At 39.8% G+C, this 288,358-nt stretch overlaps 1 protein-coding gene across 2 annotated transcripts; it reads left to right on the top strand.

Annotated features, from left to right (window-relative positions):
* The first annotated feature begins 16,736 nt into the window (after positions 1-16,736).
* STIM2 (stromal interaction molecule 2) lies at positions 16,737-158,315 on the top strand. Of its 2 annotated transcripts, XM_004762646.3 has the most exons (13): positions 16,737-17,389; positions 77,013-77,143; positions 101,410-101,524; positions 131,737-131,848; positions 135,704-135,819; positions 138,634-138,811; positions 139,344-139,521; positions 144,098-144,265; positions 144,530-144,553; positions 144,965-145,065; positions 145,290-145,528; positions 152,026-152,299; positions 156,873-158,315. In XM_004762646.3, exons 1-13 carry the CDS (start codon positions 16,969-16,971, stop codon positions 157,348-157,350), a joined length of 2,535 nt encoding a protein of 844 aa, XP_004762703.1. In that variant the 5' UTR covers positions 16,737-16,968; the 3' UTR covers positions 157,351-158,315. The 2 variants fall into 2 exon arrangements, with proteins under 2 accessions (XP_004762703.1, XP_004762704.1); XM_004762647.3 differs by lacking the exon at positions 144,530-144,553.
* The last annotated feature ends 130,043 nt before the right edge of the window (positions 158,316-288,358 follow it).

Raw genomic sequence — 288,358 nt, forward strand, 5'->3', positions numbered from 1 at the left:
CTCAGTGGGTTAAAGCCTCTGCCTTCGGCTCAGGTCATGATCCCAGGGTCCTGGGATCGAGCCCCGCATCGGGCTCTCTGCTCAGCAGGGAGCCTGCTTCCTCCTCTCTCTCTGCCTGCCTCTCTGCCTACTTGTGATCTCAGTCTGTCAAATAAATAAAATCTTTAAAAAAAAAAAAAAAAAAAAAAAAAGATTTTGTTTATTTATTTGACAGAGAAAGAGAGAGAGAGAGCACAAGCAGGGGGAGCCAAAGACAGAAGGAGAGGGAGAAGCAGCCTCCCTGCTGAGCAGGGAGCCCACACTGGGGCTCCATCCCAGGACCCTGGGATCACGATCTGAACAGAAGACAGATGCTTAACCAACTGAGCCACCCAGGAGCCTTGAGGCTATCTGCCTCTTTTTGGGCCAAGTAACAAACTTTGATAGGATCTGAGCTGGAGGCTTGGTAAAATAGAGATCGCTTTAGAAATTCCTAAATTAAGTCTTTATAGCTTGATTGCACTGTTTCGGAATGTCTGGATCAAATCATCTGGGGTGTCTATTAAAAATGCCACTAGTTAAGCCCCATTCCAGACCCACTAAATTAGACTCTTTGGAGGAAAGGCTGAGGAAACTACACTTTTAACAAGCCCTCCCTCCCATCCCAAGGGATCAGTAGGTACTCCAGATTTTAGGAAAACCCAATTTGCAATATAAATACAATAATTTTAGATGGTCAAATAAAACTTTTCATCTCTTTTTAACAACATTGGGAAAATAAGTTCTATCTAAGTGAGTTTTCTGGAAGAATTTCACATCGGTATACCCATATAAGTCCTGGAGCTTTTAATGTTTTAAACATTTTAATGAAAATCCTTCTAAACTGTGTTATATAATGCACCATCCTCTCAAAGAGAATACATTACACAAATAGGACATCATTATTGGTGACTCAGGATCATTATTACAGATATCCGTTATTATAAGAATAACTTAAAAAGTTCTGAAGCCTATTATAAAACTGTCTGATCCTCCTCTAAATGGTCCAGCTGGCTGTGTTTTTATGGTACTGCAATAGGTTTTTCATGTTCTGTTTAAATATTTTCTCTGTTTTCCTCCTTGCTGTCAGGTAGCTTTTATTAATTGTACCATTACTTTTTTTTTTTTTAACTTTCTGCGTCTGTCTTTAATGAGCTTTGGGAAAGCATGAGGAACTCTTTATGAGTGAACTTTTTGTGAAGGTGTAAGGATCAGTTGGGATGCTTTCAGGTGTGATAAAAAGCCACAGTTCAGACTGATTTAAACAATAAGGGAATTCATTATCTCTCATAAAAAAAAGCATGCTTGTTTCACAAAGTTGAAATCAAACTGTATATACAAGTTTTATCCTGCGTTTTAAACTTATTATATCAAGCCCCTTCCTATGTCATGAAACTCTTCCTAAATACTCTTACACAAAACATTTCACCATATTAATTAACGCCACCACTACCGGTGCGGTGTTTTTCTCTATACCAAGCACAGGAAGGTGATGGAGATGAAGTGGGGAGCGGGCTGGGACACAGTGTCTGGGAGCTTTCATTCTAGCAGAAGTTTGCTGTCATTTATGTAACCATTATTCTGTTTCCGAGAAGTTCTTTTGTAATGACAAATAACATTCTGATAAACATATTGCTTAATTTGGGGTTTATTTCCACAAGAGTAATTTCTTATTTATATATTTATTTAGAACATGAACAGGGGGAGAGGCAGAGGCAGAGGAAGAAAGAAAATCTCGGGCAGACTCCCCAGGGAGCAAGGAGCCCAGTGAAGGGCTTGATCCCATCAACCTGAGATCAGGCCAAATCAAGAGTTGGATGCCCAACCAAGTGAGCCACCCAGGCACCCTGCCACAAGAGTAATTTTTAAAAGTGAATTATTGGGTCACTGTTAGGCTTTTGTTATATATATATATATTTGAGGGTTTCTATGTGGTAAGATACACATAAATTAAATCTACCAGTTTGAACTCTTTTGAAGTTTATAATTCAGTGGTATTAGATGCATTCACAATGTTGTGTAAACATCATCACTAACTATCTTCAGAGCTCTTCATCATCCCACATGGAATTTTTACCTACGAAACAGTAACTTCCCACTTCCCCATCTCCAGACCCTGGCGACTACCATTCTACTTTCTTTCTCTATGAATTTGATTTTTCTAGATACATCATCTAAATTGATTACCCAGTATTTGTCCTCTTGTTTCACATAGCAAAATGTTTTACAGTTTCACCATGTTGTAGCATGTGTCAAATTTCATTCCTTTTTAAAGCTGAATAATATTCTTTTTATGTACATACAGCATTTTTTTAAATCTCTTCATCTGTTAATGGATATTTGGAATGTTTCCACGTTTGGCTCATTGTGACTTATTCTATTTTAATTTTTGTAATTTATTTTTTATTTTACTTATTTTTCAAGATTTTATTTATTTATTTGAGAGAGAGGGAGAGCAAGCACACAGAGGAAGAGAGAGAGAGAGGGAGAAGCTGACTTCACCCTGAGCAGAGTCTTACTTGGGGCTCAATCCCAGGACCCCAAGATCATGACCCGAGCCTAAGGCAGACACTTAACTGACTTAGGCACTCAGGCACTCCATATTTTTTTTAAAAAAGATTTTATATACTTATTTTAGGGAGAGAGAGTGGTAGAAGGGAGTAGCGGAGGGAGAGGGTCAAATGGACTCTGCACTGAGTGCATAGCCTGATGCGGGACTCAATCTCATGACCCTGATATCAAGGTCATGAGAAATCATGAGTTGGTCGCTTAACAAGCTAAGCCACACAGTCACCCCTTATTCCATTTCTAAAATGGACTATACCTGGTTAGGCCTACTGGCAGTATTAAATAATTCTTTTTCACAGTTTACTTAACATCATTATATTTTCAAACTGTGTTAATAGTTGGAAAATATCTCAGCATTGTTTTAACTGGTATTTCTCTATTTATTAGACATGTATACCATTTCCAACTGTTTATATTTCCATTTTTATGAAATGTCTATTCATATTTTCACCCTTTTATATATTAGAATCTGAAGATTTTTCTTACAGTATGAGTTTTTTTTTTTTTTTAAATACAAGGTGATTTTCCTATTGTCAAATTTCTTGCACATGTTTTTCCCACTTTATTTTAGCCTCTTCATTTTGGTTTGGCTTCTTTTTGTATCTAAAGAACATTTTACATTTTAATGGAGTCAAATTTATCAATATGTTTGTAAATTATATCATTTATTTTAGGTTTAGAAAATTCTTTCCTCTTAAGAGCGTATTTCTCCACTGATGTTTTGCATTCAACAATTTGTCTGGAGTTAGGTATATGGTGTAAGATGACTGGCAATTTGTTTCCTTCTAAATAGCTAAACAATATTTATAGACACTTTTATAATTGCTAGTCTTATTCACTTTTCTGCGATGTTTGACATTGCTAATCATTCCTTTCGAAAGTTCGTCTATCTTTCTGTTGCTCACTCTCTCCTGGTTCTTCTTGTATGTTTTTGTTCTTGGTTTTCAGGCCCCTTCATTGTACTACCTCTTTCTCTACCTGTTCGTGAGACTGATTTCAACTTTTTATTCTCTTCATGTTGCACATTCTCTCTAAGTAATCCACCTCTTGGATCTATATGCAAATGATACCCTGCCATTTAAAAAAAAAAAAAAAATCTTTGGCAATAAACTCCTACCTGGATTCTAGATCTCTGTATTCATTCATTATTCACCAAATAGTAACTGAAAAGTAATTGAATTGAATTGAAAAGATAAAAATGCCCACTCTCATGGAACGTACATAGTTGTGGGTAAGACTGACAATACGGCAAGTACATACAATATCTATTTCTTTTTAGGTCACATAAGAGCGATGAGACAAATAGATGCAGGCAAGGAAGTTAAAAACTGTCTGTAGGCAGATGTGGGGGTTGTAGTTTTAAACTGAGTGGCCAGGGAAAGCCCCACTGAAAAGGGGACCTTTATGCAAAGAGCTGAAGGAGACAGATGGAGCAAACGTGGTTATCTGTTGGAAGAACATTTCAGAAGGAGAAGCAAATGCAAAAGCCTTGAGGCGACGGTGTATCTGGTTTGTTCCAGGAGGAGGGAGACCCTGGGACTCTCCAGAATAAAGAAGAAAGAGAGCAATAAGATATGAGGTCAGAAATGTAACTGGAGTCAGATAACACAGGACTCTGTCGCCATTTTATGGCTTTTACTCCAAGAAAGATGGGCTGTTTGAGAAATACCATGGTCTCTGGCAGATGTGTTGAGAATAGATTTTGGAGGACATGGGCAGAATAGGGAAGCAAGTCAAGAGGCAACAGCAGTAACCCAGACAAATCAACTTGCTTGGCCCACAGCAGTAGATGTACAGGTAGTGAAAAGTGGTCAGATTATTTTTCTATTTCAAAGGTCAAGAGGATTTGCTCGGGGACTAGATGTGGGGATGAGAGGAAAGGTCTCAGTCATTGACTGAGATGGGGACTATAAAGAGAAACTGGTTTTGGAGAATATATCAGAACGATAGTTTCTGAACATGTGAATTTGAGATGTTAATTAGATATTCAAGTGGAGATGTCAATATGAGTCCAGAGTTTACAAAATAGCTCTGAGCTGGAGAAATGAGTTTGGGAGTCATCAAAAGATGATGGCATTGAAAACCATGAGAGGCGTGCCTGAGTTGCTCAGTGGGTTTAGCCTCTGCCTGCGGCTTGGGTCATGGTCTCAGGGTCCTGGAATTGAGCCCCGCAACGGGCTCTCTGCTCGGGGGGAGCCTGCTTCCCCCTCTCTTTCTGCCTGCCTCTCTGCCTACTTGTGCTCTCTCTCTCTCTCTCTCTGTGTCAAATAAATAAATTAAAAGAAAAAAAAAAAAAAAAAAGAAAGCCATGAGAGCAGATGAAAGTACCAGAGAGTCAGTGTAGGTAGAGGAGAGGTCTACATCCTGTGCTCTGGGAGCTCTGTCATAGATTGAAATTATTACTATATTTTTGCACCTGCATGTATCAAGGACATTTCAAGCTAACTCTCTCTCAAATTCAATTGTCTCTCCCCTTTCATTCTCTAGTTCTATGTAGAGAACCACCATTTTGATAGAACAGAGGAATTTGAAAAAGGAAAGGAGAATAAGCTGTTATATAGGTTTAAGTTCCCATATGATTATTAAAGTCACACAGCCAATTTCACTTTGAGCTTCCTGGCAACCAAAGAATTAACAGCACTTCTCAAATTCTCAGAAGCCTTGTTGCCATTGTTACTTCTTTCTCTTACTTAAAAATAATATGCTGCTAGCTTTTCTAAAGATCCCTTGCCACCCGTTTTTGCTCCTGTGTGTGTACATCACTACGTCTTTTTTCTATCCATCCAAGCACAGTGCTCATTAGGTAGAAATCTGCTTTTAGGTTTAAATCTTTCAAATTATAATAGGGTATACTCAGAGCTTTTGAAGTGGTTTGATGTTAAAATGTTCAAACACACACACACACACACACACACACAATATAAGTCTGAGGCCATACAATGCCATGGTCTATTATTCAATTATTTATATGCTTTTGTTGAGCAAAATATAGTTATTCTTCAAAGACTGCACATTTACTCTTGTTTAAGATTTTACTTCATCCATTTAGTAAGAGTTCAGATGATATTATTTCGATTATAATTTCTCTTCCTCTTTGTCTAGTCTCTTTTTAAAAAGGTCATTTATTTATCTATTTGAGAGAGAGCACATTAGCTGGGGGAGGGGCAGAGGGAGAAACCAGCTTTCTGCTGAGCAGGGAGCCTGAAAGGGAGCTCAATCCCAGGACCCTGAGGTCATTATTGAGCCAAAGGCAGACGTTTAACTGACTGAGCCACCCAGGTGCCCCTCTAGTTAGTCTTAGATTTGGTAACAGCTTATTGTCCTTGTAACCCATCTCAATTATTATTCCTATAAGGAGTCTTCCCCAGCTCCCTGGCAGGCTGTACTTAAGGAACATTTTATTTTCACCAGTATCATCATATTTTTCTTTAAATCTTTATTCATATGTCTCCATTATTAGAAGAAAAGCTGCTTGGGAGCAGGTATTCTCCGTTTTTTAACCTCTGATGCCCTGCAGGTAGCACAGTGTCCAGCATTAATAATCAATTAATAACCGTGATTGATCAGTTGATTGATTAGTAATCACTTAGTAATTGCATTATTAGTAACACAAAGTGCTTTACTAATTAATGTCCTTTGCAAATGAAAGAGCTTTAATTAGCACACAGAAAAATTAAGATTCATTTTTGTTGGGTGGACTTTTGAATCTGTATCATGTCAACTTTAAGACCTAACTCATTTTCCAGATCTTAGGATCACCTAACATTTTTATCTGCAACTTTTGGTTAGCTCTGAGGGTAAGTAACATTTTCATTATTTTTATAACCAATTCATGTCTGGTATCATGTTAACAGAAGGTTCTTTTAGGGATTATACTTAGATCACTATTGCTTTTTATGCCATATTTTCTGCTACTTTACATTTGGTTGCCTATCAGGTGCCAGAACTATCTCAGATATTGTATTTACTCATTTAAACTTCAAGAGAACCTTGAAATTTAGCTTTGTTATTTTAATAGGCCTTTTTATGGGCTGAAATTGTGTCCCTCCCCTTCATAAATTGAAGTCCTAACCCCCAGTTCTCCAGAATGTGATCTTATTTGGAGATAGGGTTTTTACAGAGATAATCAAGTTAAAGTGAGGTTGTTAAATTTGACTGGTGTCCTTAAAAAATGGTGACATTTTTGGAGACAGACATGCATAAGAGGGAAGACAGGGAGAAGATATCCATCTATGAGCAGAGGGGAACAGAGCCTTCTTTCACAGGCCTCAGAAAAAACCAACCCTACTTGACACCTTGACCTTGGACTTCTAGCTTCAGAATTGCATGACAAATTTTTGTTGTTTAAGCCACCTGGTCTGTGGTACTTCGTTATGGCAGCCCTAGCAAACCAATATAGGCATATTTGTTTTTTTCAAAGGCAAAAAATGTAGACCAATACCAGGGTTGGTGGGTTTCAAAGACTTTTTTGTTTCTTTTTTGAAGTACACTCTGACATCTCAAACTTTGGGTGAGGAGTGCAAAGTGTGTAAACCTGAACTACTGAATTCCCCTTAATAAACTCATTTCGGATCACTTGATCATCAGTTGAACTACATTCCTTCTTTGGAATTGTTTAAATATTTATTTTGTTCTACTTCTATGGGTAGTGAAGTCTATATATTTGTTCCTTGCTGTGGTAAGTACTATTCCTTTTATTTGCACCTGTTTCGTGCATGAAGAACAATAGAGGAAGGATACATTTAGAGAACATGTGAATTATCCTGTGGCATTAAATCCAATCTATACATTGGTGGCTCCTAAACTGAAGTCTCCAGCGTAGGTTTTTCCTCCGGACTCCAGGATCGTATACCATACTGCTCACTGATATTTTCCCAGATGCCTAATGGCATCTCCAGTTGAACCTACCCTGAAATGAGCTTCTAAACCTCTCTCACCACTACTACCTGCCTCCAACACAGTCTCCTCCATGGGAGGTAACTCCATTCTTCCAGTTGCTTCTGGCAAAAATTTCAGCCTTATCCTTCATTTTGCTCTCCACATTGTACAATACAACATTGTATTTTGTTGGCCTATGAAGCCTGTTGATTCTACCTTTAAGGTTTACCAAGGATTCGGGGTGCCTGGGTGGCTCAGTGGGTTATGCCTCTGTCTTCGGCTCAGGTCATGATCCCAGGGTCCTGGGATCGAGCCCCGAATCTGGCTCTCTGCTTGGTGGGGAGCCTGCTTTCTCCTCTCTCTTTGCCTGCCTCTCTACCTACTTGTGATCTCTTTCTCTCTCTGTCAAATAAATAAAATCTTAAAAAAAAATTTACCAAGAATTTCAACCACTTTAAACCATCACTTCTTTCACTCTTCTGACCCAAACTTCCATCTGTTGCAGGAGGTTCCTAACTCTTGTTCCTGTTCCCACTATGAAGCAGCTAGAGTGATGCTATATAACAAAATATGCCCATGGATGTGGGTGGGGGATGGGCTAAATAGGTGGTGGGATTAAGGAGGGCACTTTTGATGAGCACTGAATGTTGCATGGAAGAGTTGTACACCTGAAACTAATATTACACTGTATGGGAACTACCTGGAATTTAAATAAGAAGTTAAAAAAAAAAAAAGAGCAGAAAAAGAATGTCTGAAGACATTAACACTATCCAAAAGCTTCCACTGGTTTCTGAACTCATTCTGAGGAAAAAGCTAAAGTTCTTACCATGACCTGTAACACCCTCCATTTTTTGGTCCCCATGACTTCTCTTATAGCTTCTATTATTCTCTCCCTTGGTCTACTCTGGCAATGCTTACCTTCGTCCTATTCCTGGAACAAGTCACACACATCATTTCCCTAAAACCTTTCTGCTTGCAGGGATCCTCTCTCCCCAGATAACCATAGAACTATTTCATTTTGTTCAAATCTTTACTCAAAAGTCACCTCCACCCTCTTTGTCTTCTTAACCCCTTTAACATTTATCAGTATTTTACACGTGACATATTTTACTTATTTATCTCACATATCATTCATCAATTTCCTCAGTAAGAAAGTAATACCATGGGACGTGTTTTCTTTTCTTTTAAATTGTGGCAGATAGTAAAGAGCCCATCAATTGGCTAAATAACACAAATTTGTTTCAGTTAGATAGACAGCTTTAAACTCTCATCATCATCTTCCTTCTGAGAACATGCCCCTCCATAGTGTGGACCTCCACATTTCCAAGCTTTCTGCTTTCCTCCCTTTCCATGTCAGAAGACTTGTCCCCACAAACTCCTGTAATTATTCCACTTCTTCACGGCAAACACATTTTGGAGCATGTTCGTGTAAATATTAAAATATTTACCAGTTCCTGGCAGGTAAATTATGGGAAGTATAAAATTATTCATAAAGTTACTTGATATTAATGTTTTGAGGCAAGAACTTTTTTTTAAAGGATTTAAAAATTTTTAAGTAATCTCTACACCCAATATGGGGCTCCAACTCAAAACCCTGAGATCAAGAGCCACCCATTGTACTGACTCAGCCAGCCAGGTATCCGAGGCAATAATTTCTTGAAACAAACCTGTTTTCTTAATGATTTAACCACATAGAGGTTGTAGAAACCGCATTTGTTGGTGACAGAAATTATTAAATAACAAAGCATGAATAAATGAATGAAATAAAGGAGTACCTTTTTATTACTGTGGTGTGACCATGAGCTCCTCAGGTCTTGGACAGAAGGTTATTTTATTTATCTTTCATCATAACACCTATTATAGTATCTGGCCCCTAAAATGCCTTTAATATTTGGAAGCATGAAGGGCTTCTCTTACTTCACAGTGCCTTTTATGCCTCGGGTCTCTCATGTTTCTGCCATTATCACTCTATTGAACCCTGTTTATGTGCCTCCTTGGATTTGCTTTGCATAGTTTTCTGTTGAAAGCTACGATTACCATCTAGAACATTACTGCACTGCAACAGAATTGTCCTAGATTGCAGAAGGAATATTTCAATCTTCACTGAAGGGAGGCTTATTGAACTTGGCAGCAGCCTTGGTTGTAGTGGCCTTGATGTTGTGAGGCTGTTTGCTCCAGGTCACTCACACTGCTTTGGGATATGACTTAATAAAGTCTCACTTAATGCGGTGAATCCCCATTTTTTTTTTTTTTTTTTTTTGGTCGGGGCAGGGGAGTGGTGGTGCAGCGGGGAAGGGAGCTTCCCTGTAGCTCCAGAAGTGGTAGACACTGCTGAGCTGCAGGTGCACAGTTGGGAAGCACTACTGGCTCCCATTCACTTGCTAGCTCAGCTCATGCATGGATAACGCTAGTGCTGTTGAGGGATCTGGCTTTCCTGGCAGCTGCCTAGAGTAGCAGGAGGCAGGATTCAAAAGTATGGGGGTGGTGGGGTGGGGGTGGTTCATATCTCCTGCAATAACCTTTGACTGATGGGGAATAGGAAACTTTGTTCTTCCTTTTTCTGTTCCAAAACACTATGGTCCCCCAAGTCCTCTATCGAGACATCAGCTGAGATGGAACAGCCAGCATTTTCCCTTGTATAGCTGTGACCAGCTCAGTGTTTCTCATCTTCTGGGTTTTTTACTATCTCCTTCCCTACTTCTTTTCCCTTTTCCCCCTCACTCTTGCTTCTCTGGGGTTATACTCTCTAAAGAACTGCTGTCATATAAAACTTTACCTTGGGTCCTGCTTTCTTGGAAACCTGGATTAAAATATCATCACTGACTGCCCCTTCCCCAGAAATATGGTGCTGTAAAAATTTTTATGTGCCTAGTTTTATGTGCTTTTGTGGTTTTTAAAAAAGATTTTATTTATTTGACAGAGATCACAGGTAGGCAGAGAGGCAGGCAGGGGAGGGGGGGTGGAAGCAGGCTCTCTGCTGAGCATTAAGCCCATTCAGGGCTTGATCCCAGGACCCTGAGATCATGACTGGAACCAGAGGCACAGGCTTAACCCGCTGAGCCACCCAGGTGCTCCGCTTTTGTATTTTTTTATGTGTTCTTTCCACTTTCCTCTTTTGCACAATAAAACTGAAAACAAGTTCTGTCCTTAACACCCTCAAGAGTTCAGATAATAATATCTGTGTACCAGGTACCCTTACAACTGTTTTTACCTCCCAACAGCCCTGTGTGGGTACCATTATTATTGCCTTTTTACAGAAGGGGAAACTATGGCTAAGACATTCAGTAGCTTGGCCAAAGTCACACAATTGGTAAATGGTTGTGTGTAGCAGACTCTTCTTTTTTTGGGGGGGGGTGGTGCAGAGGGAGAGAGAACCCTAAGCAGGCTCCACCTCATGAAACCTGATGTGGGGCCAGATCCCAAAAACCTGAGATCATGACCTGAGCTGAAATCAAGAGTTGGATGCTTAACTGACTGAGCCACCCAGATGGGCCTCCACCACACCCCACTTCCCTGCTCCTCCGACAATCAGTATTCTGGCTGAGGAATACTGACATTATTCCTTATAACTCAAATGTCTCCAGTAAGGACATGGCTTTCCTGGAACCAAGATACAGGAGCTCCTCCTCCCCTCACAAAAGGTTTAAATTCCAAATGGCTGTACTTATGGCCATGTTTATATACATTCAAACTTAATAAGAAGATTAACCCACAGTATCAGGATGAGCTTTTCACAAAAGAGTGAGATAGGTAACACTTTACAACTTTAAAATAAATCTATTTTTCTCTTCCTTGCTCTTGTATGTTCCATGGCATCTTTTCCAAAAATGGACATGTTTTGTACACTTTGAAATTGAGGGTAGGTAATTCCCTCTTAGATAATCTCTTCAACTGTTTTAAGAACTCTTTAGCAACTTCATGCCTCATAACTCACAGATGTTATAAATATTTGGTTGGTGCTGTGGACCCATGGAACCACACTTTGCCCGAAACACATATTTTACCATTCTAAGCTTTAGTTCTAGAACACTTGGTCTTATGTGACTTAAGATTAGGTAAGTAGGCATCTGACTTAGAAGCATAGTCTCTTGCATCATACTCAAAGGTTTTTCCATTCCATCAATCACTTTTCCAGTCTCTTGCTGTCAAAAGTGTAGGCATATCATGTTTTACCTGTTGCACAATTTGCCTTCCATCTTCAGAATTAATACTATCCAAGGACTCATCTGCGTGCAAATGAGGCAGTGCTCATTTTCTCATCATTTTCCGTTATGAACCTCTCTACCTTTGTCTTCATCACAATTCGACTTCTCTTTTTAAGGGAGCATTTATCACTCCCAATGCTTTAGCACTTGTGAGATACTATATGATCAATAGTATTCGGGACACCTGGGTGGCTCAGTTGGTTAAGCAGCTGCCTTCGGCTCAGGTCATGATCCCAGCGTCCTAGGATCGAGTCCCACATCGGGCTCCTTGCTCGGCGGGGAGCCTGCTTCTCCCTCTGCCTCTGCCTGCCATTCTGTCTGCCTGTGCTCGCTCTCTCCCCCTCTCTCTCTCTGATGGATGAATAAAATCTTTAAAAAAAAAAATAAAAAAAATAAATAGCAAGCTGCTTATAGGGCGCCTGGGTGGCTCAGTGGGTTAAGCCGCTGCCTTCGGCTCAGGTCATGATCTCAGGGTCCTGGGATTGAGTCCTGCATCGGGCTCTCTGCTCAGCAGGGATCCTGCTTCCCTCTCTCTCTCTGCCTGCCTCTCCATCTACTTGTGATTTCTGTCAAATAAATAAATAAAATCTTTAAAAAAATAGTATTCATGAAACACCTCAAATTAAGCAGTAATAGAGCAAACATCCTTTTAAATAATACCCCAGAAGCCTACTGATTAGTTGTGGTGGGCAAAACTTACTTGCTTTTGCTCTGTTGGATGGCTTTTAAAAAACTATGTTAATATTATGTTAATTGGTTTTGTACCCTGGATGCTGGATACCCTTTAAAAGACTTCCTTCTTCAAAGCAAGAATGCAATGACAAAGCTTACCACCTTCTCCAAACTAGCTGAGGAATATTCCCTGCCTTATTGGCTTTAAGGAGAAAGAATCTTGCTAATGAGTGATTTCCACTGTGTCACTTTTTCTTCTTAGCGCTTCAATCAACAATTTGAGGACCATATTAATTTGCAGAGGCTTCACAGTTCGAATTCTGGGGCCATCATAACATAGTATCACTTTAGAGATGTTTCTAAAGTTCTCAGGACCTCACTTCCCTTGCGAGCCTGGGTGGGGAGTTAGTGGGAAAACAGAAGGTGCTCGGCAACAGGACTTCCACCTACGGGAGCTCTTTGCATTTCTCGAAGGGGCTTCACCGTAATGAGCAGAAGCGGGGTTACGAGTGACTCCCCGTCAGGTGCCGGGATTCTGTGAAGCTCCTGTATCTTGGTTCCGGGAGAGCCATGTCCTTACTGGAGGCTTATTTGAGGTATGGTGTCTTTAACTCTTTGTTATGTTACTCTTTTATGGTAACTTTGACTCTTTTCAGACTCAAAGCCATGAAAACTGGCACATCCCTCTGTAGGCCAAACGCGGGCCAGAGAAGCTGGGTTGGCAGGCGGGACACAGGAGGAAGCCCCCCTCTCAGTTAACCGCGGACCGGAATTCCCCACCTCAGCTCCGGCTCCACGCCCACCCAAAGCCTGCCGCGCCCGCCCGCGCGGCGACGTCATCCCGCGGCAGCCGGTCGCCCGGACGCACCGCCCACGGAGTGGGAGCCGGAAGCCAGGCTAACTGCGGCGCGCGGCGTCCCGGAACCGCGGGAGCCTGAGAGCTCGCGCACCTGGGGAAAAGGCGGTGGGAGACAACGGGCATGCGCGATGTTGCCTGGTGGCGCAGGCGCGCTGTTGGCTTCGCTCCCGGGATGAGATCCGGTTCTCCGGGTTGCGGCGGGTTGGCAGTCGTGGGCTGTCTTGGCTCCCCGGGAAAAGGGGGAGAAGAAGATGGGGACCGAGCCCGACGCTTGGGAAGGGCTGGTTTGCTTCTGGGATGGGAGGGGCCGGGTGGACGGATCTTGCGTCTGTGCTGGGCGCGCCCTACGGAGTTAGGGAATTTTTTGTCGGAAGATGAACTCAAGCGACCACGCAGGCAAAGAGCGATGAGCTCTCCCTAAATTAGGAACACGCTCAGAACACACGCCCGGAACCTGGGGCCAGTTTTCCCTGAGGGATGAAAACGTACCTGTGTGCCAGGCAGCGTGCAAAGTCAGAACCTGTTGTTATATTACTCTATTGCAGCCACCAGCAACCCTGTGGAGCGGGCATTGTTACGTGGTCCCTAATTCTCCCCTCCGGAAACCCAAGACAGAGTACTTTTCTTACGGGTTACACAGCTGAAAAATGATGGGAGTTGCAGTTTCCACCAGGTTTCTCTCATTCTAAAGCTTAGTGATCCCCATCAAATGCTTGAAGTAGCGAATGGGTGAAAAGCAGACAATAAGGACATTCTGTAAATTAATGGATAAGGTTTGGACGTTAAGAACTAGGCTGTAGGAAGGCAGGCGGCCAGGAAGGGGCTTAACGTAGATTCTAAGGGAATTTGGCAAGAGAAAAGAAAGTTTTTTGGAAGCTAGGAAAGGGAAGGCAAAAGCTTGGAGGTGGGACAGGAAGTCAAAAGAAAGGAAGGCGATTACTCTAACGGGCACCTGGTGTTTGTTTTCGGCTTGTAAATGGAAGCCTCTGTAATTCTATAGAACCTCTTGCCTTCCAAAGCACCGGACTTTGTCTTTTCTGGATTTAGGTTTATGCTAGATGCACAGTGGTGCTATGCCTCTCTACAACAAGAGGATGCATTCTGGCCACTCTAATAGAAACATTGGCACCCACGACAGAGATGATACGAGATGAAGGATTTAGGACTGAACTCTGACATGCTTGTGACAGGTCTCCTCAGTGTTCCCAGGTACCTCCCTATCTCCTTCTGGCTCCAGCAGTGAGAGGCATAAACAGTTAATCATAACCCCAAGTCCAGTGCGCTCTAATTGCCAACATCCTTATCTTTCAAAGAGGAGAGGTGCCTTGCTGGCTCAGTCAGTGGAGCATGGTACTCTTCATCTCAGGTAATGAGTTCAAGCCTCAGATCGGGTGTGGAGCCTATTTAAAATAAAAGGGGGGGGGATCCTATATAATCTTTGTCTAAAGAAGTTTGGCCTCAGTGATTTGATAATTTGTTTGTGTTTTATACTGCAGTTATTGCTATAGCAATACAGCCTGCTGTACCCAATTTAGCAACTAATTAGCTACTACTTTGTTTTTGCCACTAATTATTTAATGAGTGTAAATTTTATCTCCTAAACAAGATCCTCAGATTCCCCAGGCAGGGACTGTGTGGTCTCTCATATCCCTGAGTTCTGACTTGACTTTTTTGTCTCTTATTCCTCTCGAATTCCCACTACTCATTACCCTCCCGAGTACATACTAGGCACTCAGTAAATATTGCGTGTATGACATGTTGAAGAGCAGAAAACAAGCCTGTTATTTATATTTTACTGGTCTTCTAGCAAAGTTCTCTCCTTTTGGTAGATGCTCAGCAAATGTGTGACTTCATTGCTGTGCCTTTCAGCAGGGGAAATAAAATTTCCCTGTCGTCCTATTAAGAATTGCCACCTAGGAGCACCTGGGTGGCTCAGCGGGTTAAAGCCTCTGCCTTTGGCTCAGGTCGTGGTCCTACGGTTCTGGGATCAAGCCCCACATCGGGCTCTCTGCTCGGTAGGGAGCCTGCTTCCCCTTCTCTATCTGCCTGCCTCTCTGCCTACTTGTGATTTCTGCCTGTCAAATAAATACATAAAATCTTAAAAAAAAAAAAAAAAGAATTGCCATCTAAAGCACTGTCCCCAAGAAGTCTGTCAAGAAATAATTGTTGGTCCGGGGGCCTGGGTGGCTCAGTGGGTTAAAGCCTCAGCCTTCAGCTCAGGTCATGATCCCAGGGTCCTGCAATTGAGTCCCAATCCCCCCCCCCCCCCAACCCTCATCAGGCTCTCTGCTCAGCAGGGAGCCTGCTTCCTCCTCTCTCTCTCTCTCTCTGCCTGCCTGTCTGCCTACTTGTGATCTGTCAAATAAATAAATAAAATTAAAAAAAAAAAAGAGAAATAATTGTTGACAGATTGATTAGCTTCAAAGAAATTCTCAATTCTTTCCTCCCGTGCATCCACTCTTCCACAGTAAATGAGTCATGGTTATGTTGGCCAGATGGGACTGCGAAATTCTTTGGGAGACTGTGTAATTTGAGTAGCTTCTTGACTTGAGAAAACCCGCCAATACAAACTAAAATCAAACCCTGACCCAACAACAAAAAACTAATACCAAACAGGATCTTTATGCTCAGGAACCCTATCTGCAAATCTTAACTTTGTGCTCCTGGAAGAGAGAATGTCTCTGCGTGTGCTGCGTGTGCAGGGCGCTGGTGCATTGTGCTTCATTCCCTGTAGGTAAAGCCAAATCTGAACCACCATTCTGTAAACTTAAATGGACAGCAAAAAATTTTTATGCTGGGGTGGTAGCGAGGTGATGAGTTCAGGTAATGCTTGAACATAGGAAAGTTAAGATGGCAAAGCAAATCCATTTCAAATATTTGCATCCAATGGTCCTAAATCTGTCCCTGTCTCTAATTAGCTGTGGGGCCTAGAGGCAAGTTACCTACCATCTCTGCGCCTTAATTTGCTCATTTGTAAAGTGGGGTTGATAAGCGATACCAATACCTAACATTTAGAATTACAATGTGTAAATCTGCAAAGGCTTTAGAGCACCTGACGCGTGGGCTTGTACCAAGCGCTTTAAGTAAATAAAATACTGCTCTCTGCTAACCTCTACTTCCACTTTGCAGGCATCTTGTAAGCCGCACCTATATTGAAATTCTAGAGACGCCGCTGTTTTTGATTACAAGGTTTTCCTGACCCATGCAATTATTTTTGTTGTCGTCTACACGCCTATAACTTGCCCAAACAATTTGGGAAGTCTGTACTCCTTTGTCCCGCCTCTTTGGTACCCCCACCCTCCAGCTGTCTGGGCGGGTCCGTGAATGGGGGAGGGGGACATGCCGGTCTTCCTCCCCGCCTTCCAACTCCGTAGCTCCAGGAGAGCGTTAGCAGCTACCCCACGGGACTCCAGTCTTCCCGGGAACGCCCTCGGGGGCGGGGCTGTGGGGCCACGCAGGCGCAGTGCAGCAGGGCCGCGCTTGCGCCGTGGAGAGGCTGAAGGAGGCGGGGGATTGGTATGCTGCGTGCGAGTGTGTGAGGGGAGGAGGCATCGGGGCCGAGCGTGGTACTACGACGGGCGCGGGCCGAAGGGGGCGGGGGGATGCGCCGCGGCGGCGGTGGCGCGGGCGCTGGGGCTGGTGTTCAGAGGCGCCAGAGCAGCGGATCCCGGTCTCGCCGCCGCAGGAGCGCGGGTGTCGCGCGCGGCCTGAAGACGCCGTACCTTTCTGCCCCTCACCTTTTTTTTTTTTTTTAAATAACCGGAACCAATGAACGCAGCCGGGACCCGAGCTCCAGAGGCCGCCGGTGCGGAGGGGACCAGGCTGGCGCCCAGCAGGAGCTCGAGTCCGAGGCGGCGAGGGCGGCCCGAGAAGTCGCCCGCAGCGGCAACGGCTGCAGCGCCTGGCGGAGCGGACGAGCGGCCGGCGGCTGGGGCGCCGCCGCGCTTTCCCTTCGCTCCTCCTCCGCGCCCTCATCCCGCCGCGGCGTCCGGCCCGGCCTCGGGCTGGCTGCTGCGGCGGCGGTGGTGCTGGGCTGCGCTGCTGGTGTTCGGACTGCTGGTGGCCGGAGCGGCGGACGGATGCGAGCTGGTGTCCCGGCACCTCCGCGGGCGGCGGGCCTCAGGCTCTGCCGCGGCAGCCGTCTCCTCTCACGCTGCGGCGGCTGGCGACAGTCCGGCGCTCATGACAGGTGAGGGCCCGGGGGGCGGCGGGCGGGGCAAGGCCGGCTGCTGCGGGACTCCCATCCCCGGGAGGGGCCCGTACCCCTGCTGGGTGCCCGCTAGACGACTGCCACGGACGGTGTGCGGTGCGGAGCGGGGCGCCCAGACGCCAGCGCCTTGGCCGCTGCTTGGTCGCGGTCCCCTACAGTCGGGACGCCTTTCTCCTCCCACCCCCACCCCCGACACCCCGCCCTCGACAGAGCCTCTCGACGGCACTCGCTTCTCCGCCCTACAGTCGGGCTCCCCAGTGTTCCTCGCTGAGCAATGCGGTGGTTTCTCTTCGGTGCTGCAGAAGAGCCAGCAGGGTGTGCAGGGTACTGGGCTGATTTTTTTTTTTTTTTTTTTTAAAGCTGCTACAAAAAGTCAGCGCAGCACTGCGGTATTTAGTCTGCTTGTGGCGCTCCTTTTGCAAAGGCAGCTGGCAGCGAGTCTCACAGGTTCAAAGCCTCGCTGAGCACAATGTCCCAGGGGAGGCTGCTAAAGAGGATTCTTTGAGAGCCGTAATACCTAATGGTATTAGTGGTTCCGTATTAGTATGCGGAAACCTCTAAACCTAACGTGTATTTTTGGAGGGTTGGGAGGAAGGTTTTAAAGGATGGGAAGTATTTGCTGCTGGGAGCATCACTGGGGGATTAAAGGGTGCAGAAAGCTCTTCAGGTAACCAGAAATGTACCTATAATTTGTTAGGCTCAGGATATTCGTTTCGGGGCTTGTATTTGAGCAGCACAGTTCTGCTACAGCGCACCAGCACCTTTGTAGTATAGAACGTTCTCGAAATTATTTAAAACTTGCGAACATGTTTAGTAAGTTTAGAAAGAAAATTGAATCTCTTTAAAGCCTTCCAGTGTCACGTACAACTGATACGTGTGGTTTAAGTAATGATGTAGGGATCTTGAAACGATTTCTTTTGGAAAAGTAGTGGAGCCAAAGCTTATTTTTAAAATTTTTGTACTGTATTTTTAAAGGTCATCAGTAGGTTTTCTACACTGATTGCAAGACTAAAAAGAAAAAGCAAAGTGGAACAAGATGACCCATCATTGATTTAACCAAAGTGATAGTCCAGCAGGCCCCTGAAAGTTACTAACAGCTGCTCTGAGAAGTGCCCAGGAGCTGTACTCTTGGAGCAAAGCAGCTCTTCTCTGGGTTCTGTGACAGGGTGTTTACTAGTTCAGAGAGGAGGGTGTTGGTAAACGTTGTCAGGCTCTTTCAAAGTTGTGTAGAACATAATGATCAGAATCTTTACTTTACTCTGAAACATATCAAGCTCTTTTAAATGAAACTTGAAACATCAAACCTATCACTGGTTAATTTGGATAAAATGATTACAGAATGATGAGTATTAGCATAGTATACTTTGAAAGGATAGGTGGAATAACTTTAAGCTTTAATAGTCTTTATTGTCCAAATACAACTGTGGCAGATAAAATGAAGAACAGTGATTATTAGGAAATTAGTAAGAAAACCAATTGCAAAGGTTAAGGAAAGTAGCAAGATAAAACTGATTCAGAAGGTTTAATGCCTCATGCAGGAAGGGAGGGAACAAATATTTGGACTTCTAGAAGATATAGGAGCATGACTCTTGGTTTCTTGAGCAGAAGAGTTCGATTAACAAATAATTGGCTAATGTTTTATCAGTAATTGGTAGGAGGGCATGCGATTTAGAAAATTCAGTACTTCCTAACTGATAACAGTACAATGTATAGTATATAGATTATAGCAAGGAAATTACTTCAGGTGGAATTTTAACTAGCTGTTTATAATCCTTTTTGAAGATTTAAATTTCTCTTATGGCATCATGGAAAAGGAAAGGTGATTGTTATTAGATAAGAAGTGTGATCACACAAAGTGAGTTTGTACTATAGTGATTTAAAATATGTTTACAAAAATAATATTAACTCTGGAATTTATTTTGAATGTTCTTATTCTTTCCCTTTGTTGGAACACTAATTTTTAACAAGTTAAACATTTCCATTTCAAATTTAAGATAATCTGACTATACAATGTGCAAGTTAAATTGTCATTTTACTAAGTTTATGTAAATACAGTCAGTAGCACTGATACTTGGGAAGTGGTAGATTGAAGTCTGTAATAAAGTTGGAGCATATTGAAAATTTCTTTGAGCTCTATATATGCTCTTCACTATAGGGCTCTTTCCCATTCTTCTGATTGTGTGAGTAGTGCTTTCTTTAATGGTTTCTACTTGTGTTAGGCCAAACCCCAAACATAATAAATTATGGCTATTGTACACTTCAGGAAGTAGAACCATAAACTGTACTTAAAAAATACTGCTTTATCATATTCTGGGAAGCATTAATGGAGAGAAGTGGGGTAGAGAGCATTAGTAATAAAACTAAGATACATGTGAATTTTGAAAGTGGAAAATTCTTGACAGAATTCTGAGAGAAGAATTGTATTCTGGCTCTGTATTAAAGTTGTCATTTAACTGTGAGTATTCTTAATAGCTCTGAAAGTGAGAGCCAAAACCAAATCTTTTCTTTTCCTCTACAGATTGGTATTTTTAATACTTCAGCAACATCATAAAGAGTTTGCCTCTTACAAATAAAATATTGAAAGCATTCTTTTCCACTGGATTTTGTCTTCCAAGAGTTTTACTTTTGAGGTTTAGTGTAGTTTAAGACTAAATTGCTTTTAAGTCATCTGTCTCATGCTTAGTTTTAAGTAAGCAAGTGTTCTTACAAAGAGAGACTGAGAAATCATCAAAAGAAACAGACTCACCATTATAATGAATATTGGTTTATATTTTCCTTTTTTATATTACGTTTCCAGGATTGAGTGTGCAAATGTTTTGATAAAGTGAAACCAGTATTTATAATACTGTGTAGTAAAGGCTTAAATTACATATACATGTATATATCTTTAGGGCTCTTGCTTTGAAAGTGATTGAAATTTAAAGCAAATTAGGGCTTGGTGATGAAGTTTGTTGATTACTATCTAAGGCAGTGTTTTAATAATTCAAGCATTATTATTATTATTTGTCTGACAGATTTAGAATCTGTGAATTGATCCCAGTGAAGAGTAATTGATCTAATCCAGATGTGGTCTCGAGAAATAGTTTATGAGAGGGCAGGGGAAGGTCAAAGAATGGTCTCGAGAAATAGTTTATGAGAGGGCAGGGGAAGGTCAAAGAATACACATATGCAAATATGTCATTTGTGTATATGAATATATCACAGTTCTTTATTCTGGCAAAGTGTGCACAATACAGTTGATCATTGAACAATGGGGTCAGGAGTGCTGACCTGTGCAGTTAAAAATCTGAGTATAACTTTTGACTCCTTCAAACTTAACTACGAATAACCTACTAGTGACCAGAAGCCTAAATAGTTGATAGACATATATTTCATATTTGTATTATATACTATATTCTTAAAGTAAGTTAGAGTAAAGAAAGTGTTATTAAGAAAGTCATAAGGGAGAGAAAATATATTTACAGTACTGTACTGTATGGAAAAAATATGTATATAAGTGAACCCACAAAGTTTAAATCCATAGAGTTCAAACAAAGTTCAAGGGTCAACTGTAACTGAAACATTTAAAACATGTTTTCTTGTAGAAGTTGTTTCAGAATTTTTTTTTTAAAGATTTTATTTATTTATTTGACAGAGGGAGATCACAGAGAAGCAGGCAGAGAGTGGAGGAAGCAGGCTCCCTGCTGAGCAGAGAGCCTGATGCTGGGCTCCATCCCAGGACCCTGGGATCATGACCTGAGCCGAAGGCAGAGGCTCTAACCCACTGAGCCACCCAGGCGCCCCTCTTTCAGAATTTTTTAAAACAAATTTTAGCTTCAGAAATATTTGGTTCTATCTTTTCTTAAAAATGAATTAATGCAGCCTTCTTTAGTGCCTCTGTTAAGGTTTACTATAATACTTATCATTAGTATGATATTAGAAATATAAAACTTTTTTTTTTTAAAGATTTTATTTATTTATTGGACAGACAGAGATCACAAGTAGGCAGAGAGGTAGGCAGAGAGAGGAAGGGAAGCAGGCTTCCTGCCGAGCAGAGAGCTAGATTCAGGGCTTGATCCCAGGACCCTGCCATCTTGACCTGAGCAGAAGGCAGAGGCTTTAACCTACTGAGCCACTCAGGTGCCCCTGCAATATAAAACATTTTAAGACATGTCTTTTGGAAGTATTAAAATTTCAGTGAAAACTTAAAATATTCTTAATGTGAAGTTATACCATTTAGAAAGAGCCACTCATTAGTGTTAAACACATGTATGTGATGGGGGTTTTGTTAATTTAGATGAAAATACTTCACATGAACATGATTATCACTGTAAAAAATCTCAAGGTTCATTTTTAAGCATTTCACCTTGCATACCTAACATTTACCTAGCAAATGTCACTTTTTAAAAAAATTAGTATTGGCTTGAGTGTAGTTACATATATGTTGCTTTGATGAGTATTTTACAGTGAATTTATAGTGTTGATGTTTACATTGTGACAATAGGTAAACTTATAGTGTAGTTCACATAGTATTAGAAACCATTGTTTCTCTTTTTGTGAAATTGCTCTTTCTGAGTTTAGCTTCTGATTTCCTGAAGCCACGTTTTGATGGATAGGTCTTGTGCTGTGTTCTCTTTTGGCTTCCCAGGTTAACTAGTACTGGTCCTTTTCTTCATCATTCTTTGGCCATTGTGATAAGGGGTTTTTCTTTTTCTTTCCTCTTCTTTCTTTCTTTCTTTTTTTTTTTTTGTTTGTTTTGTCTTGTTCTCTTGCTAACTACAGGATTAAGTATCTACTTATATCTGTTTTGATCTAGTCTGTTTTGAACATTTCAGAATTATCTTACTGGTCTGGAGACATTGCTTTTCTTGAGAATACCATGATAGAACTGATTGGTGTCTGTTGGGAATTCCCTTACATAGGAATAACTTAGAGGGCCAGTTGGTAAAATGGGTTACGGATTTGGCTTAACTTCAGCAATAGGAGGATCCATACCAGAATTCTTTACTTTGCTTAGGGCTTGCTTTTTGGTTGGATACATGCTTATGTTTTTAGATTAATTTTGACTTCTGTGTGACTGTGTGTTTTTGGATTTTGGCTTACTCATTGATAATAATGCAGTGTAGAATACTTGTAAGATGATGCTTGAGATCTGTATCTATGTGTATGGTAGCCAAAGTATGAACTGGTTGAGCTAATGTTAAGATACACAGTTAGTAATATGAGTAGCAAGCCATTATTGATATTCACTAGAATTATGACCTTATCTTATTAAGAACTATCAGATTTTATTATCAAACCATTATTATTTTTTTTTAAAGATTTATTTATTTGAGAGAGAAGGAGAGTAGTAAGACTCCCCACTCAGTGTGAAGCCCGGCACGGGACTCAATTTCATGAGCCTGAGATCATGACCTCAGCCGAAATCAAGAGTTGGACCCTTAAGTGACTGAGCCACCCAGGTTCCCCTCAGCCAAACGATTATGAAACCTATGCAGAATACTATATGTACAGTAGGAATTGGAAAGAATACAAAAAGGAGTGAGCCAATGAGTGTGCCTGTTGGGAATAGTATGTATATTTATTAAACTATTACTAGCTGTCAGTATTGTGCTAAGTGCCGTATATACATCACTGTTTTATTTCTGAGATTAACACTGTTGGCGATAACCCTACTGTAATTTTCTTTTAAAAGATGAGGAAAGCCATAGAGGATGATCTTAAGTAACTCGCCCAAGGTTATACTTAGTAATTATAGTCAGAGATTGACTTGAGTTTTTCTGCTTACAAAGCTTTGATTCTTAACTTGTATGTTGTATGCATCTTAGACACAACTAAACATAATGAGACAGACTGACTAGTACCAATAAAAGACTGCAAAATATTGGGGAAGGGAAGACTATTAGGGAATAGGAGGAAGTTAGGGTTTGAGTGGGAGCTTGATGTATAAATAGGGACTTCTTGTGGAGATGAGTGAAAGAGCTTTCTGGGAGAAGGCATAATATACAAGAATAAGCGGTAAATTAATAGTTCTTTTTAGAGTTAAGTATAGGGTGTATATAAAGTAGTGGGAAATGCAAGGAGAAAGAAGATTCCATCCAAATTATCTAGAACTTTAATATTCCTTAGTTTATATGCTTTGTTTTGAAATGTCAACACATCTAACACTGGGGTACCCAGCCATGTGCATGGGAGTATGGGAATTATGATACATTTTCTTGGCGTATCCATTTTACTAACTGCGAAACAAACAAGTATTTAATCCATAGTAGTTTAAAACATTTAACAGTACTGAACTTGCATGTGTTATGGAGAATGTAAATTTACTTTTATTGTTAAGGTAAAACAAAAGCCTTAAGGAGGTATTTTGATCTTTAGTAAACTCTGTTTTCCTGCTGGGTTGGGAAAGCACTGTGGTTTTTGAACATTGAAGTGACATGAGCTCTTTGTTTAAGAAAGCACAGTCTGGGTGGATGGAAATGAGGAGATGTGAGATAAATGAAGAGGCCAGTTAGGAAGCTGTATAGAAGTAAAGGCCTTGACAGTTTTAATCATGAAATTATGGAGATGAAAATGTTTAGAGGAAATTTTATAAAATTTGCTTTATTGTTAGAAAGGAATCTAGAGGAAGTCTAAGAAGCAATAATTATTGTTTAATTTTAAACATGTAACCTTTGTAGCGTGACTTAGATTGGTGAAAGTCCTTGAAAATATCAAGAGGAAATGTATTTTTAGTATCATTATTTTATTTTGATTTAATCTTTTAAGAGATTTTATCCTTTATTTAGAGAGCACGAGTGCATGTGAGCGAGAGCGAACATGCAAGTTGGGGGAGAGGCAGAGGGGGAGAGAGAGAGAGAGAGAGAGAGAGTGAGTCTCAAGCAGACTTAGCAGAGAGTGCTGAGCTGGACACAAGGCTGGATCCCAGGACCCTGAGACCTTGACTTGAGCTGAAATCAAGAGCTAGATGCTCAACCAACTAAGCCACCCAGGTGCCCCTAGTATTCCGTATTTTAAAGTACAAATTTATTCCTTAACAAAGGATAACTTTCCAGGTTGACTTAATACTATATTGCATCAAAGTTGAACTTTCCCCACCCCCACCCCTTCCTTGACTGGCAGTGTCTTAGAATACTGGCATATTATTTGTTTCAAAATTAACTTTTGAATTTCACATATGAATTTCAAGCTTGATCCTTAGCTGATGATTTCAAATGACAAATCTAAATGATTTGTTCATTTCCTTATCCTTCCAGAACTTTATATTAGTAGGTATTAGATATTTAGTTCTTCTTGAATTATCTAATCCTGTCTTCAGTAACTGTTTTCCTTGACTGGTTTTATTTTTGCTAATTTTAAGGGTTGTTCTCTCCTGTCTCTGTCCTCAGTCTTGTGTTCCTCTAGCCTAGCTGAACATTTCCTCCTCACAGAACTTCATTACTAGGAAAGTTCTAAATTGGGGATAGGGAACCCCAAGCCAATGATTGATTTGACTTTTGGCTTTATTTCATTTGGCCCTTGAGGTGATACTGCACAACTATCATGGCTGCGGACCTGAGAGTAATTTTCCTTCTGCTAGGCTGCTTCAGTCATGCAGTGTAAAGTGAAACAACTTTAGGATGAAGACTAAAATTAGTTGTAGAATGTTAAATAGTGGCTATTCAGTGTTTTCTTTAGATGTTGGTAATTGGCCTTACCCCCAGAACCACAGAGTAATACCAGAACAGTTATTTGGACTAATATTCATCTCAGACCCCACGCACCTATATCTTGTCCCAGTGTTTCTTGCAAAATAAATTTGTCTTTCTTTGTGCTTATGGATCTTGGCCTCTGTTTAACTTACTTTTACCTCTACTTGTTCTCTCTTTCTCTACCTCTCTCTCTCTCTCTCTCTCTCTTTTTTAAGATTTTATTTATTTATTTGACAGACAGAGATCACAAGTAGGCAGACAGGCAGGCTTTCTCTACCTCTCTTTTGGCCTTCTAAACTTGCCAGTATACAGAACTTTCACACTTCAAAAATGATTTTACTGAGTTAAAAACTAGGTTTTTGACTTAAAAAATAATTGAAGTGAATATGATTTATGTGATTTAAAAATACTAAACAATCTTATCACAAACCCCTGGAGTAACAAAAATGATTTGTAGTTGTTTGTTAAATGATTCTCAGTAAGTAAAAAAGGTTTTTTTAAAACCCTTACTTGCTGGGGCGCCTGGGTGGCTCAGTGGGCTAAGCCCCTGCCTTCGGCTCAGGTCATGATCCCAGGGTTCTGGGATCCAGCCCCACATGGGGCTCTCTGCTCAGCAGGGAGCCTGCTTCCTTCTCTCTCTCTCTGTGCCTCTCTGTGCCTGCCTTTCTGCCTACTTGTGATCTGTCTGTCAAATAAATAAAAATCTTAAAGAAAAAAAAACCCTTACTTGCAATTTTTATCTGCTGTTTAACATATTGGACATTTCACAGGTCCATGTTATTGTGCTTATTTTTTTTTCCTTTTTACAAATATCTGATGTTGAGTAAATAGATGATGTTAATCCTTCTTCTCTATTCCTATTTTCCAGCAAGAAACCTCTAACTTTTTTGTTATAATTTCTCCTGTTTCCTTACTTTCATCTTTAGCAATTCTTTCTACTTTGTTACACACATTCAAACTGTGTTAATCCTTGATATTTCTTCTGTGTTTCTGGATACCAAAATTAAAAAAAAAATCTACTTTGAATCTTTGTTCAACTGGGGGTATAGATACTCTGCTATGTTTTGAGTTTGCTTTTTAAAATAGACCTTGTGATGTGCATCCAGTGTTTGGTTCTAGGTCTGTTGAAATAGATCCTAAAAAGAAGGGTGGAGGGTAAAAGTCAGAAAGTCACACTTGGTGAGTGTGTGTGTGTGTGTGTGTGTGTCTGTACATAAAGCTTTAAACATTATTAAGGGATTGTTTAGTGCCAGATATGATGCAAGGAACTGGGGATATAAAGATGCTGAAATTTCATTGTTGCAAGAACAATATAGACTTGAAAATAATCTGAGAGTGAATTGCATAATCCAAAAAAAAAAAGTAATAATATTGTATTTGTTTTTTAAAAGAAATCTACTGTGGGAGCTTATTTCGTAGCATTTCTGCATTTCTAAAAATACCTATTAGAAGTTCCTGGTTATATATTTGCAATATTGAAAACGAGCCCCCTTCCCCTTCTTTGGAACAAGTTGTGGTATTAATAAATACAATACTTTTTTGTTTACTTTATGGTATTACTTTTAGTCTTCATTAACAGGCAGACAAGCAAATAAACAAAACACTTAAGTGACTGTATGTGCCAGTCACCAAGTTAGGTGTTTGGAATTTTAAGATTAATAAGATACTGATCTTGCTTTTTATTCTAGGAGGAGATACTGACTTTTAAATGGTGATGCTACATTGTGATAGGAGGGGGGGCATAAGGGCTGTATTTAATAGAATTGCATTTTGATGTGGGGAGGTGGGGTATTTAAAACACGCTTTTTAAAAATTTCATTTTAAGTAATTTCTACACCCAACGTAGGGCTCTAACTCACAACTCTGAGGTCAAGAGTTGCATGCTCCACAAGTGAGCCAGTCACGTGCCCAACATGGGCTTTTTTTCCCTACAGAAGTATTCACTGAGAATGCATGGGAGTTTGTCACATAGGGGGGGTTGCCTAAGTGGCTTAGTTGGTTAAGTGTCTGACTCTTGGTTTTGGCTCAGGTCATGATCTCAGGACGTAGCAGAGGGAGAGGGACAAGCCCACTCCAGGCTGGGTGCTCAGCCTGGAGTCTGCTTGTCCCTCTCCCTCTGCTATGTCCCTGCCATGCCTGTCCATGCTCACTCTGTCTTTCTCTCTCACAAATAAATAAACTCCTTAAAAAAATGTTATAAAGAGTTTGTCACATGGGGCAAGGTATAGCACTGTGAGAGAAGGAAGCTGAGTGGGGAATGACATCATAGACATTGCCATTTGAGAATGCCTAGTGAAGGTTGTGAATTACTGGTGTTGCAGAGTCAATGGTCAGCCTGTTTGTAGTGTATCAACATCCGTGTCGGCATGTGGGATTCAAATTTATGCCAGGCATTTGTATGTTTTATCTTATTTAATCCTTCAGAGTCCTGCTGAGGTTATTGTCATATCTGTAGATTACTATGTATGATGGAGATTTAGGATTGGTCTCAAATAGTTTATAATCTTAAAAATCCTCCTGGGTGGTACCTGTGTGGCTCAGTCAGTTAAGTGTTTTCAGCTCTGGTCATGATCCCAGGACCCTGGGATTGAGGCCTGCATCAGGCTCCTGCTAAGCAGGGGTCTACTTTTCCCTCTCCCTCTGTGCTAGTGTGTTCTCTCTCTCTCAAGTAAATAAATAAAATCTTTAAAAAAAATCCACCAATGTGGAAATTTTTATGATAAATTAAAATTTAAAAAATTAAATTGGTAACCTCAGTAAGTGGGTAATTCCTGTTTGTGATTTGTTTTCATGAATATTCCTTAAGAATGTCAGTTTTAAGAAGCATAACATTTTACATCTTGAACTTTTTTCTGGGCCGTAAGTCTGGTCCCACTTTTTGTACAGTGTGACCAGGAGCATAGCCTCTAGATTAGAGTGGAATTGCTTGAGCTTGAGTCCCAGTCTGATAGTGGTTCTGTAATCAGGGGTAGGTGATTTAATTTATTCATGTTTAAAAAGTGTTTCTGGCCCCAATTCCAGTCTGTGCGGGGGAGACTTGCCCATACCAGCAAGCAGTTCTCCGACTCCAGCGGAGAGTCTGAGAATTCAGCCCGATTCTGATGTTTTCTATCTGAGATAGAATCAGATCCCACATGTAGAGTGCTCAGTCCCACAAGACTACCTTCCATTTCAGAAGCCAGTCACAAGCCCTGGTTGTTACCTGTGCTTCTGACTGATCCTCTGTAAATCATAGGTTCCCATGGATCCCCCACCTTGGGTTTGATTAATTTGCTAGAGTGGCTCACAGAACTAAGGAAAACTCATTTACTACCAGTTTATTACAAAGGATATTAAAAGATACAGGTCAGCAGCCAGATGAAAAGTTATATCAGGCAAAATCCCAAACAGAGGAGCTTCTATCCTCCTGGAGTTTGGGGCTCTGCGTAATGGCACATGAAGCTTTCTGGTTCCCCAAGATGGAAGCTCTCTGAATTGCCCTTTTTTTGTTTTTTTTATGGAGACATTGGGTTTTCATTATGTAGGCAGGACTGATGAACTCATTGGCCTTGGTGAATAATTCAACCTCTAGCCCCTCTATCCTCCCTAGAAATCAGGGTGAGACTGAAAGTTCCAGCCCTAGAGTCAAGGTTGGTTTCCCTGGCAACCAGCCCCTATCCCTTAGGTGCTTTGTAAGTCACCTTCATTAACATAAGCCTAGTTGTGGTAGAAAGGGTTTGTTATGGATAATAAGACACTCATTTCACTTTCGTGGCTCTGAAACTTTTTCAGGAATTGAGTATTAGAGCTCAAATACAACAAAGATGCTCCCTTTGCTCTTAACTCTCAGGAAATTCCGCGGATTTTGGGAGCTGTGAGCCAGGAACTGTGGGTGAAGACCAACGATAAATGAAGTTTTTATTTTGCTCTTTTCCGTGACCAAATACATGCATTTCTTATAAATTACAATGTTGTAGTACCTTAATTTCCTTAACTCTAAACTGAGTTTGAAGAATATATGACTTAATCTGTGTAAAGTGCTGAGTACAGAGTCTGGCAAATACAAGTATTCAGTTGTCGACTTTTTTTTTAAAATCTGGAGATAAAGATGTAGAATAGTTGTAGAAATGATCTGTGATGTATTGAGTATCATTGTTTAGATGTTTTACGTTGCCTTTAAAAAAAGTGTGAAGACGTAGTTTGAGTCACTTCCATGATTCAAATAATCATTAATGGTCTAAGATTAGTAAAAACTTTGTAGAAATATGAAACTAAGTGAGGAGATTGAGAGTGAGGAGTGTTACTGAATTTTTAAAAAGTTATATCATTAGCTTAAGTGATTTTATACCTTTATTATTTTATATGATTAAAAGATTTAAAACATTTTGCAATTGAGATATCAGACTTTAAGTTCCCCATGGAGCTTGCATTTCAGTTGAGAGAATAGGAAAAATAAATTGTTTTTAACTTGTGAGAAATACTATCAAGGAACAAAAGAGAGAAGATAGAAAATAATATGACTTGTATGGGGACACCTAATTTAGGCTGGTTAAGAAAGGTTTCTGAGAAGGTGACATTTAGCGGAAAATCTAAAGAATCAGGAGCCAAATCTCTGAAGAGTTGGTAATAACATTCCATATCATGGTAGCAGCATGGGCGAAAGACCATGAGGCAAGAGAGAATTTGAATTATTTGAAGAAGTGAAAGTATCATTTTGACTGAGCATCATGAGGAAGAGGGAGAACAACGTTTGATCTGGCTGTGCAAGAGGGAAGGGTCAGACAGTACATAGCCTCATAGACCCTGTTTGGGGTTTATTCAATGGGTGATAGGAAGCAGTTGAAGCATTTTAAGGAGGGTAGTTACATGATTCCTTTTTTGGGGGTGGGGTTTGGTCTAGTGTTTTGGCTTGCTCCCCCCGCCCTAAATTACTATGGAAAGAACATGTAACACAAAATTTTGTTACATTTTTTAAGTGTACTATTCAGCAGTGTTAATTATATTCATGTTGTTGTGAAACAGATTTCCAGAACGTTTTCATTTCACAAAACTGAAACTCCATTTTCCAATCAGGTAAAGAAAGGAGGCAAACTGAACAAGAAACAAAGGTGGCCTTTTATTTGGGGTCTCAGAATTGTCAATTCAGGGAATGCTGGTATTAGTAGCAACCAGGAAGGTGTCCCACTAATGTGGGGAAAGCAAGAGGTTTTTATGAGTGAGAAGAGGGTGACTTAGATAAGAGAAGAGGGGGAAGAATGTTCATTGGTGCTAACTTGTTGAGCTCTTTTTGATTATTTTCTCATCAACTACTTTATTGGTGCTACCAAACAAAACAGTTCTTGGTATGCATTAGTTAATTGTTCTGTCTTCATAAACTTCCTACCGACAGTTTTATGGTCCAAATATCAGTTGTTCTGTTGCGTTTTACTAGCACCTGCTTGTCAAACAGTTGCCCATTCTGGGTCAGCTTAAGAATTCATTACTTAAAAAGGAAAATGGAGCTTCAAAATGGAGCCTCTCACTTCAAGCCATTAAACAGCAGCTCCCTGCAGCCCCTGGGGATCTTCTGCTTTTTGTTTCCATGGATTTAACTACTTTAGATATGTCACTGTAAGTGGACTCATACAGTATTTGTTTTACTGTGGCTAGCTTCTTTGACTTAGCATAATGTCCTCAGTGTTCATTCCTCCGTGTTGTAGCATATGACAGGATTTCCTTTATTCTTAAGACTGAGTAATATTCCATTGCATGTATATACCACATTTTTTATATCCCTTTATCTGCCAATGTTGGTTCTATCTTTTGGCTATTGTGAATAGTGCTACTATAAACATGGGTGTGCAAATATCTTTTGAGACTCTGCTTTCAGTTCTTTTGTATATATATATTCAGTGGGATTGCTGGATCATATGGTAGTTCTATTTTTAATTTTTTGAAGAACCTCGTATTGTTTTCCAGGATGGTTGCCCCCTTTAATTGCCCCACCATCAGAGCACAAGGGTTTCAATTGCTCCATGATTTACATTAAAAAAATATCTTTGGCTGTTGTTCAGGGAATGAATTGTTGAGTCCAAGAGTCACCACAGGGAGATTGCACTGGAAAGTAGTTGTTAGTAGTCTCATTTAAAATTAATGGCTTGGACAGGATGATAGGAGGAGGAAGGGTTAACAAGATATTTTGGAATTAGAGTTGATTTGGTTTGCTGATGGATTGGGAAATAGCAGTGAAAGAAAGGGAAGAGTCAAGGACAGCTCTTAGATTGTTAACTTCAAGGTCCCTGATGAACTCCACAATGCTAATACAGGTAGAAAGGTCTTTCCTTGAAGCCCTTAACATATTTCTTCTCATCTCATGGGTCAGGTCTGGGTTGTTGAACAATGATTTCCGTTTTTAGAACAATTGTGTTTCATTCTCCTAGGACTGGCAGAGTGGCCCACCTTCCTGAGCACATTGCTACCCTGTTTGAACAAAATGGAGGTTCTTTTAGGAAAGAAGAGGTGTAATGAGAGATTAATTAGCTTTGTCAGCTTTGGGGGAAGTATCTTGACTTCTTTTGCTTCATTTGTAAAATGGGAGCATAACTACCTCACAGGGTTGTTATAAAGATTAAAATAATGCATTTGAAGTGCTTAGCAAGGGATAAATGCTCAATAAATAGCATTTTCTTTACCTGATTCCCTCTCCCCTTTGACTCTGTATTTCTTTTAGTGGCACCATTGTTTTTTGAATCAATTGAACACAAATTCTTTTTATTTTTTTTAAGATTTTTTTATTTTTATTTTTTATTTATTTGACAGAGAGAGAGAGATCACAAGTAGGCAGAGAAACAGGCAGAGATAGAGGGGGAAGCAGGCTCCCCGTCAGAGCAGAGAGCCCGATGCGGGGCTTGATCCCAGGACCCTGGGACCATGACCTGAGCTGAAGGCAGAGGCTTAACCCACTGAGCCACCCAGGCATCCCCGAACACAAATTCTTGAAGTTAAATTTGAGTTTTTTGCCATTCTTTCTGTTTTTACTGCTACCACAATGCTTCTAAACTAAATTATTTGGGCTAGGGGAGGCAATAATCTTGTAACTCACATTGTACTCTGTTATATACTACTTTTATTAGTAAAGCTGTTACTATTTTTTATTAATACGAAATTAAATTTAAACTTGTTTTGAAGTTCATAGTGGACTCAAACTCCTGATGGTCTTCTGTATATCATAACTATATTCTAGCAAAATTAGGATACTTCTTGTTCTTTGAACATACTTTATTTTCTTCTTTATTCTGTTGCTTGCATATTTCCCTCATACTAGCATGTCCTCCCAGTCTCTCAAGACCCATTCCAAATATTTGTTCAGTCAGTAAATATTTATTGAGACTATTCTATTTCAGTGCACAGTTGTATGAGTTGGAGATACAGTGGTGGGAAGAAATTGACATGGGTCCTGCTCTCCTTGTTTCTTTTGTCATAAGGTCTTTCCAAAGTTATCTTCAGTAAGACATGATTTCTTCCACCTTGGGACTTTCTTAGGAAATTGTTTATACTCATCTTATTGCAATTCTTACTGGCAGTATCTATCTACTTATGTTGTATCACAGTGGTTGTTCTTTCTTTTTGCCCATTTGCGGTATCTATTATGATATCTTTCTCATAAGGGTTGTTCCATTAGCCTTGTAAATACTTTTCAACATGAAGGTTTGTTTTTTATTGTAATCTGTTGTAGTTGATGTTGCTTATATCTGTGGAGCGATTAATGGTTGACAAGTAGAACTTTGTGTCCACTGTGTCCAGCACCTTAAAACATGTGGGTCATCTGTAATATAGTATGATTTAACTGTTGGTGACTGTTCTTACCTAAGATGTTTTGTTGCTATTGAAAAATTTTATGAGTTAAATTTTTGGAAAAAACTGTAGCACATCTTTATTTGTGACTGTTAATAATTTCTAGTGGAAAATGTTACAGGATAACTTTCAGTTTTTCACTTATATAAACTGAGTAATTATGATGAATGCATTACTCAGTTGGTTTGAGTCATGAACTCCTTAGTTGATTATTTCACATCCTTTTGAAAGAGTTTAGAGAAATTAAAATGATTGTGATTTTTATTTTTATTTTTTATTTTTTTAAAGATTTTATTTATTTATTTGACAGAGAGAAATCACAAGTAGATGGAGAGGCAGGCAGAGAGAGAGAGAGGGAAGCAGGCTCTCTGCTGAGCAGAGAGCCCGATGCGGGACTCGATCCCAGGACTCTGAGATCATGACCTGAGTCGAAGGCAGCGGCTTAACCCACTGAGCCACCCAGGCGCCCCAAAATGATTGTGATTTTTAAAGTGATTATTAAAAAGGCTGGAATTTTATTCAGTTTTTAATCTTATGGACATTACAAAAATTTAAAAAGTACTGGTTCATGTGAAATTAGGAGTAGTAAAGTCAGCAGTAGGCATAGTCTGTGAGATTGCATTGTGCTGCTTAGTTGGGGAGTACATTTATTTAACAAATGTTTGAATGCCTACTACTAGACACTTTTTAGGTGCTGGAGAAATAGTAGAAACTAAACAAATGAAGTCTCTGCTCTTACGATTTCACTTTTAATGTTCCAGTTATTTGTCCTGCAGTAATAATTTTGGTATATGTAATATGTGATATTTGAACAAATTGGCAGCTTCCTCATTTTGTGTTGCTGCTGATCCCAGTATTCACTGGTTTCCAGATGCCTTTGTAATTGAAGCTGAGAGCCACACTGGTTTTAGCTATTAATATTTTTACTCGCTCATAAATGAGTAAAAAACCTTTTTTACTCATTAGTTCTACAAGTCATGATAAATCTCTGTAAGTCTTATATAAATCATACTTAAATATGTGTATTTTAAAATAAACTTTAGTGCAGTGTGATAGGCCTAGAACTAGAACCCAGATTTATTAACTCAGAGTCCTGGGTTGTTTTTGTTATAGGCTCTATAATATTTCTTTATGGGATTTATTTTAAAAATGTTATAGAAACATGCAAATGTGTTGGTCCTCTGAATGTAGTCAAATTCAAGAAAATTCATAATGAGTTGTTTAAACTTGTTTATAAAATTATCTTTTATAATGTACTAAAAATTTAGTCTGACGTTTTGAAATCTTAAACTTTTTTTCACATAGCTAGCTGGTAATCATGATATATTTATCATAAACCTTGAGTATTGAACTGTTAATAGGTAGGACTTTTTTTTCATATTGAGGCTAGTAAAAGAGTAAAAAATGGTTATATTCTAAGGCCTCTGATTTAAAATGAAATAACATAAGAATAGACTCTTCTTTGAAATTAAAAGATAATAAGTCAGTTTTTTTGTTTTTTGTCTTTGGTCAGTTTTTTAAGATTAGATAAACAGCAGATGTTTTTAGTTAAGTACAAATCCAAAGCAAGACATGGTATGTTTATAGATAATTTCTTCTAATCATGATAATGATGTTTCTGAAAAGTCTTACCGTAGCAGAATTCAAAGTTGAAGAACTAAGATCTTACGGAGAAAATAGGCTTTCCAGTGAGGGATCAGTAGGAGCGCCTGGTTGGCTCAGTCAGTTAAGTGTCTGACTCTTGATTTTGGCTCAGTCATGATCTCACGGTTGTGAGATTGAGCCCTGTATCAGGCTCCATGCTGAGTGGAACCTGCCTAAGAGTCTTTCCCTTGCTCCCTCGCCCCCCATAAGAACATACCTGTGTGCATGCTTTTGTGTGCTTGCACATGTGTACTCACTCTCTCTCTCTCTTCCGAAGGAAAAAAAAGGGATCAATAACTGTATGACAGTCTTTATTAATATTTATATTTGCTAAAAGAAAATGCCATAGTAAAGGATCATTTGCCTGTTATGAATTATAATTTAGAAAAGTTAATTTCTATTTATCATCTTTTTATTATAATGAAGCATTCAGAATTTCCACTTGTAGTTTGTGAGATGCTTGAAAACCCATTTCAGATTGTAGTAGGCAGTATGTGCACTAAGGAGCATTATTCATATGCTACTCAGTGTTTAGTCCATTGGCAAGTTAGATAGCCTTTTGCTGTTACTTGGAATTGTGTCCACTGTATCCACTTGTGTCCAGTGTGGTTCCAGACATGCTGATTAGCTTTGATGAAAAATGGGAAAAACTTTGAGTAAATTTATTTAATGATTCTTTGAATATTCTTACTGCTGTGGCTCAGACATCTTCAATAATTCATTAGGGTATTAGTAAAATTTGAATTCTTCCTGTAGGAACCTTTTATCAGGAGACATGAGTATATTCTGACTTGCCTCTCTTTCCCCACTGTTTAAGTGTGTCTTCGGACCTCAGCACTTTCCCCGCTTTGAGACAACAGAAGGATACTCTAGAGGTAAGGTCACTTTACCTAGGTCTCCTTAACTCAAGATTGCATTTTAAAAGTCTCAACTCTGGCTCTTCTCTGCTTTATGCTTATCATTCTCTAGACCCCCCCCTCCCTAGTCATCTGTAATAAAGATTCTCATGGTAGTGAACATGATAAACCATAATTAAATTTGTAAAAGAGGGATGCCTGGCTGACTCAGATGGTGGTGTGCAGACTCTTGTCCTGGAGCCCCACAAGGTTGGGTGGAGAGATTATTTAAAATTCTCAAAAATAAATAAATAAATAAATTTGTAAAAGAATTCTCACAAAGTGAAATTATCATCCCAGAGGATTTACTAAACTCATACACAATAACTGTTTTACAGCTCATAACTGAATGCTTTTATTTAATGTACTTGTTGAAAAAAAATTTTTCTTTTCTTTTTTTTTTTTTTGGTCAGAGGGATATATTCTAAATACCTGTATTTGGTGGCTGTTGGAAGGAAACTATAATATATGTTTATTTGATTATACTTTATAATTTAGGTCTTTTTGTCCTTTTACCACCTTTTCTTCTGTTTGATCTGTTCCTCTAGTTCTTTTAATGTGGAGATGGAAATAATAGGTTATTGTATTTTTATAGATAATAGAGAGTATTTTACAGTATCTGCTAAATACATACTTTCAGTAGTTAATTGTTTCAGGCTTTATCTTTTGTTTAAACCCTTTGCTTTAACTTATTTGATTTAAGGTAATGAGAACTTCACAATTTTAAGAGTTTTCAGAACTTCTTGGATCTGTAGTTTGTTGTCTTCCAGTAATTTTGGATAATCTCAACCATTACTTTTTTGGATGATTCTTTTGTCCTATTTTTCTTCCTTCTCTCTTTCCTTCTCTCTCCCCAATTAAGTATATGTTAGACCATTTGATACCGTCCCACAGTTGTTGGGTCTCCCCCACCCTTTTTTTTAAAACCCTTTTTTATCCTTTTTATTTCAGCTTGGATAAGCCATTGGTCTGTTTTAAGTGCACTGATAATCCTGTCAAAGGAATTTTCCAACTTCAAAATTATTTATTTATTTATTTATTTTTAGTTTTAGTGTTACCATTTGGTTCTCTTTTAGAATTTTCTTATCTATTGAGATTCCCCAGCTGTTTATACATATTGTCCAGATCCTTTAACATATTAATCCTTTCCTCAAGATCTTTTAACATTAATCATAATTATTTTAGCCACTGTGGTAGTTCTAACATCTCGGTTATCCTTTGTTTGGTTCTGTTGTTTGCTTTATCTATTGACAATGAAGCTTTTTTTCCTTTTCAAAATGTGACTTAATTTTTTTTTTAATGGCTCATTATTTCTGATTAAATGATAGCACAGTTGAGACTGAGGTAAATATTGCCTGTTTCCTTTAATGGATGTGCTGCTTCTGTCACACTATTACTGTGGTAGGTTGAGTCAGTTTTGTTAATGGTTGAGGTGGGTATGGTTTATGCTGTTACTATCATCACTTTCAGAGCACCATAGACCAGAAATTTCCCCAGCAGTGGTTTGCTGTTACTTAGTGTTTTGTGTTGCAGAGGTAGTGTTCCTTTTGCTTTGGCAGCTATCAGCAGCATGCCTGCACTGTGGAGAGGCTCTCTTTGTATACTAGGTTTGTGATGGGAGTGGAGGAGTTCTTGGTTTTGATCTACTCTAAGTTTTAGGTAGGGCTTGTGAGCTTGGGCCTTGGGAGTTGAGCCTTTTCACTCTTCTTCCTCTTTCCCCAGCAGCAGGCAAATTCTGCCTAGTATTGCGGGGTTGGGGGGGGGTCGGCGGGGGGGGGGTGAGGGGTGGGAGAAGTACTTAGGGGAGAGTTTCCTGTTCTTGCCCAGTGGTAGCCTGTTTTGTTTGGCATCCTGGACCAAGAGGGGTTCTTGTCCCTCTCCTGAAGTGGTGGGCTCTTACTTCTACCTCTTCCCTTGGAGCAATGGATCTTTGCCTGAGCCCTGGGGCGGGAGAGTTTCCTGATGATCTCCTTGTTTCTCTTGGTCTGTGCTTGTCCCTCAAATTGACTGATCATAGTTTTTGGTATATGTCTCTTTGCCAGTGATTTCATTCCAGGCTGTGGATTATGTTCTCTTAATGCTTTTACTTGTATTTCCTATCTAGCTCTTGTGTTCCTATTGATAATTCTTTGCTCCTAGACTTCCATGGTCTAACCAAATTTAGTCTTGAGCTCCCTTTGCATTGTTAGGAGGTTGAATCATCAACCTTACTTATCAAGGTACTTACTGAAAGATCAATACGCTTTTTGATTATTTTGTGATTCAGAAGTTACCAATTATTCTAATTTATCTACATGACTATGTGTAATACTGAGCCCTCTAGATTTTGGGTTGTTGTGTAATTTATGTCTGAAAGTTCACGGATTTCATAGTTCTTCTTAGTTGATTTCACAATCTTAACGGTTCTTAAGTTTTCAGTCTTCATTGCTCACCTGTGGTGAAGAGTGTATGCTTTTATAAAGATTGAGTCAGATGACCTGGGTATAAATTCCTGCTTCATCATTTCTTTTATCTGCCTATTTATCCATAAAACATTTGTTGACTGCCTTTTCTATTCTGGTATTGGAGTCATTATTATGACTTCTGGCAGCTTTCATATATAGAGCACAAAGTGTTTCTCATAGGTTCACATTTAATGCCCCCTGCAACTCTTTGAGCGTTGTAGGTATTATTTATAGTAATTATTTGAGGGATTATTGAGTAATTATTTTAGGAAACTGGAGCCTGGGTACTTAGTATCATATCCATTACCCCATAGATGGTAAGAGATGCAAACCTTCAATAAACATTAGTGATGTTCCATCTGATGGATACTTCATAATATATTTAACTGTGCCTTAGTACTGGAAGCACACTTTAAGTTTTAGTTTTGTAACGATTCATTCAGACTTCTAGGAGCTATACTTGATTGTTCTGGGTCTTTATCTCCCACATCCTGACCATCTGTCATAAATGCTGTGGGTTCTAACCACCCCCATATATTTTAAGTTTTTCTACTTTTCTGTTTTCATTGCTATCATTATAGTCCAGGCCAGTGTTACCCCTCACTGGGATTCCTGCAGTGGCTTCCTAACTTCTTGTTAATTCTCTCAACCTTCTATAGTCTGTTTTCTCAGAAGCCCCATAAAAATACACATAAGATCATTTCCTTCCCCCTTCAGTGGCTTCCCTTTTTAATTACAATAAAACAGACATTTCTCCTGGCCTGCAAATCCCTCCATGGTCCGGTCCCTGCCTACCTCTCCAGGTTTACCTCTTTTACCATTTTCCCTTACACTGAGTTCTTGCTGCTGCTAGAATATGCCAAACTCTTTCCTTGTTTCTGAATTCTGGCACTTAATTTTTTTTTTTTTTAAAGATTCTATCCATTTATTTGACAGACAGAGATCACAATTAGAGAAGTAGGCAGAGAGAGAGGAGGAAGCAGGCCCCCCACTGAGCAGAGACTGGGATGCAGGGCTAGATCCCAGGACCCTGAGATCATGCATGACCTGAGCCGAACGAAGGCAGAGGCTTCAACCCACTGAGCCACCCAGGTGCCCCTGTTTCTTATGTTTTGACTGTTCCCCTGTTCCTTTATGCCTGGCTGACTTTAGTTTTTGGTTTTGTATCTTTCCCAGAAAGACTTATTTTGGTGACCACCTTTAGGAGCAGTCTCCTTCTTGTCTCTTCCCAAGAAACAGATAAAACACTTTTAACACTTATATATACCTAAAACTAGAAGTTATATTTTAGTAGATCTGTTAACTTGCTATCTGTACTTACCCATAGAAATCTAAGCTCTGTAAGAATTGGCCCTGTCTTTCTTGCTCGTATGTTACCTAGATAGTGTCTAGTATGTTATAAAATTAAGGTAAGCCATAAACCTTTTTGGATAGTAAATGTCTTCATTTATGCTTTTTGTGCATAAACCTTTTTCAGTATTTTGGTGTTTTTTTTTCCCCCAAGAGTAAAAAGTCAATTAAGCTAAGGGAAATGTCTAATGTATTTCTTAACCATTTATGCTAATTTGAACATTTCAGAAATGATCCCATTCCTCCCTGCATTTTTTAGATCTTGTGATACTTAAAATGGATGTTGTTCCTTCTTAATTTTCATTCTTCTTTTATATAAATGGTTCTTATTATGAACTTTGAATATACAGACACATGTAGCAAAGAGAATAGAATAAATTTCACTCCTCAGAACTGCTTTGGTATTGTTCTTTATATCCAGTAAGAATTATTTTATTTAGTTTCAGTTCTCTTTGATGCAGTTTTGCATCTTGCTTTTTAAAATCTACATATTCTGAGCTTTTTCTTAACTAGTAAATGAAATAGAAGATAGAAAATGAAATAGAAGGTAGTAAATGAAATAGAAGAAATTATTTACTTGTTCTTACTGTTGGAAAGATTCCCGTTGTTGAACAGATGTTTTCAGTTTTTGTATTAAAAATATTGTTACAAATATTTATGCACAGAAACCTTTCCTTCATTCTGGATTTTAAGGGTACATTCCTAAGAGCGTAGTATTAGAGTAAAAGGTATGAATATTTTAAGGTTAAAAAATAATATATTACTGGCAATATTAATAATTGCATCCTGAAAGGATTATGTTTTTGAATGCCCATTGGTGTTTTTTTTTTTAAACATTTTATTTATTTATTTGACACAGAGAGAGATCACAAGTAGGCAGAGAGGCAGGCAGAGAGAGAGGGGGAAGCAGGCTCCCCGCCAGAGCAGAAAGCCCGATGCAGGGCTCAATCCCAGGACTCTGAGATCATGACCTGAGCCGAAGGCAGAGGCCCAACCCACTGAGCTACCCAGGCACCCCTGGTGTTTGTTTTTTGTTTTTTGTTTTTTTTTTTAAAGATTTTATTTATTTATTTGACAGACAGAGATCACAAGTGGGCAGAGAAGCAGGCAGAGAGAGAGGAAGGGAAGCAGGCCCCCTGCTGAGCAGAGAGTCCGATGTGGGACTCGATCCCAGGATCCTGAGATCATGACCTGAGCCAAGGCAGCGGCTCAACCCACTGAGCCACCCAGGCGCCACTGGTGTTTTAATTGTAAAAGAATCTTTGCTATTTTGGGTGAAATACCAAGTTTCATTTCCTTACTTATTAGAGTTTGGATGTTTTGCCCTTTGTGTATTCAGCATATTGTCCTTGTGTTCAAAGGTTGGAATGGTCCTGATGGCAGATATCTTCTTTCAAACTAATGAGAGGATCAAAACTGATTTTTTTCTTGATATTCCATTGTGGTGACTCTTATAAAAATGTGGTATCATTGAAAGGGTCGAGCTTTCTAGTAGGTAAATAGTGATTTCTTTTTCTCAATTTTCTTAATTCTGGTTTAGTTCAGAAGCCTTGTTTCTTGAATTTGTTAATTTGACTGACAACTCAGGTTTCTGAGGAGTAAGTTACCGTGAATATTAAAGATGTTGGTTGCCTTTATTTTCTATTGCAAGATTTTCTGGAATATTGACCCTTTTCTGTAAATGGTGAGGTCTGTGATAGATCCCTGATTTAGTGGATATAAAGTGTGTGTCATTTGTCACTTTAAGGCTAGTACTGTATATCCATGTGTCTCTTCCACTATGGGGACTGGTGACCAGAGAAAACTACAGAGTGAGAAAGAGTAGATTCAGAAGGAGAAGAGAGCATGGAATAGAGGAAAACGAGACGAGGTAACATAAACATGCATTTTAATTGTATACCGTTTACTAACTCCAAATTTCTGTGGCTCCCTTTCTCCCTTAGAGGAAAAGGAGCTAATAAGCTCTCTTAGGTCATAGTAGGGATTAAATTATACACGCATACACACACACACACACACACACACACACCCATGCTAAGTAGTATATTATTTGGGGTTCAATAAATTAAGAAATTAGGGAATTGTGTTTTTTCCCTAGGGAAATTAAAAAAAAAAAAAGATTGTTGCAGTGTCTGGGAATACCATATTGTTAAACACAGGTGTGAGTAGTAATAGTATAAGCTGGGACATTGCGTAAGGTACTGAATGTGTATAATAAGTTCCATTGTGGGACGCCTGGGTGGCTCAGTTGGTTAAGCAGCTGCCTTCGGCTCAGGTCATGATCCCAGCGTCCTGGGATCGAGTCCCACATTGGGCTCCTTGCTCCACAGGGAGCCTGCTTCTCCCTCTGACTCTTCCTTCCACTCTGTCTACCTGTGCTCGCTCTCACTCACTCTCTCTCTGACAAATAAATAAATAAAATCTTTAAAAAAAAAAAAAAAGTTCCATTGTGGTGGCAAAGCAGTTCAACAGATTCATTCCTTGTGACCAAGCTGTAGTGGAAGTAGTATTATTTAATTAATTAATATGAAGTATTGAAGGTTAATTTAAAATGAAACTTCCTATTACATTTACTAATTTCTTTGAAGTAGACTTAATGATATCAAATGGTGCTCCTTTTGAAATGGAAGACAAAAGCAGCAAGTTCAGATATTGAAGTGTTTTTGTAGTTATGAGTGAGTTATGCAGATCTGCAAGATTGTGTCTTTTGATAGGACATTGTTAAGTTAATTTCCTGTTAAATGCCCATTAAAGGGATTCTCAGCATTTATCTTATTCTTGGAAAAGTTACTGTTAACAACAGGATTATCAGATTATCACTGGATTAACACCTGGCAAATAGATGAATCTTAGCAAACCAAGAAAATTATCTCAAGTGGGACTGAAATAATGGAATTAGATGCTTGAGTTCTTTATGTTCTTCTGAAGAGAAGGTACTTTCTCTCCAACTCACTCAAATGCATTTGGGCTTAAGATTTATTAATTCCCATCTTTATAATGAATTAGTCCATGGCGACCATTCCTGAGTCCCTTCTCTTTGCCACCTCTGGGAATGGGGAGTTGTAGCATCTGTAATCTAATGAGGAAGAGCAGCTATAACTACAAAACATTACAATAAGAATATATAAATAGTTGTGAGAGAATAAGGTAAAGGAAATCAGTGAAATAAAATGAGCTCAGAAGTAAGATGGACCTAGGCTGTTTTAGTTAGAGTGAACAATATACCTATTTAATAGGGTTGTTGCGAACAGTAATGGTGAATATAGGAAAATGTTTAGTGCAATGTTTGCTGCATAGTAACTTTTACAAAGGGTTGGCTGTTAGTATTTAATATTCCTATAGTTTTTCCATGGTGATGCAGTTCTCTAAATGGTTATTTATTTACTCTTTAAAACATTCAGCACAAAGAATTGAGGAAGAACCAGAGTGGGACTGAAGTGTGATTTATTTTTTTATTTTTTCAAAAGGTTTCCTTCTTTCATTCATTCATTCATTCATTCAGAGTGTGTGCCGAGCAGAGGGGAGGGACAGAGGGAGAGAGAGAAAGAATATGAAGCAGACTCCACAGGGAGTGTGGAGCCTGACATGGGGCTTGATCTCACAACCCTGAGATCATGACCTGAGGTGAAATCAAGAGTCAGCGACTTAACTGATTGAGCGACTCAGGCGTCCTTGGTCTGTGATTTATTGCTACTTCAGCAACTACTTTGGGAAATTAAAATTGAAGAAAGCTAGTGGTTTGTGATCCTGCTTTGTAGAAAAAGTACAGTACAGTGCCCATCTGTCAGTTGGTTATGGTTGTTTATTTAGCATCACTGGGAGATTAAATATGCCACGTGAATGAAGAGCCAACATTGTTGAACTCTTACTATGTGTCAGGTGCTGTTCTTATGCTTTACATAAGATGACTCACTTTGTACTCACAACAGGCTTATGAGGAGGTGGGGTCGCAGAGGGCCAAAGTTAATTAAGTTCATGGACCTGACTAGTGATAGACACAGGATGCTCTGGACAGGATTTACATCCCTAACAAGTGTTCTTTGAACTCTTGAGTGATTTCAGCTTAATCCTTTGAATTGTGAACTCGTTTTATTTCAAACTTATTGGAAGCACTTTTTTTTTTTTTTTTTAACATTTTGTTACTTCCCTGACTGGTATTGAGCGCAATTTAACAGGCACAGTGATACTATTAGTGTGCAGGTGTGCTTCAGGGCTATTGGTTTGTGTAGAGCTCTTTGTCCTTATGCTTCATGGCCTTGAACTGCTGTAATAATTATTTCTTTATCAGCTTTTAAAGTATGATAGTACAGAGAAGGGCGCCAAGTCAGTAGATGGCATATCTTTTTCACAAAGCGAATCCTTACATATTACCAGCACCCAAATCAAGAAACATAACATCTTTACCCCTGAGGTTCCTCATGCCCTCTTATAATCACTGCCTGTTTCTGCCAGGGTTAACCACTGTCCTTACTTCAATGTCATAGAAGAGCTTTCCTGTTTTTTTTTTTTAATAAGGATTTTATTTATTTATTTGACAGTACACAAGCAGATGGAGCAGCAGGCAGAGAGAGAGGGAGAAGCAGGCTCTCTGCTAAGCTTAGAGCCCGATGTGGGGCTCAGTCCCAGGACCCTGGGATCATGACCTGAGCCAAAGCAGACACTTAACTGACTGAGCCACCCAGGCACCCCTAGCTTTCCTGTTTTTGAATGTAATGTAAATGTGGAGTCATTAACATATATAATTATATCACAGTTTATTGGTTGGACATCTGTAGTTTAAAAATATTTTTTGGTATCGGGGCGCCTGTGTGGCTCATTCAGTTGGACATTTGCCTTCAAGCTCAGGTTATGATCCCTGCATCCTGGGACTGAGCCCCATATTGGGCTTCCTGCTCAGTGGGGGGTCTGCTTCTCCCTCTGCCCTCACTCTACATGTGCTGTCTCTCTCTCAAAATAAAAAAATAGGGGCACCTGGGTGGCTCAGTGGGTTAAGCCACTGCCTTCGGCTCAGGTCATGATCTCAGGGTCCTGGGATCGAGTCCCGCATCCGACTCTCTGCTCAGCGGGGAGCCTGCTTCCCTCTCTCTCTCTCTCTGCCTGCCTCTCCATCTACTTGTGATTTCTCTCTGTCAAATAAATAAATAAATCTTAAAAAAAAAAATAAAATAAAAAAATAAAAAAATAAAATGTTAAAAAAATTTTTTTTTTTGGGGATCTGCTATGGCTGGAAAATGGTACCAAAGCTTGAGTTGTTCTAACTCTTGGTAGTGTGAAGGATCCTCCTTTGAGTAAAGCATGTAGTGTTTTAGTGTGTGATATTTGTGATACCTTTTTCATTTCTGAGGGTTTTTTTAATTTTTTTTTTTAGGTTTACTGTGTTTTGCTTAGGTCAAGTTAGAAGGAGCATTCAGATAAACTATTTCCTGTGCTTATCAGATTAAAGAGTTTAGGGGCAGAAAAACTTAAAATGTAAGGTCTAGTGTTATTTGCATTAGGAGAATGAAGCTAAACTTAGCCCCTTAGGCTATAGATAGGGTATACAAGCATGTAATTTATATATGCGTATACATTGTTGATTTATCCTGAGTATTGAGAAACCTCCTTATGGCTTATTGAAAAATTTATACTTAACTTTGCTTCAAATCTGATTTTTAAATCCTAGATTTTTAGAAGCTGATTACCATGGGCTAGTTCCTCTTATTTGACAAATAAAGGAAGTTGGGATTGGAGACTCGTAATTTGTGTTTAAGTGGAAAAGAAGAAAAATAGGACAGTTAGAACATTCACTTTTATGTTTATTGCAAAACTAAATCAGGGAGTAGAGGAACTAGGAAAGTTGATCAGTTTTCATACTTAAAGCTTTTGCTGTTTAATAGCATATTCACATAATTGAGAGGATTGAAATTTGACCTTAAGGCTAAGTATTATTAGTTCAACGTGTATTTACTGAACACTTACAGTGAGTGCTCTAGGAACTGGGGAAGTGAATAAAACAATGCAGAACAACAAGCCTACATTTAAATGAGTAAGACAGGTAAACAAACAGACAAGGGGCACCTGGATGGCTCATATGGTTAAGTGTCCCAACTCTTGATTTGAGCTCAGGGCCTCAGGTCATGATCTCATTAGATGGAACTCAATGTGGGGCTCTGCACTGAGTGTGGAGCCTGCTTAAGATTCTCTCCCTCTCTCTCTCTCCCTCTCCTTTTGCCCCTCCCCCCACCAATCTCATCTGTGTGCATGAACTCTCTGTATCTCTCACTCTCCCCCGCAAAACAAAACAAAACCCCTAAACAAGTAGACAAATATGTAATACGTCAGGAGGTATTTAGTACTATGAAAGAAAATTATATGGCTGAGGGCAATAGAGAATGTCAGGGCATAGTGTGTATCCACATTTGCTATTTTGTATACAGTGGTCAGAGAAAGGATAGGTGACATATGAGAAGAGGGAGGGAGGTGACAGAATGATGTGGTACCCCTTAGGTTGAGGGAACCTGGCCTGGGGGCATCATGTACAGCATCACGATAGGGAGCATGCTTGGATTTTGGAGAAACTTAAGGAGACTACTGGGTTGGTATGGAGTAAGCAGTAGAGAGGGGAATACTGGATTAAGTCAGAGAGGTAGCCACAGCCAGAATGTTCAGGGTCTCATAGACTGATGTAAGGACATTGACATTTCTCTGAGTGAGATGTGGAGCCACTGCAGGATTTTGAGAAAGTTGTGACATCATCTGACTTGTGTTTTCAAAGGTCAAGTTAGTTATTTCATTAAGATTGGATTGTGGAAGGGCTGGTCTCAGGAAGGGCATACAAGTTAGGAGGCTTTGTCCATGGCGGGGGAGAGTGATAGGGCTCTGGTATTCTCTGTGGAGATGGTGGGAGGTGGCATAGGTGATTATATACAGAGATAACCAAACACAATGAAAGGCTTTCTGTTCTGTTGTCCTGAACGTTAGGTTTATTGTGATATAAACTTCCCTGTGATGTAAAAACACAAGAGCTTATGCTATATAATTTAAGGAGTTAAAACATTGGAACAAATTTATTGTAGTTTTCAAATGCTGGGTGTTATGGGTGGCATAAATATCATGCCAAATAGTTAAACCTTGTTTGCTTTTCTCCATGTCCCTAGTCCCTTTAAAGCATAGAGTTTATTTTAATTTTTTCTTTTTTCTTACTTTTGGTTGATATTGCCTTCATTTTTCTTAACTTTCCCTTGTTTTTGTTTTTGATTTTTAGCCTTCCTCTTATGTGCTGATGTAATCACAAATACCTGATCTTGTTTTTGGCCATACTTTGAATTAATTTTCCTTTAGTATTTTATTAGGTTTTTTACTTTTTCCCCTGATTTTCTGTAATCTGTTATATAATTCTCAAAGTTACATCACTGTCACTTAACTTCAAGGCATTTTGCTTTATTACATAATAAGAGCTTATTTCATTTTGCAGAGTCAGTAGAGAGAGTAAATTATTATCAGCATCTAGCAAATAAATACTTAGCAAATGCTTAATTTTTTTGCTTTATTCACTTGTATTAATTTCTTGTTACTGTATTCACTTATCTGTTGTAAATTATATTTATTATGTCATGTATGCATTAAAAAATTCATACATATGCACATCTCAAGTATTATAGTCTGGTAAGTAGCCCAGCTTTGCAATCAGACCCATGTGAGTTATCATCTTGGTTCTGCTGCTTATTAGATTGGTGGGACATTCTAGGCCTCTGTTAGCTTCCTCTAAAGTGGAAAACACAGTGCCTGGCTTTCCAGGTTGTGAAGTGCCTAGTGCAGTATCTGGCAGTAGTAGTACTTGTCCCTCAAATGGTGTTTTTCATTTTTCCCTTACAAGTATTTCTGAAGGGTCTGAACTGTTAGTAGTTCTGCCTGATTTAGGTTGTTGTAGCTTTCTATTGACTTTAATCACAAGACATGGTAGTACTGAGAGTCACTGTAAGAGGTCTACTGTATTTTAGACTTACATTGTGTAATGGCAGTTCAGTCTCTTGATAATTGGGTCCAATTGCATGAGTAAGTAAAGTACCTCCCTTTGTTTCCCATTGGCACAGAGGGAGGAGGAATACAGAGTGGCCGGATGGCAGATTGAATTTGCAGTTTGATGGAATTATTGTGTCTCCCAGTGGAAGCATTCCTCTCTTTGGAAGTAAGACCTCTAGACTACCAGGGTATAAGGTCATGGGGGTAGGAAGCAAGCATTTTGCTATTGAGTTACTAGGGGAATTTTCACCCTTTGATTTCAGGATTTGTGAATTCTAACTAGGGAAGAGACAACACTATTTCTTGAATGCTGATTTAGAATATATATAGTCTCCTGGAGAACATTGCCTTAGCCCTGCAAGGTCTTGCCATCTTAACTAGCACTGTAAGTGAGTCTTCAAAAGGCCATCCCACTAATCTGTGGGCCTGTTCTTTCAGGATGATGGAGAACATAGTAAGACCACTGAATTCTATGAGCATGCATCTGTGGCCACACTTCATGTGCTATGAAGTGAGTTCCTTGATTAGAGGCAATGCTGTGTAGAATATCATGATGGTGGATGAGCATTCTGTAAGTTAACAGATGGAGATTTGGCAGGAATATTGGATGCAGTGAAGGGTTCTGGATACTAATCTATATCTAGAAAGTCTGTCCATTAAGAACAAAACTTTTTTCCCTCTGTGATGGAAGCGTTCCAGTGTAATCAGCTTGCTGCCACATGGTTAGCTGATCACTCTGAGTAATGGTGCCCTATTGGGACCTCTGTTGATTTCCACTGCTGGCATATTGGGCACTCAGCAGTGGCTGTAGCCAGGTCAGCCAGAATGGGTAGAAATCCATGGTGCTGAGCCCATGCATAACCTTCCTCCCTCCAGTGACCACTTTGTTCAGGAGCCTATTGGGCAGTGATAGGAGTGGCTGGGGAAAGAGATTGGCATATACAGAACCAGTCATCCTGTCCACTTGATTATTAAAATTCTCTACTGAGGTGACCCTTTGGTGAACATTGACATGGGACACTGTTTTCACATTTTTTTTGTCCACTAAGGTATTTCCATATTTTTTAATCCTTTTTTTTTTGGTCTGTCTGCATATCTCTTCAGACTACCTTATAACCAGTTTCTCAGTTATGTCCTTCCAAGTTCCTGACCACCTAGAATAAACCACTGGCTACATCCTAATGCAGTGGCACCTCTGGCCATCACTTCTTCCATGCAAAATGAACAACCAGGTACACTGTTCAAAGTTCTGTCCTCTGGAAGGATTTCCGTTACTCTGTGCTGCCACCACCCACTTATGGGTGGAACCTGCATATGTAGAGAATCATTTGTAAATGAGGCCCAGCATTTCTCTTTTGCATTCAGCTGGTGGTAGGAAACTTCCCATGTGGTTGTGAGTGTGGGATGGGAGAGCGAAGATAATGTTACAGGAATGAAGGCCATGGGCATTTGGGCACTTCTTCATGTATCTTACTTGTGCCTTCAGGATCTGTGCCATCTCTATCTTGTTTGTACACCTTCCATTTCATGATAGAGTACTGGTGTGCACGTCCGCATTTATGACTTAGTGGGTCAGACAACGGAGGTCATGACAGGCAGCTCAGTTCACATGGTAACTTGGTAGTCCATCATTAAGCATCAGTCTCTACTAAGTCCTAGTAGCAAGCCAAAATCTGTTTTTTAAGAAGAGAGTATTCACTGCAGAGGATGACTGGCTTTGCTTCAAAATTCTAAGGGTCTGTACTGTGATTAACCAACTTGGGCATGCCATAGGCCCCAAGCAGCATCTCTCTCTCTGCTGACACTTCAAGTACCACTGGATATGCTGGGTCGTATGGCCCAAGTGGCAGAGCAACTTGCTTGGCAGCCTGACTAGATGTAGAGCTTTCTTTTCTTCTGGGTCATCCTAAAAACTAGTAGCTTTTTTGGATCATTTGGTGTGATGGGTAAGTTCTGTGTGTCACCTTGGCTAGGGTGTACTGCCCAGTGGTTTGGTCAAACACTAGTGTAGACCTTGGTGTGAAGGTAACTTGTAACTTGTACCTCCCTAAAGGAGATTATTATGGATAACGTGGGTGGGCCTCAAGCCAATCTGTTGAAGGCCTTAACAGCAAAAACATTTTCCAGAAGGATTGCTCTGCCCCAAGACTGTATGTTAGAAATCTTGCTGGAGTTTCAAGCATGCTGTCCTGTACTACAGATTTTGGAGTCACGACTCCAGCATTCATTTCTGACTGAGTTTCCTGCCCAAGTGGCCCGAACTGCAGATTTCAGACTTGTCAGCCTGTACAGTTGCACGAGCCAGCTCCTTATAATAAATCTCTTGCTATGTATTTCTCTGTCTCTTTTCCTGCCCCATGTGCATTTATCTATCTGTGAGTGTGTGTATTGGGGAATAGCACACCCAAATGGGGGATTGTTGCCTGTAAAATCTAAAGAGGCCCACTAGGTATTGTCTCTTTCTTGTTTGTGGGAGGGGCTAGATGCAACAACTTATCCTTTGCCTTAGAAAGGCCACCTTGACATTCCCCACACCACTGTACCCCTGGAAATTTCAGTTAGGTGAAAGGCCTCTGAATAGTTGTCCAGTTTCTTTCCTACCCTCTGACATGCAGTAGTAGCAGTAGTTGCTACTTCTTGCTGACCACATCCAGTTAGTATAATGTCATAAATGTAATGAACCAGTGTGATATCTTGTACATGGGGACAGGTATCAGGAAGTCCTGCAAATTAAATTATGCCTGGGACCATAATGTTGGAGAGTTGATAACGCCTCTGAGGTGGGATAGTGAACATATATTGCTGGACTTACCAGCTGAAAACAAGCTCCTTCTGGTAGTTTTATTAATAGATATTGTGAAAAAAAGCATTTGCAAGATCTTCATCTTCATCCGAAGTATTGTTAACGATGTGTTAATTTATTCAAGTGGTGAAACCACATCTGGTACAGCAGAGCAGTCTCATTTGGAGGCCATCACCCAGTTAAGTTTGTGATAATCTACTGTTCTCCAGAATCTATCTGTTTTCTGCACGGGTTAGATAGGTAGGTGAGTTGAATGGTGATGTGGTGGGAATCACCAACCCTGCTCTCCTTATAAGTCCTTGATGGTGGCACTGATCTGTATTTCCTCCATGAATGCACTATTGCTTTTGGCTTACTCTTTTCCTATATAGTGGCAGTTCTAATGGCCCCCCAGATGGCCTTTCTTGTCCTAATAGCCCTTACTCCACAGGTCTGGGAACCAATGTGGGGATTCTGTCAGTTGCTGAGTATGTCTGTTCCAATTACAGATTCTGGAACTGGGAAAATAAACCATAGGATGGATTTAGGGGATGCAGTGGACCCATCGTGATATGTACCTGAGCTAAAACTCCACTGATTACCTGACATTCATAAGCCCCTACTTTGACACATGGACTGCAGTGACATTTTGGGTCTTCTGAAATTAGTGTTAGTTCAGAACCAGTGTCCAATAATTCCTCAAAAGTCGAATTATTTCCTTTTCTCAGTGCATTCATCATGGTAAAAGTCTGTAGATATTTGGGGAAGTCTGGGGGAAAGATTAAATCTATGAATTTTTTGCTGTATCATAGGGTCCTTCCTCAAGGGGACCCATCTTCCCCTCTATTTCCAGGGGTTATGAGTCTATAAATTGGCTCAAGTTTGGGAAGTTTTGAGGAGCCTTAATTCAGCCTTAATTCAGGTTCACTGGACCTAGAACTGTTTCATCTACTAGAACAAGTGAGAATTTAGTAGACAACCCACCTTTTTCACTTCTAGAGGCACTGTGATCATCTAGTGTATGTCATAGGTTTCTGAGTTAGGACCATTCTGATTTTCGTTTTCATTCTGTTATCCATTGTGGTAACCATGTCTACTATGTATTTGGTGATTAAATACTGCCACATGGTTCCTGACTTCCTAGGATTCAGTTACCCCCATTGCATTTAAGGATCTCACTTCAGTGGTAACAGTTCCCACTGTAATTTCTGACCTGCAGAGTAGAGCAATGACAGAGTTCTTCAGCAAAGCTGAGACTCACCACATATATTTATATATTTATATATCACATCTCCTCTGGACCCTCGTGGGGTTGGGGAGCAGGTTTTACATCAGAAAACCATTTTAACATTCCATTCTAATTTCTCTAAACCTATGGATACTTTCTTCTTTGTTATACCAAGGCAGTTCTGGCATTTCAGCTTCATGAAATGCAGGCCACCTTTTGGTCCATGTTTGAGCTGACCAACCAACCAAAGAGATAGAGCTACAACCTCCTGAGCTACAGCATTGAATCTAGAATTTCTGTTTAGTGGGCTTACATTAATAAATTGGGCTTCATTCAATTTTTATTTTTTCATAATTACCCCGCATCCTTAATATCAAATCTGACTCATATTCTCCAGGTTTCCTGTCTATATAATATAGAGTGCAAACATTTTCAGTTATAGTTTATCTTCTGGAGGATAACACTTTATACCACACTTTTTGGGACCAGCTGAGTCTTGAATCTAAATACAGGTCTAGAAGCAAAGGGTGAGAGTATAGGTACTGAGGAGAATCAGCTGTGTGTGGCAAGGTAAGTATCTCAGGTGAAGCTATTTCAGAGTCTTAATGCAAAGCAAGTTCATCTTAGTTAAGTGTAGAAGGTCTGATTCTACTAGCAGAGAAGACCCTGCAGAATTTAGAGGTCCAGTGTCCCCTGCATCATTGAGATCTGCCCACATGTTTCCATTCTGATTTTCAGGATCTCGTTTCTTCCAGTACCCTTTCTTTAATGGACAGTATTGCATGAAGTTGCGAATTCAATTTGTGTTTTAATTTGGCCACGCACAGGATGACACTCTGGGTTTGATTTTCAGAAATCTCAGCCCTGAGGGTTTAGTAGATAAAGATTTCAGGGCAGAAAGAGACAGGAGCTTTTAGGTCATTTATGTAGAATTTGAAGCTCTGAGCTTTATCTTTTTATTTCCCAATTTATCTAACACAGTTAGTAGTCACTACTAATGTCATTTTTTGGTAAATGTTCCAAAGTATCAGTTGCAAGTTCATCCAGAACCTTGCTTTTTAAAAGTATTTGCTTAGGAGTTACCCAGTGGTTATATTTTATGTATCTTTAGTACTGTATCCTCCCATGTTCCACCAGTGTTTTCTTTATCTTGTTACTGGAAATAGAGTCATTAGTGCCTTTTAATCTAATCAGATTAGAGACCAAATTACAGAAACCCCAGAACCAATTCAGAAAACTAATCAAGATTCTGATCCTCTAGAACTATTCTTGGTTTTTAAATCATTGTTAGGGTTTTTAAGAGAAACAGAACAAGTACGTATGTACACACACACACACACACACACACACCACAATTTCTTTTAAGAAATTGCTTTAATGAGATTGTAGGAACTAGCAAGTCTAAAATTTGTAGGGCAGGCTAAAAGGTCACCTTGATCCACCTTCAGGTCAAGAAATAGAAATCCACCAATATTCATAGAGACTTCCTTCTCCCGTATCTATTCTAAATTACCACCTCTCCTCCTGCCAAAGGTAACATTAAATCTTCTGTGGTAAAGATTTTCTTTCTTTTTGCTTTTACCATTTGTGTATGTATGCTTAAACACTATCATTTATTTTTGTCTCGAACTGTATATTAGGCTCATTGTACTTTTTGTCTCTTGCTTTCACTCAGGAAAAGTGGGAGTTTTGTTCATTTTGTTGTATGTAGCTGCAGTTCGTTCATTTTACAATAATATTCCAGTTTTAAATACTCCACAGTTTAATCGGTTTTTCTGATGGACGTTTTGTTTGTTTCCAGTTTTGGCCTTTTATGAACAATGCTTCTGTGAATGTCCTAGCATTACACATCTGTGTGAGTTTCTCAAGGGTATATAACCAAGGAGGTTGCTGGGTCAGATGGTATCAACTTTACTTAGCAATGCCTAATTATTTGCCAAAGGAGATGTATCAGTTTACTTTCCCAGTATCACCAGCATTGGTATTTGTATACTTAAAAAAAAAATTCTACAGTAGGTATATAGTGGTATCTTCTTGGGAGTTTAATTTGCTCATTACTATTGAAATTGAGCATCATTTCATATTATTGGTCATTTGGATTTCTTCTTTTGGAGATTGTTTATTAAAGTTTTCTGTCCATTTTTGCATGGGGTTAGTCCTTTTTTTTCTTACAGTGTTATGGAATTCTTTATATTTCTATTCTTTGGTTACAAAATATTTTTGGAATTCTTTGTTTTTCTCCTGTGTTTATAATTGCAATATCTCACCTCAGTTTGGCTTGAGTTTTTATTTACTTTATAGTGTGTTAATGAACAGAAGTTCTTAATGCTAGTATCAAATTAATGAGGCTTTTCCTTTGTAATTAAATACTTTTTATATCTTAGTTAAATTTTTCCCCACCCTCATGATCTTATCCTACATTATTTTCTCAACACCGTATGGTTTGTATTTCAAATTTAAGTTTTTCATTTGATAGGACCTGAATTTTGTGTGTTTTGTAAGAATCAAGTCTGATTTCCATATTTTTCCTTAAATGTAGATACTCAGCCAATTCCAGAACCATTTATTTTAACAACTTACAATTTTCCCACCAATTTGCATTGCTAATTCTGTTGTATAGCCAATGTGTGTATATGTTTGGATCTGTTACTGAGCTCTTTATTTCTTCTACTTATTTCTCTGTTGCTTTGACAATACTCACAAAGTTTTTAAGTTACAGTTGTCTTCTAAGTCTTGGTATTTGGTATAGTAGGTTTTCTTGCTATCTTCTTCTCAAAACTGTCTGGCTATTTTTTCCCCTTTGTGTATTCATATACATTTTGCAGTCAGTTTGCCCCGCTCTAGGTGAAAAAGCCTATTGGGAATTTGACTGGAATCGCATAGGTTCTTTGATACTGAGTTGGAGACAGTTGACATCTTTATAACATAATCTTCCAATCTACAAACTTGGTAAAAATCTCTATTTGTTTAAGTGTCTTTCAATGGCTCTTATAAAGTTTTAATATTTTTTTCCCTAGAATTCATACATACTGTTGTATTTATTTCTAGGCACTTTATGTTTTGGTCCCCTCTTTAAAAAAATTCAATCATATTTTTAAAATGGGATTGTGTTCTCACTCTTCAGGATAGCAAGTATTTTCATAGATTCATAACTGAGTTTTTTTGTACCTCAGGAAGCGTGAACTTGTAAAAATTCCCTTCCTTTCCCTGCAGATTTTTAAGGCAAGTGTTTTGAAAACCCAGTGGTAAGGAGAAATGTGAAAAAACAGAATTTGACTTTAACCAGATCTCATTAATTTTGTCTTTATCTTGCCCTGTCATTAATGAGGGCCAAACAATCCCCAAACCATGGCAGTCTTCAGATAGTTTGTTCTTTTGAAACTTTCAGCCAGAATACGAGGGGCTAAGGTTTAGAAAAATTTTGAATAAGTAGTAGAATCTATTTTTAGTTTTATTTATTACCCCAGAGTACTTCTCTTTGTAAGCATATTTAAGAAATAATCATCAAACTCAGTGTATTAGATATCTGTATTACTACATAGTAAATTATTACAGACTCAGCTGCTTAAAATAATGTATACTTATTATCTTAAGGTTTTTGTTGGTCAGGTGTTGTGTCTTGGCATGGCCTAACTGGGTTTTCTGCATGGTCTCATAAGACTGAAATCAAGGTGTTGGTTGGGGTGCATTCTCATTTGGAGCCTGGAGTGTTCTTCCAAGTTCATTCAGATTATATAACTGTCTGATTTTCACTTAGCATAATGACCTTAACATCCATTCAGATTGTTGAGTGTATCAGTAGTTTGTTCCTTTTTTACTGTTGAGTAGTATTCTATTGCATGGATGCACCGCAGTTTGTTTAGACATTCACCCATGGAAGGACATTTGGATGGTTTGCATTGGGCCAACTACAGATACCATTCAGGATTTTGTTTGAACATTTTAACAATTTCTGTAGAATTAATGCCATGGAACACAATTGATGGACCATATAGTGAGTTAGGGTACATTTAACTTTCTAAGAAACTGCCAGTCTCACTTCCCAGAGGGACTGTACCATTTTACATTCTCACCAGCAAAGTATGAGATGTGGTTTCTCTTCATCCTTGCCAGTGTTTGGCTGTGTTGGTATTTTTTTCTTTTGCCCGTTTTAATAGATAATGTGGTGATATCTCGTTATTTTAATTTGCATTTTCATAATGGTTAGCAATGTTGAACATCTTTTTATATATTTATCTTCTTCTCTCTGTCTTCTCACATCTTTGCCCATTCTTGAATTGAATTTTGATTGGTTTTTATGTGGATGTTTGCAAATAAATATAAAAGCTTAGTAGCCTAATGAACCCCTATTATGGAGCTTCAGCTGCATATTTAGCCCTTTTTTCTTTTGAATATTTCAAAGCAAATCAGATACCTAGATTTCATGATGTTTTATTTATAAATACTTAATTTGTATAAGAGATGCATTTCTCTTACAAGGATTTTTGTAAACTATAACTACCAGGACAGTATTATACTTAGTTTAACAATAATTCCTTAATATCTACTATTAATAACTGGTAGTATTAGCATGTATTTAATAGATAGCAATAACGATATATATTAGTAACTAGTCCATACTAAATATATATTAGTAATGGATAATAGATACCTAATGTCTAATAGTCCATATTTGCATTTTTTGTTTCAAAAATGTATTTTTAAAAATGATATGTTGGAATTAGAATTCAAATAAGATCATTTATATACTCTTTTATTTGACAATATTCGCTCCTTTTTTTTCCCTCAGTTGATTTGCTGGAGAAATTGGGTCGTCTTCTAGAGTAATTTGGATTTGGCTGACTCCTTTTTCTTTGTATCATTTAACTTGTTCTTTTTTCTTTTTCTTTTTTTACATTTTATTTATTTATTTGACATAGAGAGACACAGTGAGAGAGGGAACATAGGCAGGAGGAGTGGGAGAGGGAGAAGCAAGGAGTCCGATGCGGGGCTCGATCCCAGGACCTAAGCCAAAGGCAGACACTTGATGACTGAGCCACCCAGGTGTCCCCATTTAACTTGTTCTATCCCCTTGTTTTATTTCCTAAACTGATAGGTTTAGTGTGTTGGTTAGATTAGTGTTCAGATTTTTAGAACACAATCTTCACAGGGGTACCTTGTACTCTTTTTTGCATTGCATAATGTTTGATTGTTCCACTTTTCAGACTACAAGTGAGATCAGTTATTTCAGATATTGTCAGTCCTATCCCTACATTAAAAATTCTCCATTCATTTTTTTTTACCTAATGGTTATGGCTTCCATTGATGTTTGTTGCCTAGATTCAAATTTTATTTGGGGTTGTAGAATGGTGATTTCTTAGTTATTTACTCTTGCATTTATTTGCTAGACTTTCTTTCTTTTATTTGCTGAACTTTTAAGAACATTTATCACCATTTTGGTTTTCATGAAATGCACTCATAAAGGAAAAGCAGGAAAAACGCGCAATTCAGCACCACCCCTTACCTCTTTATCAGTTCTCAGAGCAGTGACTTGGTGCCCAAGCAATCTACAGAAAATACCAGTGAGATGTTTTGTCCTCCATCATTTTCTCTTTGAATTTTGAATTTCTCATTTTGAATTTGTGGATTTTTAAAAAAGGTATTTAATGCTTTTCAATGACATTTTCTTTAAAACTTCACTTTCTGTTTGTAGGTGTTTAGAAATACAACTGAATTTTGTACACTGATCTTTTTAGTCCAGCAATCATGCTAAATTCTTGTTCATTTAAATTTATTTTTAGATTTTATCATCTGCAGATGGCAGTTTTTTTATTCTGCTTTTTAAATCTTTATACCTTTTGTTTCTTTTTCTTTCCTTACTGTAATAGTATAGTTCTCCAGTACAATTTTAATAGAAGTGGGATAATGCAGCCCCCCTCCTGCCCATTACCTTAGAGGCAACAACACCTCAGTATCTCACTATTAAGAATGTAGTTTGCTACATTTTTATGTAGGTTCTTTATCAGATTAAAGATGGTTCCTTATATCATTATACATTTTATCATGCATTAATGTCTCATTTTATGGACAGCTATTCTGTATCTCTTCCCATGATGATGTGAGTTTTCTACCTTTAATCTGTTAATATGAATTATATTAATTGATTTTTTTTTAATGTTAAACCAGTCTTCCATTACTGGAATAAATTCATCTTTATCTTGATGTATTACAATCCTTTTTGTAGGTTATGGAATTTAATTTGCTAATTGTGATTTTTACATTTTGTTCACAAGTGAGGCTGGCTTTATAATTTTCATTTCTAGTACTATGTTCTTGGTTTTGGTTCTAGTGTTAAACTGTCCTAATAAAACAAGTTTCGGAGACAAATTTCTTTCTACTCTCTGTTAAGAGTTTAAGAGTGGAATTCCTTTTCCTTGATTATTTCTAGAACTTACTCGTAAACCATCTGGGCTGGGAATTTTCTTTGTGGGGAAAGTTCTCAGGTGGTTTAGTTTTTAGTTCTTTGAAGAATGGTGAGGTAGAAATAATATATTCCTGTGGTAACAGGCTAGTAGTTAAAAGTGAAAAATTCATTTGCTGATTAATATTTTTTTACTATTTTGAGTTAAACTGTTTTGTCTTCAGTTTTTGAGGTATAGCCTGTATACTTTTTGTTTGTAAATAATTACATTTATTTTGAATATTATTACATTTTGAAAAATATGTTATTTCCTCTCTTTCTTTCCTTAATACAGTTTAGATTTGTGTTTTAAACTTCTTAAGTTTATAAGAATCCTGAATAACAAATCATTGAGGGCTCTTTATAGGACTTTCAGCCGGATACCTAAGTTCAGCTTCTGGCTCTGCCAGTTACTATCTTGTGTATATCTCTTACTTTCTGGACCTCAGATCCCTCATTTGTAAAACAAATAGATACTTCACATAGTTTTCATGAGGATAAACTGAGAAGTGCTTTATAAACCATAAGCTGTAAAAATGAAAGGTTTTGAAGATAGTGAATATAAGTGAAGTGTTCAAACAAAGAGAGTTGGAGGAAACTTTGAGATCTGTTTAAGGCCCTCCATTTTATAGGAAGTAGAAGTGACAAGTGTATGTTCAGAGCTGAGTGCGGAGTTCAGACTTCCTGTTTCCCAAATCACTGAGCTTTTTCTATTTTTTCTTCCTGCAAATTGAAGTACGTACTTGAGAGAAACTTTTGATTTCTTTAGGTACACAGTTGAGTGTATCATTCCTAAGAGGCTAGGGGGAAAAGTACATGTGTCATTAGGGAGAAAAAGGAATTTTAAGACTTTAGTTTCTTAAGTTATCCGTAATTAAAAGTGCTGTCAAAGTAGTTATTGATTTTTTTTTCCCCCTCAGAATTTAGACAAAGAGAGCCTTGTTATACTTCTCAGGGATTAAAATTCATCTAATACAGTAAGAAGTAAGGCCCTGTGTGGTTGCCACATAACTTTGTACTTGAAATTCAGTTGAAATTTTTGCTTTAAAAACTGTTTCTTCAGTATAATTTTAGTAAAATCTTACCTTAAATTTAATGTGAAAACTTTCAAACTAACTGTGTTTGCAAAAGGTGTTTCCTTGAAGTCTAACTTGTCTCCTTGATTCCTTATTCTCTCTATAGGCTTAAAAAAATAGTTTACTTCAAAGTCTTAAGTTAATACTAATAATGAGGAGGTTTGTTATTATTTGAGTTTTGAAAATTCGATATATTATGTAGTATTTATAGTGTCTAATACCCAGGAGAGACCCTCTTTCCTCCTTTATTCTCACTGTGGCAGTGTATTGGAGATAGCAGACTGTACCAAACACCTCCCCTCCCGAGCCCTCCATAAGGTGACCTTACCTCTATTTCTGCTGTCTGCTCTCATTGAAGAATTTTCTCTTTTCTTCCCTTCTTACCGTTCCTCTTCCAGAAATTCGCTTCCCTGGAAACTAGTGAGACACTAGGGACATATTGAAGGGAGGATCCCAGGTTTGATGAGGGACTTCTACAATCCGAAACATCTTTGTAGAAAATATGTGTCCCATACTTTCACTGAGTTTTTAAATATTTTATGTAAGTCATTTTGATCACATTTGTATTTTTTTTTTTAGAGGTAATACCATCAAATGCGAGATTTGTCAGTAGTTATTTGGAATATTTGAATATTTGAATTGAAACTGTGGTTTTGGTTTTTTTTTAAGATTTTATTTATTTATTTGACAGATCACAAGTAGGCAGAGAGACAGGCAGAGAGAGAGGAGGAAGCAAGCTCCCTGTTGAGCAGAGAGCCCGATGTAGGGCTCCATCCCAGGACCCTGGGATCATAGCCTGAGCTAAAGGCAGAGGCTTTAACCCACAGAACGACCCAGGCGCCCTGGCTGTGTTCTTTTTGTTTAAATACTAATTTCTGTGAGATTCACTATGCATTTATGTAAAACTAATTATAATTTTGTTGTCTTAAAAGTTGGAGGTCAGATTTAATGTTAGGTTAGTTATTACAGGCTTGTGACTTTTTTCCCCCTGAAAAACAGGACGTTTTCTTTAAATAAAACTTGTTACCTATATCCTATATCCTATAGGGACATATTCCTATATCCTATATCCTATATAGGATATTCCTATATCCTATATAGGATATTCCTATATCCTATATAGGATATTCCTATATCCTATATAGGTTATTCCTATATCCTATATCACAAAGGTAGAACTGATACCTGACATTGAGGAGGTTTAGTTCCTTTATATAATAAATTTCTTTTTTAGGTTTAATAGATGTTGTTAGCTGCACTATGATTCTACAGGTTTTCTAGGACTGTATCATTCTTTATATTTTTTCATTGCTAGTGAGTGAGGGTGAATATTTTATGCTAATTTTGCAGCTGAGTTAGCACAGAATTGAAGATGTTAAGGGGTTTACTAAAGATTATGTAGTTAATAAGTAGTGGAATCGCGATTTGAGTTCAGGTCTGACTAGAGTTGGTGGTGGTGTGATTATTTAGGGAGAATGCTGGTTGATAGGTAGAGTTACTTGCTGCTGTAATAGTTATGCATAAACTACTATAGGAGTGGAGAATTGGAAATATCTGTTAGGAAGGTCAGGAAGGCTTTACAGAGAGGGTGAATCCCTGGTGAAGTGATTCTTCAGAGATCAGATTGTGTCTTGTGTTTCGTGCTGTGGAGACTGGGCTTTATTCTTTGGGGGATTGGGAGGTCCTGAAGGATTTCAGCAGGAGGGGTGATGTGACCAGTGCACATTCTAAAAAGATACGGTGGCTGTAAAACAGGGCACCTCTGTAGTGTGGTGGTCCTAGAAGTAGAGACACCATTAGAAGAAGGCTGTGGGGGGGTGATGACGTTATCTCCGATGGCAGTGGCATAGAGATGGACAATGGACTGGACAGGGCAACCAGGATTTGAACTTTTAATAGCCAGACAATATACAGATGTTGTTCTCACTCATTTCTCTTCTCTGTCAAAAATAATGAGTGAAAAGTCTGTGTTTAGAAGATCAACCCAATACTGGTTTGCAAAGGACTTTGCTCTTGTTAAGATCATTGCCATATTTAGGATAGAAATCATATCTTTTAGTGACAAAATTGTTTCCTTAGATGGAATCTAAATTTATGCCTGGATTATGGTAATAATGTAAAACTTTGCAGTATAGGAACTACACTGTGACATCATTTCAGGAAGCAAAGCTAGTATTACTTAAAATGATCAGCACCATTTTATGAATGACTTCTTTCATTGCATTCTAGATCTCTAAATCATTTCTTAGAAATATCTGATTTAGTTCTGTATGCAGAAAGAATGCAGTGATTGTCTGTCTTTTTGACAACATGTCCTTATTGGCCAATTTCTACCTATTTGATGCCACCCTGCCTCGTGTTTTTCCTCATACCCTGAGGTGGAAGGGAGCTGTTGCAGTGTTCCAGACTGTCATGTGGTAGGTGGAGTTTTCTTGGATTATCTATAAGAACAGTCTTCCTGTTGTTATTGAGGCCAATAAATAAATAAACTAAAAGAGCTTATAATATGAGTTTAGTTTTCAATACTTAATCATTTAGAAATAAACTAAAAGAGCTTATAATATGAGTTTAGTTTTCAATACTTAATCATTTAGAAATGTATGTATCTGGATATCTCTTTCTCTAAAATTACAAAATACAAAGAAAAAGATCATATAGCTACCTTTATGCTTGATAATGAATAAGATCTTTTCCTGTTGATGACATTTCTATTTAATGGAGGCTGCATATTGTGGTGGAAACAGTGGAGAGTTTTAGAAATTAGTAAAATTTACTTTGTAATATTTATGCAATCTGCCACATTCTCTCTCACCTAATATTAGTACAGCCTTACAGTTTAGACCTCATTGCTTGAGATAAAATTACTTGATTCCCTGCCTCCAATCTGCTGTTCTTAAAACCACATTCTGTAGCTACTGCATATTCTGTACAAAACACAAATCTGACACTGTCCCAGCCATGACTCCCAGTCTCTTATTGCTAATGAGTTCTGCTAAATGAGTTGTGACATAAATATAGTGGCTCCTTGAACATTTACTTTCCATGAGCTTTTGCTAGCTCAGTATTTTACACAGATACACCCCTCACCCCAACACATAGGTGTTTGGTTTTTGTAAAATATTTCAACGAGTTTATTTCTTAATATGCTTCAAGTACCATTTTACTTTAATTACCTATAATTAGTATTTGTTAAAATACCTGATATAGATAGATGTTAATTGAGACAGGGATATAAAATTATGAAAAGATAGGACATAAGACATATAAGTGATAGTAAATGAGAGTGTTACAGATCTCTGTCAACTGTGTTCATAATTTTGAGGGCCAGATTTCGCTGAGGCTTGTAGAGAGTGCTAAGAAATAATAAAAGGCATTTTGGAATGTTATGTTCAGAAAAAAAAACAAGGCAGTGATTATTTCTGATCCTTTAATGGTAACAATAGAAAGTCAAACTCTTCACCACCTGTTGGAGTCTCTCTTTTGTTAGGAAAATAATTGATTGAAAATGGTAGATAAAAGTTATTAACAGAGAGTAGAATAAGAAAGGAACTAATTGTTCTCAGTGGCCAGGATATTTTCATTCTAAGGGTTAAAAACAACTAATTATCTTATTTTCATGATGTCTGAGCTGTCACAACTGTCACCACAGTCCAAGTAACCATATAACCATAATCCCCCACAGTTTCCTCATACCCTTTGAAAGAGAAAACTGAGAGGCAGCAGTGAGTGAGGAGGAAAACAAGGATATTATGTTGTCCTGGAAACTGAAGAAAGAAGAGAATGTGATCAGCTGTGGCAGATGATCACTGATAGGCCAAGAAACAGGAGCAATGAATTGACCATTGGATTTAGTAAGGTAGAGATTACTGGTGATTTTGACCAGGGGAGTCGTGGTGGAGTGGTGAGTGCTCAAGTCTGATGGGAGTGTATTTTAAGACAGAAAGGGAGGAGAGAGATTGGAGATGGTAAGTTAGCCATATTTTCAGGGAGTTTTTCTGCAAAGGGGATCAATAAATGGAGTAGTAATGCAGTGGAGTTGAGAATGTTTTGCCCCCCACCTTCTTTTTAAAGAATGGGGGAGGAAAACAAAACTGTTTATATTCTGATGATAGTGATTCATTGAGAGAAAATACTAAGTGTGAATTTCTGGAGTAGTGCTCTTGAGGGGCCAAATGGGAGGAGATTTAGTACATCAATGTAGGGATTGGTATTATGTAGAAACTTGGATAATTCATCTGTGGCTACAGGCAAGAGGCCCAGTTTGAGGTATAGGTATTCGGAGGTGGTTCAGTGTGTGATGTGAGTTTACGAAGTTCTCTTCTGAATGATATTTCTTTTTCCTTTTCTTTTTCAGAGTCTTTGCTCTGAATGAGGGTGAGGGGAATGTATTGAGGGTGAGGATCAAGAAGGTGTGAAATAGAGCAGGAGTGTGAATTGACCTGGAAGTTAGAGTGTGATTGTCTGGTCAAGTTAGCGGTGCAGTTGAGACCTGTGGTTATGGGTATAAGGCATCATGCTCAGTCATGTTTAGATGCATGGGTGTAGGGACAGAGTATGTGGAGAACTAGATTTTTACCATGGTTATTGCTTTGCCAACCAAGTGTAATAGAGGAGAAATGGGCCAGGGACTTGCGTGTGTTTGCAGGGGAGCAATTATAATAAGTGACTGTGGATTTCACTGTGAAAGGAGGGGAGAGAAGACATTAAAGGATGAGAAACAGTAGTCTCCACAAGAGATGATGGTGTCTCTGAATGGGGCAGAGTCCGGATAATGTTTCCAAGGTAGAACCAACAGATTTTCTGTGGTTGGATATTATGTGTGTGAAGGTTGTAGTCAAGAATGACTTTAGGGATGTCTGAGTGACTCAGTTGGTTAAGCGTTGAACCTTGATTTTGGCCCAAGTCATGATCTCCTGGTGGTGAGATTGAGCCCTGCATCAGGCTGGGCGCTCAGCAGGGAGTCTGCTTGAGATTCTTTCCCTCTGCCCTCCCCATACTTGTGCGCTCTGGCACGCAAGTGCACACACACACTCTCTCTCGAATAAATAGATAAATCTTTAAAAAAAAAATAACGACCTTAGACTTTTTGTTTTGAGCGGTTATAAGAATGTCATTATTGCCAGCTGAAGTGCTTGGTACTTTGTCACATTCAGTGGTTTGATTATTTTTTGTTGATTATTCTATATAAAAAGGAAAATTTTTTAGTGTAATTAAGCTAAATATAATAAATATAAATAAACTTAATCTACAATCACTCATTTACTTTCTATGTTGATTCACTCATTCAGTAAATACTTGAGTATTTGCTGTTGTTCCCAGGTGGTATTCTAGATGATGGGAATATGAACAATAAATCAGTTGCTTATACTGGTTTTTAGTTAAAATTGAGAAATGAAAATTTGGAAACTTTATGAAATAAAAGGAATTACCATATCTTAATAAGTGAAAATTTATATTATCCTCGTACTGAATTGTTAAATATCTCAGTTGACTATATTTAGGCCAGTTTTTTTCATCTTTTAATACTGTTCCTCAAGGAACTTACATTATCATGCAATTATTTTTTAGGTCACAATTATTTAAAATAATTTAAGGTATTAATGACGTATTCCAAAAAATATAAAGTAGAAGTAAGTTTGAGGGTTAATGAATTGAAATTTGACTATATGAAAAAATCTTTTTCTTTAATGGCACCTGATACATTGTTTGGAGCAGAAATGACATTCTTCTATTTGACTGAGCAGTTTCCAAAGTTTAAATCTACAGTAACTGGAAGAAAAAGTATGCCATTTTAAAGAATATGCAGAAAACACTGCACATTGTTTGGGGCTAATTCTTTTAGTTGAGTCATGAGTGCCTTGAATTTTGGGCAGTGGCAGTGTTGTTGGAAAAAGTATATATACTTTCCTAAGGGAGAAATCTCAGAATAGGAAGGTCAGTATTAATTTGTGTGCATATATATTGATATATTGATTAAATAATTTAATTACTTTCATTGTTATCTTCAATAAACTCTGGTGTTGAGAGAGAACCTCTGAAAGTTGATTTGTTGAGGACAACAACATCATTACTACTAGGGAGCTGAAGTAAACACTTTTAGAGAACAGAGGTTCCCCTGGGAGGTATTTATGTCTGCCATACTGGTTAGGAACAGTGTTGGGGTACATGTGAGGAATTTCCAGTAACTTCTGTAATTCTGAACTCACTGATTTCTACTTAACATATTTTTCTCTTTTCTTTTTTAAAAAATTTATTTATTTGAGAGGGAGAAAGAGAGTATGAGAAGGGGGCAGGGCCAGAGGAAGAAGCAAACTACCTGAGCTGGAGAAGGGACTCTATCCTGGGACTTCAGGATCATCCCCTGAGCCACAGACAGTCGCTTAACCAACTGAGCCACACAGGCTCCCCCACTTACATATTTCAAAGTGGAAATAGGTGTTAGAATTATATGGTAAGAAAAAAGAAAAAGCATGTGTAAAGGTAGATAGAAAAGACTGTATTGGAGCCTGGCATTAATTAATGATCTTTAGAATTAGCTGCTGGTTTGCTCATAAACTAATAAACAGATGCTTTGCCTGATTCTGCTTTTTGCACGAGGCCCTTTTACAAGCTCCTTAACAAATGCTCACATTTCCAGTTTCTCTCTGCTGCTTTTGGATGTCTTTGGGGGAGGGAGGAAGCTTTGAATGTCTTAAAGAGGCTCTTTTGCCTGTGAATATCTTAGCATTAGAAAAAATCAGTGGAATTCTTAGGGTATACAAAAGCAGTGAGTGAAATGGAAGGTATGGGTTATGGGCATCTGACCTGAAGGAGGAACAAAAGACACAAGCGTGGATAGAAACAAGAACAATTTTTCTGATAAAATTGATATCCCTTGATGTTGGCCTTTATTTATTTTTATCTTCTAAAAGATTTTATTTGGGATAGAGTGAGAGCAGGTGAGAGACAGAGAAAGGGACATGAGCGAGGATGGGGGAGGACCAGAAGGAGAGGGAGAGGCAAGCTCTCCACTGAGCAGGGAGCCCTCGGTGGGGCTCCATCTCAGGACCCGGGGGATTCACAATCCCAACTTAGAAATATTTGATTTACAAATATCCTTATTATCAAGTCTCTGGTTGTGGCCTCATTTATCTCCTGTGACTGCCATCGCAAGTGCACTTCCCGTCAGGTGCTCACCTCTTTCATTGAGTGAAATATAACTTTGTAAGTCTTTCTTCCATTATTATGGAACGGTACATGGAAGGGGAATTACCCATTTTTATTGCTGAGACCAAATTGGTGGGACAATGAATTCTCCTTCCCAGTTGGAAGTGTGAATTTATTTTCACTTGGAAACAGTAAGAACTTTCTAAAATAATTGTTCGAACAAACACACTAATCCTGTAAGTACAGAGTAAAACTTATACCTAAATGAGTGTTTTTCTTTTTCAATGTAGTAATCTTTGGAGATTTTATACTTACAGTAAGTACTGCTTTTAGTGGACCTGCTTTTAGAATTCTTGTTTTGGAGTTTACTTTCAGAATATTCTTTTGGGGTATTTTTAGAAATAGGGAGTCTTTTTCTTTTGACATATTATGGGAGATGGGGAGAAATAAAGTTCTTTTGAATTTCAACAAAATAGTTAACCCAGCTCTTTGACTTTGGGCATATTGCTTTGCATATGAGAATTTGGTTTGTTCATCATGGAAAGAAGCAGCATGATCCCAACATGGCAGGGTTGTAGAGAAGTTGAATTAGATAACCAAGTAAAGCACCTGGCATATGTTACCCAGTAAATGCTCTATTCCCTCTTTATCTTTTCTTCTTGCCTTTTAGGGTCTATTTGATTTTAGAATCAACTAAAAGATATTTAGAGTAAGTTTAATTTAGAAAAAATGATGTTTTTGATATATGTTAAGATAATAGTAATATAGAAAGACTAGACTTATATAGCAGGAGACTTGGTGTTGTGCTGTTGATTAGCAAAGGCCCTCACCTTTCTGGATAATAGTACTAGGTATCTGCTGAGTGTTGTCTGCTGAGTTCCATATGTGTGCCACACACTGTGTTAGGTATTTTATCTATAGATGTCTCATTTAATTCTAACATCAGCTTGGCAAAAGTTGCTCTCTGTTATTCCCATTCTATAGATCAGGGAGTTAAGGCAAAGAAGTTAAGTGACTTTGCTAAGATTGTGCAGTAATTGGCAGGATTCAAATGAATTTCCTGGGGCCTGGTTGGTGAAGTCGTTTGAAAGCTTCTGACTCTTGGTTTCTCCTCAGGTTGAATCTCTGTTTCCTGGGTTCAAGCCTTGTGTTGGGTTCTGTGCTCAGCGCCGAGTCTGCTTGAGTTCCTCACCAACTCCCTTTTCTATCTCTCTCAAACAAATCTCTAAAAAAAAAAAAAAGTTCTTTTCCTTTTACATACTCCTCAACCTTTCTTTCTGTAAAATTGGGGTAGTAATTTTATTTTTTGTGGTTGTTTTTAAGTTCTTCCTCTGTGAGAGAAGTGAAGCAGTGTAAGACAGTATTAATGATCTTTGCGCTCTATACCTTGTGCTTGGCTGTACCTTTTTTTCTTTATTGTGTAAAATATACATGTGACATAATGTGTGACCATTTTAAGTACACAATTCAGCGTCATTAGGTACATTCACAGTGTTCTGTTTGTCACTTTGAATTACCACATTCCGTCCAAAACAATACAAAATAAATCAAAGTAAGCAAAGTTATTGCACTATTCTGTTCACATAATGCTGCTAATTCAGATGTTAGTGATTGTGGTATCCTGGGAGTAAATCAGGGCACTTGTTTACTTTTTTTTTCTTTTTGTGCCTAGTCAACATTATTTTCCCACATATGATAGATGTAGCTAATATTATAAACAGATACATTACTGCTTTCTATGAACTTATAGAGCACAGTGGGAATAGGCAGCAGTCAATGAATGCAGAGAGATATACAGCTGCATAAGTATTACTTATTTAAATACATTGAAGGAACATATTGTTTAACCATGAATATAAATATAGATTTTTTTTGGACGAGGGATGTGTTGGTAAGTGAATTTTGTATTAAGATAGTTTCAAGGCAGAGGCATTCTCTTTTGTCTTCTACTTTTAGAGAGGCTCTTTGAGATTAGCATGGACTGTTTGAGGAGGCAAGGACAAGATGCTTTTTGTGGGTGGGGAGTAAGTGGAAGTGAAGTAGTTAGAAGATGGTAAATTGAAAAATGTTCCTGGAAAGTGTGAAGGACCTCAGTGAGTGAGTTCGTATGGGATGGTCTATTTAAAACATTTGGAGGGGGTAGTTGAATAAGGCACTTTTTTATGGGACATTTTTAGCTAACAATCAGGGGAAACTTCTTTCTTTTTATAAGAGTAGAGACTAATTAATATATACTTTTTATACAAAGTCAGTGATTAAAGAGATTCAGAGCTCCAAGAGGCAGTCATCAGTCAGGAGGGGTTTAAAGTAAAGACCCTTTATTTTCTGTTCAGTGTAACACTTATGGCATAATTAGGTACATCTGCAGTGGTTTCTCAACCCTCTATTGGTAAGGTTTGTTTAACTGGTGAACTTTAATTGTAGGAGTAAATATCACAGATTCTAGAGTCTTCCACCTGCATTTTTATAGTGTCCTGGTATAGCATTGTGTAACCAGTTACAACTTTTTCTTTCTCATTTGTTTTTCTGGCATGTAATATGCTTTTAATAAAGAGCATATTTTGAATATCTACTTTGAATATCTAGCATATTTTGAATACTATATACAAAATAATATAATAGATGATGGGTTCCAACTAACTTCTTTCTAAAAATGTATTCAGTGACCTTTATTATTTATTAGATTTTTGGAGAAACATCCATTAATCTTACTATATGCTAGGTGTTGGTGGTACGTTAGACACTGGAAATAGAAGGGGCACGAGAGACTTATCCTAAAGAGGATATCAGAAGAGAGAACACATTATTTGTTTTTATTTTGAGTTTGAATCATGTCTTTAGTTTATCGAAAAATGATACTAAGGAATTATCTCTGAAGATCTTAGAGAACATTTATTCTCAAAATATTTAGATTGGAGTATTTAATTTGATAAATGCTTGAACTATTAATGGAAGTACTAAGTACAGACAATATTATTTAAAGAATTTCTCTCAGTGGTGATAATTAAGAAAATCTTAATCACGAGATGCATAAGTAGTTGCCCGTATGGTAAGCCAAGTTCTTGGCAGTATATGATATTGCACATTGTTAACAGGCTACAGTCATTGGATTGTGATTAAGAGTCGGCTGCCTCCCCTTCTTAGTTCTTTTCTGCATGAAATTTGCTGACCTTAAGGGCATTATGGGAGGGAAGCTAGCTCTGAAGACTGGATTTACTTCTTCAGCTTCAGTTATTTCTGAAGCTCTTGCTTTCTGAGGTTTCCAAACTGTATTCCCTGCATGTATCGATTGAATGAGATGTCTCCTTTGACTGCATTTGGTTGTCACTTCAGTATGACCTTTTCTTTCTGTCTTCACTGCCATGACTTATATTCTGGTTTATATTCTGTTACTTCCTGCCTGGACTGTTGGAACAGACACTCATTGGGAACAAGCATGTAAACCATAGCTGCAGTTTCTTCTCTGGATTAAAATAAAATCGACTGTATGGGAAAGCATATTTTGAACTTGAAAGCATTACACAAAATATAAGTTGTAATTTCTTTCTGTTACATTTTTTATTATGTCACAGTCCTACTTAAAAATCACTGGTTGCGGGGCGCCTGGGTGGCTCAGTGGGTTAAGCCGCTGCCTTCGGCTCAGGTCATGATCCCAGGGTCCTGGGATCGAGCCCCACATCGGGCTCTCTGCTCAGCAGGGAGCCTGCTTCCTCCTCTCTCTCTGCCTGCCTCTCTGCCTGCTTGTGATCTCTCTCTGTCAAATAAATAAATAAAATCTTAAAAAAAAAATCACTGGTTGCTTCTTTTAGGTGCCTCTTTCAGAGATTCATTGTCCTTCAATGCTGACAGCTCCAGGCTCTCTTTCCGGATTCATATCCTTCATATCCTGCTGCTTTTCCTTCCAGCAATTGCTAGTGTTCTCTTCCTTTCTTTGGGGGACTGCTGGCATAGCTGAGGACAAGGCTGTTCTCTGCTGTGTGGGACTGAACTGAGCTTTCTAGTTGCTTGATTCTTGGGCTCCACACTCCTCTCCTGCATGTCCATAGCAGCAGTGTGGAGAGAGGTGAGTGTGAGGGGGATGGGCAGAACACTGAGTGGTACTCTCATGGAGAACCAGTCAGTTAGCCAAACTACTTTGTTGGTCCCAGAGCTCATGTTAGTTCCTGTTTGAGTTCTTGCTTTTTTTTTTTTTTTTTTTCTAATCCCACTTACTAAAATCCAATTCTCTTTCCTAATGCCACCCAAAATGTAATTGCTTGCACGTAAAATTCAGGCATCATTTGTATAGCAGTGATATATCACTGCTATATATATATATATTTACCAATATATATATTGGTAATAATATATAGTAATGAAACTGGCTTAATCTTTGGTTTTGAGTAGAGGAAGACAAGTTGGAATTTAATAGTGGTGTTGGTTGCTGGCTTTAGTTAAGTTTTATTCTGTTTCAGCTGATTTCTTCTCAGTAGAAAGTTCTGTTCTTGCTTTAGGAAAAAGAAAGGAATGCTCAGTATATAATGCTAAAAAGATTTATCACATCATATTGCATTTAATACAAAGTGAGGGCACCCAGCGGAGGGAATTTGTCTTAATTGTTATGTGAATGTCCAGCACCAAGCACAGGGTCTGACATATTACAGGCACCCTATATCCTATTTACTTGAACAAATGAATTCTGTTTAGATATCTGAGAAACATGTTTCTGGCTATGGAATACATGATACGTACTGGTGCATTTTGGATAGCTAAAGTAGATGTCAATGAGATGTTGGCAAAGGAGAACCATTTTGTCATTTTAGCAGTTGTCTTTGGAACCTTTACACCAGATTCATTATATGCACAGATCTTTTGTAACAGTTTGTGTATTTGAAAAGAAATTTAGGTCAGCTATTGTGAGTTAAAATGATCATTTGAGCTGAATTAACCTGGAAGGGAAACAGTTGAGAAAGAAATGAAAAAAACATTAGAACAGGTATTGGGGTTCAGAATTCTCAGTTATTCTGAGATTTCTAGTCCTTAAGTCACTGTACCAAAAAGAGATAAAATTTTATGTGGAGAAATGGATCACTCTTGCCATATCCTCAGCTCCTGTTTTTCCTTTTCTGCTGCTCCAGCTTGGCAAAACACCAAATCCCACAGCAATGTTCATCATTTCCCTCCTCCATTCCTTGGACCCATGGAGTATTGCAAGCCTATAGGATTACAGTAGCACTTCCTGACAGCTGTGCCTCTCAGCCTTGCCTCTATTCTATTTTCCTCTGTCACCAGAGTGATCTTTCTGTAATGGATCTGATTGTGTTGGGCTTCTCCTTGAAAATCCCCTATTGTTTTCAGGATAAAAATCCAAATTCCTTAGTTGGGAAAAATGACTCTTAGAGATCTGGCCCCTTCTTTCCAGTTTCTTATCTGATCTCTCTTCTTTTCTCCATTTTTTCCTCTGTATTCCAGACATATTAACTAGTGGCATTTCTCTGAATGTTCGTTTTCTTTTCATGCCACTGAACTTACGACGTTTCTTTCCTTCTTTCTTTTTTTTAAAATATTTTATTTATTTATTTGACAGAGATCACAAGTAGGCAGAGAGGCAGGCAGAGAAAGGGTGGGGGGGGGAGCAGGCCCCCTGCTGAGCAGAGGAGCCTGATGCCAGGCTCAGTCCCAGGACCCTGGGATCATGACCTGAGCTGAAGGCAGAGGCTTTAACCCACTGAGCAACCCAGGCACCCCATTATAATGTTTCTTTTTCCAGGCATGCGTTTCTCTCCCTCCCTATAGTCATCAACTATAGGTCATTTAAAACTTCCCAAGGTTACCTCTAGAAAACGTTTGGCTTTTCCTTCCCAGTCTATATTGGTTCCCTTCCTCCATGCTCTCCTCGTGCCCTACAAATAGTGTTTTCAGTGGTCCCTAACCTAATGTAGTAGTCCACATGCTTCCCTTCTCACTAGACTGTGAACTTTCTTCAAATACAAGATACTCTTATAAGCTCTTTAATTCCTCATCTCTGTCACTGGTTTGCACAGTATAGAAGCCTAGAAGTTTATGGTTTAGTTAGTATATGAAGTAACAACTTATCAGAGACACAAAATTGCCTGGCTAAGTCCTGGGTATTATGATTGTGAGAAGTAGAACATGGTTCTAGCCTTGTACATAAACTTATTTGTGTGGGCAAAATGACCCATGAAACAGAGATTAATGAAGTACAACATCAAATGAGGACTTAGGTTGAATGATTTGAGAATAAAATATAATCAGATTTCAAATTCTTTGGCATTTCATATCTGTTCTTTATTTTTCTACTTAATACTTACCACTGCTAACATGCTCTGCCTTTTACTTATTTATCATGTTACACTTGCCTTCCCCAGTATGCTGCAAGTTTCATGAAGAATTTTTTTATAATTTTTTATTTTTTATTAACATAGGATGTATTATTAGCCCCAGGGGTACAGGTCTGTGAATCGCCAGGTTTACACACTTCACAGCACTCATGAGGAATTTTTATTTCTTTTTTCACTATGGTATTTCCATGCCTGACACATGGTAGATACTCAATAGAAGTTTGGTGAATGGATGGAATAGTGTTCAGGAAAGGAACTGATCCCTGAAAGATAGTACAGATACAATACAGAAACATTTCCTAGAGATGTTACAACCTGAAACAGACCTTGAAAGGTAGTGTTTTATTAAATTAGTTAATTTAATTGAAAAAATTCCAATTTTGTTTTTACATGAATTTTTTTTCAGATTGTATGTTTCTCCTAATTTTTTTTCTTGTTTTTTTTTTTTTTAAATTTTTATTTATTTGACAGGCAGAGATCACAATTAGGCAGAGAGGCAGGCAGAGAGAGAGGAAGGGAAGCAGGCTCTCTGCTCTCTGCGGGGCTTGATCCCAGGAACCTGGGATCATGACCTGAGCCGAAAGCAGAGGCTTTAACCCACTGAGCCACCCAGGGGCCCCCTCCTAATTTTCTTTTAAGGCTTTATGAGGTTTTTAGAGCCCCCATCATTCACTTTACTTTTAGAATTTGACTGGATTAACAACAAAGCCTGTTTAATCAGTGACTGATGATAACTAACCCTTGTGTACTCCTTGCAATAACACTTTCACTCCATATATTTATTAGCAAAATGCGTAAAAACACAGGTTTGCTGGAGGCAATAACACATTCCATATGTTAGGATACATGTTTGTTTATCTTTTACTTCACCTCCATTCAGAATAAGTACAAATGAGTTTGAACTTCTAGGCATGTCAGGGTTCTGGTTGTTTTGTGATGTAAGAATCATAATTGACCATTGTGCCTGCAGGTTCTTTGATTTTATTAAATCTTGATTAGGGTTTTAAATACACACACATAACACACGTGTCACATAACTTAGGATTGCGTTGCCTGTTGTTATAGTTTTAAACTTTTCTGTTTGCTTCTCTTCCAAGACTAAAGAAATTAAAATTAGATTTTGACTTCAAACTATTAAAAGTGTTAACTCCTCCAAACGAGTTACAACTGGAACATGCATGTAATCCAGATTTGCATTGTTCTGTTACAAAAAGAAAAAAAATTATTAATTGGTTTCCAGAAGTGGCTTCTTGACATTGTTTTCCCTAAGCACAGAATTAGATGATTTCTTAGGCCATTGTAGCTGCAGTAGATCTTAGTAAACATCTAGACTATTTTACAGGTGGGGTAACTAAGACACAAGGACAAGTGATTTGTACAGAATCGGACAGTTTATAACAGAGGCAGAATGATAAACTAGATTTTTTAAAATTTTTTATAAACATATATTTTTATCCCCAGGGGTACAGGTATGTGAATCACCAGGTTTACACACTTCACAGCACTCACCAAAGCACATACCCTCCCCAGTGAACATAACCCCACCCCCTTCTCCCAAACCCCCTCCCCCCTGCAACCCTCAGTTTGTTTTGTAAGAGTCACTTATGGTTTGTCTCCCTCCCAATCCCATTTTGTTTCATTGATTCTTCTCCTACCCACTTAAGCCCCCATGTTGCATCACCACTTCTTCATATCAGGGAGATCATATGATAGTTGTCTTTCTCTGCTTGACTTATTTCGCTAAGCATGATACGCTCTATTCCATCCATGTTGTCGCAAATGGCAAGATTTCATTTCTTTTGATGGCTGCATAGTATTCCATTGTGTATATATACCACATCTTCTTGATCCATTCATCTGTTGATGGACATCTAGGTTCTTTCCATAGTTTGGCTATTGTGGACATTGCTGCTATAAACATTCGGGTGCACGTGCCCCTTTGGATCACTACGTTTGTATCTTTAGAGTGAATACCCAGTAGTGCAATTGCTGGGTCATAGGGCAGTTCTATTTTCAACATTTTGAGGAACCTCCATGCTGTTTTCCAGAGTGGCTGCACCAGCTTGCATTCCCACCAACAGTGTAGGAGGGTTCCCCTTTCTCCGCATCCTCGCCAGCATCTGTCATTTCCTGACTTGTTGATTTTAGCCATTCTAACTGGTGTGAGGTGATATCTCATTGTGGTTTTGATTTGTATTTCCCTGATGCCGAGTGATGTGGAGCACTTTTTCATGTGTCTGTTGGCCATCTGGATGTCTTCTTTGCAGAAATGTCTGTTCATGTCCTCTGCCCATTTCTTGATTGGATTATTTGTTCTTTGGGTGTTGAGTTTGCTAAGTTCTTTACAGATTCTGGACATTAGCTCTTTATCTGATATGTCGTTTGCAAATATCTTCTCCCATTCTGTCAGTTGTCTTTTGATTTTGTTAACTGTTTCCTTTGCTGTGCAAAAGCTTTTGATCTTGATGAAATCCCAATAGTTCATTTTTGCCCTTGCTTCCCTTGCCTTTGGTGATGTTCCTAGGAAGATGTTGCTGCGGCTGAGGTCCAAGAGGTTGCCGCCTGTGTTCTCCTCAAGGATTTTGATGGATTCCTTTTGCACATTGATGTCCTTCATCCATTTTGAGTCTATTTCCATGTGTGGTGTAAGGAAATGGTCCAATTTCATTTTTCTGCATGTGGCTGTCCAATTTTCCCAACACCATTTATTGAAGAGGCTGTCTTTTTTCCATTGGACATTCTTTCCTGCTTTGTCGAAGATTAGTTGACCATAGAGTTGAGGGTCTATTTCTGTGCTCTCTATTCTGTTCCATTGATCTATGTGTCTGTTTTTGTGCCAGTACCATGCTGTCTTGATGATGACAGCTTTGTAATAGAGCTTGAAATCCGGAATTGTAATGCCACCAACGTTGGCTTTCTTTTTCAATATCCCTTTGGCTATTCGAGGTCTTTTCTGGTTCCATATAAATTTTAGAATTATTTGTTCCATTTCTTTGAAAAAGATGGATGGTACTTTGATAGGAATTGCATTAAATGTGTAGATTGCTTTAGGTAGCATAGACATTTTCACAATATTTATTCTTCCAATCCAGGAGCATGGAACATTTTTCCATTTCTTTGTGTCTTCCTCAATTTCTTTCATGAGTACTTTATAGTTTTCTGAGTATAGATTCTGTGCCTCTTTGGTTAGGTTTATTCCTAGGTATCTTATGGTTTGGGGTGCAGTTGTAAATGGGATTGACTCCTTAATTTCTCTTTCTTCTGTCTTGTTGTTGGTGTAGAGAAATGCAACTGATTTCTGTGCATTGATTTTATATCCTGACACTTTACTGAATTCCTGTACAAGTTCTAGCAGTTTTGGAGTGGAGTCTTTTGGGTTTTCCACATACAGTATATCATCTGCGAAGAGTGATAATTTGACTTCTTCTTTGCCAATTTGGATGCCTTTAATTTCTTTTTGTTGTCTGCTTGCTACGGCTAGGACTTCTAGTACTATGTTGAATAGCAGTGGTGATAATGGACATCCCTGCTTTGTTCCTGACCTTAGCCGAAAAGCTTTCAGTTTTTCTCCGTTGAGAATGATATTTGTGGTGGGTTTTTCATAGATTGCTTTGATGATATTGAGGTATGTGCCCTCTACCCCTACACTTTGAAGAGTTTTGATCAGGAAGGGATGCTGTACTTTGTCAAATGCTTTTTCAGCATCTATTGAGAGTGTCATATGGATAAACTAGATTTTTAACTGTTGTTGAGAAGACCAAACTATGGCTAAGCCTTCTATTATTCTAGTAAATACTTTAAACTTCTAGGCCATTTCTAATTCTAGAAATACATGTGGAACTGATGGTGTTTTAAAAGGGTAATTTAGTGACCTGGCAGTATAATAGAAGTAAGTTCTTAGAGTTTGTCAAATTGCCAGTCAGCTGGATTGGGTGTAATTGAAGTTTTGGCAGTACATTTTCATTTTAGTGTGTAGGCTGTTTACTGTTTGAGTCAACAAGTAACTTTTACTAATCTGATTTTAAGCTTTGAAAAGCCTTAAATTATCTCTAAATTGTTAGATTAAATTTACACATTTTCCATAGGAAGAGGTTTAACCAATAAATGTATATTAAAGAAAACATGAGGAATAAGATTTTTAAAAGTTCAGTCTTTTTTTTTCCCCGTGTTTCCTTGTTAAATTTAAGAAGTGATGTATTTTAAAAGGTATTAATATGGGTGAGCCCTCATTGTTAAATAGAAACGTGAAAAAAAACCCTTTCTAAGTATCATGTAACTCTTCTGTGTATCCTTTTCTTATATTCTCTGCTGTATTTACTTGGATTCACATTTTAATTAAACTGGATTCTTCAAAAATATCACCTTGTATTCTGTGATTTTTAGGTTATTTTTTCTTTTTTTAAGGAAGGCATTCTGTTTTGGGGGGAATGATTAGTAAATATAATGTTGAATAAGAAAAAAATAGTTCAAGATGTGGAAGAATATAGAAAACCTGATGTCACTACTAGAGTTACTTCTGGTGGTAGTTGCCTAAGATCCATTAAATTGAGTTATTTATTTTTAATGAGTTGTGTCCATATATTACACTTTCGATGACTCTGCTAGACTTTTAGAAACCCATTGGTTTGACTTAGTCTGAAATTTAATGTTTTTAAACATTGAACATGAAATGTTTTAAAATTTAGTGTTGTTTTTCTTTTCCATTGTATTCTCTTAACTTTATAGCCTATGTTTTGGTGTGGCAAGTTAGTGATTCCCTTCATTCTCTTTCAGATCCCTGCCTATCACTGAGTCCACCATGCTTCACAGAAGAAGACAGATACAGTCTTGAAGCTCTTCAGACAATACATAAACAGATGGATGATGACAAAGATGGTGGAATTGAAGTAGATGAAAGCGATGAAGTAGGTGGAAAGCTTTTCCTGTTATTCTCTTAAATTTTCCCATTATTCATCATATGTGACTCAGGTTCATCTTCAGTATCTTTAGTTTTTCTCTTTGCATTCTAATTTTACCCTTTGTATTTGTACACCTTTCCTTTTTTCTTTTTTCCTTATGCATATACAAGTCTTCTAGTTTTATAATAATCCCCAGTCTCATGTTCTTGCTTTCCTCAAACATATGTCCTCTTCTGACTATATCAGTTATTATCTATTGCTGCTTTATTAATCACCACAAAGCTTAGTGGTTTAGGACACCAGTTTATCATTTCTCCTGATCCTGTGGATTGACCGGGCTCAGCTAGGTATGTTTTCTGTTCCCTTTGGTATAGTCTGAGGTCACTGTGATGCTGTGTGGTTGCATTCCGCTGGGAGCTCTGCTGGGGCTGAAATGATGACTTCTTAGTTTTCGCAGTCTTTCTTCACGTGGTCTCCCATCATGCATAATCTAGCTCAGGCTTCCTTACAGCATGGCAGCTGGCTTCCAGGGAACAGTGTTCCAAGAAAACAAGTTTCCGCATAAAAGTACTTATCATCCCTTGCTTGCCTTGCCAGTGCCAGTTAATATCAAATTGGCTTAAAGCAAGTGATCTGGTTAAGCTCACAGTCCGTGGGAGAGGATTATACAAGGGCATGAATACCAGGAGATGTGGTGTATTGGGGGGTCATTGATGTAATGATCTACTGCACCCGCTGTACAAATAAATCATGTTTTATTTCTTGAGCATTATCATCTTCCTCCTGACATCCCTCTGGCGTCCCTTTTAGTTTCTCCATAGAAGTTGTTTTCTTTGGTTGGAATCTTACTCTAGCCAAGTCCCCTGGTTGTTTTTCAGGCCTCTTCAATCTCTTATATTTGTCATAGTTGAGATGCTTCTCTTTTAGTTTATATGATACTAAATTATGTTTTTTCTACATTATAATCTAATGTTATATAACAGTCATATTCTCTAATCACATTGTTACCTAATAATTATAGTCTCTAAAGATTAATTCTTGACTTGCTCTGCAACACTTTACCTTGCGAATGCTCATCCTTTTGTAGGCTACACTTGGTTCCTCCATCTCTAAGCCAGTGTAGATTCCTGACCTACATATGTCGCTTTCTGCCTGACATCTTTTGAGGGCTCTTACTTTTTCTTTCAAGTTAGTTTGTCTAAAACAATATCTCAGCTCTCTTCTTTGAAATCTATGACTATTCAGCGGCCCTTCTGGATCTACTTCTCCTTAGTTTAAAATTTTCCAGATCAGGTGTTGGCCGACTTTTTTTTTAAAGGCCCAAGTTATGGGTTGAAATGTGTCCCCACAAAAATACATATTTTGAAGTCTTAAATTCTAGTACCTCAGGGTGTGGCCTTATTTGGAAGTAGGGTAATTTCAGATGTAATTAGTTAAGGTAATATACTGGAGTAGTGTTGGCCCTTAGTTCAGTATGACTAGTATCTGTGTAAGAGAGGAGAACACCACGTGGTGACACAGACACTGGGGAAAAGCTGACCCTGATTGAAGTTATGGAGCCATAAGTCAAGGAATGACAGGGATTGCTGGTGACTCTAGAAGCTAAGAGAAAGGTATGGAACAGATTTCTCTGTTTTTATAGAGCTCAGTTTCCTCAGTGGTCAGAAGTGAAAGTCTTATTGCTCTAATTGCCCGGTCTTTCTGCTGACCAGTCCCATCCCAGGGTGATCTAGAGGCACCATTCTGAGTACTCTCTTAGTATGAACTCAGAGTGTGATCAGAAGGGGCAAAATACACTCTTCTGACTCAGGAAATTCAAGGGTTTTAAGAGCTCTCTGCCAGGAACCAAGGACAAAGACCAAATATATTTCTTATCCTACAATTACAGAAATATTTAAATCTGAAAAGAATAGCAAAAATTCACATTTTTTCAATCATTAAAAGTACTCTCCAAGGAAAGATCTGTTAAACTTGCATGTAATATATAGACAGGGAGGGATTAAGTAAGCTTATGCAGGTATTTGACAGCCTATTTAAATGTATCTGATTGCATAATAGTTCCTCGAATTACAAGTTATTTTAATCTTTTTAACCTCATCATCAGATATTAAATGCTCAGATGTGTGAAGTGTTATCATTTATCACTGTGCCAAACAAAGTAAACAGGCATGGCTGTATAATTTATACTTATTTGGATTCATCTTGAATTTTTTAAATTTCAGTGAAATTCCAAATATTTTATAATAGAGGTTAGAAGTAAAAACTTTATGTTAAAATGTAAAGCTTATTTAAAAAAAACTTAGAACTCTGTGAGTATGATTGGTGAGCTTTAATATTTAAAAACAGGAGATGTTATTCTTGGTATTTCTTCTGATATTAATATTCAAGAGCAAATAAGGTATGCCTCTATATTTTATTAGTACCTTACAGAGTCTAGAAATCTACTGTCCAGTATGGTAGCTACTAAGATATGTTTGGCTACTGGGCATCTAAAATTGAGATGTGTTACAAATGTAAAATGCACTTCAACTTTTGAATATGAGAAAAATAATGTAAAATACTTAAACTTTAAAATATTCATTAACTGTTGGAAATGATAATGTTATGGGCATACCAGATTACATAAAATATGATATGAAACTAATCCCGTGTGTTTCTTTTTACTTTTTATTGTGACTTCTAGAAAACTTAACATCACATATATAGATCAAATTAATTTGTATTGGAAGCACTGATGGTGTGTTGTAGGCTTTAAGGAAAGAGTTGTTAATTCTGTGGTTCTTCGACTATTTTGGTGCTTTCTGATCTGCAAAACTACATCTTGATTTATATTTCTTGGTTAAGTGTTTCTTTTTTAAAGAAGTGAATTGTAATATCATTCTGCGTTTCTAGCAGTCATCATTAGGAAACTTCATGAGTTTAATAAGAAACCTTAGTCAAAAAAATTAAAGTACTTAATTTCTTGTGATTTTGGTTTAGAATGTTAACTTTTTTAAAATTTAGAAAAATATTTAGCATTTGAAATGCTACTTGAAAACTTAATTTTTTTCTCTTTAGTGCTTCTGCTTTTGTTTTTTGTTTTTGGTCATATGAGAAAGCATTTACTCTTTTAATTTATTCATGCATTTAATATTGAGCTAATATTTGAAGGTCTGTTTACACCAGATACTCAGATCTTGGAATATATCCGGGACAGAACAGAATCTCACATTAATCTTCAAACCCTAACGTGGACATTTTGTTGGATGCTTGTAAAAAGGTAGACTAAACAAAAAAAAAACCAAAATAAGCAGGAAAAAGGGGGATGAGAGCAGGTAAATGGTGGGTAGCTGTAATTTTAAATAGGGTGCTTTCGGCAGGCCTCACTGGGAAGGTAACATTTAAAGAGTGTACTGTATGGAATACTGGGACAAGTAAGAGAGTAAGTATCTGGCAGTTTTTCAAAGCTGTTCTCAAATTGAAAATAGAGGACAAGAGTGTTTTAGATTAAGAACGGGATATAAAGCTTTTGCTTTCCAGGTCATTGTCTTCTGACCCAAGATCAAAAAGATTAGATGTCAGTGTATGCTCAATCTGTGACCTGTTTAAATTGAGGTTTTGATTACAGTCAAGTTTGTCTATTCTGCCAATATTGGAGATATTTTGGAAAGTGTAGGTACTTGATTAAGAAATACTTTTTTTAAATAAGAGAAATGAATGGTTTTGTTGATTTGAACATAGCATAGGAGGCAGTGACAATTGACATTGTTATTGTCTGCTTTGTGGACTAAACACTTTAGTATAGTTTCTAGTGTGCATGAACTTTGTTTTTACTTTTCCTCTTTTTAAAAAAAATGTAAAAATCCTTTTTTCCCTATTTTTTCTTCCTTTATATATCCATGCTTACCTTTTAGTGGTAACATTTGGAATAAATAATTTTAGAGTTTATGTTATCAGTTTTTGATATTTATAATTAACTGTAAACCAATTTATGTAAAAAAAAACTGGTTGTACCTGATATTTCAGTTTTTTTTAGATTTAGCTAATCTACCTGAATAACACCTCTGTCATCTTTTATCGGTATACTTCTTAGAAAACTTAGTTAATAGCACAGATGTATGAGTGTCTGAAACAAGGAGAGTCACTATGAAAGTATGCAAAAATAGGGTTAGGAAAACCTACTAGAAAATACATTTTAAAATAGGATCAGTGAGTTTTGAATTACGTGGAGTACTGTTTCCAAAGGAATAAATGCATGTATATATTTACTGAAAATTTTAAGTTAAAATTTTAACTTATGTAAACATATCTTTTGCTATGTAACAAATTACCCCTCCCCCGGCTCCCAAATTTGGCAGCTTACAACAGTGTATGTTCATCATCTCACAGTTTGTTTGGGTCTGAAATCTAGGTGTAGCTTAGGTGGGTCTTCTGATTGTGGGTCTTTCAATAAGCTGCTATTAAAATGTCAGCTGGTATTGTGGTCTTCTCAAAGCTGGATACATGGTGGAGCCACTTCAAGGCCTAATCATGTGGCTTCATGGTTGTTGGTCTTCACAGGTCTTCACTGGTTGTTGGTTGGGGATAAGAGTTAACTGCCACATGGCTCTGTCCATGGGGCAGCTCTTAACATGTCAGTGAGCTTCCCTTAGAGAGCGTGGGAGGGAGCTCAGAGAGCAAGAGAAGGTCAACAACCTGGGAGTTAAAGTCTTTTTGTAAGCTAATCTTGGAATTGGAATCCCTTTACTCTTGCCAAATTTTGTTTGTTAGAAGGGAGTCACTAGGTCCAGCTGATACTCAAGGGGAGACTGTTTGACAAGGTATGGGTGTGAGAATGTTGGGGTCATTGGGAGCCATTTTAGAGACTGATTAGCACAGTTTGTTTCTATACTCTGCTCAACTACAGATATTTGATGGGAAATTCTCAAGCCATGGAATTATAAAATATAAGAACAATAAAGTTACACAACTTCCTTCAGAAGGCTTTGTGTTGGAGGAGACCCACAATAAGACTTTTCATGTTGATCTTGGTAATAGAATATGTCTAGAATTTTAAAGCATTGATACACCCGATTAAAATGATCTATTAAGTACTATTTTGCTGTTAGTAATTATGTGTAATTATATGCATAAATGGACCAGTACAACTTATTTGACCAAAGGATCACTTGGCATTCAACTGAAAGGACAAACAGAGCAAAGGTAAGGTGAGGAGAGATTAGGTGCTAAAGAGTCCTTGCCGTCTGTTAAGTTATAATTATTGAGGCATTTCCCTGCATATTGGAATTTTTATAGTTTCATAGTTCAGTTAATGTGTTATCATAAAAACAGGCTTTAAATCTTTCTGGGAAATAGTAGCAATAAGCATATAAATAGAGTAGCAGAGACTGTTAACGGGTTAACAGTTTCAGTTAAAAAAAAAAAGAAAAAAGGGTTAAATGGCCAAAATTGGGAAAATTAAGGGAATGATCTTTTAATTTTGTTACTATAGGAATTATTGAACTTACGTTTATGGATTTATATGCTAAAGTAAGAGAAAATACTGAGTGTTTACCATTTGTTTCACTCTATAAGCACTTCACATGGACTGTGGTATGGGCTCCTCATAGAAGCCCTATGAGCTACGAGTATACTCTCCATCTTATTTGCAGATGGGGAAATAGGCTTAGGGAAGTGAAACAGTCTGCACATTGCCACCAGCTTGTGGGGTGGTATGGGTGGAGTTTGAGTCCAGACTGAAGACATGTTCTTTTTATTTTATTTTATTTTATTTTATTTGTTTATTTGAGAGAGAGAGAGAGCGAGCATGAGAATAGAGAGGTCAGCAGGAGACCTGATGTGGGACTCTGTCCAGGGACTCCAGGATCATGACCTGAGGCAAAGGCAGTTGCTTAGCCAACTGAGCCACCCAGGCACCCTGAATCCATGTTCTTGATTTCCAGCGTGTGTTCCTTTCTCATGTTAATGTTTATCATCAATCTCCATTGTTATGCCCTTCCTAATATAATTTACAAATAAATAGCTATGTGTACATGGTGTACAGATATAGTAGATATACCTGTATCTATATATACATACTATTATATTAGACATATTTGATACATACATACTATTATATTGTTATGCTTTTTAAAAAATATTCACATAAATGAAAACTGAGATAAAATTAAATATAATAGAAGTTCTCGTGTTCTCTCCCTCATGAGTGGATTAGATTCTATATCTCTGTGGGGTCTGGGCAACTGAAATTGGAGATGACTACGCTAATGAATTATAAAGCAAGATCTGTTATAAGTCACATAGACTTCATTCCAGTTTTATAAGAACAGGTAACTGAGAATTTTTTAAAAATGCAAGTTCCACAGGCAGCCGGGTGGCTCATTGAGTTAGACATCTACCTTCAGCTCAGACCATGGTTCCAAGGTCTTAAGATCAAGCCCCGCATTGGGCTCTCTACTCAGTGGGGAGCCTGCTGTCCCCCGTTTGTGTTCTCTCTCTCTGTCAAATAAATAAGATAATAAAAATAAAGGCAAGTTCCAGAGACACTGCTAATGTTAATATTCTTTAATGTTCACTGTTCGCTGTATATGGGTCTCTTAACAATATAGCACATCAATTTCTGATATACTTAGGGTGACCACTCTGCTTTTCAAGATTGAAATTAGTTCTGCTGCCTCTGATACCTGGAATAAATGGTACTGTAAGAATGAAACAAAACTTACACATTTATACTAATAAAGAAAAAAAGGCAGGGGATGATTGAGGCAGAACATTTAGATATCATTTTGATAATGGAAGGCATGGTTAAAATCTACATTTTATTTCCTTTGTTTCAAAAATACTTCTATAAATTTGTCACTATAACCATTGTAGCTACAAATTTTAATTTTTATTTGAAGTGTATCTATTGATATGTAGAGATCCTAGAAGAGAAGTAGTGATTACAAACACCTATAAATAGGAGTCTATGGAAGAAATATTCTTCTGTTACCTGCGAAGAAGTCATCTCTTAGAATATGTGTACAGTTTTTTGATATTCTGCAATGCACCAAAATCTTTTAAGCATCAAATTTTGTTTTGCTGTTTCACTTACCTTTTCTCTTTTAACATTTTTTTTAATTGCAGTTTTGGCAATTCAAAATAATATGGAGGCTCTGTATGTGTTTGGAAGCAAGGTAGAAAAAAGGTTGAGACCCTTTTTGCATAAAGCTTAGAGTGAAGAAGGAAAGGCAATAAATCCTGAAGACAAAGGGGGTCAGTGCACCCAAATCTTTGGCCCTTAAGGGACAGAAGTGGATGAAAAGGAGTTGGCATAGTTCCTGAAGGTTGCTCTAAAAACCAATCAAAGTGTGTTCCCTGGACAAAGCAGCAATGTGTGGAAATGCAAATTTTCAGGACCCATCCCAGACCTACTGAATCAGAAATGTGGGAGGGGGGCCCAGAAATCTGTATTTTAACAAGTCCTTTGGTAATTCTGATGCCTGTGTTATCCTTTAATAAATCTTATGGTTGTTTTTCTAATATATACTTTTGTAACAGTTTTTATAATCTTGGGCACAGTATTTGTATTTGGCTACTATGATGGTCTTGCAGAAGATACTGTTTCCTGACCCTGTATTTTGTGATTTTACTTTTCCCAAGTTCTACTTAAAATTTTCTTAATATGTTCTACTGGAAGTCATAAACATGTGTAACACAGTAATTATTATAGTAATATATTAATTGTTACTGGAAAGCAGGGTGTGCTTGTATATTGCTGGGGAGAGAATTCTTTGCTTTTGTTAAAGTAAGATTGTTCTGTAACCTAGAATGGTTAAGAACCATTGTATAAATTATTGAAACAGGTCTTAAGAAAGTATCTTTATTATTTCATAGTTGTACTTAGGATATTTCTTAAGTTCTAAGTTTGCTGTCTTGCCTCAGCAATTTTTAGTTGAGTACCCAGGCTTTTTATGTCTTGTCATGACAATTGTAGTTGCTCTTTACTGGGCTTCCTTCTCTATCTCTTGCTTTTCCAGTTAATTTACCAGTTGCTGTTATCTTTCTTTTTATGATATTTAGTAAGAATGAATGCTTCCAGACCATTTATTTTTATTTTTTATTTAAAAAAATTTTTTTAAGTTGATTCCACGCTCAGTGTGGAGCCCAGCGTGGGGCCTGAGCTCACAACCCTGAGATTAAGACCTGAGCTGAGATCAGCCTAACCAACTGAGCCATCCAGGCACCCCTCTCCTAGACTATTTCTGTTCATGTGTCTTCTTATCCCTCAGAGCAACTACCATAGAACTTCAGAAGACTTTTTCTTACCCTACCATTGCTTGCCATCCAGAGATGGGATGTAGTGTAATGGTTACCCTCTTTTTTATGTCCTTAGTTGCCTGTCATTTGAGAAACACCATTGGTACTATCTAGTTAATATATACAGATTAAGTGGGCTTTTGTGCTGCAAAATATCAGGTACCTAAGTATCATAACAGTTTTTGTGGAAAAATGTTTTTCTTTTTCTTTTCTTTAATTTAATTTAATTTATTTATTTGACAGAGAGATCACAAGTAGGCAGAGAGGCAGGCAGGAAGCAGGCTCCCTGCTGAGCAGAGAGTCTGATGTGGGGCTCGATCCCAGGACCCTGAGACCATGACCTGAGCTGAAGGCAGAGGCTTTAACCCACTGAGCCACCCAGACATCCCAAGGAAAGATGTTTTTCAAATGGCAAATACACTCTTAAATACAACCAGTGTGTAAACTGGGAATGAATGGTCTATGGTATGAGATCTGTCTATAAGAGCCAAAAATTTCTGAAATTATTTGTGGCCTTGAGACATTTAACCCACTACCTTTGGCCTCTTTCTAGGAAGTTACCACAACCCCTGCTTCAACTAGTAAATCTTTTAGCCCCTTTTCTCAAATGATTTCCATTTTCTTTAGACAGAATATCTGGCAATTACCTGTTTTCATTAAAGAAATCTTCCCCAGGGCATCTGGGTGGCTCAGTTGGTTAAGTGGCTGCCTTTGGCTCAGGTCATAATCCCAGGGTCTTGGGGTCGAGCCCCACGTCGGGCTCCTTGCTCATGGAGGAGGCTGCTTCTTCCTCTCCCTCTGTCTGCCACTCTGCCTACTTGTGCTCTCTCTCTATCTCTCTGGCAAATAAATAAATAAAATCTTTAAAGAAAAAAAAATAAAAAAAAGAAATCTTCCCCATTCCTGTGCCATTAGTCTTTCATTTCCCTTAACATGACTTTCGTATTAAATACTGTTATACACTAGAAGGGGGCAGAGCAGCAGGGGTGTGAATCAGGATCTGTCTCTGTACTGCTTTAGTTCAGCCTGACTATATAGCCAGTCCTGCTCTTCTCCCTCCTCCCCCAGGCATTTTCAGGATCATGGCATGGCAATGCATTTATGTAATATATTTTTTGTGAGTTTAGCACACTTCGCATATCTGGCTTCTAAAACATCTGAGTTTCGGTGTACAAAACCTATTCCTGTTTCACAAGTGAATATTGTACATTTACAGTAACATTAACTCTATCGACCTTATAATTTCTGTTGTTATGGATATGGTGACATATAATTCATCATCCATACTGGAATACTTTTCAGAGTAAAAGACGGTACTATTAATAATTACACCAGGGCGACAGGTGCACATGAGGATTGTCCTAGGCAAACGGGGCCATATAATTAACTCACTATATGTCTTTCCACAGTCAGCTTTCCTCTGTAATTTCCTTTGTCTGTGTCTTGCTCACTTTACTAAGTTGTTATTAAATTGATTCAAGTATTGTGCCAAGGTTTGTGCTGTTAGCAAAGGTTGGATCTGTTTCAATTCAGTTTATCATACTGTCTTTATGCATGGGCCCCTTGTTTTCCAGTAACATGACAGAGACTTTGACATAATTCTAGTTTTTCCTAGAGCTAAGTGATTTTTTTTGTCTTTTTATTCTCTGGAAATAAAACAATGTAACAGTATTTTCCATATTAACTTAAAACTTACTGACCCTTTCTTTGATTTCTAGAATTTATTTATTTTTAAGATTTATTTATTTAGAGAGAGACATGAGTGGGGAGAGGGGCAGAGAGAGAGGGGAGGGAGAGAATCTCAAGTGGACTCCACACTGAGCACAGAGCCTGGTATAGGGCTCGGTCCCACAACCCTGAGATCATGATCTGAGCACAAGTCAAGAGTTGGAGGTTAACTGACTGAGCCACCCAGATCCTGCTACTTTTTTTTTCCTTTTGCTGTAAATTTCTGGCTTTCCCGATAATTCATCTGAAGAATTGTGTATAGTAGTCTAAATTTTCCTATTCACATACCCAGTGTTTGGCCTTACTTCTCCCAGAAGTAAGTGCTGCAGTCACTAACCCCATGGTCTTCAGAAGACTGTTTTGCTCTGGAAAGCTGATCTTGTGGCCTTAAGGTGATAAGGTGCTATGCTACATCAGGAAGCTATAAGGTAAATTGTTCTTATCCTCCTGATAGCCCCACCATCTATTGATTATAACATCATGGCTCATAAAGCATTTATGGTTTCTCACCTTATCTTCAGCAGTCTTGTTTTGGGATAGGCAAGATAGGTGGTATCCCTGTTTTAAGGCTGGGACTGCGGCTCTGATTATGTTACTTAGGTCACACAGCATAGGGGACTGGGCTGGAGCCCAACCATCTCAAGTCCTGTTCACTCTTGAACATGTTTAGGCACAATGCCAATTGTTGTTTCTTGAACTTGTGTTCACTTTTGAGGCCTGGACTCTGAAAGAACATCCCTTGCTTACATTCCTGAACTGTGTTTCCATTAATGACTTCAGTTTTAGTTGCAAACCTTTAGGCATTGATGTCAGCTCTTTCACCTGGACCGTATACCTGCTTGTTCCCTGTATTTGGTCTAAATCATATTGACTTGTGTCTTGAGTGTTACCTTAAGCATGGCTAAAGAATCTCCTTATGTCACTCTAAAGACTACTTTTCACACCACTTTTCACCCCTGTATTTCCTTTAGACTTTCTGTCTTGGCCTTGCTGGGTCTGGCCTGGCTTGACTTTGCTTATGGCCTTGACGACGTACTGGTATTACCAAATGTTGATGACTTGCTTTTTATTACCACCCCCCCACCCGTGCTGACCTTTTAATAGGATTATTAGGCCCAGAAGGCTAAAACTATAAGGCTGTTGAATTCAGTTGATAAAGAGAACCTTTTTAAGATGAAGGAGTATTTTGCCTTGATCCTGAAAATGTTTCAAAAATTTGATAAAAAATATTTGAGAGCCTTTCACTTTAATTGCTAATCCTTGCCCACTGACTTTTATTTTTTGTATCTCCCAAGTTCCTAAAATTTCTTTGAAATCTTTATTAGGGAAGTATAGGAATTTTTTTGGAATTTAAAAGCCCCCCCCCTTTTTTTAAATTAACTAGTTGTGTTTTTTGTTTTTATTTTCCTTTTATTTTCTTTTACTTTGTTCCTTTAAGGGCTTGGGAAATACGCCTAGGCTCCTGGCTAAGGGTGTTTTTGAGCATTCATTTTAAAAAAAAATGTTTTTAAGTTCCTATTTATATATACAACACTGTACTGAATATGGAGCAGAATGAAAAAACAAGCATAGACTTCCATATGCTTACCATCTGGTAGGGCATATGAGGCTCTATCTGTCTAATACAAGGCATGTCATGGCATAGTATGTACTAGGAATACATATGAATCATGGAAGTGCTCTTGTGTCTCAGAAGAGTGTACATTCATTTGAGGAGCATCTAGAAAAGTGTGAAGTAGGAGTCCTTGAGATGGGCCTTTGGAAGTTGGCATGGTTTTACAGTTGTAGATGATTAGGTGGATCACTTCAAGAGGAATGGTCAGGAGGCAGAAAAAAAAAAGCAAGAATATAAGGTACTAATTTATGCAGTAGCTGGTAATTCAGTCTGACTGGAGTATGGTGAGATGGGGGATAGTATTGAAAAGAACTTCCTTGGTTTTTTCTCTTTCTGCTTCTGGTTACTTCTCCTTTGATTCTTCATTGTTCTTACTTTTCTTGCACCCTAAAGTGTATGTATTGTATAAGATTAAAAAAAGTTTTTTTTAAAGCAGTTTGGTTTACAAGATTGAGAAGGCAGAGAGATTTCCTATATACCCCTTACCCCCACACATGATGTATACTCTCTCTTAATGTTAGCATTACCTACCAGACTGGTTCATTTTTTACCTGCTAAAGACTAACCTACACTGACATGTCATAATCACCCAAAATCCATAGTTGTCATTAGGGTTTGGTCTTGCAGTTGTACACTCTCTGGGTTTGGATGAATGTATAATGACATGCACTCAACATTATAATATCACAGGGTATCTTCACTGCCCTAGACCTTCTCAGTCTTTATTGTTTCAGGCATTTCTTCTGTTCCTTTCTCTGTTTCTTCTCCTGGTACTCCCATTACATGTATGTTATACCTTTTGGAGTTGTCTCACAGTCCTTGGGTACTCTGCTCTGATTGTTTTTTCAGTCCTCTCCTTGCTTTTTGGTTTTCCAGATTTCTACAGATACATCTGTCCTCTGGGGTAGAGAGGTTTTTCTCAGCAGTGCAGTCTACTAACAGGCCCATCAACGGAGTTCTTAAAGCGCTAGAACTAGTGCTCTTGATCTGTAGCATCTCTTTCTGGTTCTTTCTTTGGATATCCATCTCTTCTTACTGCTTATCTGTTCTTACTTCTGATCTGCTTTATCCACTAAAATCCTCAGGGTATCCTCTTGATTGTTTTAAATCCTTCATCAGATCAGTCCCTACTGTGTGTGTGTGTGTCTGGTTCTGATGCTTGTTCTGTCTCTTCAGATGTTGTTTTTTTGCCTTCTGGTATGCCTTGTCATTTTTTCTGGAGAGCTAAACATGGTGTATGGGATAAAAGAAATGCTGCAAATAGGCTTGTAGTAATATGATGGTGAGGTGTGGGGAGAGGGGAGGTGGTTTGTAGACCCATGATTAGGTCCCAGTCTTTTCATGAACCAGTGATTCTGGACGGTGGCCTTCACAACTGTTTCTCAGTTTTAGGTTTTTTTTTTTTCCCCTTTGATGGGATAAGATGGTTAGAGTGAGTTGGAGTTGGGTATTTCTCTTCTCCCACTGGAAAGCTAGAGAGCCTGGTAGAGTTGAATTGGTCCTGGTCAGTTAGGCTCTGATAATACCCCTGCAGGATAGGCTCCAGTTAACTAGTTGCCCCTGAGGGTAGACCTGATTGAGACAAACAGTGCTCTGGAGTACACATCTTTTTCTCAACTTATAATGGGATTATATCCCAATAAACTCATCATAAGTTGAAAATATTGTAAGTCAAACACACATTTAACAGACTTTAACCTACTTTAAATGTGTTAAGAACACTGACATTAGAGTTGATCACACTTGAGAACCCACCACTGTAGTCTACCATATATAGCCTAGACTTCTTAATTTGGCATTGAAAATATTTTATTGTCTGGTCATAATCTGTCCTTCTAGCCATTATCATTTACTCTGCAACTTCTTGATGCGCTCTTTATTTTCCCCAAAGTGAACTGCTGAAAGACTGCTCTTTGGACATATCTGTATTCTCATGATTGGAGAGGCCTTTCACTCATCATTTCTCTCATTCTCTTCCTGTTCCATTTTGCATGTGGTTGTCTTGGGTGTCAGACTAACATTCCATAGACGGGGTGGTTTTTATATTCTATAACACAGAACATCCTAAATGGCAGTTTGCAGTCAGTCCTGCATTTAATACATCTTGAACATTTTAAATTACTTCTGTTTCTGTGTTGCTTTTGGTAAATTGTTTCCTCAAGAAAACCATTCCTTGACCTTGGCTCTCCCTGTCAGAATTTTGTACACTCTGTAATATCTTTAGTTGTAGTTGTCCAGTTTTCCTAGTAACTTTGTTAATGTGTTGTGACAGATTAAAATTTGAGTATATAGTGTATATGATACTAAATTGTGAATTAGTGGGACTTAATTGTGTAACATTGTACAACATTTGACAATAATAGTACTTGATATCCTGTCAAGGAAAATTTATCCCCAGATTTTAAGCTGGAAAATCACTGGAATAACTGCTTAGAAAAGAGTCACAAGTACATGACTATTGAGGTTTTGGTTACATACATGAAGAGTTATGTACAAATTGAAATGTCTTTGTGCTAATTCTTAGAACAGCCAATCAAATCTCAATTATGACAAAGCAAGCAAAAACCATAAAGAAATGGGTTATAGTTACAACCCTGAGTCTCACTGATGGAAGTACTTTAAACTCTTCTACCCTGAAAAACCAAAATATAATAAAAAGACTTTCACAAAGTTTAATGTATGGGAAGTTAATGTAATCTCTTAGAGTTTGGCTTAATGATTATCAGAGATGAGTAGTACATTTAGAATAAATAATATTTTTTTTAATGAATGAAATTGTGCCCATAAAAGATAATGAGTTTCTTGAAATTCTTGATGATTTAAATATTTGGGGTATATCTTACATTCAATTCAGTGCAGAATTTTGGCTATATACAGTTTCATGAATTTTGACAAATGTATATACCCATGTATCTACCACCCCAATTGTGGTATAGAACATTTTGATCCTCAGATTTTGAAACTGTTACATTCTTTTGTGGAAGACAGTGAAGAGAAATCTTTATGTTGCTATTAAAATCTATTATGTATAATTCATCAGTAATTTTCCTTTACCTTTCCATTGTCTGTTTATTTCCCATACTTTGTGGTGTGTTTAAAATCTTATCCCAGGGCCACCTGGGTAGCTCAGTGGGTTAAAGCCTCTGCCTTCAGCTCAGGTCATGATCTCAGGGTCCTGGGATCGAACCCCGCGTTGGGCTCTCTGCTCAGCAGGGAGCCTGCTTCCTCCCTCTCTCTCTGTGTGCCTCTCTGCCTACTTGTGATTTCTTTCTGTCAAATAAGTAAATAAAATCTTAAAAAATAAATAAATAAAATATTATCCCAATGATGATCTTAGGATTGGGATAGGGAAGTTTTTCCTCTCTCCTTTTCAGAGGCCATATTAGGCCACTGGAGTTGCTCATCCACCTTCATTTATGGCTATAAACTATATATTCTCTCCTATTATTGTCGATTCACTGTGCCCCTTGCAAAAGTGAATTACTTCGACCTGAGCACTCCATCTCATCTCTTGTCTCCCCTTGGCAACTGCAGGACAATGCTTCAACAATTTTCCATTTTCTACTGGATCTTTCCCATCTGATGCAAACCTGCTTTTGTTTTCTCACAACAGCATAAAAACTTCTGCTGATTCTGTTTCTCCCTTTGGTTATTGCCCAATTCCTTTGTCCTTCTTTCCAACGAGTTTCCTCAAAAGGATTTGTGTACTATTTTCCTCATCTCGTTCTTTCTTGAACTCACTTAAGCTTTTGTCTCTGTTATTCCTTTAAAACTGTTCTTACTAAGCTTAGATTTCCATCTGGTATTAGTTTCCTTCTGCTTACAGGGCTTTTAAAAACATTTCTGGCAGTACAGGACTTCCTGTGATAAACTCTTAGTGTTAGTATGTACGAAAAAGTTTTTATTTTGCCTTCATTTTTAGAAGATGTTTTTGCTGGGTAAGAATTGTAGGTTAAAAGTTTTTCTTTCATACTTTAAATATGCTTCCTAAGCAGTCTCTGGATTTTTTTTTTTTTTGAATCTGACAAAAATTGTGCTATCCTTCTTATCTCTGTTCCTCTGCACCTATTGTGTCTTTTTTTAAATCTCCCTTTCCCTACCCAGTTGCTTTTAGATTACCCTCTTTATCCTTGGTTTTAAGCTATTTGATTGTGATGTTTATTGGTGTAGTTTTCTTCTGGGACTCTGGGTTTATAGTTTTAATAAAATTTGAAAAAATTTTGGCCATTATATTTTCAAGTGTCTTTTTTTGTCACTCCCTCTTGGCTCCTTACGGACTCCAATTACACTTATGTTAGGCTGCTTGAAGTTGTCCCACAGCTCAGTCTCTGGTTTGGATAGTTCCTCATGCTTACTGTATTTAAGTTTGCTGATATTTTAGTCTGTCATGTCATTATTAATTTCATTTAGTGTCTTTTTCATCTCAGTCTTTGTGGTTTTAATTTTTAGAATTTTGATTTGGGTCTGAAAAAACACTTCAATTTTACATGTCTCCATTAACATGTTCAGTATTTACTCTGGCTTTTTGAATAGAATATAGCTATAATAACTGTTTTAATGTCTTTGTTTATAGTTCTCTCATCTTTGCTCTTTTTGGATTTGTTTGACTTTTCTCCCAGTTGTGGGTTGTTTTTCTATCTTGGAGTACTTGGTAGTTTTTCTTTGGATGTCAGACATTGTGGATTTTACCTTGTTGGAAACTGAGTATTTTGTATACATAGAAGTATTCTTGAGCTTTATTCTAGGGCAGGGTTAAGTTATGGAAATAGTTTAATCCCCTTGGCTTGTATTTATAAACTTTTGAGGGGGGCAGAATCAATGTAGAGTTTAGTTGGGGGTTAGTATTTCTCAGTACTAGGGCAAAACCTTTCTTAGTCTTCCACCTGATGACCTACAGATTAGGAGATTTTCCATTCTGTCTTGTGGGAACAAGCACTATTCCCTGTCCTATGTAATCTTCAAAGGCTATTTCTTCCAAATTTTTGGTGTGTCTTTTTTCCTTGGCTTGCATGCATGGGGTGATCAGTAGTCACGAAAGACTCAAGGTACTCTTTCTAGGTAACCCAGGCTTCTCTCTCTGTGGCTCACTCTTCTCTGTTACTAAGTACTTAATCCGTACCCTCTTTAGTTCTCTGCCAGTTCTGTCTTTTCAACTCAGAGGACTGTCCTCTCTGCCTGGGTTCCCTCTTCCTGTGCTTTGTCTGGAGTTCTCTTCAGGAATTAATTTAGGGCAGTCCCAGGGCTTTCTTTGTTTTTGGTCTCCAGGGATCACTGTACTTTGTTGTCTTGATGTTCAGTCTCTTAAAAACCATCGTTTCCTATATTTTATCCAGTTTCTTATTTGTTTTGGGAGAGGGTGATAAATCTTGTGTCTGTAACCTCTTCTTAGCTGGAAATACAAATTCTGACTTAGCTCATTTTAGCCAGTAGAAAAGAGGAGATTTTTTGTTACATCTTGAAAGTTTACTTAAAGTAAAATTCACATATTGATGTTAAATCTGAATGGCTTACCTTATGTGTTACTGTTGTTACGCTTGATGGATATTTTTTGATTTATGTGATCACACACAAGTTCATGGATGGCAGAAGACATTTAAGTAGATATGTGTGTGTTCGGATTTCTGGAAACTGAAACCAAAGCCTAATGGTAGACTTTGGCCAGAAACTAGAGCCAAAACTAGACTTTGGTATATCTCTAACTTGCTACAAGAACTACTTATTTTTAATAATAATAATAAAAAATAGGGGCACCTGGGTGGTTCAGTGGGTTAAGCTGCTGCCTTCCGCTCAGGTCATGATCTCAGGGTCCTGGGATCGAGCCCCACATCGGGCTCTCTGCTCAGCGGGGAGCCTTCTTCTTTTCCTCTCTCTCTGCCTGCCTCTCTGCCTACTTGTGATCTCTATCTCTGCCAAATAAATAAATAAAATCTTAAAAAAATAAATAATAAATAATAATAGTAGTAAATAAAAACAATAAATTTTCCCCATATATTTGTAAATCTGTGCTCTCTTTTTTTATATTTATAATCTAAAAAATTTTTTTACCTTTTGTTTTCCAAATGAGAACACAGAAGATGAATCATTTGCTTCTGCCTTTGGACTTTTATTTTGGTGTTCTTAAGGACAGCATAATACTTTATTTATTTATTTATTTATATTTCTTTATTTTCAATTGGATTGATTGATGGAATCATCAGTAATTTTGTTAGAGATTTTGGGATTATAAAGAACAGTAATCTTGAAGACTAGTCATGATATAGGTCATGTATTGGTTCATGTAAAACAAATGACTGGCATACTTAAGCTCATAAATATGTTGTGTTTTACAGGTCTTTGTAAACTCTTTGTTTGATTGTCATCTGTCATCTCTATTAACCGATATTTTATTTGAATTAGTGTAATAAATAATGGTTAAGGTCTCCACCTAGCTCATAAAAGGCTATAGTCTAGCTTAAATGGTGTTGACAGTCATTGTGAGGCCAGTTGAATGCTGAGCTGTTCTGAGAACAGAACAGAATCCTAAGGAGGTCATTGGCGCATTTATTGTGGGTAAACTGGGGATTGACTGATGGGATTTTGTTGTTGGAAGTTTAGGGAGTGGAATTAAGGGCTGATAACATACTGTAACACTTGGGCAAAAGTGTAAAGTTATGCTTGTATTAAGGTGTAGAAACTGTCCAAATCAGCTAGTTTTTTTTAGTATAGAATTTTAATGTTTAAAAAAGATATTTGAAGTTAGGATCTCAAAAGTTTTTTCTCAGATATTAAGTGATTTACCTTTTTCATTCTTAATTCCATGAAAACATATTCCAGTTTGCCTGCGTTCTCTTATGTTTTTGTATAGATGTCATCATCCATCTTAGATGATAAGGTCAAAGTTACTAAGACAAATTTTAGCACTAGCCTGCATCTCTGCATTGTGAACAGCATTTTGTGTGGCGGGTATCAACCATGATTTGATATTACTACACTTACATCAGTGATTATCAGTAGAGTTATCGTCTGCCACTTCAAGAAATGATATAGAGTGTGCCTATCAAGGCAAAGATTTAACTCGTTATTTTATTTATTTATTTATTTATTTATTTATTTATTTTTTAAATGATTTTTATTTATTTATTTGACAGACAGAGATCACAAGTAGGCAGAGAGGCAGGCAGAGAGAGGAAGGGAAGCAGGCCTCCCGCTGAGCAGAGAGCCCATCCCAGGACCCTGGGATCATGACCTGAGCCCAAGGCAGAGGCTTTAACCCACTGAGCCACTCAGGTGCCCCTAACTCGTTATTTTGAAAAATAAATGATTTTGACATTGTTGAGTGGTTACTCCATACCAAACAGTTTTTTAATACTTCATGTGAAATAAGTCACTTTTGATATATGACTATAATTACATTTTGCTACTGAGAAAACTGAAGCGAAGGGAGGAAAGTAGCTTACTAATGTCATATAGCAAATAGTACATTTGAGATATTCAAGGTGTGAAGATTGAGTCTGTGCTTTCCACCACTATGCTTAGTTTTGGGATGAGGAAACATGGGCAATTCATGCAAAATTAGTATGGTATCTTTTCTAAAAATTGAGAATCAGTAAATTTTTCAGAATATCCAGGTTAGGATAGTGGTGTGAATAGTGGTGAAGGACTTAAACTTTGGAATTCTTTAAAATTCACTTCCAGTATTTGATTATCTTAAATAGCTCTATCAAGTCAAATAAATTGTCAACCCTCCCTTAGCTCTGCCTTTTTCCATCTGTACAAGCACAGATAATAGTAGTCCTTTCTGGTTATGTATTGTTTCCCCTGAGACATTATACTGAGCTATTTTAGTATTATTTTCAAGACAGGAAGACCCTGCAGTTTTTTTCCAGGAACCCATTTGCTTTAACTGACTCACGTATCAGACCTTGGACACTGTTGTTTTTTAAAGATTTTATTTATTTATTTGACAGACAGAGAGATCACAAGTAAGCAGAGAGACAGGCAGAGAGAGAGGGGGAAGCAGGCTCCCCACTGAGCAGAGAGCCTGATGTGGGTCTTGATCCCAGGACCCTGAGATCATGACCTGAGCTGAAGGCAGTGGCTTAACCCACTGAGCCACCCAGGTGCCCCTGGACACTGTTGTTTTGATGACAAGTGTCCTTTGGGAAAACCTCTTACATTGTCAATGAAAAGTTTGTGGTTTTCCTGTTCATTTCTGTGTTATGTATTTTGTTTCAGAATGGCTGAAATGGTAGTTTTAAGAGTATTTGGAAATTGTAGCTTTATAAATGTCTGATATTTTCTAAGATGTATATTAAGCTACCAGTGTAGTCAAGGTGAAACTAATTTATTCAGGCTTTAAAGCTCAACAGCAATAACAACTCAAATTGTTTTTATTGTTTAACACTTTTATATTCTAAGTATGAATTTTTAATTTACTCTTTCCATAACCATACGTGGTGGGTGATTTAATTTCCTCACTATACAAAGGAGAAATATGAGGCTAAAAAAATGCAAGCAGTGGAGTCAGATTTTGAGTGTATCTGTCACCCTAGAGTCTGGGTGCTTAACTGTGATGATAAATCACCTCTCCTTGGGTATTGAGATCTTAAAATTGTATGTTTAAAAATAAAAGGGGAAATACCTATGTATCATTCTTATGTCGTGGAAATCAGGACAAGAATTATATACCCCAGGCCTCCTGGGGAACTGAAACAGGAAGTCCTCAAGAATTGAGGCAGTTCCTGGCGCCATTTCTTTCTCTGTTCTCTTTCATTAGTTTCTGTCTCTACATTTTGGCTTCCTTTGTACGTGTGGTTCATGTGTCCATTCATAAAATGGTACCTTCAACACCAGTTTCTTTAAAATCCAGAACCATCACCAAATAACCTAGCCTTTTATGGTCTGAATTGCATTTACTTGTGAAATAGAATCCTTTCATCCTGTTCATACTCTGGATTGTTTTCTTCTGGGTCAAGTGTCTATCCTTTAGTCACACAGCTGTGCCAATGAGTGATAGGTTGAGGAGGGATGACTGAACACATTCAGAGATATACACTTATCTTGGTAGGGAAGGAGGTATGTATTGGCTGAAAAGAGCCCTCAATTGTGTCTGTACTAGCATGTATCAGATTTTATTAAGCACTGTCATAGAAATAACACAAATACAAAACACAAATATAAGTGCAGTTGGAATAAAAAGAAAAATATAGCATCAAAAATATGAAGTATAAATACAAAATACAAATAATATGTATGTTAGAGATACAAGGAACTGATACCAGTTTATCATCTAGAAGCTAAGTTCCTGAAACTGGCTATGTAAATTCCATAATGGGTTAGAAGAATGTATTTTAAAGAATCCTCTGCATAAATATTTTTGAGAAGAAATTTGAGTACTTTTGTATTTGTATTATCAATTCACCCTTTCTTATAGTAGGTATAATTAGGCACATAATTGGACATGCTTACCACTTTTTATTTGCAGTACATTATTTAAAGATTTACCTCATAGAATTTCAGATTCTATTTTCTGATTTAATTCCCAGATTTCAACAGATAAAAATTTGTCATTTTCTCATGCATTTTCAATTATTGGTGACTGCTTTTAAAATTTCTCTAGTTAGCCTGCCTCATTTCTATGATTTACAGTTTTCTGTGAAGTTTTAGAAAATTCTGAACAAACTGATTCTGTAGGAAACATACTGGAGAGGGTTAATGGAAACTGATGAGTTTTAGTGTACTTGGTTTAGTTAACATTTTTCCACCTTAGTTTCAACACAAAGTAATTCTAGTGCTTTCTACTCTACTCTAGTGCTTTCTACTCATATTTCTAGTGCTTTCTGCTCACATTTGTGATCAAAATGTTGAAGATGTATGAGATATAAAATACACTTCAATATTGTTTGTTATGAATTGTGTTGTCTTGGGATCATGTTTTAAAAGGGAAGTATAGGGGCTCCTGGGTGGCTCAGCGGGTTAAAGCCTCTGCCTTCGGCCCAGGTCATGATCCCAGGGTCCTGGGATAGAGCCCCGCATCGGGCTCTCTGCTCAGTGCAGAGCCTGCTTCTCTCTCTCTCTGCCTACTTGTATTCTCTATCAAATAAATAAATAAAATCTTTAAAAAAAAATAAAAGGGAAGTATATATTAATTTTTAAATGATAATTTCAGGGAAAATACAATTCTGTGCATTTATTCAGTTTTGACCCAACATTTTTGGGAGCCAAATAGTTCTTTTACATTAACTACACTATAGATAATCTTCCTGAGCTTTTTTAAAAAATTGCCTTTTTTTGATATCTTAATTCTTTTATTTTGTTAATCACATGTTTTGGCAGGTATCTATACACTCATCCTAGGCTTACTAAAATAGTTCAGTGACTAGAATGCCTCATCTTTTCTATATGGAGATTAGCTTTATTTTCTGAAGTACATTGATCCTAAAGCCACAGAACTCTACTTTTAGGTTCTTTGTGTTCATGTGGTAAAGAGAATTTCTTAGGACTTCCCCCCCCCCCCATGTATCACAAATATGAAACAGTTGCCATTTATTCCAACTGACTGGAAAATTTCCAAGGTAGGCTTCCTCCCTGCTTTTTTCATCCCCATGCTTTTCTTTCTAGAATTTCTCTCTAGCTCTTTTTTTTTTTTTTAAAGATTTATTTATTTGACAGGCAGAGATTACAAGTAGGCAGAGAAGCAGGCAGAGAGAGAGAGAGGAGGAAGAGGAAGCAGGCTCCCTGCTGAGCAGAGAGCCCAATGCGGGGCTCTATCCCAGGATTCTGGGACCATGACCTGAGCCGAAGGCAGAGGCTTTAACCAACTGAGCCACCCAGGCACCCCTCTCTCTAGCTCTTGAACCTTTCCCAAGCTAGGTGCAGTTTCTGAACATCTCAGTGACAGTGATTTTTCCGGGTAGATCTACTGGATTCTACAAATATCAGGAAGAACAAAGAGAAATGGGCAGAAAATAGGAAATTAGAAAAATATGAAATAGAAGGAGTTGGAGCAATGAGGCAGGCCCCTTTAACTTTTTAAAAGGGTATTTGGAAAACAAAGTGAGGCACTAGTTAGAACAGCAAAATATATAAGCACTAGAATAGACCTGGGTTATTGCTTTTCAAAGTTATCTATGGTTGAAGGACCAGATTTTTCATGTCCAGTTCATTTTAAATGGGGCCTACATGGTAAGTACATTTACCACATGCTTGGGTCATAGTCTTTGAAAATGTCTGTTACTGTGTAGGTTTCTAAATGGCTTCTCTCTGTTTCTGTACATACTGTAGACAGGTATCAGTTCCCTGACCAAAATCAGTCTCCTGACATGTTGAGTAGTGTTGATCGTAAAATGTTGTTTCTTCATTTTGTAGCTGAGGTTACTAAATCTCAGGAAAGTGAAATGATTTCTGAATATTATACAGCTATTAAAAATTTGTTTTTTTTAGTTTTAGTGGAAGATGACATAAAAGCAAAATTTGGCCTTTGTCTGAAAATGTTCATTGCCAGTATATAAAAGTCAGAAAAATATGCCTCTGGGGCTGGGAGTTATTCACTTTGGGGGATATTGGTTGGGGATATTCACTTTCTGCATTATGGGTTTCTTAAATAATCTTTTGTGTGATCTTATATTTTTGAAATCAGAAAAAAATCAATAAAGATATCAATTAAAATAATACCAGAACAGGAAAAATGAGAAATGAGAGAAAAAGCTTAATAATTTAAAATATTTCTTTTATATTATTAGAGTAATGAGTTTATATGAGGATAGTGTCAAGAGATCAGGCTGAAAAGATTGTCAGGAATAGGATTGGAAAATGGTATGCAAGCCATAAAAGGTGTTTGCTTCTTCTCTTTCTCCCAAATAAAAAGCAAATGACTTTTTAACTACAGCAGGGAGCAACTGATGGATTTTCTATAATGAATACAGAGCAGGTTGGTTTTTAGCAAAGAAAATTTTAGTGCATTTTCTTTATCTATTTTAATGTAAGATTAATAGAGATCTACTTCAGCTTTATAAAATATAGTTCTGAACACTGCAGTCAAATGCCTCTCAACTATAAATAATAGCTTCACTGGTAGGAGAACACAAAAATATGAGGTAGTAATTGAGATTAGCATTTATGGTGTTTTGAAACACCCTTGTCACTACATATCTGGTAAAAATGCATGTATAAATGCATGTATATACACACACATACACACATACACACATACATACACACATGTACTGGCCATAATATAGAATATATTATACTGTTGAGCACAGTATACTTAGCTTTGCTGTTTGTTATTTTTTCAATCTTGGACAAATTATTTTATTTCTTTGGGTCTTGGTTTTCTCATCTACAAAATGAAGATACATAATATAGAATTATTATGAAGTTAAATGAGTGTGTGTGTGTGTGTGTGTATGTGTATGTAGAGACACAATGTAAGATAGTACCTGGGAAATAATGAGCATTAAATAAGTACTTTTATTGTTGTTATGATCAGTAGAAGACATTTTATTAAATAAATTTTATAAACATGTAAGAATAAGGTGACTATAAAATACCAAAAATGTGCCCCGGTTGTTATCTGAAAATTGCCACCTCTGGATTTAAAAATTTTGTTTCTGAGTCTACAGAGATTATAAAATAGTGAATTTAAGGTTACTTAGTGTTTTCTCTCTTACAGTTTATTAGAGAAGATATGAAATATAAAGATGCTACTAATAAACACAGCCATCTGCACAGAGAAGATAAGCATATAACTGTTGAGGATTTATGGAAACGGTGGAAAACTTCAGAAGGTAAGACTGTTTTAGTGAACTGAATCTGCTCTTCTGCCCTGCTTAGCCATTGTTAATTCACTAATTGCAAATGATTTTATGAAAAAAATAAAAATAACATTTCTGTGAGGGTATTTATATTTTAGTAAATAATTTTTCCATTTTTGATTTTGAAAAATGCTCTTTTATCTTATGATTAAGGGTCAGCCCGTTTTCAGCCCGTTTTACCTTATGCTAGAATAAATACGATAATGCATGTTTGAGAGCTTAAAGTTGTGGAGTATTGCTTCACTTGTTAAGTGACATCATTATAAAAGGTTTATCTAGTAAATATGAGTCCCAAAGTTTTTTGTTATTGCGAGCAGTTCCGAAAGTCTTCAGATGACACAGAACTTTTAAGCTTTTACTGAAATAAATTTTTTATGAAGTCTTCTAAGACTTGCATGATAAAGTTCTGTGATTTATATTTTACTACTTCTCTGGTTTTAGATCCTCCAGCCATCTCATGGACAGTAATTGTTTAAGGCAGGAAAGGTGTATGACCTAAAACCTCAACTTGATTTCCTAATACTAGAAAGCTCCAAAAATTTAAAAAAAAAAAAAAAAAGAAAGTCCATCAAACTTACTCTTCTTCTTACTTTTATTTTATTTGAGTGACAGTGAACCAAAATGTTGTTTTCCTAATGTTTTTATGTTTCTATTCTTTTACCAAAACATTTATGATATATATATTTTCCTCTCTAAGTTTGAATAATAAAAGGAAAGGAGGAGAAAGATGGGACAGACTACTGCACAGTAGGATAAAGACCTTTATTATAAATTTACTAGACTGGTTGTGGTAACATTTGGAAATGGAAAAATTTTCTTAGAAAACTATCCCATCAATGCTCAGTATTTTTTATTAATGTACAAGGAGGTTTATAGCTTGCTTACATTTTTGTTTTCACTTTTTAAAGGAGGCATTTGTTAAAATACACTGAGAAGAAGAAAAAGAAGGAAAAAAATATCACTAACTTGATTGAAAAATACATACACTTAAAAATCTGTCTTTCCATTTCCCTGCCCCATACCATTTTTAAGTAATAGGAATTTGGGTAGTATTGCGAATGAAAGAATGTACATTTCATGGGGGAGAAAGTGCTAGAATGGTGGAAAACTCAGAAAAACTTACTCTGCTTACAGGTATGCCTTAGAGATACTGTACACACCACCATAATAAACCAAATATTGTAGTAAAGCCAGTCAAATGAGTTTTTTTGTTTTGTAGTGTGTTTAAAAGTTATGTTTATACTATACTGTATTCTGTGAAGTATGGGATAACATTATGTATAGAAAAATGTACATACCTTATTTGTAAAATACTTTATTGCTAAAAAGTGCTAATCATCCTCTGAGCTTTCAGCAAGTTTTAATTTTTCTGTTGGTGGAGGTCTTGCCTCAGTGTTGGTGGCTTCTGGCTGAACAGTATGCTGCTTGCTGAAGGGTGGTGTGGCTATGGCAAGTTCTTAACATAGGACAACAATGAGGTTTGCCACATTGATTGACTCTTCATTTCATGAACAGTTTCTCTGTAGCATACAGTACTGTTCGGTAGCATTTTACACAAAGGAGAACTTTTTTCATAATTGCAAAACCCTGCCCCTCTTTATTAAACAGGTTTATGTAATAGTCTAAATCCTTTGTTGTCATTTCAACAGTCTTTGCAGCATTTTTACCAGGAGTAGATTCCATCTCAGGAAACCTCTTTCATTTGGTCATCCACAAGAGGTGACTCCTCATCTGTTCAAATTTTATCATAAGATTGAAGCAATTCAGTCCCATCCTCATGCTCCTCATCTCATTCTAGTTCTCTTGCTGTTTCCACCCCATCTGCAGTCGCTTCCTCCACTGAAGCCTCAATGTCATCTATGAGGGTTGGAATCACCTTCTTCTACACTCCTGTTAATGTTGATATCTTGCCCTCTTCCCATGAATCATGAATTTTATTTTTTTTAAGATTTCATTTATTTATTTGACAGAGAGAGAGAGAGATCACAAGTAGGCAGAGAGGCAGGCAGAGAGAGACGGGGAAGTAGGCTCCCCGCTGAGCAGAAAGCCCGATGCGGGGCTCGATCCAAGGACCCTGAGATCATGACCTGAGCCGAAGGCAAAGGCTCAACCCACTGAGCCACCCAGGTGCCTGAATCATGAATATTCTTAATGGCATTTAGATTAGTGAATCGTTTCCATCCATCAGAGGAATCACTATCTATGGCAGCTATAGCTTTATAAAATATATTTCTTAAATAATAAAACTTGGAAGTAGAATTACTCTTGATTCATGGGCTGTTGAATGGATGTTGTGTTATCAGGCATGAAAACAGTTATCTCATTGTACATCTCCGTCAGAGCTCTTGGGTGACCAGGTACATTGCTAGTGAGCAGTAATATTTTGAAAGTCTTTCTTTTTTCTGAGCATCAGGCCTCAACAGTGGGCTTAAAATATTCAGTAAACTATGTTGTAAATAGACGTGTTGTCATCAAGGCTTTGTTTTTCCCTTTATAGAGCACATGCAGAGTAGATCTAGCATCATTCTTCAGGGCCCTAGGATTTTTCATAATGGTAAGTGAACTTTGCCTTCAACTTAAAGTCACAAGCGTCTTTAGCCCCTAACAAAAGAATCAGCCTGTTCTTTGGAGCTTTGAAGGTCACAGGCATTGATTTCTCTTTAACTGCGGAAGTCCCAGATGGCATCTTCCAATATAAGGCTGTTTCCTCTGCAGAGTATCTGTTGTTTAGTGTAGCTACCTTTGTTACTTATCTTTTGGAGAACAGCTTCTACATCAGCACTTGCTGCTTCCCCTTGCACCTTTCTTATGGAGATGGCTTCTTTTCTTAAACCTCATGAACCAACCTCTGGTTGCACTTCTGTTAGCTTCACCTTCCTTGGGCAACTTCCTCACCTCTCAGTCTTCACAGTATTGAAGAGAGTTAGGGTTTTAATTCTAGATAAGGCTTTGGCTTAAGGGGACATGGTCGCTGGTTTGTTTTTCTATCCAGACCACTAAAACTTTCTCTGTATCAATAGGAAGACTATTCACTTTCTTACTATTTGTGTGTTAACTGGAGTAGTACTTTTAATTTCTTTCAAGAACTTTCCTTTCCGTAGACAACTTGGCTAACTGGCACAAGAAACCTAGATTTCAGCCTGTTTTGGCTTTGACATGTCTTCCTCTCTAGGCTCAGTCATTTCCAGCTTTTGATTTAAAGTGAGAGACATGTGATTCTTCCTTTCACTTGAACACTTAGAGGCTATATTGTAGGTTTATTAATTGGCTTAATTTCAGTATTGTTGCATCTCAGGGAATCGGCCCCGGGGACGGGTGTGGGGGATAGCCAGTTGATGGAGCCATCAGAAAACACACAACAATTTATCAATTAAGTTTGCTGTCTTAAAAAAATTAGCAGTTTCCAGGGCCTAGGGTAGAGAGAAGGATGAATAGACAGAGCACAGAGGATTTTTAGGGCAATGAAACTATTCTGTCTGAAACTATTATGGTGGATCCATGTCATTATATATTTGTCCAAACCGTAAAATAGACAAGACCAAGTGAACCCTAATGTAAACTCTGGACTTTGGATGATAACAATGTGTCAACATGGGTCCATCACCTATAAATAATGTACCACTCTGGTGTGGGATGTTGATAATTAAGGAGGTCATATATGTGTGGGGTAAGGGGTGTGTGGGAAATCTCTGTACTTTCCATTCTGTTTTGCTGTGAACTTAAAACTGCTCTCAAAAACATAATCTAATAAAAAATATTTTAAAATCATAAATTAAAAGTAAAAAAATTAAATTTGCCATCTTATACGGGTGCTGTTTGTGGAACCCCAAAATAGTGACAATAATAACATAAAGATCAGTGATCACAGATCATCATAACAAATATAATAATCATGAAAAAGTTTGAAACATTGTGAGAAGTATGCAAATGTGACACAGAGACATGAAGTGAACAAATGCTATTGGAAAAATGGCGCTAATCGACTTACTTGATGCAGGGCTGCCACAAACCTTCAATTTTTGTGGGCAGTGTCTGTGCAGTATCTGTGAAGTGCAGTGAATAGAAGTGTGGTCAAACAAGGCATGCCTGTGTATGAAATCTCTCTGCAGTATGGAGGCAACATTCAATTCTAATAAAGAATTAGAGACCCATTATAACATCTGTTGCTATGAGTATAGTTTAGATTTTGGATATGCGATAGATAAGTTAAGTGGAGCTCACTTAAATGTGCTTGAATGAGGGAAAAAGGATTTGACCACTTGTTACCACCCACAGTGCTTCCCCCCTGGTTCAGCTCCCACCTCTTGCCTGGGTAACTGCAGCAGCTGCCACAGGGGTCTCCTATAGTGTCTTTGTGCTCTGCTGCATTCTGGACTTCACTTAGCAGAGTAATCTGTTTAAAACATAAATTAGATTTGCTCAGAGGAAAAGCTAAAGTCTTAACAAAGACCTGTATGCCTCTCCATGATCTGTTCTCCCCTCTTTCTTCTTCTCTTCCCTGTCGTGTGTAGCTGGCCTGCCTCACTCCTGGTGCTCTATCCCAGGACTGGAGATGTCCTCATGGACCCTCAGGGAGGCCCACCCTCACTATTTTAAGATCACAGATCACACTCCTCTCTCCCCACTTTTACTTTTTTTTTTTGCACTCCTCTCTCTTAGCTTCACATTTTCTTTTTCCCGTATCATGTGTCATTATCTAAGACTTCATGTAATTGACTTATACGTTATGTTGGTGTCCTTTCTTTCTCCTGCCTCTGAGAATGTCTGCCTCAGAGAACAGGGCTTCTTTGTTTATTTTGTTTATTAAATGTATCCCAAATGTATTGGGACTCTATCCTTAAACCTGGTTTTGGTTTCTGACCCTAGGGAGTTTGGTGAGATCTTTTGTGATCTGTGAGCTGTTTTGTTTTGGTTTTGTTTTGTTTTGGCTTAGGGCCTTTCCAAGTTGGGTTCTCTTTAATCTCTTTTTTTCCTTGGGTTTCACCTTAATTTCTACCCGCTAAGATTTTGCCATTATCATGGTAAGATTTCCCCGAGGCACCAAAGAGGTGGCCTAAATTATAAACCATATGGTTCTCACATCACCTTCTAGGGGAATATTATGTTTGAGGAGTAGTCTTAAGGCTCCTATTAACACAGCTGCATGGGAGGAGAGAGAATGAGCCTTGGGCCTTGAATTAAACCTCCCCTACATGCTTTAGAGTGACCTAATTGATTTTCTCAATACATATGAGACATTTATTAACGGTCATGTAAAGACAGGGTATTGTTGCTAGATGGTTTTTACATCATAGCTTGACAAACCCCAGGTATCCTGGAGATCGCTCAGGGACAGGGCATGTTGAATGTGCAGGATTCTGCTTTTATCTGGATGTCGTGTTTCTGATTAAGATTTTTCTTAGGAAACAAAAGGTGAGTCCTCTGAAAAGGTTTGGAAACTGCTGGTATAGACATGAGTATGTACTTCTAGGGATTACCTGTAAGTCATGGTTGTTAGGTGAATCTAATACACACAAGTACTGGCATCCATGCATGCCTGCTTACACGTACAAACGCTGTTGTACTGTGCCCGTTTTCATTGTGTCTCCAGTGCCTTATATACTTTGATACTCAATAAATATTTGTTGAATAAATGAATGTATCATCCCTGATGAGCACTGGCTACTCAATGACTCAGTTCATCCAATACTTTTGAGTATGGGCATTTCTGTTACAGTGAGATGTATGCATTCTTGAGAAGGTTATGTTTTGTAAACTTATGAACTGAAAAATTCCAGAGTTTATGAGAAAAATGGGTTAGAGCAGGCTACTCAAAACCTATGCAACTTTGTAACCAGTGCACTAATAGTGCTAGTAAAAATACTAGCACAAGTTTAAAAGATATGTTAAATTCCTAATCAGTTAATACAGTAGTGAGTATGGGCCTTTATCTTAAACAGATAGGTCAAGATAACTTCATGGAAGGAGGTGTTAGGATTGAGGTTGCTAAATTAGGCAGACAAAAGCAGAGCTCATGAATTTGAGAAGTGATCTACAAGCCTTGCTGAGACAGGCAGTGGCCAAATGGGACTGAGAGGAAGGAGTGTGAGCAGACGGTATGTGCACAGCCTGCTGTTTTGCCATTTTGGATACTTTGTATCCATTTGTTGTTACTTGGCAGTATAAAATGCTAACATGTGAGGAAAAGTCACTCTTGAAATGATAGACTTTTATATTTTATTGACATGATCCTTGTTTACCAGTTGCATGCAAGCTAACTCATGACGCAGAAGCACCTGGAGTAGAACAGGTTGTGTCTGTGATGTGCTCACTAGGCATTGGATGCCAGGTATTGATGATGAAGGAAATGTATCTCTGGGCTATGACGTATAAGTAGCTGAGTAGGAAAGACAAATAACTGCAATAAATGGGGATGTGTATCATAATAGGAGTAAGTGTAGGATATGGAGGCAGCTCACTGGAAGGAGTAATTCACTCGTAGTATTAGACATGGAAGATGGTGTTTGCGATAAGCTGTGAGGGTTGACCAAGAGTTCTGGGAAGGGATGAGGAGGCGGACCATAAATGGTGGCCCCCCACCATGGGTCTTGCAGGTACCTGAAATTTGCTAGAAGTGGAAGTGGCATGGTCTAGGAAGTATGCGGGCTTTTGAACTATACAAATTTAAATCCTAGTCCTTTTACTTAATGAGCATTAAGGCATAGGATACATTTTAAACTTCTCTTATAAAATAGAGTTTTTATGTGATTTAAATGAGTACTGTAACAAAAGTGCTTGGCATAATTTCCAGCATCATCTGGTAGGTACTTAGAAAATGTTGACTTGTCCTTGTAATGCTGAGTAAACTAAAATGTTACACTGTACTGAAAGTTTTCTCAGGTTTTTGATTCACTCTCATAATATTCATAAATAAAATAAAAAGATATACTAGGCTAAATACTTACCATTGTAGTATACAGTTTTCTGAAGGGTGAAACAGATCTAAGGTCTTTATGGAGATGTCAACTAGGGAAAAGTAAAATTGTGTTATGCAGAAATTGATCCTGATCTTACATAGAAAAATTTCAGGTCATGTGACTATACTTTTTTTGCTTGTGTGGTGAATGCTTGGTCAGTTTGCACATGCCAGCAGTGCAGTGCAAATGAAAGCCATTTTAAAAACTAGTGTTGGATTTCAGATAGATTTTGATAAATTGGATAAGTTGTTAGAATTACTAAATGCGGTTAAAAAGTAGTCAGATACCTGATGAAGGGAAATGTATGTAGAAAATTATTAGTTGTATATAAGTTTTAAGCACCATAATAGATACAAACTGATTAAGTAATGTACTGTTTTTAAAAATGGTAGTTCATTGGATTAAATAGTTATTATAACATGTGACAACCATGACGTAATCTTTCTATCCTGTTTGTTTAGCATGGGTCTTATCTTACCTAAGGTCACTGTGTAATTTTGGGCTTTACAAATTGAATAGACATTTGGAAATTTAATTTTTTTATTAGAAATTTAAAGGAACTGAAATTGAGAGAAGAGAGATGTAGGCATTTAAATAATGGTTGTTTTCAAGTGTATTTAAATCCTAGCTAGAGAGAGATGATCAAGAGTATTTTCTTTCTGTTTAGGAAAGCAGAAATGTAAATAGAACATAAAAGGTTTTATTTATTTATTAAAAATATTTTATTTATTTATGGCAGAGAGAGAGAGAGAGATAGTGAGAGAGGGAATACAAGCAGGGGAAGTGGGAGAGAAGCAGGCTTCCCGGTAAGCAGAGAGCCCAGTGCCCATGCCAGGCCTGGCATCATGACCTGAGCCAAAGGCAGATGCTTAACAACTGAGCCACCCAGGCGCCCCCCTAAAAAGATTTATAAAGGAAAAAATTCCTTATCATGGATGTTAAAGTTCTAAAAGTAAAGAGGACTATAAATATTTCCTTTATATGGAAACTTGACATTTATAAGGGTATTCTTCTGCGTATGGAAGTATGAGTGGATTTCTACATGCTGATAAAAATCAACCAGTTTTTTAGGTGTATGCTGTTGGTTACAGTGAGATTGGAATGAAAAACAAAACAAAACAAAACAAAACACAAAGGTAACTGTGCATAATTGTTAAACATTACCAGAAGAGTAACTAAAGATGTAGACCTTGCACATAAAGTGTCATTATCTTTGTGGCATCCATTTACACAGTATTTATTTGTATATTTACAGTATGCATAGGAGTCACTATGGTAGAGCACCAAGTGTAAGAGAAGGCCTTTCTCCTCAAGGGGCTTTTGGTATTGTTACATGTGCACACATGAAATATTAAATAACAATTTAAGAAGTTGTGATTAAATACTAGGTAAGTCGTACTATTTTAAGAGTTTAAGGAAATGGACAGATTTGTTATGAGTAAGTCTTCATTAGGGAGATGACTCTAAAGCAGGATTTCAAAAGACAAAAATGTTCTTAGAAATGGTAAAGAAGGGGTGCCTGAGTGGCGCAATGGGTTAAGCCTCTGCCTTCAACTCAGGTCATGATCCCAGGGTCCTGGGATCGAGTCCCATATCGGGCTCTCTGATCAGCAGGGAGCCTGCTTTCCCGCCGCCCCCACCCCAACTCTGCCTGCTTCTCAGCCTACTTGTGATCTCTCTCTCTCTCTCTGTCAAATAAATAAATAAATAAATAAATAAATAAATCTTTAAAAAAAAAAAAAAAGAGAAATGGTAAAGATAGCAGTATACAAGTTAGCACATTAAAATGAGTAAATGAATATGTATAATTCCAGACTGAAATTCTAAATCCTTCAAATAAGCACAATTTATAAATTAGAACTACAGTAATTTTTTAGTCTGTGAGAGATAAGAATAATCACTGTTTTAATATTTGTCTTTTGCTCTTAAATGTAATACTTAACTTTTTGTTTCTTCGTTTTGTCATCTGCTAAATGGTGATAAAAATTGTGTATTGCATCAGATTGTTGAGGATGAAATGAATTTGTACATCGAAAGTGCTTAGAACAGTGCCTAGCACATAGCAAGTGCTTAATGACCATCCCTTGTTACCACTAATTTTATAAGATGGATGTGAACATGATGGATGTGAACATGGTGCATGTGGGGATTTGGAGCCTGATGCAGTTGAACAGGCATCTGAGTTGGGAATAGTAGAAAATAGGTCAGTTAGAGGGAGACCAGACTGGTGAGTCTTGATGTTTAAGCCTGATGAACTGCTCCAGGGGTGGTAAGTAAGATTCCACTCATAAATCAGTGCTTACCAGTTGGTGGTGGTGCCTTTAGCAGTGTATTAAGGAAGCTTGATTTGTGTTTGGTCTCAGTAGCAAAGAAGGATGTTATTGTAGAAATTAGTGGTTAGTAACATTAACTGCGTCTGTGGGAGGTGGTAGTGTATTTTAGTGTTTTTTATCATTTACCATTTATCACACTAAATATTAGGAGCTGTTACAGTGTCTTGTTTTGGAAAGCTTTAGAATATAGAGCAGTTAAGGAAGATAAATTCACTTAGGAAGACTAGCTTTGATTTTAATATAATGTGTAATTCTGAGATGTTTTAAAGGAACACTTGAATCAACTTTTTCCTTTTGTTCAGAATGAATTCCATTTTCTTTTTCTTCCATGTCATTTTAGAACCCATTGGGTTTGAGCAGAATCATTTAATGGGTTCGTACAGTGCACATATTTTAGTAAATGTATTTATTATGAGCAAGGCATTGTCCTAGTTATGGAAGATACAGAGATAAAGCATATGTTTTCTCTCCTCCGCCTGTCTATAGTGTGTTATTGGAGAAAGGTCTGTTAACACATGATTAAAGCATGTGATATGATCTAGCATCAAGGTATGTAGTAGGCAATGTGGGATAAGAGAATAAGAAGTATGTTCTACCAGAGAGTTGGTGAGGCCAGAGGAGTTACTTGCATGAAGGGACATTTATTTACCTTTCATCTCTTGCCACCCCTTCACTGGGAGGCACTCTGCTGGAGTAATTGCTTTCAAGATATTTGTGGTTAATACAGCACATTTTAAAAACACAGGGCTCTTAATATGCCTCAAATGCTTGTGATATTTTATTAATTCAGGTTTTTAACACTATATAACCTTCATAATGATATTTTTGGTTTCAGAAGCTGTTGTTAGCCGTCTATAGAGGTACTTAGGGTTTTCCTTGTCTATAGAAAGCAGTTTATACAAGGGAAGGCCTGTTCTTGAGGTAGAGTCTAGTTTCAAAATGACAAATGTCATTATTTGTACTACTAACAAAGACCTTTTGTAGTCATAGTTTCTTGTATGTGGAGAATAGGCAACACGAACATATTGTTCATTTACTCTGTCAGCCAAATTTTAAGTGTGCTTAACATGAATTTTTGTTAGAGGAGTAACGTGAATATTATTTGATCAGTTTGCAAAACACTGTTCTGTGTTAGTCAGAATTGATTTTTGTACTTTGCATAAATTGTATTCTTTTAAAAATAATCAAAAAGTTTTCTTTTTTGATAAAATTATCTGTGAATTCAGAGCACTCACAATAAGTTTCTGATCTTATTTAATCATTATTTTATGTCAGCATTTCAGTTTCCCTCTTTCCTTCATTTCATATCTATTTATTGGGGCTGCTTTGGTTTTTATTATTTTCATTTTCTTCTTTCCTGTTTCTCTTTCTCTTTTACTCTTGGCCCTTTTCCTCTTTTACTTCAGAATATTTGACTTTTAGAGATTTAGAATCCTTGTGTATACTAAGTTGCTAGGATTAGTTATGCCTTTTAATCTGTGGAAGATTGTTCACTTTGAGACAGCTGTGTCTTTTATACTTTTTAAAAATTTTATTCTGAAATAGAGACCGCTTTTCAGAACAGGATGCAGAGACCAATCGCCTATCACATCTTTCTGTACTTTGGGTTCTAGAAATTTGACATTTTCTATTTTCGGGAACTCATGAAATAGATAGGTTGCAAGCCTCATTTTTTTCCTCGAATAACAAATTTTCCAGTAGGTAATTCATCATATGATGAAAGTTTTCTTACAATTTAAGGAAGTACAATTCTAAAATTGATTGTAAATTTGCCTTATTATGGTTTTCTGTGTACCTGAATTATTCTACATTTCTCCTCTGCTATGTTCACAGACTCAAGGGATACCTCAAGTTTGGAGTACAGTAACAGAACCTTCTGCAGAAGGTAAAAATGAGGGCTGTCCACTTTTCACCATGATGGACTATTTAGAAAACAGTAGCTTTTCTGAAACATCTTACTGTTCTTTTCTTCCTTTCCCCAACAGTTGGGAATCGATTTTATATAGAATTTGTGTTAAGTTTTGCTTTACCATTCATTGTTTAGGGAAGTTGGGGGTTAGGATGGACTCTGGTTAGAGTTTTGTGTATTAAAATATATATTATTATAGGAGATTCATTGTATTAAATTCTACTTTAGGCGGAGCACAATTTTATTCTCATCCCTTTGGATAAGGGGTTTGTTTGTTGATGGTAGTATTCTCTTCAAAGATGGTCAGTTGTGCAAACAAACATCTTTTTTCTTTTCGAACAAGTCTTTGTTTACTTGGTTTTTTTTTTTTTTTTTTTTTTTTTTTTTTTTTTTTTTTTTGCTATTCCACTGAATGTTACTTAGCAGGTTAGAAGTAATTATAATAGAAATAATGCAAATTACAAATACAATGAAAATAAAATTTTCAGAGATATTAAAGAACTGTTTCAGTAGCATGGCTTGTTTCTGAAAACTAAACATCTTTGCAATCCTGAATCACATATGTATAATATATGTTATATTACATATATAAATATATGGCTTAAAATGAATGGTAAAAAAATAGGGTAAATCACATAGTATGTGTGTCATACTTAAATACTTTTCACTCTGGATGGTTATTTTATCTAAATTGAGTGCTGAGTACAAATAAAGCTTACTTTCTAACTTTTTCTCATCTGGTTAAGGTGTTCTTCAATATGAGATCCATAATAAGCATTCTTCTAACATTTGGCCAGTCTTCTGTTTCTCTTTGTGTCAGTGTGAATTCTTCCATATGTTGAAAATGGTGGGCCATTTAGATACTTTTGATTTAGAGGATTTAAAGTTAACTGGTTATGTAAGTTATTAGTTTAAAAGTAAGAGTCTAAATCACTATGACAAAATGAAATAGCAAATGTCAGTTCCAATGAAGTAAATTAAGTTTTTACTTCCATTATCAATCTTTTTCTTAGCATGTAATCGGGTAAAAAGAAAGTATTAAACAAGTGTTTATCACTAGGAGCTTCTGGTTGCTCAAGGGCTGTGTTCTTGAACAAAATTAACAACAGAGAGTTGTTACTCACTGATCAAAGGAAGGGTTTTCTTTTCTTTCTTTTTTTAAAGATTTTATTTATTTATTTGACAAAGAGAGATCACAAGTAGGCAGAGAGGCAGAGAGAGAGAAGGGGAAGCAGGCTCCCTGCTGAGCAGAGAGCTGGATGCAGGGCTCTGTCCCAGGATCCTGAGATCATGACCTGAGCTGAAGGCAGAGGCTTAACCCACTGATCACCCAGACGCCCCAAAAGAAGGGTTTTCTTAAGAACTGGTAGGTGTCACTGTGCTTAAAGAAACAGGGAAGCACCCAATTGACATTTTTAAAAGTTAAACATTTAAAAGAAGTTTCAATTCAGGAAGTACTTTGTTCAAAAAGTACTATATATACGGTTTGGCAATTGGGATTATACCTTATTACATCATTTAATGTCAGGTGAATTTGAGATAAGACAGTCTTGTTGACAGAATTACTAGCTGGCACTCAATCACAGACATGTCACTAAATGTTTTCAAATCCATCATAGAATTTATTTCCTATGAAGAATTTGAATGACATTTTAAAAACAATGTCTTGAACTTTTGGGAGGGGGTTAGGGTGGGCTGGGAAAAGGGGAATTGGGAAGGTGAGTACTTAGAGAGGAGAGGCTCCAAGAAAGACCTTACCTTTTAAATTTGCTTATGCTTGTATTTGGTTTCTGAATTATATGTTGTAAGAATATAGAATTCTAATGTTATTTTCCATGTTTTGACCAGTACCAGATATTTTCTGGCAGAATTTTAATGATAGTGCTACAGCTCTACTACTACAGTGAATAATAATAGGTTTCTGTGTACTAGCTGCATACCCACTGATCCAGAGCCTGTGACCTTAGCAAAGGTAAGCATGTCCCAGGTTGCAGTGTGAGATAGTTGAAGATTGATCTGCTTTGGTAGTTGTCTAAATTTTTCTCATCTCTTTTTTTATAAGCATGCTTAGTTGCATGAATCTGACCTTGACATTAGACTGCATTCTCTTTTAGAGCTGTAATTGGAAGCTTTTGGATGTGTAATTGAAAAAAGGGGAGACTGAGTTTTAAGTTAGTGGATAGATGTTTTAGGGCTGTGTCCAGATTCTTTGAATGGTTTTCAGGAATGCCCAAAAAAGTAATCTTTCTAGTTTCCAATGGAACCTGCACTATATTAAGTAATGGAGGCTGAATTTATCATAAAACTAAATGCTTAATAAATTCCTGTGCATAACTGATTGTTCAAAATGCTTTGTTGAGTGGCTTGAAATTATAGTATATTATGTCTTTTTTTACTATAGAGCTTTATTTTGAAGTTTGATCAGTCATGTGTGTTTTAGTAAGTCTTACTTTAGTGGCAGGAGATAATTGGGAAATTTGTTGTAAGGATACTTTATCATCAATGATTTTATTAATCACAAGTGATAAAAATCACCTACATCTCCATGCATTCATTAAGTCATCAAACATATATTTAGTGCTTCCTGTGAGATGGCATTATTCCAGGTTTTGGGGATGGAGCATTGAGCAAGTTAAATATCCTACCCTCAGGAAGTTAATACTCTTTTAGGGAGAAAGATAGTAAATAAGTTTGCATGTGTGCATGTAGGTACATGCACTCATAAAAGTGCTGGAACAGATAAGTGATAGGATAAAAGTAAAGCAGGATAACACATAGTCAGTGTCCAGGTAGAGTGAGGGCTTTTAAAGTGCTGTCATTTAGGAAGAACTCTCCAGAGAAGTGATATTTGGTTATAGATGGGAGTGTTGAGAGTGAGCCAAAAGTGGGGGGGGGTGGTGGGGTGCGTCTAGGTGAAGTAGATTTCAGATTTAAGGATCAGCCAGGCTAAGACCTTGAGGCTGGTGTGACCTCAAAGTATTGAAAGGATTACAAGGTAGTATAGCCAGACGGTCCTGAAGGGATGGGAGAGTAGTAGGAGACATAAGATCTGTGAGATGATAAGGGCCAGATCTCATAGGACCTTTAGGGCCTAATGAAGAATTCGGGATTGGTTTTAAATATAATGTAGTCTTTGTGCATCTAGCTTCATTTTGGAGTTTTGAGCAAAGAAGGGACGTGATTTCCTTTTGAAAAGTTTACCATAGTAACTGTGTGGGTCTTAGACTCTTGAAGAAAAGGGGCAGGAGTAGAAGTGGAAGGCTGTGAGGCCTTGCTCTTGAAGTGACCTGGTAAGAGGGAGGTACCAGAGAGGTCTGACTGATAATGTAGTTTGAAGGAATAGCTGACAGGATTTGCCATTAGATTGGATTCAGGAAGTTGATGGGGGGGTGATGACAGGGATTAAGTTTGGCTCCTAGGTGTTATGTACCTGTGGTATTAAAATTTCTTTGAGATGGAGGCAATTAGGAGAAAAAAGTTTGAAGAGGTCCAATTAGGGGACCAATAATGGAAAAAGAAAGTTGATACAACACTGAGGTCAAGATGCAGGGAGGTGAAGGACTGAGTGCCAGGAGGCCAAGAAGCAGAAGGAGGAGCCTGGAAGAGCAGTAAGATGCGACATGAGGGGAGCCAGGAGAACTTAGGGTCTTGGAAGCCTAGGGAGGAAATGTTTTAAAAAAGTGGGGCACAGTCCATGTCAGATGCTCCAGAAGTTCAAATGAGAAGGTGACAGAACTTGGATTGGCAAAGTAGTAGTTGGTAATCTTGACAAAAGCAGTTGCCTGTAGTGGTGGAAGCGAAAGTCTGATTGGAGTGGGCAAAGGAGGAAGTGAAGAAGGTAAATACTGTTGACTTTCAAACTAGACTTTGAGAAGAGAAGGTAACAGAAAAGCTTAACAGGGGTGGGTGGGTGGGGTGTGGGAGCATGTGTCCCATGATAAAAAATATAGCTACCCCTTTCAGAAATAATCTGGTATGTTCTTGATATTTGCAGTCTAAAACTTGGACTATAAATGGATTTTCTTATGAGCCTTCTTTGGTCTTACTCTGAATCTTAAGATAATTAAGTGTATCATTTCCCAAATACAGATGCTTTATTAAATTCCATTTTGGTGTTTTAATGAAATGAACCAGTGTAACTCTTAACACTGAAGTTACATAGTAAATTTTACTCCACCTCTTCCCTTTCTAGACTCTTACCAGCTATTTCAGATTTTCTGTACTTCACAGCACTTTGACAAGGTGAAATCCTTGTCACTTAGTTTACTTAGGATCACTTAGATGCTTCTGTACCTTGTAAGAGGAAATACAGGTGTTTTTTTTTTAAGATTTTATTTATTTATTTATTTGACAGACAGATCACAAGTAGGCAGAGAGGCAGGCAGAGAGAGAGAGAGAGAGAGGAGGAAGCAGGCTCCCTGCTGAGCAGAGTACCCGAGGGACTCAATCCCAGGACCCTGAGATCATGACCTGAGCCGGAAGGCAGAGGCTTTGACTCACTGATCCACCCAGGTGCCCCACTACAGGTATTTTTAAAAGCATCATTGGTGGAGCAAAAAAGTGAACTTTAGGTGGCAGAAACTAGGTCCTGTCCATTCTGAGTTACAGTGGAAATCTTGAGAAAGGGATGCTCTCCAAATACATGTAAATTCAGGAAATAGATGATTCTTGGTACATGACCTGAACACCCCCAAAAGGCAAATAGTATTCATCAACTTAAGAAATATATGAGCATATCAACTACTATTCACAACTACTATTATAAAATATACAGAGTAAGAATGCGGAAGGTTTTTGCAGTGTTGTATCTTCATGATGTCCTGGAGTTCTTATTTGAGTTACTCATTAATTTTTGCCAAATGAGGCCTTCTCAATAGGTAAAAAGAATGTAACATCAGACAGCCACTGAGTGTAAAGTTTATTAAAGTAACCAGAGAATTGATTGTCTTGTAGGATATGCTTTTATGAAATTATAAAGAGAGCTTTTTTACATTATAAGTAGTTATAGGTAATATTTTATTATCAATTCTAGGAAAAGCAATACTTCTTTGTGACTTAGGCTACTATAAGAAATGGTAGTTTTGTAGCTTACAATGCTGTCTTCATTTTCCATATTTTTAAAAATTTAATTTTTTAAAAATTCAGTTAATTAACCTATAGTGTATTATTAGTTTGAGAGGTAGAGTTCGGTGATGATTCATCAGTGGCATATCATTGCTCATCACAATGTTTTTTTTTTTTTTAAAGTTTTTTTTTTTTTTTTTTTAAAGATTTTAGTTACTTGCTTATTTGAGATAGAGTGGGGGGAAAAAAAAAGCACAAACAGGGCAGAGGAGCAGAGGGAAAGGGAGAAGCAGCCTCCTGCTGAGCAGGGAGTCTGATGTGGGGCTCTATCCTGGGACCCTGAGATCATGACCTAAGCTGAAGGCAGATGTTTAACTGACTGAGCCACCTAAGTGTCCCAACAAGTGCCCTTCTTAATGCCCACCCCCCTACCCCCCACCTCAGCAGCCCTCAGTGTTTCCTATAGTTAAGAGTCTCTTACAGCTTTCCTCCCTCTCTGATTTCATCTGACTTTATTTTTCCCTTCCTCCCCTTATGATCCAGATTTTTAATGAAAAACTGGTGATATTTTTTCAAAAATGAATTTTGTATCATTGTGAGTGTCTTTGCTTTTTTGTGTATTAATAGGAAACAAGGAGCAGAGTTCTCTGAAATATCAAATGTATAAAATATTTTCATTAGTATTTGTAGATCGATAGCATGTGGAAACCTACAAATAATTATGGAGTTCGTCTTCTGGAATATAAGGATTTGTTTATTTTGCAAGTAAATTGGTTAGGTGGGGAGCTAGAGGTGATCATTTATGGTTTGTCAACATTTTCATTTAAATAAAAATTATTACTCAATAGAATAAAGTATATTGTTTTCATGGAATAACAAGTATAAGAAAAGACAATTTATAATTTAAGAACTTTGAAGTTAATTATTTGGTAATAGCTTGTTGGTTTGTCACCTAACGGTTTCACTAAAATAAGCAGAATTACTTTTCTTCCCTTTTGGCACAGCTGGGGCCCAGGCGGAAAAAAAAAAGTTAAAATAGGAATGTACTTTGGGATCTGAGAAATAAGTCGATTACAAGAGAACAAGGAAATACAACTGGGAATTATTGAATAGACGATAGAAAAGGCAAAAAATTCTGAAACAGATTATTTCAATTCCAGCCCATAAAAGTGGAGAAATAGTAAAGTTTACATGTATTAGTAATTTAAACAATGTAATTATTCCTTACAAAAAAAAAACTACTAAAATTTCAGATAATTCCTGAATGTAACGTAAGTCAAGGGAATTGGTTTTCCTTTAAAGTCTTCGTTTTCAAAAAGTATCATAAATATTTTTATAGTAGTTTATTAGTTTTTTGCAGGATAAACATCCTAAATCTGTATTAGGAGCTTTCTAATAGTGTGAATTTAGTATCTTATATCTTTTCAATCTGGTACTAAGTGAACAATGAACAACAAATAAACTTTATGGGTTCTGAGGCTACATAATTCCTGGGGCCTCTTATCTTTTAGACACTAATTTCTTGAGAAACCTTGAAGTATACCTATTCTTTTCCCGGAGAGACAGTATCCCAAAGGAGCTTGACTGCCTGTATTCAGTTCTTTATATAACACTTAGCTAGATTCGTGACCTTGGGCAAGTACCTTAATCTCCATTTTCCTAACTTTCCCCATTTCTAAATGTAGTTTATTATAGTACTACTACCTTAGAGGATTGTATTGAGGATTAAATGAGTTATTGAATATATAGAGTTTAGGATAATACTTGATAGTTAATAAGGGCCTGGTGTTTACAGTTATCATTGTTAGGGTTTAAAGATTACTGTACTTTATTGAAGAAAAACAGAAGCTACAAAATACTAGAGAAATCAGCAATTATTAGAACTCTACCTACATAACTAAGAAAGAGTTAGAAATACTTCTTTTTAAAATTGTAATGTCTTAACTGAAACCAGTTTTAAATTTCATGAAATTTGCTGTACCAGAACAAAGAGCTCTCACATATACTTTGTCCAGAGACCCTCATTCCAGTTTTGCCATTTGTCCTGATAATGATCTTTATAGCCAAAGGATCCAAGAGTATGCATTATACCCAGTTGTCCTGTCTTCTTCAATTTGAAACAATTCCAGAGTATTTCCTGGACTTTCCTGTCTTTGGCTTGAAACTTAACATGAGTGACCTTTCATAGATTGCATCTAAATTAGAATTTGTTTTGAGGGTTTCATATGGTTAGATCTAGGTAATGCATTGTGGATTGGACTGTTACAGAAATGATCCTTCTCATTACATCTTTTTAAGTGGCATATGGAATCAATTTATTTGGTTACTGATGGTATTATCTTTGATCACTTCATTAAGATAATGTCTTTGTTTTTAACTGTAAAGTTACTTTCTTTTCTTTTGTAATTAATAAATTTTTTTGTGGAGAGAAACTTGGAGACTTTGTAAAAGCATATTCCTCATATCCCTTGCACCCACTAGTTATAGCGTCTGTTGGCAGTTCTTGCCTCAGTTGATTAACTCTCATTGTAATTTTTTTGGTTTACATAATTCCTTCTATTTATTAGTTGCATTCTACTGTAAGGAAGAGATTTAAACAGTTTATTATCAAAATCTTTTCCTGTGGAGATGGTAGGGAGGAAGACAGATATATCTTGAGAGTAGAAATTGGAGAAATAGTGCATCTCAGAATCTCATGGTCTGAAGATTGATCTTCTGCACTTACTGATTTATATCCTTGTGGACTCTTGGATTTCTGCTTTATTCAGTGGGTCATAGTTTGTTGCTGTTATTATTTTGATGCTCAAATTGTATCATATTTGGCTAGTGGAAAGCCTTTCAAGCTGGCTGACTTCTACATTATTTTGTGTATGTCTCCATCATTTTTTGAGCTCCTCTTTACTTTCTGGCACAAAAAAGATGTTCCAAACTCATGTTATTTCTCAGCCCTAGCCCTGGAAACAGCTATTTCCTCAAGGACTCCTGGTTATATAGAGTTGAAATTGTATTTCGAAACTGTGATTTGTGCACTAGGTATGTTTATTGGTACTGAGGTGTTGTTGCCAGGCCTTCTCAGTGAACAGGTTAGAAATACATACCTTTGTATTTATTTCTGTCTATATATTAAAAAGCCTTGAGTATCATTGATATCTGGTACCAGTTCATACTGCTACCAGTATAACATTACTGGGTCAATTCTAGCTTAATCCCTTTCCCTACTTGTACCTGCTTTTACTCATCATGAAAAGCCTAGCTGTTATGTTCAATATATTTCCTTATTTGCCAGAGCGCCCCCCCCGCCTCCCTACTTAGCCACTTTCTTGACTCTGTTGGGCTGCTACCTTATTCAGGAGTCTGCCATGTATAGACTTCCACCCTCACAGAGCTACCACCCCATCCCGTGTCCCAGTTATGTATATCCTGATCACCATTTGCCTGTCTTCTCATCCTCTTAACGGAATCTAGCCACTGCTGGGTAATTGAAAGATTTTGAAATAAGCTTGAGAATTTGAAAAAACTTTGGAGAGGAGTGCTCTCCAGTGACACTCTGTCAGTGAGTCTGCCTTTATTTTTATTACTGAAGTACATTATTCACATTTTTCCTTTTTCCTAGAACTCTAGCTATTGACAAGGGTCCCTTTGAATGGGGAAGTTATTTAGTATTTTTTTAATTTTTTTTTTTAAATTTTATTTGACAGACCGAGATCACAAGTAGGCAGAGAGTCAGGCTGAGAGAGAGAGGGAAGCAGGCTCCCTGCTGAGCAGAGAGCCCGATGCCAGGCTTGATTCCAGGACCCTGGGATCATGACCTGAGCTGAAGGCAGAGTCTTTAACCCACTGAGCCACCCAGGCGCCCTGTTATTTAGTATTTTAATGTTTTAACCATTGTGTCAGTACTCTGAAAATGAGAACTTTTCTTAAAAGTTATTTTGTCAGTAATAACTAGTTAAACCACTACTCTTGGTTGGGAAATGTTATCTGCCAAGTAAATGAAACTAATAATATTTGGGATCTGTTAAATTACTAAACACTAAATGTACTAGAAAAATGCATATGCAGTTGCATACTAAAATGGAAACTGCCCGAGTCTTGAAAATACTTCTGTCATTGAAATTGGTGAATTTTTTTATCTAGAAGAAATTAGGATTAAAAAGTTTTGAATGTAGTGCCTTTTCCTACCTGGAGATTGTGTGACAAGCTGTGAAAACTCAATTTCTAATCCCCTTTAGAAAAAAAGTATTTATTAACTGGACTTTTCTGTTCATTTTTTGTTGAGAACTCCCTCTTAAAGTCAGTATATATATATATATTTTGAGCTTTCTAATAGTGTTAGTGATAATATCTTGACTCTGATGTTTTATATTTATTTTATCCAGTGCCCAGTAGTAATTACTGTGAACTCAGTAAATATGTGCTGAATAATGGGGCGCCTGGGTGGCTCAGTGGGTTAAAGCCTCTGCCTTCTGCTCAGGTCATGATCTCAGGGTCCTGGGATCGAGCCCCACATTGGGCTCTCTGTTCTGCAGGGGGTCTGCTTCTCTCTTTCTCTGCCTGCCTCTCTGCCTACTTGTGATCTGTCAAATAAATAAATAAAATCTTAAAAAAATATTTGCTGAATAAAAGAATCCCAAGTTGCATGTAGAGAAAATTCTTTTGAAGAAACTTTCAAATTCCAATAGAAAAAAATTGATCTTTTTAAATAATTTTAATAAAAGAAAATTAAAGCAAGCATTTGTAAAGCTGTCATTTAAAAGTAGAATTTCTGTTAACATATTTCTTGAAAAGCAGCATCTGCTCCATTTTATGAAACTTAGTAATACTTCTGAAAATGTTTGCTGCTTTATCTAGAAGCGCCACTAAAAGGAGTAAACAAAGGTGACATTTTCCTGGCAGCCTTGGTTGATAGAATCACTTTGTCATCTATTCACTCATCTAACAAACATTAATTGAGTTCCTAAGACATATCTGCCATTCCACATTTATGTAGTGGTAGCTATATTTTTGACATTGTACAACATGTTGGGAATGAATATAAAAATGAATGAGAAGTGTTGTCTGCCCTTAAAGAACTTACCTTCATTTTATGTGAAATGCTCTTTTTATTCTCAGTTCAGTGTTTAAAAGTAAATAAAAGAGGGCAAGATGGGCAGCCGAGGGGCTGAGTGTGACACGAAAGAATGCATAACCAGAGATGCGACCACCCTGTCCTTAAGGTGATGTCTTTAATAATGTCTTTAATACAATAGTGAGGTATTTAAGAAAACTTGATTAAACATTTAGTTTTCTTTATGGCCTCTGAGTCCACTGGTTTGTTGACTCAAGAAAGTGTATTCTTTGCATTTCTTTAATTACAAATAATTTCTGATTCATTGTTACTATTTTATTGTGATACTTATTTACATTTGTAGTTTCACACCATTGCTTAGAGGCATTTCCACATGCATTTTGTTAATCTTCAGAACAGTCATAAAATTTTAAGACTCAGTGTTTCTCCAGGTTTTTTTTTTTATAGGTATGTCTTTGTTATTCCTCACCATCTTCATGAAATTACAGGCTGATACTCTATCCTGTTTAAATTAAAATAAGATGGCAGTTTACAAGAGAAAAAGTAATAAAGTCTTCCTTTAGTGTCCATTTTACCACTCTTGAGAAGAAGACACCCTGGTAACTTTTATGTTCTAAATGTTCAGACATTTGCTAGCATTTATGAAGAGTGCCTAAAAATTACATGTAATTCTTGGACGGTGAAAGTTAAGGAGCTCATGAGGGACAGTATGTGTATTTATTTGTCTTTAGTACAACTACTAATATTTGGACTTCCCAAGTTCAGGGTGTGGCTTTTAGGTGTCCAAATATAGCATGTTGCAGGAATGTAGTCCATGCTACAGAGACATGCCCCGCCAAGCAGTGTGCAAATGAGGAGCTCATATTCTGGCACCGTTCTAAAGATAAGCCTGTCTGGACCATGCAGAGCAGCTGATCATTTAGCCTCACTCAGAAGTCATACCACAAAATCTATAAACCGGCTGAGATAAGATGAAATGTGGAAAGCTTTAAACTTTTTCATCTTTTATATTCTAAAAAGTAATTTTTAACTGTTTCTGTTGCATTTAGTTGAAGTTGCTTTTCATCAAAACCCTGCTGTATTGTACCTTAGATTAATTGCATTTTCTTTTGGCAAGTTATGTCACTGTAAAGAGACTTTCGGAGGCTTTAGTTACTTGAAATCTCATAGTGAAATTGAATTTAGAGAAGTGGTTAATACTGGTATGCACATATATTTTAGAATACAGTACTTAATATAAATATACCAATAATTCAGTTATTTTTATAGCCACAAATATTTATCTGTAAGTTTATTCTAAAAAGATTTTTATTTATTTATTTATTTATTTATTTGACAGAGAGAGAGAGAGAGAGAGCGAGCGAGAGAGAGCGTGCGCACAAGTAGGGAGAACAGCAGGCAGAGGCAGAGGGAAATGCAGGCTCTCCACTGAGCATGGAGCCTGATGCAGGGCTTGATCCTAGGACCCTGGGATCGTGACCTAAGCTGAAGGCAGCCACTTAACTGACTGAGCCACCCAGGTGTCCCCACAAATAGTTTCTTGCCTGTTTATCAAGAAGCTGCAAAATCTAGAACTTCTTTCAATAACTATTTTATATGGCCAACTTTAAGTGTAGTTGCTTTTGTTAACAATGTTTTAATTATGTTAAATATGTTAATATTTTGTTAATCATGTTTATTCTTTCTCCTCCCTTTTACCAAACCTTTTGGTACTTATAAAGATGTTTTCATGCTTTAATAGAAGATAGTGAGTGTGTATTGAACTGTACTGTATTTAATTCTGCAGTACTATTTTATGGTATCAGAAGTTGATTTTTTAAAAATATATTAGTTTGCCGGAAGAAACTGTTATGCCAGTTGCTTTCTTAGCATTAATACATTGCAAGTGTGTGTGTGTGTGTGTGTGTGTGTGTTTTGTTTTTAGAGAGGGAGGAAGGGGTAGTGGGAGTTGGAGAGAGAATCTTAGGCAGACTCCATGCTGGCCGTGGAACCTGATAGGCCTCCATCTTACAACCCTGAGATCATGACCTGAGCTGAAATGGAGAGTCAGTTGCTCAAACAACTGAGCCACCCAGGCACCCCAACTCGTGTGTGAGTGAGTGAGTGTGTGTGTGTGTTTATTTGAGAGAGAGAGTGAGTGAGCAAGCAGGGAGAGGGAGAAGCAGACTCCCTGCTGAGCAGGAAGCCCTGGGATCATGATCCAGATGCTTAACTGACTGAGCCTGTGAGGTGCCCCTTAACGAGTTTGTTTTTTTTTTTTTACCACCATCAATTTAGGATATTGCAGGTTTTAAAAAATAGTCGGAGAGCTATTAAGACATGAAGTATAGAATAAATGTAATGCGTGTGTTATATCCAAGTTCTGACGTGGCTGATGGTGACTTGACTGTATTTTGAAATGTTTTCATCATGCAGAGGAGGTGGGGAGGGGGCCGTATAATGGTTAGAAGTTGGGGCTTTGAAGTCAACAGGGGTAGTTTTGAATCCTCTCTCTGCTACTTCCTTGTGTGAATTTACACATACTCTGTGAGCCTCAGCTTCCTGATCTGTGGACCAGGATTATAATATTACTTGTAAAACCCATTTCATAGGGTTGTTGAAAGAATTTAATGAAATAATTCATGTAAAGCCTTTATTCTAGTTCCTGGAAATTGCCAAGTGCTCACACAATATTAGTTACTGCTATTATTAACATGTTCTATGTGCACGCTAATGCCTTATAATTAGGAATCAGTTTTTTCTCACAGTATTTAGGTGATTTTACAAATTGTCTTTGAAGGTTTTTAGGACAGCATGTACTTATATTAAATATAACAGATGAAAACTTATATGGTGGTACTTAACTAAGCTGTTTTGTATTTTTAGGCTTGTAACTTAATACAGGTATATGGCTAAGTACACTGGGTGCATTGGTTTTATAAGATTGCCTTTTATAGATGAAAGGAGCAAGTAAATATGTATATCTTAATCTTCTGAAGTGTATCTTTCACACTGGTTTGTGTATATCATACTTAAGGCAGGGGTGAACTGGAAGCACATAAGTTCTCATCTCATCCTGCTGTCAAACACCCAGCTGTAAAGTGGCACCTTCTAACTTTCAGGATGTTGTAGGTCTCTGTGATTCTGATTTGGTGTCAAGGATTCTCCAGTGCAGCTTTGAAATATGATATCATGAAAACAGTATTTTTTGTCTTTTACACAACTATAGACATGGTATAGCCAGTAGACCCAATTAAATACAGCAGGTTTGGTTTTCGCCTTTAGGGAAGAAAAACACGTTACACATACAGCTGATGCTTAAATGGCAACATTATGCTGGGCTGCATAACTCCTGCCTTATGGAAGCTTATAGTATAGTAGAGACATAAGATGCAGTTAGAAAATAATGCATCACGTATAATGTATTGTTTGATACAAATACTAAGTATCAGGGTTGGGGGAGAACACTTTCAGTTGCAGTGTTTCTTCTCCTTAAAACCAGTTTGTACAGGAGGATGTACCTATGCATGGTTCATGTGTTTCTTTTAGAAGGCTTCTTCAGCTGGGTGGCCACAGGAATGCTAGCTTCTCTCTCTGTTGCTGGCTATTTCTAGCCCTTTCTATCTTGTCATTCTCCCATTATTATAAATCCTCTTACTGTCTAAAAGCTGCTCTCCCCTTAGGTCCAGTTATCATTTTCCCTCTTTTTCAAGGCCTGATCAGAATAATTACATGGTGGCACTGAGACTTGCAAGGAGGAAGGGGAAGAGAGGGAAGCTGTTTTGGTGTAGAATCAAGAACTTCATTCCCTATTACAGAAATAGCATTGTTGAGAGCAGCAAGGGGGAGGGATAATGAAAAGGAGAATCCTTATCTTGCCTCTGTTCCTGTGAAAATCCATAAACGTGTGCCCCCACACATCCTACATCTTCACACCCACTCATCTCCTGAAGATTTGGTTCTACTCACCATCCTGTCCCTGCTCTTTCCTGTTCCTCATCCCCTTCTTTGTGCCAGAGCCCTGCCCCAGCTCTGAGTCCCTTGGCTCTTAGAAAGTCTTATCATTTAGGCTTTTCTAAGTCCCAGGAGTCACCTCATGATGAAGAACTGGCATAGCTCCATTGAGCTATTGTGTTACTACTTCCAGGCCCAGGAGGCCACAATGTGTCCTTGACGTCTCTAGTGGAATCCCAAATCCATTAATGCAATTACCTATAGCAGATTGCTCATACATAATGCTTAACTCTTGTATTACTATTAGTACTATGCGTCTAGAAGGTTTGTTTCTAAGAGAGAATGTGTTTTAAGTTTTAAACAGTGAGGTATTCAAATTAGGAGACACCTATATTGGCAGTAAACTTGGATTCTGAAAATGAGAGTTCAAATTCTAGCATTTGTGTACTTATTGGCCTCTTCTGGCTAAGGTTCTCTGTATTGGCTGTAGAGAGAGTAACTGTCTCAAATGTGGTTATGGGGGCTTAATGAGAATGTAAGTGAAAGGGTATAATAAAATATAAAATCCTATGTCAAAGGAATGTGGCTTTTTGGTGTTAACAGTCACTATATTACGTTTAAAAAAAAAAAAAGTTCCTGCCTTCTAGGAACTCCTCACCCAGGGATAGATAAGACAGAAATAAGCAATTCCATGAGAGTATGTGATACATTCTGTGGCAAATATATGTACCTGTGATGAGGGACACAGAGGAGAGCAACTATAATCTGAAAATGGACATTTAGGGGAAACTTCCTGGACGTGGGACTTGCTGATCTGAGTCTTAAAGGCCAGGGAAGAAACATGCCTGGCAGAGAAAGAGGAAGAAGGGAAAGCCATTCCAGGTCGAAGGAGTGGCAGGGGGGAATGTGGTACATTCAGAAAGCTGCAGGTATGGCTTCAGGTATGACTGGAGCATAAGCTGTCTACTTGTATTGCTTAATTTGATTATTGGGACCCCTTACCTAAATCTGAAAAGGCAATTTACTGCACAGTGGTTAACAACTCTAGAAATAAACTCAGTCTGAAACCTGGTTTGATCATTTGCTAATAATCTTTTATGTCTAATTAAGAACTTCATCTTCATAGACTTTTAAGTTCTGTGTGATCAAGGTGTCTACTTCAGTGGGTTGTTGCGATGAGTATTTGAAATGTTTGCAAATCTCCTGGTGTTTAATACACACATAATAAACTTTAGCAGCAGTTTTTGTGTCTGTCTTGAAAGTTTTTAAGAGTTAGTTTTCCCCCGTCAGTATTTTATAATCTACTTTCTAGGCTAGCTAGTTAGCAATATTTTAAACACCAACTTTTGTTTGTTATAATGGAATCAGAATTTGAGTGAATTTTTAAAGGTGGTCTAGATTAATTTTATCATTCTCTGTGTTAAGAAACTGACTCATAATTAATCACCTGGCTGTCGTGTCCTAGTGAATCTGTGACACAGCTGGGACAAGAATAAGGTCTCTGTATTCCGGAGTTCTTTATTTTAGCCTTGGAATAAATGTCAAAAATCACTTGGAGACACAGTTTCTAGCAGAAAGAATATAAGTTAGCCGTATAGAAATTGGCTTTTCTATAGTTTTGCAGATGGGAAATCTAGGTTTTGAAGAAATGCAGTCTCCTTCTCGGGCTGCCCTCTGGTGGAAGTTCTGTTTAGCAACAGCACATGTGAAAGAGCCCTGAAAGGGGGTGATGAGGAACCAGGTAATAATTCTTAAATGAGTGAGTGCTTTGCCATCAAAGATTTCTTGTACAAAGTCCTACTTCTGATTATTTGAGTCTCCTCACTAAAGTGTGGAAGTAGATTTTCACAATACCTGTTCTACTTCATTTATTCAAGAGGATCAAACAGGTAATTTTTGTTGAGCATCTTTTGTGTACCATATGCTAGGAATAGAAGGAAGAAGCAATTCATTAGTGAAGTAAACATATGTTGAAATGATCATACAATAAGTCATACAAATAAATAGCTATAATTAGTTAAATGCTGTGCCTAAAGAGTACAGAGTGATTTATGACCATTAACAATGTTTGGGAAGCCTCCCTTGAGGTACTGAAGTCTTAACTGAGATAGGGAAACTCAGTAAAGAGACAGAGATGAGTCCGAGCAATGGAGAAAAAAATCATACTGAGGAAATAGCATGTGCAAAGGCCCTGAGGAGGGACACAGTATGATCTCTCCTAAGAACTGAAAGACAGCTAGTATATTTGGATCAGAGAAAGCTCATGTAAAGTACATGCCATGGTCGTGAGAAGTGAAGGTATTTACTAGGTATTACTGAATAAACCAAAAGGCATAGGGAGAAGTGAACCTCTCCCAAAGTAAACTGTGTGCTCTGAGTTAGAATTTTGTTGTTTTAAAGATTCATTATAAAGAAAATTACTTTAGAGCCACTGTAATACTCTGTTTACAGAGTAGAGTAATGCTGGGATTTGGGCACTTTAAATATGTATTTTTATTCGATTTTTCTTCCTTTATGTGCTGGCTTATTGGGAATTGGGGGAATATTTTGATGTGCTGGAGTGTTGAGATCAGGGACTTTTGTTGATCAGTTGAACAGCAATAGAAATGACAGAATCTTATCCTTTTTTCTTAGCTGAGATTTTTGTGTGGGTGTGTGAGGTGCAGCTGCACTGTTGGTTTCTTGGCAATCAAGACAAGCAATTCTCAGTGCAGTTCATGCTGAATGGGAAGAAACTTAAAAGAAAAAAGGCTACTTTGAATATATTAATTTCAGTAGAAAGCACCGAGGGCCTGAACCTTTGGCTGGTATTCTAATTTATTTGACTAAATGGATACAGCAGCCTTGGGCATGTATCCAAGGGTATGGCAGAAACACATGAAGGAGAGATTTTTAAAATAGTCAAAGCTTTGTCTCAATAGAAAATCATCAATTACCATGTGTAATTCTTAAATGAATTTTTGCTAGTTAATTTTTCATTTGTGATTTAAGCTTTTTCTCTATTGAGCACTTAATGAAAATGCAGATTGTGAAGAATTAGCTTTGCTTGCAAAAGTGAACTCATAATTTTCTGTAGTTTATCAGAAAGATATTTCTCAAATTTATATATACACAGATGGATTCCTAGGTCTGCTTTTACTGCTCACTTATTTTCATCACTCTCTTTTGACTTTTTTGTGGCCTGTAAGCACTTTGTGTTCCCAAACCCTCAAATTAAATGCAGACAATATGGAGCTCTTAATTTTTTAAGGACATTTGGATCCTTCCCTTTGGATAATGTTGTTATTGTCCTCCATATGCTTCAAGCAGGAATGTCTAAGTCGTTCCCAATCTTTAACTGTTTGTTTATCTCTCTACTGCTATTTAGTATTAGTGCTTTAGAGTAGCATAGTCAGGTCCTACAGTCAGTTGGCCTGTAGTCCTGCTACTGACCATCTTGGTCCCCTTGACTTTTTAGTTTCTTATCTCAAAAATGGAGATAATCATATTAGTGCTTCATGAGGTTTGTTTTTAAGTAAGAAATGAATGTAACGAGCTTAATTCAAAATAAGTGTCCAAGAGAAGAGATGCTATAACTGGTCATTTTCTTGATGATTTTGGGCCATTCCCTCAATCCACTGTCCTGGGGGATCTCATTCAGCATAAAGATCAACCGAATGCTGATGACTCTCAATTTTTATATCTTTGTTTCTAACCTCATTTTTCCTGAAGCACCAGACTTGTGTAACTGACTGCTACTATAGATATACACTTAAATATCTAATAATACTTCAATAAAACATGTCTAAAAGCAACTTTTGATCTCTGTCACGCATTCCTACTTGCCTCCCCAGTCTGTTCCTTCCTAGTCTTTCCTATCACAGTTAATGGCACCGCCCTGTGTACTTTTTTTTTTTTTTTTAACTTTCCTGTAGCCAACAACCTTCATCCATTTTGTGAGCACATCTAGCAGCATTATCCCCAGAATATATCCTAAATCTGACCACTTGTCTGTCGCCAAATCCTCTGCTAACACTGTAGTCCCAGGCAATAACCTCTCATTTGGACAGCTATATAAATGAATGTCCTGCTTACTGCTCTTTGTTTTCCTTCTTGTCTCCTATAATCCTTTCTCCACATTGAGGGAGATAAATCCACATAAACGTAGATTTGAAAACATTGGTTATTTACCGCTTCCTTCTCTCAAATGTGGCTAGTTCAGTACAATCATAAGGCCTTTACACTAGCTTTTCCTTCTGTTAGGGATATTTTTATCCCTGATCATCACAGTGTTAGCTTCTTGCAAGTTTTGGTTCTCAAATCAGATAACAGCTCCTCAGAGGCTCTCCTGACAGCTTTCCTTTCTTTCTTAATAGCTGCTCTCTGTCTGGAATTTCCCCCACTTTTCTTCCATGTCTTGTGGATTGCCCCTCCCCTCTCCCATGAGGCCAAGGACTTTATGCATCTTGTTTACTAACATATTCCCAGTGCTTAGAATGGGACCTGATATGATATTCAGAAGGTTTACAGGATTATATGGATGGATGACAAAATGAAAGAATAATTAGGTACATGTTTTATAAGTGTTTTTTACATCCAGAGAAATGATGGATTGTTTCATCCTGAATGATTTTACATAGTTGCTTATTTTAGAATTAACCATGCTAATTTTTTTCTTTTTATTTCATGTTTTCTCTGTCATAGATTATAAGCTCTTAAGTGTAGGAGGTATGTCTCCATTATGTTTTCAGCTTCTGATAGAATGCCAAATATCATGTTAGTACTTATTGTCAATTGAATTGAATTGAAAATTCAATTAACATCCTCTGAAATTATAGTAATTTTATGTATGTGTGAATGTATATACATATAAATATATATGTAAATTACACAAGTTTTGAAAGCAGATGTGCTTAAAATATGCCTTCCCCTTTTATCTCTTGCAGTTCATAATTGGACCCTTGAGGATACGCTTCAGTGGTTGATAGAATTTGTTGAACTACCCCAATATGAAAAGAATTTTAGAGACAATAATGTCAAAGGAACAACGCTTCCCAGGTTAGTCTTTATTATCCAAATGTATTTTTTTTTTTTTACTCAAGGAGAATTACATACTAGATGTTATTTTTAGTGCCAGATTTGTAAGTTGACTCTCTGGCTAAGGGCTCAAAGGAAATATTATAAATATATCCATTCTTTAATTTTTTTTTAGGTGTGAGTTTGCAATTTTAATCAACTTTTCTTATCTGAATAATCAAACTCTTTTTAAAATTTATTACCAAAGATAGTAATTTTGGGAAGTAGAAGATAGGCCAGCTGCATTTTTTTTTAGATAACTTTAGAGGGCCAACCTCTGACCATGTGGTAGATATGACAAAAATATACTCATTTGATATTAATCTACCTTTATGAAAGACCTATTTGAATGGGTCATTCTTAATTAGATTCTTTTAATAACAACAATAACCGCTCAGTATTAGTCACTGTAAGTTAAACCTCAAAAAAAAAACCAAAAAATGAGGTTTAGTAAAAACCATTTTAAAGTGTATATTACATGGAGGTACTCTGTATTACCTCATTTAAACTTCATGGTTAAAGTTAACTATGTATTATTGCATTTTAGGAATTAAAAAAAAAAAAATAGAGAAGTTAAATGTTTTGCCCAATTCAACATTTGAACCCAGACAGATCTTACACCAAAGTCTAGGATGCCAGTTTAATCCCTTAGGTGTCTGGAATTATTGTTACTAGTCTTATGAATTTTATTTTCTAAATCTACATTAATTAACTTAATAATTTTTCAAGTTTTTTAACTTAATAAGTTTTTAAGCTTTTTTTTTTTTTTTTAAATTTTTAAGATTTTATTTGACTGAGAGGGAGAAGGAGCCAGGGGGAGGGGCAGTAGAGAGGGAGAAGTAGACTTCACACTGAGTAGGTGACCAACAAGGGTTTCATGGCTCCATCCCAGGAACTTGGGATCACAACCTGAGCAGAAGGCAGATGCTTAGCTCACTGAGCCACCCAGGTGCCCTGTTAATTTTTAAAGATTTAAATGTTGAAATTTGTAATGGTTCTACCAGAACCTGACCGTTGGAAGACTGCTTATTTTACATTCTCTCAAATGTTTCTTGTATCAAAAAAGATTAGGCCATTATTATTGTCTTATTATTATATGTGATGAGATGTGCATATTGTATTTCTAATCAGTTTACTTACATACTGTATTTGAGTGAGTGGCTTTTGTTGCTTTGGACTTTGGATTTTGGATTGAGTTGAAAAATGTGAAAATTTTCAACTCAATCCAAAATTTTCATACCTCCTGTAAATATTTTCTGAACATCAACATCAGTATTTCTGAATTTACTCTGTACATGACTATAATGATGGAATTATGGGAATAAGAGTCAATTCAACAAGTGTGTATTTAGTATCATTTATGTTGTTCATGGTGTAACTGGATGCTGGAAAGAAGACAAAGATAAGATAGATTTTTTTGTTTGTTTGCTTGCTTGCTTATTTATGAGAGAAAAGGGGTGGGAGGTGTAGGGAGAGGGGCAAAAAGAGAATCTTAAGGAGGCTTCACACTCAGCACAGAGCCTGATGTGGGGTTCGATCCCATGACCCTGAGATCATGACCTGAGCCCAAATCAAAAGTTGGATGCTTAACTGACTGAGTCACACAGGCACCCCAGTTTTTGCTTTTAAATACGAGAAGTTTCTAAGTCAAAACAGGATAGTAGAGCACTAAAATGGGATTAGGGGTTTTTGAGTTCTGTTATCCTGGTATGAGGAACTCATAGTATTTTTCTTATGTTGTCTTTTGGGAAGTTTCTTTGTGTCACAACACGAGATAGAATAGGTTGATTGGTGTTCTGGCAATAAATGTTATGGTCACTTTTTTCTTTTGGTTAAGTAAAGGTTATCAGCGATAACTCAAATCCTAGAATTGTTGAAATAACATCACATTTAATCAAGATCAATTTTTTTAAATAGTCTACATGTTGCTAGGAAAGACAAGTTATAAATACAGAAGTTCAGCTTTCAGGTAAGCCCATTGGAGCCTTTTGGAGTGGAGGAGAAAGGAAAACTGGAATGCCCTTCATCCAGCCCTTTTTCTATGGTAATGGCACTTACACTTAAAGGAACAGTATCAATTAACTTAAAGATGTGAGTTACAGAACTTTTTGTAGGGTAACTGTAGATAAAAGAGCTGTTTATAATAATGTATACGAAAATGTATTACACATCACAGATGTACATGTGCCTACAACAATTCATTATGTTTCCTTTCTGTGACATTAAAATACTGTCACATATGCAGTAGGTAGCCAAAATTATGTTAGTTTTATGTCAGTTATCATGAGCTTTTTACTGATTTTCTATACTCTGAAATTCTTATTACCAGAGCTTATACTAAGGCTCTCTTCGCCTGACACATGCCTCCTCATTCCTTTCAGACCTGTGTGAACTTCCCTGACATCCTCACCCACTCAGGTAGAATCACTTCCACCTCTGGGTTCATACTGAACTTTGTATAAAACTGTTATTTGGTATCCTTTTTACTACATCTCATTGTCTTTCTTAAATTTAGTCTATCGATATTGTTGCTATTAATTCATTCATGCATCCATCCATGCATTCATTCATGTATTATACAAGCATTTATCAAGCATCTACTTTTGCCAAGCATAGTGCTAGGTTTGGGGATACTGAGACAAGACCTAGCTTTGGCTTCAAGCAGTTTGTCACGTTAAAGGTGTAATAGCAGCATACACAGAAGGGACCTGCGGAGGTGAAGGAAAGCATTTTGTAAAGGGAATGTTAGAGTTCATTACTCTGTAAAGTGTTATGGAAGCCTACAGCAGTTATAGGAGGCTTTATAACTTCTCCATACTTAAAAGATTTTGATACCTTCCAAAATAAAATATAGTGGTTCAGAGTACAGTCGTTGGAATCACACATATTTGGATTTGAATCCCTGCCCTACCTCTTGCTAATTATGCAACCTTGGGCAAGTTACTCAATCTTTCCCTACCTTAGTTTCCTCATTTATAAAATGGGAATTTTATATATATTAGAGGTTTGCTTGAATTTTGACTAAGCCCTTGATACAGGACCCGGCATATAGTACATGCTTGTTTTTATTGTCATTGTTATTAGCAATTTTATTATTATTAGACTTTGTGTTATAAGATCTTTATTGGCATTATATTTGGTTGTTAAGATGTCTTAGTTGATGACTTTGGGCTACTTGGATTTGAAATTCAAAACAAAGTAATTTTATTTACTTATTTCACGTGTGCCTTTTCCGCTCCCTTCTCCCTACATGGTTTCTTCATTGCTGGTGAAATGGTTGAGTACTTTTTATTACCTAAATCCCTCCCTCTTCTCCATGAGGACTTCTAACTCTCACGACTTCAGTGGACTTTGTTTAATTTTTAAGCAATTTACATATAAGAATGTAAAGGTATAGGCTTTTTTAGATACTTTTAAAGAAAAGTGATACGACCTAAATTGAGAACTATATTTTAAAGTCTGCTAGTGAAGTTAAGTAAATCATGTACAATGTTCTTATCCTCTGTGAAATGATAGTAAAATGCCAGAGGTAATTAATTATTGTAAAATACTTTTACATTTGACAAATTTCAATATCCTAGTAAATCATAGCATAAAGTAACCTTAGAAAACAAAAACATCAACATAATAAATAAATAATTGACATACATAGGTGTTCGTACAGCTGAGTTTACACTGGAAGGTTTTTGGTATGTTTTGATATGTTAATAAAGTATTAAATCACATGGATGAGCTCTTATAGCAGTCATCACTGAATATTAAATGTATTGTTAAAATATTTAAGTTTACATACTTGAAATATTTTCATTTAATATGTGTGTTTTTTTAAATAAACAGGATAGCAGTACATGAGCCTTCATTTATGAGTTCTCAATTGAAAATCAGCGATCGGAGTCACAGGCAAAAACTTCAGCTCAAGGCACTGGATGTGGTTTTGTTTGGACCTCTGACACGTTAGTATTCTCTCTGAGTCTGATGCAAAAGAATCATCAGATCATATATTTATTATTTAAAGAAGGAAAAAGTAAGAAGGAACACTAAGAAAATCATTAGGTATAAAGGAAATGTCATGTATGTTAAGATATATAGGATGAGATTTTCTGTCATTGAAATGTGGCATGTGAAATTTCCAAGCTGGTTACTGATGTAAAAAGTTGTAAAAACTATGTTCTTTGATAATTTAGAATTAAATTTCTAGATTTGGAACTTTAAATCTTTGTAACAGTTTTAATGTTGATACCATTATAGCTGGATATTCACTGAAGGATGCCTTTCAGAAATGGTACAATATAACCGTCTCCATGGCATGGAGTAATACATCCTAACTTGATTTCATTTATCACCAGGAAAAGGATTTTCTAGCTATAGATCAAAAGCAGAGATCCACTTGAAATTTTACATGGTAACAGACTATCCTGGCAGAAGTACAAGGTGGAGAATGTTACTTGATTGTGTTGAAGAACATCTAACAAATTTTTATGTCATATTTGTAAGGAAAATAAGCCTTGTATTTCTTTACTTTTGACAGGAATACTTTTTCCAGAAAGGAAATTTAATATATTTAATTTCAAATTCTAAAAAGCTTTGGGGGAAAATGTTTGAAGAGTACACATTTTAAAGGAATTATGTTCTATTTTTCAGAAGCCAAAAAGAAATAACAAAATTAATACAAGAAAAATGGCATCTTCAGATGATAAATTAGGAAACTAATATTTATTTTACCTCAATTTTTGGAGTTAAGAGACTTGCAGGTTTTGGTACTATGGTTTTGGGGGTGGCCCTACTGAGAAAGGGTTCCTGGAGCTGTTGGATGGATTCCATGACTGTACTGGTGGTTCTTTTTTGGCTCAGGCTGAGAGCAGCTGGTGAAACAGCTGGAACTCCGCTTTGTGAGAGGTGGTGGAAATGCACTGTTGTTGGAAATTACAAACCCTAGGAAGCAGAACGCTCCTGAAATGCCGGGCATTCCACACAGATGACACCCTGAGTTTCTTACTGCATCTCTTGGGGGTTGTCTTCCATGAGATTCTACTTTTTTCATTGGAGTGATTGGTGAAAATAGAATTAAGCTCTAAAACTTGCCTCTCAGTACAACTTGGTTAGGGATATTTATGTTTTATTAATCTGGAAACAAATCACCCTCTATGCCAAAACAGTATTATATTATCATTTGAAAAGAAATCAAACTAGTCTCAAAGAATGTTGAAAGCAAATGTTTTAATAAACAAACCAGTGAAGAAGTTAATGATGCATTACCTTTTTAATGTGTTTGTCTTAGAGTTATTATTCGAGTGAATGAGCCCTGCAGGTGGAATACAGGCAATAGATTTGTCACTAACATTATAAAATGAACAAAGATATATTTTAAAGAAGTTTTTTGAAATCTTTTTCAGTTTGTGGTAATTATTTTAGAGTTTGGGACTTGTCTATTTATTGTTATTTCTGTGATTCTATTTTGGCCTGAACAGAGCTCGTATTTGAACTAGAACTCGAGCTGAACTTCTCAGTCTGAGGCAGAAATAAAAATAAATCCTTGTGAGATTTTAGTCTTCCACAGTGCATCTGTTTCACTGTAGGTGTGCGCTCTGGAAATATGCAGCCCCGAGGGTCTTTGGCTGGGAGCGTGCTGTTCATCACACCATGTAAACATACACGGACCGAGGAAGCACAGGAACTTGTCCATCTATAGAGCTCCTTATTTCATTCATCACCCATGCAACAGATATTCCTGCTGGAGGCCTGGGCAGTTAGGTCGTTTTCCACTATAAACTATATCTCTTTGGAGCAATGAATACATTATATTGTATTAGTTATCTTTGTGTATCCTTCCAGAGAGCCCTCTGAAAATTCGTGTGTATTAAGAGTCAGGGATAAACTAGGAAATTATTTGACTAGTGATTTCTGTGTTTGGTATCACTGAAGATAGTAGACCCTGGCTTCTTACTCAGTGAGTAAGTGCTAGAAATTACTGACATGCCTAATGGAAAGGAAGGTGATCTGTTCTTTCTGTCTAGTAACCCAGATACCTCTGTCAAATAGCCACCTAAAGCATGACTTGTTATCATTTAACTCCTACTTTCTCAACCTTGGTGCTTCACATTTTGGGCTGGATAATTCCTAGATGATTCTCTATTACTGGCAGATGTGAGGCTGGAAAGTGATTGTCTTGTGCGTTATTGAACATGTAGCGACATCCCTGGCCTCTCCCCACTAGACACCGGTAACAACTTCCCCATCCACTTTATGCCCTCCAATTGTGACAAGCAAAAATTGTCAAATGTCCACTCTTGGGGGGATATCACCCTTAGTTGAGAATCATTGACTAATCTTAGTTATATGACTACTTGCTTGGGAAAAATCCTCTTTTGGGGAATGATTAGGCTTCCAGTGTATGTATCAAAGCAAGACCAGTCTCTAACTGGACTGAAGGAAAGCCGTTGGTATGATAGTGGTGGTACTCTTTATGCCTCCTTCCACCCCACAGAGGACATGATTGGAGGTGCTTCATGGCTCCCCAGGACTTCTGTTACTGACAGGGCTGGCGTACATGCTTGTAGGTTTATCTGTGCCCTCTGGTAGTTCTAGTGTATCAGACTATTACAATAAGCACTTTGATTATTAGAAGAAGGAATTTTTAAAAGGCTAGAGCTGGTTTATAGGAGGGACATTTTCACATTTGTTTTTAGATACCTATTACTTTAAAAAAATTGCTTCTATGTATTGAGCTTCTGTTATCAAAGATTAATCATCTCTAATTTTCTTTATAGGCCCACCTCATAACTGGATGAAGGATTTTATTCTCACAGTTTCTATAGTAATTGGTGTCGGAGGGTGCTGGTTTGCTTACACACAGAATAAGACATCAAAAGAACATGTTGCAAAAATGATGAAGGACTTAGAGAGTCTACAAACTGCAGAGCAAAGCCTAATGGACTTACAGGAGAGGTGAGTAAGTTTAAAAAGCTACGTGAGTCTTACTATTTATGTAGGCAAATATAGTTTGTGAAAATGTAATATGGGCATTGGCTCACACTTTTATTTAGTTGTTACACACATCAGTAAGGGTCTGTCCACTTCATTTTGTATTTTTAGAAAAATTATATTGTTCTAGATTTATTTTAAAGGTATGCACTAGAGAATAAATGAGCAGGTCAGTGGAAATAAGTCAAGTATAGGTGGAATGATATGTATAGTTAAGTTTTATCTTTAACGTGATTCAGGTAATAATGAATTTCTTAAAAGTCTCTTTGCTGAAGGGTGATTCCCTGCTATCACTGTATTTTGAGCTCAGTATTACCCATATAGCTGTATAGGGGGCTACCTGCTAGTTTTGGTATTCACATGTAAGACTAATAGAAAATACTCTGATTTTGGGTGGAAACATGTATTCTCCTGCTTGATACGTATTTATTCTTTGTGAAAAAAATGAAACTTTGGAAATTTTGGTGAGGAATTTTAATTTTTATCCTTCTGTAAGGCTTGAAAAAGCACAGGAAGAAAACAGAAATGTTGCTGTAGAAAAGCAAAATCTAGAACGCAAAATGATGGATGAAATCAATTATGCAAAGGAAGAGGCCTGTCGGCTGAGAGAGCTAAGGGAAGGAGCCGAATGTGAACTGAGCAGACGGCAATACGCAGAGCAGGAATTGGAGCAGGTATTTACATCCCACGAACATATTTGTTAGGGCAGTGGTAGCACCCCTCTGAGGAGTTGTTTTGTTTTTGTTTAGTCTTCTACATTTAGTGGCATTGTATATTCTTCCTTAGTTAATAAAAGAATTATTTGTTTTACATTGTTAGCATTGTTAGCATTGATCAAAGCCCATATAGCAAAATGACAAAGTAATAATTTAAAAATAAAGTTACTGTCATGTTCACTCACTCATGAAATCTTACCCCATGCCATGTTAATTATATCCAGTGAATTTAAGATGTTTATTTAACATCTATGATATGTTTCAGCTACCAGCTGTAACCTAGTAAAGTTTATCTAATGTTAAGCCTCTCTGCAAAGGTAAAGAATCTCTATTATACATTTGAATCCTCTTAAATGGCTTTAGAACATAATCTGCTAAAAATTCTGAAGTTGTCTACAGATGGCTTTTCAGTATCTCTTGCTACCATGCAGTTACTCAAGATGGAATGAAAGCCTTCAGGAAAGGTGGGGGGTGAGGGTGCAGAATTTAATTGTAGGCAGATCTTTTGGTTTTCTGTTCTTGCTTTAAAAAAATTACCACTAACTTTGTGACTTAAAACAACACACATTTATTATCTTGCAGTTCTTAAGACAGAGTTTAAAATAGGTTCACAGGGCTGCATTCCTGTGGAGGCTCTAGGGAGGATCTGTTTCCTTGCCTTTTCCAGCTTCCAGAGGCTGCCTGCATTTCTTGGCTCATGGCCCCTTCCTTCCATCTTCAAAACACGTCACTCCAACCTCTGTTTCTGTGGTCTCATCTCCTTCTTTTGACTTGGACCCTTTCTTTACTGATAAACTGCAAGCGAGAAAGCGTGCCCAAGATCAGAGTGTCTCAGTTGTAAAGCAGGGCCAAGAACCTTGGTGTTCTCTCTCCCGCTTTGCTTTGTGTACTGTTGTCTTCTCAGCCAGGTGCTAAATAAGGAATAAGAATTATGTGATGAATGAGTTTCAGTTTTAACTCATGAAAAAATGTTCAGTGTGTGTTACTGTTTCCTTCAGGATTGTCATTTTTGGTAGGATTTTTCTGCCTGAACACAGCCATCTCTTCCATTCATGGCTAGCTATTGTTTCCCTCATACCCCGGCATCTTTTTTGTTGGATCTTTTCCCTGTAAGGAGTTTGTTCTCTAAAGTTAACTCCTACATGTACTTTGGGGTCAGGTCCTATTTACCTGACAAACCTTATCTGTACAGAATGTAGTAAAGAATCCAGTAGTTAACAGACAAAAAAGAAAAGAAAAAGGCTTAGCCAAAATTATAGTGTACAGGAATTAGATATTATGCTTTTTATTTCTGTGAGAACTCACTGCCTTTTCCCACCAAGACTTCTAACTCTTGGTTTGTTCCCAGTACTGGCTTGTTAGCTATTTTTCTGCACTTTATGGGTAAGAAAGAACAAATTAGAAAGCAGTAGTGGTAATTTGCCTACAGATACATAAACTTATAGCAGAGTTTTACAAGTAAGTGACTGCCCCACAGCAAGGGAGAAGACACCCTACAAAAAGGATACACAAATCACAAACATTCTAATATGAAGTTTTTGCAAAAACCGTTGCACACCTCAGTAGACCGTAGGATCTCCATGATATGTCCCAGTACAAATGTAATAATCCTAGTCAGATCCCAAGTCAGTAAGAGGTGGTTTAAAGGGGTTAAGTGGGTATTTAAAAAGAACTTTGTCCAACATGATTATAGTATTAAGAAACACAGTTTTAACAGTTGCATACTCTGTGTCAGAAGTTTATGCTATGCACATTACAAGTGGTTTGGTCATAAATTTTAATCCTCATGATAGATATTATGCTCATTTATAGATGAGATGTGCAGAGAGGTTAAATAAGTTGCCTGAATTCACATAGCTCTTAGGTGGCAAAGCCAAGATTTTTGTGTGTCTTATTCCAAAGTCCACGTTTTCCCATACTGCTATTAAAAGTTTTGTTTCTAAAAGTAAATTTCACTGGGAATAATATATGTATGTTATATAGTCTACAATTCCACATAGTTTGAAGTATTACTATAGCTTATCTGGGAGGTAGTCAACTTCTCAGAACTACAAGTCAAGAGTTTCTGGTACATGTATTGTATAGTGGCACTATTTTTCCCTAAAACAAAAACTTTCTGGTGAAGAGTTGTACCACTTCATATTTTGTATGGTTTAAATACTTTTTCATGTAAATTATTTTGTTCTTAAAGTTTCAAGAAGACCAAAGTCAGGACAAGTCATAGTATTTGCCTATTCTACATGAGACAAACCTCAGATTAGAAAGTGAAGAACTTGTGAAGGTCACAAGGGTAATAATCATAAAGTTGGGTCTAGAGCCGTGTTTTCAGATATTTAGGGTGTTTCTTTGTGTGATACCATGTTTTTACTTATTGCTGTTTTATTCCTGAGATGCAAACATTGTGTAAATAATTATATTTGTAAACAATTTAATAATTCATTTGCAAAAGCTTATAATAACTTGTTTTTTTCCGCATCCATTCCTCTGTAAATAACAGTGTAATTCAAACTGAAGGATTAGAATCTAGGTCAAATGATAAACTTATGAATAATAACAGTGAATATAGTTAAAATAGTTGCTCTTGTTGGAAGGTCAAGATTTCCAAAATTTTAAATCATTATTTGACAGTGAAAACTTTGTTCAGCTTCAGCTGTGAAATAAACCAATTTCCCAAGCCTCAGCTAGCTCTATACTAATTCTGTGTTAAATGTGTTTATTGAGTTCTTTTAGGGGAAATAAATGTATAGACATAATAAGGAAAATCTTTATGAATAAAGAGAAAAACTTGAGTGAAATTTGAAATAGATTCTCTGTTTAGCTCCTTGGCAATGGAAATTGTATGGAAATTTTAGCTTTAAGATCTTATGAGTAAGAGAGCCTGCTGACCTACACTTTATAGTGTTGTGTGGAGCTCCATGTCACAGGATCTGACCTCAGATCCTCTCTTCCTGAAAGATCAGCAGGGACACCACACAGCTTAGCCAGCTATTTTATTAAACACAGTATTGTCCCAAGCGCTTTGCACAGTTTAATGTGTCAGGCACATGTTGCTTAGGATTTGTTTTTAGTGAGTAAGTGGAGTATGTTCTCTCTTACCCTTACTTGTAATGTCTGTACTTAGTGTCCCATTGTGATTTTTTTTTCTTCTGATTTTGAAGTTTTAAAAGATACTTCTCAAACATAATTTTCTTTTTGCAGTATCTGACAGCTGTTCTATTACTTTATCAGAAGAAATTTGTGTACAGTACTCTTATTAGTTTATTCTGGCACACAATAAAGTTTATTTAAATAAATTGAGCTTGCTCAGATCAAACATTCTTCTGCACATGAGTTTAAGAGTGGAGTTTTTAGTTACTTACTTAGCTTTGGGGGAAGTAATTTACAGCTATGGTGCTCCAGAAGCAGGATGCTCCGCGGTGCATTTGTGACTTTGTCTGAAGGTCTTGAGTGTGTTTGTGATTCCTTATATTCCACCACGCATCCTTACACATCTTTAGCTTGAACTCTTGCTAGTTTTTAAGTGAATCTTCCTTAGAATGGATTGTCTCTTTTTTCTTAGTTCTTTTCTTAGGCTTTCTTTAAGAGTTTTTCCCTTAGCATTTTATTCCAACTAATGCAGTCGGCATTTTAGTTTTGTAACTGTTTATTGTCCGGCTCCCGTAAAGGGCAGCTCGAAGGAAGACTTCAACATCCTGACAGTGAAACCTGTGCATAGTTTCTCGTGGAAAAATCAAGTAGAGTCTCACTCAGAATCTGTTTTCTTGAAATTTACACATGGTCTGCAAATGCTGATTTATCTACCTTCTTGTATGTTAGAAGCAGCAAATGAAGTAGAAGTCGGTTAAACAGACTGTAACAGACAGATGTGCTTATGATAACCGTGAGAAATAACTAACCGTAAAGCAGATGTCATGAAAACTGTAAAAAAAACCCGGTATCATTACTTTAAGAAGTGAATGTATAGTGAATAGTGAATGTATGGCTTTCGGTAGTGTCTCCTGGGAACAGTAGAAGGGGTAGTAGGGCAGGTATCCACTGTATTTTGGATACTTCTTATATTCTATACCCTAAACAAAAATACACTATAAGAAGAATGTAATCCATTTTAGTTTGGTATGTGTCTGAAATTTTCTTCTGTCCCTTGAGTCTGGCTATCATAAAATATAAAAACGAAATAATGCAACTTAAGATATATGTAAGCCCTTTCTACCCTTTGGCTTTACAACTTTGTTTAGTGGGTTAAGATGCACTTAAAAACTTCAGCTCTAGTTTTTATGTTAGGAATATATTTTTATACTTTGTGATTTTAAAAAGATGTTTACAAAGAGCATAATTAAAATTGCATTTTCTTTTAATTTTGGTAAAATCTTAATTTCTTAAGATGTATCTTAATTTAAATATTTTCTTAAAAAAATAAATTTCTTTCTCTTATTCTCTCCATCTCCATCTTCCCTCCAACCTTCTCTTCCTCTTTCTCTCCTCATCCCTTCCATTTCCTCTTCCCCCTCCTCTTTTCCTTCTCCCTCCTTTCCAGGTTCGAATGGCTCTAAAAAAGGCTGAAAAAGAATTTGAACTCCGAAGCAGCTGGTCTGTTCCAGATGCACTTCAGAAATGGCTTCAGTTAACACATGAAGTAGAAGTTCAGTACTACAATATTAAAAGACAAAATGCTGAGATGCAATTAGCTATTGCTAAGGATGAGGTACTCTATTATATTTCATAATTTAATAAATTTCTAAAGAGATTAACCAATTGGGATACAAAGATCTGAATAAAATTTTATTGTTGTAGCTTCTTTTTGTGAATTGGAACTTACTGCATAAATTGACTCTTGTAGTCATAGGCCGTAGAGTAAAATTACCTTATTTAGAGCAGTATATAACTTTTAGAATGACCTTAGTGTCGTTTAAAAATCATCCCTCTTATCATTATCATAAATGTTTTATACAGAGCTTTTCTTCTCTAGGTTGCTGCATCATATCTGATTCAGGTTAGTAGTTACTAGAAATTAATGTCTGACTCTTATTAAATTGTGTGAAATGACATTAAGTTTTAATCTGATTTCTAGCAAAAAAAAAAAAGCTCAGTTCACTCACTAACACCTCATTGCAGTAGGATATGATTAATGTTATTTTGTTAGTTTTGATAGAACATTAGGATTTTCTGAACCATCAGAATAAGAGAAAAGTTCTCCAGAATAAAGTTTTGAATTGTATTTATTCGCTTAAGAAAGCATGCTTTCTTCCTCATCTGTTTTCTTTTTTGGAAATTAGGGCTTTATTTTGGCTAATATAATTCTCCACTGATTTTATGATTATTAATATTTTCAAAACAAACTTCATTAATATGTATGTGTTTTCTCCAAACCTACCCTTATTTTTTTGTCTCCTTGGGTTTCTAGGCAGAGAAAATTAAAAAGAAAAGAAGCACAGTCTTTGGGACTCTGCATGTTGCACATAGCTCCTCCCTAGATGAGGTAGATCACAAAATTCTGGAAGCAAAGTAAGAATGTTATTTTAGCTATCAGTTTACCTGTATTATGTTGAAATGTGTAATTTATAAACAGTTTACATAAGTTAACTTGTCATTTAAGCATGTGTAATTACATAACCTATACTAATTTTAAGAATGGGTAATTGTCACTGTCTGTTCATGTAGTTGCCCTGTTTAGTGCCATATTAAAGATTCTTTGATGCAACAAGTAATTACTACATTGGCTTTTTCAGGAAAGCGCTCTCTGAGTTGACAACTTGTTTACGGGAACGACTTTTTCGCTGGCAGCAGATTGAGAAGATCTGTGGCTTTCAGATAGCCCATAACTCGGGACTCCCCAGCTTGACCTCTTCCCTGTATTCTGATCACAGCTGGGTGGTGATGCCCAGAGTCTCCATTCCACCCTATCCAATTGCTGGAGGAGTTGATGATTTAGATGAAGATACACCCCCAATAGTGTCACAGTTTCCTGGTAAGTGATGAGTTCAAAAAAGAGAGTTTGTACGGTTTTTCAGGTAACTTTCTACCATGCGTTTTATGAATCATTGACTTTGAAACCTATGATGAAAAATTTGTTCATTCATCATTTTCTTTTTTTTTCCTTTTGTGGTTAATAATTTCTCTTTACTATGTGAGAATAATCAGGTGTGTATCTATATACATATATACATAGAGTAGTGCATCATACATGCTAAATATTGTATGAATGAAGTGCTGAGCTTTGAGGGTAAATATTCTTTCAAATGACAGCTTAATCTATAGTAGAAAGTAAAAATTAGGGGAAGATCTTGGTACCACTGACTAACCAACTGTGTGACTTTGGGCTGGTCTGTGATTTATTTGAAATTGCATTACCATTCCCAGTGGGCATGGGGTTTTCTGTTTTGCTTTTCCAGTTCTCTATCCTTTTATTTAAAGAGTTTATCCTGCTATATTTTTTACTCTTGTTGCACTGGCTCAGTTTACTTTTAAGCAGACTTAAACTGTGCTTACGTTTAGAGGAACATTTTTTTTGTTGTTGCTAGAAAATGGAATTCCTCTCAAAGGTGGTTTTAAAATGTACAGTTTTTGTATGTTGCCTTGTTTATGCTATAAACATAAAACATAAACAGATATGTAAAATATGTAAAAACAGTATGTAAAAATAAATAAATGTAAAGCATAACTATAAAATATGTAAAAATTAAACATAAATATTCTTTGAATTTTTACACTGCTAGGAATATGTTTTAGTAGGAAGGTTAAATTCAGATATTTTAGATTTTAATCATTTTTAGAATTTATTAATATATGGAATTTTTGCAAAGTTTTAGAGAGTTGAATTTAAAATGGTATGTTCTTATATTAGAAATCATTTGAAAAACTTTTCATCCTTGTTATTGCCTGCCTGAATAACTTTCCCAGTCTTTGTGACCTTTTGGGAACTATAGATAAAACAAGATTCCAAAGAATAGAAAGCAGACTTTAATCACTAATTGGTTGAAAACTTAAATAGAAATTCTCGTTTTAAGACAATCAATCATGATATATGAACATTTTTCAGTTTGAATTTTTTTATCCAATTGTTACATTTTTCCTGATGTTATGATTTACAAAGGGTTCTAATTTTTAGAACAATTTTAGGAAATAAAGCCCTAAATTTACAAATAAATAGTGAATGACTATGCATTTGTGTTCATTTCTGTGGCTCTCTCTGGTTTAATGATAGAGAGGTAACACAAGTCAACTGGGGAGGCACTAAACTCTTAACACAATAGAGAAGACAGGACAGATAATGAATGCTGTAAACCCTGGAATATGTGACCTTGCTCATCTCACTTGTCCTGTGCTGTGAAGTAGTTCTAGTGCAAAGTTATACCTGTATCTGGACCAGCTCTGCTCTTTGAATATTGTCTTGTCTTTATTTGAATTATATGCCCTTAAGCTTGCCAAATGCTACACTGATTCATAAGTGTATGATTTTGTTTGAAAACTATAGCTTTTAAAAATAACAGCTTCTCCTTAGAATCCATAATTATTCAGTATCAGTATAAATGAAGATGTTTTCCCTAAGTTAACTAGTTTTTTTTTCTTTCCTTTTTTAAAAGTTCTTTTCGATGGATCAAAACATCTATATGTGAATAGTTGTCTTAGGTTTTCAGTGACTGTGATATACAGAGAAATTTAAAATATGAAAAAAGTATGAGTTGATTTTTAGTTTGATGATTTAGAAGTTCTGTGACCAAATTTATTATCTGTGAAAAAAACTCTTGCCTAAGATTACACTTTGAGAGCTCTGCCTCCACCCAGTGGCACAGCAGTGATACTCCACTCTGCCTAGTTATGAAAGCATAATTTCTAGAGCTGATAAATGGGAAACTCCTGGCAGTCAGACTAGAGCTTAGAGTAGGATGAAGGCCTCTTTATTTTGTACCCTCTGAGAAGTTTTAAATTTGTACCGTGGGTATGTGTAAATTGTCTAAGTGTGAAATAGTGGCAAGGAAACATACCAGTGGTATATTAAGAGCAAAGTAAAAGATTGTGAAACTATACACAAAATAATATTGTCTATGTTTAATTATGTGTGAAGAAAAAAGACAGGGAAAATATTATCAAATTTAGCTCTTTATGGGTAGGAAAAGAGATCATAGTTTTTTTCCTCTTACTTTTATAGTATCTGCTAAATATTCATAGTGGGAAATGTGGTACCAATTTACTTAAAATTTCTTATTATAAAGTCATTCAGATGTACTTAAAAGTACTGAAAATTAAATGCCCACCTACTAAAGATAAACGATTTTAACATTTTTGCTCTATTCATCCCTTTTTCTGAAATAAACTGCTATACATATAGCTAAAACACATGGCCTCCCCTTCCCACTCTTCTGAAGTTGTATACCATTCTAAGGCCTGTTGTACTTTTATTACTTGCAGATGTACCTATAAGTAATAGATACAGTTGTTTAAAAATTTACATAAATTATCAAACTCTAGGTAATGTTTTGCAGTTCTTTTTGCTCACATGTATGTTGTAAATTTTCCATGTTCATATACAGCTTTATTAAGAATCACTGTAACTGTTTATTATGAGTTAACGACAGTGTATCTATTCATTATAATCACAAACCACAGTTTATTAACCCATTTTTCTACTGAGGTAGGCTCTTTGTACTTTTTTGCCTTTACAGACAATACTGCAGCGAGCATCCTTACCTTACCTTTATCTTTTTGTACATAATTTTGAGAGTTTCTCTGAGTAGACACCTAGAAAATGGATCACTTTTAGTCCTTTGGAGGGCTGCTGTTCCTAGTCATTGCAAGGTTGCTCTCAAAATAATTGTTCATTTTTACACCCACCTTTATAATAGTGCTTGTCTGCCCATATCCTCATCAATACTTAGAATGATCTGATTTATTTGTTTTGTAACTTGAATGGCTGTGGTATACCATAGAGTGATTAAAATTTTTATTTCCTTGATGACTACTGAGATTAATTTCCAGTTCATTTAATGGTGTTTGTATTCAGATTTCTTCCTTTCTAAGTTGTTTGTTCCTACTGTGGAATCTCTCCCAAGATTCCTTATTGATCCAGGAGAATTTGTCTTAATATTTTCCAGCTCTTTGATGGTTGCAGATAGCTTTTAGGCTTTGGCTTTTCTTTGTTACTCAGCTGTATTATTTATTTCTTTTATAACCATAGGGGTTTTTAAAATACGTTTCCAGTGACAAATTTATGAAACTGATTTGTGCTTTTTACATCTTTTTCAGAAGATAACAGATTTGCTCTCTTAAAAGTTTCAGATTTGCTTTAATCCTTTAGTCTTTTAATCTACCTGGAAGTTATTTTTGTTTGTATTGTGAGAGAGGAATCTAAATACATCTCTGATGTATGGACAAACAGTTGTCCCAGCCTCATTCCTGGTCTGTCCCTACCGGTTTGTAATCCCACTTCTCTCCATTGGTGCACGTGTGCATCCAGGCTCTCAGTTCTGTTCCACTGGTTCCATTCTGCTTTAGTTGCTATTTTATAGTTTATAGTAAGTGTTGAGGGTTGATAGGTCTGCATTTTCCTTTATTATTCAAATTCACAATTGCTGTTTAGGCCAATATGATTCTTAGGATTCACTTATGAAGATCCATTGAGATTTTATTGGAATTTATTTGAATTTATTGATTTGGGGACAGTTATTATTTATAAGTTTCATTTATTAGGATCTGCTTTTACATCTTTAAAATTTAAATTTTTCTCTGTACTCTTCTTGCACATCTTTTTAAAAAAGATTAATTTTTGGATACCCCATAGTGTTTTTTGTTTTGTTTTGTTATTGTTGTTTGTAGTTACACGTTACTTTTCTTTAAAAAATTTTTTTTGCTTGTTGCCGATGTAAAGGGAACTGCTATTGATTTTGCTAAGCTGATGTTACATACAGAAATACTAAATTCTCTCAGGAGTCTTTTGGATTTTTTTGTTTATGCAATAATAATAAGTTGTTTTTTTTCTCTTTTCAGTCCTAATGCCTTCTTCCCTCCCTTTTCTCTCCCTAAGACCTTCAATAAAATGTTGAGTAGAGGCACCTGGGTGGCTCAGTGGGTTAAGCCTCTGCCTTCGGCCCAGGTCATGATCCCAGGGTTCTGGGATCGAGCCCCTCATCAGGCACTCTGCTCAGCGGGGAGCCTGCTTCCCTCTCTCTCTCTCTCTGCCTGCCTCTCTGCCTACTTGTGATCTCTGTCTGTCAATAAATAAATAAAAATCTTTTTTAAAAAAATGTTGAATAAAAGCCGTGATTGTAGGCAATAATGATTGCCATTTCTGATTTCAAGGAGAATACTCCCAGTATTTTATCATGAAATGTGATTTTTATTTATTAAATTATTGTTTGCTCTGTGTTTTTGGTAGATTGCTTTTAAGTTAAGGAAATTTTATTCCTATTTTGCTAAGAATGATTCTTCTTTTAAATCATTGGCTGTTAAATTTTACCAAATTTTTTCCTGCTTAATTTGAGGAGATAACTTATATTATTTTTCTTTATTCTGTTATATGAAAGCAGCGCAGTGTGTGAACGTGCTTTGAGAAGTCAAGGGAAGGACAAAATAATAGTCAGTGTCAGGTGCTGGTCAAATGTCAGGGAAGAGTTGAGCTATCTGTTGAATTTAGCAACAAGGAAGTAGATTATGACTTTGTTGAGAACAGTTGCAGCAAACTATATGTGAGCACTTCCTACTTTCTTTGATGAGTGAGTTAAGGTGAAGTAGTGGAGAAAGTAACAGATAAAATTCTTCATAAAAGGGGAGAGAGGTTATGTCAATTGAAAAACAGAGTGAAGACAGAGGAGGGTTTTTTGTTGCTGCTTTTGTTTATCGGTTTGTTTTTTAGGTTTGTTGTTCAGCATTGATTTTTAAATACTATTGGGAAAGAAGTTGAATATAAAGCTAACAGAAGCCCTAATCAGTAGAGTAAGGTGCTTGAACTTGGGGTCGAGAATAGGAAAAAGTGGAAGAAGCAGAATGTGTGAACTAGAAAGGTAGAAACGTGGTCAGAATCTCAATTGTCTGTCTTGACTTACAATATCAAAAATGGAGCAGTGATCTCAAGACAGCAAGACAGACTTGAAGAGTGAGTGACGGCATAGATGTTTTGAGATGGGGGGAACCATGATGAGTTAAGGTGTCGGAAGGTCTTATTTTTAAATGAGATTGCTCAAGTTTAATGATAGGTTGGCTTGATTGGTAAGGGAATGACTGGGAAGTGATGACTGGAGTAGAGGTGGTAGATTCACACAGCTTAATAGTGTGAGTTTCAAAAGGAACACATTTTTATAAAAAGATGTAGGTATGAGGGTTTATAGAATGTTGGAGTGTGAGAAGGCCACCAGTGTGATGTTCTGGTGCTGCAGCCGAAGTTTTCTACCTGCATGGGTCTAGACTGAGACTGGTAGCAGAAACAAGATTATCTTAAGATTTCTAGTTAGCTCCATAGTAATCAGTGTTCAGGAAACAAGTTTTGGTCAGATCTTTGCCTTACTGGCTAGGAGACAGTATTTCAATGACTTGATTTAAAATTTCTTAGAGCAGGCAAACCATAAAAGACCCTTAATGATAGAGAACAAACTGGGGACTGATGGAGGGAGATGGGTAAGGAATGGGCTAAATGGGTGACGGGAATTAGGGAGTGCCCTTGTGATGAGTACTGGGTATTGTATATAAGTGATGAATCACTAAATTCTGTTATAATATGAAACCATATCACACTATATGTTAACTAACTAGAATTTATTTATTTATTCATTCAAAGATTTTATTTATTTATTTGACAGACAAAGATCACAAGCAGTCAGAGAGGCAGGCAGAGAGAGAGAGAGGAGGAAGCAGGCTCCCTGCTGAGCAGAGAGCCCGATGCGGGGCCCAATCCCAGGACCGTGGGATCATGACCTGAACCGAAGGCAGAGGCTTTAACCCACTGAGCCATCCAGGCACCCCAACTAACTAGAATTTAAATTGAAACTTGAAACATGAAAACAATAAAACTTCAAGTTCAGACAAGTCACGCTATCTCAAGAGATAATCTCAACCTATATTTTTTAACTGATAGTTTTCTTCTTTTAATGGTAAAATTCACACAAAGTTTTGCTACAGAGTACACATGCTGTATTGATTTTTAAATGTAAGGATTTATCATCATGAGCAAATTTTCAAGCCTGTGTAGTTAGTAATGTCATATGTAATGTTAGAGGCTCATGGGTTTATGTTTTCTTCTGTATATTTTCTAGACCTGTTTTCATTTTTATTCTATTGTTTTTGTATTTCTTCACCTTCCTGGGAAGCAGTCCAGGTGGTAGAGGTGGTGACCATAGTGCAGTTACTCCAGTGAGTGCTGGCTCCATGGTGATGTGACCTGTTAGTGGAGGCAGGACCCCGACATGTGTGTCTGTGCTGTGCCTCGAAGCGACACTGGTCTCATGAGCCCGTTTGTGTGTTTCTGCTTGTTTTCAGGGACCATGGCCAAGCCCGCGGGGTCGCTCGCCCGAAGCAGCAGCCTGTGCCGTTCCCGTCGCAGCATCGTGCCAGCCTCGCCGCAGTGTCCTCGTGCCCAGCTCCCCCCTCACACGCCGCACCAGGCCCACACCCGGCACCCCCACCACCCCCAGCACCCGCAGCACTCCTTGCCTTCCCCTGACCCTGATATCCTGTCAGTGTCAAGTTGTCCCGTCCTTTATCGAGATGAGGAGGAGGAGGAGGCCATTTACTTCTCTGCTGAAAAGCAATGGTATTGGCAGTGAACCAACTGCAGTATATGTTGGGTGGGGTGGATGGGAGGTGGGCCTGGGGTGGGGAGGAGCGACACTTTGGATTCGGTTTCTGTTGCTGCCTCATGAATTACCATAAACTTAGTGGCTTCAAGCAACATCCCTTTATTAGCTCTTAGTTCTGCATGTCAAAGTCCAAGCTTGGTGTGGCTGGGTTTTCTGCACAGGGTCTCACAAGGCTAACATCAAGGTGTTTGCCAGGCCTTATTCTTCTCTGGAGACTGGAGGGCCACTTCAGAGCTCATTTGGTTGTGACAGAATTCAGTTCTTGTGATTATAGCCCTGAGGTCCTGTTCCCATGCTTGCTGTTAGCGGGGGTGGGGGGGCTCCATCTTCAAAGCACACAACAGAAGCTATCCCTTCTGTCAAGTCCCCTCTTTCCTTGGTATCTCTGACTTGCCCTGTCTCTAATCTCTGGACCCAATTTAAAAGACTCACTTGGATAATAATTTCTGTATATTAAGATAGACTAGTTTGGGGCTCCAATTACATCTGCAGAATCCCTTCTGCAGCACCTCTATTAGTGTTTGATGGAATAACTGGAAGAATATATGTGTTTACATGAAGACTAGAGATTTAGGGACCATCTTAGCATTCTGCCCACCATAGACAGTGTAGATATCTTGACATGCAACTGCTTAGAGACCACTGCACACAACTGACTCAAGTCTCAGAACACAGAATTGTTTTACAAATAGTTTTATTATAAAACACAAAGGCATAAAGTTAAATATACACAAAGAAACATTAAATATGACTGAATTTTTAAAATATTTATTGCCACTCAGTGATTTTTTTTCTGTTATGTGCTAGTACTTACTAGCAAACAGGAAATATCAAATGGCCAAAGATAAAAGAAAATGTAAGAATTTGTATAGAATGGGTATAGCAGCAGTGTGTTCTAGTCCAGCTTGAGGGCCATCATGCTCCATGAGACCCGTTGCAACTAAGGATATCTCCTTCCAAACCACATCTCTCTTTAGGAGTGGTGGGATATAAAGTGACAGGAAAACCGATGCCAGTTTCTGACTTGTTCACACATTGTCGCTATGCAGCTCTGAAGTCTTCCTGTCCCTACGTGAGAAACAAAATTAAAGGGAGGGGGCTCGATGCTCTCAGTGATCCTTTGTGGCTTCTCTTTATCATGTGATTCTTTTTTTTTGACATCATCATCAAATAATAATTTTCATACATGTTTGTTTTTATCTATAAGTGAAAGTAGATTTTATGAGAGAATATTCCCGAGGAGAAGGTCCAAGGTTTGTGTCCTTGTTACAGTTGGAGAATTTGGTGCAGCTTTGCTTGGGTAGCACTTTCTGATTAGCTTTTTGTATAACCTTTGCAGTATAACTATCATCACCCACAGGATGGCATTAGGGACAGAACCAATTTTGTGTGGCTTATGGAAATTAATAGGAAGACTCTAGAGTGCTGCTATCCAGTAGAATCTCTGCATTTGTGGAAATGTTTAGTTTTCATTTCAACTAATAGTGTTGGAAATTGACAGCTAGCTCATAAATAGAGAATTTAGCTGCAGAAGACTTTTCCTCATTTAGTCTCTTACATGTTTACATGATGAACCACTAGAATCCTTACAAAATAGTACTATAGTAATAGTGGTAGTAATAGTAATGGTAATGACATTTACCATTAGTAATAGTAATAACATTTACTATTTACTGATCTTTTATGTTCTATGCATTATGTTCATATACCCCTATTTAAATCTTACCTTGACTTGAGTCTTGTTATATAGGCATTAAACTGACATGAATTCACCTATACCTCACAGTGAGAAAAAAAGAAATAGAAAAATAACATAAATAGTACACATCAGGTCCAGTATTCCAAAGAATATATGCTCTAGAAAAAATGGGACACTTTAAGAGTCAGAGATTATACTGTACCTTATACCCCAAATATCACTAGTTCTGTGGAAGTAGCAACACTTCAGATTATTATTTGTTTTGGAATAAGGATGTTAGTATGAGGAATAATTTTAGAGATTAATCAAATACTCTGACAAGAAAATTGAGACCTGGTTAATTTAAGTGATTTGCCCAAGTTTGTGCGGCTGATTAATGGCAGGACCAGTACTGGAATCTAGGAGTCCGACCTTAGATCAGTATTCTTTTCACATACTATTTAGATTTTAGAGACTGTTTTTGAAACATTTTTAACCTAGCTTAGAACTTCACACACAAAGCAGCCAAACCACATAGCAGAGTAGAAAGTAAATTTATAAAATTGTAACTTAAATCATCTTCTGGCTCTAGGACTTGGACAGCTTCAGGAACAGTGATCTATGCTATACAGTTAATGGATGCCCAACTCCAAAAGAAGCTAACAGAAAAGTCCTTACCAGTAACCAACTGCTGAGTCATTTCTTCTTACCTAAACTTCCTCTTGTCCTCTGTTAGCATCTCCATTATCATATTGTAAAAGCATTTAAAAATGATGCAGCACATGTAACTGTATTACATGAAATCATCATTTAAGTCTTTATTTGCCCAGGGGATTTGGTACCTTCTGAGAGCTTGAAGTGTAATAGAAACAATCTGCCTATACATGTGTGAGTGAAGTACAGAGAAGTGATTAAATACTTTGAGTAAGATACAGATCTAAAATGGGGTATTAACATGAAATGCAAATCAGAAGTAATATCACTGCGTGAGTAATGATAGTAATCACAGGTCATCTGAGGTGAGAGATCATTCAGTTCATTTATTCTATAAATATGAACTTAGGTCCTTGCTGTATGCTGTGCACTTGCTAATAACAAGTGAGACAAGGTTCTGGCCTTGTTCTGGCTGGTGGATTATGATCATATGTGTCCTTGCCTTTTTCTTCGGTCTTCAGCTCTCTTCCTTCTCCTACCGTGTTTCTTCTGCCAGTTATTTTTTATCTTAACTCTACTTTTTATTTCTTAATCATTTCTTTCATAGAGTGAACAGTATTTGAATCCCATGTGGTACATACAAAAATAAGTAAGACATGATCTCTATTATCCAAGGTCTTTTCTCTTTTTCTTTGCTTTCATCTGTTTCATTCATTCATTCGTTCATCACATACTCATTAAATACCCACTGTGAACCTGCCTCTCACCATTCCAGTGCAGAGAATACAGAAGTTAGTAAGATTTCCTGTCCTCATTTTCTTTCTTCTGGAGAAAGTGACTATAACAAGTTAATATAAAATACCTTTTGAAGTAGTGGGATATTCTGGGATGCTAACTAAAGTCCGATAAAAAGAGAATACTGTTTTGACAGAGTGCCAAGGGATTTATCTCTGGAGAGAGAGCAGTTGAGCAGTGACCTGAATGACCTGGGGCATTAAGCCCTGTAGAGATGGAGGGAAGGAAAATAGGCAGAGGGAACAGCAAGTGCGTAGCCCCGTGGGAGTCATGGGATTGGCATCTTGGGGAGAACAAAGAGGGAGGCATAGTGTAATAAGACAGAGTGCTGGGGCCTGCAGCTGGAGCCATAGCCGTGGTCCTGATTGTACTGGGCTCTGTGGACTTGGGCACAGTTTTTGGATTTTTAGCCTGACTAGGGGAGGAAGCATTGGAAAGGTTTGAGCAAGTAAATGAATGATGCACTCGGTTTTTAAAAACCCCTTTGCATCTGTGTAGAGCAGTAGCTAAGAAGGAGGAACAAGAAGGGAAGCAGGGAGATCAGTTAGGAAGCCCTTGCAGTCACTGAGGTGACTTCACAGTAGTTCAGGAATAGGGATGGTAGCAGTGGGGGAGTGACAAGTGTTGGATTTGAGGGATATTTTGCAGGAATGGCTAATAGTATCTACTGTTTTTTGGCCTTGAGGTTGTGAACTTTATTATCCTTCTTATTTTTCTTCTCTCTTTACGTGGAGAAGGGGGGAATCAAAAGGAAATAAACTTGTGAGCATATATTGACTGTCTACTTCTTAAAAAATCAGGTAACATCACTGACTTTTGCCTCCCTTCACTCCCACTCCCCTGCCCCCAGTTGTACGTCAGCTTCCTTCTCCTGTTTGTAAACTTGGGAGATCTTACATTTTAGCTTAACTATATTCCTCTTTTCCTTCCTCAGGAAGCTAAATTTCATCAGTTCAATAACTAAGTAGGAAAAGGAGAGACCATGACTAAAGTTCATCTTTTAAAATATGTAATGTCAGCTATGATTTAGAAAGAAAAATACTCGGTGTTGAAACAAAACACCAAAGTAGCTGAGATTTAAAAAAAAAAAACTGTGAACTTTAAACATTTTCATTTCTCTGACAATTGAAGAAAGATGTAGCATGAGTTATGTTTCTTAAATTGAAAGATTTCATTGTTATAGTATATGTTACATATTAAACATTGAGTTTTGCTAAGTTTATTATTTAAAATAGTAATCTAATTTTGTCAGCATATGTATGGACTTTTAGTATTTTTCCCTTTTTACATTTTGATGGATTAAAAATAGAAGTTGTTTTAGTTAGAATTAGTTAGCATGTCTGCTGGTAGTGTTAGAAAATACTGATTTAAAATGTTACCTTTGTCTCTGTCTCATCCAGGGAAGTGCCAGACACGGCCTCAGAATGTGACTCCTTAAATTCTTCCATTGGAAGGAAACAGTCTCCTCCTTCAAGCCTTGAGATATACCAAACATTGTCTCCTCGAAAGATATCAAGAGATGAGCTCTCTCTAGAGGATTCATCCCGAGGAGATTCACCCATAACTGCAGATATCTCTCGGGGTTCTCCAGATTGTGTAGGTCTGACAGAAACGAAGAGTATGATCTTCAGTCCTGCCAGCAAAGTGTACAATGGCATCTTGGAGAAGTCCTGTAGCATGAACCAGCTTTCTAGTGGCATCCCGGTGCCTAAACCTCGCCACACGTCCTGTTCCTCTGCTGGCAACGACAGTAAGCCAGTTCAGGAAGCCCCACATGTTGCCAGGATAAGCAGCATCCCGCACGATCTTTGTCATAATGGAGAGAAAAGCAAAAAGCCATCAAAAATTAAAAGCCTTTTTAAGAAGAAATCTAAGTGAACTGGCTGACTTGATGGAATTTATTGAAGTGGCATCTTTAAACTCTTTATCTCCCGTCCTCCACTCCCCCCCTTATTTTTTTTTTTTTTAATTTTAGGAATGTAACGCCATTGGGGCTTTCCAGACTGGATGTCATAGTGGACTGTCCCAGGGGCAACTGTCTACTGTCTGCCTATTTAAATGACTATATAATCAATTTGTCAAGCCAGTTATACTGAAAAATCATTAAGAGATGAGACAGTTTACAGTCATTTCTGCCTATTTATTTCTGCTTTGTTATTAGTGATGTATATACAACATTTTGTTGAAAGCCACTATGGACTTACAAGCTTTAATGGACTAGTAAGCCAGCATGGGCTTGCAAAAATTTCTTGTTTACCACACCATCTTCTTATCTTTCCACAGAGCTATTTACATCCTGGACTAAATGACTTAAAGTAAAACTAATTGCACTACCATTTTCCAGACTGGAAAAAAAAAAAAAATCTCTGCAAGTGAAACTGTATAGAGTTTATAAAATGACTATGGATAGGGGACTGTTTTCACTTTTAGATCAAAATGGATTTTTAAGTAGAACCTAGGGTTTCTAATTGACTTGATTTCTGGAAATGAAAACCCACGCTTTTATTATGGGAAGCTTCTATAAATGCATTTAATATTATAAAGTTTCAAGTCCTGCTGTAAAGATCATGTTGTTTTGTTTTTCCCAGGGCTTTCACTGTGATTTACTGCATTGCAGGCTGTATGATAAAATATAAATAATTTAAGGAGAGAAGGCTTGATTTCCTTACACACGTGGAAGAGTTAAGATTTGATTGAAGGACTGACATTCACAAGCTTAAACTGAGGTTGGGGACGTGGGAATTCAAGCACTTGTTTACAGACTTTGAATAACTGCAAAGAAGTTTGGTTTGTGAAGAATTTGTACTGTGGAAAAGATAATAAATTGGAGACATTATTGTGTGGGACTGTGTTGATTTTTGTTGATAACACTCCACTAAAAACACTATACTGTTTCTGGAGAGCTAAGTGAGCTGTTGTGTTGCTTAATTGCACTATAAGAAATAGTGATGTTTTGGAAGTTGTCAACAAATTTCTTTCCATTTTATATTGTTTGTCATATTTTTATGTAGTTTGAAATGTTTAAATGTTCTAATATCAAGATTAACAAATATAAATTTATGGTGCATTTAGATTGTGTTGTATTAATTTATAAAGTTTGGGGTTCGTTAAATCTCTAGGTTATTTAAGGGTAGCTTTTACTGTGAAGATCATCACATAGAGCGGCAAAAAAAAAATTACCAATAACGTCTGGGAGTTTTCACCTAAACTACTTCTAAAAATTCAGGCATAAATGATTGGTTAATGCAGTATGGATGGACATTGGGATGAACAGTGGATACATATTGGCTAGAATGGCTTTTCAGCAGTATGGCTAAAACACGTAGTGTCCAACCCAGTCCTGCTTAGAGGAAAATGCCAACTGATCAGAAGTTTATGTGAGATGTGCTCCTAGAAATACTTTTATCAAGAATACGAAGGGTTTCCTGAAGTGTCCAAAAGTTGTGGTAGTTTATTCTCTTTAGTACTGTTGTTAAAAACTTAAGGTGTTGAATGATATATATATTCAATATATGATACATTCAATATATATGTTATATACACACACACACAGATAGTTATATATTCAAGAGACAGTGCTATAAAGGCAAAAAAATTGATTAACTGAAATAAACACAGTGTTTTGGTCTAATCAGAAGGTATGATCTCCTGAAAGGTCAAGAGTTGAGGAACAATGGCACTAAAGCTGTTGGGAAGTGGGGGTAATGTGCGTAAAGCATTGAAAAGCATTCTGGAACGTTTCTTCCAAGTGAAGAAATATTTTTATCTTCTTTCTCCTTACAACCAGACAGTAGTTCTTTACTCTGAAAATTGCACAAGGTATGAGAACTTTTATAGTTTGTTAGATAGAAAAGGTAAAAGACCGATGGGGCAGGGAGTTGGGTGGGAGGAGGAAAGAAGGGCTCCAAGGGGCTCCCAGCAAGGCCCGCTGCCTGTTGGGTGTTAGAAGGGAATTCTGGATCCGAACCATTGGACGCCGGCACATGGGGGCTGGGGTGCAAGAGGCTGGCCTAAGTATAGTGTGGGCAGTCTAAGGGAATGCATGGTTTGTATGAAATTTCATGTTCTTGTGTATAAACAAATTCCACTAAAGGGTTTTTACTGCTTTATGTTGGTAGTACTTACTTGGCGTTAGTACAGTGTTCTATATTTGTAAATTCAACAGAGAATAATTAAGCTGTAGAAAGCCACAATAATTTGTGTTGCTTCATTTCCATGTGTAGAGTTGGGCATTAATATAAGTTTTTAAATTATCCATTCGTTACCTTACTAATTGTATAAGACTGGTGTTTTCTGATTTTAAAAGTAATACCCTCCTTATTATATAAAATGACTCATGATAGAAAAGTATAAAGAAGAAAAAGAACAGCAAGCAGGTTAAATTCTACTACCCCAAATAACTATTTTTAATGTTTTGGTTCATTTTCTGTCAGATTATTTTCTCTATATTGATATATATTTACATAATTGAAAACATACCATATATGTATTTAATTTTACATCATGTTTTTCACTTAATATAAGCATTTCTCCAACATCATTAAAAACTTCATGAGCATTTTAGTAACTATAATATGCCATTATATGGATTTACCATAACCTTTTTAATTATTCTTTTATTAATCATTAGGCTATTCCTGATCTCTGATATGCAAAATACTAGGATTTAATATTTATTGAGCACTCAGTGTACTAGGTGCAGTTCTAAACTCAAATATATATTCTCATATAATCTTTATACCTACCTTATAAGGTAGGTACTGGCTTTTGTGGGGGTTTTTTGTTTGCTTTTTTTTTTTTTTAAATAATCATTTTACTGATGAGGAAACTGAGCCAGAAAATTAATAATGTGCTCAATGTTACATAGCTGGTAAATGGTAGTGTCAGCTTCTGAGTCATACCACAAATTCTGATCAACATTTTGATTCCTGAGAATATATATTTTGAGAAGTAAATAGAAAAGCCTAAAGAAAATATATATGTATGTATATCTAAACATCCATAGTTTTACATATAAAACTATACCTTGTTTATACCTTGAGTATAACTTTTTAAGGTTTCTTATATAGCTGTGTTTATAACCCCCCCCCCAATACCAGAGTGTTTCACACTGTAACTTTCTGAATTACCATTTGGTTAAAACTGCTAATTTAATTGGTAAATAATGTCTAGTATTGTTGGAAAGTTTCTTCATGTTATGTATTTTTCATTTCAGTTAATTGTCTATTCATGTCTTTTGCCCATTATGTTCCTGGGGTCCTAGTGTTTTTTGTCTTTCAAATGTAGCTATTCTTGTATTCTTCATTTACCAACTAAAACAGTGATTTTTTAAAAATTATATTCGTATTTCCATGTTTATTTTTAAAAGTAAGCAAAAGAGAACCTACATATGTTTTAGCCTTAATGATCTCCTATTTATAGGTCTTAAATGGTATTTCCCAAAAAACTTAACAGATAAGAGACAATATTAGAATCTTATTCAACAAATATTTAATAGCCTATCACATACCAAGCATCACAATCATCAGCTCTGTGGGTATAGAGACTAATGTGACCAGTACCTCCCCTAAAGGAACTCCTCAGTATCTAATAGGGGAGACAGATCCAACAAAAATCCTTGTAATAAGGACAGTGATAGAATATAAACCAAACGTCGGGGAGATGGGAGCTAATAGGGAGAGGATTTCTCTGCAGCTCAAAACTAATAAATCAAGGACAATTAAATGGTGCTAATTTGCTGAGGACGTGGAGAAATTTGCTAGAACTGTAACAGGCCCCAGAGCAAGTTAGTTTTAGGGTTTCTACCAACTAGTAGTCTAGTTCCAGCAAATGAACTTTCAGTTACTGAGGCCCAGCAGAACAGCTTGTAATAGCTGGGAGGGTGTGCATGGTGGTTATGTTATCAGAGGGAAATAGCATTTGAGCAATCTCGAAGCCCTGATAGTACAGATAAGACTTCGCTCCGCACATCCCAGGCCTAAAACAGGGTAGCCTCTGTTGAAAAGATGACCCACCTCAGACTTACCTGGGTAGGCCTGATCCTATCTTGAATCTCTTGGCTTCATGCTAGCCTTCAGGATTCTACCCCAGTCCCATGATTGAGCTTTTGGGAGGTTATCTGCAAGTGTCTGCAGTGGCCCTTACAGGAACCTGTCTCCGGCAGGTTGGATGGGACATTGGGAGGGAGGCCTCAGTCCAGATCTTGATTTCTTACCATGTGAAGGGAGTGAGACAATGCCCAAGATCCTTGCCTGAGTTAAAGAATTTAATCTACCAGATTCTCCATTGTTCCAATGGTCCAGTTTTTACCAGATGTTCTAGGATGTCTTCATCAGCCTCCAAAAGTGACAGCAACAGGTTCAAGGTATGGCAGACAGTTTGCAGTTGTGCCCCAGGGAGAGACAGTCACGCAGCCATTCCAGACCTTCAGTTCTTAAAACAGCAGCAAAGCATCTGTTTCTGCTTCCCTTGCTCCTCTGGCTTTGCCCTGCTAGATTCTAGTTCCTTGTAAAATTCAGACTCTCGTAAGTTTCTTAACTGGGTCAAAATGGTTCCTTGTCTGTAGCTTCAGATTGTAACATTTTAGAGGCTTTTTTTTTAATGAGTATAATTTTTTAAATGTATAATTGTCATACAATATCCTGTTAGTTTCAGGTGTATGTGATAGTGATTCAATATTTTTGCACATTATAAGCCCCATGATAAATATAGTTGCCATCTGTCATATGAAGTTATTATGGTATTATTAACTATTTTCTCTATGCTATCTATTACATCCCATGACTTACTTTATAACTAGAGTTTTTACCTCTTTTTTTTATTAAATTGATTTATTTATTTTCAGAAAAACAGTATTCATTATTTTTTCACCACACCCAGTGCTCCATGCAATCCGTGCCCTCTATAATACCTACCACCTGTTACCCCAACCTCCCACCCCTCCGCCACTTCAAACCCCTCAGATTGTTTTTCAGAGTCCATAGTCTCTCATGATTCACCTCCCCTTCCAATTTACCCCAACTCCCTTCTCCTCTCTAACACCCCTTGTCCTCCATGCTATTTGTTATGCTCCACAAATAAGTGAAACCATATGATAATTGACTCTGTGAGTTTTTACCTCTTAATCCTCTTCACCAATTTGGCCTACCTCCTAAATCCTCTTTGCTATGATAACAGTTTGTTTCCTGGATCTGTGAATCTGTTTCTGTTTTGTTTGTTCATTTGCTTTTTTAGATTCCACATATAAATCATACGTTACTTGTCTTTCTGGCTTATTTCACTTAACATAATACCCAGTAGGTTCATTCATGTTGCAAAAGGAGAGATTACATTCTTTTTTTATGGCTGAGTAATATTTCACTGTATATATATGTTTACCACATCTTTCTTTATCTTTCAATGGACACTGGGGTTGCTTCCATATCTTGACTTTTGTAAATAATGCTGCAGTGACCATAGGAGTGCATACATCTTTTTGAATTATGGGTTGTTTTCTTTGGAAATACCCAGAAGTGGAATTGCTGGATTGAACGATCTAATTTTAATTTTTTGGAGGAATTTTCACCAATTTCCATTCCCATTAACAATGTTATGGGGGTTCCCCCTTTTCCACATCCCTGCCAACACATGTTATGTCTTGTCTTTCTGACAATACTTAGTCTGACAGGTATGAGGTGATAGCTCTTTGCAGTTTTAATTTGCATTTCTCTGATGATTTAGTGAAGCATCTCTTTGTAGAACTGTTGGCCCTCTGTGTGTCTTCTTTAGGTAAAATGCCTATTCAGCCTATTTTTTAATTGGGTTATTTGTTTAATATTGTGTAAGTTCCTGACATAGGTTGGATATTAACCTCTTATGGGATATATGATTTGCAAATATCTTCTCCCACTTCCGTTTTGCTCATGGTTTCCTTTGCTGTCCTAAAGCTTTCACATTTTGCTTTCAAGTAGTTGTGTGACATAGCAGCCATCCTAGTGTTGTAGTTCTGTTAAGATTATCGTGTTTGTTTATTTTTTTAAAAGATTTTATTTATTTATTTGTCAGAGAGAGAGAGCAAGAGCGAGCATAGGCAGAGTGGCAGGCAGAGTCAGAGGGAGAAGCAGGCTCTCTGGGGAGCAAGGAGCCCGATGTGGGACTCGATCCCAGGATGCTGGGATCATGACCTGAGCCGAAGGCAGCTGCTTAACTAACTGAGCCACCCAGGCGTCCCCGTGTGTTTATTTTTAAAGTACAGCTTCTTTAACTGAAGCGTCATGGTTCTAAAATTTCCATGTGAGCCAATTCCCCACGTGTGAGAATGTTATCTGCTGAAATACCCTTAAGACCTCTGGTCCCTGAGATGGGGTCACGCCAGATTCTGTGGAGATCGAAGGGCACCACCCCTTAGGAACTGGAAGAGGTTTCTAGGGAAAGAATGTGGCTTGTTTTGTTTTGTTTTTGAAATACCAGCTGTTCAAGTTTGATTCTCCTTGAAAAGGCTTTCTATTAACTCTCAAGATGTGTATATCTGTAACCAAAAAGTAGAATGATAAGAAATTACAAGAAAGGGAGATTGGATTGGAAAGGATAAAATAAGCCTGGGTGCAACCAGAGGTTACATTTGAACTTTAAAACTCAGAAAATGAACCTGGAAATAGGACTGAGCATAGGACCTTGGGAAAGGAGGGAACATAAGGAGGGAAAGGATGCCTGTATTGGCAAATCACCAGCTCTTTTTCATTTAATCCCTGAATATCTCTGCTAATGCCCCTCTCTACTCCCCTGGGGCCTTCCTTCTTCATTTCTAATTTTATTAACTTCCACAAGCTAACTGAACCAGCCTCACCCTCTTTCATCTTCCTGTTGGTGAGCTAAGCCACACGATGGATTTTCTCTGATTAAAATCTTTCTATGCCTTTCCATTGCCTATAGGAGAAAATACAAACTTAACAGAAACTAGTGAAAGACCTTGATGTTCTGGACCCTGCTAATTCTGCCAGCCTCAGGGCTCGCCAGTTCAGCAGAACTTCTTACAGCTTCCCTGCCCGCCTCCCTGACCATGCAGCGGCTGGTGCTTTTGCCTAAATGTCCTCTTTTTGGGCTGTTAACTCTGAGCCTTTAATTCAGCTCGGGCATCTCCGGGAAGTCTCCCCTACATATCCTCAGTGTGGATGATATCCCACTTCTGTGAAGGTCCAGAGCTTTACTGTGGCACTAGTCACATCATATTGCCACCACCTAACTGGTTTGCCCAATAAACCAAGCTGCTTAAATGCAGGGAGTTGGCTTTCTCCAGCTTCGAATTCCCAAGGACTGGCCCTGTAGGTGCTAAATACTTTCTATACCCGCTGAATGAATAAATGACGAACATTATTGCTGCTTTCAAGCTTCAGACTGCTAAGGGTATTCATACATGTAGTGATGAGAAAAACAGTTCCAGACCATTTCCCAACATGATTCAGCAATGTGTGCTGTATTTCCATTGTCTTCTACGGAGATTCTAAGGAAGGAAGAGATCAGAAATGGCATGGAGTAACTAGTACGCTCTCTTTGCAAAACATATTTATCCAGCTGGGCCCTGAATGATGAGTGAGGTCTGAAGACGCCTAATAGGAGAAACAGATGCTTTTCCTTCCAGGCTCTGCTTAGGTGTGTGCTTTGTGTAGTTAGCCTGTCCTATATGGAGCTTGGCCCCTCTCCTGAGCCCAGCATGTAATGGCTGTGCTGCCTAGCTGGTAATTAACGTGATTTCTGCTATTGTTAGGTCTTACTCTTTCAGTAATTGTAGAGTGAGCGTCCATCATGTGCTGAGTGCTGGGCGTACGGCAATAAGTAAGATAAACATAGTCCTTACCTTGTTGAACAAACCCATAAATGTTTACATTACTGTGTTTGTTATTAGTGCTATGAAGGAACAGGTCATGGGGCTATGTGATTATTTAATGAGGGTCAGAAAGGGCAGCGCTGAGGAAATGACATTTGCACTTTCCCCTGCAGATTCTGTAGGAAACAGACAAGGAGGAGAACACGTTTCTGAGTGGTGGTGGCGGTACCAGCATGTGTAGAAGGACTTCAGGAGGGAAAGAATCGGGTGTGTTCTGGAAGCAGAAAGATTAGTATGGCTGGACTGTAGCAAGGGAGCAAGAGAACAAATAATACAGCATATGTTAATTAAAAAATTAAAAAAAGAGAAAGGGGCAAGATCCTGCAGGGCCTTGCAGGCTGTATTTAAGATTTTAGACTTCCTCCTGAGATCAGTGGGAAGTCATTGAAAGGGTTAAGCCTGGGGGAAAATCCAGCTCTTGTATTTATTTTATCTCAGGTGCTTCCAGATAGTTTGAAGGGTAAACACACTGGTTGATACAGCCTTAAATTCCCTCTGAGCACCTGCTGCTAAATTAGATCCTCAGGTAAATATTTAGCAATTTGGTTTCCAGATGGAGGGAGACAAGTTTAAGGGTGAGAGTGAGTAGAGTATTTCAGGAGATGAGGAAGGACTCTTGACAGAACATGGGGAGCAGTGGGAAGTGCTAGTTTAGCATAGTGGTCACCCTCTTCAGGTAGAGGCACTACAGGAGCCAGCTATAGGGGCTGAAACAGCAGCTGCTGATTTTCTCAGTTTTGGAGCCTAAAAGTCCAAGATCAAGGTGCCAGAAAGGTGGGTTCTTTTTTTTTTTTTTAATATTTTATTTATTTATTTGACAGAGAGAGAGATCACAAGTAGGCAGAGAGGCAGGCAGAGAGAGAGGTGGAAGCAGGCTCCTGCCGAGCAGAGAGTCCGATGTGGGGCTCGATCCCAGGACTCCGGGATCATGACCTGAGCCGAAGGCAGAGGCTTTAACCCACTGAGCCACCCAGGCGCCCCAGAAAGGTGGGTTCTGATAAGAGTCCTCTTCTTAGTCTGAGGACAGCTGCCTCCTTGCCGTATCTTCACACGCGGCACATGTGCACATACGTACCCACACACACCCAGAAAACATGCCTGTCCTATCGGATTAGGATGCTGCCCTTATGACCTAACTTTTGCTTATTTACTTCCTTGTCGGTTCTGTCTCCAAATATAGTGATATTAGGAGTCAGACCTTCAACATATGAGTTGTGGGGGGCATAATTAAATGTGCAACGGATTTTGTAATGTGAGACCACTGAAGCAGGGATTGTCAGCCAGGGTGTAAGTCAGTAGAACTGGAGCTTTCTCATACTTGAGATATTTAAGGAACTGGTGTTGGGAGTTTGTTTTGTTTAGTATGAAGCTAGAGACTCAGAGTCTTCATTTTTTGAAAATCTCTCTGAGACGATGCCGATTATATCAGGGAACTCTTACTGTATCTTTCATTTTATTCCTCGCCTATAAACCAAGGGACTTCTCTCATCTCCTCCAAATTTGGGAAATATCCCATTCCCTCTTTCCACTTTCTCTGAGACTTCCTCAACCCTCCCCCCCACCCCCAATTAGAGAAACTCGAGAGAACCCAACATTTCCAGGCCCACACAGGAAAAAAAGCTTTTCATTTTCTTGTACTCCATACTATTTGTCCTGCCGTGACTGACAGGGCTGCTAAGCCAGCCACTATCTTCCATGTGGTTGGCTGCCAAGCCCATTTCCTTTTCCTACAAGTGGATTACAAGGCCTCGATTTGAAGGAAGGGAAAGTGGGAAGCACAATTTTAATCTCAGAATTCTGAAGAGGATTGCATTCAGTTCCAAGTGACAGAAAACCCAGCTAACCAACAGTGGCTCATAAAATGAGGGGTTTAGTTTTCCTCATACAACCGGATGTCCTGGGGTAGCCCACTGGCTCAGAGACTGGGCTCGTCCACTCCTCGTGCACTCCTGGAGTCACTTCATGGCCCAAGATGACCATGTTGCCTCTGGTGTCACCTTCACGTGCCAGGCAGGAAGAAGGGCAACAGCAAGCTGGGGGTGCCTGTTGTCAACACCCGCCTTGTGAAGAGCTTCTCAGGAAGACTTCCCAGCAATTACCTTTTTTTTTTTTTTAAAGATTTTATTTATTTATTTGACAGAGAGTGATCACAAGTAGGCAGAGAGGCAGGCAGAGAGAGAGGAGGAAGCAGGCTCCCTGCTGAGCAGAGAGCCCGATGCGGGGCTCGATCCCAGGACCCCGGGATAATGACCTGAGCCGAAGGCAGCTGCTTAACGCACTGAGCCACCCAGGCGCCCCAGCAATTACCTTTTTTAACTCCTTGGCCAGAGCTATGCCATTTGGACATCCTCAGCCAGAGAAACTGGGAAATGAGTGATTCTGCATTTATATATGCATACGTGCTGCTGCCCTCAAACCCAGTTGGGGTTCCACTGATAAGAAGGATGAAATGGATTTTGAGCAGGGAAGGGACATGGTGAATTCTCATGTCTAACTCTTCTCTAGGCGGAGGTGTGTGTGGAGGGGGGGGGGGGGGGGTCACTGATTACTTGCCTGACCCTGAGAGAAATATTAAAATATTTTGAGTTTCTGCCATGTACCGGAAGCCATTCTGGGTGCTGGGAATACAGTGGGAAACAAAACAGGCAAAAAGCCCCCTCCCTGGGGCTTATGCTGTAGTGAGGGGTACAGCCAACAGAGGAAATGTGTAGCACATTGGACGGAGGTAATGATTAATGTCTGGGCAGTGGTGGTTGAGGGGGTGGGTCGCCGTGTTCAGGTGAGTGTTCAGGGGAGATCACCGCAAGCGAGCTGGCATTCCAGTAATGCCATAGACGAGGTGAGGGATGGAGTCGGACAAGCACTTCTGAACCCGCATCTGAAACAGGGCAGTCGGGTGCAGCAGATACAAAGGCTCTGGGTTCTTTGCTGTACTTCTAAGGTTTGTTTTATGGTTTCTAATATTTGTATCTTAATTTCTTTATACAGACATCAGTATGTGTGGTTTTGCTGCCTGTGAAAGGGCAACTCTGTAGGGGTGCCAGGGGCTTTCCTCCCTCTTTGGAAAAAAACAAAGTGCCTGAATGTCCATCTGGAGAAATTAAGTGCCTTTTCCCTCATCTCTCCAGCTCCTGAGTCCTGTTTTCTTACTTCATTACTCTGGGAGACTATAAGCTGCTGTACTTTATAAAATGACTTCGGAGTCTTGATAGCTCTGAGTATGAGCCCGATGTTTTCTCTCTTTGATATTGGGTAAATAACTTATCCCCAGAGCCTGTTTGGCGGTGAAGTTGGGATGCAAATGCCTCCATCCTATTGTGAGAATTAGATGATGTGTGTGGAGGGCACGCTCTCAGTGTCTCTGCCCCTGTCCCCTTCCTTGTGATCTCCAGCCCCCAGGCACATGGCGCATCTGGGGAAGGTCAAGGCTGTCCCTATGAGAAAGGACTTATTCTCCTAGCATGTGACAGACTAGTGTCGCATTTATTTTCCTTCAGGAAGTCACACTTACCAGCCTGTCCCTGAGCCCCACCCCAAACTCTTTTGAGAGGTAGAAATGAGACTCCTAATTACCTGAATGCCAGAAAGTAGTGCTGCAGACACTGTGAAATCTTGTCATTATTAGGGGCAGTCCACTTGGGGACTCCATCCCTGCCCTCTCCCTGTGTCTCTCTTGTGCTGGCTCCTTGTCACAGAGCCTCATCTCTGGTACCATGCCCTTCTCTATGGTCATCAACCACATCCTGGCTTTCTTCCTGTGTTCTCCTCCCAGAATGTCACAACACATCTCGGCAATTGCATGGGACATGCTCCCACACGTCCCTGATTTCCTCACCAGAAGTCCCACATAGAGATTAGCAGAGCTGCCTCACTCCCTTGTCAGCTCTGACTTCCAGGTTGTTGCAAACAGGCCCCCTTTCCCACTTCTACCTGTGCTCTCTCAAGTCCTGATGCTGCCTTCACCCCACCCACCATGCCACCAAGCTCTCAGGTAACCCATGGCTTAGTTGGTATGAACATCTTCAACGGCTTGTCCCCGAGCCTGTAAGATTATGTATGTATACAACTCTCCCTTCCTCCTTTCTCCCCCATCAGAGGGAATGTTTGTTATTTTTCTATCCAAGAGTCATCCAGCCATTCCTGTTTCTGAATTTTGTGCTTACCTGCCTTTCTTGGGATTGACTCATTGTCTCTTCTTTACTGTATCTACTATCTCTCTTGCCATGGCATTTTTAAAAATTGTGAAACAGGCTCAAATCTTTGTTATCTTAAGAGAAAAAAAAAACCCATAACTCTTTCTAGCTTTCACATGTATCTTACCCAAGCATCTAGGAAGGTAGTCAATGATTATATACCTAATTTTTAAAATGGATCTATGTCAAAGATTTATTAAACAAATTAATGAAGGATTCAGGAGAATGGTAAAGCTATTTCAAAGAAAATTGAAAAGACTAGGTATATAAAGTAATGAAAAGCATGCTAAAAGTAGATTGCTAAATTACATATAAAATAAACTATAACTTCTGGGTTATAATATTTTCATTTGTATCTCTCATTTTCTTTCACATTGAACAAAAATAACGTACATGTCTTTCCATGTTTTATGAGTTAGCATTTATCCTTACAGAGTTAAAAAAGATCCTAAATAGTAAATAAAAGTGCACAGTCCTAGAGAATCAGAATAAGTCTGGACAGGCCTGCTAGACACTGTTCAACACAACACTGAAATGACAGGCAGAAATCTCTTTGCCCACTTCCAGGTTTTGGACAATTTTTCTAACAACCATTCCTTGTGATCATAAATAACCCCTGAGGGTTATTATGGGTCACTAATGCTAGTCTGATTTTACTTTGTTCTGATTCATTAACTCATTAACATTGGTGCAGCAAGACGTGTTAATATAGACATAAATTTCTTTGAAGTATGGTCAACAAATCCAGTGCTCTGTGGTATTAAATAATCACTGTGGCCAGGAAAATCACCTTCTGTTTGATGTCATGGAATCCTGTATCGTATTTTCAATTGGTTCTATTATTCCAGAGAAATTTTTATTGCTCTTATTTGCACTCATGTTCTGTGGCTAGAAAATCAAACCCAAGGAATTTATGTCTACCAGTTTTGCCTGGAGTGAGTACCTGCAGTCTGCTTTTACAAAGTTGATGCTTCTGGACTTAGTGTCCTGGAAATCAAGACTCCAGCTCCTGCCATATTTGGCAGTTGTCCAAGCAGTGTCCACTTAGAAGTTTGTATCTATCCCAATGTTCATAGCAGCAATGGCCATAGTCATCAAACTGTGGAAAGAACCAAGACACCCTTTAACGAATGAATGGATAAAGAAGATATGGTCCACAGAGTCAATGGAGTATAAGAAAGGATGAATCAGAAAGGATGAATACCTAAGTTTGTATCAACCTGGATGGGACTGGAAGAGATTATGCTGAGTGAAATGAGTCAAGCAGAAAGAGTCAATTATCATATGGTTTCACTTACTTGTGGTGCATAAGGAATAACATGGAGGACATTAGGAGGTGGAGAGGAGAAGTGAGTTGGGGGAAATTGGAGGGGGAGACAAACCATGAGAGACTGTGGACTCTGAGAAACAAACTGAGGGTTTCGGAGGGGAGGAGGGTGAAAGGATGGGTGAGTCTAGTGGTGGGTGTTAATGAGGGCATGTATTGCATGGAGCACTAGGTGTGATGCATAAACAATTTTGGAACACTGAAAAAATTTTAAGACTGTACCTATGAATCCATTATTAAGAGGTGAGAGTAACTTGTCCTTGAGGCTCTGAGGATGTGTGTCTTTGTTAAACACCTACTTTTAGCCTGTAGTTTATAACAAAGTCTTCAGGGATCATGACAGGAAAGCCAGAAGTTGACAAGATTGTGTGGTGGTGGCTTTATTTATTTATTTATTTATCTGTCTATTTATTTATTTATTTAATAGTCATCAACAGAATGAGAATGGAGGAGAGAAAAATCATCTGTAAAGGTGAGGTTGTGAATAACTATTTTATAAGATTTGGATCAATGTTTCCCAACTGAGGATAAGAACATATTCTAGACAGTGAGGACATTGACTCTGGGACATTCCTGAAGTGTACAGTCTTGAAGACAAAAATTGGCTTCTGTAAGGCTGAGCTTCTCCTTTCACTTGACAGATCTTTCCATTTTAGCTCTCAGGCAGCTCTTACCTTCATTTTTCCCCCTTGACTCAATCCTTTGCCCTTTTATCCATTGTATGTTTTCTCTGAGAAATGTCCTCTCTTTTGGTTTGGTATCAAGTGTCCTAAATTAACAAATAGTATTTTGGCAAATCTTGCCCATTCTCATCATCTGCCCCCGGACATCTTCTCTTGTATGTCTCAGAATTATTGAAAAGGGAATTCAATATGTTTAAATTGCAACTTATCAGAACTTCTAATCTGACCCTGATGGAGTAATTTATCTTCCATAAACAATGTAAAGCAAGTCAATATATATGAGGAAGTTAGTTTCAGGCATTAAAAAACAAATAATGTCAGACTGTTCTTTGAGAGAAGTGGAACCTATCAAGTGAACCACACAGCCAGCCAGCTCTCTTCCTGGGCCACTTTTTGGATGTAGTGTAGTATAATGGTGTATAGGGGCTTCTTTTGGGTTCTTGGGTGAGAGCTGGGTTGTACATATACAGGGTGAGGCTTCATTAAGGCTTAAGAAAATGTGGCTACTGATGGGCCAGCAGTTGTGCAGTGCTGTGAGACATTGAATGTTGGCCAGGCCAGAATGGAATGTGTTCAGTGAACACTGGGCATTCAGTTGAGATCTCATAAAGGCCACATTTGGGAGTAGGAAATGTACCCTAGATCAGGGGTTGGGAAGTTATGGCCATATCTGGCCTGGGCCTGTTTTTGTGTAGCCCATGAGATAAGAATGTTTTGTTTTTTACATTTTTAAAAAGGTTGTTAATAAGCAGCAGCAGGAGGAAAATAAAATAGAAGAAGAGGAGAAGGAGGAAGAAAAGAAAGAGAAGAAAAAGGAGACAGAGACCATAAATTGCTCACGAGGCTGAAATATTTATTACCTGATCTTTTATAGACATGCTCCCCCGTAATAAAGATCTCATCCTGTGATGAAGAATAAATTTGAAATAGAAGCCCCCCAATGAGAAAAAAAAGTCGAGATTTGCCAATAATTAGTGCTTTGCAGAACAAAGCTAAGCTTTTTTTTTTTTTTTTTTTTTTTTTTAAAGAAAACAACATAATCCAGACTCCTTATATCACTCATGATGTTTAGCATACAAAGAAACATTGCCAGACACATGAGAAATTTCCTTGACCAGAGGTCAAGGAAACAATAACTAGTCAATTGAAGCAGACTATGATAGGATCCAGACATTGTACTTAGTAGATAGGGCCTTAAAACTGCCATTGTATATATGTTCAGAAACTAAAAGGAAAAGATGTACACAATAAGTCCACAGATGGGAGACCTCAGGGAAGAAATGGGCATTATAAAAAGGAACCAAGTTGAATTTCTAGAACTAAGTTACAATATTAGAAATGAAAAGTAACAGTAAAGTGGAGACTCAAAGAATAGGATAAGAAGCTTGAAGAGAGAGCAATAGAATTGCTCTGAGGAAAAATGTACACCTTACAATAGAATTGCTCTGAGGAAAAAAAGATAAAAAGACAAAAATAAGAAACAGACTCCTCAGTGGCCTATGGGAGATTGTTAGACTGTCTGTGAAGAGTCCAAGAAAGAGAAGGAGTAGGGTAGAAAAATACTCGAGGAAATAATATCTGACAATTTCCCAAGTTTGGTAGAAAAACAATTACTCATCTAAGAGCTCAGTAATCCTAAGCAAGTATAAAGAAAACTACACTTAAACTCATCATTGTTATCCTTCTAAAAACCAAAGATAAAGAGAAAATCTTAAAGGCAGCCAGGGGGAAAAGACCCAGTATTTACAGAGGAATAGTCATATATCTGACAGATAATTCTCACAGAAAACAATGAAGGCCAGAAGACAATGGAGCAACAGCTTTAACATTTTGGAAGAAGGGGGAAAAAAACCTGTCAATCAAGAATTCTCTATCTAGCATGAGTATCTTTCAAAAATTAGGATGAAATTAAGAGATTTTCAGATAAATAAAACCAGAAAATTTATGGCAAGCAGACCACTACAAGAAATGCTAAAGGAGTTTTTTTTAGCCTAACAAATAATGATATGGGTGGAAACTCAACATACAGAAAGTAATGAAAACTCTAGAAATGGTTAATAAACAGGAAAATATAAACTACTTTCTTTAAAAACCACATAATGCTTTAAAGGAAAGGTAACGTTATGTTTTGGAATTGATAACATGTGAAATAAAATACATGACACTAGTAGCACAGAGCACAAGACTGGAATTATACTTCTGAAAAACACCTTACATGTCATGTGAAGTGGCTGGTTATTAACTCCATGTGGTATGTGATAAGTAAGGATGAATATTGTAATCCCTAGAGCAACCATTACAAAGAATAAGATATAGCTAAAACCTCAATGGAAGTGATAAATATTATACATGGAGTTTGATTAATTCAAATAATATATAATATATATTATATATATGTAATATTATATAATATAATTATATAATAAAACAAAGAGAAATGGAGGAATAATGAAAACAAGAAAGATGGGGAAAGTAGAGAACAAATACTAAGATAACAGAATTAAACACAATCATATTAATTACTTAATGTGAATTGGTTAATCTCTTTATTTAAGAGGCAGAGATCATCTGGATAAAAATGTACAGTCCAACAATAAGCTATTCATAAGCTTATTTATTTATCATCATTTATAAATGATGCAATTTAAGTGCATCTAAATATAAGTATACATGTATTTTGAACGAAAGGAAGGAAAATGATATACAATGAAATAGTAAGCATAAGAAAGCTTCTGTACCTCTATCAATTTCACACAAAGTAGACTTTAAGATGAAGGTTGTTATTACATATAAATAGGGACATTTCATAATGATGAGTTAATTCACCAAGAAGTTTCAGAAACCCCAATTATGTATGCATGCACATGATAATAGAGCTTTAAAGTACATGAAGCACGGGGCAGCTGGCTGGCTCAGTCATAGGAGCATGTGACTCCTGGCTTCAGGGTCATGAGTTCAAGTCCCATGTTGGGTGTAGACTTACCAAAAAAAGTAATTTTATTTGCAATATTATTTTTATTCAAAAGAATTCTAAATTTTTGAATAAAGTAAAAAAATAACATATCTATGCATGATATATATATATGTGTATATATATGTATACATGACACACACACACACACATATATATATATATATACACACACACCTGCAGTACATGAAACAAAAACTCACACAACTAAGAACTAAAAAAAAATCCACAATTACAATTGGTTTTAATGTCTTATTTTCACAAGTCGGTGGAACAAAAAGACAAAAACAGATCAGTAGAAAAAGAGAAGTTGCGCCCCTTCACCTACGCTCATCACTTAAGCTTCTAGTCTCTTGTACACACATTTGAGATGTCCATCCTTTACTTCTCTGTTTATCAAAAGTATGTGAAATCATCTAAATACATTTTGGAGCAAACGTCAAGGTTCTCTTTGTTCTGGGATAGTGTAGGTCTGCGATGATTTCATCAAGAGGGAAGGCACAGCACAGTCAGTACCTCGGTCCAACTCAGCTGAAGAGTGCAAATCACAGCAGTGTCCCAACCCACCAGTATTGTGATCACTCCCTGCAAACCTGTGTTTGCTCAACAGAGACACACAGAGCTCGCCATCACTTTGGGGTTTTCCAGTTTGCTTGTTTTAGTCTTCTGTGATGTGACGTTGTGGCCATATGGCTGATTTTTAACTTGCTTATTGCAGTTATTTGAAAACAATACCAGAACAAAAGCTCCTGTTTTCTTTGGCAGTTTCTGCCGTTGGCACTTTTTTCCTAAGCATTCTGCTCCTTCCTTTTTTTCCCCTCGGTCTTCCATTCCCTGGTACACAGTTCCTGGGGATTTCCCAGCTGTAACCCAGGCTAGGAGAAAGGAGTGGCCTAATACACTCATGAGTCAGGATTACGGGCACTTTTATCTGTGTGAGGAGGTGGGAAAGTAGCTAATTGCATTTGTACATGAAGACTGTGAATATATCATTAAGTTCTATATCACAGAAGTCTATGAATTACAGAGCTGGAAAACTAAAGCTAGTGTTATGTTAGAATCCTGGCTTCCCACCTGACTGGCGTTTCCAGGTATGGTGCAAAACCTCACTTGATACATTTCCAAGCTCGTAACAACCCTGCGGGCTCTCTCTTCCTTGCTCATTGGCTTAGTAGTCACCAACAGTATTTTTCCTTTCCTTCCAAGTGCCACATACTGGCTGCTCTTTGAGCCAGAGTTGGTCCTCAGACATGTTTTATTCAGACTGCAGAGATCATTTTCTGAAATTTCCCAAATAAAGTATCTGGAGGTCTCACAAACAAATGCAGATTTTTAGCTTTCCTTAAACTAACAAGAACAAAAAAGGAAGACCAGGCATGACTGAGCCTGGGCCTGCTCACTCCTTCAGGCAGCCCTCTGAGCCCATCACTCTTCTTCCTGGTCAGCAGTCCCACAACCCTCCTCAACCTCCCCAGTATCCTAGGGTTTGAAGAAGTAAAAAGTTTGGAGAGCTCTGATTTAAGGCACGGATGTGAAGTTCAGAGCAAGTCTTCCCCAGATGTGTCATTTTGGCATATGGACTATTTTGAACTGAAGGCAACTGAGACCTGGTGAACTGAAAGAAACTTTCCCCCCTCCTTTATCTACCTAGCAGAATCTAAACTGGGGTCCTTTCCAGAGTTAGCATTATTAGCAGAGATGAATTTTATTTGAGTGGCCCATCTGTATTGCAAGGCAAATATGTAATTATGATGCATCTTCTCTTATTGTCCCATGAATTATCCTCATCCACGCTGAAGCTCCAGAACCCCATCCCATTCTTTAGCTCAGGATGGCATATAGACATCAGTTTACCTTTCTGCTTTGAAACTCTCATGTATGTGGGGTTCCTGTACATACAAAATATATTTGATTTTCTTCTGCCCATCTGTCTCATGCCAACTTAATTCTTAGGCCATATAGAAGAACCTTTGAAGGGTAAATAAAAACTTCTCCTCCCCAACAGTTTGACAAACCAGTTGGGAGACCTCACTCGGATGCGTACTGCTTACCGCAAGGCTGCTGCAGTAGAACAAACCTGGGACCTCTGAGAAGAGCTGGCCAGAGGTAAGAGCTCTTACCACGTCAGACTCTAGAATCCCTATCTGCAGATTACAGTGGCAGCAGATAGTGAAATTCCCTCTTTTCCTTTTTGAAGTTTTGAAAAATCAGTGGGCACAGGTTGAGAGATATTAATTTGACTCTGAGAGACTCAAGGCTCAGCCAAAGCTCTTACCTACATATCAGAAAACCAAAGGAGTTTTTCTTTCATCTCGTTCTGTGATCTGAGAGCTTGGTTTTGTGATCAGTGAAAAGATTCTCTGTGTTCTCTACCATCCAAAAGGTGCACTTGCAGAAGGACAGCTTGGAGGCCAGATCACACTGGAGTTCCAAGCAGCAGTGTCTTTGGCCATGCCTATCCTCTGGGGAGTTTGTCACAAGGGGTCCCAGTCCAGAAGGGGCCCTTGTTGTTTCAACCTTCCTTGCTTTGTTAGTGCTGGAAAACTCCCATTCCTGCAGCTCTTACTTGATGTCTCAGATTAGCAGGCTTGTGACTGGTGGCATCTCTTATTGCTGTAGGAAGCTATACTACACCATCTTTACCATCTATCCAACGGAGGCCTTGGTTTTCTTAGACTGTCCTTGAAAGTGAGCTTTCTGGATCTAGGGAGGGCTGCGTATTTTGTAGTCTCTTATGGGATGTCTCTTGTGTTTTTGATTAAGCCATAAAAGGGCCTACTGGTTTGAGTCACTGTTGAGAGAGATCTTACTTGTCAATGGCCACAGGCCCAATCCTTTGAATTGGCTATATTTGAGAAGAAAATAAATTTAGAGAATTATCATCCTAAATGATTTATTTGTACCTATGGAGAGACCAAATTAAAAAGAGGACACACAAAAATATAATGACTAGCCTGAAGGATGCCCATAAGATTAAAAAAAACAGAAATTAGAATAAAAATCAAATCCAAAGGAAATTCCTCTTCTCAAATCTGGCCCCATTTGCCAATTTTAGCTTCCAATTTTTCCTATAAGATTTACAGAGAACACTCTAGCCTAATATCTTAGGCATAGGGTATACAGGTTTCCCCTATAAATACTGAAAGTCAGAAAGTGAATTTTGCAGAGAACCCTGGGACAGGCCGTGGAGCTTGCCTTCCTGGGCTCTGTAATCAGGCTCTGCCAGCTACAAGCCTTCCTATGCAATGTCCCTTGCAGACATATCTTAGACCCTCTCTAAAGGAATTCATGTCCCATGGACAGCAGCATAACTTTTCAGAAGATTCTACCAAATTTAGAGAAGAATTAGAATAGTGGCCATTCATAAATCTGACACCATCCACCCACTCCATAGAGGAAACGGATGACCAGAATTTCTGCTGCGCCCTCCCCCAAATTATGAGCTGAAAATTATTGTTCAGAGACTGATAGAAAAGGAAAATAAAATTTCATGTTGCCCTTTCTTTTCCAAATCCAGACCCATTGGTTACTGATCTGTTCTGTCCTGGGATAGATACGGCCTTCCTGCTCATCTCACTTTGCCTACCTGGGACATGAAGGCTCTCCATTCTTTCTTCGATCTATCTTTGGGAGTGACTGGATCTTGGAAAGGTAGTATCCTTTGTGCCCTCAGTGAGGACCCCTCTTTAAAGGGGGGATATTTAATATTGCCAGAAATATTTAATATTTGTTCTGGCTGAAAATGGAGAAGAAATTTAAAAGAAAAAAAATTTTTTTTGAGTGGGCCTACAATCAAAAGTTGGCCATATTTGAAGCTAATATTTAGAGCATAATAGAATACTTAATTTTTAAAGAAGATTTTACTTACTTATTAGAGCATGAGTCGGGGGAGCAAAGGGACAGGGAGAGAGAATCTCAAGCAGACTCCATGCTGAATGGAGCCTGACACAGGGCTTGATCCAATGACCCTGAGATTATGACCTGAGTCAAAATCAAGAGTCAGACACTTAACCAACTGAGCTAACCAGGCACCCTGAGCATAACAGAAGTTTTAAAAGATTTATTCCAAATTAGAATAAAACTATGTACCCAGAGGGAAAGAAACACATCCCCAATTCCTTGAGGGATTAAAAATAACTGTCCTTATTTTACAAATCTTTGGAGAACTAGAAATATGGTCCTGAAAAAATTCAATGTCAATCCCAAAACCTCCCCTTTTTATCTTAAAAGGTGTATTAGTATTGTCCTTAGAAACAGTCCTTCTCAGAGACTAACTGCATACTTTCTCTGTGACTTTGTGATAAAGATTTTCCATCCCCATCTTCTCTGGGAACTAAGAGCCATTATTTGAAATGCAAACCATAGGGAGAGGTTTCTTATCAGAAGGAAAAAAACAGGAGAGAGGAAGTATATTTGGAATTTGGACAAAAGAAAAATCTTCTCTACAAATATTAGGAAATGTAAGACCTCTGCATCTGCTCAGGGATGTCTATATATATATATGTTGTAGATGTGTGATAGTTTTCTATCTCCAGATGGTATTGCCAAAATTAATTTGTAAAGACTTTTATTTAGTTGGTTGGAAAAAGCAAGTACTTAAAAGGATTGGCTGTTTAAAAACTCTCAGAAATATGAAAACTAACTGAAACAATTTTCAGGTTCATGTAATCTAGGATTAATCTTTGATAAATAAAAACTAATTGAAGTTTGTTGGTTTAATTAAAATAGTCATGTCTTTAGAGTTATCAGCATTAAATCTAATACCTTGATTCTACCTAGGCTTACTAAAAGTCAAATAAGCTCCTGTTATCTCTGTTACAGACTTTGCCAGCAAGAAAGAGAACCTAAGACGATGGCTAGCTGTTATTAAATTTTTGTGACTAATCCAAGCATAATTATTAAAAACAAATGAACTTAGGATATGTAAGATAAACATTTGTAAGTAAACTTTTGGGTAGTATATTTATGTTTTATGAATGGTATGTCTACTTAATAATTCCTCAAATCTCTTTGGTAACTTCTATCCTAAATGATTAAAATTCTTTGTATGTCTAGGTCATTCCCAAATAAGAAAAAATATTGAAACATTAATAACATTAATTGCTAAGGACATCTAAGTTTGCCAAACTTTGTCTTCTTTTATGGAGAAGATGAAGATAAATTTGGGTCTATTGGTAAATATGTTTTAAGCTTTATTGAAAGTACTGTGAGAAAGCACACATTTCTAGAAATTATGAAATATATTCATAAATTTGCCAGTCTAAAGAATGTTGGTGTAACAGTTCATAATTACTTACTTGTTGGTTTCCACTAGAAATAAAGATTTTCAGAAGTTAAGAATTCTTTTATTTTTTTTTTTTTAAGATTTTATTTATTTATTTGACAGACAGAGATCACAAGCAGGCAGAGAGGCAGGCAGAGAGAGAGAGTGGAGGAAGCAGGCTCCCCACTGAGCAGAGAGCCCAATGCGGGGCTCCATCCCAGGACCCTGAGGCTATGACCCCAGCCGAAGGCAGAGGCTTTAACCCACTGAGCCATCCAGGCGCCCCAGAAGCTAAGAATTCTAACTAATGTTTGTTATTAAAGCTACTAGAAATAACAAGGGAAACAACCCTGTAGGGTGGAAAAGTAAGTTGCAGTTTTTTGTTTTGTTTTGTTTTTACAAAAGGAGGTAAGGAATGGAGATACATTTTTGTTTAGGGAAACAAAAGTAATTTTATCTCATAGTTGATGGTTTCAAAATGACAAAGAGAAGCAGGGATGAACCAGAGTTGTAGAAGGCTTATGAAAAAGGAGTCTTGGGAAAGGAATTTGATGTGTGATCAAACTGGGAAAGAATGAATGGGTCTGTTACAAGGGTTTTAAAAATAAGCTTTAATATCAGTAGTGTTCTTATGTAAAACCAGGAATAAATTTTCTTTCTTTTAAGATTTTATTTGTCAGAGAGAGAGAGACAAAGCATAAGCTGGGGGAGCAGCAGGCAGAGGGAGAAGCAGGCTCCCCAGTGAGCAAGGCGCCTGGTACAGGGCTGGATCCCAGGACCCTGGGATTATGACTAGAGCCAAAGGCAGCTGCTTAACCTACTGAGCCACGCAGGAGTTAATTTTCTTTCACCTGTTAAAAAGACACGGTTTTCTAGAACTATTGGTCTTCTCTTGATATGATTGTAAAAGACATTTTGCATTTTAAAGTTATCCACCTAAAAAACAAAGATTCTGTGTTTTGCTAGAATAATTTCCTGTGTTTATCAGGTTTTTGTTTATGTAAGAAAACTGAATCCTCTTAATATTAAAAGAGCTAAATTTTGCTAACAACTATGTAAGCTTATTTGCTTTTAAAATCTTTTAAGGTCACTTTGGTTTAATAGATAACTAAGTATTAACCAGGACTTATAAACCTATTTGACCAAGTGCTTTAAAATCTTTAAAAAGAAAATTTTTTTGACAAACTTCCTCAAATCTAATTCTTTTTTTTTTTTTAAAGATTTTATTTATTTATTTGACAGAGAGAGATCACAAGTAGGCAGAGAGGCAGGCAGAGAGAGAGGAGGAAGCAGGCTCCCCGCTGAGCAGAGAGCCCGATGTGGGACTCGATCCCAGGACCCTGAGATCATGACCTGAGCCGAAGGCAGCGGCTTAACCCACTGAGCCACCCAGGCGCCCCCCTCAAATCTAATTCTAAATAAAGTCTTTTGACCTATAAGAAACATTTGAGATTTTTCCAGAAAGGTGCCCGAAAGGTTCCAAAGATTTTGTTAAACTAATTAGGTTTAATTTGAGATGTTAAATTACATGGAGAACATTGTCAAGTAAGAAATAATACCAAGCCTTCTTTATGTTGTATTTGTGTAAGTATAAGTGTTCTAGAAATTTTATAAAATTCTTGAACTTCTGATATGTCCTGGTATTTTGTCTATCACTTATAATTCAAATTATTAAAATGTATGTGTCACAGACATAACCAAATTTCCCAGTCAATTCCATTATGATGACTTCTCATCAGATCTCTAACGATGGACATTTTTTAAAAGATATTTATTTATTTATTTATTTTAGAGAGAGTGAGAGAGAGCGCAGGAGAGTGGGGTAAGAGGCAGAGGGAGAAGCAGATGTCCCACTCGTGTGGGGTTTGATCCCGGAACTCCAGGATCATGACCTGAGCTGAAGGCAGACACTTAACCAACTGAACCACCCAGGTGTCCCTAATGGTGGACATTTCTTTTTTTTTTTAATTTTTTATTTTTTATAAACATATATTTTTATCCCCAGGGGTACAGGTCTGTGAATCGCCAGGTTTACACACTTTACAGCACTCACCAAAGCACATACCCTCCCCAATGATGGTGGACATTTCTTAAAAAGTCTTTGTCGTGTACAATTATTGTTTTAACTGAGGTGCTTTTACACAGTGTCTTTGCAGACATTCTTCATCTTCAGAGAGTTTCATGGAAAGGTCTCTTGACAAACACAGCTTTCTGTTAACCTTAAGATCACAAAACTGAACTGGGTAAGTATTTCTGAATTAGTAAGAAAACTGGATTTAAACAGAACAAGAATTAAGAACACGGGACTAAATGAATTGAGGAGGTTAATTATAATTTTCACGACTCTTGTATGAAACATTGATGGTTCTCTAATGTCTAATGTTCCAGATTTAAGGAAACTTCTCTTCAGTTGTTTATGACTTAGACAACTGGTGAAATATACCTTTGTAAGCAAATATGAAACATTTATCTTTTTCTCCTACCCAATCCCTCCGGAATTCAAAAACTCTCAGTGAGTATTCTTATTTTCATGGCGGTATAGTTATTTCAGTAAGTTCAATAGTTCAATAAGAATCTGTTTTTCTTGTAACAAGGCATAATTAGAAACATTGTTTATATTACCAAGGCTTTGACTGGAATGTCATATTTCATATTTGAGAGACACGTAGACTCTTTGCCCATCCAGAGTCTGGCAGACCAGAGAACTTTACTCAAAAAAAGACCAGAGAACTTTATTTGTTTTTAAATATTTTATTTATGTATTTGAGAAAAGAGGAAGAGAAGCAGACAGAGCACAGAGAGAGGAGAAGCAGACTCCCCACTGAGCAGGGAGCCCCTTGCAGGACTCGATCCCAGGATCCCAAGATCATGGCCTGAGCCGAAGGCAGATGCTTGGCCGACTGAGGCCCCGGTGCCCCAAGACCAGGGAGCTTTAAAGAACTAAGGTCAACTCTATTGAGCAATAGATCTCCTTAGAGAAGCAGCCTGGTACCTTCTTAATAGGGTTCCCGGCAGCCTACATAAGGAAGGGGCAGGAATCTCAGGATATTTTGGGTCCTTCAGAAGAGGAATTCACCCAAAATATAGGTTATTGCTGGTGAAATCTGATGGCAACTCCTTGGCTTGGCTTTCCTGGCCCCAAAAGGCCTTTGAAGGTTCAATCTCAAATTCTTTATGAGAAATGGTAACAAATCAGATTCAAAGGAGCCTGTAGGGTTTAATCACTCTTCTTGAGGCACTTCTAGAATCAGGCCAAGTTTGTTGAAACACAGCTTATTTTACAAACAAATTAGTCTTCCCTTGGCTATCTTTTTGGAGAGAAAAATTATGTTTTAGTCACACTTTTGTGGATTCTAGTTCTTCCGAACTTTCCTCGAGAATTTGTCTTCTACCTACAACCAGGACTGGATCCTGAATTCTGGTTGCTTCAAATACCTTGACTACATGACTCTCCAAGCTAATGTTTCTCATTTTCTCCCATATTTCTGATTGGGAATCACTGAGAGCAAGGCTGTCCTTTTTCCTTAAGCTGTGTAAGCTAAATCTGGACAACTTGAATAGAAACTTCAGAGAAGTCGCCCCGACAGTCTGTCTCTTTACACAGTCTTTGTGCTTATTGCTGTCTTGGCCCCTCTGAAGGTTCACCAGATACTCACACTGCAAACCATGACTCACTACTGTCTACCCTCACTCTGTCTGAAGGCACTTCAAGCCTCGTGTCTAGAAATCTTCTTGTCAGCAGCATCCAGAACTTAGACACTGGGTTTAGAATTTGTTCCAACTATTGACCTTTGTTTTTCATTAGTTTCCCTAAAAATGCCGCTTATTAATGACCTGCTTGCCATCATGACATAGACTTAACTTTGGGAGCCTATCTGAAAGACCCCCTCCTGAAATGAGACAGCTCTTCATCTGAACTGACTTCTACTTGGGACCAGATCTTTGAGAAACGGAGCAATCCACCACCGTAGTTTCTGGATCGTGAAATCTCTTTCAACCTTCAAAGGCAGGACAGAAGGGGTTCAGTGTACATGTTCCCAAAATGTGCCACCTTGGCAAGTGACAATGCATGAGCTGAAGGCAATTAAGACCCCATAGGTCAAAGAGAAGCTGTGCACCTCCCTTAACTACCTACCTAGAAGAGTCTAAATTGGGTGTCTTTTCCAGAATGAAAGTTATTAGCGGAGATAAATTGTATTAGAGCGACCCATCTATATGGCAGGACAAATATGTAATTATGAAGCATCTTCTCTTCTTATTGTCCCGTGAATTATTCTCTTCCACTTTGAAGCTCCAGACCCCGATCCCATGGCATATATCTATTATTTTACCTTTCTGTCCTTGAAGGTCTCCTGTGTGTAGGGTTCTGGTACATGCAATATTAAATTTGATTTTCTCCTGTTACTCTGTCTCATGTCAATTTAATTGTTAGACCAGTTGGAAGAACTTACGAAGGACAAACATTTCTCCTCCCCCACGTAAGAATAGTAAGGATCTCATTATTTAGCAAGCCAAGTCTTCTTTTCCTATCATTATCAGATAGACCAGCAAACCCCTTTATTTTGTTTATTTTACAGGCCCGAGGGGGGGAAATCAATCAGAAAAATAAAAAGGCTGCAGCTTCTCATAGTTTCCACTAGATGGCAGTATTGTACAGGTATTACCGTAGCTCATTCTTGAAGCCGTCAACATGTGAGTTATATAATTTTTCAGGGGGAATAATTCCTGTTTCTAAATTTATTACAGTATTTTTTCAATGATGTGAAATTTATCAGGAAGCAGGTAGAGTCCAGAAGCTGCATTATTTTAAAAGAACAAAACGAACATCCTTTTTTTTCCCCCTACCCCCTTCCCAGAGCTTCCTGACTTAATTATTTGAAACAGAACATATTGCAACGGATAATTGTTACGATTATGCGGCTGTTCATTTCGAGTTTGTGTGTGCATACGCATTCAGCGGCCACATCTGCAGTGCGTGCCAGAAAAATAGCCCTGTCCCTGTATACTTTGAAACAGCAAATGTTTCCCATTTGGAGCAATTTCTTTATTTTGTTTTGTGGATAATGAGTGTTACCCACAAATGTGGGAGGCAAGGAAGCAGAAAATGGTCTGTACTATAAGGGGATGCTCTTAGAGATACACATACACATAAGTAGACAAATGTGAGCTGTGCGCTGGCCTCATACATAAATAAGGCAAGTGCTGTGAAGGAGAAGTTGTGTGTGTTAATTAGATTAATGGTTGGAGAACAAATCCATTTCCAAGCAGCTAATTAAATATTTCATTTTGAGTTATTTTGTGTAATTTGCTTTGGTATGTGGCAGATCAGTATGAAGCATTCAGTTTTACCTTCAGGCACAACCCACTAATATTTCATTGACTTAATTCCTTGGTTTGGGTGCTTCAGGTTTTGAAAGTGCTACCTTTTTAGTTCTGGTTAATCCACTTGACAGCCGAGTCTGAGACAGGGACTCTGCATTTCCCTCTCCTACAATCTTGGTCTGGCATCTTGGACCAAGGTAATAGGATGGAAGCTTCCTTGTTATCACCTTGATTAGGTCCTAAAATGTTAGGTTTGGAGCAACTCCATGAGCACCCCTGTCGCCCAGGGTTCAAGGGGTACAATTTTTTTTGACAGATTGCTCCTCCAGTCCCTGTCTGAGCGCCTTGGGGCTGGGATGTCAGGGGTGGCATTGCCTCAGTAGTGGCTCCTGTAAGGGACAGAGCTGACCATACATGTCTCCTCTCACCAAGCCAAGAGGAGAGCTGGGGCCGGGAGGAAAATTGCAGGCAGACAGGTGAGAGGATTTCTGCCTGGAGAGCTCTGGAGGTGACCGCGAGGACCTGGGGTCCCCGACACAGCCCTCTAGGCAGTGCCGCGGAACCCGTCTGCCTTTCCAGGCTTATCCAAACCACAGAGCATCCTCTGTGACCCAGCCCTGCTCTGATGAAAGAGACAGCCTGACTTCTATGGTCCAGACTTTTTCCCACCCTTGAACCAAATGCTTTCAATCTTAGATCAAAGTGATGGATTTTTACAATGGTTTTTACCATTGTTCTGCTACTGGCATTCCCCTTTTCCACATCCTGCTTGGAGTCTGGCTTTTGGGTCCAGCTTTGCTGCACCAAGTAAGATGTCTAGAAAAATGTCATCATTAGCTTTTGCTCTCAGGCGTCTCTCCTGTTCGCACGAGGTGGGTGTTACCCTGTAAAATCAGAGCATCAGCCCAACCACGTCTCGTGCAGCTCTTACCCTGGCCGACCAGGATCTGTACTGATCGATGACATTCCTTGTCCTCCTAAACACCCTCCCTGCCTTCTCTCCACCTGTTCCTTCTGTGTGGGTCAGGACCTACGTGAGGACCACGCATCCCTTGCCTTCCCAGACTCACCTCTGTCCGCACACCAGAATCTTCTCTCTCTACATGCTTCCAGATCCTCAATCCTCCTACTCTGAGGTAGTTGCAAAGATTCCCCCAGACAGGTTGGGGCCTGGCTATCTCTACGTCCTGGTTTTCAGCGGTTCTAACCCCTGGGTCAATGAAATCGGAACGAGGGAGAATAAATAGCCACCTGCTCTGGAGCATCTCAAAATCTAACAATCTTTCTAGTTTCAGGAAAACTTTCAAGACAAGTCACCTTTTATGCACAGCATGTATTTTCAACGCGATAGCCTTCGGCTAATGGGACCTTGTTAGAGGAAGTGTGAGGTCTGCATTGCCACCTTGGGAGTGACTCATCTCGCCTCGGGTCTGGAAGTCCTGTGTGACACCCAGCTCTCCTGTCAAAATGCTCACGGTGTACTTGACAGCATCGGCAGAGGCTAAATGGCTTGAAGGAGCAGGAAGCGAAGGGCTGGGCCAAGGGGCAGCTCCGGCGGGCAGGCACCCCGACTCCTGACTTAGTCTTGAAGGAAGAACAGGTGTTTTCTGAGTGGATGATGTGAAGAGCGGCATTCCAGGTAGAGAGGTGGGGTCTACAGGGCCCTGGACACCTGAAAGAGCTCTTGCATACCCTTCACTCTGAGACTCGGCTAACTCGCTGCCTTCTTCAGAAAGGATGACCTCAGGCCATGGTGCCGGTCCCTGTCCTTGCCTTTCTCATCCTTACAGAACGAGACTGGAAGCCCCAGGTGACTGATTCCATCCTTTTCTAAATCCACCCAGTCCCCAGGACTGTGCTCCATCACTGCCCGGGGACCTACATCATGCCCGGGGAGTCCTGGGCGGGCAAAATAAGAATTTCCAGGTTGCCAGCCTCTCACTGATCCCACAACCAAGGAGGAGATCCTCCTGTAGGGAATGTGAAAGGTACAAGGAACACGGGGGTTTCTCTTCGTGGAAACCACAGGGCCATGTGGAGGTGAGACTCTCTCTGCCTTGACAGGATGTACAGTGTAGTTTCTCTGCAAGGTGAAGTTTTTAACATCTGGTAAGTTTTTGAGAACCCCGCCCGGTAGCAACTCCAGATTTGGGGCTCAATTCAAAGGCTTGTAGAAATATTTCTAAGAGAGGGCCCCGTGAAAGCACCCAATTTCCCAACTGGTGCGTTTCCATGATTTCCACGTCGTTCTTCAGAAGAGCTCTTCTCTCTCCACATTTTCCCAGGCCCTCATGCTGGCCTTTTACACACCAGAAATCAGGCCAGTTTGGATTCCTCCAGGAGCAACAACAGTAAAGCCGCCCTCACTCCTGAATGAAACCTGAAACTGTCTCCCCACCGCGCAGCTGCTGCGGCTGTGTGTCTTACTCCATCATGATCAGTGGTGGATGGCAAGGGGGCGGTGGGGGATGCTGTCTGGGGATGTCGAGTCTGGGCGTGCTAAGGAGGGCTTATGCCATGCCACCGCCTGTCGTTTTGGGAACTGTGAAGGTCCACCAACCTGGCCGCTGCTTAACGACAGGACAGAGTTGATTTGGTTGACCTGTCTCCAGGCATATCTCATGATGCCTTCAGTGCAGAAGGCTGGAGAGGTCTGAACTTGCTGAGAAAAATCACGGTTTTTCATTTGTGGACAATTCTTTTTTTTTTTTTTTAGATTTCATTTATTTATTTAAGACTCACATGGAGAGAGCACACAAGCAAAGGGAGCAACAGGCAGAGGGAGAAACAGGCTCCCCGCTGAGCAGGGAGCCCCATGCGTGGCTTCATCCCAGGACCCTGGGATCATGACCTGAGCCTAAGGCAGACACTTAACCCACTGAGCCACCCAGGTACCTCCTGTGGATAATTCTTTAAAGAAAATATTTCTGATGTGTGTGTGTGTGTGTGTGTGTGTGTGTGTGTGTGTGAGAAGCCCTTTCTGTCACCTTACCACCCTGGGTGCCCTCATCGTGGCTCACAGTGTTCCCATGCGTGTTGCTCATGGGAGCACATCTTCAGTCTGTTTAGTTCTGTCTCCCTGGTCAAATGTGAGCAGAGCTCTGCAGATGGACAGCTGCTGCTTCCTGCTCTTTCTGCCTCTCTTTCTTACACTGGAGAGGAGTCACCTTGCTCTGGCGTGATATCCTTCTGGCTGGCCTTGCTCCCCGCCCCCCCCCCCCCACTCCAGCTTGGTGAGGAAACGTGTGAGGCGGGGGCTGGCTCAGAATTCTAACACGCTTTCCATCCCCAGAGTCAGGACTGTTTAATTAAGCCATACCACATTGGTGAGGGAGGGGAGACAGTGAATAATGATCTTTGATTTGCCCAAAGTGTACTTGACTCACAATAAAATGCGGCTGAAGGGGCATTGTCTTTCTCCAAGAGCATAGCATTATGGAAATATTCTGCTAGCAGGACTCACAGCAGGGGGATGTTTGAAAACTTGCTTCCGGTTTTGCTCCAGCCGGTCACAGCGATGGGTTGATGGATGATTTAGTTGCCCAGCTCGTCTTTCCCGTGGCACGCCTGTGGATGAGGTGCGTGGTGGTGACACAGACCTGGTAATAGACTATTTTGGTAAAGAGCTAGAATTTCTCTTTGCTTCTTGTAGAATCTTCTCTTTTATCCATTATTTCCAAATAGGTCAGGAGAAATGGGGTCCTCCCTGGTGTACGTGTTAACTCGTTATCTGCCAGTTGCAATTTCTCAGCGGTCTGCTTTTACTCTCAACTTTTTACTCTCAACTTTTACTAACTTAACATGTGGACTGATGTTGGCAGTCGCTCAGCAATCTACCCAAAGCAGGCAAATCCTTCACCAACGTCACATGTTTACTCTCTCTGAGGTACTTTCTTAGGTATTTATATCCCCTTTGGTAGAGGTTCGTTTCATTGCCATTTATCATCCTCTGATCTTTTTAAACATGGAGTGAGCTTCTTGTGTGGTAAACCTCTGGAAGACTGCCCTCTAAAATACGGTTGTGCTGATTTGATAAATACTTTGTAAATATTTGAAATGATAGGATTTGATGACAAACCACTGGTCTCTGACTCCCTGGTGAGTGTGCATATGCAAATAAATTATGATTCCTGTCTTATCGCCCACTTCCCTGGTCCTCCAAGGCTGTGCCTCTTATTTCTATCTTTGTTACCTTTGTCAGTCAATATAGAGTCTCCTTCTCTGTTTTTAAAAAAATTGTTCATGGTCAATTTAAAGGGCTTGTTGTCCCTAATTTTTAGATGAAGCAGCCTATCACCTACGTCAGATGTATTTGTCTGAGCAAGATGGGAACTCAGGGGAGAACATCGGACAGGAGATAAAAGAGTTAACATGTAATGTAGTGATCCGAAGGGGCATGTACACCTGAATGTTTATAGCAGCAAAGTCCACAATAGCCAAACTATGGAAAGAACCTAGATGTCCATCAATAGATGAATGGATAAAGAAGATGCAGTACACACACACACACACACACACACACACGCACGCACACAATGGAATACTATGTATCCATCAAAAGAAACAAAATCTTGCCATTTGCAATGACGTGGATGGAACTAGAGGGTATCATGCTTAGCGAAATAAGTCAATCGGAGAAAGACAATTATCATATGATCTCCCTGATATGAGGAAGTAGAGATGTAATGGGGGGGGTGGTTAAGGCGGTAGGAAAAGAATAAATGAAACAAGATGGGATCGGGAGGGAGACAAACCAAAAGAGACTCTTAATGTCACAAAACAAACTGAGCGTGGCCAGGGGGAGTGGGGAAGGGAGAGGATGGTTGGGTTGTAGATAGTGGGGAGGGTATGTGCTGTGATGAGTGCTGTGAAGTGTGTAAACCTGGCGATTCACGGACCTGTATCCCTGGGGCTAATAATACATTATATGTTTATAAAAAAATAAAAAAAAACAACAAAACAAAACGAAACAAAAACAAACAAACTAAAAGAGCTAACATGTACTGACAGTGGATGCTGTGCTGCGTGTGTTACGGAGGTCATTTCATTTCTTTCTCAGGATAACCCTGTAACACAGATAACCGATGCCAGCAATGGCGCTCAGAAGGGAAATTTCTCAGTCGGGGCCACGCGGGAGTAGAGAGGAGATGCGAACCAGCCAACTAGGGCTTTGGAATGTAGTGAAGAGGATTTAGTAGGTGAGGACAGATGGGAGGGAGAAGGATGGGTGGCCGATGATAAATTCCACTCAGTAATGAGCAATTAGTTAAAACCCAGGTATGGGGATACATTCACCTGTCACACATAGACATGCAAGATCAATCCCGGTGGGGGGGGGACCTTGGAACAAAAAAGGAAGTACTGTAGCCCACGATGGGAGAAGGTATGAAGGTGTGCTGGTGTCCTTCCCCAGGAACCACTTGGTTGGAGCCAGTAGCCTGCAGTCCCCAAGCAGGATCCCACACTCTCTCCCAGGCGGCTGAGGCTCTCCCGCAGCGTGCCACGATCTGGACACGTGGGCGAAGCCACTTCTGTCCCGCGAAAGGCAACTTCACCACCACGGCCTCTTTTCTTGGCGACCTGGGGTATCTGCGTCTACAGGGAAGTCTTATTAGATTGTTCCCTAGGACAGAGTTCTGCTTTGCAGCTGTATCTGTCAGCAAGAGGACTGATACCATACCAGGCAGAGCCAGCATGGCCCACAGGCCTGAAGGGATGGGAGAGGGTCCAGGAAAATCAATTCGTTGGATGTCCTGTTGGAGGCTTCCTGCTCTGGGGACCTCCCTCCAGAGCCTCAGAATGGGGAATTCCGTGAAGTAAGTGATTAATAAATATTTGATGAAAGACAGAAGGAAGGATGGAAGGGAGGAAGGAAGGAAGGAAAGAAAGAAAGAGAAGGAAAGGAACAAAGGGAAGGAAGGAACACAGGAAGGAGAAGAATTCCTATCAGTTAGTGTCATGTTCACTGTATGATACCCAAAGAGTATTTCTCAAAGTTCCAAACAAGACAAAGCTTTCTTCCACTACAGTGACCTTGGAAGTGACACACTTCAGCACCCCTTAGTGGCTCCTAGTTCTTTATGTCTTTTTTTTTTTTTTTAAAGATTTTATTTATCTAGTTCTTTATGTCTTCCAAAGTGTCTCTTCTCCCTCGCCAGCAGCGCCCGCCGCTGGGTGGTCTGGCTTTGAAGACTGGCCTTGGCTCTTGCTGCCTCATCACTGGGATATTTATTTGACAGTTTCTGGGGAGTTTTTAAAGTACAATGTAGCTCTTCTTTTGATTTGTTAGGTTGTGGCTTCCCCATACAAAGCCAAACCCACTCTGCTGGGGTGAGCTGGATATGTGCAAACACACATACTTAGGGAAGACACCCTTTAGACAATAAACTGGAAAGAATGCCTGAAAGGAATTGCAAAGACTCTTCGGTTGTTTGTAAGTTTTTCCGAGAATTTGCTCGGCTGCAAAGGAAAGTGGACTCCGGTTTACTGAGTGTTGCTGTAAGCGCCTTCTGTTTAGAAAAGCGAATCAGCATTGATCTCCTAGTTGGATGTTGCTGGGAAAATACAAGTGCTGGGAGAGGCAGCGGCCGCTCTACTCCTCCTGCCCCAGCCCTGGCACCGTTCACACTACGGGAGCCGATCTGGCATCCTCTTTGGGCTGGGGGAGCACACGCCCTCCCAGAGTCAGCCCCGTGTCTGAATTGAGTGCAAAAGTCATGCACTTAGAACAACCTGTTCCGGGATACCTACATCCCAGATGCTAAAACAGTGCCCCTCAATATCCAGACCAAAAACAGGACAGTAAGAACGGAAACCCCCATGACATGGAACAGAACAGCAAGATCCTCGCGTTTGATCTGAAAAACTCAGCCCTTTCTGAAATGGCCAGAGCCCTGGCCAGAGGAGCACCCAAAGGACTGTGGGAGAGGTAGGCATGCTGGACCGGGAGAGCAGAGGAGCTGGGAATGTGTCCAGTGAGTTTGACAACGTGGTGACCTTGGGCGGAAGCTTAATGTCACTTTGTCTCCCTTCGCCCATTTCACACATCTGTCAAAGACGCGTAATAACCCGGCCTCATCTCATGTGGGGGCTGAGGATTAATTAATAAGTGATTGTAAATTACTTGGCACTCCTCTGAGGAAAGGCATTGGGAAGCGCCAAGCACTGTAATTATCAAGCAATCCGCAAGCTCCAAAGCCCGAATGGCCTCAGGGAAGCTGCTGGGTTGCTTGTGGTGGCCCCTCTGGTTGGGAAACCAAAGGTGGAGGGTCTGTGGAGCACTTTGTTTCTCCTGTCAGCCCCCCCCCCCAACACAGGGCACTCTCCCCCACCATGATGAATACCCCATTGGTAGCATTTCGTGCCCTACATGATGAAAGCACCCATCTCCCTTGATCCTGGCTGGGAAATCACACTGAGGCAGAGTGGTGTTTCCCAAGGATGATTCCCAGAGCACCTGCCAAGCATGTTGCACGAACCCCGAAGGGCTTTGTGGGGGAACACCACATGTTACCCTCTGCCTAGAGATAGACAATCCACTTGAATATATTAAAGTCCTGCAAGGGGATTGCAAGAGCGTGTTTAAATTTTATTTGCCTCCCTTCTTCCCCAAATTACTTGATGTCCTGTGATGTTTGTAGGAAGTGCACATTGTGCTCTGTGGATGGACCCCTGTCCCCCACTGGAATGTGAATTCATTTGCTCCTCTCCTCACAGATGGGTCTCTTTCTTGACACATTAAATCTGGACAGGCTTTGTGACTTGCCTTGGCCAACAGAAAGTGGCTGGGATGACCTTGTACCAGTTCTGAGCCTGGGCATCAAAAAGTTTGAAGCTTCTCCTCACCCTCTGGGAACCCAACCAGCCTCTGTAGGAGCACTCGTGGGCTAATCTGCTGGAGGGCGAGACTCACTCGCCCTCACTCACTCCCCAGCCAACAATCAGCCAACATCCTGCTCCCCAGCATCACCACCTGACTTGGAAGGAAGTCGACCACAGACATATGCAAGAGACCAGACACGTGTGTACCCCACATTGTTGACCCGGAGAATTATGAGCCACAGAAGTGGTTAATTGTTTTTAACTGCTAAGTCTTGGGTGGTGTGTTATGCAGCAATAGATGAAGAGTACAATGATGACATTAATTTAAACAATTCTTTTTAATAGTCATAGACCTATAGTCATAGGTATATAAATTGGGCTTAGAAATTTGGCCATGCACCGACTGTTCAGCATTTTGGCTGGACTGGCTGTGGTCAGCTCAGCCTCTCTGCTGTGCCTTGGTGCATTCTCTTCTGCACTGTGGGAAGAAGCAGGAACACATTTACATGTCCCACAGTTCCTGTTCTCATATGGCTCTGGCTTCTCTTCAGCTAGAGGCATGGGAGTAAGATTCGGAAGGCAGACGAGAAGGCGAAATTACCGTCCTCCAGGGTAACTGTGGGTAGAAGCGTGGACGGACGCAGGCATGAGGTCTGCAGCAGCTTCTGGGCGAACTCTTAGAAATCACCCTCCATGGGGCTGCCCGTAGCTTCACCACAGCCTTGGCGCCTCCTGGGTTTCTGAAACTTTGCCTTCCTAGGCCTTCCAAGAGCGTGCAAACCTCTGGTGAGATTTCCAATTACATCAGAAACCAGACCGTGATGCCTGATAATAAGAGAATGTGACTGCTGACTCTCAGCGCCAGACTCCCGTTGGGAACTTCACTTTGCTACATTTTTTGGAATGTTTTCTGATGCATTGTAGGGGATACTCTCTAGCACCAGCCAAATGCAGGGAGAGATGCGTAAGGACAGGTATGGGAGCAGGTACCGGGTTTCTGCCTTCCTTGAGTGGAGCGGCTTCTTAGCACCCGGATGTGCCCAGCCCCCTGCAAGCCCTGCCTGACTACCTTTTAGCTCCGAGACTTAGGGAGGTTCCTTGCCTCAGTTTGCTCGTGTGTAAAATGGGAATAGCAATTCTCACCCCAACCGGTTGTTGGGAGGAAGGGGTTAGTGCCTTAAGTACTGGGTTTGTCCCGCATTGTCCCTGTATATGACATCTAGGAGTTCCTCTGGGTGAGGAGCCTGAAATAGCCAGAAAGAGAAGATACACGTGTGCAAATTTCAAGAGACTGGCATCTGGATGATCGGGTTGTCCTCTCCCAAACGGCTGCGCTTTGCTCCCTTCGCTTTCTTTCAAATTGGACACATTAGCGTATCTCCAGAAATGATCAGCAGCTTTCAGAGCTTCCCTGTTTGGTTCCTCTCATCCTGGATCTCCACATCTTGTGCGCACCTTGCTCCTGTTGCAAAGGCTGCTTTCTAATAAGCAAAAACATTTTACTCAGGCGAATGTGAGCACGATTTCAGCGGTATTTCCCAGGGATTGCCTTGGAAATCAACAAACAAATCAAAACGTCTCATTGCCCTGTAAGGATCTCAGTAGGATTATATCAGAATTCAAAGGTGGGGGGGAGGGAAAGACAGGGATGAAAAACCCCAATCATCTACCTTCATTTCCACAGTAGTTGTGGTGTTGAGAGAGTCCCACAAGGAATCAAGAGTGTATTAAAAACACAAAATCAAAAAGCTTTATCTAATGTCTCGCTGTTCTTAGCTTGTTTGCTTATTTGTGGGGAGGCAGCAGGTGAGTGTTGGGCTTCTTGAAGTATTATTACAGGGAAATCTTCCACTGTCACCAAGAGGAAACCCGTCTTCCCAGAGATCTTCCCAGACCAAAAGTATGACCTTCACTTGATCATAACAATGCATATTCATTTTTTCCTATCCTTCATGTTTATTTTAATATGGAAACAATAGTTCCCCCTGGCTCTTTCTAGATTACAGGTGCTCAAAGAGGACGGGTGCACAGCTTTGTTCCTGGAAGGTAATATTAGAAAGAGAAGGGGCTCAGGAGTCGAATTCTGACTTTCCCATTCGGTAGCTGTGTGACCTTGGGACATGAATTAATTTCTCTGAGCCCGTTATCGCATTTGAAAAAAAAAAAGATAATATTTTTCCGGCAGGGTTGTTGTGAAGATGATAATTCTGTGAGATAATGTATGTGCTTAGCAGAGTGGTAATGTGTTCCCAGGAAACTGTTGCTGTGATTTATATTGTCCCTTATTCTGAGAAGGAGGAAAGTGAAGGGATGTTTTGACCTTCCTGATGCTGGAAGACTACTCCTCTTTATTCGGTCCTCACCCACGTTGAGACCTCCAGTTGGCCCCTTGGCCCCTGTGAGACTTGTGCTGATGTGGGATTGGGTGAGGAGCCCGAAATAGGCAGAAAGAGAAGACACACATGTACAAAGAACGGGCTCCAGGCAAGCAGACCCTCTGGTTTTCTTCAGCCAGGGTCTTCCAGTGAGCTGTTCCCAAAAGACTTGCTCCCTAATACGTTGACTGGGTCCAAATGTTTGCTCAGATGGTCCTGTGCTTAGAGCGGAGGCGTGTGGAGGTCACAGGGCTCTGGCTCTCCTCATTTATTCTGGCTCATCTTGTCTGCTTGATTCCTTTGTCCAAACAGATGGATTTCAGACATCCAAAATGCTTTGTTGAGTACATATGATAGGATAAAATTAGAAGGTAATAACCAAGGTTTTTCTTTCTACTTCTTCTGTTTGTTTGTTTCTGTTGTGTTTTTTGCCCCAGAGCAGTCATGGCCTCCCAGGGAGGAGACAGATGAAGGGGAGCATTGAAGGCAGCTCTGAACAGTTTTCAAACCATTTTTGGAATGGAATTTGAAAGAGTAGACACTCTTGTCTCAAGAGCCCAGGCTTTTTCCTGCAAAAGCTTTGTTTTTTGTTTTTTGTTTTTGACAAAAGGTATTTTGAGGACAGAATTTGCCTTAGAGGGACGTGGTGGTTTGAAGACCATATCCTTAAATGGGAATATGGCAAATTAGAAGCAGTAGAATAGAATCGGGCAGAAATGATGACACGTCGCTCTGAGAACAGAGAATAGTAACAGTGGTTTTCCTTGTGGGAGCCGCTCTTACTCTGTCTTGGACTGTGGGCTCTGGAGATGCCGGCTGCCATGCCATGAGGTGGTCCTGTGGAGAGGCCCAAGCATTGGAGTTGGGAACTGGTCTGCCACATCCACGTGGGGGAGCTTGGAAGCAGATCTGTCCCAGTCCAGCCTTGAGATGACCGCAGACTGGGCGTCACTTGGTGGCCTGAATCTCAGGAGAGGCCTTGAGGCAGAGCCACCCAGCTAGTCACAGCCTGTTCCTGCCCCATCAAAACTGAAATAATAAATGCTTGGTTTGCTGAGCTGCTAGGTGTTGGGGTAATCTGTTATTCACCAGGAGATAACTGAGGTACGTGGCCGGGGCATGATGATATCAAATCAGTCTGAGGAAGTGATAAGGGTCTGATGGACTGTTGGATGTGGAGGACAAGCAGAGAGAAGGTCACCAGGGCCAGGGCAGTGATGGATCTCCATCTTGGGACATGGACAAATGCCCCACCTTCCTAGAGGGGATGGACACCCCGGGTAAGTTTGGGGGCTTTTGCAAAGTCGTGATGATGTCCATCCTGAGGAGGAAGCAAACTTCCTGTAGAAGAGACTATTGACTTCACTGAGATCACAGGAAGTAGAGGTAACAGCCAACTCGTCTAGGGCAGAGGCTGGCAACCTTCTGTGAAGAGTCGGATAATAAGTACTCTTGCTTATGGGCCCTATCATGTCTGTCACAGCTACTAACTCTGCCTTTGTGGAGTAAAAACAACCACGGACAAGATGTAGATGAAAGGGCATGAACATGCTCCAACAAAACTTGATTTATAAAAACAGGCAGCGTCCCAGATTCCTGGGAGGTAGTCTGTCCCTCCCTGGTGTAGGTCCAGAGGATTCAAGTCAAACCCCTGGGTCTCCAGCAGTTCCAGGAGAGCTGAAGAGGCTGAGGCTGGCTTTTGGACCTGGAAGGCCTTCCTGGGGGGCATGAAGAAATTGCAGAAGGAGCGATGTGGACTGGGGCATTTCAGCTTGGTCTGTCTGGGCTTAAGGACAGAAGACCACAGAATATAGGAGATTTTATGTGTTAAGGAGTTGGCATTGCTTCCTGGATTTTAATGTCTCCTGGGGGAAGCGTGTGTGTGTGTGTGTGTGTGTGTGTGTGTGTGTGTGTCTATGTGTGGTGAGACTGTGGTTCTGGGGCAGGGGAGGGGGGAACTGGTGGCAAGGGAGTTAGCAGGGACAGTATCCTGAATTAACTGAGCTCAAAAGCAAAGTCACAGGGTTTTCTTGAATTGGCGATTTTTTTTTAAATTGGCAAAATTTTTATACTCCATCAGTGGTAAATGGACTGTTGAGAACTAAGTTTGTATCAGTTCTGGAGTAATGAAGAAGGTGACATTTTTGTAGACCTGGGCACTGTGATTATGTAACATTTGTGTTTGCTATATGCATATAAATAAGAAATAATATCAGAGAGATCCAGATTTTGGAGCTGGGAAAAAGCCAAAAATTCAGAGCACGTGAGTAGAAATATCATTTCCTGCGGCTCTTGGCTGATTCTAGAACTGGGCCAACTACATGATTTGCAAGGCCCGGTGCAAAATGCAAATGCTGATCTTTCCTTTTGAAAGAGCAGGAAAAAAGTGCTGTTAAAGGTAGTATAGTACAAGGCTTTTTCCTTTCTTCCATGGTTTCTTTTTTGACTTTTCATGGAGTTTCCTCTTTGCTCTCTAATGTTGTTTTAAGTACGGAAAAATTAAAAATATAATTATTAATATGAATTTTACTGTTCATCTTTATATACATATCTATATGTATATAAAGATTTTATTTATTTATTTGACAGAGAGACACACAGCAATTAGAGGGAACACAGCAGAGGGAGTGGGAGAGGGAGCTGAGCAGGGAGCCCCATCCTGGACCTGATACCAGGTCCGACCTAAAGGCGGACGTTTAAGGACTGAGCTGCCCAGGGGCCCCTGTTCATCTTTATATAGTGCAAGGCCTCTTTTGAATGCAAATATAAAAGCATTTAACTCATGCAATTGGCAGAATCACCTCACTCCTGTTTTGTGGCTCGTACACGTGTGTACACTTTGCTCCTAGCGGAACTGCAGGAGGCGGCATGAAAACTAACTAGACTATTTTAAATTTCACCTCCCAAGGTGTGCGCATCCTACGGACATGTCTCTTTGGCTTCTGCTGAGCGCAGAAAGACAGAAAGGAAAAGGGAGTATGAGTTGCACTATCTTTCTGTTCCTTCCCTCCCCTGTCCTCATTCTGCATGCACTGTTGAGCAGCAAAGGGAGGCAGGTTGGGGGCCAGAGGGGGGCCTTGGATTGACTTGTTGGGGGTGCTTGGACACAGTACTGCCTGCCTAGGGGCTGAAACAGCAGAAAGGGATTGCCTTACAGTTGTGAAAGGAGAAGTCCGAGATCATGGTGTTGGCAGGACCATTGGGGCTCTGATGAAGGCTCTGGGGCAAGATCTTCCAGGCCTTTCACCTGGGTTCTTGGCCTTCTGTGGCTTGAGGCAGCTGGCCTACAGTTTCCACTTGCTGTTTCCTGGCTCACACTTGGTGTCCAAATTTCCCCTGTTCATAAAGATACCAGTCCTATTGGATGAGGGGCCCATCCTACTCCAGCAGGACCTCATTTTAACTAATTACAACTGTGACGACCCTATTTCCAAATAAGGTCACAGTCTGAGGTGCTAGGAGTGAATTGGGGGCAGGGGGAGCACAACTGAACCCATACCAGATTCCTTGATTGTGTTGCTTAGAGCTCATTGCTTTCTTTCTATAGTTGAAAAAGGTTCTGGTTTGAACAGAAAGCGTGACCCCCTGGGGATGTCAGTGTCCCCCTACCCAGTTGTGGATCTGGGGACCCACATCGTGGGTCCACTGGCATTGTGTGCTCATGGGGAGCCAGGAACACTATATGTGAACATGGCAGCCAGGAACAGAGGGAACAGAGGTGTCCTGTATATCTCCTCTGCTCACATATGTGCGCCATTGTCCCTTTGGACTTCACTCACAAAATCCAAGTTCAAATTATTAGGGTACCTGGGTGGTTCAGTTGGTTGAGTGTCCAACTCTATTTCAGCTCAGGTCGTGATCTCAGGGTCGTGGGATCGAGCCCCAAGTCAGGCTCCTCAGTCAGTGGGGAGTCTGCTTGGGATTTTCTCTCCCACTCTCCCTCTGTTGTTGCTCATGCCTGTGCTCTCTCTAAAAATAAATAAATAAATAAATCTTAAAAAAAAAAAGGATAAAATTACTAAGAATGTCAAGATGGCAATAGTTGAGCATTAGAGCACATGTGGGGCTCTTCTGAGCCTGGGGCCCTGTGCGGTGGCCTGGGTCACCCACCCACAAGATGGGGTCCAGAACCACAGCCCACCTCTTGTACCTGAGCTTTGTACTCTGTGCTACAGATCCCTAGTGACCTACTGGTGACCCAGTCCAATCTCTGTAGACCAGGGGTCCAGGGAGATGAAATGCCTATCCCAAGATTCCCAGTGGGAAGAGACAGAACTGAAGGCCTGGTGGCCAGAGCCCTGGTCCAGCCATAGCTTACTGTACCCCACCACCTTGCCACTGGCTCCCTTAGCTGCTCCATCTGCTAAGAGTTGGCTCAGTGTGAATGCCCACTGCACAGACACTTCTTTATGGTCAGTTATCACGAGGTATTGGGGGACACTCCTTAGATGTGTGTGTGTGTAGGGGACAGACCTGCCTTGCCTTCTCAGTGACACCTGAGGCAAGCGGTCACATGGCAGCAGTTTTCCTTCTCAACTGAATCTTAGGATTAAATTCAGAGTGATGGGACAAAGAGCAGGGCTGTGATGTTAAAAGGATCAGAGCTTTCCTGTTCTCAGCTAGGTGAAAAGATGAGGAATGGGGTAGGAAAAGGGTTGGAAAAGCCGAAGGGAGCCTTATCACACAGTAGGGCCACGATACCTAGATCTGACCTGAGGCAAAGTGTCCCAAGCATGGGTTGACTTTCAGGGTTCTCCTGACATTTCTGGTCTCCCTCCTGTCTCAGCAAACTTTTGCTATGTAACAAACCCCCCTTAACTTAGTGGCTTCAAATAATAGTCCATTCTCTGCCCTCGCCTCACCCCCCACTCCAATGTAGCTCATGATTCTGTGGGTAATGAGGAGTGGGCTCAGCGGGACAGTTCTGCTCTGGCCCATCTTTTTCAGCCCTGAAAAAGCTGTAGCTGGCTGGCTTAGGGAGGATTCGAGCAGCTCTCGACTGGGGCTTCTTCCTGTGGTCCCTCATCTGCCAGCAGGCTAGCTGGACTCTTTCTCAGGGTGACAGCAGGGTTCCAAGAACAGCAAAAAGGGAAGCTGTCTGGCCTGTGGAGACCTAGGATTAGAGCTTGCAACACTCTCTCTTTGACTACAGTCTACGGATCACCACAGGTCACAGACCAGCTCAGCTTCAAGAGGTGGGAAAAGATATGCCACTCCTTGGGGGAAGAGCTAAAAAGCACTGTGGCCATTTTGCAATCTATGACATCACCTCTGGGCATGGCTAAGCATCTCACGTCTTCCATCCAGTGCTCTTGAAACTTTCTTGTCCTGGTGTCAGAGCTTTTCCGTCTTCCCCCTTGTTATTCCAGGGCTGTCTTTTCAGGATCCTTTATGAGAAGGAGCCAGCTTATTTTAGGATAATTTGTGCCAGATGACAGATAACAGAACGTGGGGAGACATCGTAACAATAGGCAGTACTCACGGGTCACTCCGGGAGCTTCCGGGTAGTAGAAGTTCTGAGCTTTGGGAAAAAGCCATGCCTTAAATCAGGTCTGTCTAAACATCCATGACTGGAAGGATTATCAGGGGAGTTTGTTGACACTACAGATTTCTGAATCCGTGATGGAGGTACTAGTTCTGTGTTTTCTGGGAGGAGCCTGGGTGTCTGTGCATCGTCAAGCTTCCCGGCTGGTACTTTTGATTAACTGGATGTGGACGCCACAACCATATCTTAAAAGCATAAGAAGCATCTTGGCGGGGGATGCAGGGAAAGCAGGGGGAGGCAGGAAAGGTGTTTGACTCGTGAGCTCCTGGAGGGATAGTCTTCTTTCTTTCCCTGTGCCCACTGCGACTGGTGCCCACAGGTATTTGAGATTCTTGCCATGTTTAATGGAGTTGAGTGGGGCCATGTTTCTCTTGTGTGGTTTGTGTTCTACCAGCATCTCTTTCTTGGGATCATGTGAGGAATGCAAATTCCTGGGCCCCATTCCAAGCCCGTCTGAACCAGACTCTGGGGTGGGGGCCCACAGTCTACTTTAATGAGCCTTCCAGGTGAGTCTGATGCCTGCTCATGTCTGAGAACCACTGGGTCAGGGCTAGGCACACCTGGGAGGAGGAGCTCCTGAACAGCAGCCCATGTGAGTGAGGTGAGACCACCGGGGGCCCTGGGGGCGTGACTGTGTCCCAATCAGCCTCAAACCCCATGTCCTCTGGCAGGGTCCTCCTGGGGCTCCTAGCTCTCTGAGTATGCTCCTCTAACACACTTGCTGTGTTTCTTTTCTTTTTTTTTTTTTTGCTGCAATTCTTTCTTCTGCATTTTGGACTGGCAAGGTTTCTGGGTTGATAACAAAATGATGGTTCCTGCTGGGTGAATCAAGCTTTTAAATTGGTGTCAAGATCTTTCCCCCTTTCCTGAGTGGCTTTTAAAACCCTGCGCCTGAGGTGGAGAACTGAGGATTTAAGAATTAAACAGGAACTGGCATGAGGGAGGTCCACCATTCCTGCAGAGTTTCAGCTGCGCACTTAATTATTAAAGTGGGTATACCCAGCGCATGCGTGGACACACACACACACACACACACACACACACACACAGAGTGGCCCGGGACAAAGTACCTAGATGTCATGTTGTATTTTCGCTGTGGTTGCCTGGACAACACTGGGAAAGAAGGAGTGTGTAAGTCCTCCTCAGCCACACTGGCCCCAGGAGATTAAGTTCCTTGGGCCAGAAGTCTCCTGAGCAAAGAAGGAGACTTAAAAAGCGAGAGGACGTTGGCCTGAGTGTCACAAGTCCGGCATTCTAGCTTCGGGTACACCACAAATTCTTGGACCCATTGCTTCGTCTCCCTGAGGCGCAGCTCCTTATGTGCCAATGGCACATGTCTTGAGATGCTTTCCCTTCCCCTAAAACATTCTTGAAGGTACTTATGAATGCATGCAAAACAATAGTTAGTAAGACATAAACAGAAATTAGGAATTCTATAGGAGGACTGAAGAGATTAGTGGAAGCTAGAATCTGAGAATCTGAACATTAAATTTGATTTTGAGGGCTTGGAAAGCCAGGGGAGGCATGGAAGAGGTAGGGTAGAAAGTTTCTCTTGAGCTATCAAGTAAGAGAAGGAAGTAGATGGGCACGGGGAGTTGCGGGGCATGGCGTGGGCAGGCAGGGCTTGGGTTTGCCCGTGAGACAAGGAAGCAGGAGCCATGTGACAACTCCTCCTCTCCAGTCCCCATCCTGGCTGGTAGTTCACCTGACATCTGAGATTGCCTGGAGTTATCTGCTCTGTGGATTTCCTTGGCTTTGTGCAGCTTATGTTTATTGGGGGGCATGCAGCAGTTACAAAACCATTCCTCCCTTTCACACACTTGTGCTCACTAACGTGGTCAGGCGATGTTTAATTACAACAACGCAATTGTCCTGGGAATGCAATTCTGCTAATAGGGGTCTGATTTCAGATGAGGCTTCGAAGGGGTAGCAAATCTTTCAGCCTGAAGAAGTACCAAACATCCCACCCTTTGCTGAATGTGCAAACAAAAAGGTGAAGGACGGCCTTTTGGGGTTAGAATAAAACAAGCAGCCAGTGTTGCGTGGACTGTGTGGAAGGAACCGCATGGGAGGGGTGTCTCCACTTGCTGATAGACAACTCGGAAGAGGAAAAACAAGGCTCGGGACTCTCCCTACCAGCTCCCAAGACAGACTGTGAAGCTCTAGGAAAGACAATATGGTACTGACACAGGCAAATAGATTCCTGGAAAAGGACTGAGAAATTGGGCCACTCTATCCGTTTTGTTTAGGATGTGGAATAATGGGATTTTTTTAATCCAGTGAGGTTGGAAATAAAAATAGGCACAGCCACTTAGGAGAAAAATTTGGTACCTTCCAGTAAGATGAAGATACAGACTCACTATTACTCAGAATTATACTTCTAGATATATCTCCTAGATGAATTCATATATACATATATATGCATCATATGTATATACACATTTGCATCTCTATATGCACACATGTGTATGTCAGGAACTATGAACAATAGCAATCACAGAAGTATCCTTTGTAGGTAAAATATTGGAAACATCCCAAACTCCATTTGGAGGAGAAATGAATTGTTGTATCTGTAATGGAATTCCACATAACAGTGAAAAGAAATCAACTAGAAATACATGAATCAATATGGATTAATTCTGCAAATATATTATTGATCAAAAGAAAGCAATTTGCTAATGAATATTTGCAGTATGGTATCCTCATGCAACAGTTCTATAAATTGAATAGGGATATAGATGTGGAGAGGAAAAAGAAATGCAATTAAAGGGATAAACCTCTAAAATCAGGACAGAGGTTCCGCCTGGGTTGACAGAAGGAACAAGGAGGTCCTAAAAGGGGAATTTCACTATGTTGAAAGTGAATTATTTTTAGAGCTGGTGAGAGTCGCCATTCTTCACGCTGTTTTACGTGTCTCAAATGTTAATAAGAAGTTGCAGCACTTTTAGTTACAGACCCAACCATGTGTCTTTCCTCAGGGGATGGATCAAGATTGATCCAATCCAGGAATGGAGATCCCATTTCCTTTTGTGGTATGATCACTTTGGGTATATAACCTATTTTTCTAAGGCTTAAGAGAAAGTCAGCTGGTGGTGGTGGGGGGGTATATGGTTCTGGAAAACTTATTTTCTGATAAAGAATCCCATTGACCTTTGACTCTTTTTCTTCTTGAGACTGTAGATGGCAATATGATGTCTGTATCTTTGGCAGCCACCATCACCAGCTGACAAAGAGCAGAGTAGAAGGCCAACACTCCAAGGATGGTAGAGAAGGGACATGGTCGGATGTGGACACAACTGAGCTGCAGAATGAACTCTGGAACCATCGAGAGCCCACAGTTTGTTTATTTTATTAAAGAAACAGTAATTATCTTAATGGCTCAAGATACAGGTGGTCTACCTTTCTGTTACTTGTGGGAAAAACTTCTTGATACAGAACTCAATAAATCATTTTCCTTTTAACCTTATAGTTGGGCTTGCCTTTCCATGAAAACACTAAGCACTTTCTCTCCTTTAAATCTCTACTCTTTCCTTCATGTATAGGGCCCCTTCTTTCTTGATGAACACCTCAACGATAAAAGCTCTTCTGAAATAGGTCCTCTATAACACTTTCCCAGAGATCCCAAGTTACCAGCACTCTTTTTTCTCCAGGACTCCCAATACCCTCTCTCTCCATTACAGCCCTTTCCACGTTAACAGCATGTTCCACCATGAGTCCCTTTGAGGCAGGACCAGGGTGTCTTCATTTCTGTGTCTCCTGTGGTTGATACAGCTCCAGGCACATCATAGGGACCCAAGAGAAACCGGGTAGAATGAAAGATGCCTGCCTCATATCTATACCTCAGACAGAAAGCAAGTCAAGTACCAAACTGGCTAACTGAGGAGGAGACGTGTGGAGGAAGAGAAATTTGGGTGACCATAAAGGCACACTGCAAAGTCAACCTTTTTCTTAACAGCTCCAGATGCAATATTCCATCAGTCACTTCACATTGGCTAATGTTTGTGTTTTGGACAGAATCATGTTTAAGCTCACAGGTCTATTTAAATCCTGGTTTCCTTTCATTTTCCCATCATAATCAGGTTTAAGTGATGATTGCTTAAGCTCTTATTTTCTAGGAGATAAATGATTGCACAGGTGATGTTGGGCACTTACAAAGTGATTACTTTTCCCAGAACTTGAACTACGAAAAGCGTGGGCAACCTTTATTATCAGACCGAGAGCCCTGTGTGCTTGGGAATACAGAGACACGAGTAGTGCATTATTTAATTTTAATGGGCTTGAACGTTTACTCCAGGGCACTTGTATGAGTAATCATGAGAATAGAACAGGGTTTACATTAAATATTTTTTATGTCGTGTGTGTGTGTGTGTGAATGTGGAGGGGAGTCAGAAATAAATGAAAGGAGCATCAATATGTAGATTAACGTTGAGACAGAAATTCATTGAAATATTACCAGCAGCTTTTTATGTAGTCAGGGTGCTGGACCATGAATTGGTGCATATGTAGAGGAGAGCAGGCTTTAGTTGAGAGAAGATTCCAGCTGCAACAGGAGTAGACTGAGATAGATATTTTGAAGCAGATCTTCATTTAGCAGAAGGTCCTTTGAAAAACCTTTTTCATGCAAATGTAGGTGAATGACACTTTACATGTGTTATCTCGTTTATATTCACAAAGTCCAATGAAGTCATACTATTGCTATTTTTATTTTATAGAAAACAGACTTAGAAAACTTGTCTAGGGATCACAGAATGCAAAGAAGTTCCCATCTTCCTGGGAATAAGGTATAGCTGTTGTTTTGTGGATTTGGTAAATGTTGTCTCTGCCTTCGAGTTCTTGGATGGTAGGGACCTATCTGGATTAGGAACCCAGGAGCATTTAGGGAATAAAAGACCCTACACCTCAACTTATGAAGAACAAAAGTTGACATCAAGGCAGGGTGATTCCAGTGAATGCCCGGGGCAATGAGTCCTTGGAAGATTTACCATCAGACTGGAGTTATGGGACAAATGGACTGACCCGGTACCTGGTCAGAAAGGCAGCCGTTTGTGTCTTGGTCCTGGATTGTGGTTCTTGGAACATGGCCTAGAATTTTTATGGCACTTCCAAGCATCTTCTATTTTCTCACTGGAATGGTAAGAAAGTAAATTTTCCCCCTCTAAAAACAGAAACTTGGCCACATGTAATCAAGGAGGTTGCAAACTATAAAGCTCTTCTGACACCATCTTCTTTCTCTAGAGTGGGGGCAGCACTAGCCCCACTCACAGGCTTTCAGGGAGAACCGAATGAAGAGATGTACAAAATCAGCAAGCAGTGTCAGCTACTGCCATGTTTCTTCGTGACAGCGATGCTGTCCAGATCCCATAGGTTAAGGGCTCAGTCCAACAAGACTGCCTCCCCTCCCCCACTACCCCCCCACATTCAGATGCCAGTCTCAAGTCCAGGTTGTCACTCCTGCATCTGACTCATCAGCTGGAGATTGGAGGTGCCAATGACCCCTCCTAGGGTTCAATTAATTTGCTAGAGTGACTCACAGAATTTAGAAAACAGTTTGCTTAGCAGATTACCAGGTCATCAGATCATTATAAAAGGGTATAACTCAGGAATAGCCAATGGAAGAGCTGCACAGGATAGATATGGGGGAAGGCTGTGGAGTTTCTGTGCCCTCTCAAGCATGCTACTCTCCCCAATTTCCACGTGTTCACTTCCCCAGAAGCTTTTTGAACTCCATCTTTTTGTGTTTTTATGGAGGCTTTAGTATCTATGCATGATTGATGAAATCATTGGCTATTGGCAACTGATTCAACTTCACCTCCTGTCTCCTTACTGGAGGTCAGGTGTGGGACTGAAAATTCCAACCGTCTAATCAGATGGTTGGTTCTCCTGGCAACCAGCCCCCTGTTCTTTCTAAAGTCAGCTCATGATCATAACAAAAACACCTCATGGTTCTCAGCACTCCTGTTGTCAGGAGTTTTAGGTACTCTGTACCAGGAATGAGACAAAGGCCAAATAAATATCTCTTACAAATAATAACATCACAGTCACCAAGAGTCAAGATTCAGGGTCCCAGGAGGAGGACTTGGGCATTCTTCTCCACTACCATCAGGACTCAAGACTGGGGAGGTTGGGAAAGAGATCATAAACTTCCCAAAGCAGTTTTGATGAAGTTCTAGAACCTAGGTGAGGTTCAGTGGGCTGAGGTCCGGCGCCGATGACCAAGAAAGAATTCTTGAGACATATTTGGTGCAAAATGGTGGTTTATTAAAGCACGGGGACAGGACCCGTGGGCAGGAAGAGCTGCTGCCCCAGGTTGAGAGGGATGGCAGGTGATATACCTTGTGGTTGGGGGAAGGTGAGGAGAAGGCATGGGAGGTTTCAACAGAGTTTTCACATGTTAAGGAGGGCCTACAAGGTGCTGGGGGGAGGCCTTGCCCTTATGGCTTGATCAATGTCGTCTTTAGGTCAGGCATTAACATCAAGATAGTTGGGAGATTCTTGGTGGGGTATTATGATCCTGCTATCATTTACATTCCCTTCTACCTCAGCCTCCTCCAGTTTATGGTGGGGAGGGAGACATTAGGGCTTCAGGAACTGAGAGTTATTTGCCTCTGGAAATTTGTGCTTTTGATAAAAGTAACCTCCCTGTTTAGGTCTCTAGGACATCTGTAGAGCAAGGGAGATTCCTGTTCTGCAGGACTGTGATCCCTGCAAGTTGACTATTTATCATTTTATGGCGGTCAGGGCTGCCTGAGGGATGCCACACATATGGAGGGGAGCGGGTGGAGAGGGGGTGCAAGGCGCCAGCTTTTGCTCTGTCCTCAGCCAGCCTCCTGCTCCCTCATCAGTTTTCCTGAATCACTGGGCATTCCAGAACTGTATGGGGATCAGGATTAGAAGTCTCATCCTGTTCCCCCTGAAGGGTTTGTTCATCTTTGTCTTTATAAACAAAAGAACACAACTGTTCTGTGAAAGAAGTAATGAGAAAACAGTCTTATGAAATATTCTTTCAACTGGCTTTTGTTCTGTCAAAACATACATTACCATTTGTAAATAATGAGTCTTACTTTATACCATCAATTAGCAATGGTTGAAATGCTATTCCCTGAGCACTTACTATATCCCAGTCTGGTTTCAGAGGGAATGACTCTGTGATTTTTTCACTTCTACATTCTGGTTTGTTTGGATGAGTTTGTTTGCCTTTCCCTGGACCTCTGCCTTGACTCTCTGCAATTGCCCCCTCTTTTGGTTTTACTTACTGGTGAGTGTAGAGAGGGTGCAAATAAGAGCACTGAAGGAGAGCAGAATTTGCCACCTCAAACATGCCTCTTTGACATATGGATTATTTTAGGCTGATTCTTTTTAAGAAATAGCAGACATAGAAAAAAACTCTGAAAACTGAGTTTAAGTTATCCTTTTGTAAGAGATCTTTCCACGTATAAGGGAAACCTCCATTTGTAAGAATGTTTCCCTGCTTTTATCAGGAAGACAAAGGTAATTACAAATCTTTAGAGACTCTTATCAATGGAGAAAGCAAGGACTTAAATCTGCATAACACCCTCACCCTTGTTTACTGTGCTTTCCCCTGTAACCTCCCCAAAATTGGCCTCTCCATTCCCCCAACATCTTTTGTCTTTAGCTGGAGTTATTATTTAAGGTGGTAGTTTAGATCATTTTGGAGAGTTATTCAGTTTTTTCTGTTTTTTTCCCCCATGTATACAGGCGGTATACATGTTATTAAACTTCTGTTTGTTGTTCTCCTGTCAATCTGTCTTTTATTACAAGGGGATCTCAGACATGAATCTAGAAAGAGGGAGGGAAATTTATTTTTCTTTCCCTAGAACACTACCGGGACTTGGGAGAGCTAACTTCCTACCTGGATTTTTTTCCTGGCTGATAGTGAGATGGGCATTCCCCTGGAGGCTTGGCTTACCATCAGGCCAGTGAGCCCATTGACTTAGATTATTGATACTGTTGGGGAGGAAAAATTTTTAGTCTACTCTTCGAGATTCTTCTAGCTACCCTAAGAGTTAGATTGACAAGAGACAGATTAAAGGGGAAAAACCCAAAGTTTAATTTTATGCACATAGAGGCCTTAAAATAAAATTGAGACCTAAAGAAATGACCAAGTCATGCATCTTTTATATGTTTTGCACAAAGAGACATAAATATGTGAGGAATTGACCGGACAAGAAAACTTATGTTCAGGAACTTTAATTAGTAAGGAATTCTAAATAGAATTTGGGCTGGTGTAGTACATTAGTCAAAGTAACAAGGTTTGTTCTATAGCCTTTTCAGCTCTGAATTCCCTGTCTCCTATGATAAGGATGTCTCTTCGCATCCTGGATTTGTCCAGTCAGAAGCAGGGAAAACACCACACGAGAGAAGGAAGAAGCAGCTGTGGGAGCGGCTGCATGTGTGTCCCTGAGATGAGAGGTGGAGCAATGATGCTGATGACTTCCCAGTTCCTCTTCCTGAACCCTCTGAAGCCTGGTCATATTCCTATCCTCCAGACACTGTCCTAAAGCTCTGGTAAGTTTGCATCACATTCATACAAAAGGGCCATTTCCAGGAGACTACTTAGGTACAGGCTGAAGGCCTATGCTGAAAAATAACATTTCTTCCTACGTTATTGTGCACTTCCTCACTTGTCTGTTTATTTGTTTACTCATTCATTCATGCATTCATTCGTTTGTTTGTTCATTCTTTCAATAAGCATATATTGAACTTTGCCATTTGCTGGGTACTGTGGTCTACTCTCTGTGAGACTGCGGAGTAATACAGACGCAGTGCCTGGTCTCCTGGAGCTTATAGTCTGTTCCTGTGGCTGCCATAACAAATTACCATAAACTTGCTGGCTTAAAACAACAGAAATTTATTCTTTCACAATTCTGGAGGCTTTACATTTGAAATCCAGGTGTCAGCAGGTTGTACTCTCTCCAAAGGCTCTAGGGGAAATCCTTTTTTACTTCTTCCAGCTTGTGGAGTCTCTAGATATTCCTTGACCTATGGCTGTGTCATTCAGATCTCTGCCTCTGACTTTACCATGGCTTTTTCTTCATCTCCCTGTGTCTCTTCTCTGGATGTCTCTTATAAGGACACTTGTCATAGAGTTTAGGGTCCACCTGGGTGATCCAGGACCTCATCTCAAGTTCCTTAAGTTAATTATATCTGCAAGGATCCTTCTTCCAAATAAGGTCACATTCATAGATTCTGGACGTTGGGACATGGTCATATCTTCTTAGGGACCACCATTCAACCTATTACAGATGGTGAGCAATTATAAGAAATGTGGAGAGGGGTTACAAAGGGGACAGGTGGGGTGCTTAAGAAAATGTTACAACAACCTCTTTTTGGGAGTTAGGGTGAGGCACTTAAGAAAATGGTACAACAACCTCTTTTTGGGAGTTAGGGAGGGCTTGTTGGAGGAAGTCACATTATCTGAAACCAGGAGGAAGAGCATTACAGAGGTGGGGATATTATAAAGGAAAGAAGACCAAGATTTAAGAGAGGAGGCACCCACCAGGGAAAGAAGAGGCAAGCAGAGCTGGGACAGTCGTGTGCGGAAGCAAGGGGAGGGGCAGAGCATGGAGCAATGGTCTGGTGAGACAGGTGGGTTCCCCAGGCACATCCATGCTGCCTTCTGCTTTTAGGTGGCCTACAGTGATCTGATTTGCATTTTGAAAAGATCTCTTTAGCTGTCCTTTTCTCCCCTCAAGCCTAGAACTCTATAATTTTCTGATGCTTGCCAACAATATTGTCAGTGGGAAATCCCTGACAATCCTTGAAGGCTTAGGTGAGGGAGGGTACTTAGCGTGGAACGTGTCAGAAGCCCCCATATTAGCATCTAATTCACACTAGCCCCGCACCCCATCCACATCTGCCTTCATTTTGCTTTTGCAAAATGTAAATCAGTAAAATACTACCTTAAGGCCTTCAGATACCAAAGGCAATTTAATATTGTGAAAAATAAGAGGCGTCTTTGCTGTTCTGACATTTATTCTTGCCGGACTCGTTACTTTACCTAATGAACGTTTCTTTCTCTCCTTCCGCTTATCGGTTTTAACACATGCCATTTACCACCTCCGACCTGCTGATTAGGGGGCCGGGCACAGGCTTACATCACTGTCAGAGAAGGAGAGGAAAAATTGCAAAGTAAATGGCAAGATGTGGCTGTGATAGCGAGCGGGGAAATCTGCAGTGTTCAGGAGAATGCGGGGACCCAAATGAAATCCCCCAGCTCTGGGGGTGCGGGTGCGGCTGAGCCACTGGCGGGGGGGGGGGCGCGCTGGGCACCACGTGGCTGATTATTCAAATGAGCCAGTGATTAACCCCGTTTATATTATTGATGGAAATAATCCTGCCGGAGCCGGCAATGGCTAATGCATTTTGGAACTGTGGTTTTCCATTGATAGCACAAAGTAGTGCAGAGGAAAGCCATTTTCGTAATATTAATAATGGAACTACAAAATCAGGTCACTTAAAGGAAAGGGCGCTGAGTCAGCGAAAGCAGCGTCAACTTGAATGTGAAGATTAATACCGAGAACGCGAAGGAAACACAAACCTGCAGCGATCTATGGCATAAAACACACGCCCCTTGCCGTTTTCTTTTCAGAAGAGAAGGCGCTTTAGAAATGGCTCGAGATTCTAGATGAATTTATGGCAGAGAAAAACACTGTCCGGCCTGCCTAGAGGGTCCCTGCTCAGGTATCTCTTTTCTTTTTCTTTGATTAAATATCGGGTTTAACTTCCTTACCCACGCCCTGGTTTCATGTCCAAGTCCTGGAAGAGTATCTGTAAATGCCTCTGAGCCAATGATTAAAAATTACAAGTGGAGATCAAAGAGGAGTGAATGCGTTGGCCAATGCAGGCAAGCGGGTGTGGAGATCCACCGGTCTTGTGGCCCTCAAGACAAGCTCATAGGTAACTTCCCTTGCTACCTTACACCTGCCACCGACCACTCTGGGGTGGCCTGCTTCTTTCTTTGGTTTCTTCCCCCACCACCCCCAAGTACAGGGCCAGTTTTAGATTTCACCCCAAAGTTTCAGACCAACATGGAGTGGGCTGCTTTCTCCTCTCTGTGAATGGGGCCATGATATGCATCTTTCTTCGCTCAGTCAACACATCTTCACTGAGTATCTCCTAGAGGCCAGGCTTTGTGCTAGGGGCGGTACTCCTGAACATGAATGTGGAGAGGAAGTTGTATTTACGCCAGGCTGAATTCTCTATAAAGACGTGCCTTCCAGCAGAGGAAGTGGAGAATCCTATAACCTCCCAGACTGTCTGATATCAAGGCAGAGGGAATGGAGTAGGTGAAGGAATCATCAGAAGGTTAAAAGAGGATAATCAACCTCCTGGAAATATTCCTTTTGGTGTCCTACCCCAGAGGGACAATTTGACATGAGGAATGCTTTTATTTTTTTTTAAAAAACCATCGGAATCTTTCTTTCTCCTTCATTTTCAGGATCTGTGGTCGCTTTGCCCTTGTTAAGGTGCTTATGGAGGGCCCCGAAGCCACACTTCTGAGGGTGCTCCTGGAGACAACCTTGGAAGGGACTTGGTTCCCAAGCAGCTTTGCCAACACAAGCCTAACCATCTTCTAGAAAATGGAAACAGTGGACTCCTTATTTTTAGCAACCAGAGTGGAATGCAGTAAGCAAAGGGTGATGAATCTCCTTTTATACCAATGTTTCACAATAATGAAAAAGCAACCTCTGTCTTAAAATGGCCATTGTTTTCACTGTAATTTTTCTCCCCCAGGCAGACAAATTGGCGGAGCTGGGGTGGGCAGACATAGCTTTCATCAGCCCTGGATAGATTTCACAGGGGCTCGCCCAATGGGGCGTGCACAATCTCTGGCTGTGGTCTTCTGGTCACATTTATCAGGAAGCAGGCATGGGGAATGTGGCTGGCGGGAAGCAGCTCAGGAGAAGGCATTCACCTTTGTGAGGAAACAATTCTCAGCCCGGGAACAGGTGGGATGTAATACCAAAGTCCCCTCCAGTGATCTCCACGGCTGCTTTACTTACACTGGAGTATGGGCATTTTGGGGGAATAGCACCTCTCATTATGATGAAGGAGAGGCCCCAGGTTGGGGTCTCAGGTGGTGCTGCGCTAGAGATTTTGCAGGCTGGGCTGCTGGCCTGGCTGTTGGCCATCATGCTAGGGCCTGGGAGGGTTTGGGGAAGGACACGTGTGTGTGTGTGTGTGTGTGTGTGTGTGTGTGTGTGTTTGCTTGGGGGAGCTTTTTATTCTTCTGTGCAGGGATGATTGTATTTGCCTGGCTGACATTTTAACTGATTCTTATTCTAATAGGTAAAGCCACTGTTTTCATTCCAAGGGAATTTCAGGGCAAGTGCCTTTCTTTTTTTAAAAAATTTTTAAATTAATAGACTTATTTCTCAGAGTAGAGTTAGGTTTATAGAAAAATTGCAAAGAAAGTATAGAGAGTTCTCATGGGCTTCCCACACCCCCCAACATTTCCCCTATGATTAACATCTCGCATTAGAGCGGTACATTTGTTGATAAACCGATATTGGTATTTCTTAAAACTCAAGTTTATAGTCTACTTTGGGGTTCACTGTGTTGTCCATTCTGTAGGTTTGGTCAAAGGCATAATGTCCTTTATCCACCATCAGCATATCATAGGGATGTGAGCCCCTTTTTTCCGTGTGGTTGTGCCTTCCTGGGGTGCCCTGCACCTCCTCCAAGCAGTGCCCAGGCTCTGACAGGAGCCCTTGTAGGCTGGGTGAAGGGGACAGAGTGCCAAGCTGTCTGAGAACAGTGTCATTGGTGCCTGTCCAACAGAGAAAGAAGAGCTGGTCTTAGAAAGAGAGGTGTCACTAAGACACAAGTGACCTGAGACAGATCACTCAGAGAGGTGTCAGGTTCCTTCTGAAGCAGGGGAGGAGGCTTCCTGCACCCCCATCTCTCAGGTAGATGTTACTGCCCTTCAGCCTTTGGGTTCATGTTTTTTGGGCTACTGGGAGGGTGTATGTATTCACATGGGGGCAGGTGGAGGATGTCAGACATCCTGGGGTGAGGCTAGGTGTCCAACTGGCTGGGCAGTCGGTGGCGGAGTCACTGGCCCTCTCCTGAACAGGTCCTGTAGACACAGTAATCATTGTGAGTGGTGAGGATGGACGTTCCATGTGGCCCCTGGGCCTTTGACACTGAGCCTTCCTCTGCTGTGGTTCTTCTCTGGGTGCCTTCACTCAGTCGGAGGCCCCTCTTTGTTCTTGGGCAATGTTCTTTTTTTTTTTTTAATTTTTAAAATTTTTTATTTTTTATAAACATATATTTTTATCCCCAGGGGTACAGGTCTGTGAATCACCAGGTTTACACACTTCACAGCACTCACCAAAGCATATACCCTCCCCAATGTCCATAATCCCACCCCCTTCTCACAAACCCCCTCTCCCCAGCAACCCTCAGTTTGTTTTGTGAGATTAAGAGTCACTTATGGTTTGTCTCCCTCCCAATCCCATCTTGTTTCATTGATTCTTCTCTTACCCACTTAAGCCCCCATGTTGCATCACCACTTCCTCATATCAGGGAGATCATATGACAGTTGTCTTTCTCTGCTTGACTTATTTCGCTAAGCATGATACGCTCTAGTTCCATCCATGTTGTCGCAAATGGCAAGATTTCATTTCTTTTGATGGCTGCATAGTATTCCATTGTGTATATATACCACATCTTCTTGATCCACTTGGGCAATGTTCTTAACATCAGCTGCCGAGGTGTGCTGTCGGCTGATCACTGCCACATATCTTAGAGCTCTCGGGGAGCCTGTTCCTGCGACCTCCTTGTCCCTTTGTCCTTCCAGAAGCTCTATCCCCTTTATTTGCTATCTCAGCAGAAACCGCAAGAAGTCCAGTGGACTTTGGGAGTGAAAACATTTGATAGTCCCATTTGAAGCCGGCCTTCTTAATACTGAGACTTCTTAATGTTTAGTTCAGGCCTTCGGTCAAGACTCACCAGACCTCATGGCCTGTATGTTACCTGTGCCTGGTGAAAAAGTAGGAAGGGTTGATTCCGCTGCTTGGAGCACCGCAGAAAGAACAGAGGAAAGTGGTTTGAAGAAAGTTCCAACAGGACAGCAAGAGGTGAGCAGAAGAGATGCAGACCCAGAGGTCAAGAGTGCCCACAGGCAGCACTTGTAAAGCTCCAAACAGCTCTTGGAAACATGAAGAGGCGAGAAGCCCATAAAGTCCCAGCGTAGGGGTTCTGACTGCTTTAGATGCGAATCAAAGTGTGATCCCTGAAGCCTGCAGAGCACATCTGTGCCCACTTCCCTGATGGGAAAGCTGGGCTTCAGGGATTCTAAGAAAACAAGTAAGGACACATACTGCTCACACCAGGGACTGGGATCTGAACCCAGGTCTGTGGACTCCCAAGCCTCCGGCGATTCCATGGCATTGTGACGGCTTCTTGTGGCTGGCTGGCAGAGGAGGCTGGGTGCTCCTCAAGTTTTAAAAAAGGGCTTAATCAAATGAGCCAAGATACCCAGGCTGGACATAGTTGAAGAGCCAGTATTGGCTGAGCACGTATTATGTGCTAGGAGAAGCACTCTCCCTGGATTGACTTATTTATTTATTAAAGATTTTATTTATTTATTTGTGAGAGAGATACAGAGAGCACAAGCAGCCCCCCACCCCCGCCCCGAGCAGGGAGCTGGATGCAGGAACTCCATCCCAGAAATCCTCAGAAATGACTATATTTTTATGATTATCATCCCTATTGTAAGGTGAAATAACTCAGTTTCAGGGAAGTTAAGTAGTTTGCCCAGGTGAGCAGAGAGCCCAATGCTAAGGTCCTGGAAGTCTGGTCTGCACTGAAGTTCTAACAACACAAGTTAATGTTGATCGGGCCGGTGAACATGGGGCTCTGTGGCAAGCACCTGCAAACACTCTGAAAAATGAGAGTCTCCCCACCTGTGGGAGGGAAGGCAGATGAAGAACGGGAGGCTCAGGAGGTCAGACAGCTAATGCGTGGGCCGAAGCTAACGATGGCAGAGCTGCGGCCGGAGCCCAGATCGGTCTGAGTGGACAGCATGAACTCCTTCTCATGTGCTGGGGGCTTTCCTACCTGAAGGCACACCTGAATAACCTAGAGGAACATTTATAAAATACCGATTCCTGAGCCCCACTCCTGGAGACAGATTCAGAAGCTTGGGGCAGGCCTGGGAATGTGCATTTTATACAGGCCTCAGGATGCATTGCAACCCACCCCCCTGCCCCCCTCCGGCTGTCCTTGGCCACAGCTCGGGTTGTCAAGTGCAATCCTCTGGCGGTGGTGGAGGGTGGACGTCCTCAGTAGCATCGTGCTCTGGGCTGGGGCGCGGGCCACTCTGTACTATTGCTTTGTGGCCCATTTCAGATTATGAGATTACTCTGATAATGCGAGTCTACCTGGAGGTCTGAATCCCTTGGTGAATCACTTACATGGGAAGCCAATCCAGAATCAGAAGCCATTTATTGACTTACCACAGGGGTCCGGGGAGGGACCTCCATGACACCTGTACTCTCATCCCTTCTGGATGGCCAGCATCTGCAGTCCACCTCCCTGGAGGACCCCAAGGGAACCTGTCACCAGGCAGAGGGGGCCTTGTTGGAGCTGGAGTCTGGGCAAAGACAGCTCTCTCGGTCAGTGTTTCTCAACGGGGGCTGCACATTAGGTTGTTTCGGGGTGACTTTTGAAGGAAGACTAATGCCTGCTCCATTCCAAATCAATCAGTCGGGGCCCTCGGGAGGCAGATGGGAAATGGCCACTGAAGACAAGCTCCATAGGAGGGGATTCTAATGCAGGGGCTGCTGGGGCGGCAAACTCCGTGAGGCTGAGGTTTACTTGCCTCTCCTGCTATTTATAGTTCCTTTGGGTCTTCTTTGACTTACCAGATGCTGTGGTATTAATTAATACAAATAACTAAATTAACAAATTAATTAATAAAAATTATTTTATTAATAAACCTCATGTTTTGGTACAGAGAGCTCCCCCTTCCTCCACGTATTTACAGCGTCCCCCATCAAATGGCTGTTTTCATACCAATTTGCGTGACTTGAAATGACCAAAGGAGGACTCTCAGATTTCCGCTCCTGGAAAGATTCTCCGTAAAGTTGCTCATGCACAAACCTAGTGTTGGCAGGTTTCCCGGCACCTGGTTGAACCCTAGCTTCTCTGTGGCCCCAGGTCCTGGCCGCGCTGTCCGCTCCTGGGGCCTGGCTGCGAGCAGGCTGGCAGGATTTCTCTGTGGGTGAAACTGTCCCGCCTTGGGGAGTAGTCTGCAAGGCACTCGTGTGAGTGAGCATAGAGAGAAGGGTTTACAAAGAGATTTGAAAAGAATCAAGTTCAAATCCCCTCGAAACCAAGGAACAATCCCCTCCACCCCTAGTTTTGTCCCCATTTCTTTCTAAAAATCTCTCCAGCTCTCAAAAAATCTTGTTTTCCACTCTTCTCAGCTTCAATATAAAAACATGTCACTAGGGGGCACTTGAAGACTGAGTAAGAAAAAAAACAAACCCCAGCAATTCAGTAACAATAGGCTGCACTTCATCATTAACTAGGTAAACCGTTCTGCACAAAACAAAATATAAAAAATACATAAGGAATTAAATATGTATTTAGCTGAAACTGTGATTCAATTTCTGAGGGTGGTTTTCTTGAAACTGGACACGGGAGGAAAGTCACATCCTTGGATTTACTGGCAATTTTGACTTGAGATTTAATAATAATGATGATAATGGTAACAATAGCTGTCTTTTCATCTGATTTAAGATGGACACTTTGCTTACTTCAGTGCTTTAGTGCAAGTGGGTGTTTGAAGCTTTTACTAAAATTTATGTTGAAGAAGCGTCTTTTTTCTCAACCCCAATGATAGCATTAATGTGATTGCTAGCAAGTCCCAGCTGCACAATTAATGAAGGATTTTTTAGGGAGGCGAGGAGAGGCTCTGCGGGTGCATCCGGGACCTGAGTTCTAGATCTGATCTCTTTTTACCTAGTGGCATGACCATGGGCAAGTCACTGTCTCTCTTTGGACCTCAGTATTCTCACTTGTAAAATGATAGTATGGACTAGGAGATATTTATGACCTTCTTCCAACCTAACAGGCGATAAGAATTTCTCCAGCTGTCTCCTTGTGGTTGAATTGTTCACCTAGCATCTCTCTGGGACTTTGGCATAAAGAGTTACACCAAAGGCTACTGGGGGGAGAAAGACAGAAAGAGGATGTGAGTGTGAGTTCTGGTTCTGCACTTGCTGGCCACCTTTGGGAGGAGAATGGGTTAAACATCGTTTCTCTAGAAGAGGTTGTTAAAGTCCTAACCCCCAGCACCTGGGAACGTAACCCTATTTGGAAATAGGGTCTATGTAGGGAATCAAGTAAAGATGGGGCCCTTAGGTTGGGTTTTAATCCAGCATGACTGTTGTCTTTATGAAAAGGGGAAGTCTGAACACTTAGCAGAAACAGACAGGAGAATGCCATGTGAAGACGCAGGCAGCGAAGCGGTGACGCTTTTTCCAGACAGGGAGCATCAGAGAATCCTAGCAAACCACCAGAAACTGGGGGAGAGGCCTCCCTCACAACCTCAGAAGGAACCGACCCCGCCACCACCTTGATCTCTGACCTCTCCCCTGCAGAACTGTATTTAATTGTGATACTGTTAAAGTTTACTTTAACAGTAAATACATTTCTACTGAAGCCAGCCAGTCTGTGACCCTTTGTTATGGCAACAGCCCTAGCGAATTAATACAGAAGGACATGTAATCAGTAAGGATGAGATGAAACGAGACAGCGTGGGGGAAAGGCTCTAGCACGGAGGGCCTCGCATCTCCTGGGAGCTCCTCTGACACTAGTTATTATAAAGAAGGCATAAAGGAGGGAGGAAGGGAAGGATGTCGGGAGGAAGAAGGAAACTCCTGGTGTGAAGCACGTGTTAGGTGCTGGGAACTTTACATATTTCTCTTCAGTTCTTGCTAACAACTATCCTGCTGCTGAGGGAACGGGGGCTCCTAGAGGTGAAGTCATTTGCTGACTGCCGCACGCGAGAAGTGGTGACAGCACGACCTGTGTTCTTGATGCCCTGTTCCGCTCATTGTTAGGACCAGGGGTTACTGATGCTGGCATGGTCAACCTCATTCACTCGTTCGCTCATTCATTCATTCACTCTTCTGCTTAGGAGACAGAAAGAGGCAGAGCTGGGTCCATTCCAGTGAGCCGATGCGAGACTCAGCTCCATGGAGGCATGTATTTTCTGGAATGATTGATGTTCATTGCCCAGAAGATTATTCCCTGCAGCAGGCCAGAGTGAGGCTGTCTGGGGGGGAAAAGCAAATCTCAGGAGCTGAACCGTGAGTCCCTGGGAGTAAAGTACTCAAATTCACATTTCTCCAGCTTCTTCCCTAAATAAAGTTGCCCACACTGTTCTAAAGGGCATTGACAGATGACTCAGAACCAGACTCACTCCAGACAAAATCCCTGACGAGCCTAAATCCATCCTGATTTCGTAGTTCCTCTCTCTGGGTCCTGCACATTCCAATCCTTATCTTTCTCTCCTTGCCCAACCCATCCCATCCCTACCCCTGTTCAGTTAGACATTGACCTGGGATTTATCTTCTGCCAGGCCCTGGGCACATAAAAGTGGCTGGAGAGGGGGGGCTCACAGCTATGCTAATCGTTGCAATGTCGGGAACAGGCCCAAGATGACAAGGGTGTGAAGCAAGACACTCGGATGGCAGCTCTTCAGGAAAGCTTTCCTAGAGGAGATGACAAGCAATGTTCTTGGAGAGTGATGAAAGGGCAGGGGTCTCAGGCTCAGGGAAATCATGTGCAGAAGTCTGGAGTCCTGAATTAGCAAGGCAAGTGGAGACAACTGGAAATGATTTGGGATGATTGGTCCTATGTGTGGGGAGAGGGGAGTGAGAAGAGGCTGGAGGGCTGGCAGGGGCCAGGTCGCCAAGTCCTCCTGGCGTTTCAGAGCCATCCTAAGAAGTTCTCATTCAGCTCATCATTTCTAGAAGGTCAATTCCAGAAGTTTCCTCAATTATGCTCCCCATCGCTCCCCGGCTCCCCTCAGGTTCACTGTCTGGGGTCCAGGTGGGCTCCTCTCTTCCCTCTGCTGCTACTAAAGCATGCACTGTCTTGGTTGTTCAGTCCATCAACAAATATCTAAGGCTTTCCTACTCTCTACTGAGTCCCACTCCAGCTGCCAGGATCCAGTTGTAAACAATCAGGCCAGTAATGGGGAGTGCTTTATGTCCTCCTTCTTCTTAGGCAAGGTACTGAAAAAATAAGCCAAGGATTTAGGTAGGTCAGAGGGGGACGGATTGGGGACAGCGAGCCATCCTTCCCCTTGGAGCCATATGATGTAATATGGCCGTCCGGGCACCTAGTAGTTCTGCTCCCTCCGTGGGCAGTTGACTCCCTCTTCTTGTCTTACTCTCTCTGTTGCCTTGATAACGCTCTCGCACATGCCTTGTTATAGGTGACACCGCCCAGACATTTCAGATGGACAGGTGTGCCCTGGCCATATCCTTTCCAGGTAGGATTTTGCTCACTTCAGTGCTTCTGTGTCTGGAAGCCTCTTTGGGACCAGCTGTGAATATCTCTGTTCTTGCAATGGGGCCGGTACCATGGGATTTCTCTCTCTTATTCCTGAGCTACCCCCTTGTATCCTTGGGTCTGTTCGTTTCCAGGGGCTGCTGTGGAAATCGCCATGAAGTAGGTGAATTAAAAAAGCCAGAAATATATTTTCTCTTAGTTCTGGAGGCTAGAAGTCTGGCATCAAGATGTGGGCAGGACCTTGATTTCTCTAAGGCTCCAGGGGAAAATCCTTCCTTGTCTCTTCCGGCTTCTGGTAGCTCCCACCATCCTGGCGTTCTTTGGCTGGGGGCAGCATCATGACAACTCTGCTTCACTCTTCACGTGGCCTCTTCCCCCAGGTGTCCACGCAGCAATGAATCTTTCTGTCCTTATAAGGACACGGATCATTGGATTAAAGCCTACACCACCCAGGATGGCTACGTTAACTGGCAGATGACATCTGCAGATTAGGTCCCATCCACAAGTACCAGGGGTTAAGACTCCAACGTGTTTTTGGGGGACCCAAGTCAACTCCTAAGTTGACCCTCACAGAGGGTCAGCAAGAGCATGAGAGAGAACATAAGCAGAACGTCAGACTTCAGATGTCTCCAGGCTTTGATCAGCAGGGAATTCTCTGAGAGGACAGGAGTCTAGGCAGGAACAGAGGCAGAGAAGGCTAGAGAACCCCAGGAGATGGCTAGTGGGGGAGGATGAGTCTGTCTCTCCATGCTGCTCATGCTCCTTGTGTAGGCCTCTCTGCTCAGTTTGCTGGGCAGCTAGTGGGTGAGGTGGGCTGCCCCGTGCTGGGTTTAAGTACACTTTTGCGATCCTTCCTGAGTGTGCGGCTCTGCTTGCTGCACCTAACCACCCCCCCCCCCCCCCCCCCCCCCCCCCCCGGTTTGTTTCCAAGTGGCTCTGAAGGATGAAAAGTGAGCAAGAGACCCAGGGTAAGGTGATAATGTCTGCTGGGACGGACCGCAGATCAGCCAAGGGAAAGCCCAGAGTTCTCTGCACGGACTTGCGACCCAAAGCAAACCCAACAGCTCAAGAAGACAGCCTCTCGGACTCACCGCCCGCTGCCCCGAGGTCTAGGAAAGCCCTGACTCACATTGTTGGGTGCAGTCCTTCTAGAAATGTCTAGGAGAAGGCTGGGGGTGTATTAGAGGTCTGGAGCAAAAAAAAAAAAAAAAAAAAGGTACTTTTGCTTCTCTGTTTATCAGATCACCCACCCCGCCCCAAGTCGTTCTGCATTCAGTTCTGCAAACATCAGCGGCTCCTCCGGGCTGGGCTCCTGAGCACCGCGAGCCCCTACAAGGTGAAGGCGGAGGCGGTGGGTGGGGAAACTTTGACTCTCACTGGCCCCAGCAGCCCGCGAGCCCCGTTGCTCCTAGGAAAGCGACTCTCTGCGCCGCTCTGAGGCCCCTCCTCCCCCGCGGCCCGCGGGTCCCCTCCCCGCCCGGCTCAGGCTGCGCGCGGAGATGTTAAGTACCGAGGGTGGCAGGGTATTTTTGTTGCTGCGCTCGGCAAAGCCGGCCGCTTTTTACAAACACATTAAACATTAATATCTACAGAATGGGCAGTTTTATAGTGCACAGGCCCGAGCTTCCTGGACACGGATTTATTTATTTTTTATTAATGTAACCTTAGCACGCCACGTATTTCTTGCGGAGCTCCTGATCTGAAAGGCCTTGGCTGGGCGCAATGAATACTTTATGATTCCATTTAAGACCAAGGGAGCCAATAAACTCACCCCAATTTACATTTCAGTGGAGTCTTATAAGTAATGCATGCCGCTCGCCTCTCCGCAGGCTCCCCGACTGCCTGGCACATCTCATCACAGACGTGGCCTTTTCACGAGGCACAGAGCAAAGACGTTTTCTCTTCGAACTGTTTTCTTTTCCTTTCTGCGGCTACCTGATCTCCTCTCCTCGAGGGGCTGGCCGCCGGTCTGTACTGGGATCTGAGAGAGAGACCTCCCCGCCTAGGTGTGTGCCGCTGAGCCCGCCTTCCAGAAGGGCGCGCAGACCCCCCGCGCGCCTCTAGCTCTGGCCCTGACTTTCCCACGGCTTGGATTCAAGGGCGCTGAACGGTTGTCCTTCTAGACCTGACTTTCCTGATCCTGGGAGCTGCTCACTCAGGGCAACACTTCTTCAGTGTCCTCACTCCCGCCGCGGCTAGTGCGGTCTTCATATGGCCCAAGTCAGATCAAGCCACCCTGTTCAGAATCTTTCAGCGGCTTCCAGGGTTTTTAACTCCTGCGGGAGCTGCCAGCTCCCGGCTGCCCTGTGGATTTCAGACTTGCCACCTCTCCCAAGGGCTCATGCTGATTCTTTTTTTTTTTTTATTAATTTATTTATTTTCAGCACAACAGTAGTCATTATTTTTTCACCACACCCAGTGCTCCATGCAATCCATGCCCTCTATAATACCCACCACCTCGTACCACCCCCCCCCCCCCACTTCAAAACCCTCAGATTGTTTTTCAGAGTCCATAGTCTCTCATGGTTCACCTCCCCTTCCAATTTCCCCCAACTCCCTTGTCTTCTCTAACACCCCTTGTCCTCCATGCTATTTGTTATGCTCCACAAATAAGTGAAACCATATGATAATTGACTCTCTGCTTGACTTACTTCACTTAGCATTATCTCTTCTAGTCCTGTCCATGTTGCTACAAAAGTTGGGTATTCGTCCTTTCTGATGGAGGCATAATACTCCATAGTGTATATGAACCACATTTTCCTTATCCATTCGTCCGTCTTGGTTCTTTCCATAGTTTGGCGACCATGGCCATTGCTGCTATAAACATTGGGGTATAGATGGCCCTTCTTTTCACGGCATCTGTATCTTTGGGGTAAATACCCAGGAGTGCAATGGCAGGGTCATAGGGAAGTTCTATTTTTAATTTCTTGAGGAATCTCCACACTGCTCTCCAAAGAGGCTGCACCAACTTGCATTCCCACCAACAGTGGAAGAGGGTTCCCCTTTCTCCACATCCCCTCCAACACATGTTGTTTCCTGTCTTGTTAATTTTGGCCATTCTAACTGGTGTAAGGTGATATCTCAATGTGGTTTTAATTTGAATCTCCCTGAGGGCTAGTGATGATGAACATTTTTTCATGTGCCTCATAGCCATTTGTATGTCTTGATTGGAGAAACATCTGTTCAGATCGTCTGCCCATTTTTTGATATGATTGCCTGTTTTGTGTGTGTTGAGTTTGAGGAGTTCATTATAGATCCTGGATATCAACATTTTGTCTGTACTATCATTTGCAAATATCTTCTCCCATTCCGTGGGTTGCCTCTTTGTTTTTTTGACTGTTTCCTTTGCTGTGCAGAAGTTCCTGACTTCAAGCTTTACTACAAAGCTGTGATCACCAAGACAGCATGGTACTGGCATAAAAACAGACACATAGACCAGTGGAACAGAGTAGAGAGCCCAGATATGGACCCTCAACTCTATGGTCAATTAATCTTCGACAAAACAGGAAAAAATATACAGTGGAAAAAAGACAGTCTCTTCAATAAATGGTGCTGGGAAAACTGGGCAGCTATATGTAGAAGAATGAAACTCAACCATTCTCTTACACCGTACACAAAGATAAACTCGAAATGGATAAAAGACCTCAACGTGAGACAGGAATCCATCAGAATCCTAGAGGAGAACATAGGCAGTAATCTCTTCAATATCAGCTACAGCAACTTCTTTCAAGATATGTCTCCAAAGGCAAAGGAAACAAAAGCAAAAATAAACTTTTGGGACTTCATCAAAATCATGCCAATTCTTGAAAGAAATATCCCTTTACATATAAGTGTGTGTAGACATGTATGCACAGATGCTATAAATGTAGATATAAATATATAGTATCTTGGTTCTGTTTATCTAGAGGACTCTGTTTTTGGTGTACCCTCTACCAACCATCAGGGATAAAATGCTGTCCTTCCACGTTACTCCCTGTGATGTTTACACATCCTCTGACATTCCTCTCATAGGAAGGTGAAGACTAATCCCTGCCCCCCATATGGGCAGCCCTTAGTGGCTCACTTCACTGAATGGAATGCAGTAGAAGACATGCTGGTTGACCTCTCTCAAGGCTGGATTAAGAAAGTCTGAATCTTTTCTAACATGTCAGCCTGAATCTCTCTGCCACCCTCTCTCTTCCTCTCTTGCTCTTTTTCTCTTTCTCTGTACGGCATGCTCTCCAAACGCTCTCGTCCTACTGTGAGGAAACCCATGTCACAGGGTGAGGCCACATGAACCTGTTTGTAGCCCATTGTCCCAGCGAGGGTTCCACCTGCCAGCCAGCATCAACTTCAGATAGGTCACAGGTTGAGCCTCCGGATGATTCCAGCCTCCCAGGGACCCTGAGTGGAACAGATGTAGGCTGTCCCCATTGTACCCGACTGCAACTGGAGAGTCAGGAGCAGAACCAAATTATTATTATTTAAAGCCACTATTTGGGGGTTGGTTGTTTACAGCAAAATAACTGGAATGTGTTATCCTGCTTGCTTTTAAGATATATTTTTTTAAGATTTTATTTATCCATTTGAGAGAGAGAAAGAGAGAGCATGAACGGGGAGGGGGCGGCAGATGGAGAAGGAGAAGCAGGCTCCCCACTGAGCAGGGAGCCCAATGTGGGGTTCAATCCCAGGACCCTGGGATCATGACTTGAATGGAAGGCGGATGCTTAACCAACTGAGCCATCCAGGCGTCCTTAAATTTTCTTTTTAATTATCACTATTTGGACTATAATTATTTATTAACTTGTTTATTTTCTGTCTTTTCCATTAAATATGAGTTCCATGAGGAAAGAAACTTTTTTAATCTGACCTTTTTCCCCCCTAAATCTTAGTGCCTATAAGAGTACCTAGTAGGCACCCAATAAGTATTTCTTAAATTCTTCTGAATCTACTAAATTCTGTTCTTTCTTATTTGCTTCCTTCCTTTTCTTCCTCTGACCCTTTCTTCCTTGATATTTTTCTTTTATTTCTTTCATTTTTATTCTTTTTTCTCTTTCTCTCTTGCTTCTTCCTTCTTTCCTTCCCTTCACATAACTTCATCACTTTCCGATCATTCAAGAACCGCATAAATACATTTCCTTGTGAGAAATGAAAACATTTCAGGTAAAGCTCAGTTCCTTCGTTCATGCTCCAGTCCAAAGACTGGCCCTCTTCATCGTCACTTCATCTTTGCTTTGCTTTGTCTCCGTGTCCCCAGTCATCTGGGGGAGAGGGGAGGCCCTTCTCCCCCACTCCAAATGTTACAGCTTCCTCGCTTTTCTGCCTTCAGTTTCCTCCTTCCAGAACATTCCATCATATTATCAGGGTATTTTCCCCCAATCTCTGCTTTGAGGGGAACTTGCCTTAAAGCTTTCAGAGAGTTCCGTTATCCACCAGCCAGAGTTCAAAATTCCCAGCCTGGAGCTTAAAATTCCACAATCTGAGCCCTTCCTAGGACTTCTGTTCTTCTTCCTTCATGAATCTCTTCTCCAGCAACAAGGATCTCTTTCCTGCCTCCAAAAGTCCCTGGCTTTCTCACTTCCTGCCGTTTTGCTGACTCTGCTCTTGATGTCTTCAACATCTTCCTAATTCTATTCATCTGTTCAGATGCTACCTATCTTCTAGGTCCTGGGGGGCGGGGATTGTCCCTGCTCCTGCCTCTCAAGAATCTTCTCTCCTGTGGGCTTCAATCTCTCAGTGCCTTCTCTCTGCTGTTGTCTTGTAGGGCTGACCCTGGGCATTTTGTGGTATCCGGTCTCTTCAGCTGGAGTTTAAACTCATGGAGAATAAGGACTGTCTTGCATTCCATTCCATGTAATCGGAGAGCCAGGATATCTGAAAGTCTTCTAGAAGGCCCTGCTGCTGCTGCCTCTGTGGTCACTCAATTGCCCTAGGGAGGGGCACATTTGATGTCCATGTGTATGTTCCTGGGACATGGTAACAGTGGCCAGGTGGACAGTGGGAGTCAGCAAATTGGTGGGTTTCTTCTCAGGAGTCCTCTTCTCCCAGCCTCACTTGCCTGAGGTTGAGATTTTTGACCTCTTTGGGCAGCTGTTCTGCTACCTGGAGTCCACCAACAGGGTGCATCATTAAGAGTAAACTTTTGCTGGCAGAACCATGGGGGAGGCTCTACCTGCCTCTGATGGAGAGACGAGGGAGGGCGTGGGACTGAGGAGACAGAGAGGACCCATCCGGAGTCATAGACTGGTAAGGAATAGGCTTTGGGTGGTTTTTACAGAGCCTTATTCATTCAATCCTTTATTCAACATATTCAAAAAATATTTCTTGGACCCCTGCTAGGGGATGGGCACTGTACATGGTGCTAGGGATGCAGAGGTGAATGAAACAGATGCAGCCTTATCTTGAGTGTATAGTCTAGTGGAAGAGACAGGCAGCGAAGTGGCAAGTATACAGTTTGAATTCAACATGGTCAGGGAAATCAGCCGGGACATCATGATCACATAAAGGGGACAAGGGTCACACCTTGAGAGACTCCCCAGAAAATGGAACATGAAAGGTGACATCTGATAGGTAGAGAGGAGCTTGCCAGGCGAGGAGGGGAGGTAGGTCGGAAGGAAGAAGGAAGGAGGCCTTGCACAATAGACGACAGGACCTCGGGCTGTTCCCCCAGGGGGCAGGGAGGGGAGGCTAGCTGCCTTCACCTTGGCTCCCAGCAGATATAGACTCAGGCATGACCCGGGGGTCATTTTTCACATTTGCACGGTGGGAACCTAACCACAGTGGGAACCTAACCCTGCTCACTTGGTCAGAACTTTCCGCTCTGACTTGGACCAAAATCTCTGCCCTCCCCAGGCTTCTCCCAAAAGGCCACGCCTGTGAGTGAATGGGTGTGGCTATTGTTTTATGATGGGGAGGGCTCACACAGCCAGCTCAGAGCACTTCACCCTATAAACATGGGTCTGTTCTCCTTCCAGGCTTCCTTGAGTGTCTCATCGACTTGGAGTCTTTTCTCTCTGCTCTTTCAGGTCCCTCCTCCCACCCCTCTTTTCCCCAGTCCTCCGTGCCCTACTTTTCTCCCTCTTCCTCCCCTTCCCTTTCCCCTTCCCCCGCCTCCTCCTCTTCCTCCTCCTCTTCTTCTTCTTCTCCCCCCCCTTCCTACCTCCCTCTCTCACTTCCTGTCCTCTCTCCTGCTTCCTCCCTTCCCTACCCCCCCTCCCAGGAGCAGTCAGTTTTCTTATCTCATGCAGAGCAGCTCTACCTGGTTCTCAAATCTCAGCCGAAACTGCCCTGAGACCCTGAGTGGGTTTATCAAGGCCTTTGAAAGTGGGTCTCTCTTAGGAGGAGGGATTTCCATTTCAGCTGTTAAAGGGGGAAAAATATATATATATATGTATATGCAATATGTATGGAAAAATATATAGAAAATATTATATATATGTAAAGTACATGTTTTCTATATATATAAAATATATGTAAAATATGTATATCTATTTTGCCCTATATATATATTTTTACAATGAAAGTGTCCTTACTTCTAAACAACACAGGAGTGACTCTCCCTTGGGCTCCCAATAATCCGTTTTGGATGGGGAGCTCACCTGCAGGGAAGAAAGAGATAACACTCTGGACCCAGGCGTCATGGCCACCTTCATCTATTCTACTCACTTCCCTGTCTTTTATTTCCCTTTTTATATCGGTGACATTCAGTAACTATTTACTGAAGGCCTGCTATGTGCTAGGAATTAAACTAGGCATTTGCTAAGGAAATCTTTTCTGGATGGGTGTAGAAAACTTGAAAGGCCCTGCTGCGAGTCTCCTCTCTCCCCTCTCTCTTGTCCCCTCTCTCCCAGAGGCTGTCCACCTTCCACGTCTGTGGCTGCTACTGGCATGCAGTGTCCACCATGAACTGGCTTCTCACTGGGATTGTTGATCTTAAGAAACATTGGTTAGCCCCTCTTCTGAACTAGAAGTGATATCACGTCAAGGTCCAGTGCTTCAGGGAGGGTCATGCTCCTCCCCCCGCCCCCAACCCCAATGCAGAGAAAAGCAGGTTGTGTTGAAGAAGAGTGCACGACCTGGAGAAAAATAGAGATACGTTTCAGGAAGGTCATTCTGAAGATACTTGACCTCAGGTCTGCGGTTGTTGTAAAACTGAGCTGCCTCCCTGCCGTTCATACCCTCTGGCTTCTCAGTTTCTCTTTGGGGTTGAGCTAATAAATCTCGGATTTTGCCCAACTGGTTTGAATTGAGATTCCGTCACTTGCATGCAAACTAATAAAAGAGTAATTAAAATTGGATACATAAGGTACTTGGCAGTGAATGGGCTGCTCTGAAAATAAAGAAGGCAAGAGGCTTGTTGATTTCAAATCATTATGACCTAGATTGAACAAGCAGTTTTGCGAAGTGCCTGGTATAGCGTCTGACACACAGCAGACCCCCACTGATGTTAATTTTCTCCTTCCCTCCCATCCCCTTATCTTCTCTTCCTGGAAGCCTATTTCAAGTTAGATGCTGGAAAGCAAAAGACATTTTAAAGCAGGTTTTGTATGCCTTTTTAGATTACTAATCTTCTAAGTGGTAGGAAGGAGCCAGGGTGATCTAATGCTTCTCTGATGGCCTACTTTTCCATGGGCTCAAGCCGAATATGTACTTAATCTATAGCCAAAAATATGTTAAAAAAATCTGAATCACAGAGGCATAGAAATGGGGAGCTCCATTACTGGGGAATCGAAGCCTTGTAAAAGAACAGCTTTTATGGAGGATCCTGGTTCTGGGGTATGTAGTGTCTTATTTGATTGCTCAATCAGCAACTGCTGGATTTAACAGGCATGAACTTCATGGTACCTTATTCAAAGCCCCATTCCCTGACCAGTTTCCAACATATCTTAGCCTCCAACCTTTTAAAAAGGCTTTCTTTGTTCCTATATGGTTTGCCATCTGTTGCTTCCTGACTCCTCCTAACGCTGCATGTTTTGAATAAGTCTTTACATATGACCAACGTTTGTCTTTGAGCTAGAACTCCATCTTGCTGGATAGTTGCTAAGTTATGGACTTCATCATGTAATTGTTTACAATAGGAACATCAAAATTTATAACAGAAGGGTTAATCGGTGGAGGAGTCTAAAATACTTGATTGTGCAGTAGGAAATAACATGAAAGAATATATATGCATGTGTCTTTCTCTCTATATATATGCAAAATGCAAAAGCTAGGCCCTAGCTGTTGATTCTCAGTGACAAATGTCATCAGATTCAAGAACTCTGATGTCTGCATTGAAATCCCAACAAATATCCTGGGTTAAACTGCATAGCAGATCCACTCTGCATGGCTTGCACGTAACATAAATAGTTGTCACCTTTCTGCAAAGTGCCAAGTCAGGAAATGTTAATCCATCGGGAAGCCATGCCTAGGTCGTGGCTCCAACCAGATTGGTAATTCCCATTCTTGTTCTCTAATTTAAAAAAAAAAGAGAAAGAGGGAGAGAGAGAGCGAGAGTGATTCCTGTCCCTACAGTAGCTCAGCCTCTATTATGCTGTGTGTGCATTAGTAAAATTGATCTCCATAAGAGTTCTTCAAGCTGAATTACTTAACAGCATCGTTTAGGGCTGCTGCCAAGGGAGAAAAGTCAGCAGGGTGAGGACTTAAGAAAGTTGCTAACACCGAGGCTGATTAAGGCTTCCACACTTTGCAAAACATGCCTGGCCATGGCTTAGTGGAAAGCTGCTGCACTTTACACCTGGAAAACAGGCCCTTGGAGCACAAGCTCTTGGCAAAAATTGCATTAATACTACTCATTTGGCGGTGATGTGAATTTTATGTATTCGCTTTAATTCACTCCTCTGGTTCCTCAGGGTAATGACACAATTCAGGCTGATTTTCTCATGGAGAGCTCTTAGCTGTCCAATTCTGAAGTTTTTAAAAAAATTCTTTTATTTTATAAAATTTGTCATACGGCAGGCAGAAAGGAAAAGGAAAAAAAAAAAAAAGAAAGAAAACAGACTGAAGGAAGCATATATAACCAATCCAGGAGTCATTTGCTTTGGTTGTGGGGGAGTCTCATGGCCCTCTGCTCAGGTGAGGGCATCCTGGAAAGAAACACCTGAAAGTTAAAGGTTGGGGTCCCGATGAAGTGCGTGATCAGCACACAGGGAGGAGTGTGGGGAGGGTAGGATGACAGGAATGAGGCATTTGCCTTCGGCACCAAATTTAAGGAGGTGCTCAAAAGCTCAGGAATCAAGAGACATAATACATTCATGAAATAATCTATAAAGAACTTATCAAACTCAACACCCCAAAAGCAAGAAGTTTGGTCAAGAAATGGGCAGAAGACATGAACAGACATTTTTCCAAAGAAGACATACAGATGGCCAAGAGACACATGAAAAAATTCTCAATAGCACTTGGCATCCGGGAAATACAAATCAAAACCATAATGAGATATCACCTCAGGCTGGTCAGGATGGCTAAAGCTAGCAACTCAGGAAGGAACAGGTGTTGGTGAGGATGTGGTGAGAGGGAAACCCTCTTACAGTGTTGGTGGGAATGCAAACTGGTGCAGCCATTCTGGAGAACTGTATGGAGGTTCCTCGAAAAAGTTAAAAATAGAACCACCCTATGACCCACCAATTGCATTACTAAGTATTTATCCAAAGGATACAAAAATACAGATTCAAATGGATACATGCACCCCGAAGTTTGTAGCAGCCCAATAATAATAGCCAAAATATGGAAAGAGCCCAGATGTCCTTGGACAGATGAATGGATAAGGCAGAGCTGGTATAGATATACAATGAAATATTACTCAGTCTTCAAAAAGAATGAGATCTTGCCATTTGCAATGACATGGATGAAACTAGAGGATATTATTCTAGGTGAAATAAGTCAGAAAAAGATAAACACCATATGATTTCACTCATATGTGGAATTTAAGAAATGAAACAATTAACAGCTTACAGTCAAGGAAGAGCCAGGGTTCCAGCCCCTTCTTATGTGATTCCAAGGCCTTACTCTTCACACTGATCCACAGTCCATCTCCTGTGTGAGCTGAGCTTGAGTTAGAACACCTTAGGGACCTCCAGGGAGTATAGCCAGAATTCACCGTGACTGTTCTCTTGTCAATGCAGGATTGTCGGCATTCTGCTCAGACCTTTCTAGCAATGGAGAATTCCTTGCTTTCAGGGGCAGTGTTTTATTTTGGGGGCATTTATACTTTTATTGAGCCAAATCTGCAATCTCATTATGTCCATGTATAGTTGCATATTTGTCTCTTGGAAAAATTGTTTTTTTGCCTGCAATACCTTTTCTTGCTATTGTCTCCTGTATGAACTCCTAATCATCCCTCAAAATCCAGGCTGAATATCCCTATATTTATGTTTCTTTCTCAGATTCTCTAGATCAATTGTTATTCCCCTGTTTTTGAACTTATGGCATCTTATACTTGCTTATGTTTTCACTCTTATTAATTTATTTTTTGGATATAGTTATTTGTTTGCACATTTATCCCCCTACTAGACTGTGGACTCCTCAAGAGTGAGAAATATGTCTTGTTTATTCTTAGATCCCAAACACCTGGCTCATTTTCTGGCACACACTAAGGGCTATTAAAAATGCTTTGGGGAAAATCAATATAGCTTAAACAGATCAACTGGCAACTCTCCCTACAAGAATGCTCTTCTGTTTCGGGGATCCCCATGTGACATCTCTCCAAGCCGACTGTAAAGGAAAGAATTTCTATTTGCAGCCAAATAAAACCAGTTTTGAACCTAAGTCCTGTCTCTCCTGCTTCCTAGACGAGTGACCACAGACCAGTCATTTAAAGCTTCATCTTATTTCCATCTCTTTTCTCCATCTTTGCCTCCCTCATATCCCTTCCTTCTTTCTCTTCATCTTTGCCTCTTGCCCAGGAGCAGGGCTGTCACCAAACCCAGCACGTGGCTGTCTCGCAGACATCTTTCTGGTCATCTGTATTCCATGCTATTCCTGAAGGCTGAGGGTGACTTGGCAAAAAGGAAACCAGATTATAAGGTGTTACTGCTCAGTTTATCAGAGGCACAGAAGCGGAGCTGCAAACCCCTTCTAGACCCCAGTCTTGATCTTTGATTTTAATGATGTGAATTGCAGAAAACAGAAATCCTGCAATGGAGGCAGGAGCTTCCGCATGGGTGGGGAAATGTCTTCACGGATGATGGGGAGAGCCAGCAGCAAGCAAAAATCTCTGCGTGCCTGGAACTTTGGGGGCCACGCTTCTTTGGTGCTGCCACCCGCAGGAACATGGGACCTGGAAACCAAAAGATTTTTCTGCACCAGTCCTTCCTCAGCTAGAGGATGTCCATTCTAGCAGGACATTTGCCTCCTTCGGTAAGAGGAAGGTTGAATGTGAAATTTTCTCCCCCCCAGATTCTATCACCTTGAGAAAAAGTACTTTAAACACTGGCTATATTTAAAGATTTTGTCAGCTAATACTTGATTGTGTTTGTGATATGAAGCCTGAGGCAAAGCACTGAATTAGATGCCCAAGAAACAAATACATGTAAAACTTGCATGGATCTTTGGAATAGGTGCACCCGCACGTCTGCAGGCTTTAACTGTGCGGAAAAAAAAAAAAAAAACCAGACACCCAAATCTTTGGGGGAAAACACAGAGCAGCCCAAATCTTTAGAAGATTCTGAGCTTGAGTCCTGTTATTTCCAAGGTCAGCATTTTGGGAATTCTTCATTTTCAAAACTTGCAGCCCAGGTGATGGAGGGCATGAAATTCAAATCTCTTGTTCTACTGGCTCCTGCTGCTTTTGAGCTCAGTGAGAATTTCAGAATACCGTTCTTTTTATGCCTCCAGTTTATTCTGCACCACAACCCGAGGCAGTACCGACATGTAACGGATGATTCTACAGATTGTAGCCACCACGCTGTTTCCCCCGTGTCTGACAAGCCAAGGGCAGCAAGAAGCGGGGGTGGGGGCATCCAGAAGAAAGAGAAGGCAGGGCTCCAAAGGGGCCAGAGGGAGGTTATGGGGAAATGAGACTCCCTTTTGTGTCAGTCTGTATGTACAGCAGAAACTGGTTGCTTTTGTTTGTCAAGTGTCACTTTGGTAAATCACTCCTTCTCTGCTGCTGTGTGGTTGTGAGGGTGGGGATGAAACCAGGCCGTGGGGTAACTTTGCCCTCTGCTGCCCTCCCTGCCTGGGAGGCTGAGCCGTAGGACACTCATCCCCTGGACTCCCTTCCCTGTGGATTCTGGTTGGAATCATCCAGAAGATGCACCGAGAGGACGGGCGAGCTGGGAGAGTGAGGTTATTCCCTGGGGTCCCTCCCTCCCCGATTCCTGCAGGCTGGATTCATTTCTCACTAAAGCTCCAGGCTCTCAACTGCCTCCGGGGTTCTGGTAACTGTCTCCCTATGCTCTTTGTGCCTGGGGATGCAGCAGCTGCAGGCTCTTCTTGCCCTGGGGGCACAGTGACTACAACATCCCCATCCTTGGACACACCTTTGTAAACAGCGCTTTTACTGAACTCTCTTCAGTCATACCACCGAGTGCGCAATCTCTTGCCATCTTGACCCAAATACGTTATATCCTATTCTCCCTCAGTATCCCTCCAAAATTAAAACCAGGGTGCCTGGGAGACTCAGTCAGTTAGACCATCCGACTCTTGATTTTGGCTCAGGTCATGATCTCAGAGTCATGAGATGAAGCCCCACGTTGGGCTCTGTGCTCAGCAGGGAGTCTGCTTGCAATTCTCTCTCCCTTTCCCCCTTCCCATCCCTACCCTCCCACTCAATTAAACAAATGTATCTCCAAAACTAAAACCAAATTCCCTGGGTAGGCAGATAATCCAGGCTGGCCCCTTCATTCATTCAGAGGTGTTTACTGAATATTTTTATAAGCCAGTGTTGCCCTGGGAATTAGGAATACCTAATGGCACGGTGAATAGCACACTCCGCGCCCTTATCCTTGATGAATGTTCCTACATTCATGGGAGGCACTAAAGAGAGGCAAGTCAAGCATACATACCTGAGATCATCTCACACTATTTAAAGAGAGAGAGAGAGAGAGATTGAGAGAGAAGAAAGGTAATAAAGCAGAGAGGAGCCGGGTGGGTACAGGCGGGCAGGCAATACCAGCTTGCGTGGTCGGGGAAAGTGTTTCTGGGGAGATGACAGGTCCCAGCGCCCCTGGCTGACAAGACGAATGGTGGAAAGCGCACATGAGGTGGTGAGGACAGCAAAGGCGAGGGTCTGGGAGCACGAATGAGCTTGGTCTGGGTAAGGCGAGAATGAGGCCAGTGTAGCTAAGATCAGGGAGCTCGGGGTAGGCGCCGGAGTCAGAGAGCTGCAGTGCTGGTTTTGTGGGTAAAGGAATCGGGCCTTAAATCATTTTGGGAGTGGGATAAGGGCTGCCAACAGATTGTAAGAGGAGGACGATGTCACCTTTTTCATGTATTTAAAAATCCCGCTGGCAGACATCTCACGAGGGGTGTGTGGCGGCATAATCTTGCCCCCTAAGTATGCCATTGGCTGTCATCCTTCCAATCTGGCTGTCCTGGATGGGGAGCGCCGTCCGGTCCACCATGTGATTGGGTGGAAACCTGACCGTCCCACTCATGTATCCTCATCTGTTTAGCGGCCCTGTGCACCGTCTCTGCCCTCCTGTAGTTTCCCCTTGGCTCTCATCGCCTCCATCTCTCCGTAGCGTGGGAGCCTTGACTCGTCTCCTTGCGCACCAGCTTCCCTGCTACCATCCTCGTGCCCCGCTGATCCACTCCCCACTCCACTGTGAGGGGGCTGTTACCAAATAGCACTTCCAGTTTTGTGTGTGTCTGCCAGACCTCCCTGCATCCCAGGCCAGTCAATGCTCGGCCCTTCCTTAGCCTCTGTCCACCTTTCCAGCCTCCTTGCCCAGAACTCTAGTAAATGCCCTGTGGTCTTGCTTTTTCTCCGAGGATGCCCCTTCCTGCTGATGTCCTCGTGGCCCGGGATGCTGTTTCTCTGCTGGTCCCTGTCACGCCTGGTCTCAGCCATTATCTTTGTGGTAAAGCCGGCTTTAACGTCCAGTGCACGAGGTGGAGAGTGCCCCGTGCACCTCATTTCTCTGAGTATCGTTACGTCGGCTCTTGTCACACTGTTTGACAACTCACTGTTAACTCGTATCTTCTCCACTAGACCGTGGAGGGTGCGCACAGGCGTGTTTTCCAAACATTAACAACACCAGTCCTTCAGAACGGGAGCCCTGGAGTGGGTCCTGCGGCCCTGGAGACTCCTGCTCTGCCAGATGAAGCCCCTTTAGCGGCCAGATGGGGGCGGGGATGTGCCGGGTTTCCTTAGAAGCCCCAGAGCAGGGGTGGCGGGAACGCTTGGCTGGGTTCCTGGGAAGCAGTTGCTTACTAGGTGCTCTCCAGCTTGTTAAATGCTCAACATCCAGCCCTGTGGCAGCTGTTGGATGAATCTCTGTTGAACGACTCCATGAATGCATAACATTCCGCCCCCTCCGTGGACTCTTCTCCAGTCTGTCTTGCTATCAGCGCTCTTCTCCAGTCGGGCTGCGAGGCTCCCTGAGAACAGCTTTAGATTCCCCGGTATTCTCACGCCACTTTGCACGCGGGCGGGCGGGAAGGACAGTGAAACAGCTGCTACTTACCGAGCATTTGCTGTGTCCATAAGGCACAGGTTGAATGCGTTTTCTCACGTAAACATCCTAACCCTTTAACTAGGTAATAATAGCAACATTGAACACTTGCTATATACCAGACGCTGTTTTAAACATATTCTGATTTATCCGTTCCTGACATCAACTCTAGCAGGTAAGGATTGTTATTGTTGTCCGCTGACAGATGTTAAAATGGAGACACAGAGAGGTTAAGTAGGTTGCTTAAACTCACACAGCAGGTTGATGGTAACACTGGGGTTTAAGCTCACGCCTGATTCTGAAGCGCACACTCCTGATCTCTTCTGTTCTGCCTGATGTTGGTGATTGATGGAGAGGTAAAATGTGGTCTCCTGTGGCTTAAGAATTCTAGACTTCCTGGGGCACCTGGGTGGCTCAGTTGGGTAAGCATCTGACTTCTGGTTTTGGCTCAGGTTATGATCTCAGGGTTGTGAGACAAAGCCCCATGTCGGGCTCTACACTCATTTGGGGAACCTGCTTGAGATTCTCTCCCTCTCCCTCTGTCCCTTCTCTGGCTCATATGTGCCCTTTCTCTTTCTCTCTCTCTAAAATAAATAAAAAAGAACAGTATATGTTTTTATAGAGTTGTAAGGATGAAATGAGTTAGTTCAGGCTAAAACTCCTCCTTTTCTTTTTTTATTTTATTTCCTCAGGGAGGTTTTCCTTAAACCTCAGGTCCCATCAAGTCTCCGTGATAAGCATTTTCTTCATGTTTCTGACTCTTTCCACAGTTGTGTGTGTGTATTTAAAAACTATCTTTTAAGTCATTCTGCTAATGCAAGGTCTGGGGCTGCCTTGTTCTGCCTGTACCCTAGTGCCCTTCCGAGGGCTCAGCACGGAGCAGACACACAGTAAGTGTTTTGAGAATGAATGCTGTGTTACCGTCATCTAGGAAACGTGTTGGCCTGGCCCTCGAATCCCTGATCTGGTTCTCTTTGTGCTATAGCCCAGCACAACACCACTGCAGTCCACCTACCAGACTCCCCCAGAGGAATCTGGAGAGATGGCATGTGCCTTGAGCGAGGCTCTGGGCCTGGGCCTTCCCCAAACAGCTTCCTCCCGAGACTTGGGGTCCATCCCTTCAGGCTGGCCTTCTCAGCTTGTGTAATTTCCTGATATTGCCTTGTTCTCTGTGCCCGACTCTCTGTGATACTTTCTAGTTTTATCTATCACTTCATCTTTTTAAAAAATGATTTTATTTATTTATTTGACAGAAAGAGAGAAAGAGATTGAGCACAAGCAGGGGGAGGAGCAGGCAGAGGGAGAGGGAGAAGCAGGCTCCCTGCTGAGCAAGGAGCCCAGTGATGGTTCAACCCCAGGCACCTGGGATCATGACCTGAGCTGAAGATAGACACTTAATGGACTGAGCCACCCAGAAACACCCTCACTTCTTCACTTTTAACTTTTTCTTTCTACCTCGCATCTTGGGCACATTTTTCAGGTGAGTTCCTGGCTTTTTTATTGTCACAGGGGCTGAAGATAAAACACCTTTCTACATGCTTTGGAATTTGAAATGGAACTTTGGTTCTCATCCGTGAGTCTCATTCAGCCCCTCTGTCCCTCTTCCCGTGTCTTCAGTGTGTACGAGACCAGCAGGTACATCTAACAGTAACTGCAGCGGGCACCTCAGAGCCCCAAGCAGTGACCAGTGAGGCTATGCATGCTCCCTGAAGGCAGCACCAGAGCAAGGGGACTTAAAAGTTCGAAAGTTTCCAGTTCTTTTACTTCCCCTTGATTCGTGAGCCTTCTCTGCTCATAGCACAAACTTGGTCAGAAACAATATATGAGCACATCTACTTCCACTTTTTGATACATTGCTTTGAAAACCTCCAGCATTCCTATAGCCTTCCCTTCTCTGGAGTGTCCCAAAGTTTAGGGTTTACCTCCTTAACAGAGAGCGATGTGCTCAGGTCCTCATGAACCCTCAAGGGACAGGACAGCAGGTGGATTTATGCAGTAGCAAGAGGGAGGAATAAAAGGGCATTTCTTTTGCTTGTGAAGACTGTCCTACACATGCCTCTGGAGAGACCAGCCGAGCCTTCAGGAGCCCCAGATCCAAGGCCTCGGTCACACTGGGCGATGGAAGGACAGAGCAGGTGCACCTCCTGGTCTGACTCGGCCTGACTTCCTGGTAGCCATCGGGATGCTCAGGACAGCCTTGGCCCCTTCCTGGAGGGCACAGAGATTTACCCTTCCCATCCTAAACCTGTGAGGATGGCAGAATTTGAGACAAGAAGAAAAATGAAACTCATGAGAAAGAAGATGCAGGCTTCATGGGGCACTCAGGTTTGATTCTGAACCCCGAGACATCCCTGCTTTGGGCTCCTTTCCTCTTTGATCTGTTCCATCTACCGTCTGCAGCCCTTGGAAATGCTTCCCTTGCTCTCTGTTTATTCAGATACCGTCTCGCTGTGGCTTTTGCGATCAGGAGGGCAATGCAACAGACGAGGTGTTTTCTCCCGACCCAGACAGGCGGAAAAGAGCAGATGCTCAACCCACTCCAGCTTTCATTTTTCCTTTAGATCCATTCCCTTTCTCTTACTCATTTTTCCCCCCCATCCACATTTAAGAACAAATCACAGAAACATTCTTGTGACTTTGAGTATTGGAACTGTGGGCACAGGTTATGTTTTGGAGAGGCGTGGGTATGCCTGGTTTTGTACTTTACTCAGGAACAATTTTCAGAAGGCCAGGCCCTTTCTGCACTTTTACTTTCTTTCAAATGAAAATAGCTTTCTGGTTTTCACTGATCATAAAGGTAAGCAATCTGTCTGGTTTACTTGTTTAGAATTCAGACCGAGGTCAAATCTCTTTTTCTATTTAAGTAAAACGGCCCAGACACCCGCTTGCTACTGTAGGTTTCAAGCATCGACCTTCCCGGGGTCTATTTTTCTTTTCTGAATCAAGTTCAAGAATGCCAGGGCCTTACTTGGTTGGAGCAGTCAGTCCTGGTTACAGTGGCCTCACCTGGGGACAAGCGGGCAGGGACTGGAGTCAGTCTGTGAACTGAGGCCCCCCACACTGGGGCTATGAACAGGGTGCTGTCCTCAGTCCCATGCTGCAGCAACAATGGGTGGCAAGGCTTCTAAGAGGACTCTCTTGTCCTCGGCAATTTCTTGAATTTCAGCCTAAGCAACCCAGTCACTATTAATGTCTCCCCAAAGGCTAGAACTTTTTTTCTCACTTGTCTGATTCCTACTGTATCACAAACTGATCCCTACTGAGGACAGAGTTTGAGCACACGTGTGCAAACCCACACACACACACACACACACACACACACATACACACCTGCAAATGCACCTTTCAGTAGCTTCCAGTTTCCCCCATAGGATCTCACTTCCTAACCATGGGTCCTACCTCCTTATTATTCAAAGTATGGTCATGTGCCATGCAGCCTCAGCATCTTCTGAGCGGTGAGAGATGCAGTCTCAGGCTCAGCCCAGGCCAGCTGACTCAAGGTTGATATTTTCACGTGGCTTCTGCTGAGTCACATGTGCTGCTGGGAAACCTTCCCTTTCCCACCTGTGGGCCTCTCGAGTGCTGCCTGCTTTGCCTCTGGGTCAACACCCAGGGTCTGGAATATTGTTTTGGCCTGACTGGTAGTCTCCACTTTTGCAGATGGTTCTACCTCTGAGGGCCTTTTGGACCCTGGAGGAGGATCAAGGACACCCAAGTTCTTAGCAAGGTGACATGGACAGTGGGTGGCTCTGTTGGTTGAAGGGTGTCACAGAGGAGAACTGATTGGTTTAAGAGCAATTGTGGTAAGCTGTTTGTCATTATACGGGTACCTTCTTGAGGTCTCCTCTTTCTCAGAATGTGGGTATAGGGAGGGCAGTGGCCTCAGCTGTGTGCCCTACTTTCTTTCCCTTCTCCTCGGGCAGTCTGGCCGAACCCCTTCTTTCTTTTCCTGCTGTCTCAGTACCATTCCCCCCCATGCTGGGCTCCTTCTGCCTGGGGACACTTCACCCAGCCCTTTCTGGCTTCTTTTGTAATAGATCTATGTGCCATATGTTTCTGGATTATACAGAAGTAAAATCAGGAATGACTTTTTTTCCAGCCAGTTGTGAATTCTGGTGAGACAGAATTGCTTCTGTAGCAAAAAAATAAAGAGCGCTGGTGTAGGAATGAAAACCAGCCTTCTCCTGCTGCTGAAGGTGTACTCTTGTATCTGCATGAATTCTCCAGGCTTTCTAGGCGACATTTAGTTAATCTCCCAGGGCACTGAAAAGCTGGAGGAGGGCACAGATTATTGGTCCTTGTATTACAGGTGGAGAAACTGAGGCTGTGCTTACTCTTGCAAAGAAGTCAGTGAAACAAAGCCAAGCCCAGCCCCTTATCCTGGGCTGACAGTTGGAGAGGAGAGCAGAGAACAGCTGAGGACTTGCAGAGCACCTCCTTAGGGACGCATGGTTGGGTATGAGGTCTGTCTCCTACCTCCCAGCTCCTGTTACTTCACAACAGCACCCTCAGGCCAGGTCAGCATGTGAAAATGAGCCAAACCCTTAACCGCGGTGCCTGGCTGAGCCAGTTTTTATAGGTACAGCTGATCAAAAGCAGCATCCTGGGTGAAATACCTGTACTGAAAGACAGTTAGAATTCAGCAAAAATGAGGCAAACAGTCTGGAGTGTTCATGGGGTGGGAAGCTGGTGGCACAGACCCCAAATTTCTTGGTGGCTAGGTATTTCTAACTTCCACGAGCTTTCAGAATGAAACATCCCTTTTTCCTGGCTTTGTTCTCTCCCTGCATCTGGCTGGAGAGGATTTCCCTGATCACCCTTGACACTACAACCTACCCTAGGTGTGAGATTCTAGGTGCTGGAGATCAGCTCATCTCTCTTCTTGCTTCCTTTTTCCTAGAGCCATTAATACACAATATCTATCTATCTATCTATCCATCTTTTCATCTGTCTACTTACCTATCATTAATCTATCTCATACTCCATCATCAATACACTTTTTTTATCTGTCTCTTCCATGAATGTATGAGCTTCATGGGTAGAATATAAGCTTACTGGGCTTGAACATAGTTGATCTCAAGCACCTAGCCCAATGCTTGGGACACGGTTTCTTTGATGTCCAAATATTTGTCAAGAGATGAACTTAAAAACTCTTGAACTCTGTGCACCCATGGTACCCTCTTCTTATCTCTGCTAGGACACTTCCATGCATTCTAGTTTTTCTGGCTTCCCCTTGAGACTGTACGTTCCTTAGAAGCAAGGACCACTTCTCTCCTTCTTATAACTCAATTGCTAAGTCCCTTAGCTCAGAGTCTGGCACAATGCAGTGCTCAAACTCTGATGGATTAATGACTAACTGACTGGCTGAGTGTCTTGGTGAGAGACAAGGAGGGGTCAAACAAGAAGTTCATGGTCCATGAGGAGCCAGATTCTGGGGCAGACTCCGTAGTGATTGGTGACAACTGCTACAAGAAGGGGAAGAGCAGGAGAGGTTATTTGACTCAGAGAATTTTAGCCAGAGGTGCAGTATGGATAGTGCTTGTGTTAACTAAGGTGTAAACACAGGAGAAGGTGCAGGATACTGGGGAGGAGGGGTGATAACAGGACCTAAGTCATTTGTAATACAGGACCTCAAAGAAGAGACAATCTCTGTGCTCTTTTCTTCCTACCTGTGAACTAAAAATAATTTTTTTCCCTACCTCTCTCACAAGGATGTCATGTTAAAAATTAAATAAATAAGTTATTTTGTCAAACAAATGTAGAGTGCCTACGATGTACTGAAATTTCTGGTGAGTCAATGGATGGGAAAAATGCTTGTGTGTTTTGCATTCTCTGTTTCTATCTGAGTATTATTTCCTGTGTCTTTATCCCACTTCGCAAAGAGAAGTTATCACTCATAGGGTACCACTGAGCATGTCCTTTTGTATAGACTAGTCCAAGAGTTTCCTCTAAGCCCCCATGGGGTTGGCAGGGATTTGGGCTCAGAGAGTCTGACTCATGTGTAAAACTGCAGTTGTCTGAAGTGGGCCACTCCAGAATTGAAATGAGATGAAAATAGAACTCTTGCTTTCTCAATAAGAGGAAATGTACATTTCCCCAGAGGAAATGTGCATGGTTACTTTCTTTCCCAACCAATAACTCTACAACAATGGTAAAACTTCCCTTTGGGAATCCTATTGAGGGAGTCAGTCTTTTTCTTCCTCTGAATGCATTTTTTAGCAAAGGGTATATTCAGATTTAGAGGCCAAATGAATGTCATTGGGTGACTGGCTTAAGGTCAAGTGCGTTCCATGTTCTAATGCTGTTAGTCATTTTTACTAAGAATCCTTCGCTCAGGTTTCTTTTACCAGTGAAGCTTTCCCTTTAGATTCCCTTGGGAAAAGTCCCGTCATAGAAAATGCAGAGGAGAAGCTGTTTGGTTTGGTGCTGCTTTGGTAACCTTGGAGAATTTATTATTCCTTGTTCACACTCTAATCTTTGTTTTGTTTGCTTTTCCTGGACTCTTTCAAAAGGGATCTATAAGCAGAATTGAAATGTAAGAGCATGGAAGGAGAGTAAGGAAATATGATATGAATGTTGGCTCAGTAATTATGTGGACTGAGCATCTGATTTGTCTTAGAGCTTCCTGGTCACCAGAGCAAAAAGGGAAAAGAGAAAATGTGTACCTACTATTATCACAGAGAAGCACTCTGGCTCCTTAGAGGGGACTTAATTTTTTTGGCATAAAATTTTTAGAGAAAGAAAATCTTAGGATAGAATTTATATAGATGGTAAGAGTTGTACGATGAATTTAGAAGTAGTTTTAAGTAGCTGTTTCACTTGTAATGATCAAGGGTGTCACATTAAATTCCAACTCAGGAAAATGCTTGTGCAGCAGAAGAACTGAGAGGGGGTAATCCCGTTCACTCAGGTTGTTCTAACTGGTTTCAGGGATAGAACTGAGGATCCTTGACACAGTCTGGTTCTAGGGGTAATCCACAAAACACTTCTGTCCAAATGACAGGGAAGGTTGTTAAAATGCAGATATCCAGGCCCCACTCCTGAACTACTTATTAGTTTAGAAGCTCCCAAAGTAGAGCCCGAGACAAGAATTTCAGTGAAGTAAGAGGGGGAAGGAGATGTGAAGGAGTGGGAAAGGCAACAGGGAAGACAAGACAGCCGATACTGGATGTATTATTAGGCAACTGGAAGTTAATACCTTGGAGAAACTCAGTGGCCAGGATGCACTTACCACTCCCAATGAGCAAGGAATCTGTGTTATTTACACACCAATTTCCATCACTCCTTGGCTGACGATAACTTTTGGAGACATTAATACCCCAGCATGTCTGCCCTGATACACAGGCAAGCAAAACAAACCTTGGCAGTCAGGAGAGCTAATGTAGGTAAAGCCAGGCAAAGAAGTGCAGGACTGAAATTTGAACCTCTACTGGCACCACATGTGGTGGGAAGGGGAATGTATTTGTTCCCTAGGAATAACAAAGTACCACAAACCAGGTGGTCAAAACAACAGAAACTTATTGTCTTACTATTCTGAGGTTAGAAGTCTAGGACTGAGGAATTGGCAGGGTTGGCTCCTTCTGCAGCTGTATGGGAGAATCTCTTCTATGCGTCTCTCCTGGCTTCTGGTGGTTTGCTAGGAGTCTTCAATATCCTTGATTTTCATTATGTTACCTGATCTCTGCCTTTGTCTTTATGTAGCATTGTCCCTGTGTGCCTGTGTCCAAATCACTCCTTTTTATAAGGTGCTATAGGCTGAATTTTGTTCCCCCCAAATCCATATATTGAAGATTTAACCTCAGAATGTGACTGTTTTTGGACCTACGTCCTTGAAAGAGGCAGTTGAGTTAAAATTAGGTTAGTAGAGTAAGTCCCAGTCCAACCTGACTGGTGTCTTTATAAGGAGAAGAAATTTAGACAATAGAGAGGTACCAAGGATATGTGTGACAGAGGGAAGACCATATGAGAACATAGTGAGTAGGCAGTGATCTGTAAGCCAAAGAAGTCTAAGGAGAAACCAAACCTGCTGAAACATTGATCTTGGATTTCTATCTTTAGAACTATAAAAAAGGTAAATTTCTGTTGTTTCAGTCTCTCAGTCTGTGGTATTTTGTTATGGTAATCCAAGAAGATTAACATATAAGGATAATAGTCTTATTGAGATAGGGGCCCAACCTATTCCAGTATGTTCTCAACGGATGGATAATTATATCTTCAATGATCGTATTTCCAAATAAGATCACATACTGAGGTACTGGGGGTTAGGACTTTAATGCATATTAATGTTATTTATTTATTTATTTTTGAGGTGCAATGATACCATAAAACCTACAAAAGGATAACATATGGATGAGTCTTCAACAGCACGAGTTGTACCATCTGGATCACAACTTTTGAGGATAGGCCCTGGGTATCTACATTGCTAACAAGTTTTCTAGGTAATTCGGTTACATAACAAAATTTGAGAATCAGCTATCCGGAAAAAGTACCATTACTTCATCTTACCCAAATACCTATTTTCTCTACTCTACTTTTGATAGGAGTGGGAGGGTAGACAATTTGAGTATTTCTGTGGATCCAGAAAGCCGGTTTTGCTACTAATAGAGAATTCCTGACCCTCAAACATCACCATTGCATTATAGTTGGTTAATCAAGTGACCATCACTCTCCACTGCTCTGTGAACTCCTTTTAGGGTACAGATTGGATTGACTTCATCTTTGTATTACTTGTTTTGTGTACATTGTAAGTGTTAATACATATTTGTAGGACTCAATCTGTCAAATGATAGACTGCCAATTAGTGTTTGTTAAATGAGTGAAGAAGGTCTGTATCTATTGGCCAATAACTGTTGAATGAAGAAATAGGATTAAGAATGACACTGAATCTCTGCCTCTTAACCCTTTATACCAAATGATATTGTGGGCCAAAGTATTCCCAAGGTTATCCTCATTGTTAGCTCCAGCAGAGGAATCCCTCTGGAATTCATTTTACTAGAATTTTTTTAAGGAAATAAATTGAATGATGACTAGAATTTAATACATTTCACAGATAGTTTTTGTGTATTTTTTTGCTACGAAGCCTTCTGAAAACTGACATATGTATTTAGCTCTCAAGAGTCCTTGTAAATTAAGAATGATAAGGATGGAGAATAAAATGATAAGACCTGTTGCAGCAGACATTCTAGCTGTTCACAAATATTTTACCTCTTCTCTTTTTTCTGTTATGTGGTAAGATTATACAATTCTAATTCCTTTAGAGTTAGACATGGATATGTAATCTGTTTAAACCAATGAAATATGAACAGAAGTGATACTGCTAATGGCTAGGAGTTTTAAGAACCTATGGAAGTTTTACTTTCCCATGTGGTATCGGTCATGAGTTCACCTGTCAAAAATAAAGCCTCAATCAGTGTAGATCTCTGGATGATGGCCAGAGATTCCTTCCATTCAATGACCCTCACTATTGGATATGTAGTGTGAGATACAAAACTTTAAGTTTAAACTGCTGAGATGTTGTTTTTATGATGCTATTGTAATAAAATCTCTCTTACTTATTGATATTTGGTCATATTTGAAAATCGTGAAAATATCTTTTTCTGTTACCTGTGGGCTGTGATGTCAGGTACTACCTAAATATTTGGTCCATCAGTAGAGATAACAAATTAGAAATTTTAAAGTACAGAAATAATGGCAACAGTATACTATTTCTTTCTATTATATTTTGTTATATGCTTTTCTATTATTTTTTGACTCACTTATATGTTACATATTTCTACAGTTTAATTTTCAAATTAAAAGAAGCTTGCTAATAATAAGGGTCTGCTAAGTCTAACTTTGACAATGGCAGAGTAAAGGCTTCTCAAAATCTGCTCCTCATAAAGACAATGAGAACACTGGAATATATTAAAAATCAACTTTTTCAAGACTCTGGGCATTAACTAAAGGCTTACAACAATCTAAGACATGTTTGTTCAAGAAAAACAACTGAGTCTTTGTAGAAGCAGTAAGCCTTGTGGTGTTTTAGCTTACCTTAATTCTATCCCCTTTCTCATCTTTGTGATAACTTTGAAAACAAATAGCATTGCAACTATGATAGTTATGAAAACCAGCAGTTTAATACCTAATGAATGAGGCAGGGTGGAATTAGAGTTCCCCAAAAGCCTCATGGTCAGAATTTGGCCCATCTGGTTGCTTGCTGAAATGTTCCATTCTCAGAGTATCACTTGTCTTGACTCAGAATTCACTCTGCAAACAGAACTGCCTGCCAAAGCATTTATTGAAAACAATCACTAACAATTGTTTAATATCACAGTTGTCTAAAGTGATGTTGCCAGTTGCTTAGTGGTCAACTACTTATTGGACAAAGATTTCCTTAACTTCTTGGAATTAATAAATCCCCCGGTCTTTATCTAAGGGCTTCCTATGCACAGACACACAGTCAGTGGTCCTGAAGGCAGTTTACAATTCTGTCTCAACCTTCACATTTGCTTGTGCATAGTCACAAGCTCCGCCATAAAGCCATAAATGAAATCAGGTTAGAGTTTCCTCAAGTCTTCCCTTAGTATGCTTTTTTTTTTTTTTTTAACAGGAGGCTGACCACAAAACTTAAAAAGATAAACTGGGAAATGGAATGTCCATAGGGGGCTTTGGAAAGCTCTGAAATATTCCTGAGAATCTAGAAAGCATACTAAGGGAAGAATTGTAAACTGCCTTCAGGACTACTGACTATGTGTCTGTGCATAGGAAGCCCTTAGGTACAGACCAGGGAACTTATTAATTCCAAGAAGTTAAGGAAATCTTTGTCCAATAAGTAGTTGACCACTAAGCAACTAAACAGAGACATCAGTGAATGCATAAGAGACAGAGTACAGACTTCACAGAACTAGTCCAGGAAAGTCACTAAACCAACAGCAGCAATAACAGCAGCCAAAACAACAAACCCTGGAGAGGGGAATCTGATTACTGGAGTTGTAATATTATATTATTCAAAATTTCTAATTTTCAGAAAAAAAATTATGAGACACACAAAGAAACAGGAAAGTATGGCCCATACATAGAAAATAAGCAGTAAATAGAAACTGTCACCAGGTGTTTAACTTACTAGAAAAAGACTTTAAATCAGCCATTATATATTCATTCAAGGCACCAAGTGACTCTTACTTAAAGAACTAAAAGAAAATAAGATAATGAAATTACACTAAATATTAAGAATATTGATAAAGTGATAGAAATGATAAAAAGAAACCAAATAGAAATTCTAGAGTTGGGAAATAGTAAAATTGAATGAATAATTTATTAGAGGGACTATATTTGAACTGGATAAAGGAAGAATGAGTAAAGTTGGAAAACAAGTAAGTTGAGATTTTACATTATGAAGAACAATAAGAAAAAAGAAAAGTGAGCACAGCCTCAGAAAACTGTGGGACATCCTTAAGTGTGTCAACACATATTAAGGAGAGTCTTAGAAGAAGAGGAGAAAGAGCAAGGGTATTTGAATAAATAATGGTTCAATCTTCTCAAATGTGACAAAAGCATTAATCTGCACATCTAAGAAGTTCAATGAATTTCAAGAAGAGAAACTCAAAGAGAGCCACAGAGAACACTGATAGTCAAGTTGCCAAGAGACAAAGACAAAGGATCTTGAAAGCATCAAGAGAGAATGACTTATTATATACAAAGCTATCCCCAATAAGATTAACAGAATTTTCACGAAGAGGTCAGATGGGATGTGATATTTGAGACACTGAAAGAAAAAAACTTGTCAACCAAGAATTCTATATCCAGCATAACTATCTTTCATAAATGAAGGAGATATGAAGACATAGCAAGAAAAGGAGAGAGAATTCATCACCAACTACTACTCTTCTCTTCAAGAAATAGTAAGAGAGGTCCATTGAGCTGAAATGAAAGGATATTATACATTAACTTGAATCAACATGAAGAAATACAAACAGCATCAGTAAAAGTAACCATTTAGGTAAATATAAGACCGCTCACATCTATTTTTGTTCATAACTATTTTCTTCTATCTTCTTTAAAAGACAACTATGTAAAACAATAGTTATAAAACTATATTGGTTGACTCATAATGTACAAAGATGTAATTTGTGTGACAATAATAGTATAAAGGAGGGCAGAGAGAATGGAACTATATTAAAGCAACGTTTTTGTATACTATGGAAATTGGTATTAATGTAAATGGATTGTTTCAAGTTAAGATGTTAATTGTAATCAAAGCAGCTATTAAGGAAATAACTCAAAACATATAGTAAAAGTAATAAGTGAATTAAAATAGTAAACAAAAAAATACCTATTTAACAAAAGAATGACAATAGTGGACACAAAAGATATAAAATATACAGAAAAAGATCCCAGCAAAGCGGCAGACATAAATTCTACCTTATCAGTAATTATATTAGCTGTAATTGATTAAACTCTCCAATTAAAAGGTGGAAATTTTCGGAAAGGAAAAGAAAAACTGTGATCTAAGTGTATGGTATCTATAAGAGACATACTTTAGATTCAGAGACACAAATAGGTTGAAAGTAAAAGGATGGAAAATATATATAATCACACAGTACTTAAAAGAGTGGTAGAGTAGCTATATTACCAGACAAAATAGACTTTAAGACAAAAATGGTTACTAGAGACCAGGAAGGACATTTTACAATGATAGAAATGTAAATCCATCAGGGAAACATAAAAATTATAAACATATATTTACCTAAAAACAAAGTCTTCCAAACCTAAGCAAACACTGAAGAATTAAAAAAAGAAATTGACAATCTAACAATAATAGATCAAGGCTTTAATAACCCACTTTCAATAACGGATAGAGCAACCTGATCTAAGATCAACAAGGAAATGGAAGACTTGAGAAACACCATAAATCAAAAAGACTTAACATGTAAAATACTGCACTCAGCTACAGCAGAAAACACATTCATTTCATGTGTACATGGAATGATCTTCAGACTAGACTATGTATTTAGCCACAAAACAAGCCTAATAAACTTTTTTTGAAGATTTTATTTATTTATTTGAGAGAGAGAGAGACAGAGCTAGAGAGCGTGAGCGAGCACAAGCAGGCAGAGGAGCAGAGGGAGGAGAAAGAGACTTCCCGCTGATCAGGGAGCCTGACATCAGGCTAGATCCCAGGACCCAGAGATGAAGGCAGACACGTAAGAGACTAAGTGATCCAGGTGCCCCTCAATAAGTTTAAAAGGATTGAAATCATGTAAAATACGTGCTCTGCCCACAATGGAATGGAATTAGAAATCCATAACAGAAGGAAACGTGGGAGGTTTACAAATATGTGGAAATTAGACCACAGTCCTAAGTAACCAAGGGGCCAAAGAAGAAATCACAAGGGAAATCCGAAAATACTTTGATATGAAGGAAAATTAAAACACAGGCAAACTTATGGGATAAAGCTAAATCAATGTTTAGAAGGAACTTTATAGCTTTAACCATCTATATTAAAACTAAAGAAAGATCTTAAATCAATGTCCCAACCTTCTACCTTAAAAAACTACAAGAAGGGAGTCCTGGGTGGCTCAGCTGAAGTGTCTGCCTTTGGTTCAGGCTGTGATCCCAAGGTCCTGGGATTGAGCTCCCTGCATTGGGGTCCCTGCTTTGTGGGGAGTCTGCTTCCCCCTCTCCCTCTGCTGTTTCCCTGCTTGTGCTTCCTCTCTGTCAAATAAATAAATAATTTTAAAAAATAAGAAAATGAGACTGTAAGAAGGAGAGCAAATCAAACCCAAAGCAAACAGAAGGATAGGGCAATAGTAAATGTAATAAAGAAAATAAGAGCAACATGGGGAACCTGGGTTGTTCAGTCATCGGGCATCTGCCTTTGGCTCCGGTCATGGTCCTGGGGTCCTGGGGTCTAGCCCTGCATCTGGCTCCCTGCTTGGCGGGAGTCTGCTTCTCCCTCTACCACTCCCCCTGCTTGTGTTCCCTCTCTTACTGTTTCTCTCTCTGTCAAATTTATCAATAAAATCTTTAATAAAAAAAGAAAGAAAATAAGAAAAACAGAAAAAAAAACCCTATGAAACAAAAAATTTTTCTTTGAAAGGATCAGGCAATTGGCAAGCTTTAAGCTAAGCTGACCAAGTGAAGACAGAAAGAAGACATGACCTATTTAAATCAAGATCAGTAGAGGGGACAGCATTACTGACTTAGAGAAATTTAATAAAAATTTTGTAAGAGACTACCATGAACTGTTGCATGCCAACAAATTAGATAAACCAAATGAATCAGACAAATTACTAGTTTCCTTGCAGATTTTTTTGAGGCAGTTTCAGTAGTTTGTGAATATACTATAAACCACTGAGTTATGGAGTTGGCAATTTTAATCACATGTGAATTATATCTCAACAAAGCTGTTATTTAAAAAAAAAAAGTCTGATCACTTTTTTTCTTCTTGCTTTCTTAAATTCCACAAGGGATACATGGTAACCTGGATATTTTACATGGCACATGGAACTGCCCTTTGAATATCTGTATTATGGGTCCTTTAAATCTCTTTTTTTGAGGAGAAAATAGAGGAAGAAAATGGAGAAAGCTTTAGGAGGATGGCAAAGTCAATTAATTTATGTCTGTACCTTGCATGTACTTAATTATCTTTTATAAATATCTCTATGATCTTCTATTTTTGCCTGAGTCATTTTCTTCCTGCCGAACTTTGAAGAGTAACATTAGTTCTATGTAATTTATATTTTTTCCTGAAATACTACATCAAAACTCTCATAATTTTTCAAAATGTTGTATAGTTTTTATCTTATTAGTTAATATGCCAATTTTCCAAATACATAAAACATAGAAGAAATGACTCCATGAAAAAAATTTGAGCTTTTAATGTGAAGATTCATTTCTATATGGTTTACAAAAATAACTATAAGGCATTATTCCACTGAGGCAGAGTGATCCAGACATAAAATTTCTATTTCCATCTCTAGATTAATCATAACACATTAGAAACACAGAGCTTAACTCCCCAATTTTTCCAGCCTTAGGTAGCATGATTTGTTTCAAAGATTTTCTAGCTTCAATTTGAAATATTATGTTCATAAAACTCCGAGGAGCACAATTTCATTGTGACTCCTTTCCTCTCATCACTGCTGCTGTGTATAATTTATATAGCTTCTCTGACATCCTTTGTGCTTTGTGTGCCTGAGATTCTAGTGTCAGGTCGTTACCCTGAAAAGCTTAGAATACAGGATCTAAAGCTCCATGCACTATGAACAAGAAAGCAGGAAATGATGTTGGTGGATGGAGGTTTCAAGGTCTCTAAATCTGCTCTAACAAGATTCTCAAATCATCATTGGAAGGGATCCTTTTTGTACTTAGTAGCCAGAATTAAAAATGAGCCATTGAGTAACCCCAGTTTCTTTCCCCACAGAACTATAATAACTTGTCAATCTGTATTTTCCTAATTTTCGTGAAGACTTATCAGAGTGGCAGACTGTTTAATTCATAACAACGAATGTTTACTCCTGGGCACCATTATATGTACTATTTTATCTAGCATGTAAATTTCTTATGGGACCAGCCTATGTGTTTTGTATTTTAAAGTTCTTTTCTTTCTTTCTTTCTTTTTTTTTTTTTTTAAAGATTTTATTTATTTATTTGACAGACAGAGATCACAAGTAGGCAGAGAGGCAGGTAGAGAGAGAGGAAGGGAAGCAGGCTCCCTGCTGAGCAGAGAGCCCAATGCAGGGCTCGATCCCAGGACCCTGAGACCATGACCTGAGCCAAAGACAGAGGCTTAACCCACTGAGCCACCCAGGCGCCCCTAAAGTTATTTTCACAGTGTTAGAAACATAAATGTGTATAAGTCTGATTATGCCATGTAGAGTAACAAAAATCCCCAGCCAAACATGTTTAAACAACAACCACACACACACAAAAGGAATGTATTAACATAAGCAACTGAAACATTAAAGGGTTGCCACCTTCAGGCATGACTGGAATCAGGTTCAATGATGTCCTAAATAAACTCTCAGTCCCTGGTGATCCTTCATTCTTCAGTTCTAATTGCTGTGGTTGTTAGCTCACACCTCTCTCTCTTGGTGGCAATCTGGCCCTGACTAATCCAGGCCAAAGACAAGAAGATAAGAGCATCACATCTTCTCTTCTCTCTTTTTTCTGCTTTCCCAGCAAAAGTGATTCTTTGTTGTTGCTGTTTTTGTTTCTACGGTGGCTGAAGGATGTAATGTCCTCATTAGCCTGGCTAAGTTGGGGTTAATATAATCTAAACATCATCAACAGGAGAGTGAAGGAAGGAGTATTCCATGGAACAAAATTGGGCTGCTGTTTCTATGCAAGAGTGAAGAATGCTGAAAAGTCCATCAAAATAGATAGCTGGTAATCATTTGATAGTTGAGTCAAAATCATTTAAATTGGGACTGTCATTTGGATTTACCAAGCCCGCATCAGAATATGCAGAAAAGACAGAGGAACACATTTACTTCCATGAAGTCAGTACAGACTAAGAATGAAGGAGAATGCAGGACTCTTCAGAAAATTTAGCATCCACGGTCTTGTTTTCAAGTCTAGATTTACCTTCAGAAATTTACCCACTGACACATGTAGTACTCATGTTTCTCTTTTTAATCTATCTTGGTCAGTGTCACCTGTTGGGTAGTCTTCAGGGGGGCAGCATGTGGTTTCCTCTGCCTGGTGCAACAGTATTTGAGATCACGATCATGGTGGCGTCCAATAATGCTCTTGAATGAGGGTGGAAAGTAGAGGTCTCTAGATCCCTGCCTTCGATGGGTAAAGGCACAGTGCAAGGCTGGTGACAGGACACATTTCTGCTAATAGTTCCACCACTGGGATGGTTTGCTCTAAGTTAAATGAGCTCTCCTTTGCTCTTCCTTCAGGCCAATTCCCTTGCAAGGTGAGACACTTGTTCCTGACCTTAAGGCGTCATTACAAGGAACTGACAGTGCCTTCTGGGAGAGACCTAGCTTCCTTCTTTTGTGCAGCAGCCTCTCAGGTCCCAATTCCCCACTCACTGGTTAAATCCCAACTCCAGGTTAACTGCACCTATTAATTTGTAACAAAAATAACAGTTAAGCATCGAGGAGGGAACATGCCCTTAAGGGAATACCCAAATGCAGCGCTGGAGTCTCACCAGGACCACCTGCATCAATTTAAAAACAGTTTTTACCAGCACAGGAAGAATTTTCTGCAAACGTTTGTGTTTGCGAAGCTTGTTTACCTCAGCTGGAAATTGCAGCAGATCGCAATTTGAAGAGTGTTTACTTTTTTCCCCTAAATCATACTCAGTGGTAATTATTGGGATCCAGATTTTGTTGTTGTTGTTTGAAAATGGTAGGAAGTAAGTTTGGATTGGATTCAGGCTCCTGAGACCTGGATGAAATAGGATAGGCATGACTCCAAATGATTTCTGGAAGAAGAGAACAGATTTGGAGGAGTTCCACGGTTTGAGACCCTCAGGGTGAATTTTTTCCCTCCTGCTTTGGGAGGAGGAATTCTCCTCTGAGGACTGTCTTGTTAAGAATGATGACACTCGGGTGCTACAGGACTCAGACCAATAAAGATTCTTTCATGTTTGACTCCATTTAGCAATTCAAAGTGGTCTATGGATATTTCAGGAAGAATTTGTAGTGCAGGTCTGGCAGAAAAATTTTCTTGGCCTTGGTCCTACAATTGACAAGAATTTTGGTGTCCTGAGATACCTTCTTTCTCAAGAGTCCTGGGGAATCAGAATTTTATAGTACCTAGCGGGAGAGGGGTTGGGTTGGCTCGCATGTATATACTATGGTGCCAGAAGTTCTAGAATGTCTGGAATTGAATGGTAGATGTGGGATGGATCTTGGGGAGTTTCTTCTGTATTTTTGTGCTGTAGAAGCAAAAAATAATTTAAAAATGTTTTCTTTGCACATAGTACTGAAATAGTAGCATGGTACGTGGCCCAGAGAAAGCCACCTGGTATACTTGTAAGAAGCACGAGAGAAGTTTGCCAAAGCTTAAGGGCTAATCTTCTATCTCATAAACTCAGTAATTTCTCTTTTTGAGTCTACTAAGACAAGTCTTTTTTTGGATTCAGATTAACACAGTGTGGCAGTAAAAGTAATGTTCAGAGAACATTTTGTTTATTCTCAGACATTTGCCATTGTCTTTTCAGCAAGGCACAGCCGTGTGACTAGTGTTTGCTGGTAGGTTCTGAACAGAAGTTGTATTGTTCTCTTCTAGGCTAAGACGTAGAGGAGTTGATATGAAATTTTTATGTAGCCTGCCTGCTGCTACTCAGAAGGCTTGTGATCTGCATGTACAGCTATAACATGGCGATTTTCAGTCCTCGAGGGATGGATGTGGTGCCCTATCCTGTACCAACCCTTGATGGGTTTGTAGCATGCTAAAGCAGAGTTGGGGATTATCACTACAGCATAACCTAATATCCTGACGGATTCCCCAAGTGAATGACATTGCTGTATAGAAATAGAATGCTAATTTAAAAATGTGCTAGGGTACATGTAATGGCTTCAGAGCTAGACATTTAAATCCTTATGTCACCACATTCTTTTCCTTAAAGCAAACTATGTTTTTGTTTCCTAGGGCTGCTACAACAAAATCAATTGCTTAGAACAACAGATATTTCTTCTCTCATAATTCTGGAGGTTCAAAGTCCAAAATAAAAGTGTTGGTGGGATCACATTCCATCTGAAAGCTCTAGAGGAGATCCTGCCTCGTCTCTTCCAGTGTCTGGTGGCCCCTGGCATTCCTTGGTTCATGGCAGCATAACTCCAAGCTCTGGACCCACCTGCATATGCCTTCTTTTCTATGTTTCAGTGTCTCAAACTTCTCTCTTCCTCCTACTTATATCCAATGACACTATTCATTGGATTTAGGGCCCACCCTACATTCAGGATCTCATCTGGAGAACCTTAATTTAATTACATCTGCAAAGACCTTATTTCTAAAAAGGTCACATTCACAGGTACTGGGTGTTAGGTTTTGGACACATTTTCTTGGGGGACATAATTTGACCCACTACAGACAACATGGGAAATAAAATCATAGTTAAAGTATTCTTGTTCAATGTAGAATTTGAATTGAGAGTTAGATGCATGGATTATTCTATTTCCTTAACTTGACTTTGCTTAACTCTTCTCTGATCCCTTTAAATTGGTCTTAAAGTCACAACTCCAATCCTCTTTTTCTTAGTTCAATATTCCTTAATGGTGTCTTACCAGAACCCCAAGTACTAAAGATAATATCACAAAGTTCCCTCAATAGTGAGGCAAACTTCTTCAACTCTGTAGCTGCTTCCCCATCACTTTGTCCCCAGTTCGCACTCAGTATGTCCCCCACATACTGAAAATCTTATGGTTCTTAGAAGAATCTTAACAACATATGAACTAAGTAGAAGTGCTGGAGAATATGTCCTTTCTTCATATTTTCCATATTCCCTATTATGATTGCTAGCTGAGAGGTTTAACGCAATCTATGATAATTTTTTGCCTTCTTCATTCTGCTAATTTCCACCCTTATTTCTTAAAGTCTTGATTTGGTTTCCTCTTGTATGAATATACACCAAGAAAACTGTTTCCTCCTACTTCATACGAGGTCAAAGTTAGGAACAAGAGCCTGCAGTGGCTCTCAGACCCTTGAATTTTATTTTATAGTCATTATGAGAATGCTTTTATTTAAAATGGTGGATATTTGTTGGTGGAATGAAATCATGTGACTTTTAAAAATTATTTATTTATTTATAAAGATTGTGTGTATTTATTTGACACACACAGAGAGAGTGCACAAGTAGGCAGAGCAGCAGGCAGAAGGAGAGGGAGAAGTAGGCTCCCCGCTGAGCAGAGAGACTGATGCCCGGCTTGATCCCAGGATCCTGGGATGATGACCTGAGCCAAAGGCAGATGCTTAATGATTGAAACAACCAAGTGCCATGCCTTTTTTAAAAACAAACAAACAAACAAAAAACAAAAAAACCCACAACAAAATTGTGGTAAGTTTGGGTCTTGGGGTACATACCTTTTTCATTCAGGAAAAGATTAATTTGTGGTGGGCTCCATTGGTATTGCATTCCTATTACTTTTCTGAATTTTATTCAGAAGCTGGAGGGCTCGATCGTCAAGGAAGCTTACCAGATATCAGCATTTATAGACTGATTATATTAAAGTAAACTTGTCACCATAGGATTTCCAGCATATCCCTGCAACAGAAGACAAATATAAGCATCATGCAAACAAATACGAGTTTTTAAAAGAGGGTCTCCTTTTTGGCTGCAGGTAGAATAGGAGTGGTGGAAAAGACCTGAAACTATTTAGAAATATGGATTGACCATCACTCTAGAATTTAATATTCTCCTTCTTTCTGGTTGCTGTGGCTGCTTTCTCATTCAGACTGAGTAAAGTCTTCTGGGCCCAGCCAACCAGGAAAGGAAGGCTCTCTTCTCTTTTGCTAACTCTGGATTGGTGTTATGGTTATTATACAATTAAAGTTGGGTTCCTACATATACCCATAATATTGATGGGCTTCCCACACACAGCTAACTGATCTCTGTGCTCTTGCCCACTAAGCCTGGACCAGCCTTGAATCAGGACTAGAGTCCTACTGCCAAGGATGAAGAGTTAGAGTATATTAAAACTTGAGTATATTAAAACTTGAGTGTTGAGTGGGTGGACTTTTTTTTTTTTTTAAAGATTTTTTATTTCTTTATTTAATACACAGAGAGAGATCGCAAGTAGGCAGAGAGAGGGAAGCAGGCTCCCTGCTGAGCAGAGAGCTGGAGGCTGGGCTTGATCCCAGGACTCTGAGATCATGACCTGAGCCAAAGGCAGAGGCTTAACCCACTGAGCCACCCAGGCACCGTGGGTGGATTTTTTAAGACAATTCCTTCATGTGTATAGATGGGGAGATAGAGATGACTCAACAAAATCTTTACAGAATGCTCTGAAAACAGCAATATCCGTCATTAGATCTCAGTGAGTGCCAGTTACTGCTACCTTGAATATTTTTTGGGAACAGGTGTAACTAAGATCTGAAATTGAGGAAGAAGATCCTAGGTGGGAGGCAGGAATTGGGAAAAGAGTGTTGGAATTTGTCCTTAGATTAGATGCCATGGGTCAGGATAACAAAAGTCACCTGAAGGTCACTCTTTGAGAGATGAGAAAGGAGCCAGCAAAAGCCCCTGTTGGTTTTGGTAGCCGACACAGGACTGGGAACTTTTTGATTGAGAGTAAGGGACTTTTGAAGCTCTTTTTTCATAGTTGTGATTTACTGGTATGCTTAGGATCACAAACCTATGTTTTAGAAACCCAACTATTTTTATATCATTTGTACTTCTGTAATTATTTTTTTTTCCTCTTAGATTTTAAAGTTTTTTTTTATGAAAATGTCAGGTTGTCTCAGGATGACGAGTTTGTTCATTGTCAGGTCACAATTTCAAGGGAGAGACACTGATACTTCTTTTGTGGAGGTAGAATCAAAATAGAAAACTTGAAGGAAAAAGGAAAAAAAATCCTTTCTTGGAAATTGAGCATATTTGTTTGTGCAATTTCACCTTGTACCTGTCTTTAATTTCAGGCATTACCACACTAACCATTTATGGTGGAAGATCAGATTCTGTACAGTTCAAGTGTTCTTTTTGGGAGAAGAAAGAAAAGTAAGAGAAATTCTTGCCTCCTTCCTGAAGGTGATAGGAGAAATATAAGGGCTCACCAACTGAGTACCTAAGGCCTTAGTGGCCTCCTCCTAAGACCTTATCTTTGTCTGCAGGAACTGAAGGGAACTTTGACAATGGGAAGCAGTGGGTAGGAGGAACAGTCTTCTATCTGGGTAGAGTTCTAGTCTAAAATAATACACGGGCAAAGAAAACACCTGGAAAACATGCTGACAACCCCCCTCCCCATTTCGTCCTGGCAGACATTGCTAATTAGTCCTGGCACTTTCTCACCAACCTTAGATCAAGCTTTATATTCTCAACATAGCACTCAGCACAGCTACCATCAATCAATAAGATTTGACATGCAGGGGAAATGTAATTACCATTCCTGAAATAGACTATTTCTCTTTTCATTTCCAGAAGGCAGAGACCAAATCTTGCCCTTATTTGTGTCTGCTATAGCACTTAACTCAATTCATGACCCAGGATGGTGTTCCCTGAATTGTTGTAAATGGTATTGTGTTGGGAGACACTGGGGATGACTGCCTTATTATGGAGTCAAGACAATAACAACCAGCTCACAGATAGCTGTGAGAAGATCTCTCCAGATCCCTGTGGTATGATTTGGGTTGGTTTCCAGTAGAAGAAATCATGTCTACACTATTAGAGATTCATGGTTGAAGAGGAACAAGAAATATTTTTGAAAACATTGGTATACTTTGATATTATTAACAAATAGTTTTCTACTTTCCAGCAAATACTCCCACTTGTCCACTTTTATACTCTCAATGCTAAGTAGAAGGTCAATAATATATGTGGTACTCAATAAAGTTAATTTATGCATCAGGTATCTACATTTTCTAAAGGCTCTTGAACTTAGGATACTGGTGGCCAATATCTCTTATTTCCCTGAGGACAAAATGAGAGGAAAGTGAATTACCAGCAAGAGCACATACTTAGGTTAAACGAAAGCAGAATTTCTTATGAGGGACAGTAGATGAAAATTGAAAAGAGTTAACAAGTAAAGCTCAGATTTCTATTTCTTTGGGACAGCTTTGAAGTGCATTCCGACCCGAAGGCCAGAAGAGACTAAATGGCCTCTCTAAGTCCCTCCAATCCTGGAGACACCATCTTTCTAGGGAAGAAAGAAGCCCTGGAGGGCAATGACTCTTACAAGCAATTACTTATATCACAGAGCATTGTTAGCCCATGACCAATGGCTAAATGAGAACAGAGTGAGGACTCTCAGGGGCATCTTGAAAAATATAAGTAAAATCTTAAAGGTCAGGGAGTTCTATCCATTAAGTGTGGTCTCCTGGAGATGAGTGAGTGTACTTACAGCACTGTTAATATTTTATCAAGAGTTAAGGACCCATTAGCATTTCCATTTGCAAGAGCAGGTTTGCCTAGAACTTGGTACACAAATGCAGTCTCCTTGGCTAATACTCTGTGTGTGTGTGTGTGTGTATGATGGCCTCTTATTTTCCTTTTTCATTCTTAGTCTCAATTTGTTAGGATATAGTGACAGATCTTTTTAAAAAAATATAGCCATTATATTAACTTAATTGAATGTGATTCCTTAAGTGAGATATCTTATTCAGGGTAGAGGATTGACTAGGGGAAACATTTGTAATTTCAATTTATAAATCTCTCTCTTTTGCTTGCCTGGTTCTTTGGTTGTCAGATAAGTTAGTAATTAAAAAAACAAAAAACAAAAAACATATGGAAAAGAATGTCCAGCTGCTCACGAAACCCATTTCTTTTTCTTTCTTAGCATATGTTTAGCCCATTTTCACCAGACTTGTTCACAATTAAGTATAGCTATATTACTGAGTTCTAGCTGATGAAATGTTACCAGAAGTGATATATACCAATGCTACTCAGTGTGTGGTCTGCAGATCAGCAGGGTTAGCATCTCTTGGGAACTGGTTTCTAAATGTAGATTCTTGAGCTGCACTACAGACTTACTGAATCAGAATTTTGCAGGAAGGAGCCCAGGAATCTGTTTGCTTGCTCTCTAGGCCATTCTGGTGCATGTTACATCTGAGAAGCACTTGTGTAAACCAGGTTCAGATATGCCTGTTAGAGACTTCCCATGTGTGATACCTGAGGTTCTTTCTCCTTCCTCGCTTGACAGAGATGAGTCCCTGCATTGTCACTTGCAAGAGAGCTGTTTATCGTTAGGAACACAATTTTGGATTTCACAAAACTGAAAATTAAACATCTCCTTTATAAAGTCTCTAAGATTTGGGTATATTTTATTTTATTTTTGTTCCAAGTTTTTGTTTAAAGTTCAATAGTTAATATATAGTGTAATATTAGTTTCAGGAGTAGAATTTAGAGATTCATCACTTACATATAATACCAGTGCTCATCACAAGTGCCCTCCTTGATACTCATTACCCCTTACACCCATCCCTCTGTCCATCTCTCCTCCAGCAACCCTTAGTGTGCTCCCTATACATAGCTGATTTTATGTTTTGCTTCTCTTTTTTCCCTTTGTGTTCATCTTTGTTTCTTAAATTCTATGTATAAGTGAAATCATGGTATTTATCTTTTTCTGACTTATTTTTGCTTAGCATAATACACTCTAGCTCCATCTGCATCATAGCAAATGACAAGATTTCATTCTTTTTTATGGCTGAGTAATATTCCATCACACACACACACGCACACATACACACACACACCACCTCTTCTTTAACCATTCATCAGTTGATGGACATTTGAGCTCTTCCCATAATTAGGCTACTGTTGATAATGCTGCTATAAATATTTGGGTGCAAGTGTTTCTTTGAATCAGTATTTTTGCATCCTCTGGATAAATACCTAGTAGTGCAATAGCTAGATTATAGGGTAGTTCTATTTTTTAATTTTTAAGGAAACTCCATACTATTTTCCAGAGTGGCTGCACCACCTTGCATTCCCACTAGCAGTGCAAAAATATTCCCCTTTCTCAAAAAGATCCTCACTAACACCTGTTGTTTCCTATGTTCTTAATTTTAGCCGTTCTGACAGGTGTGAGTTGATATCTCATTGTAGTTTTGATTTATATTTCCCTGATGATGAGTGAACTTTTCATGTGTGTGTTAGCCCTTCATATGTCTTCTTTGGAAAGATGTCTGTTCATGTCTTTTTCCCATTTCTTAACCAGATTGTTTGTCTTTTGGGGTGTTGAGTTTGATAAGTTCTTTACAGATCTTGGATACTAGCCCTTTGTCAGATATGTCATTTGCAAATATCTTCTCCCATTCTGAAAGTTGCCTTTTAGTTTTATTGGTTGTTTCCTTTGTTTTGCAGAAACTTTTTATCTTGATGAAATCCCCATAGTTCTTTTTTGCTTTTATTTCCTTTGCCTCTGGAGACATGTCTAGTAAGAAGCTGCTATTGGCTAAGGTCAAAGGCATTGCTGCTTGTGTTTTTCTCTAGGATTTTGATGGTTTCCTGTCTCACATTTAGGTCCTTCATCTATTTGGAATTTATTTTTGTGTAATGGTCCAGTTTCATTCTTCTGCATGTTTCTGTCCAGTTTCCCCAACACCATTTATTGAAGAAACTTTTTTTCCATTGGATAGTCTTCTTGCTCTGTCAAATGGATTTTTGACAGATTATTGACCATGAGGATTTATTTTTATAATAGCTCATGTTACTCTATTACAATGATAGCTAAGAAATGACTTATTTAGGTAACTTAAGTGAATTACTTTTAATATATAGGAATCTCTCATTTGGGTTGTATTTTAAGCCGATTATTTAGAACTTACTGATTGTACTCCTTTCTTTTCCTCTCTACTGAGTACTAATATATCCAACCAAGATTACAGATTATTCTATTTTGTCTGTTAATTCTGATGAATTCTGAGCAACTTAGCATAAAGGCATGTAGGGGATTATGCAGTGGGTCAGATGTTGGGGAAGCAGCACTACTGAAATGACTAGTGCCTGAGTCCTGGTTTTGTTATTTTCCACGGTGTGATGCTAGGCAAATAATATAACCTCTCTGAGTCTTGCATTTCCATTCCTGAAATTGGATGGAGTGAATAAGACAGATGTGATCCCAGGCCTTATCTAACTCACTGCCTAGGGAAAAAGGAGAAAAAAAATTAAGAATAAAAATAAATTATTCAGTAATTATAAATTATTTTTATTACTGAGAGAAAATACTTATGGGGGGTGTATTTTTGATAAGGCGGTCAAGATATCTTCTTTGAAGATGTTTCATTTAAATCAAAAACTTAAAGATTAAGAAGGAGCCAGCCATGATAAGGGTGGTAGAGTAGGTCATGGTTGTGGGATGGCAGAAGGGAGAAGGAGATAAAATAGCTCTTCCCTTCATAATTTGCTGAGATACCTTTATTTTTATAATATCACAATGATGGAGAAATTCATTGGCATGCCACAAGAGAAGTCTAACTTGCTAATGTAACAATGGGCAACTTAATGCTCTATGTGAGTGATTTCTGGAAAGCAAAGAGGATTCTAAAAGGGGAAAACATAGAACAGGAAACTCCCACAGGAATGGAAGAAAGAAATGGAGAAAAATAAGTCCCCAATTGTCAGTGGGTTAATAAATGAGGAACAAATAGAAACTCCATGTAGAATGTCACTGAACCCCTGTTTTCTATGAGGAAGATCCCTCTTGCCCCATTCCTTTTATCTCTCTACTAAATATTAAAATCTCTATCCATGATTAAAGATTTATCTGTTCATTTAAGTTCTGTCAATTTTTACTTAATGTATTTAGAGAGTCTGTCATTAGCTACACACACATTTAAATTATTATTTCTTTTTCAAATGATTGAACTATTTATGACTTAAATGTCTCTTTTTTCTTGACAACATCATTGTTTTGAAGTCTGCTATATATTAACAGAGCAACATCAGCTTTCTTGTTCTTAGTGTTTGTTACATATGTCTCTTCTCACCCTTCTACTTTCAGTAAATGTCTTTATATTTAAAGTGTGTCTCTTATAAATGGTATATAGTTGGATTTTTCTTTTTTATCCACTCTTACAATCTTTGTCTTCAGTCCATTTACATTTAATAGTCACTAATAAAACTATATTCTATTTATCACATCTAGTTTTTGTTTCTTTGTTGCTCCTTTCCTGCTTCCTTTTGGGTTAAACAAGTATTTTTTTAGTATTTTATTTTATCTCTATTACTGACATTTTGTGATTTTCTTTTTGGCAGTAGCTCTAGATAACAATATGATCATTAGTTTATCATAGGCTTCCTTCAAATGATATCATACTACTACTTCATGAACAACATAAGAGTTTTACAATGATATAATTCTATTTATAGTCCCTTAGTCTTTGTCAATCTTTTTTTGAGGAATTGGTTGGAAGAGAGAGAACATACAAGTGAGAGAGCACAAGCAGGGGGTGTGACAGAGGGAGAGGGAAAAGCAGGCCTTCTACCGAGGAGGGAACCCGATGTGGGGCAGGATCCCAGGACCCTGAGATCATAACCTAATCTGAAGGCAGACACTTAACCAACTGAGCCACCCAGGCACCCCAGTCTTTGTAATCTTGAATCATATATATTACTTCTACATATTAAAAAATCCCACAAAGAGAGGTATTAATTTTGACTTATATAATCAATAGTTGTAAAAAATAAACTTAGCACACACATACAGAGTATTTCATGTTTACCCCTATATTTCTCCTTTCTGATGTTCCTCATTTTTCTCTTCAGATCTAGGCTTGTAACTGGTATCTTTTCCTACCAAACTGAAGAACTTCTTTTAGTATTTCTTTGGTGTAGATCTGATGGATCTTCATATATGTCTCATTATTTTTGGAAAATCCATAGTCTCTATATTTTAAAACATTTCTTCTGTTCCAATCTTTCCAATCTCTTCCTTCTTACATTCTGGGCTTCAAAAACTTGACATTAGATCATTTGATATTATCTCACAGATCTTGAGTGCTCTCTTTCACTTTTAATTCTTTTTTCTCTATATCAATTTGAATAATTTTTATTGAAATATTTCAAGCTTATTATTTTTTTGTGCATAGTTTTCATAGTAGTTTTTATTTCTAGTATTTTCATTTTTTAAAAAAATAGCTTCAATTTATCTGCTGACTTCCCCATCCATTTATATATTTTAAAATCATTTTTACTAGTTCATTTAATATATTTATTATAGTTATTGAGACATCCTTTCCCATAATTCTGACCTATATGCCATCTGTGGCTATACTGAAAACCATTCTTTTGAGTATAGATCATATTTTCATACATCATCATGGGTCTTACAATTTTTGATTCTGTGCTTATCATTGTGTATAGGGATTATTAGATACCAGAATAAACTATTTGTCTCTAGAAGAAGGATCACTCTGCTTTTTTTTCGGGTTGATAGGGTATGAGGCTAAGTCAACCTAATTTATAGTTGAGCTGGGTCTGGACCTGTAATTTTAGTTAGACTCTGTCCACTCTGATTTCAAATGTTGGAGTTTGGGACCAGAACTTTCCTTTCTGCAGGGTTTGGAATGCCAGCACCAGAAATATGGGAATCTTTTTAACACTACAGCTTTGCTACCAGCGTCTGAACTGTGGGAAAGTTCTCCCTTCTTTATAACTTGGTTGCTAACTTTTTAGACTACTGGGGAATTCTCTTTGCTTTCCAGTCCTGTCCTTTGGCTCTATACATCCAGAAAAATCTCTCTCTACTCTGCCACCCTGTCTTTCATTCATTATTAGGCAGCTTCATCAGTGTACTTGGTGAAGTCCTAGAACGCTGCCTGCAGCCTTCCTCATATTCCCTGAAAGTTCACTGTAGCTTCATGGGATTTCTCTTACATCTCCTGCTCTGCTTTGTTGACTTTGGTTGCTACGTACCCAGGGAAGACACTTGTGGAAGTTTTGGCAAGTGGGTTAGACTCATTCCTTACTGGGAGCCCCTCAGGATTTCAATCCTTAATGCTGGCTCATGTATGACCATGAAAATGTTTGTGGAAAGTGCATCTGGTTTCTCCTTATCTCCATATATTGCCAATTCCCTTCTCTTTCATTGTTCCACTAGGGAAGAAGGCAACTGTGTTGTCTTTTCTCTGAAGACAAGCTTTCTGCATTCTAGAATTTAGTTCATTGAGGCTTCTTTGCATCCTCAGATCTTACAATTTTTTTTAAACTATGAAATTGTATGTAGTTTATCTTATTTGTTTTTAGTATTTACTGCAGGCATGACACTCTCTGGCAACTTTCTACACCCTAGTCAGAGGCAGTAGTCTTTTCAATGAGTTTTATGTGTAAGTATTGATAATGTGAATTGCCTGGGCATTTCCAAGCTCCTCAGCCTGTGGGGTTTATACAGCCCTTTATCACTAAGTTAATTTAGTTGGAATCCCAATAACCTAGATGGTGAGAGATCCAGTTTGCCCCTGATGTCTCAACCCTGTCTTGGAAAGTTACCTTTTTTCCTACTCACTGCTTACTCCCATTTTATGTTTCTGTTGAATTCTCTCTATTGTTTGCATTCCACTTCTCGCTTCTGTTCTGTCTGATGTGGTTCACATCAACCCCCCATAGATGAAGTCAAGAGATTTCATTAGGAGGGGGAGTCAGAAGGGTGGCAGAATTAGAGGGAAGGAAAAGGAAATCTGAGGTGAAGGAGGAGTCGGCATTCAGCTGGTGCAGTGAATGACCAAGTGGGGAACATTTTGAAAAATAAGTTCGAGGTCTTATATTCTTTGTGTTTTTAATCATGTAAAAGAGGTGAATTTAGATTTTCACTGCTGTGCCTCCCTATTCTGAGAACTATGATTTTGAAAATTTTGAGTAAAGAGCTGCTTGTGTTCTGTATGTGTTCCCTCCTTGAGGGTAATGACCCAAATAATAATTAGTAAAAACAGTGGTGTGATCTTTAGCCAATACTTCCCCCAGCCCATCTTCCACCTACTGGTGGGTGAGTGGACTCGCTTGGGAAGAATATCTGATTGGAAAGTCAGCCTGGCTCATTTTCTCTTTTCCCCTTTTTTCTATTCTGGTTAAGTCTATTCCTCAGGCTTCTCCATCCATAACGTGTTCTTATAACAAAGAACTTCAAGAGAAAACTTGCAAGAGAATAACTCTTTCAGTGATTCAGAAAAAAAAAAAAACCTTCATCTTAGGACACAACTGCACTGTCATTTAGATACAAACTCACTCTGGGTTTAAAAACAATATGATTGGAAGGTAGGATGCAGTTTTGGGGGCTAAATTTCACAAGGCCATCTTCATGGGGAAAAAAAAAAAGATCAAACCACAGCGATGCAGTAAAATAAGACAAAGAGAAAGGAGCTTGCAAAGGTTTCTCAAGGACAGCTTTTGTTTGTGGTTCCTTCATGGGCTTGAAACGGAGGCTAAGGGAAAGAATTACGTGTGTGGCTGGTGGTTTTGTCACATCACATTCCCACCTCCAGCCTTCAGCTGATTCATTCCTTGCGCATACAAATGTGATTGCTCTTCAAGTTTCTTTTCTAACAGAAGGGGCAGCTGCAGCACCCAGCTGATGACTTGGGGGTCTCTCAGAGTTGAGTGAGGACAAACATAGTCTTTTCCTTTGTGGCTCTTTGCCGAGTATGCTGCTGTTTGCACATTTCCCTCTAGCTACCAGAGAAATAACTCATCCCCTCTGGGATACCACAGCCCCTTTGTTCAGATATTTATCATAGTGTTTGACACTTTGTACTGTATTATCTGTCTCCCTGCTTTGCCTCTTTTACTAAATCTGCTCTTTTTAGAGAAAGGGAGTCTGTCTTGTTTGTGTAACATCTCCAGAGCCTAGCATAGTACCTGGCAGGCTGCAGGGGCTGATAAATATTTGTTGAAGGAATGAATGAGTAAATGTGTGAATGAAATGATATATATATATATTTAACATGTTGAACGTCATTTTGGAATTAAAAAAAATGTAACAATCTCTGAACCTTCAAAAAACTAAAAATGTAAAATGAGACTTTAATCTCTAATGTTTTAATAAGTTTGGATTTAAAAATTCCTTAAAGTTAATTAAATCTTAAACAAACAAACAAACAAACAAACAAAAAACCCAGAGAAACAGGGGCGATGGCTTAGTTGGCTGAGCCTCTGACTGTTGATTTCTGCTTAAGTCATGATCTCAGGGTGGGTGAATGGAGTCTGGTTCCATACTCAGCAGAGAGTCTACTTCTCTCCCCCTCTCTCTCTGCCCCTCCTCCCTTCCCTCTCTCAAATAAAAAAATAAATCTTTAAAAAAAATCCTTAAAATAAAAAATTATCAATTGTATTAGATAGGAATTTTATTTCATTTCTAGGCACAGAGAACAGGGAGCTACAGGGGCTTAAACAGATTAGGCATTAGTTTTCCTTGTAAAATAAAATCCAAAATTAGGGACTCTATACCAGGTAGAGAGACTTCATGAAATTTCCAGGGATCCTTTCTGCTTTAATCCATCCTTAGTGTCTGGCTTCCTTCGTGTGCGGCTTCCATTGTTAAGATTACCAGATGGCTACTGGAGACCCAGCTAGTATGTTTGCATCAAGTCCAAAATCCATCTTGCCAACTCTTTTTTTTTCTGCTCAGTTTTCCCTAGAGGAGCTTTCAATGCCTGGATGGAGCAGAGTTTTAACCTTATACAGAACCAAGTCCTCAGTAAGACACATCGAATCCCTACAGGACTATTAGAACACTAACTTTCATACTTGTGCTTGGGGGTGTGATTGCCCAGCACCCTTGTCTTAGGGCAGGGTAAATGCTGCACTATAATTTACCCTCCAGAACAGCCCTGAGGATTTCAGACTGAGGCTGTGATCTGACCTGAAATTCCACCTTGCTTAGTTCCTTCCCTCCTCTGATCCCTCATTCGTTTCTACTGCAAGCGCTTTCTTAATAAATTGTTTGCACATGAATCCTAGTGTTAAGGCTCTTCATCTAGGGAAACTGACTTACGATAATGCCTGGTTAGGAAAACTGAGATAAGGTTCAAGGTCAAGCAGAAGTAACCTGCTTCTTAAGGGAATCTCTATGTCTGGTGAAGTCATAGGCATTTGCTGAGAAAAGGTGGGTGCTCTTTTGCTAAACCCTTATGGGTTGTAGCCTGTGCTACAGATTGTTTAAGGCCCCTTTCCTGGTAGGGCTCTATGGCCTCTGCTTTGGCTGAGGCCCTTTAGATCCTAGTCCTTTGATGACATCCAGTGGCCTTTGCCTTAGACCTCACATGTATATCTTGCTTTGTGGAAGAACTGCTTATGATCTGTGCTGCCAGGATGCTTAATGCTTCTTGACCTGGCCTTGGCAGTTAAAGCTTACTGCACATCTGTAAAAAAAAAAAAAAAAAAAAAAAGAGCTGTATGGATCAAAGTAAACAGTTAGGAACCAACAAGATCAGAATGTCCTTACACATTTGAGGTCCCAAACCAGGCACTGTTGTACAATGGGAGCTTCAAGAAATCCACAAAGACTTAGTTGCCCCAGATTTCATACCTTGTCTAGTTCCTAGTGTTCCTGGCTCAGGCACCAGAAGTTAACTCTCCCCTGAACTGAATGTCCATCTCACCTTCCCCTCCCAGAACAATCGGGCTTTCCAGCAGGAAGTGCTTGACCTGTCCTGTATGGAGTATGATGGGGAGGAGATTGCATGCTTATCAAATTACAGGCCAGAGCTAGGGGAAGGGCTGTTCGGATCTGCTGGCTGGTTTATCCTCCCAAACTTACCAGTCAGATCCATCATCTCATTCCCCTTCCCATCAACCTGTCTTAAATAAATTTGGGGTTAGGTGACCTCTCCTATAAACTAATATATGCTAATGGAACTCCCTACAACATGAAAGAATAGGGAACACAAATATCCCCCTAGATATTTTATAGCAGGACTTCAATTTTTCAGGTATCAGCTCCCACCCATGATCATGGGCTCCAGTGGATGCTCATATTGACCCAAGGTGGAAAATCAGTTTGGTTTAAGCCTATCATATTGGTGCTATTCTAGTGGATAAGGATCGATTTAGATAGATGTTGGCTGATGAAGATAATCCCCCTCCCCCATCCACTGTCACTGTGAGGACTGAATCCTTCTACTCCGGATGTATATTTCTATTGATGTGTGTTAATTTCCCCAGTTCTGTTATTATAGTTTTGTTAGCTCATGCTGAACTTGTGTAAAACAAATGCCCCTAGATACGTTCTACGTGAACAGTTACCAAATCAGATTCTTGTCTTCCTCTTTAGTGCCTTTGACTTTGCTGAACTAATTCCAAGTATGATGATCTTTTTGCAACTTCAAAATACACTAAAATGGAATGAAATTTACTTCTATACACCTGTTTGGTAACCGCTGGAAGTTTGGTCTCAGAAAAACAGAATTGTGTGGATTGTGAGTCAATTTTGCCAGGGGTAATTAGAAAGAGAGGAAATTAGGAGTTGGGACTAGGAAGCAGATGGCAGAGGAAGGATAGGAGTTTTTGCAGTGAATCCTTGGTGAAGACAAAGGAAGACAAAGCACAGTAAACAGAAGGATATTCAGGTGACATCTGTGAGGAGGAGTTGAGAGCCTCGATGTGAGTGGATTTGACAGGCACATGATCTGGGGATGGAGTAGGAAGCATCTTCTGAGTCATGTAATCAGGAAGGCATTGATCATTTGAATGGAGAAACATGCAAAGAAAAAATACATGGAATTTATAAGCACTTCTCTACAATTTTAAGAAACTCTCAAAAGTTTCAAGCAAGAAAATTGAGTGGAAATGAATATTTTAGTAACCATTATTACTAATATGAGATCATTATGATGTCTATATTCTTGTATTTTCATGAACACAAAATATATTTTAATAGGCTTTCATACTTTCAATTCTGATGTTAGCTCCTCAAATTCTTTTTTTAAATATTATCTTAAATTCTCAATCTCAAAATCTCTGACAAGAACGATTTTCTGAACTTTAATTCTGTTTGACAAAGGATGACAATATTTACATTTATCCTAGCTAAATTTCATCTCATTAGAGTCCCTAAAAGACAGATTGATAGATTTGAGCACTTCAAGCTACAAACTTTTGTATAGAAAAAATGTATCATAATCAGAACTTACAAATCAAACAAGAGACAAGGAGAGAATATTCACAGCACTTATGAATGGCAAGGGTTAATATCCCTAATCTACAAAAAGCTCTCTCAAATCAAGGAAACAACATGCAACTCAACTGAAAACTAGGTAAAAAGCATGAACTGGTAACTCAGAAAAGGGATGATACGTAGATGGTAAACATGAAAAGCTGCCCAGATTCTTTGATTATCATGGAAACACAAATAAAAGGGATGAGATAGTCATATTGTTCAACAGATTGGCAAAAGTTTAAGAAGGTGTCAACTGCTGGGGCACCTTGGTGGCTCAGCCCATTAAGAGTCTGACTCTTGATTTCCACTCAGGTCTTGATCTTAGGGTTGTGAGATGGAGCCCCGCTTTAGACTCTGCTGGGTATGGAGCCTGCTTAAGATTCTCTCCCTCTTCTTCTGCTCCTCTCCCCAGTCTCTCTCCTTTAAAGGAAAAATAGTTGACAACTGCTGGTGAAGATGTGGGGGAGATGGGACCTCAATGATATTGCTGGTGGGATAATGAATTGCTATATATTATTGAGATGTATTTGATAAAAAAATGAGCATATCCTTTGGATCAGAGATCTCCCACAGTCTCTAGGTAATTCATCCCTCAGAAATAAAAGTAAATTGAGGATATGTGTACAAAGATGTTTATTGCAACATTTTTGCAATGGAAAAACATGGAAGCATCTTGGATGCTCATCAGTCAGGAAGTAGATGAATGAATTATGGGATACCCATATAATTGAACTTCAGTGAGTTGTTAAAAATAATGATGTGTTTCTTGAACATATTTTGCAGGTTGTCCCCAGAATGTTCTTCATTCAGATGGTTGAACAGCTCACTTTCTTAATTCCTTCAAGTCTTTGCTCAGTTACAACCTTGTTAGAGGGGCCTTTCTTGATCACTGTATCTAAACTCATTGTCTGCACCACTCTATTCCATATCTTGCATAGTTTTCCTTAGTTTCTCTTTTTCTTTATTTTCCTACTAATGCTTACAAGTCCCTGACCTCATTTCATGTTTTGTGTTTGTGGGTTGTCTTTCTTCCCTAGTAGAAGGAAAAGCTCTGTGTGGGCAGGGGCCCAGGAGACTTTGGTCACTGTTGTATGAATAGCTAGTGCCTGGCACTTAGTAGGCTTTCAGTGAATGTTCTTTCCATGAATGAATCTGTAATATTGGCCTAGGGAACAGTGCTTCCTTCTCTTCCCTTTCCTCCATGTTGTTCCTGAGAGCACTCTCCAGTAAACTTCCTCCATACTAATCTCCATCTCAGTTTGCTCTCCTGGGAACTGGCTCTGAAGAAACATGTACACACATATATTAAGAATGTCTTCACATAAAAATACGATAATATATTTTTCTCCTCTAGTTGTTAGCCTGAAGGACCATCTCATCTCCAAGATGGGAAGTCATCTGAGACTTTCCTTGAGACTTTATCATAAGCCAACTTTTCCCTCTGCCCACTCCTTTCATCTTCTCTTCCTTTCCACAGATGTGGACTTCTGCACATCCGTTCTGCCCATTTGCTTTGGAGGAATCAGTAGGAAGATGCTTTCTTTCACTATCAACTTTCTGGCCTCTACTGACACGTAATATTCATAAATCACTCACTAGCAACCCCTTTCCCTCATTTCAGCTTAATCCTTGCAAAGGATCCTTTTCTTTCATGGAGTTAGGGTCAGAAGCTATGGGAAAATTGAGCCTGAGATAGGTTTGCAAAAAGGTATCATTGACATTCTACCCTCTTTGATTTTCTTCTTCTTTCTCTATAATGTGGGAGTCCTAGCTCAAATTTGAAACTGCTAGAGTAGAGAGAAAGTAAAGTGTGGGAGGAGGACTGGGAGTAGGGAGTTTGCTATAGGAAGCCCAAGGCCACATGCAGTGTAGGAGGACACAGGTGGGCGGTCATTCATTTTGACAGATGGCTCTATTTTATTTCCCTGTTAATGAGCATGCAAACAGACAAGGAAATGCATTATCTGTATTGTGTATCACGTCAAACTCTGGACCCCTGGACGATGTTTCTGTTCTTAAGGCCTGGTGGAGTGGAAAGTGAATAATTGATCTTTAAGTTTTCCTAATTCTATTATATTTTCTTGGCCATACTCTCTGTCTGGTTTTGTGTGTGTGTGTGTGTGTGTGTAGCGGGAGTTAAGACATCCTAAGAAACTAAGCCACATGTTCTGCTGGTATTTGACTATCCAGCCAAGACAATGAAGCAGAAAGGTCAAAGGACAGAAAGTTTTAATAGATCAGCATAGCATCCACTAGCATGCATGCCTAATAAACAGTCATATTGTTGTCTTGCAAATGGCACAGTGCTGTATTTACACTTACAGGGAGAACACTGCATCAGCATATTGTTAATTAGGACACTACCCGAGGCTAGTGCAGATTAATCTCCTCAAATATGCTTACTGTATGGAGTAATCATGATTAATTAGCACATAAGATTGGTCCAAAATGAGAGGATTTGAAAGGAATCTTGCTTTGTTTGTGTCCTGTTGGATAAGCAGCTGAAAAGCTTCCAGCTGAGGCAACCTTTAGCAAGGAGTCTACTAGCTCATCCTAATAGGTACCATGGTGTTAGGTGATCAAGAGATGATAAATAGACAGCCAGTAATACCCTTTCAATTACCCTTGTAAAGCTGCTACTTAGAGACCTCAAGGGTATTGGATCAAGGCACCAGCAGGCTAATGGGCAAGATGCCTATGCAGAGAGCTTGGGGCTCAGGAGTCCAGGAACTTAAATTCGCTCTAATATCTGACTGCTACTTGGTAGTGTTGACGTCTCTTCATTAATTTTTAGAGTGCTTGCCTAAAGGTGACCCACGATGTGTTTCCTGGGGCACTGTGGAACTGTTGTTAGTACAAGACTGATTTTATTTTTTAATATTTCTGCTGGCTTGTGCATAGTTGTCTGGGGCACCGCTCTAGGGTGATGGTATGAACTGAATCTGCAGGAGGCCCAGCGGTGCGGGCCTGAGCCTTCACAAGGTCTACTTCTCCATATCGCCCATTCATCCGTCAGACCACTAGGAACGAGACTTATTTCTGGACATCTGCCCTTGCCCTTGCCCAGACTTTGGGAGGGAGACTTTATTGGCCTCCTAATTTCCATCCCTCCCAAAGCTATCCAAAAAGCAAACATAGAATATGATTAGTCAGGATTCTCCAGAGAAACAGAACTGGTAGGATTTCTGTCTATTTATCATCTATCTGTCTGTCTATTATCTATCTACCTATCCATCTATCCATCCATCAATCATCTGTCTAACTGTCTCTGTACCTGTTAACCTGAAAGGGGATTTATTGTGAGAAATTGGTTCGCGATTATGGAAGCTGAGAAGTTCCATGCTTTGTCATCTGCAAGCCGGAGACCAGGAAGTCTGGTGGTATAATTCCGCCTGAGTCTGAAGGCCTGAGAAATAGGGGCACCAATGGTTTAAATCCCAGTCCTGGGGACTGAGAAGTTGAGATAGGAAGTTTGGCTTAAGCAAGCAGGCAGGAAGAGAAAAGTGGTGAATTCTTTTTTTTTTTTTTTAAAGACTTTATTTATTTATTTGACAGAGAGAAATCACAAGTAGATGGAGAGGCAGGCAGAGAGAGAGAGAGAGAGGGAAGCAGGCAGAGAGCCCGATGCGGGACTCGATCCCAGGACTCTGAGATCATGACCTGAGCCCAAGGCAGCGGCTTAACCCACTGAGCCACCCAGGCGCCCCAAAAGTGGTGAATTCTTTCTTCTCCCACAGTTTGTTCTGTTCAGGCCCTCCTTGGATTAAAATGATGCCCACCCACATAGGCTAGGGCAATCGACTTTATTAATTCCACCAATTCCAGTGCTAATTCATCCAGAAATACCCTCACAGACACACCCGGGAATGTGTTCCATGGGCATTCCATGGCCAGCCAGGTTGACATATAAAATTCACCGTCATGAAGTAAAAACTAGGGGCTTGCAATGCAAGCAGCTTCATGCAACTCCAAATAAATACAAAACCCACGTGGGGCCAGTGCGCTTGCTATATGGGTGGAACTTCAAGGTTAGTCCCCAGCCTCTCTTTCCAATCAGATGATCATTCCCCGACCCACTACCAAAATTTCAAGAGCCTCCACCCGGCCCTTACAGGCAGGAGAGCCTGGTGGAGGAGGGAGGCAATTCCGAAACAGCCTCAGTCAAAAGCAGAGCGTGGGAAGGACTCGAATTTAGGTAAGAGGTCAGTGTGGTGAGAGAAGACAGCGGGTAAAGTGTTTGGACTTTTTAATAGATAATATTCAAGAGTGGGCATACCTATTGATCCACAGTAGACTTTCCTTCTGGAACAAGAAAAGGGATCTATAATAGAGGCGGATATTTTGCTGACTCAGTAGGAGAGCAACACAGAAACTCACAGAAGTTAGCTTTAACTAAGCCTCGAGGAACCTGAACTGCATTTCATCTTGGAGCACCCAAGGAGGGCTCAGCCATCTGGGTCAAGTGAAACCAGGGGTGAAGAACTTAAGCTTGAGGTTGAGGCCGCAGACTCATTAGTTGGGAACTAAAGCCTGAAAACTAAGCTGTCTGCGCTTGGACTGAAGCCCTGGCTTTTGACAGCAAGCTAATAGACTCTCCCCATGCCTCTGTCAAGAAGGGCCTTTCCTTCAGTGAAAATGGGGGATTATGTCCCTGGGAGGCTATAGGGCTTCTTTTAGGGCAGGAAGTAAATCAATACTGATCCTGGCAACAGAATCACATAATTCGGCTGACTTGTAGTGATGTCTCAAATATTATCCCTAGAGCCATGGAGGTATCCCAGATGGAGTGGGGTGTGTGTGTGTGTGTGTGTGTGCGTGCGCGCGCGCATGTGCAGGAATGCACACACCCAATATGTGAGAGCTCTCTCCACATTTCCTCTGGCTCCCAGAGTATGTTTTGTGTGTTTGTTACTGCACTGTTACCTGTACTGAAGTCATTTGCAACTCTCCAAGCCCTCGCTGGACTTGGAGCACCATGGGAGCAAGAGAAGCAAGTTTTTGGCTTGCTTTATAATGTGCACAGTGCCAACGAGACCGCGAACCGAATAGGTAACCAGAGTTACAATGGCCAGTCTGTTTTCTGTTTAAGCATTAAGGTGAGAGTGGTGAGCTACAGCAAGTATATGTCTCTAGGATAGATGGATGTAGATATGGAGTTACAGTATATGGGAATTTTACTAAGCACATGTAACACTGAGTCATCCATGTAAATCCCCTTCAGATTCAGATACGTCCTTGTAACCCTTCCTTGATCAGGCATTTATTAAGTTTATGATCATTTATGGATGACAGACACTATTTCACTTTATAAACAAGCTTGTGGCAACATTGCTCTGATCTCTTGGTTTATGAACTGAATTGTGGTCCCCCCAAATTCATATGTTGCAGGCCTAACCCCTAGCACCTCTGAGTGTGACTGTTTTTGGAGATGGGGCTTTTAAATAGGTGGTTAGGCTAAAATGAGGTCTTTAGCATGGGCCTCATCCAACCTTAACAGAGCTGGGATCTCTGTTAAGGTTACAGCCAGGTGTCAGTGGGAATCGCAGTTCTTTACAGAGTCATCTGGATGAGATGTCCAAGATGACTTCTCCATTCACGTGTCTCAGCTAGATCTGGCGTCCTTAGAAGAAGAGAAGGAGACAGCAGGGATGCCATGTAAGGACAAAGCAAGAAGGCGGCCATCTGTAAACCAAGCAGAGAGCCCTCACAGGAAACCAAACTTTCAGATACCGTGGCCTTAGACTTCCAGACTCCAGAACTGTGAGAGAACAGATTTCTGTTGCGTAAGCCCTCCAATCTATGGTATTTTGTGATGTAAGACCTACCAAACAAATACACTAAGTTTTTTTTCTTCTTTAATTTAAAATTATCATAGAAGGAAACACACATGATTGGGAACAATTAGCATAATAATATTTCCTAGAGATCATTTTGGCTATCTATAGATACTTAAGAAACTACCTAAAAACTTACCTGAACTAGCAATTTATTATTATTATTTTTGAAGATTTATTTATTTATTTTAGAGACAGGGGAGGGGCAGAGGTAGAGGAAGAAGGAGAATCTCAAGCAGATTCCTGTTAAGTGTGGAGCCCAACGCAGGGATTTATCTCAAAACCCTGAGATCATGACCTGAGCTAAAATCAAGAGTCAGAAGTTAACTGACTGAAGGTGCCCTGAAATTGAAATTTATTATTTCTGTTGTTGTTTTTTGTGGGCTGACTGGGCTCAGTAGGGAAGTTCCCCCCCCCCCAAGATTTTATTTATTTATTTGACAGAGAGAGAGTGAGAGTGCACAAGTAGGGTCAGTGGCAGAGGGAGAGGGAGATGCAGGCTCCTGCTGAGCAGGGAGCCCAATGCAGGGCTTGATCCCAGGGTCCTGGAATCATGACCTGGGCCAAAGCCAGATGCTTAAGCAACTGAGCCATCCAGGCACCCCTCAGTTGGGCAGTTCTTGACTGGGATCTCTGTTAAGGTTACAGCCAGGTGTCAGTGGGAATCGCAGTTCTTTACAGAGGCATCTAGATGAGATGTCCAAGATGACTTCTCCATTCACGTGTCTCAGCTACAGTGGTGGGAAGGACTGGAGGTGGCTAAACATCTCTTTTTGTGTGGCCTGTGCTTATCACAGGGCTTTCTCATGTCAGACTGGTCTCCAGACAGTCAGGACTTCTTATACAGTGGTTGGCTCTCCCTAGAGAATATTGCAATAGACCAGTCCAAATGATGCAAAGTTTCTTCTCACCTAGCCTTAGAACTCACTTCTTTCACAATCTAGTGCTTATGAGTGAGGAAAGGGCCAGTCCAGATTCAAGGGGAGGGGATGATACAGGGCATGAATACTGGGAGGTGAGGTCAATTGGGCACCATCTTTGGATACTTAGTTACTGTGTAGTTTTGACTGTAATCAGATCTTAACCAATTAATTTCTTGGCATCCATATAATGATTCTAATCTATTCATCACTTTGCCTTGAGACCGGTCTTCTCAGCACATCACAATGACTACTTCACTCAAAACCCTTTAATCCTTCCCATCTATTCAGATCCTGGATGATCTAGACCAGCAGTTTCAATCTTCCCTATGACATACTATGACTCTATATATTGTGCACAATTTTTCCCTAATAAGAGTCAAAGAACGGGAGTTTGGGGTTTTTATTAATTTCAGAATTCAAATGTATTAAAAGATAGTCATAATTGTCTTTTAAAACAGTATCACTCTCACTTGTATTCTGACAATCCCCTGGAATCAGGAATAATGAGATGGGGCAGCAAATAGGACAGAGAACAGCTCACAACCAGCAGGTTTTCTGTGTCCTGCCAGGGTACTTGGCCACAACTGATGTTGAAGAGCTGTGCTATTAATTACTACGTGGTATTATTCAAGTTTCCATACTGCATACAGAATGCTGTTTAGAAACATGTTAACACAATTTCTGCAGATTAATAAAAACTAAATAAAAGTTTAAAATGATGGTCTGGGGAACCTGGTGGCTCAGTCAGTTAAGTGCCTGCCTTCATCTCGGGTCGTGATCCTGGGGTCCTGGGATGGAGCCTCACACTGTTTGTGCTCTCCCTCTCTCTCTCGCTCACTCTTTCTCCCAAATGAAAAAATAAAATCTTCAAAATAAATAAAAAAAATAAAATGATGGTCTGTATTCAAGTAAATATATGATACACTGTGGCAATGCTGGTGGTTTGTGACTTATTGTTAACTCTATGGCCATGTGTTTTGCTCATTGATATATTTTTAAATAAAGAATGAGCTAAAGGTGGCTGAAGAAAAGCTGAGTAAGGCAGTACCTACAGACTGGAGATGAGTGCAAATGATGCTAGGAACATTGCTGGTTTGCAATGACATATCAACTCACCAGTCAGCGCAACATGCAAGAGACATTCGAAGGAATAAGGGACTTATTCTTTGCACCATGAAACGTCTGAAAACTGCTGTTATTGTAAACCAAAAATCACGTTCATCTACGTCTATAATATATTAAATATTTTATTAAAAACACAATGTTTAATAAAATAATTTTACTGATCGGGGTGCCTGGGTGGCTCAGTGGGTTAAAGCCTCTGCCTTCGGCTCAGGTCATGATCCCAGGGTCCTGGGATCGAGCCCCGCTTCGGGCTGTCTGCTCCGCGGAGAGCCTGCTTCCTCCTCTCTCTCTTTCTGCCTGCCTCTCTGCCTACTTGTGATCTCTCTCTGTCAAATAAATGGATAAAATCTAAAAAAAAAAAAAAAAAATTTACTTATCTGCATAAAAATGTTTTGTAAGATGTAATAGACCTTTTTGGTTGTAACATTCTTTTCTCAAGCCCACATAAACAATCCAATGAACAAACAAAATTCTCTAGGTCCCGGGCACCTGGGTGGCTCAGTTGGTTGAGCATCTGCCTTTGGTTCAGGTCATGATCCTGGCGTCCAGGGATCAAGTCCCACATCGGGCTCCCTGCTCAGCAGGGAGTCTGCTTCTCCCTCTGACCCTTACCCCTCTCATGCTCTCTCCCTTTCTTTCTCTCTCTCCAATAAATAAATAAATATTTAAAAAAATTCTCTAGGTCCCTTTGCATTATTTCTATTTCAGTTTTCTATTGTTAAATAACAAGTCACTCCAAAACTGAGTGGCTTACAGTAAGCCATTCATGAATTTGAGGTTCTTTGGCTGGTTTCACAGGCTGTGACTGATGGGTCCCCAGGGGGGTGCTGGCTGGTCCAGAATTGTCTCATTTCCTTTACCAGACTGGCTTCTGATGGTTTGTGGGGAAGAGCTGGGATGCTTGGTCCCTCTGCAAAGAGCTTCTTTCCCCCCAGGGCCGTGTGCATCCTGGATGAGGCTGGTTTGGTTTCCTCACATGGGGAGTGGGTTTCAGGACATAAGCTGCAAGCCCTCCGGAGGCCTTGCATGGAGCTCTTCTCCATCCACTCCTACCATATTCTGTGGGATTGAGCAAGTCTCAAGGCCAGTCAGATTCAAGGTAGGGGTGCAAGACTCCTGCTTTTGTGGGGGAAAGTGCAAATAACTTGTGGTGATATTCAATCTACCACAGCTTCCCAGGATTTTTGTTAGGGCTGTGTCTTGGCCCCTTTGGCTGCTATAACAAAATACTACAGACTGGGTGGCTTGTAAACAACAGACATTTATTTCTTACAGTTCTGGAGCTTGGGAAGTCCAAGATTGTGAAGTTGGCAGATTTTGTATCTGCTAAGAACCCTTATAGATAGCTGCCTTCTTGCCATGTGCTCACACTGTGGAAGGACTGAGGGAGCTCTCAGGGGTCCTTTATAAGGACACTAATGCCATTGATGAGGCCTCTGCCCTTGGGACCGAATCATCCCCTCACCTACCCCACTTTCCAGTGCCTTCACAAGGGGAAAGGGGGCGTTAAGATTTAACAGAGGAATTCGGGGATGACACGAACATTCAGTCTATAATTGGCCAACAGCAAAATACCAGAGTCTGGGTGATTTAAACAACCGAAATTTATTTTCTCACAGTTCTGGAGGCTAGAAATTCAAGATCAAGGTGTCAGCATTTTTGGTGTCTCCTGAAGCCTCTCCCCTTGGCTTGTAGATGGCCACTTTCTTATGGTGTCCTCACATGGGTTTTTCTCTGTGTGTACCCATCTATGGTACCTCTCTGTGTGCCTTTTTTTTTAGTAAGACTACCAGTCAGGGAGTCCCAATTAGTTAAATGTCCTTGGTTTTGGTTCAGTCAAGGTGTGAGAGGCCTGTGATCTAGCCAGAGTCAGGCTTCCTGCTCAGTGGGGAGTTACTTCCCCACTCCTTCCCCCTCCCCCTCCCCCCCAGCTCCTGCATTCTTTCTCTCAAATAAAAAATAAATAGATCTTTTTTCTAAAAAAAAGGATACCAGTCAGATTGGATTAGGACCCACCCTAATGGTCCCATTTTAACCTAAACACCTCTTTGAAGGCCTTATCTGCAAATACAGTCACATTCTGTGGTCCTGGGAATTAGGGCTTCAACATAGGAATTATGTGTGGGTGGGGGACACAGTTCAGCACACAACATTATTCACTCCTTTCTCTCTCTCTCTTTTTTTTTTTTTTTTTTTTTTTTGGTAAAACCTAGGAACTTCCTGAGTGTGTAGCAGAAAGGAAAAACCTGGGCAAATATAATGCGTGGGCACCTGTTGTTTCTTCCTGTTCTGCAGTATGAGCTCTTCTGATACAAGCAGCTTTCCTGAGGGCACAGCCAATCCGAATTGGAATGACTGACTCACAGATGGACACGTGTCCCTAGGCATGGGCCCCAATCAGCCCCATATTTGTGTTGGAAATATTTGGGGAGATCATCTCTCTTTCTTCTGGAGTTGCAAAATTGGTAGAGTGTAAACTTGGATCTGCTGATGAACACTGTTTAGTTACAATATGGTGAGAAGCAGCTGGTGAATAAAACCAAAGCAGAGGAAAATAGATATGAGAGTAGAATAGATAAGAGTCTTGATCATGTTATTTAAGGGCCTGGATATGCTGTCACCTTAAAGTCTAGCTCACTTTGACATTCTCCACTTACGAGATCCAGTAAATTCCTTAAAAACATTCATTCAGGGGTGCCTGAGTGACTTTGTTGGTTAAGTGTGGAACTCCTGGTTTTGGCTCAGATCATAATCTCACGGTCGTGGGCTTGAGTCCTGTGTTGGGGTCTGTGCTCAGCCTGGAGTCTGCTTGTTTCTTCCCTCTGATCTTCCCCATTTGGTCTCTCTCTAAAATAAATAAAAATCTTTTAAAAAATTCATTCATTCACTCATTTATGCATTCATTCATTCATTCATTTTGGGTGAGGGAAGAGGGCTTGAACCAGGTTTCTGTTACTTGCCACCAAGAACTAGAATACGAGAGCTCTGGCCAGCCTAAATTTCAGGTATAACCCATCTAAGATTTCAGCAAGTAAATTTTACCCGACTTTCATCCTGGAACAAATTCAGGCCAGCTCAGTCTAACCACATGTCCCTTTGTTCACTGTGTACCTGGCAACCTTCCATTCTGTGTGATCAGGATGCAGCCAAAGGTAAACTTCCCTTTGTTATATTCAACTGCTTGAGTTTAATTCCACTAAAATGAAATCATGGAACATAGGCATTATGAGAGATTATTAACGAAAGAAAATATATATGTATTGGAGTCACACTTGAATTTCTTTATTTAACAAGGGATACTTTCAAATCATCGTGATTATTGGTAAAATTAATGATGCCCTCACTCCAATGGATTTAGGAACTGGTAAATCCTATTCAAATTTTTGAGTGATCCTAACTCAGGAGATAAATTGCAAGTTCCATTGTCTGACATTTAAGTTATTCGTAATCTATCCTGACCATTTTTCTAATTTCTTTCTTTCTTTTTAAGATTTTATTTATTTATTTATTTGACAGACAGAGATCACAAGAGGCAGAGAGGCAGGCAGAGACAGAGAGGGAATCAGGCTCCCTGCTGAGCAGAGAGCCCGATGCGGGGCTCTATCCCAGGACCCTGAGACCTGAGCTGAAGGCAGAGACTTTAACCCACTGAGCCACCCAGGTGCCCCCGTTTTTCTAATTTCTGTTAAAATCCTACATCGAGTAATGCTACAACTAGACAGGGCTATTTACCACTTCCAAGAAATGACACCTTTACTGCATTTTTAATCCTATTTGTAATTTTTGTCCAATAAACATTTCCTGCTTCTATTTTTCTCTTTTTTATCTATTTCTACCCACTCTCTAAGACAGATAAAGATCTTCTTAAAAAACTTCTCTAAAGGTCTTGTTTGGAGTCATTTTCCAACATCTGGGTTTCTCTGACTTGTATCCGTCTTGATATTTTGGATTGTGGTTCTCCTTACCAATATGGAATGGGTAGGTTCTATATGGTGCAGGAAGTCAAACTTGTGCATCATTTGAGCCTCTGTCTTCCCAACAGCTCTATGATCTTGCACTTGCTTTCCTCATCTTTGTACCAGTGATAATCATACCTATTGCATAAAGTTTGGGTTCCCATTTCATGAATTCATTTAAATTATCAGCCACATAGAAGGCATTTAGAGGTAAGATTCCTTATCTTTTGTCTTACCTATGATGCTCAGCACTGTGCTTTGGAACACATATATTCAACATGTACTTGTCGAATGATTATGGGAGTTATTAGAATATAATTGTCTAAAGGTTCTTCAAATAGGATAGACTTGAGTCTGCTTTGTCCTTCCCTGGTTAATGACTTCCTTACCTGAAGGTAGAACTAAATCTTCTTTTTGTTTTGTTTTGTTATTTTTGTGAATTAAAAAACCCTACTAAACTATATTTTTTTAAAAAAATATTTTATTTATTTATTTGACAGTGAGAGATCACAAGTAGGTAGAAAGGCAGACATAGAGAGGTGAGGGGAAGCAGGTTCCCCATTGAGCAGAGAGCCCAGTGTGGGGCTGGATCCCAGGACCCTGGGATTATGATCTGAGCCAAAGGCAGAGGCTTTAACCCACTGAGTCATTGCCCCCTTACTAAATGATAATAATGTCAAGGACAGTATATGGTATAATTTGTGTTTTGGTGACTATTTAGTAACTGAATGAACAACTAGACCATTGAGTCTGAAACCTAACACCAGCTGGATCTGATATGTAGGCTAGTGGCATCATTAAGAAAAACATTTTAAATTCATGACAACTTACTCTTAAAAAAAAAACCAGCAGCTTAACTGAAGTGTAATTGATACACAAAGAATTGCACATGTCAAATGTATCCAATTTGGTGAGTTTGGACGTATGCAAATACCCAGGATACTACCATTGGCAATTAAGCTGATAACCAAATCCACTGCCTCCCAATGTTTCCTTGTGTACTTCTCCCCCTATCCCCCCTCCCCACTCCCTGAGTTCTCTTATTTTTGGTGGTAAGAATATTTAACATGAAATCTACTCTCCTAACAAATTTTGGAGCGCACAATACCATAGCGCTAACCATAGGCATTGCCTTGTAGATCTCTAGAACGTACTTCTCGAGAGTAACACAGACTTTAGGTCTGTTGAACAACTCACCTTATTCCCCACCGTCAGCCCCGGGCAACCCACTACTGTTTTCTTTGCTTCTCTGAGTTTGATCATTTTGGAGACCTTGTAAAAGCAGAATCATGCAGTATTTATGAAAGTTTATTCGTGATGCTATAGCATCGGTTAAGCTGTGTGATTTCACGTACCATCCTGTCCAGCTTCTATTTGAAGCGTGCAGCTTCTCAGCCCGACTTCCACTCCTCGGGGAAGCCTCACTGGAGTGCGCATCTTCGTGAGACGGAGTTGTGTGTGGGGGCAAGAGGCGGGGGCGTGCAGAGCTGGGAGGGATGTAGCGGGCTCACCCAGAGGAAGTAAGGGGTATGCTTGATAAAATGTCTGCTTTGGTTACTCTTTAATTTTTCTAAGTTCCTATTTCAGCACCTCACCCTCTCCTGTTCAGCATTCTAAACTTATTTCTATCTCATTCCCCAGCCCTACCTGCCTCTCTCCAGAGATACAACCCATATTCCCACTTGCTTTGAACACAGTATAAGGCATAATAACTCACACATATGGGGCTTTCTTCTCTACCTGTGACTTTCCTGTGTATTATCCTATTAGTTATCATGGCTATGATATTTCTTAGAACCCTCTCTGGGTATGTTTTATTATTATTCCTATTTTTCAGATGAAAATACAAAGATACAGAGAGGTAAAGGTGATCGGCTGAGGGAATGAGGCCTGTAGAGAGTGGTGGTATTGGAATGAAATCTTTTTTGTTCAGAAATGATTGTCTGTAAATTGCATTATTACATTAAGGGTAATGGAGTTAGTGGTCTCTCTGTGTCTCCCTTTCTCTTTCCCTCTCTTTCTCTTAGTTCTGGCTCTCTGACCCAATCATTCCTGGTTGTTATTTTTGATAAAATACCTGTTTTAGGTATTTTTCTTATATTAGAATTTTGTTCAGTTTCTCTCCCAAAACTGACTAGCTTCCTAGAACACCATGTAGGAGACCCACTTTCATTTTTCTCTCCATAGTTGTTCTGCTCTTCCTCTTAGTTAACTGGTACACTGTCCAAGTGTTTACCCAAGCCGGAGTCCTCAAAGTCGTATACAAGTTTACAAGAAGAACTCAATCTGTTGTGTTGAAGATGTCAAACACTGGACAGAAAGTGAACCACATGTGTATCCTCTACGGGCCAGGTTTTGCACGAGGCATCCAAGTGACATAATCATGAGATACGGAGGGACAGACTCCCAGCGTATTTGGCTCCTATCCTGGAGGAGATAGCATCTGAGATACACCTAGAAGAAGGAGAATTTAAATAGGTGAAAGGAGAGGTCAGCAATCCAGGAAACGTGTTTAATAAGGAACTAAGACCATGTAACAATTAATGGTTGCATTTCCCGTGTATTCACGATATATGTTTTATGATTAATTCCTACCTCAGATAGGGTAAGACCAACCTGCTGCAACAGACACCTGATAAAACAATGACCCAAGGAACAAAGCAGTTTATCTCTCTTATGAAGCAGTCTTGGTGTGAACAGTCCAGGTCAGCAGGGTAACTATTAGCCAACTTGCTGGTCTGCTACCCCCTAGGGTGCTGCTCCTGTTTACGCAGTTAAAGACAGATCGATGCCTTGTTCAGGTTCCAGCCTTCAGGAAGGGATGAGGGCATATGGAGAAGGCACATGTCATATCCTACAACCCAGGTCAACAGGTACAGAATGAGCCTAGGAATATAGTCTAGCTATAGCCTTGTGCTTGCATTCAATTCAATTCCAAATTCAATCCAATCCAATCCAGGAGGTTGAAAGAATGGATTTGGTGGGCAAACTGCCATCTTACCTACGTTCCCATGACTTACTCTACTCCTTTTGGAGTTTGTTGGGAAGGACAGTGGGCTTGCTGAGAGCAGGGAGGAGTAGGTGACAGGCCAGAGGAGGAAAGTCTGTGGCAGCATCAGGAGTGGTGGTGTGAAGCTCACACCATCCTCCCTCTGACTACACTGGACAGAGCTGTTCTAGAAATCAAACAGTGATTGAGGACTTTTTCTAATTTGCAGAAACAACAATTTGGTTGGACTGTTTACAACTGAAAATTGTTTTCTAGTAGGTTTTCATGAAAACTTAGCATCTGCTAATGCTTAAATGCAGATAAGGTGAAAAAGATGAGAAAGGAAATGAATGCACGATACAAATACTGTATCCAGAGTGTGCTGATGCAAAAACTTCCCAGATGCAGGCAGCCTTCTTAGATCAACCGTTCATATTTTATTCCAGGGGTCTGTGTGTTTCTGGTTGTGATTTTACTCTGCATACATAACATGTAGTCACAGTTTCTGCCAGAGGAAGCATTTCCTATCTTATAAGACAGGATTAAGCACATCATTATTTTTTGTGTGTGTGGCCAAACCTGATGACTCCCAGGCGCTCCTCTACCTGAGTGTGTCTGAGGACTGTTTGTTTAGGAGACAGGGACCACCTGCTGCTTCTTTTCCTTAGCATCATGCCACCATCTGCCTTTGATAGCAGGTGCTTTGGGCTGCTAGATGAGGGACCTTCCTGACAAAGATACATCCTTAGAAGTGCTGCTAGAAACTGTTCCCAAGCAGAAGAGAGGGCACACATGCTTTAATACTTATGACACAGTCCAAACGGTGGCTGTAGGGTGAGCCTGGTCACCAGATGTTTTGCTCCTACCTTTTTCCCTGAAGCACATGCCAGTTGTGGCAGTTTGAAAGTTTGTAGTTAAGAAGCTTACTCCCCCCCGCCACCCACCAAAGAGAAAGACTGGGGCTGTCATCTTCAAATGCAGCCTGGTGGGAATGAATCCCTATAAAAATGAGAACCAGACCATCTCTTATCATGCCTGAGAGGGTCAGGAAGGGGCACTTGGCTGCTCCAACTTGTGAAGGTTTCCCTCAGGGTCCCATCTGCCTCATCAAATTGTGCTCTGATTCACAGATACCAGCCCCCTTGGGAGTTCTTCTCAAAATCCAAAATCAATAAACAGAGCTGTCAATCAAACCAGGCTTCCTCTGCTGCTCTCTGGACTGGGGATTTGGGGAGAGGCCCAGGGCTCCGTCTTCAGAGCAGCTCACTTGGTTCCCAGTGAAGTTGGATAATTCTCACGATTAATTGCCTCATTAATGGAGGAGATTCACACAGTATATATGCTTTTAGCCAGGTTGTCAGATAGCTTTGAAAGGGTTTAATGTCAATAAAAGTTTCAACGCTGCCATTAGTTTAGTTAAGTAAGCATTTAACAACTCCACTTGGGTGATTATTGCTCTGGGAAAAGACCCAGATAGGTTATCTGCTCATTTCAATACTCCACAGGGATAAGAACTTGGATTCAAGTGTAAGGAGGTTGCTCTGTGAGCCTGGGGAAAGTGGGAGCAGCCATGGAAAAACGAAAATGAATACAAGCTAGATCAAATTTGGACTTTACCAATGTATCACATAACATGCAATTAAGCATGCCATCTGGTTTACTAAGTAATTGGCTCAAGTTTGAAAGCTTCAGTACTAGAATTTACTGGCATCCTTTATTACCTTGTTAATATTCTTCCTGCCTCAGGACATTTGTATCAGCTTTTCTTGCTACATTGAAGGTTTTCTTCAGATCTTTGCAAGGCTCGCTCTCATAATTCTTTTAGGTATTGATTTAAATGTTACCACCTTGAGGACTTCCTTTATCGTCCCAGCAAAAATAGCTCCACCTGCCTTCACTCTAGCTCTTCTTAGTCTTCAACACCTGGGATAGTCATATGTGCTCATTTATCATCTGTCTCCCCTCTAGAGCAGAAGGACCAGGTTTGTCTCCTTCACTGCTCTCTCTCTGGAGCCAGAAACAATTCTTGGCATGTTATAAGTGCTCCATAAATATATGGAGATGGAATAGATGAAGTGCTAACAATAGCACTAGTAATAATACTAAGAAAAACTTCCCAAATACTCTCATCCAGAAATAAACGCCATTCATATTAGGAAACATTATTCCACATATTCTGCTATACGGACTTCTATAAAGATAGGAAACAACTATTGGTGCTATTTAAAAGAGTTATAACTTTAATTTCATTTGAATTGAACAGAAACAAAAAATGAAAATAAAGGAAAAGGTAACATTTTAAATGGGATTTTTTGTTGTTGTTGCTGTAAGAGCCATTATTTTGTCAAAGATACTGCTTAAAGAGATGATGAAAAACATTAAGAAGTTGGTATCATTTTTGAGTTTCTTTTTGTTGAATATATTATTTCTTTTACGATGTCCAAGGTGTCCTTCCTCTTGGGCATCTGTAATCCAGGCAATTGTTCACTATTTGCTTATTTTTTTTTTCTTTCTTTAAGATTTTATTTATTTATTTGACACAGAGAGAGATCACAAGTAGGCAGAGAGTCAGGCAGAGAGAGGGGGAAGCAGGCTCTCCCCTCAGCAGGGATGCTGAGGCAGATGCAGGGCTGGATCCCACGACCCTGAGATAATGACCTGAGCCAAAGGCAGCGGCTTAATCCACTGAGCCACCCAAGTGCCCCCACTGTTTGCTTATGTTTAAACAGAATCCCTACCTCTGATCAGTCCTTTTTGTGTGGTCTTCCATTCCTGAAGTTTCAGTTTTAAGATTTCTTATTTGACTGAATTTCATTGGCATTTTCCCAGCAGGCCCATTGGGTGGCACTGTAGCATTGCTGTTAGAAAGAAGTTTCTAGTGTCACTTCTGGGGTTAACATCTCATCTCCCCCCATATCCTAACTGTGTGGTCTTGGGAAAGTTACTTACTTTCTCTGTATCTTAGTTTCTTTATCTGAAAAGTGGAGATGATCAGAGAACCTACTCCACAGGTCCATTAAATGGATTCCACGGGATAATTCACGCTCTTCCTGAAGAGCCTGGCACACAGCAAGCCTGCCCCACTAAATCTTCTTGAGAGAGATCTCATTGCTTTCCCTGTTGTCTGGCCAAAATATCTCTCCTCCTGCCTCACTGTGGAGACAGACAGATCAAAGGTTCTTTTTTCCTGAGACCTCAGACTTAAATTACACATATAATGTCGTTTCCTTATGTCCAGTCCTCTCCAATGAGGACTTGCAAGTTCAAAAGCTGTGGTCTGAGACACGTAGGGCTATTGACGTGAATGATGGGAGGTGAAGGCAGCCTTGGCAGGCCTTCAGGTGAAGCCACCGTGGGAGGCCGGTTCAGGTGAAGCACGTTGGAATCATTCTCAGGAGCCAGACACCACGGAGGAGGTCTATAGTTGGGAAGCAGCAATAGCCGGCATCTGACAAGTTTATTTCCACAGTTGGATGTGATTTGCCTTAATGCTGATATCCCTCCTGCCAAGGTGCATGCTGTTTGCTCAGATGTTGGTCACATTTTGATAATCATTTAACCTTTATTTATTCTGCACACCCCTTGGAGTAGATAATCATTTCTGGCTGCCGGAGGAGGAGAGCCACATGAGTCAATGTGGAACTGGAGGACCCTTCCCGACGGGATTCTTCTCAAGAGATGGAGATGTCAATTCAAATTGAAAATCCTCAACAAAACTGATCGTAGACAGAACTGGCATTTTTCATTTCTAGCTGGTGGGAAAAATGGGGAGATTTTCTTACATTTCCTGTTTAGGAATTCTGATGAAGC

The sequence above is a fragment of the Mustela putorius genome, unplaced genomic scaffold (genome assembly GCF_011764305.1).
Source record: "Mustela putorius furo isolate JIRA1106 unplaced genomic scaffold, ASM1176430v1.1 tig00000083_pilon_pilon_pilon, whole genome shotgun sequence".
Lineage (NCBI taxonomy): Eukaryota > Metazoa > Chordata > Mammalia > Carnivora > Mustelidae > Mustela > Mustela putorius.

Bases quoted from the DNA above. Each gene is read 5' to 3' on its own strand.
- STIM2 (XM_004762646.3), top strand. From the start codon at position 16,969: ATGAACGCAGCCGGGACCCGAGCTCCAGAGGCCGCCGGTGCGGAGGGG. The intron at 77,144-101,409 runs GTAGGTGGAAAG...TCTCTCTTACAG, and splicing joins AAGTAGATGAAAGCGATGAA to TTTATTAGAGAAGATATGAA. The intron at 131,849-135,703 runs GTTAGTCTTTAT...TTAAATAAACAG, and splicing joins AAAGGAACAACGCTTCCCAG to GATAGCAGTACATGAGCCTT.